The sequence below is a fragment of the Mustela nivalis genome, assembly GCF_964662115.1.
Source record: "Mustela nivalis genome assembly, chromosome: 14".
NCBI classification, from domain to species: domain Eukaryota; kingdom Metazoa; phylum Chordata; class Mammalia; order Carnivora; family Mustelidae; genus Mustela; species Mustela nivalis.
Genome location: NC_139033.1, coordinates 63,241,792 through 63,530,149, shown reverse-complemented (window position 1 = coordinate 63,530,149; position 288,358 = coordinate 63,241,792). Strand labels below are relative to the sequence as shown.

The following is a 288,358-nucleotide window of genomic DNA, read 5'->3' as shown; positions in this document are numbered from 1 at the left end:
GGGAATAAAAGTTTAGATAATGGGTTATTTTTAATTAGTGTTATTCTTAAAACGGTGCAATTTTTCTGAAATTGGTAACTTTATGATATTCAGTTTTTTCTTATTAGAAGAATTCTTCAAAATGCAATTGAACAGTAGTGAAGGCCAACTTTAGTTGACCTAGCAGTAGTAGAGTATATGAACATTTAGGTCTTATTATGATTTTTAAGAACATTTGTTGTATACTTGGTAAGTGAATTATTTCTTTCATCTTTTTCAACCTTTCTCTTCCTTTTTGCCCGCTTTTTATCCACGTGAAGAATCCAAGTTAAAGAATATCCTCATATAGGAAGATGATTGGGGAAACACCCTATTTCAGAAATAAACAGTACGTTGTCACAGGGTCTGGCTTTTTTTGTTTGGTTGATTTTTGGTTTTTGGTTTTTGGTTTTTTTTTTTAATGGCTTTAAGTTAGGCATGCATTAGCCACTCTCTTAACCATGTATAATTGAGAGCTTAGCTGATTATTCTGGCCAGGTCATTGTGAAACTGACAAGTCAGACTGTAGTCATCCCCATACCGTAAGCATAGGAATAAAAAGGCTATATATATGTATCCATGTTCAAGAAAGATTGACTTTCTTAAGTGTGTCACTGTTTGGGAGAAGAGGATGCTATCACCTTTGTAAAGTTGTGAATTATGAAAGATATTTCTGTTGGGTTACTGAATGTCCCTTGAGGTTTGTTTCATTTATAACATTGCCTCAGGCCTTCTGCTACATCCTGTTGGAATGACCTTCTTTTCAACCCCGTGCTGGCAGCTGTAATATGGCTCTTTCTCCTGAATCCTATAGGCTTGTCACATGACAAACATGAACTGTGACCCCTTTGTTCTTCACCCAGATGATTTGGTTTCTTTAATTTTTTTCTGTTTAACATTTTTGTCTTATTTCCTTTCCTCTTTTTCCCTCTTTGCTCCCTTTTTTACTTCCTACCTAGACACGGGTTATTGGGGTGTTTGGGGAGTATTTTAGGTTTTTTATTAAAGTATAATACTGATGCAGAAAAGCACACAAATAAGAGCTCACTGAATTTTCACGGCACATGCACACTCATGTAGACAATACTGCAGTCTAGACAGAGAACATCACCAGAACCCCAGATAACCCTCTCCTATCTCCTTCTGGGCACTGCTCCTCTCCCCCCAAGGGGAATCATTGTCCTAATTTCTGTAGCTCTGAACTTCATAGAAACGGAATCAAACTCTTTGTATTCCTTTACGTCTGGAACCTTTCATTTCAACTTTTGCAGTATTCATCCATGTTACTTGTTACTACTGTGTAGTATTCCATTTGGATAAGTAGTCCACAACTTACCTCTGCCAAATGGGCATTTGGATTGTGTCTTGTTGAGGGCTCCTATGAATAATAGTGCTAAATGCTCTCATACATGTTTTTTGGTGAACATATGATACAGTTCTGGGTACTTACATAGAAATGGAATTGCCAAGACATCGTGTATCCAGCTAGCCATTTAATTTCTAAATTCACATAAAACACTAAATGACTGATTTTTAGGTAAACTCTTAGTACTTGAAAATTTATAAACAACTGTCGATTCAGCTTTAGCATATTACATCTAATTTTTGGCTAAGAAAAGTGCCTCTACTTAAAGGTACTATAGTTTAAAAATAAAATAAGTGTACTGTAGTTTTAAACAGATAATTCCTGTATACAACAAAATTGCCACTCACTGCCCATGATGTGTTTTATTAACTCTCTTCCTAATGTGTGTTTTTTTAATCCAGTTTTCCAAAGCTGAGTTCTTGGTCCATTCCTGCAAAAATCTTCTTTTTACTTAAGATTTTTGTTTATTTATTTGTAACAAAGAGTGCATATAAGCAGGAGGAGTATCAGGCAGAGGGAGAAGCAGGCTCCCTTCTGAGGAAGGACCCTGATGTGGGACTTGATCCCAGGACCCCAGGTTCATTACCTGAGCTGAGGCATCCCTTCTTAAAAATGTTATGAAAATATTGTGATAGTGATAGTTTACAGTAGTTAAGGTTACATCTATGTTATACCACCCCTAGGTGGCAACGTTAATGAGTATAGAAATTTGATTGTGATATCATATTCCCTCCAAATTGCAAGGCATCTTTCAAGGAAATTTTATTTGACCATCAGATAAAGTGCCCCTCAGTCATTTGTGGAACATGCACGGAATTAAGTTGACTTGGTTTGACCATGGTGTTATTGGATACCTTAAAAAGGATTTCTTTCTCCTTCATCAAAACAAAGCAAAGCAAAACAGAAATGTAGAGGAAATAATTAAAATTTGATAGTTATAAAAGGGTAGTTACGGAACCAGATTTGCTTTCTATGTAAGGTAAATATCTTTTCTTATATAAGTCTTTTGGAGGGTGAAAGGAGGGTTACCAACCCTATCAAGATGTTTTTGGAAACAAAGTATGATTTTTAAAAAGTAGGACAATAAAGGATTTCACCTTTATAGAATTATCCTTTGGGGGTACCAGGGTGGCTCAGTTGGTTAGGCTGCCTTCTGCTCAGGTCATGATCCCACGGTCCTGGAACCAACCCCAGGTAGGGCCTCTTGCTCAGCAGGAAGCCTGTTTCTCTCTTTCCCTCTGCCTGCTGCTCCCCTTGCTTGTGCGCTCTCTCTCTCTCTCTCTCTCTCATTCACTCACTCTCTACCAAATAAATAAAATCTTTAAAAATTATCCTTTGTTTGGGGGCGCCTGGATGGCTCAGTGGGTTAAACCTCTGCCTTTGGCTCAGGTCATGATCTCAGGATCCTGGGATTGAGCCCCGCATCGGGCTCTCTGCTCAGTGAGGAGCCTGCTTCCTCCTCTCTCTCTCTCTCTGCCTGCCTCTCCACCTACTTGAGATTGAAATAAATAATATCTTTTAAAGAAAAATTATCCTTTGCTTGAAAATTCTGTATTTTTCATTTCTTTTTCCAGTTTTTTTCTTTGTCTTAATACTGTTGTGTAGACACTAATATATAGAAAACTGTCTTAGTATAGGTGTATTGGGTTTCATTCATTTTTGAATGCCATTTAGAGCCCACATTGGTTGATAGTCCCTATCTTCAAAAAGCTTATGATCTAGTGGATATGTAGTAGTGATGGTAGCATATACAAATTACTGTAATACTATATAAGGTAATTGCTACGGTGAGAATTCCTTTGGTGGGGGGAGGCAAGAGGGGCGCCTGTGTCGCTCAGTTGGTTAAGCAACTACCTTCAACTCAGGTCATGATCCTGGAGTCCTGGAATCGGGTCCCACATTGGGCTCCTAGTTCCACGGGGAGTCTGCTTCTTCCTCTGACCTTCTCCTCACTCATGCTCTCTCTTGCTGTCTCTCTCTCTCAAATAAATGAAAAAAAAAAAAAAAAGAAAGAAAAAGAAAAGAAAAGAAAAGTAGATTGGTCTGGAATGGCCTTTTGCAAATCTCTATCTATTGGCCAGAGTTAAGATGCTTTGTAAAGGAGCAGTGGGAAGTGAGCCTGTAGGGATGCCAGGTGATGAGTTTGTACCTGATTTGGTAGATAATATAGTCCAGTGACTAAGAGCACTCACTTCAGATCCAATTAGAAATTGAGTCACAGTTCAGTTCTGCTGTGTGACTTTATACAGGTTGCATAACCTGTCTCAGCACAGTTTTCTCATTTGATAAATGGAGACAGCACCCATGCAATGTGCTGCAGTGTTAAATGAAAGCAAAGGGATCATGCGTGGGAGGTGAGTCCCATAGTTACCAGTTTAACAAGTGCTCAGGTAACTGCTCTGGGTAGTGGTGAGCCGTGAGAGATTTCTGAACAACAGAACGGTGGGATGTGAGCCGTGTAGGGTGCTTTTTGTTTTTATAATTGATACACAAGAGACTGCACACAGTCTGGTAGGTTTCTTTACATACACCTATGAAGTCATCACTGCAACTGAAATAATGACCACATCCATCACTCCCAAAAGTTTTATCTAAGACCTTTAAAGAGGAAGGTCTGGCCTTCGGTACACAGCGAAGAATGGGGTAAAGTCAAGCCTAGAAGGGGAGAAATCAGTTAAGAGCCTGTCTCCATGGCCCAGGTGAGAGAGAGAATGAATGAGGTCATGAACTGGTGTGGCAGTTGGCCTTCCCCCATGAGGTGGGGCTGCTGGGGGACAGGGTAGAGACTGCTGCATCACTGTAGTCTCTCCAGCACCTAACTCAGTGGCCAGAAGCTAGTCAGCTCTTCATTCTGAAGACAGCTTTTCCCTTTATGAGAGATCACTTTCTTTAAACCTTTATTTCTATTTATTCTGTTTAGGGCTTGAAAGACAATCTTCTTGCTTCTGGGACATCCAGCCTGACAGCTACCAAACAGTTGCTTCGTCCAAGAATCACAAGAATCTGTCTCAGGGACTTGATATTCTGTATGGAACAGGAAAGGGAGATGAGGTATTCTCGAGCTCTATACCTTGCCCTTCTGAAGTGACCACTGCACTCTCCATCCAGATCCTTGCTGTTTACTGCCAAAGAAGACATAAAGAGCACTGTTGCACCCTCCTGAAGTTTCAGTTTCCGGAAAATAATCACCAGTAGGGAAGACTATTGTTTACAGCTATAAACTTTTATTAAATCTTATTTATACATCCCATGGGGTTCTTAATGATTAGAATTCAACTTTGTCTTCTGGAAATTGGTTAATGAAACACAGTTTATACAGACATAGGCTTCTGCCTACCTGTACATTTAATTACAGCAAATCAAGGCCCTGTTTGGTACCACCTGCTTCATTTGCCAAACTGTTAACAGGTGAGGTGATTTCCCTAATACAGCCAGCATTAAGATGCAAGGGAAAGAAAGGAAGAATAACTCCTTACCAAGCAAACTGAATTTCGTCCTCTACTAAACCTGTCTCAAGGTGTTAGGTTTTCTGGGCTGGGATCAGAAGTTGCATAGCTGATTCTGACAGTCACCTTCTGTAGTTGCAGGTGATGAGCCACAGAATAGGGTTTGTGGTGACTTTGATCAGCTGCATCCCAATGTTGTCAAAACTGAGGCAAATGGGAATAGTTTGTGCCTGAGGTTGCGGTTCTCTGGCTCATCACCATATGCTGCTTCTGATACCGAATGAGGGGACATTCTTGTCTGGGAAACTGTAAAACAGGAACTGCTGATATACCTCACTGGAAACTGGGAAAGGTGGGAAGTATTGGAAGGAATGAAGGGGCATTGCATTTCGCCTGAGGAGGGGAAAGTGAAATTGGAATCCCAGAGTGGGAAGTGTGCTGCGGTGCCCCCTCCATTCTGGGGGTGAGATTGGCACTCCCAACACAGCTGGTATAGGTTTTGTTGACAGGACAAAATCACAGTCCAACCAAAAAGGAAAATGTAACAAACATTTTCAAATTTGTAGTATTTCAAAAGGAAGAAGTTATTTTTTTGTTTTGTGTATTGTTTTAAATCTCACAAAGGATAGTTTTGTGAAATCTTTTTCGTTACTGCAAGTTTTAAGCATCTTGTTGCATTTAAAAAACGCTAATTGATGATTAGAAATTTTTAACAATAGGACTCCATTTTGGATTCAGTACTCAAAAGGTAATGTCAGCATTGCATTGTTGGAGCTCTTGTCTTTAAATGTATGAAGAGAAGCATGTGATATATATATATATATATATATATATATATATATATATTCATCTGAGAAGGAAGCTGATGTTTTGTAAAGCAAACCCTCTTTATTTTTTTTTTTTTTAATTCCACCGTTGTGGCATGTAGCTGTGAAAAGTAATAGCTATATTTAGAATCACATAAGAAAGAACCAGTAAATCCTCCAGGAAGGTTTTAAAACAAAACAAGATAGCTGCTTTTTAGGAAAAGAATTCAGGGGGAAAAATACACCTCTAGTATGTTACTCCTCATCCTGTTCTTCCCATCAGGACTGTTACGGCCATGTTCTATATGGTAGTAAATGCTAAATTGTCCACATTTTTTTGTTTCAGCAAGTTATTGTGTAAAATGCTATAAATTATGTATATGTTAAAAGAATACTTTCAGAAGAGATCTATACCCAAAGTTGTTTTTGTATATTTAAATGCTTAGCTTTATTTTTTGTAAAGTGCAGCATATTCCCATATTTGTGTATAATCTTATTGATCAGATGCTTAAAATTATTTCAAATACTTCATTAAAATAATTATTTTATTATAAGAATAACTTTGCTCATTCCCTGACTTTGAAAACCAGTATCTTTAGTAGTAAGCCCCCACAGCTGGGGGCCGGGCAGTGGCTCTTTCTTGGCTTTGATTGTTACTTACTTTGGAGTATCAGCATTAGAACCTGACTTCAAATCCAAGTTACTGTATCACTTTCTTTGGAATAGTTATAGATTTGCATGCTATTTGACTCACAAAGAAAGCTAAGCGTAGTCATTATAAAAGCTTTTCTTGGGCCACTGGGGTTTTCTTATTAAAGTATTCTTTTTCAAAATTTATTTTTAATATATATTATTTAAACTTTGTGTTATGAAGTGTATTTTACCCACCAAAGAACAAATATGGTGTATCCAAAGTATTCTTCTGCTCAGTTTGCAAAATGGTGGCCTTGGGGTAGATTCGATCTATACATGCATTCTCTGTGACTTATACAGTGCCTCCCATGTTTTAATTTACAAAAATCTATATTTCCACTTCTTTTGAAAACTCAGAAGGTTTGGAATCATTAGGTATATCCTTGTGTATGGTAATCCTCTGGAACCATCTAGTACCTACTAACTTTAGACTTGGGGGCATAAGTTTACCTTCCCTTGTCTGAACTCTTTAAGTATTAAAGTTTGTGATCCTCTGCTTCAATTTTTATCTTGGGTGATGATCAGTAAGAGTAAAGTACTGGAAACTCTCTTACCCTTTTCTTTTTTAATCAACTTTATGGAGATATACTTTATATATAAATATAAAATTCTGCTATATTCCACCCATTTACATTTAATGTGACTGACCTTTTAAATTGTTTCCTCTTGAGTATCTTTAAGATCCAAGATCCTTCTAAAAGAGAGCAACATTTAACATTCTTTTAAAGCCTGTATTTCTTAAAACCTGCATTTGAGGTGAATTTTGTTTTGTTAGAATTTTGGCAAACTTTATTTAGAATTAATGCCATTTATACTAATTATGTCATAGTCGCAGCAAAGAACACAAGTAATATTAGGGCATATTTAGAAAAACAGGGAATCAAGATCTCAGGCTGATTAAGTTGGACTTTATCTCTATTCTTAGTTGTATAATGAACCAACTTGTGTTTTTAAAAGTCTGACCTCAACAATACTTGGTGACTCTGCATGAAATAAAAGTACAATATATCATATGTTTATATACAACCTGGTAGCTAGTTTTTATTTTATTGTTGTTAGCACTGTTATCTTTTCAGGTACTTTCATACTCCTCCCTGAACAGAAAGGACCCCCCCCCCCAACGTGGGTGTGGTTTACATATGATCCAGTATCTTTTTCTCTGACTTTTTAACCACTTCTCTGTAATTTTATGGGCATTTCAGTTGTATTGCATTGACACATTTACTTTTTTTCTGAAGTTGTTTCACCAGTTAAAAATTGGTCTACAGTAGAATTTCTTCGCCATATTTTTCTTTTGGGAAACATTAAGACATTGCTATACAGGTAAGCAACCTACAGTTCACCACTGTATACAGGAACACCGACTGGTAGGTGAGAGGAACAGACTTGTAACAGTAAAAGGTTCAGAATTCATGTGGACCTAGCACTTTGAATATTTGTAGGAAGAAAATACTCCCTAGGAACTCATTTTAAGATTTTGACTTTGTGGGTAGACCATGAGAGCAGTTTTAATGGCAGCTCTTATCCTTTAAAGTTACAATGCCAGGTTGACTCTCTTCTAAGTTTTCTTCTTGTAGGTGGTATTGAAGCAACACTGCCTTGGCTGCCTATCTCAGTCTTGCCTCTTACCAGTTGTGTGACCTTGGGCAAAATATTTAAATTTTCTGTGCCTTCGTGTCCTCATCTGGAAAATAAAAGATCCTAAGGAAAATGAAAAAACCATTAATATTATTGGTGCATTTCTTCCTATTAAAACACACACACACACATGAGCGGGAGGAGGGTCGGAGGGAGAGAATCCCTCAGCAGACTCCCCACTGAGCATGGAACCCTGTACCCGAGAAGGCTCGATCCCAGGCCCTCAGGATCATGCCCTGAGCCAAAACCAAGAGCCAAATTCCCGACCAACTGAGTTACCCAGGTGCCCCACTTCCTTTTTTTTTTTTTTTTTAACAGTATGCTTTTTTTTTTCTGTGTTAAATCTGTAGAAGTTTTGGTAATATTATCAATCCAGCTTTGTATTCTTTCCTACATACCATTGGAAATGCTGGGAGAAAATGAGAAGAAAAACACAAATAGGAGAATAAAACTTTGCTTTCAAAATCTGCCCTTCAAACCATTATCAAGGCCATGTTTCTCATTTCCTCATATAGCATTTGGATTTGTTTAAAATTATTTTAATTTGTTGTCCTTAGGGGTGAAGTGAAGTACCTTTTAATCTCACCACTGCTTGCTTTCACCATCTACACAATAAGGTAACTAGGAAGGAGAACTGCCATAATTCTACCTAAGCTGTTTATTAGCACATTGAAAACTAGTATGGAAATGTTACCCATGAGGTTTAGGCTATTGGACTAGTAACTTCTGTTTGTAATTTTAGTGGAGGCTTTTGTCTGAAGAAGAAGGAAAGGTTGGCTTCTTGATGAAATCTTCTATCTTACACCTTCACCTTCCTGAAGAAAAACATGCATTGACTTCATTGTATTTAGTGGTCTCCAAAGAACCTTTAAACCTGCAGATGGCAGTATGAATGTCTCACTGGGTACTCCTCAGCAATGTTAATTCCTATAGAAGTAGACAGTGGTCACCTCTAACGTGGAGGAGAGCAAGACAGTTGGATAAATGGTACATTGTGTCATTTCCAGGGCTTCTGCCATTATCAAAAAGTGGGTGGTGCTGGGCTAGACCCCAGTCAAAGAACAACTCAAGCATTGTTACTCATCTGTATTGAGCTGTAGAAGTTTCTTAATGAATTTCCACAAATAGGGTGACTTCGAACAACAGAAACATTTTTTTCACAGTTCTGGAGGCCAGAAGTCTGAAGTCCAGGTGTTAGAAGCGCCAGGTTCCCTCCATGGGCTCTAGGAGAGAGCTTTCCTTGCCTGTCCAACTACTGGTGGCTTTTGATGTTCCTTGGCCACGGTAGTAGAATGCCAGCGTCTGCTTCCATCTTCACATTGCTTCTGTGTCTTCTGTGTCCTTTTTTTCTTATAAAGACACCTAGCCATTGGATTTAGGGCCTACTCTAATTCAGTATGATCTCATCTTGGCCCTTAACCAACATCTATCTGCAAAAGACTATTTCCAAATAGGGTCCATTGTGAGATTTCAAGTGGACATGAATTTGGGGTGGGGTTGGGTGGGGGAGAATGACACTATTCAGCCCACTGCAGGAGGATCCTATATGTGATTAAGTATTCCTGATACTTCTGTTTTCTGCCTTTGACTTCAATAACAGTGAGAAGTTAATGGTTGTTAAAATGGAAAGGGCTGATTTTGTAACTCTTTACAGTGGAGACTTAGAAGCTTGACTTCTGTCAAGATGTCTGTCCTTATCCCCTCTTTTCTTCCCCTTCAGGCAAAGCCTTTGGTGGCTTTGTTCTGAGAAATGTATCTTTGATGTATTTTGATGTGCTGTCCTAGTGTTTAGAGTAGTGTATTCAAGTGAATCTGCCTCCTATATTTTGGGGGGAAGGAAAGGAAGGAGCAAAGTCCAGAATTCCTGGGGAGAGACCCATCACCAAGGACGGACTTGGAAACTGGAGAAACGTCAAGAATAGCTTCATTGACTAATCACAGACAGGGCATTAGCCTCTGAAACTGGGAGTTAATACTGAGTTCTAAATCTTGGGTTAGGGGGTGTCTGGGTGGCTCAGAGGGTCAAGCCTTAGGGGCTCAGGTGAAGATCTCAGGGTCCTGGGATCAAGCCCCACATCGGGCTCTCTGCTTCTGCTTGGCAGGGAGCCTGCTGCCTCTCTGCCTACTTGTGATGTCTGTCTTTCAATAAATAAAAAACCTTTACATCTTGGGTCACTATAGGCAGTTCAGGTTTTTATCAGATTTCTTCTGAGATAGAATATTTAAAAGATCCTAACTAATTTTAAAAGAATGTGTATTTTGCCTATTACAGCTTTAAGAAGCCATCCTCTCTTTTTTCTTACAGATTTACTAAATAACCAGGCAGACGGTTGGCAGTGCTTTTGGGGAAAGGCCTTTAGAAGTCTGCATATACTCCAGGGAGAGCCCCACAGGAAAGTCTATTGAATGCAGTATGTAAAGGTCAGAAAACAGCAGCCTTTGCCTAAAATATTAGCATAGGAACAATCATTGAGCAGATTCTCAAAACTTGTTTTCATGGCTCAGTGTCTTCAGTTATCTCAAGGGAAGACTGAAATCTCAGGTTTCTAAGATCGAGTTTTAATCTCTCTTTTTGGAAGATGCAGAGGCAGGCGTGGGGGAGTAGGAAAGATACCAATCAAGCAAGACAGTAAGATGTTGCATCCTCTATCCAGTTAAAGCTGTGGCAAGGTTACCGAGTGACAGTTGCTAAGGGACAGACTAGGTTACCAAGATGAGCTTGTCTGTTGAACAAGATGTTAATGTGGTCTAGTCCACCACATTTAAGTATAAATCCACTTAAAATCAAGCCATGCGTTTGCAGCCCAAAGTTCTGGATATTTCTGAGGCTATTAAAGGTTATCTAACCCCATCTAATAAAAGAACTCCCTTCATCATCCCTGAAACAGGTCCTCTACTTGAATAGTGCCCTTGGTGATGACCTTAGTATCTTACACAAGCCATACTTGAATTATCCTGTTATTTCTATATTCTGCCTTGGTTTTTTTTTGTTTGTTTGTTTTGTTTTGTTTTGTTTTTAAAGATTTTATTTATTTATTTGACAGAGAGAAATTACAAGTACACTGAGAGGCAGGCAGAGAGAGAGAGAGAGAAGGAAGCAGGCTCCCTGCTGAGCAGAGAGCCCGATGCGGGACTCGATCCCAGGACTCTGAGATCATGACCTGAGCTGAAGGCAGCGGCTTAACCCACTGAGCCACCCAGGCGCCCCTATTCTGCCTTGGTTTAATTTGAAATCTGCCTCCCTGTAATTTAGTATTTGGGGTCCACTTCTATACTGTTAAGTTACATAACAGTAGCAATTTCTCAAGTACTGACTTTCAGGTACGGGGCCATACTAAGCATTCCATCTGTGTGCTATCTAAACCCTGCCCCTCCACACCCCCCGACACACACAGCCTCATGAGAGAGTGGCAGGGACCTATTTCCTCCTGCATGCACAGCTAGACCATGAGTCTCCTTTAGTTAAATGTGGCCATGTGTCTGAAGTCTGACCAAAGACCCGTAGGGAGAAGTGATGTGCAACATTTCCAATCTGGCTCAAGACCACCCGCCTGAAGATGGCAGAGCCACCAGATACAAGGAACCTTGGCTCACTGAGTTGTGGCTTGGAGCAAAACTGCCTGTTGACCAAGAGCACCATTTTGGCCTACATGCAAGCGGGAAATAAACATCTCATGTGTAAACAACTAACGGTGTATCTATTCTCGCAGTTCATACAGCTGAATTAACACTCCAGATAGCTGCTGCTTGTAGGATTTCTGCTTCACAGATAAGGACACTGGTGTGGCAAGAGAGGAAATGATTTAGCAGAAGTCACAGAGAAAAGAGTTGAATTGGGATTTGAACCTAGGTTTCTCCAAACCCAGCAACTCCACTCTTGTTTGATTCCTACACTGAGCCAGGGCAGGGTTGGGGGGAAGGGCGTGGATTTGTTGTTTTATTTGTTTGTTAATGCTTCAGAGCTAATCTCTGATCCATGTGATAGAACTTTCTTTAACTATGTGAGGATAACTCTCCTTTCCTTTCCTTTCCTTTCCTATGTTTCATGTCAGCAACTGAAGGGACCCAGTTCAATTCTCACAATGGTCACCTAGATTTCTCAGTATTTTAATTGTTCCCTTGGCTGTATTCCACCACACGAAAGGCCACATTAAAATGTGGTTGCCACACTCCACGCAACACAGCCCACGGGGCTTAGAGAGTTGGGAGGGTTGCAAGCCCCTTTGCTATTTAGGGCAGAAGTCCATAGTGCTATTGGTGCAAAGTCAGATTGTGGACGTACGAGGGTTGTGGCTAATGACTCACCCCAGGGCTTTTTCATGCTCATGATTCCAAGAGGAGCCGGGGGCCAGCAGCTTCTCCTTACCTAGGAATTAGTTAGGAACATGGTATGTCAAGGCCCATCCTGACCTACTGAATCAGAACCTGTATTTTAGCAAGATCCCCAGATGATTCCTCGGCTCCCTGAAGCTGGAGAAGCACTGCTCTGATTGCCTTTATCAACCTGAAGAGAAAACCTCATATGTTCTGCCGTGCTTCCTTCTGTTTTGGCCTGTTGGTTCTAGCCACAGTCATTTAAATTTTGATTCTGTGATGTACAGAGGACATTTGAGTTCAAGTTAATAAATCAACGATATCATTATCCCTCTCAGCCTGTGTCACCCACTCGTTTCCTAAGCACACTTTATGCATTCATTCGAGTTGCCTACCATGTGCTGACTAGGATAGGACCCACTATAAAACTGTGAAGCCTGTTGCTTCCCTCCAACATCAGACCATTAACCTGCTCTGATAGCACTCCACAGCCAGCTGTGCCTGTATCAGATCGATCACGCCACTGCCGAGTTCATAGTGTTTCCATGAGCAACTCCGGAGAATGCGCTCGGTGTTACTCACCACCTAGCCTGTGCTTAGCCAGCCCAGCTGCCTTCTCGGAAGAAGAGCCTAATAATGGTTTGGAAGATCCACACAACGGGAGGTGGAAACAACAGAAATCTATTTTGGGGGTGTTCCCCCACCCAAAGTACTTCAGAATGTAGCTGTATTTGAATACAGGGTCTTTAAAGATGTAGTTAAACTAAAATGAAGTCTTTGGAGTGGCCCTAATCCAATATGACTGCTGTCCTTAGAGGAGGAGAGTAGGACCCTGTATGAGTACAGCAAGAAAACCATGTGAGGACACAGCAAGAAGGCACCATCTACATCATCTACAAGCTAAGGAGAGGGCCTCAGAAGAACCCAGCCCTGCTGCCATCTCGATCTTGGACTTGGCCCCAGGATCATGAAAAAATAGATTTCTGTTGCTTCAGCCCCCCATTTCGTGATACTTTGTTATGGCAGTCAGGCTAACTAGTAGACCCTTCCCTCCCCTCTTCTGCCATTACTTTTTGGCAGAGTTGATCATCTGGCTCTAGCAGGATGAGCTGAGGTGGAACCTTAACGGTATGAGAAATGTGGGCATAAATGATACATTAATAATGCCTCGGGGTGTTTGCTGCAGTAAAGTTTTAGGTGAAGTAAAGGATGGCTTTGAATGGAAGAATCAGTCGACTGGGTGGCTTAATTAAGCATCTGCCTTCAGCTCCGGTCTTGATCCTAGGGCCCTGAGATCGAACATTAGGCTCCCTGCTCAGAGGAGAGCCTGCTTCTCCCTCTGCCTCACCTGTTGCTCCCCCTGCTCATGTCCTATCTCTCTCTGTCAAATAAATAGATAAAAATCTTAAAAGAAGAATCACCACGAGGGTCACAAGCTACATAGGAATGTTCAAGGTGTCTGCATTCATGAGATTTAATCAAAGCCGACAGGAAAAGTCCGTATACAGCACCCTGAACCACGCTGCTAGGAGAACTGAAAAAATGATTCACCATTCAGCACAAACTCTGGCATCCCTGTCATCTTGTCTTCTCGATGTCAGAATCCCCTTCTCTCAACTCCAGTGCTTCCGATGGGGCAGTGCCCCAGCCACGCCACCCCTGCTTCTCCTACTAATGTTTCTGCTACTGTTTTTGTTCTCTCTTTATACTGCCTTCTTGGACATGTTTGCATCTGGGCACAATTCTCTCTCTGTGCATCACATTCAAACCTGAGAGAGGAAGTGGTTAGGTCTATTAAATGTTCTTCCTCTTGGATATACATCCTTATTGGATGTGAGTTTTGTGCTGAACTACCTCATAGGTTCTGGCCAGCCTATAGATGGCTGCTCCAGTGTCAGGGGCTAATGCAGACAGCTGTGGCTGGCATGGCCAGTGTCACAGGTAGAAAACAAGACAAATCTCATGCAAGAAAGTGCCCTTGGCGGTCTTGTTAGAGGGAGGCTTTGGCACTGCAGATATTCTACACCCTTGTCGCTCAAAGTGCGGCGGGTGAACCAGCAGCAGCATGGCATCACCAGGAACTTGTTGGATGCAGAACCTTGGCCCCTCCCCCAGAGCTGCTGGGTCAGAATCTGCACTTTACCAGATGCCCGGGAGACTTGGGATCGTACAATACATCACATCTCACGACACTACCAACTCTCTCATTGATATTTTTAGTAAATCTGGTCTTTTCTATTAGGTTTGCTTAAAACTTCATACCCCTCTGGGTCAGATCAGATCCAGGCTTGGGAATTTTATGGCTGTACTGAACCTTAGCCATACAGTCAGATTTCAGAATAAGACAGGGAAGCCCAGAGAGATGAGGTGATTTGCCTGGAAACCATGACACTTGAATGCACTTAATTATGCAGCATTTTCTAGGGACACTGGTAATATAAAAATATATTTTCTTATGCAAGCTGGCAGTGCTGTGTCAGTTTCTAAGGCAAATACTGGGTCTAAAGTTAAAGTAACGAGTGACTTAGCTAGCTACATCTATTAACTGTATCCAAAGCGGTCAATGCCATGGAGGGTTGGAGAAAAGTTACAAGGATTGTCTGCCAAAGAGAAACACCACCACTCTTCCAGTGAGAGGGGCCAAGGCTTGGCAGTTTTCTCTACCTGGCCTTCCTCTCTTAGGAGAGGGTAGTAAAGCTTGTTGCATTTGTAAGAAAATTCTCCCCCATCTTTGACATTTTAAATTTCCATTTTGACTTGCATCAGAATGCCTTGGGCCCCCCAAGTTTTTCATCCACGATGATAAAAGTAATTGCAGCATTCTCAGCAATAACAGATAACTGCGGCACTCGAGGCCGACTGCGTAGATGAGCTATGTAGGTTACATTGAGATTATGATTCTGAAAAAAGTGTACAATTACAATCTTGGGGGCTGACCCCCATGAATTTCCCATTTGATTCATAAATCCATCTTATACTTTAAAATATCTCTCTTGGGCTCTGTAAGGGTCATCATTCATCCAAGACTTACCTATAAAATAACCCTTTACAGAGTTTTGAGGGGGTGGAATTAGACACATGAATACTTGAAAGAACTTCAGAGAGCTTGGAACAAGCACATCATTTTACAGAAGAGAAAACTAATGCCCATGAAATGTCGGTGGCAAAGCGGGAGCTGGACCCCAGTGAGGGGGGACAGTCCAAAGGCCAGTCGAGTGTCACCTGCAGCTGTGAGCCTGCAGGAGGGAGTGGGCCGACAGTCTGACATCTGGGCATTTGCTTGGGCACCATGGCCAAATATTTGCACCCGTTCACCAGGGACAGGTCTTCCTGCCTTTGGCTCTTCCTTCCCGATAGGAAGGTCCTGTTTCGTAGGTTGGATACACTTCAATGCACTCTCCCGTTGTCCCTCCGTGTGTGGTAGTGCTGCTCTTGTCTCTAAATTTCTTGTGTTCATTGATTTTGCCATGCGCCCAACAGACATTTATTTGGTGCCTGCTGTAGACCAAGCAGTACATCTCCTACAGGGGTGTGCCCGGGTAGAGAGCGCACGTGCCCTACCTCTAGCAGCTCCCTCCATAGCAGGTGATTGGAACACAGTGTGCCAAGGGTGAAGGATGAACTGAGCACTGTGGGAGGGTGTCAGTTGCTGTTAGCATCCTCCTGTTTTTCTCCCCTTTTCTGCATTCAGTTTCCTTTTCTTTTTGAAAAAGGATAAACACCAGATAGCTTAAGGATAGAACTTTTATTTTATCACATGTCCATTGTACTCCAAACACTGTGACAGGTAGACAGAGATGAGCCACACGGGGGAGACAAACCTGTCACCAAATAACTGTGGTGTGTGCTGAGTGCTGGGACAGAGGATGTGTGAGGCTCTGTGGGGTACACAGGAGGGCCTGTTCTTCACGAGATGGGGCCTGGGGACCCTTTCTGCTTCAAGGAAAGAGGTTGTGCAGGCAGAAGGCAAAGGCACTGTGATGTGTCTTACTTGGGGAATACTTTAGTCACTAAGGCCGGAGCATGTCAAGTGCAAAGGACAGAATGACATTGTTCATAAGCCACGTTCAAGGAGTCCGGGAGTTTGCCGGACTCTCTTGTCAGATTCCACTGGTGGTGGCGTAGGGCCTGTATCCAGACTCAAAGCCCTGTAATTACAGTATGCTGATGGTACGCACACGGCACATGAGAGGTAAGAGCCACTTGAACGTAGGTGCTAGAGGTCCTCCGCTTTGACAGTCTCCGCTTTGGCCCGCAGGTCACACACACCAGCCCACCTCCATTCGTTGGCGTTGGTCTTTCCTGCGTGGCAGGATTAATGACAGGACATCTCACGATGGCCCTACCTGCCTGCCAGGCACCATCCCTGAGAGAACAGCCAGTGGGTGGGTCACTGTCCTGCTGCCTGAGCCGGCATGTGAAGGGGACCCCTGTTGAGCCCCGGGACTGGTGGGGGTGGGTTAAGGCTAAGGACACAGCTCCAGGTTGGGGCGGGTCCCCTGAGGCCCCACTTGACTTGCGTTGTGCTAACAAGAGAAGTTCCCCATTCGCTGCAACCTTGCTTCAGGTAAAGTCCACATTAGGTTAGAGGTCTGAAGGTGGAGGGAGTGTTTGTGGACCCTGATGGGAGTGGGGGCGGTGGTCAGTGCCAGCAGGGGTCCCCTCCCCAGGCACTTGGCACCTGGGAAGCTTCTCAGCTGCGTGCCAGGTAGCTTGAGCCTGAGGGAGGAAGTGCCCACAGAAGCCTTAATTAGGGCTTTTATCATCATTTTTAAGCTCCTCTGGAATGGAAATTCTGGAAGTCAGCAGGAGCCAAACCGGCTGGGCAGGGCCTGGTGGTTGTTCTGACTGTTGGTGGCAGCACAGGCTGCCTCTCAGTCCCAGGCATGGTCCCGGGCTCTTCCCAGAGGGCTTACTTAGGTGGATCCTCCAAGTGCAGAGCCCTTTGAAGGAGCCAGAGCCAGAAGCTTTGCTTGTGCCATGTGAACCATGAACTTGGCAAAGCCTTTTCAAACATGTTCTATAATTAAGACTCCTGTGGCTTCCTAGGCACCCGTGCATGGGTCCGGGAGCCTCACCAAAGCCATTCTTTCCCCCATGCAGCTCTGACCTGGAGATCACCTGTACCTCCTGCCATAGCCCCCTCTCCTTCCAGCCTTGGGCTCCAGTGGGTTCCCAACCATTTCTCTGCACTGGACTGGATGCTGTCTCACCACATCAACCAGAAAGCTGAAGGGAGAAGCTTGGCCATTGCCTTTCCCAACACCCTATTGTTCTGGGAGTGAAGCCCTGGGACCCACAAAGAGAGATCCTTCTACCCCTGACTGGAGCCCCACCTCGTCCACTGCAGCACCATCCAGAGGCCTGTTAACCAATGGGCTTCCTAGTCATTTGGCCAGGGGAACTAGTTTACTGACTAGTAGCCTAGCCTGTCCATTATGGGAAGGGGTTCAAGAGAAGAAAGCCCTTCCAAGCTAACACCATAGGTCAGCCCCAAGGGGTTGTGCCTGGATTTATGGCTGCGAGGGAGATTAGATGGACAGCCTCACCCTTGTGGCTCTCACCACCCAGGCTCAAAGGGAAGCCCCAAGTTACAACAGGGCCAGGGGATATTACTTGAGATTTGGGTAGAGGCTCCCCACTGCCCCCAGCTCACAAACCACATTGTCAGAGGCCTCGTCACTGCACAGCCCAGAAATGTGGGGCTGGAGTTCAGGACGATCAAGACATTTATTTTGCACCTCAGTGTGGGACAGGAGGCCAACAGTGCCCCTGAGATGCACCCCCAAGAAGAACTTGAAGGAGAGGGTATAGCTCAGGGCAGAGGGAGGGTCACCGTGGCCCTATAGTCAGGGCCAAGGCTTCCAACGCAAAATCCGAATGCATGCTTTGACATCAAGGACCTCCCTCTGCTGTCTCCATACTACAGCACTTGTCCCACTGGCGGCCTCCAAGGCCGGGTTCCTGGGGCATTTCAGGCTGCCCATGTTTCTCACGACTCACCCACCTGGATGGCGGAGGGAAGCCATGGGAGGACAGCAGAGAGGGGGATGGCAGGAAAGAGTGAGGAGGGCACAGCGGGCAGCTCTGCCCCCCACGTGACCGAGGAGCCTGCCCTCCTGTGCACCTTCCTCTCCTCTCCGGCCTCTGCGAGTCCTCTGTGCCAGGGGAGGGATGCCTGCCTTGTGGGATCATTGCATGACTCAGTATGCAAATGGCCAGGGCCCTGGCTGGGGCGGATGAGTTGCTTAGCCAACGAAAAGGTAAGCGAACACACAGCTTTCCTACTAATTCTGACACCCTGTAGATACTGCCTTCCAATCCAGGACAACCTCTGCTTCAAGAATTGCAGATTTAATTTGACAAAGTATAATATCCATTCATGACAAAAATGCCCAGCCAAGTAGGTTGAGAGGGAATATACTTCGACATAATAAAGGTCACATGTGAAAAACCCACAGCTAACATCCTCAATGGGGAAAAACGGAGAACTTTTCCTCTCTGGTCAAGAAAAAGACAGGGATGTCCACTCTCATCAGTCTTCTTCAACATAGTCCTGGAAGTCCTAGGCTTAGCAATCAGACAAGAAGAAATAAAAGGCATCCAAAGCAGCAAGGAAAAAGTAAAACTTCCATTATTTGCGGATGACATATTATGTCATAAGACCACCAAACAACTGCTAGAACTGATAAACGAATTCAGTAAAGTCACAGAATATAAAATCAATGTACAGAAATCTGTGACAGAAAAGAGAACTTCAGGAATCAATCCATTTATAATGGTACCTAAGACTCCTAGGAGTAAACCCAACCATAGGTGAAAGACCTGTATGCTGAAAATCATAGAAGGCTCATGAAAGGAATTGAAGATGAGACAAAGAAATGGAAGGACAGTCCATGCTCCTCCTGGATTAGAAGAATAAATATTATTAAAATGTCTATGCTATCTAAAGCAATCTTCACATTTAATGCAATCCCTATCAAAATGCCACCAGCATTTTTCACAGAGCTAGAGCCAACAATCCTAAAATTTGGATGGAACCACAAAAGACCCCGAATAGCCAAAGAACCTTGAAAAAGAAAAGCAAAGCTGGAGGCATCACAATTCTGGACTTCAAGCTCTATGACAAAGCTATAGTCATCAAGACAGTATGGTACTGGCACCGAAACAGACACATAGATCATTGGAACAGAATAGAGAATCCAGAAATGAACCATTAGCTATATGGTCAATTATTCTTGATGAAACAGGAAAGAATATCAATAGGAAACAGACAGGCTCTTCAACAAATGGTGTTGGGAAAACTGGACAGCCACATGCAGAAGAATGAAAGTGGACCACTTTCTTACACCACACACAAAAACAAATTCAAAATGGATTAAGGACCTAAATGTGATACATAAAACCATACAAATCCCAGAGGAGAACACAAACAGTAACTTCTCTGACATCGGCCATAGCGATTTCTTTCTAGATATGTCTCCTGAGGCAAGGGAAACAAAAGCAAAAATTAACTATGGGGAGCGCCTGGCTGGCTCAGTCGGTACCACCTGAAACTCTTGATCTCAGGACCCTAAGTTCAAACCCCAGCCTGGATATGAAGCCTACTTTAAAAAAAATAATAAGGGGTGCCTGGGTGGCTTAGTCATTAAACGTCTGCCTTCAGCTCAGATCATGATTCCCAGGGTCCTGGGATCGAGTCCTGCATCTGGCTCCCTGCTCAGTGGGAAGCCTGCTTCTCCCTCTCCCACTCTCTCTTCCACTCCCCCTGCTTGTGTTCCCTCTCTCACTCTCTGTCCAATAAATAAAATCTTAAAATAATAATAATAAACTATTGGGACTACATCAAAGTAAAAAGCTTTGCAGCATGAAGGAAACAATCCCACAAAACAAAAAGGCAACTTAACAAAAGGGAGAAGATATTTGCAAATGACATATCTGATAAAAGGTTAGTATTCAAAATACATAAAGAACTTATAAAACTCAACACCCAAAAAATGAATAATCCAATTTAAAAATGGGCAGAAGACATGCATAGACATTTTTCCAAAGAGGACATCCAGATGGCCAACCGACATATGAAAAGATGCTCAACATTACTCATCATGAAGGAAATGAAAATCACCATAATGAGCTATCACCTCACACCTGTCAGAATGGTTAAAATCAACAACACAAGAAAGAACAGGTGTTGGCGAGGATGTGGAGAAAGGGGAAGCCTCTTATACTGTTGGGAATGCAAGCTGGTGCAGCCACTCTGGGAAACTGTATGGAAGTTCCTCAACAAGGTAAAAATAAAACTACCCTAGAGTCCAGCAATTGTACTACTAGGTATTTACCCAAATAATATAAATACACTAATTCAAAAGGCACACATGCACCCTGATGTTTACAGCAACATTATCCACAATAGCCGAATTATGGATAACAGCCCAAGTGCCCATCGATTGATGAGTGGATAAAAAAGAGTGGTATATATGCAACGGAATATTACTGAGTCATAAAAAGAATGAAATCTTGCCATTGCAATAACATGGATGGAGCTAGAGAGTATTAATGCTAAAGGAAATAAGTCAGAGAAGGACAAACACTATATGATTTCACTCATATCTGGAATTTAAGAAAACAAACACGGGGGAAAAAAAGAGAGAGAGAGAGAGAGAGAGAGCCAAACCAAGAAACAGACTCTGAACGATAGAGAACAAACTACTGGTTACCAGAAGGGAGGTGGGTAGAGGGTAGATAGGTGACGGGGATCAGGGAGAGTACTTGTGACCAGCACCCGGGGTCCTATGAAAGTGTCCAATCACTATAGTGTCCTCCTAAACTAACAGAGCACTGTATGGTAACTAACTGAAATTGAAATTAAAAAAAAAAAAAAAAAAAAAAGACTAGCAGCTTTAGGGAAGTTTGGTGAGAGAGGATTGTGAAATCTTCCCTGGCAGGGAGTCTGGAGTTTGGTAATGTGTCTTGAGAGGCCAGTCGGTGAGCCTGCGCAGGAAAGAGCAGAACGCGGGGGGTTCGCTGCCTCCGCGTGGCCCCTCTGCAAGTTCCCGGCGCCCCCGGGCCAAAACTCTTCAGGGTCTAAATAAACAAGAGCGAATGCAATCTATGAAACAGAACCAGGGGAGTGTCTTTTCATCCTGGATTTAACAATTTCGAACTTTCATCTGATGTTTTTTTTCAAGGGAGTGGAAGGGGGAAAGTCTTAGTTCTTAATAAAAAAACAGATCTGGGCGTCTTCTATAGAGCCGAGGCCTCTGGTGCTGGACCTGGAGCCTTTGAGCTCCGAGAGTTTATTGTAAACATCAGTATGGCCAAAACCCACAACTGAGTGCTGTTATTGGGAAGTGGGTGGATGGGTGATTTTTTTTTTTTTTTAAATTCAACAAATAATGTGGCTTGTCTCTGTATCTTGACTTCTCCTGGGTTCTGAATTTGCCAAGCTGGTCAATCTCTTTTATGGGTAAATATGTGCCCATTTTATTAAAACAAAAGTCTCTTAAAATGCAGATGGTATGCTTCCTGCTTGCGAGGCCTCGCAAGATTCCTTGTTGCAACCCAAGCGGGCGTGTTACTTTGATAGTGGTATGAAATAACCTTAACTTTGCCTGGGGATATTTATAACAAAACATGCAGAATTATTGCACCATAAAGCCTGCTTCACTGATTCTTGCTGATTAAAAACTTTTTTTTAAGGCTAATGTAATAAAAACCAAAAAGACCCAACAGCTGGAGATCTGAAGACAGTCCAACTGGAGCCACGGAGACTCCCGGCCCTCCCCTGCAACACCCCCCCCCCCAACCTTTGATTCAAACCCTGAGCCTGGAGAAGCCAGACCAGCTCCACGGGGCCCCTTCCCAGTTAGCTTCATGCATCACCTACCTTCCCGCCCCAAGCCGAGGCAAAGAATGAATGGCCGGATGGGCTTGTCTTTCTGCCATGCCGGAGGTCAGTGCCAAGTTCTGCTCCAGGAAAAACTAAGGCAGAGCAATCGCGGTATTAGGCGAGGTCGACCTATTCCACCCTGTCCCCTGAAAGACAGGCCAAACAGGACGGAGGCCCTTTTGGTGGATGGGAGAACCGTACAAGGATGAGAAGTTGGTAGGAGCTGACATAATTCCTTCCCAGGTGCCCATTTACCAGGCACATCCTCAAGGGCGCTGTGAAATCGGGCCCTGGTTTTATCCCTGTTGGCTATTGGCCAGAATCAAACTGGTTCCATCAGGCGGTGAGAGTAGACGCAGTATTTATGAACCGGTGTTTTCAGTGTGAATCCTCATTTTCTTTGGGTGCTATGATGAGCGTTCCCATTAGCCTCTCCCACGTGGAGACTTCCTTGTCTTCGGGGCCCTAAACCCTCCCACCACACCCCGTTCCCTTTTCTTGCCTCCCCTGGCGCACGTGCATGCACACACACACACACAACTTCACACATTCACAATCCTCAGTCCACCAGGGTCAGAGGGGACCCTGCCTCTAGCTCAGCTGGAAAACCTGTTTTACAAATAAAAATAAAAACAAAATCATTTGCTTATTCCTGAGGGGTGACCAAAGAACATTACGACATGTTCTTCCCAAGTCCCGTGGGACTTAAGGCTTGGGCTTAGGTGTCCTGGGTATTGCTATCCTGGGTAACTCACACTGACTGTTTAACAAGACGGAGTAGACTAAAAAGACTAATGATTCAGCACCTACTTTAAACACAAGCTCATCGCTCTTACCTCTGGGGTCCCCTGGGTACCCTTCGTGTCCCACGCCCTCTCTCCTCTCAGACGTGATTAATCATCCTGGGTTGTGTGTTCATCATTCCCTTGCTTTTCTGAATATTTTCACGTATCCTGGTATTTCTAACGGGAGGATGCCGTTTGTATGTTTCAGGACCTTACATGATGTTCTTCTGCGACTCACTTCTTCCTGCCAACGTCCAGCCGCTGGTTTTCCAGACGTCTCTGCTCTGCTACATACATCCTAGACATGTCTCCTTAGTCAAGACTTTCTCTAGAAGTGAACCTGCTGAGATCCAGGCTATGTACATCTTCAGTTTTCTAAAGTGGCTTGGTCAGTCCCCAGTCTGCCCTGGAGTGTACGGAGTAAAGAGTACTATTTGTTTCCTTACCAACACTTGATACTGTTTTTAATGTCTGCCAATCTGGTGGGCAGGAAGTGATTGCTTACTGTGGTTTTGACTTGAATTCTACTGTTGGCTAATGAAGATGGGTACCTTTTAAAATGCAAATTAGCCTTTGTGCCACACATCTGCAAATATTCTGCCCATTTTTTCTTAATGGGTTGATAGGGGTTCTTTATATATTTTAGAGACCAATCTTTAAGCAACTATGTATGTTGTAAATATATACTCCCATTTTTGGCTTATTATTTCACTCTATGGTGTGTTTCGATGAACAGAAGTTGTTAATTTTTAGAATGCAATTCTTAAATCTTTCCCTTTAGAAATTGTATAATTGTGGGGAGCCTGGGTGGCTTGGTTGGTTAAGCGGCGAACTCTTGGTTTTGGCTCAAGTCATGATCTCAGGGTCTGGAGATGGAGCCCTGAGTTGGGCCTGTGCTCAGTGGGGAAATCTTAGATTCCCTCTCTCCCTCTGCTCTCCCCACCCTGCTGGCATGTGTGATTTCAGAATCCTTCTTCTCTACTACATACAAGTTCATAAAGATAGTCGTCTATTTTGTCTTCTGAAAGTTTTATCATTTTGTCTTTGCATTCAGCTGTTTAGCTCACCTGAAAATGATTTTTTTTAAAAGACATTATTTCTTTATTTGAGACACAGAGAGAGAGCATGAGCAAGGGGGACTGGCGGGGGGGTGGGGGGAAGCAGACTCCCTGCTGAGTAGAGAGCCCCATGTGGGCCTCCATCTCAGGACCCTGGGATCAGGACCTGAGCTGAAGGCAGATGCTTAACCCACTGAGCCACCCAGGTGCCCATGAAATTGATTTTTTTTTTTAATGGTGTGAGTTTACGGTCCAATTTTAATTTTTCCTCCATATGGATAAAGAATTGTTCTACCAATTTATTGAATAATTTGTTTTTTCCCATGATTGGTAATGCTACCAATTTCAGATATGTATTAGTTTCTTTGAGGCTCTCAGTTCTTAAGGTCTCTTTGCCTGCTCTAGTACTGCACTGTTTCATTTACAATGACTTAATTAAGATAGATAATTTTATTTATTTATTTGACAGGCAGAGATCACAAGTAAGCCGAGAGGCAGGCAGAGAGAGAGGAGAAAGCAGGCTCCCTGCTGAGCAGAGTGCCCGATTTGGGGCTCGATCCCAGGACACTGAGATCATGATCTGAACTGAAGGCAGAGACTTTAACCCACTGAGCCGCCCAGGCACCCCAAGACAGATCATTTTTAATGCAAGTTCTGCACCTCTCCTCACTGGTCTTCTGCAAGCGTATCTTGGCCATTGGGGTGCCTCGGTGGCTCAGTCGGTTAGGCGTCTGCCTTTGGATTAGGTCATGATTCCGGGGTCCTGGGATCAAGTCCTGAGTAGGGTTCTCTGCTCAGTAGGAAGTCTGCTTCTCCTCTCTGCCTGCTGCTCTCCTGCTTATGCTCTCTCTCTAATATAAATAAATAAGACCTTAAAAAAAAAGGAGTGTCTTGGCAATTAAGCTGTTCTTGTCCCTTTGTACTTCCATATAAATTTTAGAACCAGTTCGTTAAGTTCCACAAAAACGCTGTCAGTATTTTGATTGGAATTGAATGGAATCTGTAGATGAATTTAGGAGAAATCAGTATCTTTGCTGATCAAAAATTTTTGACACTACTTTAAATTATATCTTAATTGTTTTTTTTAAAGATTTTTTATTTTATTTGACACAGAGATCACAAATAGGCAGAGAGGCAAGAGGGGGTGTGGAGCAGGCTCCCTGCTGAGCAGAGAGCCCTATTCGGGGCCTGATCCCAGGGCCCTGGGATCATGACCTGAGCTGAAGGCAGAGGCTTTAATCCACTGAGCCACCCAGGTGCCCCATTTAATTGGTTTTTTTTTTAAGAATTTATTTATTTATTTATTTGACAGAGAGAGGTCACAAGTAGGCAGAGAGACAGGCAGAGAGAGAGAGAGAGAGAGAGAGAGAGAAGGAAGCAGTCTCCCCGCTGAGCAGAGACCTGATGCGGGACTCGATCCCAGGACCCTGAGATCATGACCTAAGCCGAAGGCAGAGGTTTAACTGAGCCACCCAGGAGCCCCATTTAATATTTTTGAAATGAATTTTCTAGCATTTGTTTTTGACAGATGAAAATACAACTGAGCTTTATTTTATATTAGCACCCTACTAGAATCCCATCAGTACTAATATTACTTTCTGTAGGTTTTTTAGGATTGGGTTTGAAACAATCGTATCATCTGCAAATAACAACAGCTTGATTTTTTTCCTTTGCAATCTTTGCACTTTTTCTTTCCTCCCCCCCACCCGCGTTATTGGTGTGAATCTTCAAAATGGATTGAAATAGTGAGAGTGGATGCATTCACCTTATACCTGATATTAAAGGGAATACATACGATGTTTCACCATTAATGAAGAAGTCTGTAGAATGGTGTCGAAGAAAATCCTTTACATCCTTAGGTTGTTATGAGTTGTTTTGTTTGTTTTATTTATTTACTCATTAAAAAATTTTTTATTTTATTTATTTTAGAGAGAGGGCGAGTAACTGAGCAGTGGGGGGGCAAGTAACTAACTCTCTCTTAGGGAGAGAGAAACCTAAGCCGACTCTGTGCTGAGTTGGGAGCCTCATGTGGGACTCGATCTCATGACCCTCAGGTCACTGCCTGAGCCTAAACCAAGAGTCAGATGCTTAACCACCTGTCCATCCAGTTGTCCCTATGTATTTATTTTCAAAAGATTTTTAAAGTTATTTTAGAGAGAGACAGAGAGAGCATGAGTGAAGGGAAGGACAGAGGGAGAGAGACAAGCAGCCTCCTCGCTAAGTGGGGAGCTGAACAGAGCTCAATTCCAGGACCCTGAGATCATGACCTGAGTCCGAGTGAGACCAACTGACTGAGCCACTCAGGCACCCCTGTTTTGTTTTGGTTTTAAATCATGAATGGAGGTAGTATTTTAACAGGTACTGTTTTTTGCTTTAATTGAGAGGATAATATGACTTTTCTCTATTACATCTCTTAATGGAGTAAATTGCATGAATTGATTTTCTAATGTTTATAACCAAGTAGTTTGTAATGATTTTAAACAATGCTCGAGTTTATTAGTGTCCTTGTTATCTCTCTTTTCAAAATTATTCATTTATTCATTCATTCATTCATTCATTCATTCATTCATTTAAGAGGGAGGGAGAGAGAGAGAGCACCTGGGTGCACTTGGGGGGTACAGAGGTAGAGAGAGTCTCAAGCAGACTCTGCACTCAGCACGAAGCCCAGTGTGGGGTTTGATCTCACCACCCTGTGATCATGACCTGAACCAAAGCCAAGAGTCAGACACGTAACCTACTGTGCCACCCAGGTGCCCCTTCTCTCTTATTGCACAACCAACTACACTCACAACTTGATTAAAACAACATCTATTTTATTTACCTATAATTTTTCAAATGAGGAATCTGGAGAGCACTCCGCTCAGGGCTTTTCCTGCTCCTGAAGGGACTTGCCTTTCTCAAGGGACTCCTTGAAGTCATCTGGTGGAATTAAGTTGGCTTGTGGGTTGGTCTTGCTGGTCTAAGACAGACTCATGCATATGTCGGTCACCTTGGTACAGATGGGTGAAAAACTGGATTCTCCTGCGATTGTCCACTGCAGTGCCTTCTTGTCGCCTCCATCCCATCTCCCCGGCCCAGGGCAGTCTTCCTTCTCACTTAGCAGCCAGGGCTCCTCGAGTGCTCTCAGAGTTTATGGAGGAAACGACAAGCTTCTTCTCATTACCCTGGGAAGTCATGCTGTGACACCTCTACCACATACCACATTCTATTCTATTCTAAGAAGCACTCTTCTAGAGCCAACCTGGATTCGGGGGGAAGCGATTAGACTCTACCTGTCTGTAGGAGGAGTAGCAAAGAATGTGCAGTCAGTTTTCATCTGCCATCTGTTAGCCAGTAGTTTATGATCTTTGTATCTATATTTCCTAAGCGAGATTGAGACTTTCCTTTCTGTCCTGGTTTTGATACCAAAGATATGCTAGCCTCATTAAATAACTTACTGCATCTTACCTGTTTTTCTCTGTTTTAAAATAATTTAAGTCTAGTTTTATTTCTTGAATGTTGGTAGAACTTGCTGGTAAAATCACCGAGTCTCGTATATCCACGGTAGAATGATTGTAAACTATTGTTTCAGTTGAATGGTAAGGACTATTCAAATTTTCTATTTTTTTCTTGAGCCAGTAATGGAAAATTATGTTTATCTACATTTCATCTACACTTTCAAACTTATTGGCAAAAGTTTGCTTATAATATGCTCTTACATCTTTGTAGTGTCAATAGCATCTGTAATTATGTCTCTTTTTTCATTTCTGATTTTGTTATTGGTGTCTTCTATTTTTCTTAATCGATCTTTCCAGAAGTTTATCAATTTCATTGATTTTGCCAAAGAAGTAACTTTTGGCTATATTGGTTCTATTTTATTTTTGTCCCCTATTTCATTAATTTCTCCTCTTTCTTTGCATTCATTCTATTTTTTTCAATCTTGTGTTGTATGCTAAGCTCATTATTTCTAGTATAAGTTACATGCTTTCGTTTCTTGACCCTTATGGTTATTAGCATATTTAAAAATTTTCAGTCTTTGGGAAATTATCCTTTTGTTACCGATTTCTTATTTAACTGTAGTGTAGCCAGACAATATAATATGTCTCATACTGATACTTTAAAATCTGTTGGGTCTTTTAAAATTTTTTTGGCTCAGTGTGTTGTTGCTAAAAACAATTTATATTCTGTAGTTGATGGGTACAGTTTTCTATAAAGATTTATTAGATCAGTCTTATGCTGTTAAATCTATATTCATACTTTTTTGTATTTTGGCCTTCTTGATACTTCATTTACTGGGACAGGTAGAATACCGTAAGTATATAAGAAAGTATTTATTTATTTACCTTTGTAATTGTGTATATTTTTGCTTTATATATTTAGAGGCTAAATTATTATTACACATATTAAAACTACTGTATTTTCCCAATGAACTCAAACTCTAATTATTGTATAGTAGTTTTATTTATTTATAGTAGTACTTCTTGCCTTACAGTCTGTTTTGTCTGCTATTAATTTAGGGACATCAGCTTCTTTTATTTTCTTTTTTTAAATTAACATATAATGTATTACTAGCCCCAGGGGTACAGGTCTGTGAATTGTCAGGCTTACACACTTCACAGCACTCACTATAGCACATACCCTCCCCAGTGTCCATAACCCAACCACCCTCTTTTTGTTTTATGAGATTGAGAGTCTCTTATAGTTTGTCTCCCTCCCAATCCCATCTTGTTTCATTTTTTCCTTCCCTGCCCCCAAAACCCCCCACTTTGCCTCTCAAATTCCTCATATCAGGGAGATCATATGAAAATTGTCTTTCTCTGATTGACTTATTTCACTCAGCATAACACCCTCTAGTTCCATCCATGTCATTGCAAATGACAAGATTTCATTTCTTTTGATGGCTGCATAGTATTCCATTGTGTATATATACCACATCTTCTTTATCCATTCCTCTGTTGATGGACATCTAGGTTCTTTCCATAGTTTGGCTATTGTGGACATTGCTGCTATAAACATTTGGGTGCACGTGCCTCTTTGGATCACTACATTTGTATCTTCAGGTTAAATACCCAGTAGTGCAGTTGTGGGTCATAGGGTAGCTCTATTTTCAACTTTTTGAGGAACCTCCATGGTGTCTTCTAGAGTGGTTGCACCAGCTTGCATTCCCACCAACAGTGTAGGAGGGTTCCCCTTTCTCTGCATCCTCACCTGCATCTGTCATTTCCTGACTTGTTAATTTTAACCATTCTGACTGGTGTGAGGTGGTATCTCATTGTGGTTTTGATTTGTATTTCCCTGATGCCGAAGGATGTGGAGCACTTTTTCATGTGTCTGTTGGCCATCTGGATGTCTTCTTTGCAGAAATGTCTGTTCATGTCCTCTGTCCATTTCTTGATTGGATTATTTGTTCTTTGGATGTTGAGTTTGATAAGTTCTTTATAGATTTTGGATACTAGCCCTTTATCTGATATGTCGTTTGCAAATATCTTCTCCCATTCTGTCAGTTGTCTTTTGGTTTTGTTGACTGTTTCCTTTGCTGTGCAAAAGCTGTTGATCTTGATGAAGTCCCAATAGTTCATTTTTGCCCTTGCTTCCCTTGTCTTTGGCAGGGACATCAGCTTCTTTAACTAGCATCTGCCTGAAATATCATTTTCAGTTCTTTTTATATTCAACATTTTAAGTTCCTATGTTTTAAACTCGTTATCTATAAGTAGCATATAGATGGACTATTAATTTTTTAAGATTTTTTATTTATTCATTTGAGACAGACAGAGAGAGAGGGAGCATAAGCAGGGGTGAGAGGCAGAGGGAGAGGGAGAAGCAGTTTCCTGCTGAGCCAGGAGCCAGGCTCGGGGCTCCATCCCTGGACCCTGGGATCATGCCCTGAGCAGAAGGCAGATGCTTAACTGACTGAGCCATCCAGGCATAATTGAATGGACTTTTTAAATGGAAACATTCTCAATTTATATTGATGGTAATTACTGATATATTTGTCATTTTATTAAAAGCTTTCTATTTATCTTAGCTTCTCTGTTTCTTTTTCTTTCCTTTCTTGTCTTTTATTTTTTAACATTTATTTTCTTATTTTAATTTTCCATTGCAGAAAATTTTAAACATACAGAAGCAAAAAAATCATCTCTCAGCTTCACCAAAGATCAAAAAAATGTATCTGCTCTCTACCACAATTTATCTATCACAATCCAACACTGGATTGTTTTTAAGCAAAAACCAAGGCATCATCTAACTTCACTCACAAATTCTTCAGTGTGTATCTATAATTTTAAAAGGTCTTTTACAAAACAAATCAATTACCATGATTACATCTTTAAAAAAAAGTAAATGTTTCATATCATTAAATATCCAGTTAGTGTTCAAATTTTCCCAATTATCTCACATGCAAAAAATTCATTTTTACTGTTAATTTGTTTGCATTGTATCCAGTAAGGTGCACCCATGTCTTTCTTCTTTTAGAATAAACACTATTTTTCTTAACTCATTTGTCCTTAACTAGCTTGGAAATTATGCACTTTTTTGCCATTTTTCTTATTATTCTATAAATTCTAACTTACCAAGTCTGAAGTTAATCAGTATTTTTTCCCCTCTTTTTGAACAACAACATATGACCTTTGGCACACTTTAATTCCTACCAACAAACCCCTCCTCTAATCTCAGATTATGGGCTACAGTTGTCTTTTGTTTTTGGTTCTAATTTTTAACCCTATAAGGCATTATCAATATCTCGTGCCATCAACATTTGTTTAGATTTACTCACATACTTATCATTCTTTTTGCTCACCATTCCTTGTTGCATCTTGGATCTTCCATATGAAATCACATTCCTTCAGCCTAAAGTATAATCTTTAGATGTGTGTGTGTGTGTGTGTGTGTGTGTGTGTGTGTGTGTGTGTGTCTTTTGAAGGAAAGTCACTCGGTTTTTCCTTATCTGAAAATGTCTTAGTTTGCTCTCAACCTGGAAACATTTTTCAGTGGATATGCATTATTAACTAGATGATTATTTTCTTTCAGGATGTTAAAGGTATCAGTCCAGTTTCCTGGGTTGCTGTCAGCTAAGAGTCCAACTAGTCTAAATACTGTTCTTTTAGGAAATTTGTCTTTTCTCTTTTGCTGCTTTTAAGATCATTCCACCACTTTTTTTGGGGGGGGGGTGTGTTAAAACAGTTTCATTGTGATGCATCTGGGTGGTGATGACAATAATGATGATGATGATGATTATTTCAACTTTTATTTATACTGGTTGGGATTATTTTGGCTTCCTGAATCTATGAATTAGTGTCTTATATTAGTTCTGGGAGTTTTTCATCTCTTCAAATAAAACATTTTTTTCTTCTCTTTCTGGAATGCCAACTAGAAATATATTAAACTTTCTCATGCTTTCTTTCATATCATTTAAACATTTCTTCATATTTCCTATTTCTTTGACCTTCTGTGATACATTATATCTAATTTCTTCAGAACTATCTTCTAGGGGTGCCTAAGGTGGCTCAGTCATTTGAGTGTCTGACTCTTGGTTTTGGCTCATGTCCTAGTCACAGGATCAAGCCCCGAGTTGGGCTCTGCACTCAGCATGGAGTCTGCTTCAGATATTCCTTCTCTCTCTCAAATAAATAAGTAAATAAATAAATAAATAAATAAATAAATATATTTTTAAAGTTTCTATCTTCTAGTTCACTAATTCTCTCTTCAACTGTATCCCTAATCTGCTATTAAATTCAACTACTGAGTTTCAATTTTATCATTCAACTTCATGACATTTTTTTTTTTTAAGATTTTATTTATTTATTTATTTGACAGAGAGAGATCACAGGTAGGTAGAGAGACTGGCAGAGAGAGAGAGAGAGAGTGGGAAGCAGGCTCCCTGCTGAGCAGAGAGCCTGACGTGGGACTGGATCCCAGGACCCCGAGATCATGACCCGAGCCAAAGGCAGAGGCCCAACCCACTGAGCCACCCAGGCGCCCCCTAACTTCATGACATTTTATTTGGTTCTTCATGTATGTTCTCTTACTCATATTTAAAATTCCTTATTTTATCTTTTAAAATATATTATGCATTTGTTTTATATTTTGTATCTGACAATTCTATGAGTCTAATTCTTCTGTCTGTGTTTTTCCTCCTGCTTTTACTTACTCATGCATCGTTTCCTTGTGACTTCCTTTATGATTTCTTTACAGTGATCTTATATTTGTGGAAATTATTTGAGCCTTTGTTGTTGAGTTTCTCTTGAGATTTATATTTGCCTCTTTCAGGCATCTGGGAGCACCCTCAGTTCTGGGCATTTTTGAGCTAGATAATCAATTTGAAGGTTTTCCTTCCTCATCAGTTCAAGGCTCAAGGAAGAAAATTCTTTGCACCACTTCCCTCTGCATCCTCAGAGGAGGGAATAGGCAGGTCTATTTCTCAGTTCACTCTTACCTGGAAGATATAACCCCTATCTAGGGTTCTAGCTTTATGGAAAGGACTCTTTTATTAGACTCCCCACCTTGACTGGGCCCTGTTTCCTTCACCCAACAAGATTATGAAAATAAAAATCCAAATTCACTATTTCAGTGAATGTTATCAAGGTGTAAGCTGGCTTTGGAAATCTGCTTATCTCTGGTTTTTTACTTTCACTTAGTTTTCAATCTCTTGCCATTTTTCTGGTCAAACTCAGCAATGCTTTTTATGTATATGTGTCTGTGTGTGTGTGTATAATTTTTAAAAATATTTGTTATATGTATTATAATAAATTATAACAGTATTAAATAAAATTTAAAATATATGATATATGTATCTATCTATATATGTGCCATATATATGCTATATATATATATATATATATATATATATATATATATAATATATATATATATATATCCCATCCTCCATAAGAGGATAGGCCAGGGCATCTTTCTCATCATACTTCCAGACAGAAAAGTGCTCCCAACAGTTACTGTTCCAATCCCTCTTTCCAGAGTGCTAATTTTTGAAACTTTTAAATTTTAGTAGTTTCTAACATCAATAGAGCAATCCCATCTGGCTGCTTTGCCGTTTCTGTCTCCATCTTTTTCAGATTCACATTTTCCTCTTGTCCTTGAACCCTAACCCCTAATTTCAGAGGCTCCTCAGCTTGTCTATATTACATAGTACGGTGAGATCATCAGGTATGAGTTCTCTCACACTCTGTTCTCTCTGCTGTACAGTACCTCTTTATCCTATTTATTCTTCCCTTAAGTACCACTTACAGAACTGCCCCTTCCTTTCAAGCCTGACTCTACCCTTGCAGCTGGAATTCCTCCTTTTCCACACTCTTCCACTGCATCTTTTGCCAATCAATCTTCCAAGACTGAGTTTAGTACTTCTCTTCTGTGATATCTTTTTTTAAGAGAGACAGAGACAGAGACAGATCACAAGCAGGGGGGAAGTGTAGAAGGAGAAGCAGACTCCCTGCTGAGCAGGCAGACTGATGTGGGGCTCCATCGCAGGACCCTGGGATCATGACCTGAGCCAAAGGCAGATGCTTAATCGACTGAGCTACCCAGGAGCCCTGCAATATTTATTTAGATGTCCCTTTCCCCTTAACCACAAAATTCCTCTCCAATTGCACTTTATTGTTAACATGAACACAGGGCTTACACTGCTGTGCAACATTACTATTCACAAAATTCAATTCTCCCGCTAAGTTGTAAGCTACTTAGAGAAGGCACTGGTTTTTGTTTTCTCCTCCTATTTCTTACTGTGCTGAGCATGCTCTTTTGCATATAGTGGCTCACTGTAAATGCTGTTGAGGTAACAACTGAATCCTTTCTTATCTTCTGTTGAAATCACTTTTTCAGTGATCTCTTTTCCATACTCAATCTTCATCTTCACTAGATCTTCCCCTTCTATGGTCAGACACACTCGAGTATTTGACATGGAAGGGAAAGAAAAATATCTTTACTTGGTCCTGCTGTTCCCTTTTTTATCCTTTTTCTTCTAAATATCTTAAACATATGGTATATGACTTCTGTCTTCTCTCTTTGCCCTGAGTCTTTCTTTAGCCATCTGTAGTGTGACCTCCACACTTACAATTTGTTGAGATTCCACTCTTAAAAATGAAAGCTTTCCTTCTATTAACAAGACCTCTCCTCTGCTTTTTGTACATGAATTCTAACATTCCTGCTGGGAAAGTGTTCTCTGCCCCAGGTTACCCTGCGATGCCTATTCCCCCTGCCCTTTGACTGTCTTTCCTGCCCAGCCCCCCATTCAAGCCTGTTCTCATGTCACAGCTTTCCTCTTTGTATGGGGTAAGCCCACTGCGCTTATGACTTCAGGTCTTGTTAACGTGGCTGCTTGTCACATCTTGATTCTCTGTTGTTCATCTCTTTCCAATCTAAAATCCCATGTCCCTGTATTCCTCCCAGACATTTTCACGTAAGTGTCCTGATGCTCAAAATGGCTCTCTTTCCTAAATTATTTTGCATTCACCTCTTCCAACACCTCTTGGGTCGTGTAGGTTCTAAAATCTGTTTAGTTTGGTCCCTCCTACTTTCTTATTCCTCTGTCTCTCACCTCCTATCAAGTGGGTTTAGCCTTCACAGTATCTCTTTCCCTTCTGGTTGCCTTTTCTCTGGATGAGGACCTGATCCTCCGGATGGTTGTGCAACTCCCTGCTAATGTCAGTCTCTCTCCTTCCTCAGCCGCTGTGCACCTCATTGCCTAGTATTCCAAAAACTACCCTCCTCCCCCACGTTATGGTGGAGGTCTATAGAAAAAGAATAGTATGCATTTGTTTTGGTTTTCTTTTTTTTTAAGATTTTATTTTTAAGTAATCCTTACAGCCTACATGGGGCTCGAACTTGCAACCCTGAGATCAAGAGTTACGTTTTCCACTGACTGAGCCAGCCAGGTGCTCCAAAAAGACTAGTACAGGTTTTAGAATCAGACAAACTCAGGATTGGAATCCTAAGTTGACTCTCTACTGGCTGGGGAGTGTCAGTTCCTCAATTTCTGTGAGGGTAATATCACTCATTGCACAGGATTTTTGTGAGCATTGAGTGAGATGATACAATTAAGTTACATTTCCATATTTTAAAAATTTTTAAAAAATATTTTATTTATTTATTTGAGAGAGAGAGAGCACGAGAGGGGAGAAGGTCAGAGGAAGAAGCAGACTCTCCACAGAGCTGGGAGCCCGATATGGGACTCGATCCTGGGACTCCAGGATCATGACCTGAGCCGAAGGCAGTGGATTCAGCTGAGCCACTGAGGCGTCCTATTTTAAAAATTTAACCAACTGTTGGGGCGCCTGGGTGGCTCAGTGGGTTAAGCCGCTGCCTTCAGCTCAGGTCATGATCTCAGGGTCCTGGGATCGAGTCCCGCATCGGGCTCTCGGCTCAGCAGGGAGCCTGCTTCCCTCTCTCTCTCGCTGCCTGCCTCTCCATCTACTTGTGATTTCTCTCTGTCAAATAAATAAATAAATAAATCTTTTAAAAAAAAAAATTAACCAACTGAGCCACCCAGGCATCCTATTTTTTATTTTTTAACAGAGAAATAAACAATTTCAGAGCAATTAAGTACTTTTTCCAAGGTCATAGTCTATGAGGCAGAATGCAGTTTATAAAGAGATTTTTCACACATCTCACAGGTCAAGGTAAATATAGGCTTTTAATTGTTCTATATTAATCAATGAGTTCATATTCCTAATGTCTGGAAACAAATTCTGGATTCACCTGGTTCTTCAGAATCTAAGAAGACACTGGCTCTGACAGGGCTGGGGCAGGTCCAGGTTGACATCAGAGGTTGAGGCCAGGGATGGGAGACTAGGCCACGTGGGGTTAGCGTGGAGGCCAATGCATGTGGATGCTGGGAAGTAGACACGGTGAGGTGAGAGAAGTTCATGTCCAAAGAAGCCCTGCCCAGCATGGCTGTTGCTGGAAAATGAGAAAGGTCATTGTGTATTTTTATGATGTTGTATTTTTATGATGTAAATTCAATCCTTTTCTGCCTAGGGCACTTCACTCTTCATAGGGGTCTTGGGGATTTGGCCAATTGTGAGAATGTCTGTGGTAATATTAAAGTTCATTTTATGAGGCTGGTGGCCATTTTATGAGGTTGGTGGCCATTACTTTCAAACCATACATTTCATCTTTAAAACAATGAGAATGACTGCTTTGAAAATGCCATTTGATGATGGAAAGTACAGTCATAGAAAATACCAAAACAAGATGCAGAACCTTACTTCTGCCTCAGTCCTGGTTGTGGGCTGGGGTCAGGCATCTAACGCCTGGAGCTTCCTCCATGGGAGCTTCTCTGATGATATTGTGGTGGAAGAACAAAAGAAGGGAGGGGGAAAAGCAAAAGTAAGGGGAACGCACCTCAGTCCATGACAACCCATCCTTTGCTTGTAGTTTGGGTTGTGCCTCTTGTTTCTTCAAATGGCAGGAGCATGGCCTTGACTTGCTTGCCCTCTCCTTGTGCCCGGATGCTGTGTCTTCTCCTTTTGCCTCATTTCTCTAAATCAATGGCTTGAGGGAACTACTCATTCATAACTCCTCAAATAAAAGTGTTTTGTGGTGAATTCTGTTTGAGAAATGCCGCATGTTATTTTCCTCTCCTGGAGAGCCACAGTGAACATTATCAGTAATAATTAAGACTCTGTTTTTTAGCTGATGGCCCTCAGTGCCAGGGTTATAGGTCTTGGGTTGTTCCCAGGGCCCGAGTCGTGCCCTGTAAGAATGAAGCTTTAGGTATTACAGAAACTCATACCTCCAGAAATCTCCACTGTTTTCTTTATTTTTTGGCAGTGACTCACTAGCCCGCTGGTCAGAACACACTGTAGAAGGGTGAACGGAGTCTCACTTTCCAGCCTGCCCAAGACCAGGAGTTCCTTAAATAATAATTTAAGTAATTTTAAATAATTTTCTTCCCCATCCGTTCCTCTCTCCAGTAGAAAGGGGGGAAATCCTCTTTTCTGTGCTAATAGGTATTCTGTTGCTAGTTTAAACATATACAGTATGATTTCGGGATGTGAAAACTTGAAGCAGTGTTTTTGGAGAGCAGTTTGCATTGTTACGGAACTAAAGCCATTTGCTGGTGTGCAGCGGCCTTGGAGTAGCGAGGGATGGTAGATAAACTCAGAGTGACCAAGAGTCACGTCCGCGGCCATTACTAGAGGCCGAAGCCCACAGATACAACCCAGGAGAGTGGGTCTGCAAGGGAAAACGGGTGCTACTGGGCGGGCATTCCAGAGACGTGATGGTGAGGGTTGGGGGGGGTGGTTAGGTAAAGATAGTAATTTTATGAAAAATCAGCCTACCACCCAGTATTTCTAACCACCTGACTGCTATGACCCTTCCAGATTGAGGATATTTGCCTTAGGGAACTGGACAGAAATCATAACCCCTAGACAACATTTATTAGACTCTCACTGTGTGCCAGACATAGGTTTCAAAACTGTTTCAGGTCCAAGGTCCGTCTTCCCATTTCATGCTTATGGCATTGCCGTGATTCGTGGCAACAGACTTTGATTAATTACAACCATTTTATAGATGAGGGAAGTGAGGTGTAGTGGGGCTAAGTGACCCTCTGTGAGGCTGGGTGGGCAGCCCAGGCTCACCCCTCCACACGTTTTTGCTTCAGGATAGTTTGGAGTCTCCTGTGGACACTTCCTCACATTCCAGGAAGGAATTTAAGCCCCAGAGAAATAAGAGCTTAAGAAGTTGCATCTAGGGGCATCTGGGTGGCTCAGCTGACTAAGCGACTGCCTTCAGCTTGGGTCAGGATCCTGCAGACCCAGGATCTGAGTCCTGCATTGGGCCCCCAGTTCGGCGGGGAGTCTGCTTCTCCTTCTGTCCCTCTCCCTTCTCATGCTCTCACTCTCTCTCAAATAAATAAATAAAATCTTTTTTAAAAAGGAAAGAAATCACATCTTCTAAATGCTGCCTCACACATTGCCCACCTGGAGAGGCCTGGGCTCAGGTCTTGTGGTGGGGCAGCAAGCAGAGCCTTCTCTCTGCAGGGTTCTCTGGGTGGGGAAGGAGAGACTGTCATGGCCTTGGCCCTCCCATGGCTATGGAGTCTGACCTTGAATCCTGATGGAATTCTGCCGATCCGTGGGGCCCCACAGAGCTAGGCAGGCCCACGGCTCAGCGGGAAGGCGAGGTGTGAGTGCATCCAAGAGGAGGCTTCACCTGCTCTTTAAAATGCACTTCCTGTCTTTCTCTCCAATCTGCCTTCTCCTAGGGATGTAGGGAGAGAAATTCTTAGGGAGTTTCAGGATGAATCTGGCTGGCTTATCTGTAAAATATGTAGAGGGCGGGTTTCAAAATTCCGCTGTGGCCTGAAGTTAAACCTCGGTTGCACTACAGTTAATAAGGCTGCATTGGCTCCTGAGCCTAGCAGGGACTTAGGGGCGCGGCAGCCGTGGGGTGGGGGTGGGGGAGCACGCAATAATTTTCTTGGGCCTCCACAGTGGGCCTTACAGTTGGAGAAGAGATATTCTGGAAAAGTTGTCTCTGAAATAAGTTTCTATGATTAGAATAATTTATATATGTAATGGTATATAATATTTTAAAACACCATCAATATCCCATAAAGGGTTAAAATAATATGTTTTTAAATCCTGTATTTGAAAGGAAAAGTGAAATAGCAACCATACAAAGAGAAAACAAGTAGAAAGCCTTTCCTGGCAGAGACTGGAAATCTCCTGGGGCTGGATTCCTCCCCCCCCCAAACCACACCCAGGGCCTGGTTCCCAGGTGTGTGGCCTGGGCGGTCACACAACCACTCCCCCACCTTCCCTCTCCAAGACCAGACCATGGTTTAAGGTCCTCTTGCCCCTGTCTTGAAATTCTGAGGCCTCTTTGAACAGGAGGGGGGCCCATGTTTTCCTTTTGCACTGGGCCCCGTGAACTATGCAGCCAGTCCTGCCTCACTGGTTCCCCATCCCTGCAGAATGAAGTCGGGGCCTGTTAGAGCCCTCTGGGCCCAGCCCCGGCAGGCAACCCCTCCCTCCTCTCCTCCCCATCTGAAGCAGCAGGGCTCCGGGACTCGCCCCTGCGCAGCAGCAGCGCTCCCGTGCTCCCTGTGCTGCGGATTCTGGCCTCTGGCTTTGCCGCTGCCACCCCTGGCCCGGGAGCTGCTCTCCTCCTCCTCCTCCTCCTCCTTCCTGGCAGCCTCCTCCCTGCTGCTGGCCGGGCTTCAGCACTCACATCCTTGGGCAACCTCACAGCTCACGGATGACGCTGCACCAACATGCTCGCGTCTACCCCCCGCCACTCGGGAAGCCCCTCCAGGCCAGAGCTGCTGCTGGGCCTGGCTGTCTGTCCCCAGCCCAGGGTCAGACACTGGGCCTGGTACACACAGGGAGTCCGCCAGCATGGACAGGACAGACTAAGGAAGCTTCGTTCTGTGGGGGGCACTCTTAGGAGACATCACAGAGGAGCCAGCTCTCCAGACAAGAGGAAAGCTCTTTCTATTGGCCCAAATATCCCCTTTTCAAACCAAACTCATTTGCTGGCTGAAAACCAATGTCAAACACTGGGGGCTCACCCATTAGAGGGGTGTGTGTGTGTGTGTGTGTGTGTGTGTAATAAGGCTACCAATAGATTTAAAACACTTCATTTAAACCTACTTTCTTCTTTCATTTCTTTGGGTATTATTCATACAGTGCAGTTTCTGTTTTTGTTAAAAGGAGCCTGTCTCTAGTTTCTTATTTTAGCACACGTAGTCTTTTACACGGAGGGTTCTTTTATGCAACTCACTTAACCCGCGGGGTGGTTGGCGCAGTGTCAGGAGGACAGCATCGGGCTGCAGCCCGGGGAGACCAGGCTCTTCTCTTGTCCCCTTTCAGGGTCAGCTCCCCCCCAGGGTAGCACACTCAGAGCCTGGGACCCACAAAAATGTCCTCGTTTCTTTTAAAATCAGAAGAAATAATAATAATAATAGTGATGATAATAAATACATAATGTGTAACCCATAAATCCGGTCTGGACTATATTTTTCTTCGCACCAGTGCAGTCATAAAATTTAATTTTTGAATTTTTTTTATGAGGAAGGGGCCCACAGAGGCCGAAGGTGCTTCGGGCCTGCACGTGTTTCATTCCCTGGGTTGCTGGCCACCTCGAAACTTCTGCCTTTGGGTTCTATGAGCAGCAGGCCTGTGAGCCAGGCCCTTCTGAGAGTTTGGTAAGGGTAGGTGGGACAAGTGTGCTGCAGCCCCCCACGGTCCCAGCGCAGCCCTAAGAAAACCTGGCCTGTGATCCTGGCTTTCGGGCTGCCAGGCCTGTCTTTCCTGTCAAGGGCCCCGAGCTGACTCCGCGCCGAGGCCGGGGCTGGCCACCACTTCCTCAGGGTAAACACCCTCCCGGTGAGGTGTGGAGCAGGGCACGCACTGCCAGCTCTCCTTCCGTGGCTCAGTGCCCTCTGGGCTCCTGGGGACCTCGGCGGCCCCCAGGAATCGTTGCTGGAGTAAATGCCCATTATGAAAGCCTCGTTCGTACATTTGTTGTTGTTGTTGTTGTTGTTTTTTTAAGGAACAGTCCTTTTAACTCCTGGATCTGTGGAGTGAAAAGCGTGTGAGGAACAGTGACGGTTCTCCATTAACTCTGCTGTCCTTGGGCAGCAGGAGCCTTGGGGACACGTGCTCACGGGGTAAGTCAGGAAGCTCCCCCAAGGTCAGGTGCACAGAGCTGAGCATGTAGACAATCTACATCCAGGTGCCAGCTCCAGGGCTGCCTGATGTGGGCAGGGCAGTGCCCTTTTGATGCACTGGCAGAATGCGCAGGCTCTGGGCAAAAGACCACAGTCCTCTCTGGGAGGTGTTATTGTGCCCATTTTACAGATGAGAAAACCAAGAGGGAGAGAGGATGCAGAGAGACTGGATGAATGGTTCAATGGCTCACCCTCCAGTTGCTGGCAACAGGGTCTCTGGCCCTGAGGTGGAAGGGGTTGTGCTCGGTCTTATCTTGCCCACGGTCTCCAGATGCTGGGCACCGGCCTTTCTAGCACCTCCTTGAACAGCCCCTGTTCGCACTCAGACTTCCTCGTACCCCAGCATGACTTGTCCCTTACCCTCCCAAACTGCCTTCATGCCCGGTAGAAAGGGAGAGTTTCCTCTACCGGTCCACTGTGCTGAGAGAATGCAGCTCCCCTCCTTGGGGACCAGCTGACCCTTTTCCCTGGGAGCTCCAGCCTGCCCCCACCCCGCTCCACAGCACTGTGTGGTTGCCTATGTTCATTAGCATAACTAAAGTCAGCCAGTGTTCCCAAGGTCACATAGGGACAGAGCCATGACTTAGGTCAGGCCAGGTGATTCTAGAACCTGTGTTCTAAACCACGGCATTCTATGTAAGTGCTGTTTCTTCATCAAAAACAGCCTAAAACAAACAAAAACAAAAATAAGCCTAATTAATCTGTGCCCTGACTTTCCTGCTGGGTTTCTGGGAAGGCCAAATGAGACACCGAATGCAAAAGGCCTTCATAAGCTCAGAATTCTGTGCTTCTTAGTTTAAGGCCCACCCACTCCCTCCAATCCACTTATCCCTCTTGGTCTTCAAATCCCTTAGTCAGCAGTTGATTTTGTTCTTGATTTGGGGCCCTAAGAATTTCTGAAAGGCAAAATTACTGATACGCGTGAGGTCATAACCCTTTAGGTGACTACATTTCACCATCGTGTAGTGATCAGAACATAGAGGGCTGACATCGGGACATCTGACTTCTAGTCCAAGCAATGTCATTGCCCTTATTTTTAACTGGTAAATGTAGGCACCGTCCAGTATCACCAGATTCTTGCTAGGCAATGGGCATGCAGGAAAAAAGGTCTCAATTCTTGCCTTCAAGAAGTATAGCCTTGTCTTTCTGGCAATATTTGGAAAAATGTGGTAGCCCATACTTTGCAACTATTTGCTGCGTTTTCTGTGAGAGGATTGCTTTTCTCTCCCTCACTGACACTGGCTTGGGCCATAACTTAACACTGGCCAATGAGTGCACGTCCAAGCGATCTATGCCACTTCTGGCCTGGGGCGTGCCTCTCCCGGCTCTCTTGCTTTTCCTTCCCTGCAACAAGACCAGCTTGCCCCAGAGACGGCTATACCTCCACCCTTGGTTCTAGAATGAAAGAAAAGCTACACTTGACCCACAGAAGATGTGAAACATGACCAAGTAATAAACCCTTTATTGTTGTGGTTGTAAGATTCAGATTTAGGGGACGCCTGGGGGTTCCCTACTTGGTGAAGGGTCTGCCTTTGGCTCAGGTCATGATCCCAGGGTCCTGGAATCCAGTCCCACATTTGGCTCCCTGCTCAGCGAGGAGCCTGCTTCTCCCTCTGCCTGCTGCTCCCCCTGCTTGTGCGCTCTCTCTCTCTGACAAATAAATAAAATCTTTTTTATAAAAAAGACTCAGATTTGAACAAGATGGGATTGGGAGGGAGACAAACCATAAGTGACTCTTAATCTCACAAAACAAACTGAGGGTTGCTGGGGGGAGGGAATTTGGGAGAAGGGGGGTGAGGTTATGGACTTTGGGGAGGGTATGTGCTATGGTGAGTGCTGTGAAGTGTGTAAACCTGGCAATTCACAGACCTGTACCCCGGGGGATAAAAATATATTATATGATTATAAAATATAAAAAAATTTAAACTTAAAAAAAAAAAGAAAGAAAACACCTTAAAAAAAAAAAAGGCTCAGATTTGGAGGGACAATGGTTATGCAGCCAAACCTAGCAAAAGCTGAGTGCCACAGAAGGGAAAAAGTGGGCTTTGTTTTTCTATTCCTTTGCCTTAGTTTGGAGATAAGAACGGTAATCCTCATGTCAAATTAATAGATTTCAAGTGGCTTAAAAATTCATTTCACTCATTTGTTGTCTTCAGAGCATTTGGTTCTAGGGAGCCAGGACAGCGCCAAATCCACAAAACAAGTTGGCTGCACCCTTGCCTCTGCCTTGGTGGCCCTTGGATCGCAGGCTTGAATGTTCCTTTGCCACTGTTTCTGGCAAGGGGCTGGTTCATTGTGTCGGAATTGCCCTGAGCTGCTTTTCTACACACATTTGTAAGGTAGGGTCCTGGGGATGTTTGTCACTCCAGTCAGGGGAAGACTTTACATTGGAAAGAAATTTTTTCTGTTACACAATCCTGAATTGGGTGTGTCCGAGCTTTCTGCGTGTGGACTTTTCTCCCCAATCACCTAGCAGAGTCCTTCTCTGCAGGATATTCCTGAGTCCCTTGGGTCTCATCTTCCAATTTTTTTTTTTTCTTTATCCATGGTTACTTTTTCTCTTCCTATTGGAGGAAACCGAAGGGGCAGAGTCAGTTCCTTCACAGTGTAAAATCTGGAAGACCAACAAGCCTACTTGGGCTAATAGTGAATGCTTCTTACGGCCTACCTTCCACACATGATTTTACTAGCGCAGGATTAGACGAACCGAGGCCCACTTTGCCTCTCTCTTTGCTTCCCTCCCACACTCCCTCCCTCCTTTTTTCTTCTTTCCTTCCATCCCTTCTTTTTTGTTTTTCCCTTCAGACTTTCTTTCATTTCTTTCTTCCAGCAAATATTTATTGAGCCCCTATGACACTCCATGTCACTGTGCTGAGCACTGGAGGGGTGGTGAGGAATAAAACAGATCAAGAAGCTCCTCCCAAAAGCTAGGGGAATGGTATGAGTGGGTAGGGTGGGCCTCCCAACCTATTATTCTTTTATAGAGAAAGCTGAAATATCAGGGCATCTGGGTGGCACACTCGGTTCAGCGTCCGATTCTTGATTTCGGCTCAGGTTGGGATCTCAGGATCATGAGATGAAGCCCCACGTGGGCTCCACACTCGGCACGGAGTCTGCTTAAGATTCTCTCTCTTTCTCTTTCTCACCCTCTGCCCCTCCCCCCCACAGACACACACACGCCATCTAATAAATAAATAAATCTTTAAAAAAACAAAGGGAAGCTGAAATATTGATGTAATCTTGTGATTTTTATTTCAGTCATTCTGAATGTAAACCTGTGGTGGAGATGAAGGGAAAAAATGGTGACAGACGGTCACTACCAGTTTCTCCCGGGAAGTCTATCTGTAGCTTTATCACGCTGAGCCTCGGCATCTTCTACAGATTGGAGCTGTGGTGGGGACAACTGATCATTAAGTGCAGGACCCCCCAGACTTGTCACAAAGTGGCCGTAGGGGCAGGGCAGCATGAATCACTGTCCCTGAGAGAGACTTGGGCTCAGCGTGGAGCCACCAGACACGCAGGAAATGTCTTGGAAATATCCTTTGTGATTTAAAAATTAATGTGTTTCTTTCATGCTTCTCATAACATAGCTGTTTGTTTTAATATAAAAATTATCCTTGCAAGACCACATACTACATGACTCCCTTTATATGAAATGCCCAGAACAGGCAGATCCATAGAGACAGACAGAAGATTAGCAGTCTCCCAGGGCCGGGAGGGCTGGGGGCCGGGAGAGTGATGCCTCAGGTGCACAGGGTTTGTTTTGGGGGTGATGGGAAGATCTCAAAGTGATTGTGTGATTGTTGTACAATCTGCAAATATACTTAAAAAAACATTGAATTGTATGCTTTAAATCGGTGGATTGTATAGGATGTGACTTTTCTCTCATGAAGCTATTTAAAAAAAAAAAAATTGTCCCTCCCAGTCTTCCAGTGAAACTGGCTTCCTGGGAAGATGAGTGTGACGTGTGGCTTTTCACCCCTGAGTAAATCGGGGTTAAATGCACCCAGCTGAGCCTAGAGACTCTAGTCTAACCCCATTAATAGAATCGTTTTTTAGAAACCTGAGATAAGATGTGATTTGCCCCAGGCCACCCCAAGTCAGCCGCAGAGCCAGATTTCCTGTGTCCCAGTTTAGGACGACAGGGTCAGCCTCCAAATGTTGCTTTGCACTGAACTCGCATTTGCCTTATTTCGCCTCCTAAATCATTTGCTTACCAAGTTGGCTTAGTCACCCATGTTCCCAAGTCCGCATCATTGTCCCCTTTCCCTTGGCTTTCTCTGGCTTTCCCCACCCTAGATGTCTCCAAAGCAAGGGGCTACGTCTGCAGATACCTCATCCCCACTTTCCACAGGGGCCAGGTGGGAGGGGCGGGAGGGGGAGGGGCTCCACCCCTTCTTGCCTTGAGCCCCACTGAGCTAAAGGCCAGCTCTGCCTTCAAGAGGCTGTGGGAGTAGGAGCCGCTATCTGTTTAATCACGGAGGAGCCAGTGGTATCTGGATGGAATCGCAGCCAGCACACTTTCATCCTCCCCTGCCCAGAGTTGGGTAAGCCGTGAAAGTGAACTGCTGGGATCCGACCTGAGGACAGATCGTGTAGTAACCTGCAGGCCCCGTGACCTCGCTTTCTCCAGGTGACCTCATGCCCGGAAATCCGGGAGCGAATGGGGCCCCTCCCTGCCAAGCTGGACCTTTTCAGCCAGGGACAGTCTTAGAGGATCCCTGGTAACCTCGGGGCCTCCCTTCTGTCTGGTTCTAAATGGCTCTTGCCTCTAAATGGTTCTTTCATGGACAAAGTCCTGTGAGGCGGGCAAGCAGAGCATTAGTTACCTTCGTTCTGCAGATGTGGAAAGCAAGGCTTCCAAACGCAAGTTACTTGCCCAGGGTTTTTAAGCCAAGCAGTGAAGGAGCTGGCTCTGCTCCACACTTCCAGACCAGGCTATCTCCGCCAGGTTCAGAGCTCAGACTGGCAGCAGTGACGGAGAGCAGTGGAAAAGTTGCCCATGGCCTCCAAGGACAGCGTGAGCACACCTAGTATTATCCGTTGCACTTGAAGATCACCGCCAGGGTTGCTGTGTTTTAAATCCCTGCCCGCCTCTGAAATGACACTGAAAAGCTGTGAGAGATGGCAGCCTGTGTGTGTTCAGAAGTATTCCCTTTAAAAAAAGAAAAAAAGGGGGGGGGGCCTGGGTGGCTCAGTGGTTAAGCCTCTGCCTTTGGTTCAGGTCATGATCCCGGAGTCCTGGGATCGAGCCCCGCATCAGGCTCTCTGCTCAGCGGGAAGCCTGCTTCTCCCACTCCCACTGCTTGTGTTCCGTCTCTCGCTTTCTCTCTCTCTGTCAAGTAAATAAATAATATCTTTAAGAAAAAAATATTTTATTTATTCAAGAGAGAAAGCACTAGTGGGGGTGGGAGACGCAGAGGTAGCCCATCTCGGGGCTCAATCCCAGGACCCCGAAATCATGACCTGAGCCGAATTTAGACCCTTAACCGACTGAGCCACCCAGGTGCCCCATCAGAAGTATTTCCTAATAACAAATTCTCTCTCCCCTCCTCCTTACCTTAAATGCGAGAAATTAGGAAATGAGCGGTTGAGGGAAGCCTGGTGGCTCCGGTTAAGTGTCTGCCTTCGGCTCAGGTCATGATCCCATGGTACTGGGATTGAGCCCTGCGTTGGGCTCCTTGCTCAGCGGGGAGCCTGCTTCTCCCTCTGCCCCTCGCCCTGCTCATGCTTTCTCCCTCTCGCTCTCCCTCTTAAATAAATATATCAAATCTTAAAAAAAAAAAAAAAGGTATGGGAGGTCATAGGCGGAGTTATGTCATGGAGGAGGCATCTAGTGGCCCGTCTAGGACATGTGCAACTTGTCCTAGAGGTTTCTCTAACAGAACTAGCCCTTACACAGCCTGGTGAAGGACACTGGGGAGTCTGGGGTCTGGAATTCTGGGTCAAGCTATCCTAATTTTGCTGTCAGGAGAAATCCCCTGCCCTACTCATTGGAGTTCGTGGTCTTACTATCTTTCAGTTAGAGTCATAAGATTAAAAATTGGTGAAAAAAAAAATTGTCTGGTGCTCTAGTGTGGTATTTTTTAAAAGAACTTTTTAAAAATCGGCAGGCTCCTTTGTTCCGATGAAATAAAATCCTTAAATTGGAGAAAAGCAGAGCTAGAAAAAGGAGGCATCTTGGAGCCTGAACTACCTAGGGCCCCTTGCCGCCATAGCTCTGGCAGCCATTGGAAATTCTGGAATTCTAACCTAGTCTCTTTCTTTACCTAATGGGTCACTGGACAGAATGGCAGTCATGGTGACTATATTTTACTGTGGTCCTACATTATACTTGTCTTTTTATTCTCCCAACAGCTCCACAAGAGAGGGGTGTTAATTTCCTGGATTATCAGAACAGAAACTTGAGACACAGGATGATTAAGCCACTTGCCCAAAGTCACTTAAGAAATATGTGGAGGGACGAGGGACTAGCATCCAGGACTGTCTGGTGGCAAAGCCAGCAATGGGCTAAGTCCCCAAAACACAGATTTCCCACTAGACACATACTCTGTAGGAATGAGACCTTATTGGAAACTCGACGTAGATTTGCTATTCTATCCATCCCTCAAAGGGCCACCTTTCTTGATGCCTACTTTGAATGGTGGAAGGGCTCCCACTGACTTGTGGCTTTTGGTGTCCTAGAGGAGGGGTCGGAGGTTTGTCTGCGACTGAGAAAAAAGTGAGGCCACGTCTCCAAAGTCGCCCTGAAGCTGGGCCAGTGGAGCTGAAGGGCCTCCATCCCGGACACAGAGTTGCGTGGTCTCTTAGGATGACGTCTACGCGGCATTTGGCACTTGGGCAGGGAACGTGGTGTCATAGAAGGCTGAGCGCCTTGGGAGTGTCGGATCTGAAGTCCCCATTTGACAGATGAGACAATGGGAGGAGGGAGTGACCAAAAGGGAGGAAGGGAAGGACACAGGGCAGCGGGCATTTGGGGCCACGCTGGTAAATGCAGCCACGCCCCCCACTCCCCCCTCGCCCCCGCCCGCTGCCCTGAGCCTCATCCAGGGACTATACAATGAGAACTTACCATGTGCCAGGCACTCTCCAGGGGTGCGTGATACGTGCGTGAACCAAACACAAAGACTGCTTCCGTCTTGGAACTCACTTAGCGGGGTGAACCAGAGAATACAAAATAAGTCTGTGTCTTCAAAGTTTGTCGACCATGCAGCCCGGGAGGACAAAATTTTTGATAATATGCCTTCGGTAGAAGTCTATTTATAACTTATAGACCTGGCTTTCAGTACTATTCCATATTATATTGTATGTATGTATGATATTTAAATCTATTCCCAAATTTAAAAAAAATTAAAGAATGAAATAAAATATATACAGAGAAATACTAATATTACTTTTCTTCCCCAACTGGATTGTGTTAGGAATAGATTTAGAGAATTCACTTTGGAGAACTCTGGGCCAACCACCCCATGAGCTGGGAAACTTAGGAACTCTGAGGTCAGATGTTCAGTTACTATAGCCCCCCAATAATATCATTACCTCATTTAATTTTTTTATTATGGTAAAATATACCTAACATAGAACGTACCATCTTAACCATCTTTAAGGGCACACTTCAGTGGTATTAAGAACACTCACCTTGTTGTAGACCATCACCACTGTTCATCTCTAGAGCTTTTTTGTCACCTCCCACTGAAACTCTGTCCCCATTAAGCAATAATTCCTATTCCCCAGGCCCTAGACCTAGTTATTGCCATTCTCCATTCTACCTTTATGAATCTGACTACTCCAAGTCATTTTTAAGCTCCTATACTAACTCAGGGGGTTGTCTGGCGTATGGGGCTCAGTGGTAAGTGAGACAAATGAAGTTTCCAGCCTCCAACCTCCAGGAAAGTCTGCTTTCCTTAACTGAATGAACCTACCCTAGCCCCCATTTCGGTTAGCATCTTTGGAGGGATGGGCTTGTGGGGGGGGGGCTATGTCCAAGCCGGTGGCCTAGTGTAGAAGACCCGGCAGGTGAGATGAGCAGAGACTGGGGGGGGGGGGGTAAGGCTGAAGTTGAGTGACACGTGATGACCGGTGACTATTACTGGCTAGAAGAAGAAACACCTTTCTGCAGAATTCCTAAAGAGCTGGGCAAGAGGTGAGACTTCCTGCATTGTGGAGTTGAAGTTGTATTTATTCTAACCAAATGCTCTAAGAGTCACCCCAAAGGGCTGGTGGACAGACAGATATCAGGATGGCCTCGTTAGCAGTAACCCTCCTGTGACCCAGGTTTCGGAGCTTGGGAGGAACAGGTTTCAGGTGCGGAGAGAAGTGATCAGGGTAGAGGCTCCAGGTCCCAGGGTAACGCTCGGCGATGCGGCTGGAAGCCTGCCCACATCTGACTAGACGCCACACTCTGCCCCTCTGTCTGCCTTTGCCTTCGGATAAAATTATACATTTCCAATTACAGGGCTGGCCAAAAATCAATACAAAAGTGGGAGAGAACAGATCATTTTTCTTACAGAAGTAACCATTTCCATTAATTTTTCATGAGTGCTGCCTTTGTCCTGCCATCCATCACCAGGGGAGCCACAGCCTGCGTCCATGAGTGCGCGCCCTTCTAGGATGCAAGAGTTACCCAGGACTCCTGCCTGTGCCACCACTTTCGGGGGCTGTTTTATCACCATCCTGTTGCTTAAAATGTGCTTAAAACCATCCTGATACCTCTCGCCAAAACTCGGTCCTAACTCTGGTGTGGAAGTTGGCATGTGTCACATGAGCCCGTGCTGACCTTTGTTGCGTTTCTTCTCAGGGGTGTGTCTGAGTCCGTTTCTTCTCGGATGCTCAGTGTTGATGGATCGGACGGGTCCGTCCGGCTGGTGCGCGTGGCTGGAGATGGCCAGCTTCACGCCTGCAGGACCTCGGGTCTCCGCCCGAGGGACAGAGGCTTCCTGCATCTTGACGTGTCCATCTCTGTGCTTGTCATAAAGTTGTTTTAGCCTCAGACTCCTTTCCTTGGTTCCCTCCCTTCAGCCTGCCCCATCTCTCCAGGATGCCTTCTCAGCTCCCCATCGCAGCGGAATTGCTTGTGGGGTCCACCTGCCCGCCCCCCACCCCCGTTCTGTGATGCTCTTCACACACGTGTGTTGTCTGCTTACATGCGTCTCCCCTCACCCGCCTTTAGCTCTCTGAGGACAGGGGAAGTGACTTTTTATTTTTGAATTTTCAACACCTAACAGCACCTGGCCAGTGGTAGGTGATTAATGAAGGTCATTAGAAAACGAAACAAAAAAACAAAACCCAGCAGCCAGCTGGAAGTCGTTCCTCACCGTTTGTGAGCAAGGGCAAAAGCCCTCATTAGCTGTGGGAGGGGACGTGGGCCTGACACTCCGCCCATTGACTTATCCTGTTGATGTCGAAGAACTAAGTGCTCATCCCAGCTCTGGGCTAATTAGCTGTGTCACCACGAAGAAGTCACCAACACTGAGTCCTTATCTATCAAGGGGGGGCTTCTCCTCCAGCCCTCATGTCCTCAACCCCAAGAACCTCTGCCCTTGGGAAGAGAACCCTCCGAACCTTCCCCAGGGTTCTCTGGTCCCACCAAGGGACACACAAGCTTTCTGGTGCCGACTCCCTCCGCGCCCTCCCTGCCCACCCAGATGGCGGGGCTGACTCGTCCTCCTCACACCTCAGAGGCTTGTCTGGAGCTCAGCCCGTTCCTCAGCCTTGCTCCAGCAATCATCTCTGGATCCTTCACTGTTTTCTTAAGTATTTAGATAGGACTACTCTTGGGACGGTCACCCTCATAGAAAACATTCTCATACCCACCCCAAAATTCCCTTGATCCTCTTTCCAGGCACTGGCCTCCACTCCCTCACCTCTGCCTTAGAGGTAACCCCGGCTCCAGTTCCACCGCTCTGGAACTTCCTCTACACGGGAACTATGTAGCAATTATTCTTTTGGTTCCTTGATACTTCATTGCACATAACTTTCTTGAGATTCATTCATGCGTGGAAGGGTCAGTGGTTTATTCTTTTTATCTTTTAAAGATTTTATTTATTAGACAGAGAGAGAGAGAGAGAGAGAGAATGAGAGAGCACCAAGCAGGGGTAGTGGCAGGAAGAGGGAGAGGCAGGCTCCCAGCTGAGCAGGGAGCCCCATGTAGGACTCCAGCCCAGGACATTGGCCACATGACCCGAGACGAAGGCAGATGCTTCACCATCTGAGCCCCCCAGGCTCCCAGTAGTTCATTCTTTTTAATCACTGAGTAATATTTTCTTGTTTGAATAAACCACAATTTGTTTACCAATTCTCTCTTGTTGGAGGATATTTGGATCATTTCTGGTTTTGGTCTTTTTGTGTTTTTAAGTTATTTTATATTTGACCATTTCCCTTTAATTTCTAGATATGGCAAAACCATTTAAAAGAATTTACCTCCCCACTTACCAGCTAGGTGACCTGGATTGGGTTACTTAGATGCTCTGAGTTAGTTTCCTTATCTGTAAGCTGGATAATAATAGTATATTTTTCATAAAATTGTTTTGGGTATTTTTTTCCCTTTCAAGGGTAAAAATTTTATATTTGAAGAACTTCACACTGTGCGTTTTCAAAGACAGTCATGTAAGAAAGCAAAAATGTATTCTTCCTTCGTTCTAGAAATAAAGAAGGACATAACAATTTTTTTTTTTAAATCATCGTACTTGGAAGTTTAGCACCAGTATCCAAAATGAACAAAAAAGGGAAGAAAAAAGCATTTACTACATATTTCAGATTTCTTTGGTTGGGTTTCTCTGCATGTGGTATTAATATTTCTTCTTTCAATTTCTATTACCAAAACAGTAAAAAAACAACAAGAAGAAAATATTTGATATATTCATATAAATATATAGCCAAATTGCAATGTTTAGGTTCATCTCTAGAAGTACTTTGGATATCTCCTGGAATAGGGTAAACACTGCATAAATGTTTGCTATTATTTGTATTATTATTGAGCTGTCATGAGGATAAATGGGTCCCCCCCCCCTGGCAACATATCTGTGATGCCAGCGTTATGTGAGGAGTACGGATTTTGAACCCCATTTTTGTCACTTGCATCCCTCCGTACAAACATCATGTAAGCTCACTTGTAACCCTGGTATTAATTTTTTTTTTTTACTACAAGAATATTAGATGACATGACATAGATATGGTTTTCAAATATTCAAACTGAAAAAATACTATCACCCTAACTTGCTGAGCCTGTACCCTTCACAAATTACATTATTAGGAATTGCTGGAGTAGAAAATATTTCGCATTATTCTTGGTTTATAGGATATAGAAGACAATAACTCTATCCAATAATTCAAGTTAAGGCATGCCACTTTGATAAAGTAAAAAGTTTTTTTTTGAAGAGGAATTGTGTATTTCCCTCTGCTGTTTCTTTCTAGCTGCTGGCTGGCTCTCTTGTCCTCCACAAGTACTTAAAAGGACCGTCTACAATCACTGTCTTTACTTCCTCGTCTCTGATTCCCTTCTGAGCCTGCTGTGGTCTGGCTCTGGACCTGAGCTCTTCACAGTGGCTTCCCCTCGGTCAGCGATGGCCTTGTAATTGCCATACCTGATGAACAGGTTTCGGTCCTGTCCCGGTCTGACCTGTTGTCTCAGGCATCCACAGTCTCATGCTCTCTCTGAAACACTCCCCCCGTTTCCCACCCCATTTTGCTCCTCCCCCAGGGCTGTACATTCTGGGTCTCCACTCACACCTGAGAGCTGGTTGCCTTTCCATGTGCACATCCCTCCCCTCCAATACACTCCCTGAGCTTCAGGGCAAATTCCTGTCAGTCATCATTCCCAAAGCCACATGTGTAAGCTCAGCATCCCCGCCACTGTCCACCCCGTCTCTGGACATCTGGTTGCCCACAGCAGCCTCCCCTGCCACAGGCTCAAAACCAAACTCTGTTGAGAGGCCTCTTCTCGCGCCCCGCTGAGGCAAGCTCCCTCCCGGCCCCCATCCCCTCGTTCTCTTAAGGGCTCCCCAACCATCTGGGAGCTTGAGGTAGGAAGTTTAGAATCATTCTTGGTTCTTTTCTCTCCTTCGCCACCCACATCCAACGGCTCATCAAGTTCTGTTGTTTCTACCTTGGAAATATCTCATGAATTCACCCCCACTTCTCCCTCCCAATTGCTTTCATTTATCATAAGAGCTCTGTGAGACAGCTGGAATAATCTCCTGATTTATCTCTTCAGTCTCTGTCTGCTCTGCTTCCTTCTCCATCCTGCCGCAAAAATTCGTAAAAACAAATCTAGTTACATCACCCTTCTGCTTAAAAATATAACGGCTTGTCGGCAATGGCTGGTTCCCCGCACTGGGCCTGCCTGGCCTCAGGGTCAACGTGGAGGCCCCACCTTGAGGATTCCGAAGGAGTTTAGGGGCCTCGATTTCTGCAAGAGAAAGAGTTCCCTTCGCTGCCTCTGTGCTATGTGGCCTCTGGCTTTGCGGGGGGGGGGGGGGGGGGGGGGGGGGCTGCTGTCCCTATGCAGAACCCTCCCTGCTTCTCATCCCCTTCCTTTGTCTTCCTGGTGGAGTCACCCTACCAGATTCTTCCCCACTCCCCCCAGCCCTGAGAGGCCTTCTCTGGCTTCCCTAAGATGAGATGAATTTCTTGTTCCTTCCTCCACGTTCCCAGGGCTGTCAGCACAGCCCCGTCAGGGTGTTGCTTGACCCTGCTCACCTAGGACAAGCCTGCCTGCCTCGCCTTGTTGGGAGCTCCCTCCCGGGCAAGAAGCCATTTCCTCCTGGCCGCATCGTTGGTGGCCAGCACGCCTGGCACTCCAGCCCCACCCGGTGCTTGGCCCATGAGTAAATGGACGAGCCTCTCTTCTTCCTTCCTTTTCTTAATTCAAGCGCCGCTTGTCAGATGGTGCCATCGGCAACGCTAGCCGCTGACAGAAACTGAGTGTGCTTTTGTAGATGTTGCCTCAGGTAGGACTCGGAGTCAGCTTGGGTACATTTATTGCACTGATTCCTTTTGTATCAGAAGAGGGGACAATAGGAAAGAGAACTCGGAGCCTCCCACCGGAGCCTTCTCAACTCTGACGTCTGACAGATTTGGGTATAATAAGAGACTCCCCTCTTTCATTGGAAAGAATTTCCGAGCTGTAGAGCCCCACTGGGGTGGGTTTCCTGCTTCCTGGGAGGTAACATCCATTTCTTTTCTTTTCTTTTTTTTTTTTTTCAGACTTATTGACTTCTTATTTCAAGAGCATCTTATGTAACTACTATTCCAGAATATATACTTTTTTTAAACTTTCAATATTCAATTTATTTTATTTATTTTTTAATTTTTTAAATTTTATTATTATTTTTATTTCTTATAAACATATAATGTATTTTTATCCCTGGGGTACAGGTCTGTGAATCGCCAGGTTTACACACAACATCCATTTTTTTTTTTTAAGATATTTATTTATTTGACAGACAGATCACAAGTAGGCAGAGAGGCAGGCAGAGAGAGAGGAGGAGGCTTGATCCCAGGATCCCGGGATCATGACCTGAGCCGAAGGCAGAGGCTTTAACCACTGAGCCACCCAGGTGCCCCACAACATCCATTTCTTAAAGCAGTAGAGCACTGCCTTGTTTTTCTTTCTCTCTTTCTTCCTTTTTCTCTTTCTTTCTTTCAAGATTTTATTTATTTACTTGAGAGAGAGAGCGCACATAAGCAGGGGGGGATGGGCAGACGGAGAGGGAGAAGCAGGCTCCCCACTGGCAGGACCCTGAGATCAGGACCTGAGCTGAGGGCACATAGTGAGCCACCCAGGTGCGCCTGGGGCACTGCCTTCTTGTCTAACTTGTGCAGCTGGGGGAAGCCTCAGAGACCTGGGAAGGCACCGTGGCTGGGTCTGAGGCTGGTGAGGGTGACATCTGGCAAAGAAGAGCCCCCCACAGAGACAAATGTAGGGCCGAGCACTGGTTGGGAGGGTGCACGGGCACGTTCTGGGAGTGAATTTTTCCTATTGGTAGACTGGGCCCCTTCAATTAGTAGTCAGCCTGGATTTTCTTTTCACAAGAAAACAAGAAAATCCTAAGGAAAAATAAGATCCATGAAAAGCAGGAGTAAACGTGAAGCTTATATGTAGGGACTTTGAATGTACATACAAAAGAAAGCTCTTTGAGTTTTAGTTACAATAAGAAGAGAAAAAAAGACTGGTGAACATGTATTGAGCCTTGTTATAGTCCTCTGTTTATTCATGTATTCAAATTCTAAAAAAAGTCCTATACATAAGCCACTGCCATTGCCCCTAGTTCTTAGATGAGAACTCTGAGACAGAGAGGTTGCCTAATTTTCCCAAGGTCACACAGCCAGTGAGCAGGTTCTGAAGCCACATGGGTATCCATCATGCCACAGCGTTGCTCAAGGCAGAAAGGAGAGAGTACCTGGTGCCGACTGCGGCCGAGAGAAGGTAGAGCTACTTTGCCGCTATTTTATTTCTGCCTTCCTGATCTCCGAGAATAGACTTTAAATTGCAAGGAGGAAAACAGACCCAATAAGGAAGGAACTAGGCTTCAAAATGAGTGCAGAGTGTGAGCTGGCAGGAACTGAAGTCCCTTGATGAACTACAATCCCAGATAAGGAAAAGACTGGTACATTTCCTAGAGAGAGTGGAGAATGGACAAAAGCTGAAAGTACGCGTTGCCGTTATCAAAAAGGCTCCCAAAACAGACTATTAAGGGCATCTTTTCTTTATTCTGTATTATGATTTTAAAATTGCAACCAGCAGGGCTCCTGACTGGCTCAGTCAGTAGAGCATGTACATCTTGATCTTGGGGTTGTGAGTTCGAGCCCTGTGTTGGGTATAGAGATTACTTAAAAATCTTAAAAAAAAAAAATTTTTTTTAAATCTTAAAAATATATATATATATTTTTTTAAATCTTAAAAAAAATTTAAAAAACAAAGTTGGAAATAACATAAGCCAATGTAAACAGCTTAAATAAAGTAGAGCTTATTGTAAGGACACAGAGCTGTGTTCTAGAAGCCAGGACAGGGAACTGCCAGGCCTCAGCACTGAACCAGAATAGAATCAGATACTTCCACTGTACATTTGCCTCTGAATTTTTCCGTGGCTGTGAACTGGAGTCTAGGTTGATGTGATTCTTGTTCTGAAGAGCCAGCCAGCCTGAGACAGAGTCTCTGCGACCCCGTGATATATTCCCAGGCAAAGGATTCTGGACTGATGGGTGGTGGGGAGGGGGCTCGGGTAAAGAGAGCTGCTCTTTTTTTTTTTTTTTTAAGATTTTATTTATGTATTTGACAGACAGAGAGAGAGAGAGAGAGATCACAAGTAGGCAGAGAGGCAGGTAGAGAGAAAGGGGAAGCCGACTCCCTGCTGAGCAGAGAGCCCGATGTGGGGCTCCATCCCAGGACCCTGAGATTATGACCTAAGCTGAAGGCAGAGGCTTAACCCACTGAGCTACCCAGGTACCCAAGAGCTGCTCTTCTTACAACAATGGCAGAGAGGTTGTGTATGGTGGCCAGTTCACAAAGAGGGGCAGGGAACTGTGTTTAGATAGGAGGGGGTGTCTAAGCTCATACCGAAATTTCTTGCCAAATTCTGGGACTAGGGTTTATAAGTTTTCCAAGGAATCAGACTCCTCTGAACCCCTTAAAAGATGCCATTTTCCTTTTGATAGACTTAATAGACACAATAATCATGGTGATCTTGGGAAAGCTGTAAGGGCACCACCGTCATCTTCTTTGGCTTTGAGTGGCTGGTGCATAAAGCAGTGCTGGTGCACAGTAGGAGCTCAATAGCTAAATGAATGAATGAAATAATGAATGAACCGTGTTTCATGACAGCACAGTTCTATGTGGTCATGGCTGTTGAGAACACCTGCACCCACAGAACACTGATCAATGGACCAGGGTCATTCTGGAGAGAGAGAACTTTGAAGGTGAGCTTCGGTGGGACAATTACATCAGTGATCTGGGGGAAGAGGGATGGGCCATGCTCACAGAACTCTCTGGTGACTTGAAGCCAGGAGAGTGAAATAGCCTCTGGAGGGCAGATGCAGGAGTCCCGAAGCACCAAAGATGCAGGAATGAAGGAAAAATCAAGTCTGTCATTTTGCCAGGACTGAGGGCAAGTTCTTCATGTGATTAAAAATGATAGTTACTCAAGAGAGACAGGATACTTGGCTTTGATGGAGGTCAAACTCAGGGTGGCATCTGCTTCTTGGGCTGCACTAAGCTGGGTATAATACCAAGATCAGGGCATTTTGGTTGAAGAGAATGGGGCTGTTTAATCTGGTGAAGAAAGTGTGGAGGGCTGATGCCCTCCAAGGGCATCCTCCTTGATTCCAAGGAGGAAGGTGGACCTTCCTTGGAGGCCAGTGGACCAAGGGGGAAGTCAGAGGGTAACGAAGTCCTCTCGCCGCTGAAGGCAGTGGGCTCCCCGTAATGGTAGTAATGGGCTCCGTCTGTACAGGGCTTTGCCATTCCCCATTCTTTCTTATGGGTTCCCCACACAGCCTTCAGCAGAGGATGACGTGGTCTCATTATAGCTGGAGACACTGTACGGCTAAAGAAAGAATGTTTAAGTGACCAACCCAAGGTTTCCAAATGCCAAAGCTAAGGCTGGCCCCCTGATGTTTTCTGGCTTTCAGCATGGTAGACTCTTTAAGCTTCTGGTGGCCAGAATGTTGAAGCAGAAGCCAGAAGATCACAGCAGGGATGCCGCAGAGGTGAACTCTGCCGGAGGAGGGGGAAAGCCTGCCTTTACAACCCCAGTTCTGAGTGTCTGTGACAGCGAGGTTGCCCCGTGAAGGGTGTCAGACTCTGCGGCATAGTGACTGTGTTTGTCACCGCCGATGAGAGGTTGCAAGCGATCAGCATTCTGGGGCCCCCCATCAGCCATCAGGTGAACACCAGCGTGGATCGTGAGGGGAGCGCTCAGTGTAAGGGCTGAGACCGTGCTCTGCCTGACTTGTGTGCCCTCCACCATTTTAAAATGAGTGACGTCATCTGTGCAAAAGGGTGATTGCAGGAAATAGGTGCTTCTGCCTTTTGGAACCATGTGTCTAGTACTCAGGGCTTTACTCAAGGGTTATGGCTTCTGAATTAATTGCAAAAAATCAAGCTTTTCATTTATCTGAGACTTCCTAGTTGGTGGGAGTGGCAATCAGACAGACACATTCAGTGTGGGTTAAAAAGCGGTGGGCAACCTGACAATTAAATACGAATCTTGAATCATACCAGAATCAGCAAACAAAACTAAACAGTTCTAAAAGGTATTGGGACCGTTGGGCAAATTTTGAATATTGACTGTGTGTGTGTGTGTGTGTGTGTGAGAGAGAGAGAGAGAGAGAGAGGGAGAGAGGGGGAGGGAGGAAGAGAGGGAGGAGGAGGGAGATTATCGAATCAGTGTTAAATTTCTTGAGAGTCCTGTAGGAGCACGTTGTTTTTCTTCGGGGATTTCATGCCGAAGCCCTTAGGGGTGAACTGCCATGATGGTCACACTTTGTTTTCAGATGGCTCAGCAAAAACAGCACAGAGAGAAGTGTGAGAGCAAATGTGGCAAAAATGTTAACAACTGATGGAGCTCTGTGAAGTGTCTCACAGACGGTATTCATACTATTGCTGCAACTTTTCTGAAGGTTTGAGTATTTTCAAATGCAATTTGGGCCCAAAGTCGTTAAGCCTGAAATAAAGGCAAATTTCAGGGAATGTTCCTACTGTCCTGTGAGCCTAAAAATGAAAAGCTCCAGTGGGTGGTAAGCAGGCAAGTTGAGGCAAACCAGTTACCTCTTGTCTTTTCTCAGCCGGGTAAAGCCAATAAGCTACAGAATAAAACAAAGGCTGTTTTGTGTGGTAGATGAACTCATTTATCAGCCGCATTCAGACTGGAGGGGCAGAGGGAAAGATCTGGCTGTTTAAGTTTCTTTTCTCCACCCCTAGTCTGTGGCTCTGGTTAACTCTATACTTACTTCCTGATGTTTATAAGAAGAGGAGGCAGCCCCACCTAAAACTCGAATATAGCCAGGATTCTAGCACGTTGCCACTCATAAAGCATCTCTGAAATATAAGCCTTAATTACTTTTGCTTTTCTGGCAAATACGCTTAATTTGAAGAAAGTACAGAATTAAGAATTTTATTTTTAAAATTAATAATGTTGAAAATCAGATAATTTGCCAAAGGAAGGAAGTGTTTCAAATAATTCATTACAAATATATTTCAAATAATTCATTACAAATACATTTAGATGGTAACAAAATGTATTTTTTACATAAAAGTGTTGCTGGGAAGTGTCTGCGTTGCAAATGTGTCATTTGGAAAGTTATTAAACTTATTGGAGACACTTTGATGGACCCAAGAAAATCTTACACAAGGCAGGCCCAACGTGTTTGTCAATCTGGTATGCGTCTCGGAACCCCAAGGAATCCATGGGGGCATGGGCACAATAGTTGACCAGATCTGACTTAGAATTTGGGCTCCTTCATTGATTTACTCTTTGGCTCATCCCTAATATTAACTATTTGTGTCTTCTTGCTTTTTCTCCCCCGATCAGTCGGGCTAGCTTCATCAGTATTATTGATTTTCTCAAAGAGCCACTTTTGATTTCATTGTTTTTCTCTATTGTGTTTTCTGTTTCTGTTTTATTGTCTTCCATCCTGATCTTTATTATTTTTGTTCTTCTGCTTCCTTTAGATTTCATTTGCTCTTCTTTTTTCTAGTGTTTTAAGGTGGAAGTTGGGGTAGTAGACTTGAAAACTTCCTTCTTTTCTCATGTAGATGTTTAGTGTCCTGGTTACCTCTTGAGTACTGTTTTAGCAGAATGCCACACATTTTGATATGTTGTATTTTCATATTAATTCAGTTCAAAATACTTTCGAATTGCCCTTTTGATTTCTTCTTAGGTTCTTGTGATTTTAGATATGTATATTTAGTTTTCAAATATTTGGGGATTTTCTAGAGATCTTTCTGTTGTTGATTTCTAATTTAATTCCATTTGATTAGAGAACATCCTTTGTGTGACCTAACTCATTTCCATTTCATGTTATTAAGTTGTTCGAGTGATCTACGCCTTTACCGATTTTCTATCCACTTTCTCTATCAATTCTTGAGAGAGCTGTGTTGAAATCTCTGACAATAATTGCCATTTGCCTCTCTCTTCTTGCCATTCTATCAGTTCATAGTTCCTCCATTCTAGTCCACTTGATTCTATTCTATACTATTCTATTGCTCTGTTATTATACGCCCCCCCCCCCAAAAAAAAAGCCTAGGAGTATGTCTTCTTGACCCCCTTTATAATGATGAAATCAACTTTTTATCATGGGTGTATTCTTTGCCTCCAAATCTACTTTGCCCAATATTAATATAGCAACTCTATCTATCGGTGTATTAGCTGGATAGGTATTACTATAGTGTATCTTTTTCCATTCTTTTACTTTTGACCTATTTTTCTAATAGAAAGTGGGGTTTTTCGTTTTGTTTTGTTTTGCCTTGTTTTGTTTTGCGGGCAACAAAGCAAGGTTTATTGAGTGATAGCGAAGTGATAGTTCAAAGCTCCCAAGGAGGGAGAGGACCTGAAGAGGCTGCCCTTAATTTTTTTAAAGATTTTATTTGTCTGAGAGAGAGCGAGAGAGAGCACAAGCAGGGGGAGCAGTAGGAAGGAGAAGCAGGCTCCCTGCTGAGCAAAGAGCCCAACAAGGGACTTGATCCCTGGACCCTGGGATCATGACTTGAGCCAAAGACAGACGCTTTACTGACTGAGCTACCCAGGTGTCCCAAAAGTAGGTTTTTTGTAGGCAGTATATGTTATAAAGTGTTGCATATTTCTCTGATCTGACATTTGTCTCTTAATTGAGGTGTTAGGCCATTTACATTAAATGTGATTATTGATATGGCTTGGTTTATTTCTAGTTCAGTGCTATTTTTTACTTATTTCATCTACTTTGTTTACTTTTCTTCTTTTTCTGCCTTCATTTGGATCAAATGAGGTTTTTTATGATTTCATTTTATCCCTGATGGCTTTTCAGCTGTAACTCCATCACATTATTTTAGTGGCTGCTTGAGTGGATAGAGTATCATCTTAACATATCACACAGCCTGCCTTCGAGTGACATCGTATCACTTGATGTAGAGTTTGAGAACCTTATGCCTTGGTCTCCCTTCCTTGTGCTATTGTTGTCATACATTTTACTCTACATATACTATAAGCCCGCAATGTGGTGTTATTGGTGGCTTTAAACAATTAATTATCTTTTTAAAATATTTAACTAATAAGGAATAAAGCCTTTTATGTTTACTGGTGTAGTTGTCATTTCCAGGGCTCTTCATTCTTTGTACAGACTCACGTTTCCCTCTGGTATCACTTTCTGTCTACCTGAAGGACTTTCTTCAACATTTTCAGAGAGATCTGTGGGTAATGGAATCTTTCAGCCTTGTATGTTGGGAAAAGGCTTTGTTTTGCCATTGTTTTTGAAAGATATTTTTATTGGGTATAGAAATGCAAGTTGAGCTTTTGTCTCTCAGTATTTTAAAGTTGTTGCTTCAGTGCCTTCTGGCTTGTACTGTTTCTGACAAGACATTTTCTAGCATCTTTATCTTTCTTCCTCCGTTTATATCGGCTCTTTCCCCCCAAGGCTACTTTTGAAATGTGTTTTCTCTATCACAGTTTTTAAGCACTTTGATTGTGATGTGCTTTGGTATGTTTTTCTTCAAGTTTCTTCTGCTCAGAGTTCATTGAGCTCCCTGGATGTGTGGGTTGATGGTCATCTTCAAGTTTGGAAAATATTCAACCATTATTTATTCAGATATTTTGTGGTCCCCCTCTCTCCCCCAGCAACACACACACCCCCTCCTTGAGAGAGACGTCAATTACATGTAGTTGTCCCCTAGCTCAGTGATGCTCTCTTCACGTTGTTTCAGCCTTTTAAAGAAATCTGTGTTTCATTTTGGATAGTTTCTATTGCTATATCTTCAAGTTCACTAATTTTTTCTTCTCTAATGTGTAACCTGCTGTCAATCCTGACAGGAATATTTTTCAGACATTACAATTTTCATTTCTAGAAACTTTATGTTGTTCTTTTTCATATTTTTCATGTTGCAAGATAACATGTTCCGTCTTTAGCTCCTTGAATGTATGGGGCAAAGACTGATAACTTTAAAAAAATAAATAAATAACTGTTTTCATGTCTTTGTCCACTAATTCTGTAGCCTCTATAATTTCTAGATTGGTTTAGATTGGTTTATTTTTCTTCTTACTGTGGGTCGTATTTTCCTGCTTCTTTGCATGCCTGGTAATTTTATATTAGATGTCAGATATGGTGAATTTTACCTTGTTGGGTGATGGTTATATTTGTATTTCTATAAATATTCTTGAACTTTATTTTAGCTTGAGGTTGAGTTACTCGGAAATAGTTTGATCCCTTCGGGATTTGCTTTTAAGCTTTGTTAGGTGAGATCAGAGCTATGTTTAGTCTAGGGCTAATATTTCCCTACCACTGAGGCTTTCTCAGTGTTCTAGCCAATGCTCCTTTAATTATAACGTTTTCCATTCTGGCTGATGGGAGCAAGAGTTGTTACTGACTCTGTCTGAGCAACAGTTTTTCTGTCTTTCTCCATAGTTCTTTGCCTAGCCATGGAAATTCCTCAGACACATGCACTGATCAGTACTGAGATGAAGACTCTAGGAGACCCTCTTCAACTCATCGCTCTTCTCCTTGCATATGCAACTCTCTTCTCCATTACCCTCCCCTCGCTGCCTTTGCTTCCACAGACTGTCTGTCAGCTCTGTCTCTCTAACTAAAGGAAGCCCTGGCTTCTGCCTGGATGATTCTTCCCTGCACCATGTCTGGAAACTTCCTCAAGGTAGCTAGCCAGGGCAACTTTACGGATAACTGTTCTCTCTTGCCTGATGTCCAATCTCTTGAAAGCCATTGTTTCATATATATTTTTTTAGTTTTTCAGTTGTTTCAGGTGGGAAAGTAAATCCATCATTCCATATCGGTCAAATGTGGAAGTCCACCAGGACTTTTAATGAAGCAAATAAACATTTAATAACCTCTACTGCTTGAGGGATTTAATATTACTAATATTTAATATTTAATTTCATTTAATATTACTAATAATCAATTTTCTATCATATGTCAGTTACTTCACATACATTTTCATTTAATCTAGTGTTTATGAGTACTAATAAGCTCTCCAAATGATGGAGTTAGTAACATAAAACCCATACTCTGCCTTGTTCTAGGAATAATAGATTTCATTTGTTTACTTTATCTGTCATCAGCAAGCATTTTTTAATCACCTTCTGGGGGTGACATAAATATAAATAAGTCAGAATTCCCCCCACCAAAGATCTTAAGTTTGCCCATTTGTGGTAGACATGTAAATAGATTTTTCTTTTTCTTAAGATTTACTTGTTTACTTTAGGGATAGAGTAAGAGCAGGGGGAGAGGCAGAGGAAGAGAGAGAGAGAGAGAAAATTCTCAAACAGACTGCCAGCCGAGCATGGAGCCCAAAGTGGGGCTCAATTGCAGGACCCCGAGATCATGACCTGAGCTGAAATCTAGAGACAGCCACTTAAATGACTGAGTCACCCAGGTGCCCTATAAAATTGATTTTTCAATATCCTATGGTAAGTGCAATAACAAAGGTACAAACAGGGTGCTTTAGGACCACAGAGAAGTTTCATCCAGCTAAGGGATATATGAGAAAGCAGTGATAGATAAAGGGTGTCTTAAAGGATGAGTGGCAGGTCATTATGAAAATAGGAGGACAAATATATTCCAAAGCAGGGAGACTTAAGACAACACGACACATAGGGGAGTTGAGAGCATTATGCAGGAAGCTGGAGACGGTCACAAATGAGGTGGAGAGGTAGGCAGAGTTAGATCAGGGAGAGCCTTGGATGCCACACTTGGGCGGTGAGATGATTCTGAAAGCAATGAGAAATCATGGGAAGGCTTTTAACAGGCGCGTGAGTAGGCTGCACCTGGGCGGGGGAGGGAGGTGCATTGCAGGAACAACACTTCCAATTCCCAGCAGAAAACCCAATTAAGATCTTATGGAAAGAGTCCACATAGGAGGGAAGAGTTCCTAATGTGACACTGAGAAGTGGTAGTAGGGATGGAGAGGAAGAGGCTGGGTTGAGAAACATTTAAAATATACTTTATGTCGAATTTGGTAACCAGCCCAAGTGGGGGATAGAGGTGGGAAGTGGATTCCTTGTTTGGACTGGACTGAGATAGGAAATTTAAAGAAAGAAAGGGCTAGAGGTCAAAAAAATAATTCTGTATGGTCCAATGGAAATATTTTGCAGACTATGCATCTATCCTTGCTTATGACCGAATAGACTAAAATAAATCATTTCAGTAAGATTACTTAAAATTAAGATTACATCTCACTCACTTGCTTAACTTCAAGTCAGATGGCAGGATCATGTCTTACTTGTTCCTGTGTCCTCAGAGCTGGCTACCCTGCTTGCGGCTCTGGGAGAAGATGGCCATGAGGCGGTGGGAAAGCCATCAGTGGACAAGATCACACAGGGAGATACAGCATACACCGAGAACGGTGACACGTAAGAAAAAATGCTTACGCTTTGGGGTGAGAATTTGAGAAATGAGTGATCTGGTGGCCTCCATGGTCATGGAGCTGGTCCACGGGCCCCATGAAAAATACCATCTAGATGCCATCCTACTATTCTGTCGGGGGTTTGGATTTTTGGTAAGTCACTGCCTTTACGTATTTTTCATATTAACACAAATGCTCTTAGTGAGTGTGCCAAAATCATTTTAGTCCATCACATGACTAACTTTGCTGGGAAGTAAAGTTCCAAGAGGTGGGTGTGGGTGTGGGTAGGGGGTGGAGCATGGTTAACACAGAGGCAGAAAGCCATTGGAAGGGTTTGGGGGTGTGGATATAGTACTACCTTCTGGGGCAATGGGAACTAAGTCAGATTTTGAAATAACAGTGACTGTAGGGAAAATATCATATATAGGTCAATGTTCTATTGTAGAAATACATCTACTCTGCTTAAAGTAAGAGCTACAACTGAATTATTTTCATGAATACGCAATCTACTTAACAGAATTTCAGATTTTCTGGTATTCCTATGTATTAAGAGACCACATATTTGAGAATGGCTTTAGGACAGTATTTTAAATAATACAATGTCATTTCAAATAAAAAGCAATAATGGATGAAATATTTAAATTTTAGGGCCACCAGCAACACACCATTTCCTCTTGCCAATCCAGTTGCCCATTACTATTAATAAACAAACCAGATGCATCAAATAGATCACTCAAATTGCAGACCTTTACATGATCCTTTAAGGCCTCTTCAGGCTGGATTTACTTAACTGTCCTTACTGGTCTTCCCTCTTTTCCATCTAATGTGAAGTGTTTTTGACAAGTATTTGTTCTTTAAACTTCCAGAACAGGCTTTTTGAGTGAAGTTTCAGGGTTTGAATGGAATGCACAAGCAGTGTTTCTCTGGCTTTTTTCAGTCCTGTTGGTTAACAGGATAATTTAATACCTGTACTGTCTGTTCCTTATTCTGACAAGCACAATCTGATAGATGGATTGAGAGGAGTGATGAAATACTGGGTTTCATGCTCAGAGTGAAGGAGAAAGAGAAACCAGGGGTGGGAGAGGGCAGGAGAAAGAGAGGATGAACTTGGAGTCATGTGAACTACAGTGGGATCGAGCCCTCTGAATCTAACATAGGTCAAAGAATGTGCAAAGGAGTTTTGTGGTAAATGTTTGGGGTTGTAGATTTACATACTTTTCAAATTAAAGGCTAAGATCATCATTTCAATTTCGAAGAAACTCATACTCATTAAAATTTATGGGAAAAAAAGAAAATGTATGGGGAAAAGTAGATTCTTGCACACCTGTAGAAGGCTATTATTACAGGTGGTAGACGCTACTCTAATGATTTCCCCTGTTGTTACTTATCTGTTCATTCAAGCCTCTGATAGCTTTTTAAGAGGCGGTGGAAGAATCTGTCGCTGGTGGACTATTTCCATAGGATCAGGCAGTTCTCTAACTAATTAGGAAAGGATGAGGGCCCTCGGGTTAAATTTCAGCTGGTATTTCTCCGTTCCCTCCCCCTCCATTTGAAGTCTTCAACCTGGCTTTCCAAAGAATAGAAGCCAACTATTGTTTAATAAACATCAGCGAAGTAATGAAAAGGCACATCACAAAAGCACCCCTGGAGGATTCTCATCTACTAATCTTAGCCTGGATAGAGGGAGCCCAGCGAGTGACATTGCCAAGTAGTTTCCGGACTTGCCTGACCAAGGCGTCACCTGTTAAAATACAAACTCCCAGGCTTTTAGAGATTGAGATTCAGGACATCTGTGGGGACCTGGGGTGAGGCGGGAGGGAGTAGCCTGGAACCTATGACTTGAACAAATGCCTTAAGAATGGGCAAGTTTGGGGGCGCCTGGGTGGCTCAGTCCATGAAACCTCTGCCTCAGGCTCAGGTCATGATCCCAGGGTCCCTGCTCAGCGGTGTGTGTGTTGGGGGGTCCTGCTTCTCCCTCTCCCTTTGCCCCTCCCCTGCTCATGCTCTTTCTCTGCCTCAAGTAAATAAATAAATAAATAAAATCTTTATTAAAAAATGGGCAAGTTTGGGGAGCCCTGATATAGCCAATGTAAACTTTTACTGAGAAGAGCGGCTTGGTGGTTACAAAGTCAGAGACAGTGTGTCTTCTGTTTAGTTAATTCCTACTGTATAGGGTTTATCTAGGGTTTAGTAATTCCTAATCGATAACCAGTAAATCACCGCAGCAACATTTTTTGTCTCGTGGCTTTATAATGAAGCACACTGAACTTGCCAAGGGCAGAGCAAAATATTTTTTGCATAAGTTAGAAAACCAGAATGAGTTGAGCCCAAGGCATTAAACGTGGGTGTATGTGTGTAGGGAACTTTGGCAAAATTTTTTGACATACCAATATTCTCAACTGCAAAATTGGGATAATAATGCCAACTTCATAGGGTTTCTATGAGGATTGAAGGGAAGGGCATTCCTAAAGCCCTAGCACAGAGTAAGCATTTAACGAAAGCTTATTATTGCTACTGTCAGTTGTATGCTAGGATTTCAATCTTTGTGATCAAATGATAGTATGACTACAGGTTTGCCTTGAGTCTTCATATGAATGTTACATCTTCAAACAACACGGTTCTGGTGCCATCACATGGTCTTACCCAGATGAAATTTTTCTAGAATGTCTAAAACTGTTTTATTATTTCGTAATTCTCAGAGCTACAAACTCTGCAGATGTCTTATCTGTGCACTTGAAGAAAATGAGTCAGTTCTAACATTCACACATCTAGAGACACAAAAATCTAGATTTCAAGGTTTTCTAGGAAAAATGAGACATTTCAGTATTCAGGACCCTGTTCTCCTGTTGGAGAAGCCTGTTCGCACTGAGGTAGGGGCTGCCCCTTTTGAATGGGGCACACATGCTCCTGCCTGTCTCCTAATTTATGTGACTCACCTGGCCTTTGTAGGCAGCTGAGCATTTTTTATTTTCCCAAAGATTTTATTTATTTATTTGACAGAGATACAGCAAGAGAGGGAACACAAACAGGGAGAGTGGGAGAGGGAGAAGGAGGCTTCCCATCAAGCAGGGAGCACGATGTGGGACTCCATCCCAGGACCCTGAGATCATGACCTGAGCTGAAGGCAGACGCTTAATGCCTGAGTCACCCAGGCGCCCGAGGCAGCTGAGTCTTCACCCCCACACCCAGGATGATGTCTTACTTCTCATCCATCTGTGGATTGTCAGTTCTTTGCCTGGTTAGTAGGTCATGAATGGATGAGTGGGAAAAACAGCGACTGAACTGCCCCTCACACCAACATCCTGTTTCAGCCTGTCCCGCCTGCAGACCTCCCCGCTAAATATCCACAGAGCCCAGTCTCCAGGATTCCCCAAGAGCTCCTGAACACAGTCCCTCCCCCAGCCTGGCCTCCAGGATCAACCCCCACTCCTGCCCCGTGCCACCTTCCTTTTCCAGCCATGTTTCTTCCCCAGCTAACCCAGCGGCTTCCCCCACCATCCTCTGAACATGCCTCATGCCTCCGCAGCTCGGGGCCTCGGCCCCCTCCTCTCTACCCCTTCTTTGCAAGAGCCTCCCCAGCTTCCAAGTGCCACACTGGTAGTCGTTGTTTTGTGAATATGAAGTGACACCACGCCTCGTCGTGAGCTAAGTGTATGTCCTAATTCTGCTGTTGGACGCGCAGACATCTGCCACCCTCCAGGACCCCATGGCAGAAACCACGTCACAGTCATTCTAGCACCACCAGCATGGAGCCCCCAACGTGCTGTAAGGGAGGCTCACAATAGCTAAATACAGGAACACATTTCCACTTTAAGAAGAAAATGCTAATTAATCATCTACTTTCTTCCTCATCCTACCACAACACAAAAGCTTATCTTCTCTCAATTGGTTTCGGCCCTCCTTATAAATCTTAACTGGACATTGACCTTTTCGTACCATTTACTTGATGTCCGAAAATATTAATTTCTTTAATGAGAAATGGGGATGCTATAGCCTTCAGTGTGGTCCTAAGGATTCAATGGGTTAAATGCAGAAAAAGTGTTTTGCGCAGGGCCTGGCATCAAGCGCACACTGAAGGCATGGCTGTGATTCTTACTCTGTAGAAACTCACCTAATATTTAAGAGCCAATTTGGAAGTAGCTCACTTCATTCCATTTTTCTAGAACACTTCTTAGAAAAGAGCAGGTCTGAGAATAGAGTCCGTGTGCTTGACTAAAGAAATTATTTTGGTCAACAAATATTAAAATGTTATTTAAAATGCCAGCGGATCAGGAAACAAGTCTTTTTGAAATGAATCGTGCCCAATCCCAGGCAGAAGTTTTTAACAAATCCATTCTGGAGAGCTGTTGTGACCCCGGAACCCCAGCCTCGGGCCTCTTCTCAACCAGGCTGGGGGATTGGGGGGCTGTCAGTAGTCCACGATGTGCATGGTAGCCACTGTGGCGGCCAGGCGACGGGGCAGGCCTTTGCTGACCTGCCTGTAAAGTTCACTTTTTTTTTTAGTTCACTTTTTTTTTTAAAGTTCACTTTTTTTTTCCCCCCTAAAGATTTTATTTATTTGACAGACAGAGATCACAAATAGGCAGAGAGGCAGGCAGAGAGAGAAGGGGAAGCAGGCTCCCTGCTGAACAGAGAGCCCAATGCGGGGCTCGATCCCAGGACCCTGGGATCATGACCTGAGCTGAAGGCAGAGGCTTTAACCCACTGAGCCACCCAGGCGCCCCTAAAGTTCACTTTTATAACCACGAAGATAACGATTGATTTGGGAAAAGATGGCTAATGGGTGTTGAACAGAGTATTTACAGTCTCACAATTTCATTCCATTGATTACTTATTAATCCGAAAGGGAGAAAGCTACTTTCACATTGGAGAAATTTGGTGAATGTCACTTCAATGAATGATCAAAATTATCACTACAAAAGAAAAACCACAACCCACATGCATTAATATTTATAAAAGCCAGAAATAAAAATAAAAACAAGAACTAGAAATTTTAAAAAATTACTGTCATTATGGGCCAAATGGATCCTTGTAAGGACATAACATAACCTATAGAGTATTCTTTCAAAGAAAAAAAAAATTAACCTGATGCTACCAGTGAGAGACCAGACAAATCCAGAGACAGTAATAAACAGAGCACATAGGCCTTGATCATAGGCTCTTAGTGGGCTGACAAGTGAAGTTTGAATATGCACTGCATATTGGATTATAAAAACAGGGCAAAATACCATTGTGACTCAATTATATTTTGAATGACCTGGAGCGCCTGGGTGGCTCGGTTGGCTAAGCCTCTGCCTTCCGCTCAGGTCTTAATCTCAGGGTCCTGGGATCGAGCCCAGCATTGGGCTCTCTGCTCAGACCGCTGCGGGGAGCCTGCTTCCCCCTGTCTCTCTGCCTACTTGTGATCTCTCTCTCTCTGTGCCAAATAAATAAAGTCTTTAAAAAAATTTGTATTTTGGATGACCAGCTCTTTTCTGAAGGTTCTGGGAATCTATGCTAGAAGATCTCACAGTGTGAAAATTACATGCGATAAGTTTGCTGCATTTGATCGGATTGGAGGTTTTATACAAAGAACGGGCAATGGGTTGTAGTAATATAAACCCTGTATAAACAGGCATAGAAACTTGAAAAAAAGAGTGGATGCTGATAATGTAGTGTGTGTTTGTGTTGCAGGGGGCAATATCAACTGCCCAGAGACTGCTGAGTAAATGTTAGGATGACAACTACCTGTAAGCGCCCAAGCAGGCTTTCTTTACCTCAAACTTCTAGAAACTTTTGCCTCGTGAGAACGGATTACTAGGAAAGTCGGAGCGCAATTTCATTGTCCTCTCAGTCCAGCAGGGATGAGCAGGAAGCCGGTGGGAGCAGATCTGGCTGTCTCCTCTGAGACTATGCTGTATTAGGCTCAACTACGGGGAAATCAAACCACCATGGGTAAGGCTGGCTGGCAGTCATTAGAGTCGTTCTGTGTTTGGGCCTCTGTGTTTCAGGGGGTGATAGGAGCCATTAACAGCTTACTTTTAGTTTCAGAAGCCAGAGATATTTTCATTACTAGTGTCCTCAGGCATAGACTTTTTAATTTAAAAAAAGAAAGTAAGCTCGGGATGGAAATCACCTATCACTACCGGAATGTCTCTGCAGCAGAAACACATCGCAGTTTACCTGTCAATCTTACCATCATGTCGGGTTCATTGTGAGTGTCTGGAATGAGGAAGAGGAAGTAGGGAAGGGAAGTGATGGCAGGGTTCAGAGAGGAACCCCTGGAATCACTAATACCTCAGAAAAGCTGAGGGCTTAATTCCAACGTGGTACTGAGACTTCAAGTTTCTTACCTCTGGGGCTAGTTAGAAAGTGACCATTCTGGCTCTTAGATTGTCTCTACTTCTTCCAAAGTCATAATGCCCTACTTTTTGGGTTTTTTGGACAGGTGTCATGGTAGATTCAAGTTGGCTACAAATTCTGTCACTCTCCCCCAGCAGGAGGGAGATTTTATTTCCCTTCCCTTTGAGTCTGAGCTGGCTCTGTATCTACTGAGCCAACAGACTGCCCCAGAAGCCCGCTACCAGTTCCCCGCCTGGCCCTTCAGAGCATGGTGGCTTCCGCTTCCTACCTCTTGTAACCCTTGTGACAGGGACACTCTCCCTTACAACACAGCTCCGGAGCCGGGACAGGCCTGAGCCACACAGAGAGGCTTGAAGCCAGCATGGACTGGCACCCCATGGGAAAGCCATGTAGGACATCACAGCCCAACCCCACCACAGAAGCAGGCCTGCAAAGTCCAGGCCACTCAGAAGATGCCACAGAATCCACGAGAGAGAATAAAATGGCGTCTGAAGAAGCTAAGTTTTGGCGTGGTTTGCCGGGCAGCCAGAGATAACTACAATTTATAAACAAAACGTTCACGAGGAGGAAGATTATCTTGCTAACCAGCACAAAGTAGCAAAGCACGTGTCGGGACACGTGCTGAGCAGGCACGGAACCATGATCACATCCTTGTCCTTCAGCGGGTTTGACTTCAACACTGGCGTCAGCTTTGAGGGCCTCTTTCTGATGTTTAACACAGAAGATTTAGAAGAAGAAAAAAAAAAAAATCTCATTTTAATACAGCCTCATCCCCACACGGGTGTTTCACACAGACCTTATTTTTTAAACAGAGTTTATTGTATTTAATACATTATAAAATTTGAAAAATTGTAGGAAAGCAGCAGACTCAAACTGGAGCAACTCTAACAAGTAATAATTCTGGCCCCTTTGCAAAACTGATCAGTTTAAAAACAAAGTAATGTTCACATCTGTGAAGGCGGACAAAAAAGTGTGACTTCTGTACAAACTACATTTAAAATTTCATGTCTAATGTCTTTCGGTTGCAGTGTGCTCACGAGAGTTTTTCTGAAGTCCTGCCTGGTGCCGCCTAAAAGAGAGGACATGAAACCTCCATATGCAAATAAACTTGATTCAAGGTGTTTTGGTTTTTTTTTTTTTTTTTTTTTAAAAAAAAAAAAAAAAAAGGAAAAAGAAAGACAGAGGAAAAGGAAACAACGGATGGCTGTTGGCAATGGAAACCGTAAGGAGATGCGTCCTCACTGCTCATGGCTTCTCTATTGGTCGGGGGGCCTCGGGAGGCCCAGGACACCTCACGGCCATCACAGCACCAACTGTAGCTACCACCTTTTAAAACTTTTTTTTTTTTCCTTTTTTTGCATTTCCTACCTTTTGACATATATATATATTTATATATTTTTTTACACCTTGAGGATATCACTATTCCAATTGTTCCCATATGAATACAGGTGTGGTCTCTATTGGATATAAATGTGTCTTTTTATTCAATTTTAGGTCCAGGACTTGGTTTGCTGTCCCAACTGCACATAAATGTCCCTTTTGTTTGTTTTGTTTGTTTGTTTGTTGTGTACGGTTTTCTTTTTTTCCTCTTTGCATAAGAAATCTGTCCATTTAGTCCAGAGGCTCCTGCTTTATCCGGATGACAGAGGGTACGCGGGGCGTCCGCCTCAGCTCCCGTCGCAGGACGTACTCGCTGAACTGAGACGAGTCCACTCCTCCTCCACAGGAGCCCACGATTTCAAATCCTCTCTGCTGCAACCTCTCGAGGACCTGCACGGGACCAAGACAAGCACCCGGTTAGCAGGGAGATGAGCACTCTGGCCACACACACAGCCCAAAGAAGTGTCCTGAAGTCTGAGCCCCTGTGCAGCCCGGGTCACTCTTACCCAACCCCCAGGTCTCTCAAGTTGCTGCTTTCAGTGGAAGACCCTGGACGGAAGGGCAGGAGGGAGGGAGCATCATTTCTAAGACCTCAGATGTACCCTTCTGTGCCTGCTGCACACGGGCCAGTTCATTTAATGTTTACAACCACCTGGCAGCACCGTTGGTCAGCCCATTTCATACATGGGAAAACTGAGGCTCCCAGCATGTAAGTGATGGGACTGGGTTTCCAACTCAGGTCTGTTTGGCCTCAGATGCCACATTTCTTGGAACATGCAACACTACCTTCTCTGCAGAAAGAGAGAGCTCGCATTTCAAATATCATTTATCACTAAAATATTGTCCAGGAGATGATAGATGATATGGCCAGACGCTGACTTTATCTGAATTTACTCAGCCAGTGATTCACTCTCAACTCATTCACCCTCGGCTCTGTCACTGTTGAAGGCTGCCAGTATGAACTTAATATATTTCAGCTTAGAAGACAGGTATCATTTCAATAGCAGAACAAATGGACTACTGAAGACAGCTGAGGTTTATCTACAGGTTTTCAAGTGTATGGCATCTGAAATAGATTTACTGCCCTGTGTGCATTCAGGGAGGCAATGCAACTGCTGTTGCATTTTAGAAGAGTTGCATATTAGAAGATTTTGCATTTTAGAAGAGTTGCATATTAGAACAGTTGCATATTAGAAGACATATCCAAAATAAATATATTCTAAACTTCTCATGTAATCACTTCTCAGATAATAATCACTTTTAATAATCTCTTCAATTTTGAAATCAAATACTGAACACTAGAAAGATCCCTGGGTTGGTCACCTACATGTCTGACGGCCTTAAATGCAGAAACAACTCCTACATTCTCAGGCGAAAACACAGAAAATTAATACAGAGCATTGTTTCCCTAGAAATCCAACAGACACTGGATGTGCAAATGTTCCCTGGGCTTCTGGTTATGATTAAATTCCTTCTCCACCACTCTAAAGGGAAGACAACTCCATCACAGCTTTAAAATAAAAGTCTGGCTCAAAACTTTACATGGGGAATGAAGTGAAATGTTATTAAATAACTTTCAAAATTTACTCAATGTAAGGTGAACCCTTCCTATTTCTCTTAAATTATTTTTTGGTCCCCTTCTTCTATGTGGAATATAATTTGTAAGTTTGCCAAATGGCTAACTAGAGATTGGAAAACAAAACAGTATGCTTTCTAAAAACTCAAACTTTGCATGTTGGCAAATTAAAAAAAAAAAATTCCTTAAGAGAACAAAATGAAAATTCTACCCTAAGGACAGCTCCATTTCTGTAGCTATATTCACCACGCAGACTCATACCAGTCCGCAAAGGGACAGGACGAAGAAAACAATTCCTAAGTTCAAAATCAAGAAGTGCTTTGGTGGCAAGTCAATAAAAAGGTAAAGACCCAAGAGCCCACTCCAAGATGTCCTTGGCAGAGGCAGGGACGTACCCTGTCGGCAAAGCTCCACCAAACCACTGCACTGGAAAGGACTCTTTGTCTTGACTGGGAGAGGAATTACAAAGGTAGAAGAAGCCGTGAACAAGGGCACATGTAACTCATACTATTTGTTCTGCAGTACTGTTAGGTTGTTAAACTGTTAAATACGGAAATCCTGAAGGCATCTGTCTCCCCAACTGATACGATCATCATTCCATAGGCCCAGTGTTATGCTGGATGTGGTCAAAGCTCATTTCAATGTCATCCAAACAACCTATGCTCCCTGGCCATTTCTTTTTATTAAACATCAATTTGTTAAGAGCAAAATCCCTTAAAATTAGTGATCACTTGACAATATTAAATCACTCCAGGGGTGGGTTGGAGTGTCAGGTCTTGTGCATCTTAGCCTAAAACTTCTGGATGCCTAGAGCACAGTGCCTATTTTCTTGGTTGGTGGAGCAGGAAGCTAGAGTCATCAATTGTGTTATGGTCATGTCATGGTTGTGTCACCAACAATGCTAATCCAGATGAAAATGTCCTCATCTGATTAGACTGGGATACTTGTCAGGCATATGCATTTATTCCCTGGCCTAAGCGGTGGGACTGGGCTTTCATCTGAGGGATGGAACCCTAGGGAAGCAATGCCATCAGAGCTCTGATTTCCAGCCTCCTTCTGGAGGGAAGCTGGGGCAGCTTGTGTGTGTGGGAGGTGAAAGGCTTTCAGAGTTTTGGAGGCTGTGATAAATAGCAGAGACCCCACTGAGGAACACGAAGTGGTTTGGGGTGCACCTCTGGCCCCATCCAACCCAGCGGCCGCCATGCTGCCTGATAGCACGAGTCTCTGGCAGGTGCTCCTGGGACATTGCTTCTGCCAGTGTCTCCTGCTCTTCTGTTCTCAGACACTGTTCACAAATTTTAAAAATACAAATAGTTGTGGAACAATCTTCAAGAGGAATGGAAGAGTGGGTGCTTCTTGTCTTTGAGCTGTGGATAGGTTTTGTTGGGTCAATCCTGAACAAAGTCATGGGTCCATTCCAATTAGAAAGAGCAAGGGGGGAACATTCTCCAGAATAGATCACATCCTCGGTCCTAAAGCAGGACTCAACCGGTATCAAAAGATTGGGATCATTCCCTGCATATTTTCAGACCACAATGCTCTAAAGCTAGAACTCAACCACAAAAGGAAGTTTGGAAAGAACCCAAATACATGGAGACTAAACAGCATCCTTCTAAAGAATGAATAGGTCAACCAGGAAATTAAAGAAGAATTGAAAAAAATCATGGAAACAAATGATAATGAAAATACAACGGTTCAAAATCTGTGGGACACAACAAAGGCAGTCCTGAGAGGAAAATATATAGCGGTACAAGCCTTTCTCAAGAAACAAGAAAGGTCTCAGGTACACAACCTAACCCTACACCTAAAGGAGCTGGAGAAAGAACAAGAAAGAAACCCTAAGCCCAGCAGGAGAAGAGAAATCATAAAGATCAGAGCAGAAAGCAAAGAAATAGAAACCAAAAAAACAATAGAACAAATCAACGAAACTAGGAGCTGGTTCTTTGAAAGAATTAATAAAATTGATAAACCCCTGGCCCGACTTATCAAAAAGAAAAGAGAAAGGACCCAAATAAATAAAATCATGAATGAAAGAGGAGAGATCACAACTAACACCAAAGAAATACAAACCATTATAAGAACATACTATGAGCAACTCTATGCCAACAAATTTGACAATCTGGAAGAAATGGATGCATTCCTAGAAACATATAAACTACCACAACTGAACCAGGAAGAAATAGAAAGCCTGAACAGACCCATAACCAGTAAGGAGATTGAAACAGTCATTAAAAATCTCCAAACAAACAAAAGCCCAGGGCCAGACGGCTTCCCAGGGGAATTCTACCAAACATTTAAAGAAGAACTAATTCCTATTCTCCATTCCAAAAAATAGAAATGGAAGGAAAACTTCCAAACTCATTTTATGAGGCCAGAATCACTTTGATCCCAAAACCAGACAAGGATCCCATCAAAAAAGAGAGCTATAGACCAATATCCTTGATGAACACAGATGCGAAAATTCTCACCAAAATACTAGCCAATAGGATTCAACAGTACATTAAAAGGATTATTCACCACGACCAAGTGGGATTTATTCCAGGGCTGCAAGGTTGGTTCAACATCCGCAAATCAGTCAATGTGATACAACACATCGATAAAAGAAAGAACAAGAACCATATGATACTCTCAATAGATGCTGAAAAAGCATTTGACAAAGTACAGCATCCCTTCCTGATCAAAACTCTTCAAAGTGTAGGGATAGAGGGCACATACCTCAATATCATCAAAGCCATCTATGAAAAACCCACCGCAAATATCATTCTCAATGGAGAAAAACTGAAAGCTTTTCCCGCTAAGGTCAGGAACACGGCAGGGATGTCCCTTATCACCACTGCTATTCAACATAGTACTAGAGGTCCTAGCCTCAGCAATCAGACAACAAAAGGAAATTAAAGGCATCCAAATCGGCAAAGAAGAAGTCAAATTATCACTCTTCGCAGATGATATGATACTATATGTGGAAAACCCAAAAGACTCCACTCCAAAACTGCTAGAACTTGTACAGGAATTCAGTAAAGTGTCAGGATATAAAATCAATGCACAGAAATCAGTTGCATTTCTCTACACCAACAAGACAGAAGAAAGAGAAATTAAGGAGTCAATCCCATTTACAATTGCACCCCAAACCATAAGATACCTAGGAATAAACCTAACCAAAGAGGCACAGAATCTATACTCAGAAAACTATAAAGTACTCATGAAAGAAATTGAGGAAGACACAAAGAAATGGAAAAATGTTCCATGCTCCTGGATTGGAAGAATAAATATTGTGAAAATGTCTACGCTACCTAAAGCAATCTACACATTTAATGCAATTCCTATCAAAGTACCATCCATCTTTTTCAAAGAAATGGAACAAATAATTCTAAAATGTATATGGAACCGGAAAAGACCTCGAATAGCCAAACGGATATTGAAAAAGAAAGCCAAAGTTGGTTGCATCACAATTCCGGACTTCAAGCTCTATTACAAAGCTGTCATCATCAAGACAGCATGGTACTGGCACAAAAACAGACACATAGATCAATGGAACAGAATCGAGAGCCCAGAAATAGACCCTCAACTCTATGGTTAACTCATCTTCAACAAAGCAGGAAAGAATGTCCAATGGAAAAAAAGACAGCCTCTTCAATAAATGGTGCTGGGAAAATTGGACAGCCGCATGCAGAAAAATGAAATTGGACCATTTCCTTACACCACACACGAAAATAGACTCAAAATGGATGAAGGACCTCAATGTGCGAAAGGAATCCATCAAAATCCTTGAGGAGAACACAGGCAGCAACCTCTTCGACCTCAGCCGCAGCAACATCTTCCTAGGAACATCGCCAAAGGCAAGGGAAGCAAGGGCAAAAATGAACTATTGGGATTTCATCAAGATCAAAAGCTTTTGCACAGCAAAGGAAACAGTTAATAAAATCAAAAGACAATTGACAGAATGGGAGAAGATATTTGCAAATGTCATATCAGATAAAGGACTAGTGTCCAAAATCTATAAAGAACTTATCAAACTCAACACCCAAAGAACAAATAATCCAATCAAGAAATGGGCAGAGGACATGAACAGACATTTCTGCAAAGAAGACATCCAGATGGCGAACAGACACATGAAAAAGTGCTCCATATCACTGAGCATCAGGGAAATACAAATCAAAACCACAGTGCGATATCACCTCACACCAGTCAGAATGGCTACAATCAACAAGTCAGGAAATGACAGATGCTGGCGAGGATGCGGAGAAAGGGGAACCCTCCTCCACTGTTGGTGGGAATGCAAGCTGGTGCAGCCACACTGAAAAACAGCATGGAGGTTCCTCAAAATGTTGAAAATAGAACTGCCCTATGACCCAGCAATAGCACTACTGGGTATTTACCCTAAAGATACAAACGTAGTGATCCAAAGGGGCACATGCACCCGAATGTTTATAGCAGCAATGTCCACAATAGCCAAACTATGGAAAGAACCTAGATGTCCATCAACAGATGAATGGATCAAGAAGATGTGGTATATATACACAATGGAATACTATGCAGCCATCAAAAGAAATGAAATCTTGCCATTTGCGACAACATGGATGGAACTAGAGCGTATCATGCTTAGCGAAATAAGTCAAGCGGAGAAAGACAACTATCATATGATCTCCCTGATATGAGGAAGTGGTGATGCAACATGGGGGCTTAAGTGGGTAGAAGAAGAATCAATGAAACAAGATGGAATTGGGAGGGAGACAAACCATAAGTGACTCTTAATCTCACAAAACAAACTGAGGGTTGCTGGGGGCAGGGAGGTTGGGAGAAGGGGGTGGGATTATGGACATTGGGGAGGGTATGTGCTTTGGTGAGTGCTGTGAAGTGTGTAAACCTGGTGATTCATAGACCTGTACCCCTGGGGATAAAAATACATGTTTATAAAAAATAAAAAAAATAATAAACAAAAAAAAGAAAGAGCAAGGGGGGAACCCTAAGCCCTTACTCCGCTGACCTCAAGTCATTTTCAGTTATAGAGACCTGGAGCTGAGGCGTAAGTATGCCTTCTCCTCAGCAAGATGGGCGATTCACAGTGCTTACCTGTTAGGGTTGTTCTAAGAAGACAAGGCATGTACCACCCTTGGCCCAGAGCTGCCACACATTAGTTAAAATGAAGAACACACTTACCAGCGTCTGAGGGACAGGGCACCCCACACCACATGTGAACCAAACTCCCGAATTCCAACCCCAAGTCTCATTCTCCCACAGACTTCTCTGCCTCAGAAAACAGCTATTCCATTCATCCAGTTCCCCTGTCAAAAATCTTAGCCATCCTTGGCTTCTTAGACCCCAAAGCCATTGTCAGAGAACCTTGTTAGCTCTATGACACTCAAGATATTCAGAACCGGACACTTCTCCAACATTGCTAACTGGTTCCCTTGCTTCCACCATTTTCCATCTGCTGCTGGAGTATTCGTTTTCAAATCTGAGCTACATCATGCCACACCTTTGTTCAAAATCTTCAAATGGCTTTCCATTTTACTCACACAAGCAAATGATCCCAAACCAAAAGAAACCGAAATAACAACAACAAAACAATCCCAGAATGCTTACCACCACCTAAGAGATAATCATCGGTGACCTGTCCCTAGCTACCTGCTAGCCTCCTGTCTCAGCACTTCCTATCCCTGACACTTCCTTCAAGCCCCATGGGCTCTCCTGATACGGCTCAACATGCCAAGCACACTCCTACCTCAGGGTCGTCACAACTTGCCATTCCCTCTGCTTGGGATTATCTCATCCCAGTGGTTCTCTTCTCATCAGCTAACAAACACTTCTTTTTCTTCTCATTACACTTTTGTTTTTAAGGGTCTCAACATTTCTGTTGGTTACGGTTTGCTGCCCCTCCCTGTCCTTCTCAGAATGTAAATTCTGGGAAAACAGAGCTATTGTCTCTTTCTTCCTCTTCTAGATCTTCAGCGCTCATACTAGCACCAGGCACATAGTAGATGTTCGACAAATACCCACAGAATGATTGAATGAGTGGGTATGCTCATTCACGTGCCTATGCTTACCTACCCAACAGAAGTGATGCCACCTGAGAGTTTCCCAGCTTCCTGGAGGGAAGGCACTGGGTGAAGGCAAGGTTAAGTGACAGCATTAAGAGGGACATTGGATGCCACACAGTGTATGACAAGACTATACCTGGACCGAGTTGAGGTGACAGTAGCCATTCAATGGAAACCTAATAACATGCGTTGAGTCGTGATTCCAGCCTGCGTTTACGGAGTTACACATCACGTCGCCAATCTCTGGAAATACTTCTTCTATCAAGGATTTGTCACCGCTGAGCGTGATCCTTTCTCCAAGGTCTGGGGCGACACGCACCACTAAGCACTCACAGGGCCTTGAAAAGCGACCACTTTCTCTGTCCTGCTTCCACCTTTCCATCTCCAACAACATGGGCTGAAGCTGAAAATATTTTGCTTCTTCATATAACAAAGTATAGTCCTGGGGAAAAAAAAGGGGGAGGGGGTTATTTCACAGTGCAAAATACAAACAGGAAGCACTGAGAATGTCCACAGATAAGGGGTGATTTTCTTCCACCTCTGTTTTTCCAGTCATCAAAACTGCGTGTAGGTTCTTTCCTCGCCACTCATTTGTGCATGCATTCATTTGGCGTAAGGGTATGAAGCACCAGGCAGGCCCTCTTCTAAATGCGCCCCATAAATTAAGTACTGTAACCTCCACAACTGCCCCGTGATTCTGCAACCATTATTATTCCCATTGTGCAAACAAGATGAGAAAGGCTGAACCCACGACTTTTCTCTTTCAGCAGAAGAGAGCCTCTGGGTATTTAAAATTGGTGCGGTGAGAACCCATTCTAAGCCTGCCTGATGAAGCAGGCACAGGCTGCAGGTGTGGGAGCGGGTGCGGGAAGCGCAGGCGCACTATCCACTGGGAGCCTACGCCCCTGTCCCTTTCGTCCATAGCTCAGAACTCCGGATGGGAGGCAGGGGGCGGCGCCAGCTGGGGGCGGAGCTGCAGATGTTGGCGAGTGGGCGCCTGATGGATGGGCCCGCTGCTGCTACCTAAGCCTGGGTCCCCATCTCCGACGATCTGGGAGAGGCTGACGCACCTGGCCAGCTATCCGCGCTGCCATCCTACAGTGAGGGAGGCCAACCAGCCCGTGATCCCTGCAGGACGGAGGGGCCAGAAAGGAAACCGGTCCCTTTCTGAAAGCACAGCAATTAACCACCACTCTCTGAGCACGGTTTCTTTTTCTCTTACCTTAAAAACAAATCTACAGAATTAAACCAGCAATCTGGCAAGCAGGTATGAAAACGCACAAGTCACTGAATGGAAGGACGAGGGAGGCTGAGGGGGAGGCAGCGACAGAGGAATGATGTTATCAGGCGGCTCAGTATGATGTCTACACGTAGCTATGACCACAATCATCAGTGGGTGTGAGGCAAGTGGACACCTGTCCAGGCACAGACCTGGGTCCTGTGTCTGCAGTCCTTCCCCGCGCCGGAGCTGGCAGGCGGTGCGTGGAGCATGCAGCCGAGCCGACACTGCGAGCCCGGGGCCTGGGAGCTGGCCCCGCCTCTGCCATCTGGATGGGATGGAGTGTGGAGGCGATGACCACAGGAGAGCGGGTTTTATGTGGCACTTTGCTCTTTTTCTTGCAAATTAAGCAGGAAAAGCAGCAGCCAGCAGTTTTTTGGGGTTTCCAGAGAAAAATGTGGGGAGGTGAGAAAAATGCCAGTGGATATCCGGCTGGACCTTCCACTTTCTGTGTTGAGAGACATTTGGGTTGAGGAGGGTGCTGTCTGTCCCAGACCCTTCTCAGCAGAATGGACCGCTCCTGTATTCTGCCTTCTCCTGGCAACCCCATTCTTAGGGGAGTCTTGGTTCCCTGCTGGAGATCATCTTCTTTTCACACTCTGGCACCTGCTCTGCCTCTGGACCCACCGGAGGTACTTTGAGGGGTGAGAACTAAGCTGAGGTGTGGCCACTCTTAACATAGGACAGAACTGAGCGCCCGCCCCCACCAGCTTGAGGGCAGGAGTGGAGAGGCTGCCGGTTCCTCCAGGGTATCTGGGACCCTGGGGCGGGGCCGGGGGGGGGGGCTTACCGACTAGGAAGTATATTGACTGTGAGACAGTGACCTCGATCTTTACTTATCAAGATGACAGCTCTCAAGGAGACTTAAAAACAGCATTGACGGTTACACAAGCAACAGAAGTGAGAATTTCTGTTACTGCTTTTTATTTTCCTATGAGAATTAAAAATTACAGCACGAGGAAGAACCTGGACTCCAGTGAAAGTATGTCATCAAGTCTACAATCTGAGATTCCTTAGAGCAGTCTTATCGACCATCCTTGACCTTATGGAGGAATTCTTTCAAACACTGCTGAATAGTGGCCATTAGCCTCTGATTAAATGCTTCCAGTGATGGGAAGCTTACTATCTAACAGGGCATAGCATTTACTTTGTTGGCCGCTCTTACTACACTTCTGGAAATTTCTTGGTTAGAATGACCTGAATTCCCCTGTAATTCCAACTTAATTCAAATTCATCAGGGGTTACAGTGATCCTAAATTTTCTTTGACATGTGAACCCTTCACTCATTTGAAGACAACAGTTATGTCTTAATATCATTCAGGCTGAAAATACCCAATCTTTTCAGCTCTTTCTTATTTGTTATGACTTAGAGGTCCTCCGACATCTGGAATGTGCCTGACTTTATCAACATACTTCTGAAAACCCAAACTGGAACTGAACCTGACATTTCAGATGTGATCTAATGGGTCCACTGTAAAACCTTTGCTTGGCTGGGAATTCTTTATTATTGTTGTTGTTATTATTATTTTGGCTAGACATTCTAACCAGTCTTAAAGCAGCCTGCATTCATTTCCTATGGCTGCTGCAACAACTACCACACACCGAGTGGCTTAAAACCACACACATTTATTCTCTTACAGTCCTGGGAGCTGGAAGCCTACAATGGGTCATTAAGGTGGTATCTCTGGAGGGGAATCCACATCCTTGCCTTTTTCAGTTGTACAGACAGCCTGCACTCCTTGGCCTGGGGTCCCGCATCACTCCTGCCTCTACTATTGTCACATCTTCTCCAACTCTGACCCACCTGCTTCGCCCTTTCACTCAGAAGGACCCTTGGTGAGCACGCTGGGTCCATCTGCATTATCCACAATCATTTCCCCATCTCAAGACCCTTCACTTAATCACATTTGTAAAGTCCCCTCTGCCATGGAAGATGACATATTCCTGGCTTCCTGGAATTACGATGTGGATGTCTTTAGGGGGCCATCATTCTGCATACCACATGGCATAAGGTTGTATTAATCTTCTTGGTGTCTATTATCCTACTGGTTTATGTTTTGCTTACAGTGAAGTCTCCAGAACTTTCTAGAAGAGCTGCTCCTGAGCGAGGTCCTCTTGCAACATTTGTGAAAAATTTTAAATCCTCCATTAGTTACCCCTCTTCAGACTGCCTACTGTAGGTTCTGGAATTTGTTCCAACACACTGAGAAATGTCCATTCTTTCATCCAACATTCTGCTCCTGCTCTCGTTATTTTGGTCATTCTTTTTTTTTTTTTTTTTTTTAAGATTTTATTTATTTATTTGACAGAGAGAGATGACAAGCAGGCAGAGAGGCAGGCAGAGAGAGAGAGGAAGAAGCAGGCTCCCTGCTGAGCGGAGAGCCCGATGCGGGGCTCGATCCCAGGACCCTGAGATCATGACCTGAGCTGAAGGCAGCGGCTTAACCCACTGAGCCACCCAGGCGCCCCTATTTCGGTCATTCTGAACCGAGTGTTCTGTTTCTATATGTGAATCATTTCTTAAAAGCAATGACAGGAGTGAGCTACTTGCAGGCCTTGGTTCAGGCTGATGCTTGGGTAATAAATTAAGACTCTGGACTCAGGCTATTCAAACAGTTATAAAACCTATAATTCTGAGATCAGCCAGCCCCCAGTTGTGGCATTTGCTGGGTGTCTGGTTGAAATACTATGTGTTCAGATGGACCTCCCAGGGGAAGGCTGGACATGTGGGACGGGCCATAGTCTCCAAACCACCCAGAGATTCTCCTTATCTATAAAATGAGAGGAATAAGTCATAGTGAAGGTGCTATCAGGCCTGATACACAGAGTCTATATCCAGACAGTGTCCTGATCCACCGGTCTGTCCACCATAATCTGAAGGTAGTAAGGCTGGCAGGACCTGGGGTGACAAATCCTCTATGCTCACTCTGAATCCTCACCCCTTTCTTTTTCCCTTTGAATTCAGAAGCCACATGGGCCATCTGCTCCGAGGTCTGGCCGTGGACTGACAGAGTGCTCCCTACACCATGTGGCCCATGTTCATCGTTCTCTGCTCCTGGAAAATGAGGGGAACACTGGCCCTTAGTAGACTTTTGGTCCCATTCAGTGACTTCTCAAGGATTCTGCCAGTAGTTTTTAAAGTGTAGCTTAAAGAGGTCCCCTGAAGGTCATCCTGTACCCTGGGATGCTAACTCATGGGCCTGGCCTTGAGCCATCTCAGGCCACCAGGTGTGCCTGACCACCTCTACTTGACCATCTGGTTCCATCGCTCCCTTTACCACATTGTTCCCTCGGGTCTCTGGGGCAGAGGCCGTCTGCGCTGGGCCAGCAGGTACTAGAAAGCAGCCGAGCACGCAGGCTCTGTTTGACCATCAGCCCCACAACGTTCACTTGCCTCCAAGTGTCTCCCAGCTCAAGAACTAAAAAGGCCATTCTTGTCGTTACCATTTTCTGCATAGTTAAGCTCACACTGGCCATTTGTTTTCTTGGCAGGCTCCTTTTGATGCGTCTTTCTTTGCTTCCTAACGTTAGCATGCTTCCAGCCTCAGCTCATGGGCGAACTCCCTGCAGAGCAGGCTCGGTGTCCACTGCGGCTTTCCTTTCCTTCCTCAGTCAGGATCAGTTAGTTGTATTGTCTATGTCCCATATATTTTATTGTTTTATCAAGCTTCCCTTTGGACTCTCTGACCTCATGCTCATTTCCTTCTGCTCTCTGAATCTTTTGAAATCTTTCCTTACACCTTGGTCCCTATCTGGCAACACCCTCCATTCCCTTCTTTGGCTTTTACAACCTCTAGACAACTCGGTCTTTCATCCTCAAGGTACGAGATGGGATTGAGCAGGATTTTATAGAGCAGTAGCAAGTTTGGCCCCAGATTTCCTTTCTTTTCTTTCTTTCCTTTTTTTTTTTTTTAAGATTTTGTTTATTTATCTTAGAGAGAGAGTATGAGCAGGGGGAGGAGGGCAGAGCGGGGAGGGAAAGGGAGAGAGAATTTCAAGCAGACTCTAAGTTGAGTACAGAGCCCCATGGAAGGCTCCATCTCATGACCCTGAGATCATGACCTGGGCCAAGACCGAGAGTCGGACGCTCAACAAGCTGAGCCACTCAAGCGCCCCTGAGCCCAGATTTTCTTTTGAGGGAAATGAATCCAAAGCAACCATATCTGCTTTCAACAAAGCAACTCCAGGATGTACTGGTTGCCATCATTCCTCTGCCCTGCTTGTGTGCCAATTTTATCTTCTTTCATTTAGGAAGCGTCATTCAAATTTCTTGCTTAGCCTCATATCCAGATAAAGGAAAACCTATTATCATGTTTAAATAACTTTAAAATCCTAGAATACATGTTTTTAAAATAAATCTTTTTGAGGTTTACAGTGGTTTTTTGAGGCACAGAAAGATCAAGATCCCGGGGCACCTGGGGGGCTCAGTGGGTTAAAGCCTCTACCTTTGGCTCAGGTCATGATCCCAGGGTCCTGGGATTGAGCCCCGCATCTGGCTCTCTGCTCTGCAGGGAGCCTGCTTCCTCCTCTCTCTGCCTGCCTCCCTGTCTACTTGTGATCTCTGTCAAATAAATAAGTAAAATCTTAAAAAAAAAAAAAAAAAAAGAAAAGAAAAGAAAAGAAAGGAAGAAAGATCGAGATCCCATTTTACAGACAAACAAATTGGGCTTTGCCAAGACCCTGGAGAGAGGTACATGGAACAAGAAGGTAAATACGGGTGGACTCCAAAATGCAAACAGACCAAGTTTTGAAAGCTGATTTCTTGATTAAATATTTGGAATTCAGAAAACATTCTCCCTAGAGGGAGGAAAGGGATATACACCGTGCATTCGTTTCCAACTGCTGCTGTAAGAAATGACCACAAATTTGGTGGTTTAAAACAACACAGATTCACTCTTGCACAGTCCAGGGGGTCTGAAGTCTGAGATGGGGCTTAGGGCTAGTCAGTCGAGCTCCCGGGAGGCAGGGCGGCCTTCCTTCAGAAGGCTCTAGGGAACAAAGGCTTTCAGGCCCTTTCCAGCATCCAGGGGCTGCCTGCATTCCTTGGCTCCTGGCCAACAATCACATTACTTCCTTCCTCACCTCTTCTCTGACTCTGACCCTCCTCCCTCCCTCTCTCCCTTGTAAGGACCTTTGTGATTCCACTGGGCCCACCTGGATTATCCAGGATAATCTCCCCATTTCAAGACTCTTAATCACAGCTGCAAAGTCCCTTTGGCCACTTAAGGTCATCCATTCCGGGGATTAGGACCGGGACCCCCTTGGGGGTCATTACTCAGCTTGCCCGCACACATTTACTGGTTCCACCCAACAGAGATTTATTTAACTCCTGATGGCCTTGGAAGTTTTACACACAGTAGTTGGCACATCCTTTTACTCAAAAGGCAACTCAGCCACTTGTTCATTTTAAAATCTGTTCGTGTGCCAGATGCCATGCTAGATGCTGGAGGTACGAAAAGGGTCTTCCTCTGGGGAACATGTCCAGTCCATCCCGAGCCTCCCAGGCAGTGCTTGGCTCCCCAGAGGGCAGAAGTGTACCTATCAGGGCGCCTGCAAAGCAGGGGCACCAAGAAAATGAGAGAAATGAAGGATTTTATATTTTACATTTCAAAAATAGAATCCAGGTAGTAGTCATAGGGAAAAAAAAAATCTCTGTGGGACTTAACTTCCTTTAGTTTTAATTTTTTTGGTTGTTATTTTGTTTGTTTGTTTTTGTTTTTTGGTGGAAGGTGGGCCACCATAAATTTTTCCAGTATTTCAAATTTGGGGTGTCTAAAATTCTTAATTTCCTTGGCTCTGCAATCTTCCTTCTTTCCTTCCTTCCTTCCCTCTCTCTCTCTCTTTTCTTCCCTTCTTTCTTCCTTTTTTCTTTAAAAGGACTTAATATTTTTACAGCAGTTTTAGGTTCACAGTTAAAACTGAGGGGCAATAGGCGCCTCATTGGCTCAGTCTGTTAAGCGTCTGACTCCTTGGTTTCTGCTCAGGTCCTGATCTCAGGGTCGTGAGATCGAGCCCTGCTTGGGGTTCCATGCTCAGCACGGAAGTTTTCCTGGTGCCTCTAGCCCTCCCCCTGCTCTCTCCCTCTTTAAAATAAAATCTGTAAATACGTACACACATACATACATAAAACTGAAGGGCAAGTACAGAGATTTCCCTTACACCCATCTCCCACCACAGTGGTGCATCTGTTACAACCAATGAGCCTACATGGTCACCTGAAGTCCACAGTTCATACTAGGACTCACTTTTGCCACTGTTCAGTCTGTGGGTTTGGACGCACATATAATGACATGTACCCACCACGAATGGCACCATACAGAGTAGTTGCACTACCCTAACCCTCTCTGTGCTCTACCTGTTTATCCCTCCCACCCCCTGCAACCCCCTTTCCTTTCTTCAAAGCCCTGGAAGCCTGGCCCACTTGATCCTTTTCCCCCTGCTACCAATATGAGACTTCCGGCCAGGAGGCCTCTTTCCCATCCAGCAGCGCCAACTTCCAGCTTCTCCTGACTACTCCTGATTTTCCAGGAGTGGGGGGGGGGGGCAGGATATCCAGCCTGACCTTCAGCCTGAATGGATTTCAGCTAGTAAAGGAAACAGAAGCAGTGGCAAGGCGTCCCCTCTCCACCTGACCACTGTCTCCCTCCCCCAGCACCTGTCAATCTCCTAGAGAAAGGCAGGGTAGACACAGGGGATAATGATGGGGTGTTTGTGGTGGAGCTGAGAGCAGATCCATCTGCATTCTCAAGCCACACCCCGGCTTGGCGATTCACCGGGATACTAACTGCAGGGGTGAGACCTGGTGTGTAGGGCGGGGTGAGAGCAGGGGCTAGAGATGCCATCTGAGATGGTGCTGGGGCTGCCAGCTGGCTGTTCTGCCTGCCTCCCAACCCTCCTCTTTGGGTGCTGCAGCTGGCCTTGCCTCTGAGGGAGTGTGCTCGGGAGAGGAAGAGAAGTGGCCCTGGGCAGGGGTCCTACAAGTCATAGTCTCTGCCTCAGGAACGCAAGTACTAGGGGACGGCAGCTGAGACAATGGGCTGGGGCAGCCGTCCTAAGGGGGCACTCTCTTAGATACTGGAGAAGAGAATTCTTGGAGGTCTACCCAGCTGACCACTCTGCCTTCTCCAAGAAAGTCTGACCCTCAAGAGTGAGCGCCTAGAAGCCACGTGTGCTTGCCATAGCAGACTGGCCAACGCCTAAGCACTGGAGCCCCTAGAGCCAGTCAGATGGCCTCTGCAGAACCAAGGATGGGGAAAGAAACCCCCCGCCCTGTTGGGGCAGAGCCACGGATGGCCCTCTAGAAGGACTTGATGGCCTCCCAAGTCTGAGGGCCTCAGAGTCGCCCTGAGAGAGAATGCTCCCGCTAATTCTACGTGATAAGCTTCCCATCAAAACGTCCTTCCTCTCTTTCTTCCTGGTTCTCAGCTGGGGCTGATTTTGACCCTAGAGGACATTTAGCCAAGTCTGGAGACGTTCTGGGTTGTCCTAGCTGGGTATGTGCTGCTGGCATGTGGTGGGTGGAAGCCATGGATCCTGCTCAACATCCTGTAACACAGGACAGCCCCGCCACGGAGAACCATCTGGCTCAAAACGCTAATAGCGCGAGAGGAGAAACTCAGAGCTTGACCGAGATCGTTAACAAATGTGCTAGCCTTCAAACACATATGGTTACTAATGCCATGTAATATGAGGTCCACAATATCATCAGAGATGTATTCTCACCAAAATGTTTACCCTAAACCTGTCAGGCCTTCAGATATAATTTGCAGTTTATAGGGAATCAGAAGTTACAGTAACGAACCAAACTACCTATGACAAGGCAGCCAGACAAATCCAGAAGAGGGGCTCTCTGTGGGGTACCTGACCCGGTTTCTTCAGCGAGTCAGCATCTTATAAAAAGTGACAGACTATGCTAGGTAATAAAAGGAAGGAACATAACTGGATTCGATATGCAGTCTCACATCAGACACATCTTGGAGAAACTGCCCACAAAGACAGTCTGGGGTCAAGCTGGGAAATCTGAATATGGTTCCAGTATTAGAGAAAGTCTGATTTCATTGAAAGAGGAAGATAGAGATTACTGTCAGAAGTAAGGACAGGAAAAGAGCAGAAGGCCATGCATGCACTAAGATTTTAATACTGGCAATCTCCGAGAGATGGGAATATGGGGCTTAGACGCTTTTCTAATTTTCTACAATGTGCATATCCTTTTCTATAATACGAACAGCTTATTAGAAAGAACAGATTCATTTTTTTTTTTTAACTTAAGCCAGGGATAGGTAAGTTGTGGACTGTCTATAAGCAAATTTTTCTTTATCTTATCTGTGGACATTCAGCTGTGACCATAAAAGATGCTAGCAATGTGGGGGACACTTACCAAGGATGTTCAGAACACAAGGCTAGAAAGAGGTAATTTTTTGTGATTCCCCATCGAAAAGGGAACCAAAATTCCGGACTCCTGGTGTACTGGGAATTACAAATGTGTGTGTCTGCCTAGATAACACATGTAGGTAAGCAGAAAATGAAGCAACGATGAACAAGTCCTTATCAGTGGGAGGAGGGAAACCAAGGACAGTCACCTTCATAATAAAACAGAGTAGGGAAGTTCTACAATCACTTACTCGAGAAGAGATTCCAGTGCCTTCCAGCGGAAGCAGGGCACGAGCAGCTGCCACTTCAACGATGACCTAAATTGGTAAGTGGGGATCTAGTGCATACAGCATATGTGCACAGTGGCATTTTAGCGGGGAGGTAGGACGCCATGATGTCAGCGTTGTACACATTCACTCCAATCCACCATTCAAGAGCTGGAGAGGGGAGCCAGAAATCAAGGAATGCTTTCCCTACCAAACCTAGTTAAGACAGATTCTCTCCTCATGCCACGTCCCTTCTCCCAGGTCAGGAAATGAACTCCCGTGAGGAAGAAAGCACCTGTTGTGCTGTTCAGGGACGGGCAGACTGAGAGCTCATTTGTGCGTACGTCTGCGTTTGTGGTCGGCACAAGCTGCTTCAATTTCACCATCAGCCAAGGAGCTGAATGGCCGCCTCAGCTTCCACTCTCCTTCTGCTGCTCCTCCAGGTTCCAGAATGCCCCGTAATTTATAGCCTATCACCTGGAGCTTCCATGGGAAACATTTCAGGGCCCTGGGAGATGTGAGTTCCATTTGACATGCTTTTTGTCTTTTTCCCCAAGCGTGTGCTACAGCTAAATCCTTGGGCAATTAATGGCTATGTTTTGCACTTAGAATTGATGGACAGCAGGGCTCTGGAATCCTCAGGGAGCTCGAAAGGTGCAGAGCCGTCACCTTGCCCATCTGGTTCACTGGGTGAACCCTCAAGGGACTGTGGTCAGGGATCCGCTGCAGCCTAACTCCCATGAGGAAGTCTGTCTCCCTACATCTAACTTCAATGCTCTCCAAGAACAAAATAACACCCTGAAGGGGTTCACAATACCTAGCTCCATTTCTGGGACACACTGCGACTCCCGACAAATGGCTGTCATCATGTTCTAACTATAATTCCCCATTCGCTGCTCTGTATTTCCTGGAGTCTGCATCTTTCTTAATCATGAAATTATAAATTAATATTTTACCCATGTAAGTTGCTTAGGATGATGGTATTATACACACTTTTTTTTAATCTGCCCTTTCGTCCAATAAATTAGTCCTATAAATTAGTGTGTTGCTTCTGGTCTCCTGTGACTCCTGCTGTATTTAAGTTAATTAATACTAAGTAATTATTATGTGCCCAGTGCACAATGTCCTTTAGAAAACATAAAAAGTCCATGCCTGGGAGACCCTTACAAGGAAGAGAGTCCGGATATATATATAAGATCTCCAGAGTTTGGATGTAAGAAATTATATGAGCAGGTATGGGGTAGGAACCAAATTTGGTTTGAATGTGGGTCTCATGTCATTCGTTTATGTATCCATCCGTGCATTCATTCACTCATGTCATAAACCTTCACGTGCTTCCTATGTGCCAGGGCTGAGCTAGTGGGACAGTCTATTCCCAGCCCCTACCCTTTGCTCATTTCTCTGACTACAAAAGCTAAAAAAGAAAAACACCCCTTTCTCAGCCTCCTCTGCCTGTCAGGGAGGCTCAGTTCTAGCCACTGACCGATAAAGGGAAAGTCTACTGGGGAATCTTCTGACAAGGACAGAAATTTTGTGAGTTAAAAAGGCTTTTGGCTCATTTTCCTGCCTGGAATGAGGATGTGATGCCTGGAGCTGCGGCAGGCACCTTATGACCTTGAGGTGACAAGTGTGAGGCCAAAATATCAACACTGAAGATGGTAAAACAAAAAGACAGAGTCCTCATCCCTATGAGGCCACTGAGAAGACACCACTGTCAAAACCATGGACCTCTGATTTCTTATGTGAGAAAAAAACAAATCTCCGTTAGTTTAAGGCACTGCTGATTGGCTATTCGAACACCTGTAGCCAAAAGCGTGTATAACTTATAGTTGGGTACACAGAGCCAGACAGTGAAGACAAATAATTACAAATGCACATGTGTGACCACAGGGAGAATCGCAGGGTACAGGCAAACCTAAGCTGGACTAGGCAGGGATAGCTTAGTGATGAATACAATGAGCCCGGATAACATAAAGGCAGCCAGGAAAAGGGCATTCGGCAGACAGAATGGTCTCTTTGAAGGGGGCAAGAATATGGCATCCTTGTGGAACTAAGGAAATTCCTGTAGGGCATATGTGTAAGTAAGAGCTGGGTGCGGGGGGTACGGGTAGAGAACACGGGCTGGAGTATTCTGGGTCCTGTGGGTTCTGGCAAGGATATGCCGCTTTGCTCCATGAAAAATGAATGGGACGCCTCTGTAGAGTTACAAGCAGGAGCAAGTCATGATAACTCTACTTTTTTCAGAAAGTGTCCCTTGGTGAGGGATGGGGTGGAAGATGGCAGAGGAGGGGGAGAGGGAGAAGGGTGTGGCTAAAAAGGGTAACAGGAGGGATCCCTGCCATGACGGATATGTTCTGTGCTTTGACTATATCAAGGTCAACATCCTCGTTGTGCCATTGTACTATCATTTTGCAAGCTGTTACTACTGGTGGGAACTGCATAACATAAGATCTACTATTTCTTCTTAAACTACACGAGAGTCTACAATGGTCTTGAAATAAAAAGTCTGATGAGGAAATGTCTCCCGGCCTCAACATGGAGAGAAGACGCGAGGGGGAAACGGTGGGAGAGGGCAATCGGTGAGGACGCTACTCCAAGTCATCCAGAGAGCTGAGCTTTGGATAGGGAGGAGGGATGAGAAGAAGGAACTGACTCGAGAAGTTTCTGGAAAGTAGTACAGACCGGCTCACTGTCGGATTGTGTTTGGGGGGGTGAAGACGGGGACAAAGTGCAGAATGACTTCCAGGTCCCTGCCTAGAGCAGGCAGGTGGATTCCGACATGTTTTACAGAGACGGGACACAAAGAAAGGGAGCAGGTCTCACAGTGGTAGCGGGGTGGGGGGGGGGGCGGCGGACACGGCCAGCTTATGACAGCTTGAGGAGCCAATGAACTCTCCACATAGAGATTCTGAGTGGCCATTTCGAAATGCAATCACCCTCACACAGAACTAAAAGTGAAATGTCCTTCCTTCACCCCTTCCCCCAAGTCCACTGCATTCCTTCTAGGAACACAGGAGTGATAAGGAACACACTGGCCCCCCGACTGTTGCCATATGACACTTTCAGCCCTTCCTTTTCTACTTGCTTCCTTGCTCTCCGACGCCAGAAGCCTAGACCTGATTGGGGAACACCTGACATTCGAGGCGCCAGGTCTCATTACTGGCGGGGGCCACTGCTGAGTCCGTGCCCCCGGACAGCAGGCCCCCTCCTCTCCTCCCTCCCCTCACGCCCTGTGTCCAGTGCAGAACTCAGCCCCACTTTCTGTCTCCATGTGGGGCCAGAGCCTGCTTTCTAGAAGCAGTGCTGACTTTCTTAACAGCTCTCTGCTCCACCTGCGTCTGCTGTGAGGCCCGCACCTACCCCCGGCCAGCTCTCTCTGCTTGTGTCTGCGCAGGTGTGTCCCCAGGCTTCCACTGGGGGCTGCAGGTGGGAAACCTCCCTTTGGCCTCTGCGTGAGATGCTCGCCAGTGAGTGAGGTGGCATGAAGGGAAGGCAGGAAAGAGGTTCAAAAGTCGGCACAGAAAGGGGAAAAAAAAAAAAAAAAAAGACACATTCAAAATTACCCCTGAAAACCCTCCAGGATGGTGCCATCTGAGAAACAGACTCCCAATATGTTTTCCTTCCGGAATTGGAAGAGATCAGCACTGATAAAGTAGCTTGCCTTCATAAGGAGCCGTGTTGCACAAACCAACTTCGTCTGTCTTTAAAGCCGAATGGCACTCAGCACCGGCACAGGCGCACTCTGGGAGGCCCCTGGTGGGGGGAGCCGGCCCTGGTGGGGGGAGCCGGCCCTGGTCGAGGGGAGCCGTGGGGTCACGTGCTGCCTCAGGCTGATTTCACGGCTGCCGGAAGTGCCCACGCGCGCTAGTTGTGGTTCTGACTCTTTCTCTCCCATTTCCTCACCAAATGTATACTTGGCAGGTGCCCCACGGCTCAATATCCTGAAGGAGAGGATGGACGGAGGCCCTCCCGAGGCCCTACGATTTGGGATCTAATCTTCTGGATCTTTTTTGTGTATTTACGCACACATATTTTTACATAAACACGAATTGGGCTATGCATCTTTTGAAACTTAGTAGTTTCACTGAATGACAAAAATCTTGGCGGTTCCCCCACCCCCCACCCCACATCAGATAACAGAGCTATTGGTGAGTATGTGCCATTGCTGAACATTTTTTTTCGTTGTATCAAGTTTTTGCTTTTACAAATAATATGACCAAAATAAACATCACACATACATGTATCTTTGCATATTTATGCAACTATTTCTAGAAAATAAACTAACAGACTCCAAACTGCTTGATCAAAGAGTATGTATGGTTGAAAACTTAAGAACTGTTGAACTGCCCTCCAAAAATTTTTATTCCCAACCACAATGTATATCCCCAACACTGTATATTAATAATTTTTTACATTTTTGCCAATCCAATAAATAAAAAGGGGTATCTCAATTTTTGTTTCTTTGAGTCTACAGAGATTAAATTATCTTTTCCAATGTTTGTAGGCAATTTCCATATTTTTTCTTTGGGAGATTTGTTTCTATCTAAAAATGTTCTCCGTTGGATTGTCTATAGGTTTCTTATAAATTTTAGGAACCTCTCTTATTAATGATATTAACATTTTATAGTAAATATTTCTTGTAGTCTAACACATGTCTTTTATTTGTATGTGGTTTATTTATGTATTATTTTTTATTTTTTTATATGTGGTGTCTTTAATTCTACTTTTTTTTTTAAAGGCTATGTTCTGGGTATTAAGTCTTCCTTGGGTAGGCCCTCTCTGCCTCAAAATTATGCTTTCAGAAGTTCCTTTATTTTTTTCTGGTATTTTTTACAGTTTTAATTTTTATGTTTATTTCTGAAGTATCTGTGAATTTGACATGAGATATGGCTTTGGCTTTACACTTTTTCCAAATATCTCTGTGCTAACTATCTCAGTGCCAATTACTCATTATTCCTTTGTTTTCCCACTGATTGAATTACCACCTTTTCAATATGCCAAATTTCTTTATACACACATCTGTCTCCAGACCCTGACATTTTTTAATTACTCTAGCTCTCTAGTATGTTCTGATGTCTGGTAGGATACATCTGCCACAGCCTGCCATGACCACCAATATTATCATCCATAATTATTTATTTAGCTATTCTTAAGCTCTGTTTCTTCTACATACACTTTATAAATGGATCAAATTTCATTTTAAAAAAACCTGCGACTTAAATGGGTGTGTTCTGAATTTATCATCTGGAGACAGGTGACATCTTAAAAATATGGAAGCTTCCCATCCCAGAACACAGAATTTCCCTTAAGTATACAACTTCTCTTTTATATTTTAGGTAGAGATCTGCACTTTTCTTAACCAGACTTTGCCCATTTCTTGTTAGGTTTGTTCCTAGATATTATAAACTTTGTTGTTACTATGAGTGATATATCTTTCTATTACATCTTATGATTGGCTCTTGCTATTCTATAGGAAAGCTATTGATTGTGATATATTGATCCTGAACATAGATGCCTTAATGAGTTCTTCATTAGTTCTAACAGTATTTAGTTGGTTCTTTAGGATCTACTTAAAGAATATTAACAGCTGCAAAAATTACATTTGTGTATATTTCCTTCTAATATTAACACTTTCTATTTGTTCCTCTTGTCTAACCTTTGTTACTAACTTCAAAGGGAACAATCTAAAATTTTACTGTCAAGTGGAATACTTGCTTTAAATAGCTGGGAGAATAAGTCTATTAAGCTAAGGAGGTCTCCTTGTATTTCCTACCTTACTAAGACTTAGCAGGAGTAAGCTTTGGATTTCATCAACTTATTTTCACTGTGCTCAGATAAATTATAATTCAGTCTTAAAATAAAATCAGTCCTCATCTGGTCACATAAAACATTAAGGACCATATCCTCTATTTCAGGAAGACAGTGCAACCATGTCAGCGACCTCTGATGCCGTGAGAGTTGGTAATACATTAAAAATGTAGAGCTTGAAATGTCTTGGGGGGAGCGCATCAAAACAAATCACATATTTAATGCTATTGGTAATTTAACGTGAATCCCTCACCTTGAAATCATCAGGAATGAGGAGTTTTGATGTTCGTAGAAAATTCAAGATATATCTGAACATCTGTCCATCTCTGTCAATGAAATAATGCTGTTTGAGACTGTCCAAAACAATGGGCTCTGTACCATCAAAAAGTCTTCCGATTCTGTGATAGAAAAGAGGGAACAGTGAAAACAATTAGAAACGACTGGCTGCTAAAACTAAGCGCTACGGCTCTGTGTCACGGTCAAAGGCAGCAGTTTCAAAGATGGCGGTCAGGAAACACCACCTGGTACATAGTTACGCTTCTTGGAGAAGTACTGATACTTGCTTGATAAATATTTCAGGACCAGACAATTCAAAATAGTCTCAGGCTTTTTCAAGCAAATCCTTTCATTCACTGTCTGGAACCTGTAAAGAAAATGTCCCTGACATGGTGATTACGGCTAAATGCTGTCACTGTGATGGACAACCCTTTCCCCTGGGTTACTTAAAACCAACTTCTCCGCTACTTTAAAAAAAAAAAAATGTTATTGCTCCAAAGTGTCTTTTTAACAGATTCTACAGAGAAAGCAATTTAGTTTTTAAGAAATCTGTTTTCTGAGCTTTCCCCACCCATGAATCACAAACTTTCCAAAAATAAATCAATGCCTATATGCTAACATCTATATTTAATTATAGAAAGGAATCATTGAAAATATCACTCGTCTAAGAGAATATGTTTTTCCGTTAACAATATACAGTCTAGTTTCTTAGGTCTCAGCAAAAACCATCTGTCACAGCCAGGCATCATTATAAAAAAAATAAATACTTGACCACCTCCAAAATATGTTCTAGTACTGGAACACGAGTGGCTACGGGTCATTTTTAAAAACAGGAATCCACGATATGTTTTTCCCATTTATAGAGTTAACAGTTGAACAATGTACTACAGTTAAAGCATTCTGCATTCATTCATTATCATTTATCCCTTTAAGGAGAGCTGAACCTACATATTTCAGTATATATCCAGTTAATACAAAGCGCTCACATTGTACCATAAACAAGTAGACAGCCGGCTGACAACAAATATTGTATATCAGAAAATAGAAATGACACACTAAAAATCACTTCCTTGACCAAAAGGTGCATTGCACTTTTCACTAACAGTGTAGGTGGGCAAATGGCTCTATTTTTTCATGAAAAGCTTTTTTGGAACTCACACAGTCTATCTTTGATTTGGAACATCATTTTATTGCTTTGAAGACAATTTTGAAATCACATGTTGAAATGTGACAGAGGTAAGGGTAAATCGATACTTTTACCCCTTCTAAAATACAACAAACCAACCGACAAACAGAGAAGCTGTTTTCCCTCCTTCCCCCAAAAGAAAAGCTTGGGAATTTGCTTCAATAAAAAATTTTTCAAGGATAATTAGAAAACTCATGTCCTACCTGAAGGTAGTAAGTGCAAAGAAGAGAGCAACTAATTATAGTCAGGTCATATTTCTTTTTTTGACAGAGAGAGAGAGAGAGAAAGATCACAAGTAGGCAGAGAGAGAGGGGGAAGCAAGCTCCCTGCTGAGCAGAGAGCCAGATGCGGGGCTTGATCCCAGGTCCCCGAGGTCATGACAGTCCGGTCATCTTTCTAAAACTCAGTATTTTTCTCAACTGATGTTTTCATCCAACTTTCCATGAATGGAGGGTGATTCACAATTCCTTCCTTCCAGTTTTATCCAGGGTGTGGCTCCCAACCACCCTAGGACTCCTTCACCGCAAGCAACCTTGTCATTCATTTCCCATTAACACATCAATCAAACAGGCTACAGAAAGAAGCAGTGAAACTAAAACACTCTCAGTCACTTATTTATAGTGTTTCCAGCACAGTTTGGTGTAGGATGGGAAAGAACGAGACTTGTTTGCTTATTACTGAGACATTTTACTCTTCATTGTTAACATGATAAACTTACGGTGGACAGGGGAAGAAAAGGGAGTTCTGCTTACTAAGTGCTGTCCAGACAACATGCCCTATCCTCAGCACTTCACGGATGTAAAGGATCCATTATCCTCCTTTTTAAAGATGAAGAAACAGGCTCAAAAGGATGAGTAACTTGCCCAACTAGTTAAGTAGCATTGGAGGATTTGTGCACAGTCTGTTTGATCTTAAAGGGGCCTCCCTACAACGAATGGAATGAAAAGAATTGCCACTATCAAAGGAAAGCTTCTGATCTAGAGTTTTTACTTTCTGTCTTCTGTTTGTTTAGCAAGAGCTTTGCCATGAAATCCAAGCGTGTGTATCGATGACTTCTGTGGCCTGTTATATATGAGTACCGGAGACTGCAAGTCACTTTAGTCACGAGATGAAAATCAAGTATTTTATTCTCAAGTAAGTCCTATGCTTATTTTCTTGGAAGCTCAATTTCAAAATCTAGCCCTGGATGCGCTCTGGTACAGCATGAGTGACTGGTGAATCTCTACAGTCAACAAGTAAGGGAGCGACTGAGTGGTGAGGGGTTTGGCTGGGCCCTGTCCTAGCTGTGGTCTGGGGCAATGGACTTCTCTGTATCTCCGTCTCTCTTATAAAATGATGTCTTTCTGGATGCCTGGGTGGTTCAGGTCATGACCCCTGCTTCCTGGGATGGAGCCCCACTTTGGGCTCCCTGCTCAGCGGCAAGCCCGCTTCAACACGCCCCCCCCCCCCCCCCCCCCCGCCCCAGCCTGGCTCATGATCTTTCTCTCTCACAAAGAAGTGAGTAAAATCTTAAAAAAAAAAAAAAAAAAAAGTTTCTCTTATAAAACTGCCCTTTTCCTCAGGGTTGATGAGAAAAAGCAAAGGGGCTCATGACGAGCTCACAAACAGGGCAACAAGAGGTGTCCCCCGCTCGCGAGCAACGATTTCTGTGGAAGCACGTCTCAGAAGACAGCAGGCACTAGAACTATCTGGGCCTTGGTGTCTTGTGAAAGACCTCAGTGAGGTAGGAGAGACGTGCCATTTAAAGGCTTTTAGGGGGGCGCCTGGGTGGCTCAGTGGGTTAAGGCCTATGCCCTCAGCCCAGGTAGGTCATGGTCCCAGTGTTCTGGGATCGAGCCCCGCATCAGGCTCTCTGCTCAGCAGGGAGCCTGCATCCCCCTCTCCCCTCTGCCTGCCTCTTTGCCTACTTGTGAGCTCTATCAGATAAATAAAATCTTAAAATAAAATAAAATAAAATAAAAGGTTTTAGGGTGAAAAAGCCCCCAGCAAACCCCGACCTCTGGCAGATTCCGGAAACCGGGCCTCCTTGCAATGAGAAGCACCTTCGCAGCCCACATGGCCGAAATGGGAGGCCCAAGGGAAGAGCTGGAGGGAAGTCTGAGGGGAGGCCCAGCGAGGGCCTGGGAGGTGGCTTCCGTCCCTGGGTGAGGCACTGGGGGAAAGCTGGGTCTCCAGTCAGAATCGCTCAGGCTGAAAGAGGACGGAAGCTAAGGAGAGAGGGCTGGTGACCACCCCACTGGTGAGGAGCCCCAGCGAGGTGCACAACCAGGCACGGGGCTGTGGACCCGGAACCTTCCTCGCTCCCGGAACCTTCGTCTCCAGCTCACACCGGGCCCGGGAGGCTGTGCCTGGAGGACCAGGAAGGGAGAGACCGCCAAGATGGCAGCACTTCCCCCCCATCTGGGCCCAAGCCGAGTGGTCTGGGTCGGAGCTGAGAGGGAAAATGCTGTGGAGAGAAGGGCAAGGCTTGGGCAAGGAGAGCCCACGGGCCTCGCCAAGGCACATTCCCGTCGGAGGAGGGCTTCTCCGAGGAGGCGGCGGCCCCATATTTGAGACACCAAATGTCAGGAGTAGTGGAAGGGCAATGGTAAGCTGCTGATTTTTTCTACTTTTTAAAAGGAAGCACGTTCCGAGCTGTGAAAACAATGCGGAAGGACAGGGCGGTGCCAGGGATCGTAAAATGGCGTCCTGGGGTCTGTCCTGAATGCGCCGTGGCAGAGTATTGTTCGGCTAAGCAAACAAGGGGGGGAACATCGGGACATATGAATGGAGTTACAAATCACACCGCAGTGATTTGTAAACTCCGGTGCCTGAAAACGATGTGGAACTGATTACAGTTTACTAACCTTGGAGAACATTCCTGTTTTCCAACTGACCAAGACCAAGCTGGCTCCGGATGATGTATGGCCGCCTTGGTTTTTGGTGTGTTGTTTTGTTTTTGACACTCACTGAACCAAACAGCAATGTTGAGAAAAACGTCCTTCCACGGTTGTAATTTTTTACATTGATTTTTTAACGTTTTGGACAATTTCAAAGTTAGACCAAGGCAGAGAAAATGATACAATAAACCCCCAGTTGTCCATCTAGCTTCAAAAGCTGTCAACTCTTGGCCAAGCTTGTTTCGCAGATAGTTCTATTGCTCCCTCTCTCCGAGTTGAATTTTTATAGTAAACCCCAAACATCCTGTCATTTTATCTGTAAATATTTCATTAACTAATAAGATTATAACGTTTCACTAAAAATGTGCATTAAAAGATACTGAAATATATTTCTCTGGCTTTTTAATATTAACACTATTGATTATTGTTTATGGAACAAATAATGCAGGATCAAGTCTCCAAGGAAATTAAGCTCCTTCTTGTGGAAAGTGAAGTCTGGTTCCCCACTATGGCTCCCCCTCTCTCTGATATTAAAGAATGGTCTTAAATGAAAAAGAGGATGGGGATAGGGCTTGATATACCTTAGTGTGACTCTGTCATCAAGAATTTATTTTTTTCTTGTGCATTCATTCATAGGATCTGGTTTCTTTAATTTACTGTGACTCAGTTCTTTAAGAATTTCGCTTTATTGTGCAGTCATTCAATTATTTATTCTACCCATATTCACTGAGCTTGATCATGTGAAATACAGGGAATGCAGTGGTGAATAAACCACACATTCCTTGCTTTCGTGGAATTTTCCAGTCTGTGGGGTTGGGAACACAGATCAAGTGCAGTGTGTCACTGGGTATGTAGAGTGGGTTATGGGAGTACGTAGGGGGTGCACCCAACTGAACTTGGGGAGGCATGGGAGAAGGAGAAAGTTCAGTGGAGACCTGAAGGACAAGCAGAAGTTGGCAGGTGCCAGGGTGGCAGGTAAGGTCAGGTAAGAAAGGAGAGGGACAGGAAAGATAGAAAGTCTTGAAGCTAGAAGAAACCTGGCATGTGATTACTCACCTCTGGGGCACAGTCAGGCCACCTGAAAAATGAGGCTTGAGCAATAGAGTTAGATCATGAAAGGCTGCATAAGCCACGTCAAGAAGTTTGGATTTGGTTTTGAGGCTGATGGGGGCTGATGTCAGGCTATGCTCTCCAGTCATGTTAAGGAAAAGAGCAATTTAGAAGTGAGACTGAATGAAAACACCAATCTGAAATCACATCTTGAAGATGCAGTTTGTGGCTTATCCACATCCTTTCTCCTCTGCTTTGCTTTTGACTGTGTTATCTGCATACAGCAATGGTTCTTAAATCTGGTGGCACATGGAATCACCAAGGGGCTTTTTAAAAATACCGCCAGATAGTCTGATGTAATTACTGCTTAGGGTTGGGGCCCAGGCATCTCCCCGAGTAAGTCTGATGAACAGTTGAGCTGAGAACCAGTGCGAAGGAGGTTGAGCATAGACTAAAGAAGACCGAGTCAACATCATGGACTTGAGAGGTTTTCAGTCATTCAGTCGCTTTGAACTGTCAGAGCACCTCTTCTGAAACTGCCAACCAAACTTGTAGAAGTCAAAGATCTCCAGAATGACCCAGGTCAATGTACCATTTTACAAATGGAGAAATGGAGTCCCAAACATGTAATGCTCAAGGATGCACGGCTGGCTAGACACAGAGCTGGCCCTGAACCCACCATACTGTCCCTGGGGTAATGGGCAGAGGTCACGTTCAAGCCCATGGAGGCCAACTGCTCTAATGCTAGTTACTATTTATTGAATTGTATTATGTGCCAAAGAGTGAGCTGGCTGTTTTATGGGCTTGATCTCATTTGGTTTTACAATGATCCTATGAGGTGGCCATATTATTCTCATTTCACAGATGAGGAATCTGAAGCCCAGAATGGTTGTCGCTTGGCTCAAGTTACAACCTGGGTCTGATTCAAAAGCCTCTGTCCTTGACCATTAATTTACAATGCCTTTTCATGAGCAATTTCCAACAAAGAAAACGACAACTTAACAACTTTCCTTGAGGAATACATAATTTTCATAGTTCACTGGAGTTTGCTAATGTTGAATGTTATCCCATGAAAATTTGATGATTATCAACTTTATAGACAAACTATCTATTTAATAGCTGTGAAACAAAAAGTTGAGACTCAGGGGCTGATTGCAGGTATACTGAGTAGGTCCCCTAAACTTAATGGAACCCAATCAAAACACTCGGAGACTTCAGAGGTTACTTCCAAACTGTTGGTACAAGGTGAAGGGGCATAAAATAGGATGGAAAAGTGAGCATTCTTAGGACCATGAAAATTTCTGGGGAGAGGAATGACACATGAGGTTCCAACTCCATTTACCTTGCTGCTCTTGTGTTCCCTTATGTGCTATGACCCTAATTTAATTCTGACACACCCCTGTGGGATTTGTCACTTTACAGCTAAGGAGAGGTTTCCAACACTTCCAAGCCTCCACACACCCCATCCTCCTCTTGCCGCCTAGTGAACACCCACGTGACATCAAGCACCATGGCACGTAATATGACACTGGGCCCTGTTTTACCAGAGGCAAGCGGGTTAATCCTTTCTGTTCTCCAGAGCCAGAATGCACATGGTGATCATACAGTGAGGGAGGCAGTAAGAGAAATCTGCAGTGGCCCAGGGCTGAGAACCAAGTGCCACAGACAGACCAAGGGGTAAAGCTGGCGAGAAAAGGGCAGGAGGGAGGTGGTTGGGCTGTCACCCACTTAGCTTCCCTTTGCCAAGAAACGCCTTTTCTCCACTCCTGGGCTTCCAAGCCATGGAAAATATGGTTTGGACTCAAAGAAAAGATCTCATTTAGTTTCTGGTCCAGATTTATTTTGCTGGGGAAGAGATTCAGAGGCAACTGACAAATTACCCCTTTTAGCATCTGGGAGATATTTTTAAATTATAAAAGTAAGACCCACTCAATGTTGAAAATTGGAAAAGTGTAGAGTAGAGGACACAGAAGCAGCAGAACAGGAAAACAATCTGCCATTAGTCCCCCCATTAGGACATTACTTTTAAAGAATCCCATCTGAAGAGTGTTTTTCTTTGAATAATTTTGTTTTCAGAAGCACTTGGACCTTCATACTTTATGTCTACTATTCCAAGTTGGTCTGTTATGTTAGTAACTGATGTCTACTGGTCCAAGTTCCATTCCCAACCAAGTTTCTGTCCTAGTATTTGAGACGTGAGAAGGACAGCAAATGGGATACAGAGCTGGGTGAAGGTGCGTGTGTTTGTGCCCGCACAATCTTCAGGATGTGGGGGTGTGTCTGCATGTGAGAGGGGTGTGGACAGCTGTCACTACAGGAAAACCAGACTCAGGACAGCAGACACGGAGAGAGGAGGCAGTCCTGCAACCAGTGGGGCGCCTCTTCCCCTTTGCTGCTGTGATGGGAAAGGAGGCAGACGGTGGAAGGAAACATGCTAAATTGATAGCTGAAATTTAGATCCTTGGAAGTTCAATATTATAGTCTCTCCATAATAAAAATGTTTTTCTTTAAAAAAAAAAGGGGGGGGGTGAAGCTGGGTATGATTATAATGTTTAAAAAGAAAGAAATCACCAGTCCACTTACTGTTTTAGAAGCCTGAACTATCATAAACAGTGTTTAATATGCTTCAAGTTGTTGTAACAGAACAATTCTAGGAAGAGTTCTTTATAGTTCTCACACGAGCGAAATTCCCTCTGTATTTCATGAACATAGATACAAATTAATTCAAAGCTTGTTTTGAAATGGACAGAAGTAATTTAAGAGAAGGGGGGGAAATACCTTCTTGGTAAGAACAAACAAAACAAATTGTGTCTACTTATGGGGAAGTAATGTTTCCAGTACTGTTCCCTGAGGCAGCATCATTTTCTTAAATGATACATAGAACTGAAGAAACCGGGGGAAAAGGAAAGGCAAGTCTAAAATATGAGAAGAATTATGAGAGTAAAACAACTCTGGAACTCGGAATTTTGGAGAACCGATCACTGCTGGGACTACTGACGGCTGAGGGGGGAGTTCGGGGCCACTCAGGGGCCTGCTAATCCCCTAGGAATCTCATGAGTGCCCCCAGCTAGGACTCTGATTAGAACCATTTTTTTTTTCTAAAATTGAGAGAGTTACATTAACTGTTAACTTTGAAAAATATATTATTACAATTAATATGATTTTTTTTTAAACCACCAGAATTTATGTTAAGTAGGCCTTTTCTTTCTGCATTTACTGAGTGCCGATCGTGTTCCTGGTGCTCTGCCAGGCCTTTTCAAATGAGCATAATGAAGTCCCATTGGGACTCAAGGATGGACAGAGGGGGACCTAGCTAGCACAGGGCAGGCAGGGAAGGCTTCCCGCAGGAGGCAATGTCTGTGCAGGGTTGTAGGGATCATGAAGTATAAGGAGATGGGCACAGGGGCTCGGAAAAGGGATTTCAGGCAAGAAGGAACATGACAGTGGGAACACAGCAAGCGCAGAGCAGCTCTCTCAAAGTGCGGAGCTCGGAGAGCATGTAAGGGCACTGTTATTCCCAAGAGCTTGAGCGTGGTGCTTTCTGGAGTATCTTAGGAGCCCCCAGCACATTCAGCCCGAAAACTCATAGACCTGCGTTTGATTCCTGACTCTATCGTCTTTCAGACCAAATCAATGAATTTTGATTTCCTCATCTGAGAAACGGGATACTACTTAACCCGAAGAATTCTTAGGCGAATAAATGGATGTCCAGGAAGAACTACATTTCCTGAGAGTTCACTCTGTGCAGGTCATAGCACTGAGTGCTCACAACACGCCTGTGAGGGGGACACTATCAGCTCCGTTTTGTGGGGTTGCCGTGGCCAGCTTCTCAGCCCTGAGGCCAGAACTGACACTCCGGCAGCTGGACTGTGGACCCCAGCTCTGAGCCGCTCCCTGACCGCCCAGCGCTCACTCTGCTCCTTGGCAGAGCACTGAGCCTGCCTGGCACGGGCTCAGGAGATGCTGACAGATTTTCTTCCTTCGGCGATGGTGGGCTATGCCAAGACGGAATTCTGACTGTATATGAAATCCTTTTATGCATCTGGAATTGAAAGAAAACCTTCACAGTCACGTGGTCCTATTCTCTGATTTGAGCAAATGTCTGCTTTAAAAATGATTTCGAGAGCTATTTTTCTAAGATCAGTCTAGGATCAGATCATGGTATCCTCCCCTGGGAGCCCACTTGGGTATTTTGGGCTCAAGCAGTTCCTGTTTAGGTTCGCTGTTGCTTTTTATTTGGGCAGGCATGCACGCGTGCACAGGTGCACACGAGCCTGCCCCATCGCCCACCCCGCCCTCCTCCCAACAGTCTGTTCTATATTGGGAGGGATTTCTGACACTCCTTTTTTCTCTTGATTTGAAACTCTAGAATATGTTTTCCATTCTACAATAATAATTACTCTTCAGAGAAAAAAGTTATAATAGCTAACATTTTTTGAGCCTGTTAGACACAATGTTAAAAACTGGGGCGCTTGGGTGGCTCAGTGGGTTAAGCCTCTGCCTTCTGCTCAGGTCATGATCTCAGGGCCCTGGGATCAAGCCCCGCATCGGGCTCTCTGCTCACCAGGGAGCCGCTTCACCCTTTCTCTCTGACTGCCTTTCTGCCTGCTTGTGATCTCTCTCTCTGTCAAATAAGTAAATAAATAAAATCTTTAAAACAACAACTTTATAGATTATTGGAGTCATACCTCACAACTCCATAAAGTAGTATTTTGCTTCAACTGATGGAGAAACGGAGGCCAGAGCCATCAGCTAACTCGCCAAGGGGTGCCGAGCTCTGCAGGCTCTTTTCCCTGTGGAGTGAGGGCCAGCCCACATGTTCCATGCTGTCCCCAGCCCTCAGTGGCTGTCTGTCCCAGAACATTCTGCCCCCCTTCCCCTTCCTGCTCTGGCCCCTCCCGCCAGCCTTCATGCACCTTGCGGTGCCATTCCTGTTTCTAGTTTCTTGTTACACAAGCAAACTCTTCCCAATGTGTTCCCACTGATTTATTTTTATTATTATTATTCTTATTATTTTTAGATTTTATTTATTTATTTGACAGACAGAGATCACAAGTAGGCAGAGAGGCAGGCAGAGAGAGAGGAGGAAGCAGGCTTTCAGCAGAGCAGAGCCCGATTCAGGGCTCGATCCCAGGACCCTGGGATCATGACCTGAGCTGAAGGCAGAGGCTTTAAACCCACTGAGCCACCCAGGTGCCCCACCCAATTGATTTTAATCCCTTTTTTGAGTGACTGTGCTCCTGGGCTTCTGAATATTAGCAGACTTCATGACTGACCGAGGGCTCTCCTACATGGATAGGGGTCCTGATTCGTCTGTCTGGTTACCAGGCTCCTAAGGAACAGAATGGACTCAGCCCTGCCCCCTGGGATTGTGGTCTGGGTGAAGGGTGGGGGGGGGGGGGCTGACGGCCACTCTCTCCGGGGCACTTTGAGATTGTTAGCAACAACAGCCTGTGGAAAGGAACATGTCCTCATCTCCTCTGTTTTACTGTCCCAGACTCTGGGAGCTGGCTCAAAACATATCATCGTAGTCACATCAAATAAAAGCGTTGTATTCATTATATGCCACTAGGAGAGGACTATGGTGAAGCCAGCTGTTTCTATTTTGAACCTGACAATTTTTGCCTGCTTGTCTTGGGGGCCAGCAAAACAGCAGTGTACAATGAAGTACTTCAATATTTTGCTGAGTACCTATAAGTGAAAAACCAGAGACTTAACATGGTGCTTAACAGAAACAGAAAGCATGAGAAAAAAATACAGTTTACCTAAAAATGAGGTAAATGGCTTTTTCAAAACTGAACATAAGATGTACAGAAGAAAGTGAGTGAATCTACCTAGTGTCCTTTGTAACACCCCCACCCCGCTTCTACACACACACACACACACACACACACACACACCCAGTGCTGACATCATTCAAAGGTCTTACAGGAGCAACAGAGAACAGTTCAAGTGCTCAAGAGTAAGGAGGTGATTGGATGAATGAAAATTACTGAATTTCTCCATCCCTGCCTCACTTCGGAGTGACTCGAAGTTTGAAAGCATGTTCAGAAACTAGGCTTTCACAGACAAAGCCAAAGGGAGGAGATCTAGCCCCAGGACCGCAAGCTACCCCTCTACAGAAGGAAAGCAAGTTGCAAATTGGGCAAGAGTCCCATTTACACAGCTTTAAAAGTAGATCAACATTGTAAATAACACGTAAGACGTACTGCCATTTTTTTTTTTAATTCCAACTGCTTCCTCAAATCATGATGGACAATGTGTCTGGTAGACCTTTTATTCTGAGAAGATTAAGATTCTGAAATTATGTCACAAGAGTACTTAAATAATCACCGTCAAAATGACATATGAAAAATACTAAGTTTCTATCAGCTCCTGATTCAAAGACAACATTCTTGGGTGTGTGTGGTTGGGAAACAGGGAACACAGAGTTGACAGCATCCTGCCTTTGGCTATGCCACGGTCAACAATGCGCCGTTGTAGGTGTGCGTCTTGTGTAACCATCTCCGCCCTTCTGGGGTTTATCACAGTGCAAGAATTTACCCCTGGGCACCAAGCCGGTCCATACACACCTTAGCAGTAGGTGTTAGCTGTCTGAATTTCTCCCTGCCCCTTCCAACAAAACTCAGAACCAAGCCCTAACCTGCAAAACTTTAAAGAAGTGAATGTTCTGGCTAACAACAGGAATTTCTTCTTTTTTCTCTTCCTTTTCAGATGATCATTAGACAGAAGGTGACAAGTTACAGTCATCACTGGACGCCACTGCTTCTCTTACTTGCTGCTCCATTTCAAAGTCCTTTGGGCAAAGCACACTGAAGCCAGAGCTCATTTGACTAGAAGTGCTTTTGTGAAGTTCTGAAATCTACATAAAGGATTACAAATGGGTTCTTTAAGAGCCCCACAGAAGGTGCACTTGGAATATAAACTGTACTGTCACTGTCTGGTGTTTGTAACCAGCCCAGACACATAGCTATGGTGAAGACCAGAGCTTCATCCATATTCAACACGGTTCTCTAGGTTCACTTGGTTGTTCCAACCTTTATTCCAGTCTGTTGTAATGTGTGCTACAATGTTCTCGAATCCCACCCTCAGTGCCGTCTTGTTCCTTCTGCAATGTCTTGTCAAAAGGGTGACATGCTGATAAAGAACCTTCCTTAGGGTCCCTCAGATTACAGATCAGCGGGATACACTCAAAAGCTCCTTCTTCTCTGCTTTGCTATTGACTGTTCTCACTGCTTTGAGACTGGAGGAGTTTTCATTTTTTAGGTAAGCTCTCAAGCCCTCAGGGCCTCCTAAACTGTTTCTTAAAAAAAATCAATTTTCGGAGGGATGGCAGCAGCCTTGACAAGTCTAATGAAGCTGGGCAGGAGTTCTGGAACACATCGGGCTCAGAGCACGAAAGCAAGTCTGGGCGCGCTCAGATCCACCTCCCAGTGACGAAGCCCTTGGCTTGGCAAGGTTCGCCGCTGTCTGAAAGCGGTGCTTACTGGAATGCACAGTCGTAATTTATCTTCTGAATATGGGAACACAGTAAGAAAAATAGCGCAGAAGTAGAAATAATCGTTACCACCGAAAAAGATAAGCGGCAATGTCATTACTAAGCAAACTGACACATGGCATTTATGTAACAGCAGGAAGCCATTACCCAGTGACAGTGTCATTTCCACCGACACGGGATCTTGATTAGATTCAGATGGCCCAGCAAATAGCTGATATCACTGGGGGACGGAGACACCGATTTTTTTTTTTTCCCTTTAACAATTTCTTCTGCGGGGCGCCTGGGTGGCTCAGCCTTTAAGTGTCTGCCTTCGGCTCAGGTCATGATTCCAGGGTACTGGGATCGAGCCCAACATCAGGCTCCCCACACCGCAGGAAGCCTGCTTCTCCCGCTCCCACTCCCCTTGCTTGTGTTCCCTCTCTCTGTCAAATAAATAAAACTAAAAAAAAAAAAAATTCTTTTGCAAATGGGATCGCCACCAGATTGGAGCTTCTGGATGCCTGTCTTTGGAACATGAATACATGTATACAGTTGTAAAGTACAACTCCTTTCTCAACCCCTCTACCTCTCCCACTTCGTTCCTTCTTTCTCCAGGACCAACTGTTTTTAGGAACCAACTGTTGCTTTTTTGTTTTTTTTTTTTTAAAGATTTGATTTATTAGAGACAGACAAGCAGACTCCCCACTGAGCACAGAGCCCAACACAGGGCTTGATCCCAGGACCCCAAGATCATGACCTTAGCCGAAGTCAGACACTTAACCGACTGAGCCACCCAGGTGCCCCCAACTGTTCTACTTTCTATCTCTAGGCATCCTGAGAATAATCTTTCAGAGGAAGAATATGAATAATCAATCTAGTTGAAGACATAAATCCTGCATTTTTATTGAAAAGAAATGGCATTTTAATGGGTTACTTCCATAATGATAATAGAGCAAATGGTCTGGCAGATAGAGTGAACTGGATTTTTCTATGAACATACCTCAGCTTTCAGAGAGGGCATCTGTGTGCACAGTGGGTCCATCAGGGATCCCTCAGTGTGACTTTCTGAGGTTTACTATTATTTATTTATTTGGGGGGAGGTATTTATTTTTATAAAAAAAGATTTTATTTATTTATTTGACAGAGCCACAGCGAGAGAGGGAACACAAGCAAGAGGAGTGGGAGAGGGAGAAGCAGGCTTCCCACCGAGCAGAGAGCCAAAAGCAGACGTTGAATGACTAAGCCACCCAGGTGCCCCTTTTTTTGGCTGTACTATTATTTTTTAAATTCTCAAAATTCAAATGCCAATTACAATGTCATGTGTTTGGGTTTTCTGAACGATAAATGGTTCTGTTTGGAATTTAAGGTGGACGGGAACGTTTATTTTCTGCAATGGCTTAATACAGAAGACTCCCCCAACTTGAGAATAATTTGCATTGTTTTACTGCAGCCACAAACACACACAGCATGGACACCTCACAGTGTCTTCCCTTCTGATACAAAGAGATTTCACGTCTCTTTTTAGAGTGGATCATGGAGGCCTGGGAAGAGGCTAGCCACAATTACATGGCAGAGAGGAGAACACCACTGTGGGGTGTAATACTGCTGCCCACACAACTCTCTCCATGACCAAAAGTGCAGTTCAGTCTTTTGGAAATTTGCCTACAATGTTTCAGTGTTGCTCCTCGTTTGCGATAAAGTAGGTCTCATAGGAAGCACTTCGCCAGAATCGGTTATGCGGCTGACAGAAGCTACACTTGGTTTGAAGAAACTACACGATTTGAGGAGCCAAAGTCACATGAGATCCACGAGCTGGGTTGTGTGAAATAACACTGTCAATTCTAAGGCCTTTTAATGGAATTGTCCTTAAGACACAATAAAGGGAAGTGTATTTTTTACATTATTAACTTTGTGAAAGATTACCAGAATCTTCTATGAATTACCTATAAATTAACTCTTTAAACAAGTAAACAGAACATAGAGTTTATTATTATAAAGTACTTTCTTGTATGATGAGGGGCAACATGAAAATACAATAAAAAACACAGAGTAAAAATGACCTTCGCATTGCTCAATGACACTCTTCATTATGATACATCAAAAGGAGTCCCGTCAGTACTATTGTCCCAAGTGACAGGAATCAAGCCAGAATCAGACAGAAAAGTCTCACTTTAATGACCTGTCTCTTGTCAAGCCACCGTGCACCCACCCTACTGGGGATGTTGACACGTTTCTCTCCTACACCCTCCTCTGCAGACCTTTGCCCAAACTCTGAGCGTCAGGTGGATGGCCTGATTCTAATGGAGACCACAGACTCGCCTCGGATCCTGACCTGCTGGTCATGCCAATGGTGGGTGTGGCCCAGGGATCTTTTGTCTCTGGTGGAGGAAAACGTTCAGAAGACAGGTGTCCCCACTCCGTTCATCTGGTTCACTGGTATCTGGGTTGTTGCCTGGTTGATTTATTCCCTTGTCTTGACTCCTTCCCTTCAGGTAACTAGACTAGGAAATCCCCTTCTGGGCTCTGCCTCAAAGAAAAAAGCAGGTACTTCTTTGCCGCTCCAATCAGATGAGGCCTACCATTAGGTCCTCAACGTTAACCTAGCACCTAAAGAACTAGGTGAAGGCCACCTTAAGAAACAAGTGCCTTGAACTTATTGTGGACGAACAGCCTTCTTGGCTCACGGCCACCTTTAGAACATAGTTCCAGAAGGTGGTAAGGAGGACTATGTAGCTGGCCATGAGAAACATGAGAATACTCTGTGCCCTGCTCCAGACCAATGAAACCAGAAGGCGGGGAGGTCCAGGTTGGTGGCCTGCTTTGGGCTCCTACAGATTCTCACCTGACCCCAGGGTTGAGAAGCACAGCTAGAGAAGACGAAACCACAGAGGGCCTGGAGTGGAGTGGAAGTAGGACTCCTACCCCGTCTCAGAGTGGTGGTGTTTTTAGCTGTGCGCGGGGGTAAATGACAGTCCCCACCTCTAATATCAGCGGCACGTTAGGTAAGAAATACAGGTAATGAGCCCAGCCTAGCCTTGGAACACCATTACTCATTACTTGCCTTCCACTGTTTTGAGGACCTGGCCCCCATGCACAGTATTTTACCCAAGAACTAATTCACCTATCAAGCCAACTTCTAAAAGTCTACTCGGCAGCAGGCACAACGCTAAGCACGAAAAATACAGGACAGAGACTGAGGAAGAAAGAGCTCTCCTGGGACAGTGTTTCTACTGAAAATGAGGCAGAGCTCCTGGCAAAGGAGAAGTTTAGAAAGATCGAGAAAACAACCCGCAGTCCAGCCCTGACCTGCTTCACGCCGGACATCCAGTGCTCCTTTCCACCTGCACGGCTCCGCCATCGGGAGGCCCAGGCCGGCACGTGGCCTTCACCCTCGTCCCAGCTTGAGTCGGGAGCTGGCCACGGGATCAGCCTGCTTCGTTATCTGCCACCAAGGGGCTTCTGCCCACATTTATTTATTTTTTAACTCTTTTGATCAAAACCAAGGATCACTTCCGTGACCAACGAATACAAAAATTACAAGAAAATGGATCAGGAACAGTATTGGGTTCCGTACCCCCAGCAAGGTGACCTGAGGTGTTACACCCAAGTGGCAAAAGTCTGCTTCTAAATCTGCACTAGCACGTCGACCAGATTTTGTCTTGGAAAGTTTAGATGAGCAAATAGGTAGGAATAAAATGATCTTTTGGCTTAATACAAGAGCAAACTCTATCCCAAAGTGGGCGTATTTATTCTCCGTGTTATTCTTACTACTTCACTTGGTCCTAACTCAAATACCATTAACTGACTGTTTACTCATCGTCTGTCCTCCCTGCTCCCCACGTCAACCACAGAAGAGCAAGGACTTTGGTTGGCCAGTATCCGCCCTGGCCGTTGGGGAGCACAGAAGAAATCCAGTGGATGGAAGAACAGGACAGGGAAAACTACAGGCTCTAGCATGGGTACATTTTTCTCTGAAGTCCTCTCTAAGACAAGACTTGATGAGTTAAATTACTCTAAAAGTGAGGTCTGCTTTTTCCCAAGGGGCAAAGGGAAGTTTGCTGAATCCACCAGTAGCGTAGTGTAAGTTTCTGGCTTTTCAGTACAGAAGAGAAAAGTCCAGTTTCATCATTAAAAAAAAAAAAAAAACCTTTTTGAAGCTGGTTTCATTTATTCTTTGCCTATATAACTGAGGAGCAATTTTGGAAAAGCAATATTGTAAGATGACAAGAAGAGACAGAGAAGAGGAAAATTGCCCCGATTACCCTGGAGAAACTTTCCATTTTTCATTTGCCAGGTGCTTTACCTCCTTTTCAACTCCCCTCCCCCCCATAAACTAATTTTCTTTTTTAAAAGATCAACCCATCTTAGCAATCAGGACTGTTCACCATTAGGTTAGCTTGTCCTCATTTTATGCATTTCCATGGGCGTTTTCAAAGCAGCAAGGGTATGTGCCTTCCTTCCATCTGAGAGTTCACATCTCAGGATGACTTCTACTTCCCCAATAATCTGTTCTGTGATTATATATATATAGAGAGAGGGAGAGATAGACATCGCATTGTAAGATTTATTTATTTGAGAGAGAGAGAGAGAGAAAGCAGCACAGCGGGGAGGGACAGAGGGAGAGGAAGAGACAGTTTTAACCCGATTACACATGGAGTGCGAAGCCCCATAAGGGCTCAATCTCACCAGCTCACAACCTGAGCTGAAACCAAGAGTCCGGACACCAATTGCCCCCACAGATGCTGCATTATAACTCATGCCGATCTAAAGAGTAGGTTATAATCAAAAGTCCCCTGCAATAATTCTGCAAGACAACTCAGTGAACTGTGTGGCAAGAAGGATGCATTAATGTTTTGGGACATTTTTGTTGGGATCCTAAAATGCAGGCTTGTGTGCCAACAGGACTGGACCCGTGCCTAGGGCCTGTCATATGAAACTGGAACCGTGAAGTCACAGAATCACGGCACAGAATCCCCAGCCCTACCCAGGATTACAGAACACCTCCCGGTCTGGCCTCGCACAATGACAGGGAACTCCAGACAAGCGCGCGCAGTCGCCCCGCGAGCATGTGCACCAATCCCTTGAGTGTACGCTCATCCAACTTCCCTCCCAGGGCAGCTCCCCACGTACCATGCCTTAATGGCTCACGCAGCAGAGAGTGAAGTCACGCCAAGAGTTGGATCTCTGCTGGCAAAGGCACACACGTTTGACATCTCTGTCCTAAAGCTCCAAATACACACAGCCCTTGGGTGGCCATGGGTGTTGACTGCGAAGCTGAAAGCCCAGCGTCTTGAGTTTTGCAATTACCTACGTACGCCAGCGTGCTTCCTGACTCGCCGCTGTTTAGGGGCGATCAATCCAGCATAATCCACTTATGTGGGAGTTAACTCATGTACTGTGTTTAAAATATACAAAAGCGCTGTCAAGCAGTCAGATTGGATGGCTCAGGGGACTGTAATACAAGACCTTCTCTTTCACCTCTAGGTCGCGGGCTGACCAGCTCTTTCGGTCAAGAGCCCTGCCTTATGACCGCCCTAGAGGCTTCACTCATTACCCTAACAGCCCACTTGCCAGTTTTAAAAATCCCATGTGTGAATAACTGTCAGTACAGCCGCTAGTAGTGCTGGCTTTGTTGGGGATGGTGGTAAAGGATGAAACGGACCTAACTTTGGATTCAGACACGTGTCTTCTTTTAAAGCACAGAATGTTTTGGTTTTGTCTCAAGTAGGCTCTGCGCCCAGCGTGGAGCCCAGTTCAGGGCTTGAACTCATGACCCTGAGATCCAAGACCTGAGTTGACACTGAGCCGGACGCTTAACCGACTGAGCCTCCCAGATGCCCTGAACAGGATGCTGCTTTTACATCACACACACACACACACACACACACACACACACACACACACACACACGGGTGTCTAAGGAGATATTTCAGGGGCAACAGTGGGAGACTTTAAAGAGGCCATGCCACTGGTACCAATCTTAATTCCTTATGACAAATGACTTAGCTATCTAGATTTTGTTGTTACCAATGATGTTAATAATGGGGGCCTAAGATTTTTAAATCAGATATAACCAGGTCTGTTGTTTAAATGTGCAGGGCCCCGGGCAAGAGTCCTAGTGAGGCCCACCTCTCATGTCTAGATCCTTACAACTTATCAATCAAGTTGGCAAACCATCACATAAAAAATGTTCTATCTTCTTGGTAAAGCCATTACAAATCTTTTCATAGTGGTGATATATTTTTCTGACTTTTGTTTTGTTTTACTTATTTAATGGAGAATTACTGCAGACCTGAACTGGCTGTTTTTCTGGGTGATTCCAATTCCGAATGGCAACTGGAATCGGGGACCAGTCAGGAATCTCCTTGATCCCCAAGGTGGTGTCAATCAACTGCGGCCTCAGAAATACCCACTAAGAGCAGTTCTGCATCTTACACAAAACATCAGTAACACGGAGCACATCACTGCTGTATGCGCTACAGCAGTTACTCTGAAACCTGTAGTCCCTTCAGCTAGAAAGCACTTGATGGTGGACATGAATAATGTGAGTGGTGAACCCTGCTGTAAGATGCAGAAGTCAGCATGCTTCTTGAATCCCTACTCAGGGCTTACAAAACCTGCCCCCCCCCAATAAAAACACGAGGGTACCCCACACACAATGGAACCAGGTGATCTTGGTCATCAGGGAAATAAAGATCAAAAGGTATTTTCTCTTGGCAGGATAGCCATTATGATACAGCACGAACCATTCATTGAGGAAGAAGCCTATATTCACTGGGAGGGACCATACGTCTCAGTGTTGTTCAAAGCCAGATAGTGAAAATCAGGATCTCTTGGGCAAATCGAAGAGAATCCTCTTTTATTGGTCTGGGGCAGGACTGTGCATGGCCTTTTAATGCTTCCCAGGTGCTTCTCATGTTCCGCTGTGTGGTCCACTGTACCACTCTCTGGGGTTCTAAGGGTAGTCTTTAGCCAAGAAGGCGATATACAGAGACAGAATAAAAAGTCACCTGAAATATTTCAAAGTGGAATAAAGGCTCTTTGCAGGACCTTTGAAACTGTAGAAAAACATGACATCTTTTATGATCCCTAACTACAAACAAATTAGGACTTTTACACTACAAGTTTCCCCTTGAAATCCTAGAAACGACACCAAGGAAAAAGCCCTCCTCCCCTCTGGGCTACACCAAGGGAAAGGCAAGTGAGAGAAGAATCCAGTACACTGAGGAGGGGAGGGGGCAGGGAATGGTCCCACAGGGTGGGAAGCGTTCAAAGTGAACTGCAGCTAGAGCTATTTGTAATTCCATGGTCATGGGCAACCTAATCTCCCAGGATTTATCCCCAAAGAGATTTTCTCAGAAGTTGGAAGGAGCCGCTGACATATATAAGAAAAGCATGAAACTTTCTTCCCTGTATCTTTGACTATGAACATTTATGTATGGGTCCCACTGAACTGACTGTCGCCTTGAAATGAACATCGGGTGACTTACAAAACACACCCTCCCACACACACCCTACCCCCACCCCACCACACAAACCCACCACTCACACACACACACAATCCAAGAGGGAGCAGAATGGTCAACTCAACATCTAAACCACTGTCATCTGCTTTAGAGGAAAGCAAAAGAAAGAGAAGTCACTTTGTAAGGCTTGGTTCAGAGTCTGACACAGGCTTAAAAATATCTCCCTGACAATAAAGATGATCTTGGAACAGCTGAGCAGTTCTGGGACAGGTAGGGTAGGGGCATCAAGATTAAGGACCAGAAGGTGCCAGCTAGGAGTCCCTCGAGCCTACAAGTAATTCAGGCAAGAATCCAAAAGTGAGCCTGTTTTCACGGTCTAGGAAATGAAGGAATGGGATATATTTGGTATTTGGAAGGCAGTCCGAAAAGAAACAATTGCTGGGTTTGGCAGAAGATTAAGCATAAAGCCAATAGTATGTGTTGGGCACAGGGCCATGGCGTGCTTTTCGTAATCACATTTAATCCTCTCAATAACCTTGCGAGAAGACATATCTGTGTCTATTTTACAAGAGAGAAGACAGGGCTTAGAAACTGGACTTGTCCTTGGCCAAACAACCACTAAATGGCAGAGTCAGCATTCAAACGTGGGACTGAAAAACCATGAATTATTTCTGATGTCACTCCCATGATACTGTGGCCTGGTGGTGCCAAGGAAGTGTAGGGAAAGATGGGGAAAGGCAGATAAGCCATTTCATCTTCTCTAATTAAGTTGGTGAAAGAGAAATTTAAGTTATAATGCCCGGAAGTATCAGGTTGGAGGACAAGTAGGTTGGATGAGATTTTTAAAAAAATCTGTGCCTAGATCAGTGCTGCCCAATAGAAAAAAAAAAAAAAAAAAAGCAAGATATGTGTAATTTGGGGTTTTCTGGGAGCCACATTAAAAGAGTAAAAGGAAAAAGGTGAAATTAATTTTAATGACACATTTTATTTAATTCAGTCTATTCTTGTTCCAACATGAAATCAATAATAAAAAAAAAAACATTGAGATACTTTATTTTCGGGAGGTGGGGTCCTAATTCTTTATAATCAAGGACATTTTGATTTGGACCTGCTATGTTTCCAGTGCTCAAAGGCTGCACAGGGCAAGTGGCTGCCATTCGAGACAGTAAAGATATCCAGAGTCCAGAGACCACGTAATGCGATGCATGCCTCAGGGTGTGGAGAATGAGGAACCAAAAGTAGACTCTTAGAAATGCCCATGCACAGGTGGCCAGAGGGAGACTCTCCCAATGAGACACTGTTTGAGGCCTTGAAAAGTGGCAAACTATTTGAGAGAGGAACTGAATAAACAGAGCCTCCAATGAATTGCTAAGTCCTACCACTGCAACAGGCTAAGTGAGACGGGAGCTTCAGAGATGCCCAAACCCCCATGGCAGGGGGGAGGGATGGGGGCTGCAGCGAGGGGCTTCAATCTGTAAGAGGACCCCCCCTAGGTGCAATGAGCATTCAAAGAAAACCTCCTAGTTAACGTCAAATGCACAAGGGGTCATTACTGACTTCCCTCCTGGAGTAGCATTTAAAAATTGGACTGAAGCCAAAGGCCATCAGATCAGATCGGTGAATTTTGCTACAGCTAAAGATTTGGTTTTGGACTCCTGTAAGTTTTGTGGCTTGCCCCCCAGAACTCAGTGCTCATTTGAAAGAGGCACAGTGATTTTCTTTTGTTGATGTTGGTATTAGCTTAGAGAAAATGGAAATAAGTTTTTTTTAAAAGAAACGTTACTTACTTATATCATGATATTCTTGGGAAATACAGCCATCACGTAGCATGACTTTGGAGCACCTATGACGATGCACTTAGGGAAAGTGGGGACTCAGTAATGGGAATAACTGACTGACGGGACCATTTCATTTAAAAAGACATAGTTTTTTTGATAATTGAATTAACAGTCATTTGTGTTTTAAAAAATCATTTCACTTTGCGGAAATTGAATCTGGAAATCGAGAGAGAAAATATTTCCTTTTTCTTCTCAACTTTCCCCTTCTTTCATAAAATAATAAGCAGCAGGGTGAGAATTAAAAAAACACAAACAAAAAAATGGGTCTTCACGCAGTGAAGATGAAGATGCCAGCGATTTCTACGTCAGTCCTGCCTGGTAGTGCTGCTATCCGCTATCTGTCACTGTCAGAAGTTCTTGAAAAAGCAACTGGTTCCTTCCCAAAGCCCAAACAGCATGTTTCCAGTTCAGATGATCAACACCATGCAGAAAAACTCCCTTTTTCCTGACTTGAGCCCACACAGGCTCTTGCCTCCTCCTCTACCCACCAGCACAGCTGGGGAAGATCAGCTCCCTTAGAGGATCTGGGCATAGCCCCCAAATCCAGGCAGAGCCAGGCGGGGTGTCCCAGCAACAATAACAAAGCAAACTGTTTCCTTGGAGCTCCTCTAGACGTGGGTGGAGGGGACAGGGGACAGGGTGTCTCATAAGCATCAAGTGTATAATGCCTATTTGTAAAACACTCTCCCCTCTTCAGACACTTTCTATATTTACTTATCTGCCTTGCATGCTCAGAAATCCCACTGCTCTTTTTTTTTTTTAAGGCAAAACTATCTTGGCTTCCTGGACTTTTGCATACTGTTCTAAATATACTGCCACACTCACTGATAAGAGTATCTCTCTCTCTCTTTTTTTTTTTTCTTTTCCTCTAGCTCACAAGTTGGTGGGCCACATGATCTCCTAGAAAATTCTAAGAACTGATAAGAATGTGTGTTTGTTTTTTTTTATTTTATTTTTTTTAAAGATTTTATTTATTTATTTGACAGAGAGAAATCACAAGTAGATGGAGAGGCAGGCAGAGAGAGAGAGAGAGGGAAGCAGGCTCCCTGCTGAGCAGAGAGCCCGATGCGGGACTCGATCCCAGGACCCTGAGATCATGACCTGAGCCGAAGGCAGCGGCTTAACCCACTGAGCCACCCAGGCGCCCAGAATGTGTGTTTTAGAAGAAGAGGACAGAAGAAAAGTCTGTGGTAGGTAGAAATCATCCTTCTTTTTGCGCTACATGGAGAAACGCAAAAATCGCAGCAAGACGAAATATCCCAAAACTCCATTCCCCTGTGACAGGTCTACGCAGATGCCACTAAGCTGTGGGTCAGGCCCCCACCGGGCCGAAACTGCCCGCCACATCCCAGAGCAGCCACAGGAGCTGGGCGCTCACGTTCGGAACTGCCCCCACCCGGGGAGGTCATGCTGCTGCTGTGGGGGGTCAAAGGAAAAACATATCATCAAACACAATCACTTCCAAGCGTGACTTTTCCTTTTTTTTTTTTTTTCAGATTACCTTGATTCAGGGTATTTGGTGAGGGTGGCCAGGCTGCTGGTGTACATGTGACCGCCCACATCAATGTGGACGGGCGCATTGGATTTTGTGAGTTGCGCTGGAGTAGGAATGCCTTGGTTGTTCAGTGGAGATGCAGGAGATCTAGTGATCAGAGGTCTTGACATATTGGGTCGACTGTCCTACAGAGAGATAAGCAAGTTTAGACACGTTTTCATCTTTTCAGTGGAGAGAAAGGAAACACATGCATCATCAAGAACAAGCCAGCGACTAGCGCCGACACTCATTCCGCAGTAACATCTCCCCAAACCAGCGGGCTCTCGTTCTTTTTGTAATGAGTATCAGGAAAACAAAATCTGTAACGAAGAAAAGGACAACTTCCCACGCTCAGAGTCAAGGAGGGGAACTAATGTTCATTTCCAATCATCCTGAGCTCTATGATGGCTTATCTCACTAATGAATTCTCGCATTTAACAACTGGTAAATGGCACGTGGAGAGCTACGACTCACTCCAAATGAAAAGACAATCAACGCTGGAAACCCACGCCTAAATAAAATACAGATGCTTTATCTTTCTCTCTGGAAACTTACTGCTAGGCAGTTGGGATAAATACAGACCTTTCAGCACTTGTGTTCTGCAAAACATTTTCCTTGATTTCTATTTTTCCAACCAGGAAGAGGAGGCTGGGACTGGCTTGGCCATCGGCACACATTCTGAAAGCAACCTTGTGCACAGGCACCACGAGTTCATCCGTCAAGAGATAAAAAAAAAAAAAAAAAAAAAAAAACCCACACACGCTACCCATTTGTTCTCTGCTTCTCTCTCTGTGTAACACTGTGGGTCTGGGGACATTCTGGAAAGACTGTACCCTTCAGTGGTTAAATACGTGCTTGGGAGCCACGAGCAAGTTGCTCTTCTCTACGCCCGACTTCTTGAAGAGATCAAGCTCCCGGGGCAGGTGCGGATGGAGCCGTCCCACGGGCAGGGGTGCGGGGTAAGGAGAAGAGCACACAGAGGACATCCCGGGGTAGGCGCAAGAGCATGCCGAAGGAAGCATCCTCTCGAGGAAATAAAATATCACATCCTTTCCATGGATACAATATAAATGTTTCAAATACTATCCAAACATGGTCAATTGCTTTTAAATAAGAGACCAAACCACAGACAAGTCAAGTCCGGTCCCTGGCACTCCAGGAAGGGGTCAAATATTTCCAGCCCGCAATTGAGGAGTAAGCTAAACTAGCATTTACGTCCGAGTTCTGCAAGACGACTGCCACAACAATACTCTCAGATTTATCATTTGGCCCAAAACTGTTTTCCAACATGCAAACAATGCATGACGAAGTCCGTGAGAAGGCATGCTAATGGGGTTTTGAAAAAGGCCTTTGATGGAGATTATAAAAGGGAAGTCATCTAGTTTTTGTGCATAAAACCCAGCACGATAAAATATAAATTTGCAAAACATCAGAGATTTTATGACCTGAAACAGCTCTAGGAGTTACCTGGGGCACAACTGTTAGACTACTTAGCATTAACCACATGTCCAGGCAAGACTGAATGCACGAGCTTCCTGAAACCCTGAGCTACCGTGAATGGGGCGGGACGGGGCCTTCACACACAACTCTGACCATCTGTGTTGTGCTCTGCTCCACGCTGGATTAAACAGGGTCCAGAAACAGTCAAAGGACAAGAGTTTACGTTTTATTTCTTAAATGGGGTGGTCGATTTGTGGATGTTGACTATACTATTCTTTATACGTTCCTACGTATTTTTAATAATGCAAAGGGATATTAAAAAACGCATAAACGGATGTTTGTAGCACACCGAGGAGAGAATGTGAAGAGGCACTGGATGGGGGAAAAAAAACAAGAAACAAAGACACGGTTGGTAGAAAATGTCAAACAGTTCGGGTTTGAAAATACTAAAAGTTAGCACTTTAGAATTCAAATGACAAAGAGCAACATTCTTCCTTTAAAAATGCAATCCCAAAGCCTCTACTTCTAAGAGCTTCTCCCTACCTGGCTACAGACACCCCCCCTCCCCCACTCCGTGTCCCCCGCCCCGTTACAATTCATCCCATCACGGCACTGCAGTGTCTGTAATAGTTTTTCAATTGGACACATTCTGTATCCCGCCTGAGGGTGCTCAGGCGAAAACGAACAGATTTGCAGGGTTAATACTGTAGTTAGACTGTGACCTCATTCAGCACAGCTCCAATACTGCCAGGTCTATATAGAAGGAGAAAAAAAATGAAAGCATAACTGATCGGTTGAAGGATTCCAGATTTCCCAGAATATATAGCATTTACATTGTAATTCATGAATGTATGGATATTGCTAAATTAAAATTAAGCCAGTGTTTTCTTCAGCGGCGGGGCAGCGGGGATTGGGGAGGGGAATGAACCCTGAAGGACCAGGAAGGGGGCTCAGGCCGGACTCTGGCAGGACTGTCTGCCGCTTCGTCCTCCCCTTCGTCCTCTTTCTCACTCTGGGAGCCTTCCCTGGTCTGTGTGTGCCCCCTTAGTTAGATGGCTTCTAAGGCACTTTTCAGTCTAAGGGAGACGGAAAGAACTTGGAAAATCCATAGGCTGGGATGGAGGAAGGATATCTGGGGTGCGCCGTCTCAGCCTTTACAATACCCAGCCTCTACTCCGATGCTTCATTGTACACATTCTGACAACCCCCTTCCTCGCCTATGGCTTTCTCTTCTTTCTTTCGACCCCGAGCTTCCAGAAGGGGTGCCACCTTCCTAGCAGACTCGGGAGGAAGCCAGAGCCCAAGCTGAGCTGGAAAAAACCCAGGTTCTCGGGGACGTTGTTGACACACCCACTCGACCAACCCTGAGCCTCTCTCGAGATGTCTCGTTACGTGGGAAAACCGAGTTCCTCATATTTCAAGCTAGAGTTTTCTGTCACCTATCCTGACAGGATACCCTTCCTTTCCTTACACGGCTGCCTCCCCGTGAGATCATCTGGCTTGGAGGGACGTGGCCGGTGATGCCAAGAACAGCTGCCCGCTGACAGATGCAGAATTTTCTACCGTATTATGACCATTTTGCAGCTCCACTTCCCCATCTGCCTTTCTCTCTGATTGCTCACCCAGCTTCCTCTCAGTCTGGATGTCTTTTTACTGTGATTTCCGATGAAAGGCAAACCAAACACTTCAACCAGGAAGGGCGCAAATGTGCGTACTGGTGCGTATTCTCTAAGAGGCCCGGACAGAAAGCTGTCTCAGCGCAACTCCCATATGGAATAGACCCTTCTCTCTACCTGGGAGAGAGGAACCCTACCATGAAGCTACATGGTTTCAGGCCCTTCGGTGTGCAGCACATTGTTCTCTCCTTCCACAGTATTTGCTACCCTCTCCCAAGAGCCAGGCACTGTACCAGAGACAGATATGCAACACTGAACGTGACAGGATGGTGCCTGACCTCACCGGGCTTTTTCAGTGTGGACAGAAGCCAAGAACCAAGCAGCTGCTACCAGAAGGGGGGTGGGGGGTGGGGCACGGACAGGTCAGTATGCAAGCTGAATTGAGGAGACATGTAACCCAGGCTTGGGGGCTGGGAGGACAGTTGGGGAAGGTCTCCTGAAGCCAAAGCCAGTCTAAGCTAAGATCTGATAGATGAGAAATCAACCCACAGTGGGATGCTAGGAGGAGGTTTTCAAGTGATAATGCCAAGGCCCCAATGTTGGAGCATGGAACCTTCTAGAAATTAAAAGTGCAGCATGTTTAACAATTCTCCCATTTATTTTTCCCCCCAAGGCCTGGAGGGACAATCTAGGAAACAGAAGCTTATAAGATGATGGTCTGAGAACCACAGAATTAAATGTTAACTCAAGTGAGAAAAATTAAAGTCACTACACCATCCTTACGTCTGCAAAGGGGAAAAGGGCAGAGGAAGACCGCTAACAGCCAGCTTTCTCAACAGCGCCATCCAACAGGGCTTTCTACCACAATGGAAACATTCTAGATCTGCTCCATTCAGTAAGATGGCCACTAGTGACATGTGACTATTTTGAGCATTTGAGTGTGGCTAACAGAACTGAAGAACTGAATTTTAAATTGTATTAATTTAAATTGTAATGGATATAGCCACATAGCCACATCCCACCAGACAGCACAGTAAATCTTGCTTGAATTTTTCTTAATATGTGGAAGCCCAAATCACAACAGACTTGAACTTATCAAGTATGTTTATTTACTTAAGAAAGTAAGTCTTTAAAGATTATATTTTTAAGTAATCTCCACACCCAACGTGGGGCTCAAACTTACAACCCCAAATGGAGTCGCTTGTCCCACAGACTTAGCCAGCGTGGCACCCCACCCCTGCATGTATACATGGAGAGGCAGTTACTGCAGAAGGGAATATAGTACAGCTTAGGACCTCACAGCACTATTTCTCTCTTTTGACTGATTTTATGAAAATAAATGAAATTAACAGCCATGCAGTGAGGAAAACGCAACATTTATGGCTCTCACAGAGAGTGCATGGAGAAAAGGCACCAGGGCACGCTCTGTATGATTCCACTCACACGAAGCTACAGACCACAAAATGAATCTGTGAAGATACAGCTCAGAACACTGGCCACCTGGGTGTGCCGGCGGGGCGGGGGGAGGCTTACTGACTGAGAGGGGTAAGAAGGAGCCTTTGGGACTACTAGACAAGTTCTAAATCTATATCTGGGAGGTCCCATAGTTGTACACATGTGGGCACTTAAGATTTATTCACTTTATTCTCAGTTTCATTCAGAAAGAGAATAAACCAAAAATAATCCTGGAAAAACTTCAATCAAAACAACTCACTGTTCAAATGCTCGTGTAAATTTCTGTGAAATACTGCCTTTTTAATTTAATTTTTTTTATTTCAGAGAGAGTGAGAGAGAAAGAGAGCAGGAGAGGGAAGAGGGTCAGAGGGGGAAGCAGACTTCCTGCTGAACAGGGAGCCCAATGTGGGACTTGATACCGGGACTCTGAAATCATGACCTGAGCCGAAGGCAGTCGCTTAACCAACTGAGCCACCCAGGTGCCCAATATCGCCTTTTTTTTAAAAGCTAAAAACATGTTCATTATTTCCTCTCACAGGATACATCAGTCTAACTCCAGTACTCAGACATGGAAGAGCCATCTGAAATTTTCTTTCAAATTCCTCTTTCCCCTATTTCTATCCCCTACGGATTTTCCAGATACGTTGATCAGTTTACTTTTAAAACTTCCATTTCCTAGCTGCTTTCAGTGTGAGGATTCCTCAGCTTAATCATCCACCTCACCTACCCAGCAGAGCAGCAATGATTTTTCGGTAGGAGAGTCCTTCAAGGGATTTGACTTCAGGCATCTTTCAAAAGAAGCTAATGAAAAATTTGCCTTCTAAATCTAACTTAGCTGAGCACTGTTCAAACAGGAGCCCTAGGGGCACTGCCTAGAACAAATGAGCTGAAGTTTAAACTGGAAGTTTGAATGACTTTATTTGTTAAAAATGTATGCTCCTGTCTTAGGTCACGTTTCTCTACCAGGTTGGACTACATTGCCTCTTTCACTGGGGAAAGAAACAGGTTTCTTAGGGGATGTTTCTAGAAAAGCATGTCAATAGTAAAATACTTACTTTTATTATTTGATGTTGTAATTCATAGCATTTAACAGAGGGATGAAGGAATATAAGATAAATCATAGCTTTTCCACAAATTTCGACCTGGGTTTAAAATATATGTATTTGTATCACATACACACACAGACTCAAGGAGCGTCTATACTGTATGGAATTCAGTTTAAAATATATGTATTTGTATCACATACACACACAGACTCAAGGAGCGTCTATACTGTATGGAATTCCCGGAGACTGGAGTGTTCCCATTAATTCTATTTTCTGACAGTTGGCCAACTGTTTAGGGTATGTGAACTGTGATCACAGTATCTTAGGCATGGACCCTGCTAGTTCCTTGGATGGAAATCTATGGTTACCTTGGGAATGTTACTTTAGAACTGACACAGTCCCATTGGACTCACAGTAAGGGTTCCTGTGGGAAAACATCACTATACTGACCACAGTTACTTAATTGTATAAAAAGACTCCTTCCTAACCGTAATGTCAACATATTTTTTGTGAGAGAGCTCATTGTTTCTTCATTCATTCAGGTAATACTTAACTGGGCTCCGAGCACATATCAAGCTCGTGGTTTCTACAGACTTTAACTAAATAGCAGAGTGACACTGAAGAGAGAGAAAAAAGTCTTACAATTTCACCTGAGTTTAAGTAAATAAATAAAATAAAAAAGGCCCAGCAGTGCTTTAAAATCAATGAGTATTGTACATATACCTTATGTAGGGGACAGTTTCTGTCAGTCTCTGAAGACACCTGAGAATTAGGCACCAAAGCCTTAAGGACATCCAAATTTGACATCAAATCTTCCATTGACTTTATCGAAGGAGCCCCCTTCACACTCATAGTACCTACTTAAGTCTTAATCCATGTATTTAAAGATTTTATTTATCTGACAGACAGAGATCACAAGTAGGCAGAGAGGCAGGCAGAGAGTGGGGGAAGAAGGCTCCCTGCTAAGCAGAGAGCCTGAAGCAGGGCTCAATCCCAGAACCCTGGGACCATGACCTGAACTGAAGGCAGAGGCTTTAACCCACTGAGCCACCCAGGCGCCCCTTAATCCATGCATTTAAAACACGTGTGTGTGGTCACTGGTTTTCTAGCCCATGGGACAATATGTACTTATAAAAGTCACCCAAAATTGTATCACCCCCAAATCAAATGCCAAACTAGCTTAGAGTGGAAAGTCTGTATAATATGCTGAAGAAAGATTTCTGCCCAAAAGTAGTAAAGGAAAACATGTTCTTAAGGTAAGACAACTTTCAAAACTTTGTATAGCTGGAAAAGTTTCCTACACAGGACATCCTATGGGTACAGGAGAAAGAGCCCTGGTTTTGGAATCTGAACCTGCTTTGAACTCAGCCTTACCCTTTGTGTGATCTTGGAGAAGTTTCCAAACCTATCAGATGCCAGTTTCCTCCTCTCTAAGACAGGGTTGAATCTTCCCACCCTACAGAGAGATCAAGCCTGCAGCACATGAGACTTGTTTGTGAAGGTGTACAATCCAGTGCTTGGTACAGAGAAGGATGAAGGACATTTCTTTCCTTCTGCACATGAAAAATGAAATCTCGCAGAGCAGTAAACCAATGGACAGAGAAGACAGCTACGGACCTACTGAGAGCTATGGAGAACTTTAAAAATAGCTGAAGAGGTAAGATCTGTGGGTGAAAAAGACAGCATTTTGCATTGATAGAAGGATTACCTGGTGAGGTGCCGACAAGAAAGAAGGAAAATAGAGAAGGACAAAACAGAAATGCCAGCTATGTGCTTTGGCCAGGTGTGTGAAAGGAAGTAGAGAATGAAATCATTACGACATGTCCATGAAATGAAATGGCACTTGAATTGTATGGATTTTCCTTTTCAGATTAAAATCTTAATTTCACAGTTTAAAAACAAAAACAAAAACAGGGGTCCCTGGGTGCCTCAGTGGGTTAAGCCTCTGCCTTCAACTCAGGTCATGATCCCAGGGTCCTGGGATTGAGCCCCGCATGGGACTCTCTGCTCAGCGGGGAGCCAGCTTCCCCCTTTCTCTCTCTGCCTACTTGTGATTTAAATAAAATCTAAGAAAAGAAAAAACAAACAAACAAAACTTAGAAAGCAAACATAGGAGGCTTCCAAGTTGTTTCAAAATGACTAGCAACTGTGTTAAACTAATTTGCAGTTGCTTCTTAATCTGAAATAGCAAAATGTTACTCTCCTTGCTGTTGGCCAAGAGGAGGGGCTACTAATGTTTCTCTATTTCAGTGCATCCTGTCGGCCCAAGATGCAGTGTGTACCCTCAACGTGCCTTTTTTTTTTTTTTTTTTCAAATGGAATAGGTATCTGAGAAGCTCCCTTATTAGATTACCAAACTGGGACCACGAAAAGAACAACTATTTGCCAAAATTTCCCTACTTCCTTTTCCCCGCGAAAGGAAAGTAACTTGAAAAAAGAGACCATTTTGATAGAATTTTGCTGTGCAAAAAGAGTTGGACTACTTTTTAAATTAGATATCTTGGATTAAAAAAAAAAAGAAACATTTTATTTATTTATTTGAGAGAGAGAGATCACAAGAAGGCAGAGAGGCAGGCAGAGAGGGAAGCAGGCTCCCCGCTGAGCAAAGAGTCCTATATGGGGCTCGATCCCAAGACCCTGAGATCATGACCTGAGCTGAAGGCAGAGACTTAACCCACTGAGCCACCCAGGTGCCCTCCCCTTAAAAAAAAAAAAATTTTACTTATTTATTTGACAGAGAGAGAGAGAGAGATCACAAGTAGGCAGAGAAGGCAGGCAGAGAGGATCTCTGAGATATTTTTAAATATACTTAAGACATCAGCGTTATTTTAGAAGACACAGTACAGCTCAACTATGGATGTTACTAATTAAAAAAAAATAAAATACAGCATTAAAGTGAAAAGCAGGTTATGGAACAGTTCTACAGGGAAAGGTTTTTTTTTTTAAAGATATTTGTATATTCAATAAAAAACTCTGGAATTAAACACATCAAAATATTAGTAGGGGTCAGGACTAGCTGATGTGACAGGCAAATTTTATTTTTGTTTTTATTCTCTTGTGCTTTGTGGCATTGAACATTTATTACTCCTGGCATTTTTAAAAAAGCTATTTTTAAAAAGAAAAAAAATTCAAATTAAATAAATTAGTACATACTCTTGGCATACTGCTATATTTTACCTTCATAATCAGGATTCTTATTCTTTTGACATTTTTGAAAAATGACTGAATGAAGAAATACAGAAATGGAACTGAAGTTTGGGATAATGCTTCCCTTCCCTTTATTTTCTTGCCAGGGAGGAAATGTGCGGAACAGAAAATTAAATGGGCCTCAGGTCATGGTAAGCTCATATTTAGCTGACACAGAAGTCTATTTAGTTGGATCCTGAAAGAACGGGACAAGAGCGTATGGTTTCCACACTCTCGGGGACTATCGGGTCATCTGTCCCCTTCCCCGGTCCCCTCCATTCCCAGATCTAAAACACAGCAAAGGCAAGACGATAAAAGCTGTCCAGGAACACCTCCCTGTTTCCAGATTGGTGTCCTGCACGCGCTCTCTTGGAAGGAGAACACAGACAGCAGCAGGGGTTGGCAATGACACTGTATCTAATGCTCATGGACGGCCCTCTAGTCCGAAATCAGAAACCTCTGCACAATGTTAAGTATTATCACCATTTCACAAAGAAGGAAGTTGACTGTGGGGTCAAGTGGTTTAGCCTATAATTATCTAGTAATGAATTTACGGCGGTATTTTACACACTAGCCACTGCATGGCAGGATAAGGTTCCCACTCTCTGTTACTAGGCTCTCCGCAGTCTGGCGTTCCCGAGCGAAGGGACAGATTTACCCTGCTCCATCCACGTCCTTCCACTTGGTCTGTTCTGAAATGAACACAACTGGCTGGAGGGTTAGGAGGACCGTCAGTGGTCATGCAGAAGGCAGGAGCCAGCTGGCCTGGCGTGTGGACTCCTTCCCCCACCCCCACAGACGCTGTATTTCCCCACCACAGGGAACCGGCATTTTACTCCTCTAACTGCTAGTCCTAGATCTTGACTACGGGACACCTCTGCCTCTAAACAGACAGTAAACTTCACTTACTGACTTCTTGAATATGGTCATAAAAATTCCCTGTCTGGCAGTCTCAAAAGCTAAATGTGTTCCTTCGAACCTTAACTGCATCCCTGAGAACCTTCTCTTAAGATTCTTAGATGGCTATTTGCTCGAGCTCCGTGTGCTAAAAAATAAAAAATTATACACAGCTTTCAAATATACTAGCCTACTCTAACTCTTTAACGTACAAAGCAGATGTTTCAAAAGGTTCATTTGCTCACACGCTCATTCATACAGAAAATGTTGGGGGGCTGTTCTGTTTGGAGTGTGGCTAGGGCAAGGTAGGACTGAATTTCCCAGGGAGTTGACAGTCTTCCTTGGGAACTAGCCAAATGCACAGGGAGTTCCTGAAGACAAGAGATCTGCAGGTGAATAAAAAATTTTAAATCAAATCATGCTTTAAATGCTCTCAGAATTGCAGAGTGGGGAAGCAGTGGGCAGAAGCGGGGCGCCTGGGTAGCTCAGTAAGTTAAGCATCCAACTCTGGGTTTCGGCTCAGGTCATGATCTCATGGGTTGTAGATCAAGCCCCCTATATGGCTGGCTCTATGCGCAGTGGGAAGTCTCTTTAGATTCTCCGCCTTTGCCCCTCCCCTCATTCGCCTGCACTCACTCGCTTGCTCTCTCTCTCTCTCTCTCCAATAAATGGATTATCTTTAAAAAACAGGGGCACCCCAGTGGCTCGGTCAGCTGAGCATCTGCCTTCGGCTCAGGTCATGATCTTGGGGTCCTGGGATCAAACCCCATGTGAGGCTCCATGTTCAGTAGAGAGTCTGTTCTCCCTCTGCCTCTGCTACTCCTCCTGCTTGTGTTCACTCTCCATCTTCACTCTATCTTTCAATATTTATTTTATTATTTTTGAAGATTTTATGTCTTTATTTGAGGTAGAGCGAGAATGAGTGAGCAAGAGAGCACAAGCAGGGTGCCTGGGTGGCTCAGTGGGTTAAGCCTCTGCCTTCAGCTCAGGTCATGGTCCCAGGGTCCCGGGATGGAGCCCCGCATCAGGCTCCCTGCTTGGTGGGGAGCCTGCTTCTTCCCTTGCCATTCCCCCTGCTTGTGCCTGCTCTTTGTCGCTCTCCCTCCCTCTCTCTTTCTGTGTCAAATACATAAATAAATAAATAAAATCTTAAAAAAAAAAAAAAAAAAGCTCAAGCAGGGGGAGTGGCGCAGGAAGAGGGAGAAGCAGGCTGAGCAGGGAGCCTGACACGGGGCTTGATTCTAGGACCCTGGAATCATTACCTGAGCAGAAGGCAGGCACTTAACTGACTGAACCCCCCAGGCGCCCCTCTCGCTCTTTCTTTCAAATAAATAAATAAATATTTTAAAAAACAATAAATCCTCTAAGAACTACTTACTGACACTCTTAAGCAAACCCTTTTAAGGGCAAGTGGTGCTTTGGGACAGCAAAGGACTGCACTTCTCTTGATGATATGAACCCAGAATACATTACTGTTAAATAACACATACAAATGCTTAGCCGTGCCACGTGACAAGGATCAGAGCAACTTTTGACCCAATTATTTTTTAAAAGCGGGAACTGCTGTAGGACGTCTGGCAGTACTGACACTGACTGCGGTTTCTAAACCCAGTGTACTTCAGAAGAGGGGACAAAGGTGCGGCTTAAGCTACAGCCGGAGCCCGTCACTGCAAGTTTTGAGGCGTTGGCAAGCCGCATCATGTCACCTCACTCTTCCCACTGACAATGTACACCGTTGGACCAGGTGGTCTATAATGCTTTTTCCAGTCTTGATTTTTTGACTATTCTGTAACTTAAAAAAATATATATCAACTACAGAGATTCAAATCTCTAATGGAAGCTACTGGCATTTTAGGAGGTCGGAATTGGAATTCCAATCTTTTCTGAAATCAAGAACTGGCCGTCAAATGAAAGGGATTCCAAAGGCATGAATGCAAAAGAAAAAAAAAAAAAAGAAGCCAGCACAGAGAGGTTCCTTCACAGTCACAGCATTTTCTCTAACTGACGAGGAAGATGAAAGCTTATTTTTTTTAATTTATTTCTTTTAAAAGATTTTATTTATTTATTTAACAGATAGAACTCACAAGTAGGCAGAGAGAGAGAAGGCCCAGTAGAGAGCCTGATGTAGGACTCAATCCCAGGACCCTGAGATCATGACCTGAGCTAAAGCCAGACACTTAACCGACTGAGCCACCCAGGTGGCCCCGGAAGATTAAATTTTAATCACTACAGTTTTTTATTTGCCTCACCGACAGGAGGAAATAATAAAACAGGGTGCTTAATGAACAGAATGCCTGCTTCAGACATTGTTCACTCGACACCATGTAATGGGAATGCTGTTTATTTATTTATATCTTGCATTGTTCTAAATTACGAGAGCTGTCACAAAGCAGCTTGAGATCCCCCTCCAGAATAGAAAAAAACTTGTGTTAGTGATATAAAATGGATGCTTTTTAATAAAGTAACAGCCTCTTAGAGGCAGTATCAGTGTCAACTTTTCAAAAAAGACGTATCGGGTGATTAAAAAAAACGAGTAGGGGGCGATGGAGGGAAGCAGTCTTGGTCTTCCCACGCCGGAACCAACAGGTGGGGTGTGGCGCCGACAGGCGTGCCAGAGACCTAGCCCTTTGCCCAAAAGGCTGCTTCCGGGTGAGATCTGGGGCTGGGTGCAATCTCCGCAGTGAAAAGATGCACAGACTCTCCTGAGGGTGCCTCGGTCGTCCGGGTGCTTATCACATGACTCTGAGCGGCTAGTGGGAGCCGGGGTGACTCAGTGGGGGTACTCTGGTTCTGCTCCTTGGGGACCTGGCTGATGCTGGGTCTGCTGGCAGCCAAGCCCGGGGGGGGTGTGTGGCAAAAGCTCCCACAGTTGACACCAGGCCTGGAATGAGCCCAGCGCACTCCCGTCTCGGGTTAATTCTGAGGGTACCTCGGCTGATGAAACTTCCTGCTCAGGAGCAGATGGGAGAGAAGATAGCATTGAAAACACAGATGAGCAAGGAGGCGAATGAGCAGTAAAGACAGCAGCCAAACAGTCATCCTCCTCGCTACTTTACTGCAATGAGCTATTCTTTACAATTTTCACGCCGTAAAGGAGACATCTGTGTTCTTGGAGAAGTATCTTAAAATAAATACCAACAAGAGTAAAAAAAAAAAAAAAAAAAAAAAAGTAACAACAACAACCACCCAACTTTTTAAAAGATCAACCTGACTGGCAAGAAAAGTTTGGTACAAAAATAGAAATGCATTAGAAAAAAAAAAATCATACCTGGAATTTACATGCTGCCCTATGTATACAAAGAAATTACCTACTAGATCCCAGAATTCCGAAGGCCTTAGGGACAATCAAAACTCACAGCCTTCCAAGAGGTCCAGCGACAGAGGAGGGTAAGGCCAATACTGTCTTCTGCAAAGAAGGAAAACTGAGGCAGGAATATGTAGATGAACTGCCCAAGGTTAAAAAAAAAAAAAAAAAAAAAAAGCAGCTGATTTAAAGTTAGAAGCAAAATGTTCTGGGAGCTCAGCCTGCGTTCTCTCGACTCGAATGTGCTGTCTCCCCGTCTGGGGCAATCTGGTAGTGTCTGACCCACCAGGACTTGGATCAGACTCTGAAAACAGGCCCTTCATTTGCCTGTGGCAGCAGACGGCACTCCACCGAGCATATCCGCCAGTGGGAAGGAAACCACGTAGCAGAATGCCTTTGGTATTCTTAAGAGCCCCAGCTTAATTTTATTAGATGCTTATTTAACCACAAGACACAGTACGGAATGCCCGGACAACCATGGAGGTGGCAGAGCAAGGTGGGTAAATGGGAGGTTCATCTAGCAAGAAAAGCAGTCAGGGGTAGAGAAGCTGGGCAGGGACAGAGGACAGACTGAGAAGATACAGGAGAGTAGGAAGGAACAGAAAAAGGGGCAGAAAGTGAGAAAGGGACACAGGGATGCGGGAGGGACATGGGCAAGAAGGGAAAAGCCTGTGTCCTCGGGGGATTAGACTGGACAGGACCAGACTGATTTTCCCTAATTTCCCAACCCCACTTATCCACTCAGGAGATCAGTCTCTGATGCTTGCCCATCTTGTTTATTCTCTTGTTTATTCCAACTAGGATCTTAACGGGTCCCTCTATGTAGATAGCTGTGAGGGAGGTTTGGGAAGAGGGTTGTTTTTGTTTGTTTTTTGGGGAAGAGGAGTTTAAAGGTTCTCCAGGCCTTGCAATTTGCTTTGCTCTTCTCTAGAACACCCCCGCAGTGTCCCTCTCTGTATTGCTTCCTTGCAAAGATTGTGGGGCTGAAGCCCAAGTTTTAGAGAACCATATAGATCCTTCACCTGGAGAGAAAGTGCACGGATATATGGGCTCACAGATAAATAGTTCTGGCCCATACACCCTCTGGAGGATCACAGCTGTCAGCTGAAAGCCTACAGATCTCATCAAAATGAAATGGGGTAAGCACTACTCGGTTATTTTTCCAATCAACTCCTCACAGTACCAAATGGAATACTTTTTTTTTGCACATAGTAGAAAAGGAATCAACAGTCCTGATGATGACAGCAAGTTGTAATTGAGTGCTCTGATCTTCCAATAAACGACCTCAGTGGTTTTTCCTTTGGGGCCGTGGCCCTCAAACACTTTCTGATTTGTTACCTACCCCTCCCACCCCTCCCAGAAAAAATAAACAAAACCCACAATCTCATGGCTTCAGTAGGCACACATTTTCATTAAGGCAACATGGAGCACTAATGAGGTGACAGGAATTTTGTGCAAATAAATGCACATTACTTCCCAATACAGAAGCCTGATGCTGTCACACCATACAGGAACCCCCTCACACACACACCCCACCCACCCACTCCCACCCCACCCCCCCACCCAGTGAAGAACAGAGGCAGCTCGGGGTTGGCGGTTGTTTGTCAAGGTTTGCAAAATGGTAAGAAGGTGGCCGGCCACTGGGGCTGGCTGACTCTGGATCAGCTCTGAGGGACACACCGAGGCAGGTGGGGTGGGGCAGACCAGGACCCCAGAGCCAAAGCCCAGCAAGTCCCATCAAGCACTTTCCGCAAATGAAATGTGCTCGGAATCCCCCTTGGGAATCCACCAGATTGCAGGCTGAGGGGACAAGAACTGGCTTGTATGTACTTTATGTCGGTCTCGAGCACAGAGCGGGGCATTCAGCAGGCACTACATAAACATCTGCTGAAGAACAGAATACTGAATTCCAAGGAGAAAATGCAAAAAAAAGGTGGGGACACCACAGCCCCCCCATCTTTCTCCTTTGTTCACACAGACTTTTTTCTCTGCTCTCCTATAACCGTGTCAAGTGTTGGAAACCACTTTCAAAGAGAGAACAGGAGCAGAAAGGGAAACAGAAAATGAACTTGGCATTGGAGCAGGTGGAACGCTTGAAGTAACAGAGCATAGCAACCACACGTCTTTTCGACACCGAGACTACAGAGGCGTTAAGCATAACCTAGGTGGACATTTATTCTGTAATAGAAGCAATAGCGTTTTTAAGTGAAGCAAACTATTTTATGGTATAATCTCAAGAACTGACAGCTAGTGGCGCCTGGGTGGCTCAGTGGGTTAAGCCTCTGCCTTCGGCTCAGGTCATGATCTCAGGATCCTGGGATCGAGCCCTGCATTGGGCTCTCTGCTTGGCGGGGAGCCTGCTTCCCCTTCTCTCTCTGCCTGCCTCTCTGCCTACTTGTGATCTCTCTCTCTCTGTCAAATAAATAAATAAACTCCTAAAAAAAAAAAAAGGAACTGACAGCTACTCCTTCTAAATTCTACGTAGAAAAACATCACTAACATTTTACCAATGGGATATGGAGGCAGAACAGAGTCATGAGCTCCATGCCTAAGGGCTGGGCTTCAGTCCCGGATATGCCACATGCCTACTGTGTGATTCAGGCCTCGGTGCCTCAGTTTCACCATCTTTCAGATGGTATTAACATCATCGTTACTGTGAAAAATCCACAATTCACATAAAAAGTAGAATGTTAATGACACGTACTTGCCTAGTTCCTGGAATACAACCAAAAATAATATGTAAGCTATTGTTTTTAAGATAGTTTTAAAGATGTTACAAGTGACAACTGTTCTTTTTAAATCGATCATGTTTAAGGGATACTTACAAAATACACTGCTCCTCTAAGCCTTCTTATTTGCTATTTCCCATTGGTTCTGAACTCACTGTGAAATCGCAGCTGACTTTACACGGGGCAGTGCCGCACAAATACCCAGAGTCGGAAACTCAGCAAAGATAATACACATGACGTGATATACGTAATGTGTATCAAGGAACTTCTGGTATAACCAAGCATCAAGAATAAGCAGTTATTCCTTTTACTTCTCAAATCTCTTGAAGTACAATGTCTATCTTGATGAAGACACTTGATGAATAAAAATTTTCCTGACAATGATATTGAATCTCAGGAGTACTCCTTTTCCCCCGTCTCCAGAAGCTCCTGACTCTGACCATGGCCTTGGAGAGCAACTGCATAAAGATTCCCCCATCTAAGTGTAAGTGCCCTTGGAGACTCCTTCCTGTAGCTCTGATGCACGACAAATAAGCCAGATGAGACTCTGGTACGTGAGTAATTAACATATTACTAATTCCTAATTTCTAGCGCAGTCCACTATTACTTGGAAAAGTGTTTTTTGAGGAAACAAGTAGAAAGAATTCTGAAACTTTAGTGCTCGTTTTGGCAGCACATATACTAAAATTGGAAGAATTCTGAAACTTTACATTTGAAATCTGCTGGCTTTCTCCTGGAAAGCCTACACTAGAAGTTAAATCAACTGAAGTCAACAAAAACTACCCTTAGCGTCCTGGCCTGACTAGTCCTAGTTAGAGGAGATGACTTAGGTATTAATATTTACTCAACCATTTATATACACAAAGACTCAAAATAAATCTTATCATTGGAATTATTTTATCTGCTTATAATGTACTTGATATCCTGTTTATACAGTTGGTATATGGAAATTAAAATGCTAAACAAATTAAGCATTGACTCCAAAACTGTATTAAGCTATATTCAGTTGCACTAATGTAATTTAGGTGGATGATAATAAAGGAGATAGTAGGTGGCAAGAAATTAGCATACTTGAAGTGTAAAAAATAATCGTGGAAAGGGACTACAGTGGTTCTAGGCAAAAGTCTATAGATTCGGAGCCAACTGCTGTCATTTAGTCCTCTTAATTTAAAAATCTGTAAAAAGGCATCAAAATCAATTCAATTCAGTCTTAATGAGACAGCTCCAGCAGCAGCCTATTCACTGTACCTGTTCTAATTAGCATGACTATGTCCTCCATGTCAAATCTGACAATACACTTAACTAAATTAATGTTAATCTCGTAACACAGGATCATATTTGAGTTAGCAGCTCTAAGACAGACCCTGCATATTAATATTTCAATAACAAACTGAACCCAGAGCTGAAAAAGAACTGGACTGTGGTTGTTTCCCCCAAAAGGAAACTGAGGCTCGGGATGAGGGGCTCACAGCTGAGAAACATCTGGAAAGCATGGCTTCAGTGGATGTATGTGCCCAGCTATTTTCTCCCTGCCATCTCCCGAGAGACACCTGGAGTCCTCTGTCACCTTGTAAAAACTAAACGGAAGTCAGACGATATCCCACCTAAATTATTGATGACGAACAGCATTTGTGAAGATTCCCAAACAGAAGACCTCAGGTACCCCTGTGGAGATTATTAAGTATAATCTCGCTTTTTTAATTGCCACTTAGGCTAAAATTACTACCTCTTCAAGATCTATATGAAGATAACTCGGAGATTCCGTTTGGGGTGGGAGTCGACACAGATGCTCATTGACCTTAATTCACACATATTTTAAAAATGATACGAAGGATAAGGGATGAGAAAAATATGACAAATTAGAACCCAAACAACTGAAAACTAAAAAGTCACTCCCGGAAAGATGGTGTCAGCCACTTCCCTATTTTAGCTCTAAAGTGTTTAGTACGTCTCGAACAAGAAACTGTAAGATGATTAACTTTCCACTGATGCCTATAAACATCGACTCCACCCTGGCTGGCACTAAATACTGAGATGGGTGACAACAGTCCCCACTTTGAACTCGCACGACATTTCAACATCTCAGTGTCCGGCTGGCATCGCCCCTGTTTTAATTTCCCAAAGGCTGGAAGTGTCGGCCGCTGCACTAGAGCGTTCCTGCATAGGCCGGCTGCCCCATGTTGCTAAAAACCTTCTTCCACCTTAAAATGAGGAGGATGAACTTTTTCGGGAGAGTGCCCACATCCGGTCACGGGGGATCTTTTTCTTTTCAGAGGAAAGCTTAGCACTTTCACGGCAGTGTGCTGTGGAGGGGGTGAAGGAAGGGGACAGGCCCATTCCCCACCTAGAGGAGGGTGGGGCCACCCAGGACGCGGAAGGGTAACAAGCTCGGACCTGGATCATCACCCTGGGGCTCTAGCCTCTGAGTCCACTAGTAACAGCAGTGACAGGTAACATTTTGGGGGCCCTTCTGGTGTGCTGGGCCCCAGTCATATTCAACCCTTGAAATGCACCATCTCATTTAATCTTTACAATGACCTGCAAAACACTGCACCAAAAATACTGTTACAGGCACACGCCAATATCCTGAAGCTCTGATCTTGGCAAAAGCTCACCTTCCCTCAACTAAACCCATTTTCCTGGTAGCGGTAATCAATGACTTAAAAACAAAAAACAAACAAACAAACAAAAACACCTGAAAGAACTTCCTCTAATATAGGTTACTTAATAAATAGGGCCATGGGCATAGTAAGGAAATAATTTTTTAATCCATCATGATTGTGTTCCATCTAGCTACAGAATTTTAAAGGCTGGATAATATTAGTTATTATAATTATACGGATAATATTCTTAATTCTGTAATATTAAACACTTCTATACCAGATTCCTGTGGATTAATGGTTCACTTTAAAAGCAGACACAAGCAAAAAAGCAAGCAGAGAAGACCACATGTACTATATGTATAATGTCATTTCTATAAATGCTAGCAAAGGCACATTATGACTGATCTACAGGTATAGGAAGCAGGCCAGTACCAGCCAGTGGGCTGGAGGTGAAGACAAGTGTGGTGAATGGGGGGAAGACAGGAGGAAACTTTCCAAAATGATGGAAATAATCTGTATCTTTTTTTTTTAAAGATTTTATTTATTAATTTGACAGACAGAGATCACAAGTAGGCAGAGAGGCAGGCAGAGAGAGAGAGGAGGCAGCAGGCTCCCCGCTGAGCAGAGAGCCCGATGCAGGGCTCCATCTCAGGACCCTGGGATCATAACCTGAGCCGAAGGCAGAGGCTTTAACCCACCGAGCCACCCAGGCGCCCCTGTATCTTTTTTTAATATATGTTTATTTACAGAGGGAGCACATAGCAGGGATGGGGGAAGAGCAAAGGGAAAGAGCCAGAGAAATTCAAGCAGATTCCCTGCTGAGTGCGGGAGCCCGGGAATCCGGAAGCCCAGGAGCCCAGGACCCTGAAGTGGGGCTGGATGTCATGACCCTGAGATCATGACTGGAGCTGAAACTAACAGTCCATCTCTTAACTGGTGGTACCACCCAAGCCCCCAGGAGATAATCTGTATCTTGACTGAGGGGGTGGATACACAGGTATATAGACTTGTCAAAATTCACTGAATTGTACACATAAAATTGATTCATTTTGTTGTATGTACATAATCTCAATAAAAGTGATTTTTAAAAAAAGATAGTTCCAAGGAGAAAAAAGCAAGAAAAAATTTTACAACTGGATGTTTACAAATCTCTTTTCTCTTGCATGTTCTCCCTGGGACTGACTTTTTCTGTATCATTATTGTGGGTTGAACTGTGTCCCCACAAAACTCATTTGCTGACGTCCTAACCTCTGGTACCTCAGAATGTGACCTTATTTGGAGAAAGGATCATTGCATACGTAATTTGCCACGATGAGGTTATAATGGAGCAGGGTAGGCGGGCCTTAACCCGATATGACTGGTGTCCTTATAAAAAGGAGAAACGTGCAAACAGGGAGAATGCGCTGTGAGCACCAAGGGGCAGAGATCAGGGTGACACACCACAAGCCAAGGAATGCCAGAGATGGCCAGTAGACCAGCAGCAGCAAGGACAGGCACGGAACAGATACCCTGCACAGCTCTCAGAGGGAGCCAAATCAGCAGAAACCTTGATCTTGGACTTCTGGCCTCTGGGGTTGTGACCCAATATTATTTCTGTCATTCATGCCACATAGTCTGTGGTACTTTGTTATGGGCAGCCCTAGGAACCTAATCCAATAAGGTTCCACCTTTTTTTCTTTTTAAAGATTTTATTTTTATTTGACAGAGATCACAAGTAGGCAGAGCAGGCAAAGAGAGGGGGAAGCAGGCTCCCTACTGAGCAGACAGCCCAATGTGGGGCTCGATCCCAGGACCCTCGGATCATGACCTGAGCTGAAGGCAGAAGCTTAACCCACTGAGCCACCCAGGTGCCCCCCCGCCATCTTTTTTTCTTCAGTGACATTAGGATCAGACACTTTAGCCCACTCTAATTTTCTCAACTTTCTCATTAATCCATACCTGAGGACATCTATCCCTAAGACAGAGTCCACCAAACCCTGCTGAACAGCAAACCTGCGTCAAGCTCGTGGACGAACCACAGACTGTATTTTCCGAACACTTACTACATGCCAGACACTGTGCCAAGTGCTTTACGTGAGTCAACTCATTTAACCTCTGCCATGACTGTAAAGAATTAATATAACATCATCTTCAGAGAGAGAAAGTGAGGTTTATAGAGGTTAACTAATTTGGCCACGTCACAACGCCGCTAAGTTGCCAAGAGCTAACCTAAAGTAGATTTCAAGCATCTCCCAGGGCCATGCACGCAGCTCCATGAATCTGAAAATAGCATTAGTGGCTGATGGCCATGTGGCTAACTTTCACAGTCTCTGTATTAGAGCTAAAAAGAGAACAAGTCAACTTACGGATATGTATTTCTTTTAAAACGCCTCAAAAATTACATTTTTTTTCCTAGTCGTGTTGGAGTCTTATGTTTCCTAAAGTATTGTGAGAAATGGTAGTGAGAGAAATTATCAGGTGGGAGAAGATGGCAAGTTAATGAGCAAATGAATTTGAGAAACACCAATAAACAGGTTTCTTTATTTGGGCTTCCAAGTTGATGAGACTGTACCCTAAACTTACCTCATTGGGAACCTTAAGTTTTTATATATATTTTTTTTTATCTTTTAAGAGATTTATTTATTTTAGAGCGAGAGCATCAGTGAGAGCAAGGGGAGGGGCAGAGGGAGAGAGAGAATCTCAAGCAGATTCTCCACTGAGCACAGAGCCCAACACGAGGCTTGATCCCGCGCCTCTGAGATCATGACCTGGGCCAAAATCAAGAGTCGGATGCTTAACCAACTGAGCCACCCATTGCCCCAATGTTTTTATTTTTATTTATTTTTTTAGGAGGGGGGAGGGGCAGAGGGAGAGGGAGAGGGAATCTTAAGCAGGCTCCATGGCCAGCACAGAGCCCAAAGTGAGGCTTGATCTCATGACCCTGAGATCATGCCCTGGGCCAAAGTCAAGAACTAGAACCTTAACTGACTGAGCCACCCAGGCGCCCCACCCTATGTTTTTAGACACATATTACCGTAGGACTTGTGTTTCCTCTCACTTACTTTGGGGCAAGTCAATTGTGCACAACAACTTACTTTCTGTTTGAATTTGCCATGGATTTGCCTATTACAAGATTCAACCACTTCATCCTAAAATATGGATAAATCATATTTTCATCCTACAATATCCATCCAGCCAGCACCAGTGGTTCCAGCAGAGAACAGACCGCACTCTGCAGTTTAGGAACACCCTGAATTCAGGAGTGGCTCTGGGGTGGGACTGGGAGGTGGTAACCAAGGAGCTTCTCAGCTGTGACCTATGGCTTCTAATGCAAATGTCCTGGGACCACCTGCTTAGGCATCCAGCCCCTGCCCATTCAGGAAGAGCACCCAGGAACCTACCTGGGCATGAAGTACTCATTCTTAACAACGTTCTCTCTCAAAAAGAAGAAAAGATCAAGACATTGCGTGGAAGAGGAGTAGAAATGGTGGTTATGACAAATAACCCTGGAAGAACATATTTGGTTTTGCGCCTTTCAATTTTTTCTGAATTTCCAGAAGATTCCCCTAGAGAGCTCACATCAAGGAGCTGGGGGGAGATGGGTAAGGGAGAAGGAGGAGGAGAATCTTAAGCAGCAGGCTCCATGCCCAGCTGGGACCCCATCGGGGGCCTCGAGAACACGACCCAAGCCAAAACCAAGAGTTGAACACCCAACAGAATGAACCACTCAGGCGCTCCAGATCCTGATCTCACCACCTGGTAAGCAAAGGTCAGAATTACCCAAACACCAACTTTTAAAATCTTGGCTTATTTCTGGGGACACCTGGGTGGCTCAGTTGGTTAAGCACCTGACACCTGATCTCAGCTCAGGCCTTGATCTCAAGGTCCTGAAATCCAGCCCCATATGGGCTCACACTAGTGTGAAGCCTACTCCTCCCCCTTTTCCTACTTTTCCAGGTGCATGTGCACAGTCTGTCTCGCATGCTCTCTCTGGAATGAATGAATGAATGAATGAAATCAAACTTAAAAAAAAAAAAAAAAAAAAAAAAAAAACTCTTGGCTTATTTCTGGTAAGGAACTATTTTCTAGCAGTAAGGACTTCCCAGAAGGCCCAAGGGGCAAAGTGGAAGGCCCCTGTCCTGGGTGCTTCGGCACGTCTGTGCCAAGTATGGTGCACCTGTCCCTCTGTGAGACAGGACGGCCAGTACTGCTGTCTCCCTGATGAAATGTCCTTAACCTGCTTGAGGCCTCGGACAAAGTCTAACGACACCCTTGGTCTGGTTTGCTCTGTAATGTGCTTTGTGTCTGAATTCTGGGGCATGATTTGGCGGCGTGAACCAATGCACTAACTCCCCACTGCCCTCAGTGACGTCCGACCGGCTGGTTTACCTCATTCCCTTCTTTGCTGCCCAGAGTTAAACCGAACTGGCTTGGTCTTTCCCAAAGATTTCCCAAAACTTTTGCCTGAGCTTGTCCCTCTGGCTGGACTGCTCTTTCCAGAGGGTAGGACCTGTTATGCCCTAAGACTTCTTTCCAGAAGGCCACATCTCATCAGCAGCCCCACTCCCTCCAAACCGTGTGCCATGTCCCTGTGTTTCCATCTCCTGTAGAACACTGACCACTATCCAGAATTTCCTTGTTGACATCATTTCCCTGTTTCGTCCCTCTCATTCATTCTCCCTGGAATGTAAACTCCAGAAGGGCCAGGCCCCGGTCAGTCTGGGAGACAGCAGCAATTTCCAGAGTAGACACAGCACCTGGGGTGGGCGTTTAAGGAAGCATAATGCACAGATATGCAAATTATTTAGGTAACTCTAAGCTCTCACCCCCAGAGCTCTGGCCTCAGTTTACACAATCCTGCAGGCAGAGCAGGAGACCAGTCTTTACCAGCATTTTGCCCTGGGGGGGGGGGGACCCGAAAATGCACACTCCTGAGGAGACCAGCAATCGAGCAACTCTGCCTCGATGGTTCCCTGTACCCAGGAAGGAAGGGAATGGTGTCTCAAATGTGCAACAAACCTCCCTAGACCTCAATCCATGAGCTTCAGGAAATGTGGGGTGTCCCTCCAGCTGTGTGAAGCTGTGTTCCAATCAGTGGAACAGATAGCATCACTGTGGAGATGCCAGGTTAGTCCACGCGGTACCCAGGGGACTACTTTCTTGTTCCTAAATATTCAGAAGTGTGTTTTATTAAGTATTGGAAAATATAGCTAGCACATCAAACCTGTGAGTTCATGCCTGCTATCACCTGGGATGAGTGTAAAACAGTCAACAGAAAAATACTAGGTAAATATGAATACTGGTGAAAAAAGGGGGAAAAAGTCAGGACAATGGTGCAGGGCAGAATCTGAAAAGGGATGCCTGCTTTACTCCTGTCTCCTCCGAGGCACCCAGAAGGACACAGGAAAGGAGGAGACGCAGGTAAAGGCTTGGTAATGGGGAACACTGTGCGTCGGTAAAGCCGAGGTGGAGAGCTGCCCTTCCCTGAAGAACTAGTCTTTTCAGTCCAAACCACCCCGCACATTTGGGGGTCTTTCCCAACGACTTTCACACAGCAGAATTTACAACCGCAGTTTCCCCAGGCTTCAAAGCAACATATTTTCTGCATAAAGTAGCAGTGAGTAAACAGCAGAGCCCAGAATGCTAATGATTTAACCCCTTAATCTGCAAACTACCTTTCCCCCTCTTTCTTTTAAAGTCCCTGATGAGAACACTGTGGTTAGTAACTTGAAGAACCACAGCTTCTCCTTCTAGGCTCTTTAGGAACAGAAATCTACTCCGCAACCCTACAAAGCACACCAGCTCAGCTGACTGCCCTTCGGGATTTGGGAGGCAAGTCAAGGGCAGGTCTGCCTTCTCCTCCATCCCTCCCGCAAAGGAAAAAAAAAAAAGCTTCCGTTGAAATGTTAACTACCAAGGGAGCACGGCGGGTAGGAATACTTAGAGAAGAAAAAAGCTGGAATTAGAGATGCCTTATTACTTTAAAGTTATGATTCCAGGTCAATGGCTGAATTCTTCTGTTATGTACAAAAGTACTCAAACCAAAACAAAGCTATGATTAGGGTTCTATCAAGATCGTCAGAAAGGAGACATCTGAAAACTAAATTTGTATGTTTCCATGTTAGAGAATTACTGCAAGCAACCAAGTACAGAAACAGAGCAGAGGGAAAGATGAACAGGTGGGGCACAGAGGATTTTCAGGGCAATGAAACTACTCTGCGTGATATTGTAATCACTCCTCCAAACCCACAGAACAAGTGCAGCCCCAAGCAGGAACACAAAGGTAACATAGGGAGGGAATTGGGTGCTAAGGAGGCGTCAGATGGGGGGTCATCAACTGTAACAATGTATCACTGGGCCACAGAAGGCTGACAGTGGGGGAAGGGTACACTACTTGGGGACAGACTGTAGTGGCCACTTTCTGGATTTTCCACTTAATTCGGCGGGGAAGCCAAAACTGCTCTTAAAAAATAAAGGTTATTTAGAAAAAAAATAAGTTTAAAAATGTGTACTTGCTGAAAAGAACAAGAATCTTTTCCCCCAGAAAAAGCCAGCAAATAGAAGCATCTACTTCATTCAGGCTTCATTCAGACTGGAGTCTAAAAACTGTCTCTCTCTGCATACCTGCATTATACTTACAATCCGGTAAAGTGGTACCAGTAAGAGCTAGCAGAATTCCAGGAAACTCAAGATCCAGCAAGCTGGCTATACACAATGTAACTGGTCCATTGCCTCCCTGGTCTGAGAGCTATTTTCATAAAATGTTCCTTTTTTTTTTTTTAAAGATTTTTTAAATTTATTTATCTGAGAGACAGAGAGCACAAGAAAGGGGAGTGACAGAGGGAGAGGAGGAAGCAGACTCCCTGCCGAGCAGGGAGCCCAACATAGGGCTTGGTCCCAGGACCCTGGGATCATGACCCAGCTGAAGACAGATGCATAACGGACTGAGCCACCCAGGCACCACTACAGTGCTCCTATTTAATCAAGTTTTTCTTTCAATACACTGGGGCTCTATCCTGAACTCCATCCTCTGCTTTGTCAATTACTCCATTCAAATAGGAAGGATAAAGGATATGCATGTTCTCCTCCTAAATGGGGAGGACCCTGTGATGGAGGCCTGTCCTTCACATGGGGGGCTGGAATCCTTCACTGACCAGGAACTCAGCCTTCCCGGGGAGGCACCCTGGGAGGCTGGCAGGCAAGGGGGTTCTGAGCACTGTGGGAGGGAGGTGAGGCTACAGCGTCCTAGTAGTCTAACCTGGGTCGGTCGGGAATTTGAGAAAAGTACATGAAAGTATTAACAAAACAACCCAAAGCCAGTCACTCCACCCATCCTCTGGATCCCGCTAACCCACCATCCCTCTTGCTCTCGATGGACTTTCCTTTCCAGCAACATATAAACATGTCTGGGGCTCTTCTATCTTAAAAACCTACAAAATCCTCTCCCTCATCTCCAGCACGGACTCTCCTGCTCCCTCCCTCTCCTGCGGTCAAACCTGGAAGCAGCAGCTGTCTCAGTCACCGCCTCTCAGGGCACCCTCAGATCACTCCAGCATGTCTTCTGCTCATGGTTTACAAAACTACTCTGCAAAGACCACTAACGGCCCCCCTGTAGGCAAGCCAGAGACAAAGACTGAGGTTCCACCCTACTTGAAATCCCAGCTGTATTAACAAAACCACCAGTCCCTTGGCTCCTGATACACCTTACCCCACAAATTCCTTGTGGCTCCATGCCGGCTACCCCTTCTCTGCTCTGCCTGGGAATATTTAAGTGTCTTGGGGCCCTCTTCTCTCACTACCATTTCTTTCTAAGGAAAATAATCCACCCTGAGGGGCTTCAAGTATCATCAATAAGCTGATGAACTCCCAAGCTTTACACTCTAGCCCAGACTTTTGCCAGACCTGCTTATCCAACATTTCCACTTGGCTGTCCCATGAGCCTTTCAACTTCAACATCTCCGAAGCAGAACTTCCCCTATTCCCCAGGGCTCTCCCTCCAGCAGACCCTGTTCTAATACGCAGCACCACTGTTTGCCTTGAACTACTTCTGCGAACCCCCAGCGACCCAGGATTAGTCTCCATGCCCTGTGCATTTTACGTTTCAGATATCTCAAAACCATCCACTGCTTCTCTTCTCCCCCTCGACAACCATCTTACAGCCCTTAGGTACCATCACTTCTGTCCACCCTTGTTCTGCTTTCTCTGCAATTCATATTCCACATCTTAATTGAAGAGAACTTGTGTTTTTTTTGTTTTTGTTTTTGTTTTTAAAGTAAGCTGGACCCTGTTCTTTTTTGCTTAAAACCCTTCCATAACTTCCCAGGCCATGGGATGAGGTCTGAAACCTTTAACATGGCCTAGACAGGATAAAGTCCTTGCTGAGAATGATGTAGCTTTCTCTCTCATCATCCCCCCATCACTCTCTATGCTCAAAGCTCAGATTTCCTTTCAGTCCTGGGATATTCTAGAATGTTCCATGCTCTTTCCTGCCTCAGGCCTTTGTGCATTCACTTCCCTCTGTCTACCATGTCTCTTAGATCAAAATCCTTCTTCCCTTCTCTGTTCTCTCTGCTTTCCCTTGAAGTGAAAACAAAGAGTAAAGCCCAAAGAAAAACCAAGAGTAACAGACATGTGGGAAAAAAAGTACCAAGGAAAAGGAAAAATAGGTTTGTATCCTTTTATGAACTGTACTTGATCCTCTTAGACCATCCTTTATATTTAAAAGCAACTATAACCCAAGGAGGTTGTGCCTAAAACCAGAACAGACATAAATTCCCAAATGATATTAAAGAACCTTGAGAGGACTGATTTTATTTTCTGTAGCTGTGGACAATGAAAGGCATCTGGAATCCATGAACATATCTCATAAAAGTAAAATGGGGTTAGCGACAAGAGTCATTGAGATTTCCTAACACATTGTATGTCTGACATCTCTTAATATTAATAGAATTAACACTGGGAAAGCAAAAGGAGACTAAACCACCACAAAACCCAAGGCAGCAAGCCAGCCAGCCAGACACAGACAAAGTAAGTGTACTCTTCTCCTTGAATCCAAATTGTAACTCTGACCCCTAAAGTTGGAGCTCCCTGGGAAATTCTCATTTTTATACTCTTAACTCTATCATGTGAGCAAATACTATAGACCGCATGGTTCTGTGACATTAAATGTGTGCCTTCGTAAAAGGGTTTTTCTTAGCTGTTATGAGGTTGGCGGTTGAGACTAGGAGAGACAGAAAGGGAAATGAGGGAGCTGGGGAAAGGAAAAAAGGAAAGAGAAGACAGTGTGACTGGGCCTGCGGTGGAGAGGTGAACACCGGTCCCCACCTACAACACAGTGGAAGAGACTGAAGTCCAGGTTTGGTGACGCTGGCCAAGTCCATCTTACTCCTGTCCCTCCCTCCTCCCCAGAGTGCACAACCTTGCCAACCAGACTCACACATCTATGAGGCCAGCACTGCTCCCATCACCTGTTATCACCAGGTGGTGATTCATTTGGGTGTATGTGCTTCCCACGTGTGCTAAGAGATTAAGAGAAGGGGGACACCTGGGTGGCTCAGTCAGTTAAGCATCTGCCTTCACCACAGGTCATGATCCCAGGGTTCTGGGATGGAGCCCCACATGGGGCTCTCTCCTCAGTGAGGAGCCTGCTTCTCCCTCTGCCTGCCACTCCCCCTGCTTGTGTGCTCTCTCTAAAAAATAAATAAAATAATAACAATCAGAGGAGGAAAAGGAGGAGGAGGAAGAGAGGAAGGAGAAGGAGGAGGGATCAACAGAAGAGAGCAAATTAAATGTGGAACACGGGCAACAGAACTTGACTTAATCTCCAGCGCACAGTCTTAACCATCTGATGCTCAGAGCAGGGAGACACACATAGGTGTGCAACAAAAGTTTTAAGGAAAGGAAATGCAAGCTGGTGCAACCACTCTGGAAAACAGCATGGAGGTTCCTCAAAATGTTGAAAATAGAACTGCCCTATGACCCAGCAATTGCACTACTGGGTATTTACCCTAAAGATACAAACGTAGTGATCTGAAGGGGCACGTGCACCCGAATGTTTATAGCAGCAATGTCCACAATAGCCAAACTATGGAAAGAACCTAGATGTCCATCAACAGATGAATGGATAAAGAAGATGTGGTATATATACACAATGGAATACTATGCAGCCATCAAAAGAAATGAAATCTTGCCATTTGCGACAACATGGATGGAACTAGAACGTATCATGCTTAGTGAAATAAGTCAAGCGGAGAAAGACAACTATCATATGATCTCCCTGATATGAGGAAGTGGTGATGCAACATGGGGTCTTAAGTGGGTAGGAGAAGAATCAATGAAACAAGATGGGATTGGGAGGGAGACAAACCATAAGTGACTCTTAATCTCACAAAACAAACTGAGGTTTGCAGGGGGAAGGGGGTTTGGGGGAAGGGGGTTTGGGAGAAGGGGGGTGGGGTTATGGACATTGGGGAGGGTGTGTGCTATGGTGAATGCTGTGAAGTGTGTAAACCTGGCGATTCACAGACCTGTACCCCTGGGGATAAAAATATATGTTTATTAAAAAATAAAAAAAATAATAAACAAAAAGTTTAAGGAAAGTTGGGTCTTTGTTTTGTTTTTAATGTGACTGGAGGAACTTTTTGTTTCTAATCTTCACAGCCAAAGAATTAGTTTCCATTCCTTCAAATGAAGGTGAAACAGCTAAATCCTCTCTGCTCAAAGCTAAGAGGGCAAAGATTATCAATTAACCTTAAAATGTTAACATAAAATAGTTTTATTCATGTCTATGACTATTTTTGAGCATCTCGAATGTGCCAGCCACTATACCAGGCATTGGGAATAAAGGAGCGAGCAAAAGAGGCGATGTCCCAGGCACGGATGTTATTTAAAGAATAAAACAAATAAAAATCATGAAAATATTAATGCTCGCTCTTAAAAATATTCAGCCATTACTTTCTGAAGGGGTACTCTGCCTATGGCAAGTAAGAAATAAAATGACCCTAACTCAGTTAGAAAATTTCAACCCCAGGTTGACATAAATTAAGTCAGACATATGACTTTATACAGCACATTAGTTTGATTTAAAAAAAATATAGGTATACACATCCTTAAAACACACGGATGCCCCGAAGAGAAATGGCAGCAGGCTATCAGCATGCCAGCGTGTGGCTCAACAGACCCACGTGACACTGGAATTTACGTCCAGGAGCAGTGAAGGCTCTAAAACAGAATTTTGTTCAGCGCATTTCATGTGATCTAATTTATAAACATTTGATTTGTAAAAATTTGGTGTGCAGACCTTGCCAGGACAGGATCACAGGAAGGGATTAAGGAGAAGGAAGCCGGAAAGGTCGCCTGACCAGGTATTCCTGTCATAGCCGTCTTACTGAGAAGGGCTTCTCGGAAATTGGTTTAGGTGAGCTTAGGACTCCGTTGAGTTTAACCAGCTGCTGTGCCAGCCCTTCTCTCATTCTCGGGTGCTAATCCCAGGACTCCTCAGCATCACAAACATGGACTAAAGGTTTCCCAAACAAGGGCCCGCCTGTGCTAATACTTTCTTTCCAGTCCAACAGTAACACCTTAGCAGCTTCCTTTCACGGGATGGGGAGAAAAGCAGAATTTCCGACAGACCCATTCAGAGAGGCAGTCCAGGGGTGAGTGGGCACCCCAGAGCAGACAGACCTCAGTCCCTCAGCGGCTCACGGGGGCGGCAGGAGAGAACCGTGCCCAGCACAAGTACTAACTGAGTCAAGGCTGAAGCAATCATATCGTAAAGATTACGGGTAAGCTAGCAGGTGAGGAGAGGGGGGCTTTGTCGCCCCAGAAAGAGATTCTGAGCCTGTAAATCAGGACTAATTCCTGACTCTAGACCAGATTTTGCTGTTCAAGCTCCCTAAGCCTCCATTTCCTTGTCCCACCTAACAAATTGAGATGGTCAGAGATGTTACGCACTTGAGTTTTTAAGAAAGCCATACTAGGAATCTCTGCAGGAATGAGCGGTGTGGCCCTACCACCAAACAATGCGCCCAACACTTATGATTAATACATAGTTCATGATGTAGACAATGTTTACCGACTTCATTGCTAAACAAGTTGGTATAAGCTAAATTAAGAGTAAAATGTGAATTATTTCATGATTTATGACAGCTAAGCAAGTATTTTATTTGTCAGGCAGGAAAAGAAAGTTAAGAGAGTGACATAATCTCTCTCAAATTAGCACTTTAACACAGAGTGCCACTGTTCTATGCAATACATTGCCAGAAAGTTTCATATTCTTTATTGCATCTGGATGAGATCCTTTGGGGTTGTAAAGCAGCCATGAGAATGTTTTTTTAAATTAGTAAAAGAAAAAAGATGCTGCAGTTTAGCATCTTGTCATATGTACTGCTTTTAATGATAGAGGTTTAGACGATCCTACTTATATATTCTATAGGATTAAGATATTTGTTTATTCAAACAAATTTACAATATGCTTTACTGGTATCAGTATGCTCTGATGAAAACTATAAATAAAAAGAGATCAGTTTCTAGAAATTCAATGCTTATGATCAGGAAAAATCAAATGATGTATTTTTCAATGAGATGGATAATTTCACTGAACACTGAAGACTTATACTGACAGTATTTATAAATCATTTCAACTCTGTTGTTTAAAACCTACTTAAAAGTTAGTCCAAAATTGGGGCGCCTGGGTGGCTCAGTGGGTTAAAGCCTCTGCCTTCAGCTCGGGTCATGATCTTGGTGTCCTAGGATCAAGCCCCACGTCGGGCTTTCTGCTCAGTGGAGAGCCTGCTTCCTCCTATCTCTCTCTGCCTGCCTCTCTGCCTGCTTGTGATTTCTGTCAAATAAATAAATAATATCTTAAAAAAAAATAAAGTTAGTCCAAAATTAATCCTTTAAACATATGATATAAAGTATATTTGCAAGGCTTAGTTGGTAGAGCAGGGGCTCTTGATCTTGGGGTTATAAGTTTGAGCCCCCAAACGGGTATGGAGGTTATGTAAAAAAATAAAATCTTGGGGCACTGGGTGACTCAGTTAAATGTCCTGCTCTTGATTTCAGCTCAGGTCTCAGTCTTAGATTTTGAGTTCAAGTCCCGTGCTGGGCTCCATGCTGAGTATGGCGCCTACTTAAAAAAAAAAAATCTTAAAAAATGAAAGAGCTTACTGAGGATCAGCTGTAAATGATAATCATTCCTCTACTTTTCCTCTAGCTTGTCAAGAATCTCTAACCAACAGAATATTTAACAAAGTTACTGTTACTGCGCCTGTCCTCTGGGCTTTCCCATCATCCTCCTCCATCAGATGAGAAACTAAGTAAGCTGCCCGAGGCCATTCACCGTAATAATTCTCCTAACCCTAACTTGGTCTATCCTTCAATAGGTCTAATTGGAACTGGTGGAGAGTGTTGTTTTGCTCCAAACTTTCTGTAAGGCTTTCCTCCCTTTCTTTCCTGCATCTCTTCCTTGTTTTTCCCTTTTGCTCTTGGGTCACCCAAGTGTCCTTTATCCCTCCTGTTATCTGCTGTCACCCACAAAAGGGCCACTTGTCAGTGGCTGTCCCTTCCCTCCCTCTGATGGCCTTTCAGGAAGAAAGTCAGGTGACCCGAGGCCAACAGAGTCTTTCTTGCGGGCTGGTTCTGGCGGAGCAGGAACCGCCTTGCCAAGAGCAGCAGCAAGGGAAAGGCCCCTCTGCGGGAAGGTCTGTCATCCTGCGCCAAGAGGTAAACCCTGGCCCCATAAAGCGCCTTAGTATTATTAAACAGTTTCTATTTGTCAGGCACTTTATAGTCATTTTTATTGGTTCTTTTTACTAGTCATAACTCTGCATCAGAACGGGGCTCACTTTTTCTTTTAATTAAGTGCTCTGAGTGAAGTGGGAAAGCGTGGAGGCCTTGGGGAGCACGTCTTCAGCCTCTGCGGCAGCCAACAGCGAGAGGCCGGCAGAGATGGGTGGAGACCTCCCCACCCCCATCCCTGCGACCTGCCCCAGCGCGGGACCCCTTGGGGAGCCGCCAGCCCTCAACCACAGCGGAGGCCCCCACGGAAGGTCCCTAAATCAATCCAACTGCAGCTTTCAGCCCCTGTTGTCTTGACTGCATGCTGGCATCTGGAAGACTGGGCCGTTCTATTTCACCCTAAGCCAGATCGTTCCCTTTTGTTTTCCTGCACCTCCAAAAGCACAGGAATCACATTGAGATCATTTTAGTTTTTAAAAGACCCATGGTAGGGTGCCTGGGTGAGTCGTTAAGCATCTGCCTTCCACTCAGGTGAGCCCCACATCAGGCTCCCTGCTCCGCACCTGCTTCTCCCTCTCCAGCTCCCCCTGCTTTTATTTCCTCTCTCACTGTATCTCTCTCTGTCAAATGAATGAATGAAATCTTAAAAAAAAAAAAAAAAAAAAAGACACATCCAGGAATGCCTGGGTGGCTCCGTGGGTTAAGTGTCTGGTTTGGGGGCTCAGGTCATGGTCCCAGGATTGAGCCTCACCCCCTTCTTTCTCTCCTTCCCCTGCCCATGCTCTCTCTCTCAAATTATAATAGTCTTAAAAAAAAAACAAAACACATCCATGTGGACACTTGTGGTTCAGTGTCCTTTTTCTTTCCTTTAGTGCTATGTAACTGCACTACTTTTTTTTTTTTTTTTTTTTTTAGTTCACAGACAGAGATTACAAGTAGGCAGAAAGGCAGACAGAGAGGAGGAAGCAGGCCCCCTGCTGAGCAGAAAGCAGGATGCTGGGCTCGGTCCCAGGACCCTGGGATCATGACCTGAGCTAAAGGCAGAGGCTTAACCCACTGAGCCACTCAGGCACCCCGTAACTGCACTACTTTTTTAACTTTAGTTATAAATCACAGCCAGAAAAGTACCAGTGTATAAGAGGCCTGGACCTGGGGTTGGAACTGGAACTTTTTAACTTTGATCGTTCCTAGCGAGGTGAAGTTCACCTTTTGGAGGGTCCCTTTTCCTCACCTACAGCATGGGTATGATGACAGTTCCTATCCACCCTGCCCCTCTTTCGCTTGTGTGTAGAGATTGTCACAGGACACATCCCACGGCAGGGTTTATTTTCATGTTCCTTGTCTGCCTCCTCCAGGAGACAGTGAGTGAGTCCTCCAAGGACAAGGACTTGATCTGTGTCCCCAATGTCTAGCTAACCCAGTACCCGACACTAGAAAGTGCCCTATCTGGCTTCCTTATGATGAAGTCACACACAAGAGAGCCCTTTTCACAATCCACAAAGCACTATTTACAAGTACCTGAGTATAACCAAGGATTCACAGTATGGTCCCACAGTCCCAAGATGGGAAGGAAATAAAGCTGGGCACCAAAGGAGCAGGGCTTTTCGTGGTTGCAGAAATGGTAATTAAAATGTAAACGGTGACAGAGCACTGCGGAGCTTTGGGGTTACTACACAGATATTCCACCTTAAATACATGCTTCGACAACTGGGTGAGCATTTGGAGGGGCTGACAGGCAGTGAAACGCGGCACCTCGCTTTGTGCTAGGACACTGGAAATAGCCATGTTCTCAATGTGATAGCAAAGAAAAGGCTTAAATTTTGACAAAGGCAAGATTTTATTTTTTCCAAGTTTCCACATTCTCCTTATACACTTTTAAGATTTCAGTGTTTAGTCTTTCAGTTTCGTTAGGCCAGCTTCAGTCCCATTTCTTAGACAGTAATACATACCATTGACTCTCCAAGGTTTACTGGTGAACAGTCAGTCATTAAGTGAGGCAGGACCCTCTGCTTTCTCTCCCACCTTCTCCTTCTTTTGACTTTACCTAGGTATTGCCATTCTGTTTTCTCCAGTGTCTTCTCTTTACTATTTCTAAGTTATTCCTTACCTCCAAATTCCCATCTTGTACACAGCAGGTGCTCAATAAATGCGTTTTATGAATAAACCCTATTCTGAGAGTTTTCCTGTATAGCATTCTTCACCTTGACTTTTCTCTTCTTAGACCATCACTCATCTCCCAAGAGGTGGTTCTAAAACATATCACTCGAGATGGTAGTTAAATTCAGGGATAGAAATCTATGATCCCCATGACCCTCTCTGTAAGTTAAAATAAAAGCAATTCAAGAGACACACTTAGAACCTCATCACTCCTCCTTCCTCTTATGAAATGATCCAGAGAACAGCAAAATCACCAGCATTATGAATAGCCTATTGTTAAGTACAAAAAAAAATCAGCACATGGACGAACACAGAGTTTTAAGGCAAAGAAAATGAAGCTACCTCCATCAGCTTTCTAATATTCTTGTTATACTTTTATAACAAGAGACACATATACTTTTATAACAAGAAACCATGTGTCTTTACAGCAACATGATTTTAAACTGCTACCTCAATCCAGTGAAAAATAAACATCCTACAAGTCTTTTCTTTTTTTTTTTTCCTGGAGTTAAAAAAAGGAGGTATTTGTTCACAAAGGAAGAAAAATATCTAAAATCAATTTAGATATAGTTTTGTCAGAAAGAATTATCATAAAATAGAAGCCAACACTCCAAATGAGCTGGCTTAATAAAATTAACAGATACATAATCATATTTATAAACGAACAGAATTAATACAATTCTAAAAGCGCACAAAGCTATCCTTTTAAAAGGACCATGCGGCTGACGGCTGTGAATAACTGAAGGGCAGACTAGATTCGGGGTAATGAATCCCGGCGTCGCCGTGTCAGTCATCTCTATTTTAGAAGAGCACTTTGTCAAACTTAAATCACAAGAGGTCATTAACTGGTCAGCAATACTGCATCAGAACACCACCAAAATTCCCCTGATTCTTCAGGCTGTTCAAAACATGTATTATGAGGGGCAACTGGGTGGCTCAGTCGTTAGGCCTCTGCCTTCGGCTTCGGTCAGGATCCCAGGGTTCTGGGATCCAGCCATGCACCAGGCTCCCTGCTCAACGGGAGGCCTGCTTCTCCCTCTCCCACTCCCACCCCTGCCCCCTCTGCTTGTATTCCCTCTCTTGCTCTCTCTGTCTCTGTCAAATAAATAAATAAATAAAATCTTTAAAAAATGTGTATTTGGGGCGCCTGGGTGGCTCAATGGGTTAAAGCCCCTGTCTTTGGCTCAGGTCATGATCCCGGGGTCCTGGGATGGAGTTTCACATGAGCTCTCTGCTCAGCAGGGAGCCTGCTTCCTGCCCCCACCACTCTTGCCTGCCTCTCTGCCTACTTGTGATCTCTGTCAAATAAATAGATGAAGTCTTAAAAAATAAATAAATAAAAATAGAAAAATATATTTATTATTATACCTCAACTTTAAGTGGAATGTCTATTGATTTATATACCCCCAAGACAGAAGTTGAGTTTTAGAAAATTATCGTCCAATTATGCATTAAGGAAATACAAATACCACAACACAGGATCTAGCCAACCATAGGCCCTACTTCTAGAATACTGAAAGTTATTACCATGATGACCTTCTTAATGCTGTCAAAACTCCAGTGTTATGATCACTCCCAGAATCCCAAACCATTCCAAATAAAATTCCATATATTATAGTAAGTTGTTGATCTCCTTCTAAGCCAACTTTTGCAAATCTGATGGAGTCAGGGCATATGGCCATCAGGAACTCTCCCTACCCCTTCAGCACTTGAAAACTTCCAAGGTTTTCGAAAGAGAAAGGGGAGCAGTTTGCAGAATAAACCTACAAGGTATAGAGATCAACCCTGCCTGGGGCCACAGCATGCGCAAATCTTAAGGAAAAGCATGGGAGAGAAAAAAAAAAAAACAAGCTTTGGGGTGAAGCATCCATGGGGATGAGATGGCTTGCTTTTTCTTTTCTTTTCTTTTTTACAGTCGTATTTATCTAAGTAATCTCTACACCCCATATGGGGCTCGAACGCATGACCCTAAGATCAAGAGTCATATTCTCTTCCAACTGAAGCAGCCAGGCATCCCAAAAGCTTTCTGAGGTAAGGGAGAGACAGGCAGGTCCTGGAGAGCCAGAGCAGAAGGGACGCCTGGAGACTTCCTAGCTGCTAGGAGACAAGAGGAATTGCTACGGGCCCAAGTCTGGGCAGACCCCTGAAGAAGAAACAGCAGAGGCCCGCACAGCCTCCCTACAAGCCATTTACAAGAGAAAACTGAAGACCGAGACTGGATTTAACACCAACATCAGTAGTTTTTCAAATGTTAAGACATTCTGTTCTAAGATAATAAAATGACAGAAAATGTTCCCAGAGTACTCAGGCTTTCAGGGCTTCTCAAATAGTAGTTCATGCACCCAGGTGACCCTGCCAGGTGGGTGTGACTGCCTTCCCCATTGACCTAGGAGGAAAATGAACCACGGGCATGGGGGGAGGGGGCTGGCACCAGCATCTTCTTACCTGCTGTGTGACAGGGCTTCTCAAGAGGTTGCTGGGTCCCCGGATCCACCCTGGGCTGGGGGACCACACACAGCAACACAGAAGCACAGACTCATGGCAAATACTCTTTTGGGTTCCCTGCTATTTATTTATTTACTTATTTTTGCTTGACAGAAACAAGTTCTCTCTTCTTAGGTTGCTCCAGGAAAGCACCTCGGGTAGTAATATGAATCCAATGTTATATCACCTTCTCTTTATTGGATTTTTCTATCTGAACGCTTGGTAAGAATTTTGGAAAAAAAAAAAAAGACTATGATTTAAAAGCAGATGCTCAGAATCAGCCAGGTCTGGATCTGAATCTAGGGACAGCTACTGATCAGTTGTTAGACCTTGTGCTCAGGAGCTGATTCAGGGGCGCGGCATGGAGATATCTGCATTTCTGACAAGTTCCCCAGGGATGTAGAGGCAGCCAGTCAGAAGACCACTGAAAAAACAAAAAACCACCCTGGAATGTCTTGGTCATTATTAATGATTACACTTCGCTTCCTAACTATAGAATCGGTCAGAGGTTGTGACAGTGGACATCACAGCTCTGCAAGGAGGGGTCTTGTTCATCCCCAAAGACTGCAGCCCAACAGGGTGAGAACTCTGTGGCCAGAGCACACTTCTCTTTCCCTCCTTCCTGGACTGGGGGCCAATGGCTCACCTTGAACAGCTGGGAAGCTGGGAATGCTGAAACAGCTCTCATGTTTAAGCTATATTCCTTCAAACTACTGGGCAAAAAAACCAAAGAGACAAAAAAAAAAAAAAAAAACCAATATAGCAAGTTCAAGTCTCCTAATTTATCTGTAAGCTCAAGACACTTGCCTTCGCAGACCACAATAACAAAATGGAGGATTTTCTCATGCATCAAGTTTATATAACACATATGTGTGCATCTCTATCTGTATGAATGTTATTATCCATGACCATGTTGTCTCAAGTGGGGGTGGCGGTGGTAGAGAAATGACAAATACCAAAAAATATATCTACATATATAGTGTCTCGAACTAGCTTGGTCCCTAGCATGTGGCGGAAAGCACCCACATGGGACAGTTGCCATAAACAACAGTTCTCTTTTTCTAGGGTTGAGAGGAAGGGTAGGGGCTGAATGGTGAGACACCTGACTGAACCGGGTAAACCAGCAGTGGAGACGCAGAGTAAAACTAGAAAATGAAGATTAAAAGCTTCCAAACGAGTCCTGACGTTCTAATTTGGTGACCATCATTACTCACAAAGGAAGCACCATTTATCTCTGCCACCCTTCAGCATTCCTCTCTGAATTTCTCCCCTTTTTTCCTAGAAGCCCACAACCTAACGTTCTCTTAAATCTGTCAGCCCTTTTCGGGTAGCACATTTTTACCTCCTTCCTCCAGGACGGGATCAACAAGCCCATCTTCCGAGGGCTCGCTGCCAGGTGATCAGGGGCAAGTAGCTGTTCGGGGTGTGAATGCAGCTAGAAAGGTTTGCATGAGAAAGGTGATTTTCAAATGCCTACCTGGAAGGGTGGGAGGCACAGAATGGGCTGGTGACCTGTGAAAAAACGGAGCTGCTCTGGCAGCCTCCCAATCCTCTCCCTTCAAGGCTGCTCTGAGTCCGTCAGCTTTCCTGGGTTGCATACATGGACTCAATCAACACAGGAGCCCTGTGTCATCCTCACACTTCTCTTCCAGTATGAGGAGCGGCTTGTGACTTCCCTGCACCCTGCACAGTCAACACACCCAAACTCACTGCCTGGACAGCCAGCAGGGGCTCAAGTATTCGCAGGCACTCAACAGGAATCACAGCTCTCAGAATGCAGTGGGTTTCCAGAAGAAGCTCCCACGGGGGTCCCCAAAGCAGCCCCAGGGCAAACCTCTGTGACCAAACCACTGTGATCAAAAAAGTCAGACACTCCTGACTGTTTATAGTCCCATACAAGATCGCCTGCTTTTTTTGTTTCTGAAAAATCCCCTGCATGGGCCAAGTTTAGGATAGGATGTGAATTTAAAAAATGAGTGATGAATAAAAGTTGACGGTCATATATAAATGTATCTTTTTCAGGGAGAAAGAACAGGCTCTGTTCGTCCTTGAAGTATATAAGCTGAAACGAAGTCTGGCAGTAAAGAAAGCTGAAGAGGAGGGTGGGGAGAATGACTGAACACCTGAACCACGTCTAACGAGGCTTGGTCTCCTGTAGTAGAGAGGATATACTGTGGTCGGCTGTCTAGTTTAAAGCCACGCACATTTGGAAACACAGCCCTGGCGATGGTGAGGTATCTCGACCGGCTTAAACACTCATTTATTTCCAGACTATGCAGAAACTCATTCCCCGTTGCAAAGACTTGACACCTTTCCGAGCCCACCCTCTCTCGGAGAACAGAAGACAAAGAGACCCTTTTACAAATCTGAAAACCCAACTGGCCTCAAATCTTACAGAACCTAAAACTTTAAAAGTTCATCTGTTTCCATGGTGATGTGTGCATATCAAGTGGACAATCCCTCCAGTTTGAAGCCCACTAACTTGTTCATCCTCTGCGATCCCCCACTGAGGACAAGAGCCAAATCCTGCCCCTTTCGACAAGCACTCAGCAAGTGGACAGAAGCTCAACCAACAACGGTTGACTTGAATTCGGTGTCCTTACACCACCACTAGAACTCAGTAAAAAAAAAAGATGCCCCTGCAAGGTTTCAAATCTGAAAGCTACGTTTTCTTTCATTTTGGTTCCTCAAGGTCAATCGACAGCCCCCTTTGGACCAACTAATTTCCCCTACCTTCTCCTCTTTCTAAATTGTCCAAAGAAGTCTTTAAAAAGGCTCGTGACTAACTGGTCTTATGCAGTGAAGGGTCAATCAAGAGAAGTAAGAACAGGTCCTAGAAATAAAGGTCTAGCAAATGACAGATTCACGTTACATGTTTGAACAGGTCCTAGAAATAAAGGTCTAGCAAATGACAGATTCACGTTACATGTTTGTTTCCAAGATTATCAACACGGGCAACTGCACCGCAATTTCTACAACAATTTTGCTTTGCATATGGCATCTAGGATACCAAAGGTGAACTTTGAAACTGAACTTTTTATTAAATAACTGAAGTGGGGATTTAGCTGGCCTAGACCAAGGCCAAACCTGCTTCCACAGTCCCATGTGCAAGGAGCAGTCCTACCTGCAGATGGGCTCTCATGTGTAGTGACATGAGGACTGTTTTCCAGGTAGCATTTGTTTGGGGAAGCCAGGTTTTAAAATCAGGGGGACACCAAGATTTAAGTGTTCAATGAATGCGAGCCACTTTCTCATTCCGCAGAAAATACTTCTTTCTCTGTTTCCTGGACCAGCTTTAACAGTGAGCTGACATACATACGGGTTCATAGCAATTTAGAATAATTCACTTATATCATGACTGCAGTAATAATATAGGAGTTAAAAATATAGATTTCTTTCCCAAAATGACTGCTGCAAAACAGTAAGTGCTTCACCTTTTTAACTTTCTTTATTCTGATCTGGTTTTAATAGTTAATGAGGCCAAAATCCTGCCAATGCTACTACTTGCCAAGTGGAAAATGGATTAATTTATAGAGATTCCTGGTACAAAAGCCACAGTAGGAGATGCTCAATAACTGTTTCCTGCATGAGTGAAAAAAAGTTACATAGTTATGTAACTGACACTTAGTTTCTCCACCAATTTGAATGGGAGAGCAAATACTCCTGTAGCAGAAAAAGGAAAATAGCCATAAACTAACAGTAAAAATCAGGAAAATGCCTTTTTAAAATAAGGTAGCTAATCCTAACAGCTCCAGATAACCATCATAAGAAAGTTCTGTTACAATTGCTTTGGCTGTTAAACCCACTACACTCCCTTCATGTTTATAGAAGTCTGATTCCCTCTTTAAGAAAGAGAGTAGCCCTCCCAAATTAAAAACAAGACTTTGGTGACTATTTCAGTAATACATAAAATGCATGTCTGTTTGTTCGGGGTTTTTTCCTATTAAGCAGAGAGACAGATTATTCCTTCCACACTAAGCACCTGAAGGAAAACTGCTTCCCCAGCGCAATCAACATCCAACTCCTCAAAGGCAATGTCACTAAAGACCACATGTGCCCCACACAGAGGCTGCTCCAATTTTCATTTGGGAAACTGTACAGACCGACTCTGGACCCTAGTGAAGCCAATGAAACAGACACAGACCATGTGTTCCACCAACCCCAGAATCTCCCCACTACTTATTCCCTACCTGCAGAATTCCTTAGAAGTATTTCTGGAAATAATCTGGGTTAAAGTCAAATAAGAACTGAAGACACCTTTGGCACGAGCTTACGAATGTGTCTAAGTCTATTTTAGGGAGCTGATTTTCACATTTTTGTTTGGTGCTGGAGAGAGGCACGGTCTATAAAAGCTTTAGCAACAAAGCTATGATATTTAGAGAATTTAAATTCTTACTATATTCTTTTCATGTAGATGCTAAAGACTAAAGTTAGAAATCTCTGTGCCAGGGTATCTAAGCTGAAGTATTGTTCTCTGAGGCAGGAAAAATGCTGTATTTTCATGCAAGGAGAACAGCTCTGAAAAATGTAGGATGGGCTGTGCTAAACCTTTTTAAATGTACCATGTGATCTCCCAAGATTGCTAGGAAGCAGCACCGTAACTGGATCATCTTAGGTCACAACAGCTATGCAGGAGGAGGGGAGACAAGAATTGCCCTTCGCTTTTAACAGCCATTCCAGAGAATTAAAGAGTGAACTCCTTAAAGCAACCATCACAACTATCACAACTCCTCCCTGCCACCCTCTCCCCAAAACCAACAAAAGCCAGGAAATTCACAGGAATAAAAATCACAAATTCCATAATCATTAACCCTTGAATGCATTCGTTTTTCAACCAGTCGCACAAATGACACACCTAGTAACCCTCTCAAAAAGTCAAGTCTCAAAACGTAAAGAGTAAATGCACTTAAAGGAATCGGCTCTTCATTTTTTGAGAAACTTGCACTATTAGAAGAGATCAGAGCATCAGGGTGTGAGTATTGTCAAGAAGTCGAGAAAAATAGAGCCAACAGTGGAATTCCGCGCAATGCCACTTGATGGGCTTAGCTGATACTAAGGTTAGGTGGCCTATGTTTATAATTAAGTAATAATGACTGAAGCTCAAGCTACACACAGCGTTTCCTGAAGACTACTGACCGGCAAGAGGAGTTGGCCTCCGGAGGCAGTGCCTTGGGCCAGTAACCCCAGCTGGTCCACAATACCCAGGAAATGCCCTGGACCTCAAATGGTTCTGTGATTTTAATAAATACAAGAGGAAAAGGTTTAATATCGGCTTTCTACATAAACTAAACATTTGTTTCATTCTTAGAATACCCAGACTTTAGAAAGCGAGCTCTGCAGGGGTTAATTAAAGAGTTTCCTTAAAACTTCTTAAAGCTGATTAAAAAAACTTAAACATAAATAAAAAGCTGACTTAAATATGTGCAAAAAGAACAACTTTTCGTAGTGTTTTAACTACACGAAACTTATGCAAAAATGTTTGCATAATAACAATCTAGCCAACATATGGACACTCAAATCTATATTTAAGTTTAATCTATATTTATCTGACTCTAACTCAGAAAAAGAAAAGAATCCGTAGTCAGGTTTAGAGAACTGATTTATCTCACTCAGTGGAAACAAAACTATGACGGGGCAAGTGCATTCCTCAGACCAAAACAAAACCCACTGAGCAACTCCCTCCTCCATCTTCTGTGAATCTTAAGTCATGAATCTATAGGACACTATATACCAGACAGATGCCAGCAGACAAACTGTTTCATTGTTATTCCAACCAGACACAGACTTTAATAAACTTTCTCAGGCGTTTAACTCTTAATCATCAGGTGCTACTCTAAACCAGGAAGTTTTAAGGGTCTTACTTGATCAGAAGAATGTGAACATTTATTTTTGCTTTCAAAGAAAAAGCAAATCCAAATTCTCCAAAGAAGAACTCTCCTCTTGAGGCCCTCACAACTGCAGAAAGCCACCTCCTGATCTATCGGAAATGTACCACGCACACTGGAAGTAGAGAAAGACACATAGCCTGCAGGTCTTGTGTATTTTAGAGAACTTTGGTGTTTATATTACCATTCGCAGCCCCTTTCTCTGCTGGCCTTGGGGCTTGCTGATTAGCTGGTAAACCTCTGAACGGGTCAGTCTGTCCAGAACTGGAATTTCCACTTCGGAAAAAGCACAGAGGTACCTGACATCTGTTCCTTGAAGGCCTGCACTACAACCTCCAGACTTTCGGGGGAAATTCCTACTTCTGCTTGATGGCAGGGAGGTCAAAGTTGTAAAACCTCCAGGGGCTACGCCTGCCTACAGAATAGAGCACAGTCCCCACAGACCTCTGGTTTCTGGCTCCTAGAGAAGTCTCCAAAAGAGGAACAGAATTTTAAGAATATGAACCTATTCCTCTAAATAATAAGACCAGAAGCATCCAGGGAAGCCCTCAATCTCCACCTAAAATTTGGTACTGCTTAGAATTAAATAATTTGAATATTAAAACAGTTCCCTAATCCTTGATGAGGACTCTGAAGCCCAGAGAAGTGAACTGATTTGCCGAAGGTGGCTCAGCTTCTGGGCTACATACAGCTTGTCACTGTGGATGTTCTTGCCACACTACTGTGCTGTTGGGTCTTAATTAAATATCTCCATTCTTGAGTCTTATCTGCCCTCTAGATGGTGAGCCTCATGCGGCAAGACACGGGCAGCAAGGTTTGGTAACCGCGGTGCTGGGCACCATAGAGCACAGAGTCTGGCTGGTAGTGCAGATACCTGTTCTATTAACAAGTGACTTCAGTTTCTGGAAACTACACCCCAAACATCACTTTACATTCAGCTACCTGTTACAGCATAAACTGGCACTGGACTGCCAATCTCTCCACTCCCCACCCACATACAGGAAGTGGGCTTGGCATGTTTTCTTTTTCAGTACGGAACCGTTTTTTCTTTTTTTTTAATCTTCCTAAATTATGGGTAATATGCAAAAGAGTATTTTAATGGTTGCTTTATTCAAATATATTTTAAGTAACTGCTTCCTTTATATGCATGGTATTCCTCCACCCTGCCTTAGAGAACTCCAGCGTTCAACGGAGAGGCCGGCTGCCTCCAACCCTTTTGTTCTGCAAACTTTGAAGTTTTAGCCTTACTGCGCAGCAGGGATTTAAGGAGCGTGCCTTCTCACATATTTTAAGATTAGATGTAAACTTTCCTGAAAAGCTCCAAGAGTTAAGCTTCTAAGAGTGAGCTCCAATCTGATTCAGTATATTTAGTACTTTTTAAAAGTCCTCCCCACCCCCAACCCAGACCTGCATTAGCAAAAGTTAGTCCCAAATGGTACCGCAGAAACATTTCATGCATAGAGTTTGGTTTGGTTACCTGGGTGGGGGAAACAAGAGCAGGTGAAACTACTGTGGGAGAATTGGTGCTTCTGTGCCCATTGGCTTCTGGAAGAAGAGGCAGGGGGTCGTGTTTCACGGAAACCACCACCACCGCATCCACAGGCTCCGAGGGGCGGATACAAAGTCTTTTGGGGGAAGAGGGGCCGCAGATATCCCCCGACCCGAACACGGACTCGTACAGAGCGCGCTTGGGCGCAGCCTCGGATTTCACGTCGGGCCCGACCTGGCTGTCTTTGGGGAGGATATAGGTGTTCCCCAGCGAGGGCGGCTGGGGGCGGTGGTGGTGGGAGGGATGGGTGGGGGGGTGGTGGGAGTGGTGCCGAGCCGCCCCGTTCAGAGCCTCCGCGTAGCAGCCCTGCGGGGCGGGCGAGCCCAGTTTGGTGCCGATGCCAGCGATGCTGTTGAGCGTGGCGATGGAGACCGCGCCGATGCAGTGGTTGGTGTAGGTCTTGGAGAGCTTGGCCGCCTTCGAGAGCATCTGCATCCTGGTGCCCAGCAAGTTCTTGCCGATGGCTTTGTTCTCGTACCAGGTCACATCGCCCTCGCTGCAGTGGTCCCGGGGCCGCTGGAAGAACGCCTTGCAGAGTGGGTTGCGCTTCGACAGGTACTTCACGAAGCTGGCGTAGGGGCAGAACTCGGTGCCCGTCTCGTACATGCGGGGCAAGTTCTCCTCGTCGCTGCTCTCTGCACGCTTCTTGCTCCACGACGACGAGCGCGACTTGTGGTAGGGCCCGAGGGACTTAAAGTAGACGAACTTGCGGCCGTCCTCGTCCATAGCCAGCCCAAAGGAGTCCTCCTCCAGTTCGCGCTGGTTCTCGCGGCCGCGCGTGCAGAAGTACATGCACGTCTCGAACCAGACCTTGTTGAGCAGCCCGAAGGGCGTGTTGGTGCTGAAGACGCTGGAGGTGTAGAGCTTGCGCAGGTCGGCACGCGTGATGGCTTGCTTCTGCACCACCGGCCCCGCGCCCTGCTCCTCGAGCTTGCGGATGACCGCGGCCAGCGTCAGGTTGGCGCTGCGCAGCTCGGGGTCCTTGGTGAGGTCGAGCGTGCGGCAGTACGGGGGCTCGTTGAGGTAGCGGTTGAGGGAGCTGCGGATGCTGATGAGCGACGACTTGCTGTAGAGCTGGCCGCTCTTGGAGCGGGCCTCGGCGTAGAAAGAGCGCAGCACGCGGCACAGCGCCCCCTTGTCCATGGTCTCGAAGTCCGGGCTCTGCGCCTTCTCGCTCAGGTACTCCCGGAAGATGCGCACGGCGTAGCGGGTGGCCAGCCGGGTGTTCTCGCTCAGCCGGGCCCGCTCGGGGCGCTGCAGCACGTCGGGGTCCAGCTCGGCGCTGTCCCCGGGCGGCCCGCCGCGGGCCCGGGGCGCCAGCAATCGCGGCGGCGCCTCGGGCTCCAGCGCGGCGCTCTGGTCCATATTGATCATATGGACCGGCTCGGGTTCCAGCTCCTCCCCGGCCGAGTCCTCGGGCTCCAGGGGCTCATCCCAGTCCAGCCCCATCTCCTCCTCCTCCTCTTCCTCCTCCTCGTCCTCCTCCAGCCCCCCACCTCCGTCCTCCTCCTCCTCCTCCTCGTCCCCCGTTATCTGCACCTCCTGGATCTCGTCGTCCTCCTCCTCTTCCTCCTCCTCCTCGCCCGCGCTGCAGTAGTGCGGGCGGCCGTGGCGGCGGCCGCGGCCCCCCGAACCGCGCTCGCCCTCGCCCCGCTCCCCATTGTTCTCGGCGGCGGCGGCGGCGGCGCTGGCGCTGCCGCCCGCGCTGGTGTTACAGTCCCCGCTGCCAGGCATTCTCGCCATATTGCCGTCTCTCTGCCAGTCCTCGGGCAGGGCGCATGCGCTATATTGGACCGCAGCGCTGAGAGCTTTTGTGTTTAATGACCTTCAGCTACCGGGAGGCAAAGCCGGGCTCTTAAAGGAGCCGCGCTCCAATTGTCAGTTTGGAGCGCAGCTCCGGAGGGGCAGCGGCGCGCAGGGGATGGAGGGGAAGGGAGGCGGGGGTAAGTTAGACAGGGAGAGGGTAAGGACGGGGGCTGGCTGGACCCTCTTCCTCCCCAACCCCTCTCCTCACTCCTAAGAAAACTTTGAAGGCGGGGGGAGAAAAAGGAGGGAGAGCTGTCGGTGGGGGTGAAACACTCCCAACTTACCCTCTGGCGGAGTGGCGCGCGGGCCCGGGCGGGAGAGAGGGAGGGCAGGCGGGAGGGCGGGGCGGTCTCGCTTCTCTAAGTAATGCCCGAGGAGCAGTGCCCCTTCCACCGCCCCCTCATTGCCCCCCGGAGCCGGGGGTTCCGGGAGGCTGCAGCGCCGGGCCGGCCGCGGGTGCTGCTCGGAGAAGCCCGTGTCTGGGGCCGCCCGGAGCGGAGCGGAGCAGGCAGGTTAATGAGCAGGGTGGAGGAGGCACGGCGAGGCCCCGCACCCTCTCTGCGCCCGCGGCCAGGGCGCAGCGGGCGAGGCTTGGGAGCGGGATGGGGCTGGCGGCGGCTGCTCCCCCACCTACTTGCTGGCGGCGAGGCGCGGGGGCCTGGGGCCAGCCGCACGGCTCCCAGCTCCCTTTCCGACTCTTGCAAAGGAGCGAAACACGCCCTACGTCAGCCTCATCCCTTTCGACTTTTCCAACAGCCTCTTAAGCTGTCATTAAAGACCTGGGGCGCTCCCCGTAGGTCTAGGGCAAGTCCGCGCCGGTCCCGCCAGCCTGGGGAAGGAGCAAGAAAGACAGACTTGGGAGGGGCGGGTGGGAGGGGAGACACCGGGAGAGGCGCTCCGGACCCGAGGGACCCCTCCCCACTCGCGCTGGCCGCCGCCCTCCGTGCCTCGGAGCACACTGACACAACTCCCTCCCGCGAGGCGCTCCACCTGGTTGGAGCTAGAGCAATGCCCGTTCCTAAGGCCCGTCGGCGGGCGAGCGGGCGGAAAAAGTGAACTTGGGTCTCAGCCGCCCCCGCCACCGCCACAATTCCGGCAATTCGGATCCCGGGCGCACCCGTTCCAAGTTTGCCAACCGCCATTCTTTCGCCCTCGGGGCTGCGGTGCCTCCGGCGCACGGGGGCGGATACCTCCGAAACTGGAAAGGCGGCCAAAGAGCTCGCCGGGTCCCGCTTTCCCATAGGAGACACTGTCCCACTTCCAGCCCAACGCCCGCCCCCGGCGCGCCCAGACTCTGGGCGCGTCCTCGCGTCGCCACCTCCCGCGCTCTCCCGACCCAGGGGCAGCGCCCCCAGAGCCGCCCGAGACCTCGTCTGTTTTCTTTGGCGGCACAGCACTGGCCACCTCCGGAGCTCGCGCTGCATCCTAATTTTCTCCTCCTCGGGCAGCCCGAATGTCCCTTGGAGCTCCCGCCAGCTTCGAATCCCAGGGGCCGGGGGGAACCAACTTAGCCAAGTCCTAGCCGCGCGACCCCGGGACGTGCCGACCCTGCAGTGAAAACAGCCTCGCCAGCTTCTCCAGGGGGTCCTCGGATTTGCCCCCGAGTCCTAATTCTAGGCACTTCGGTTGTAGAAGTCTTGTCAATTGCCTGTCCCCCGCTCCCTTCCGGATCCCCCGTCTTGCTTTCAGGGCAGTTTATAGTTTTATGCATCAATAGAAACCCATCCGTCAATTTGTAATTTAAAAACAAAAGAAAAAAAAATAAAAAGTAAGGGGCGGGTAGACTAGGGCTCTGGGCCGTGTGGGTGCCTAAGTGGGAGTTGACGGTGCCTTCAACAATCAGTGCTCGCCCTACGCGTGTTTCCTCGGCCCTGGACACGGTAGAGCGTTGGGGAAACCGCGCCAGGTGTGAACAAGTTGCAGCAAGTCGGTGCCTTCTGGGCCTCCTCCCGCTCCTCGGGCGCGCACGCACACACATCGTACACACACGACACACGCTTTCATCCGCCCTGCAGTCCACAGAGGACAGTCCGGGGAGGTGAGAAATTAGGTAGGTTGCACTCTTCCGGAAACATCCCCGAGGTGCTGCAGGCTTTGTCCAAAATGCACTGTGCCCCCAGTAATATGTAGGAAGGCGTTTGTTTCCCGGAGCTCAGGGCAATAGCTAAGTTAGTTACACACGCGAACCCGCGCACACCACACCAGTCGCACTGGGCTACTTCCGGAGGGCTGGCCCTTTGTCCCAGGATGCTCCCAGGTTTTCTGGACGCCCCAGTATCCGAGAAGGGAATTGCAGCAATGTTGAACCCTCAGGTGGGCACCCAGAAAGTTACCTACCAGGGGCTGCTCTCCCGCGGGCCTCCCGGGCAGCGCAGTGCACCGAGGGGCTGCGCTCCCGGAGGGGCCGGGTGACACCGGCCCACGCTCCAGCCCCGGAGCGGAGCGGCTCCCCAGGTCTCCCAGCTTAAACGGGCGAGCCCCCTCCCGCCCCCAGCCCAGCTCCCCTCCCTGCTGGGCGAGCTGCTTTGAATTGCTTGCAATTTGCCGGAGGCGGTGTGCTGGGTTGGACGCTCCGGGAAACAAAGCAACCAAAAACAGCTCCCAGTTGACGTCAACTTATTTCCAGAAAAGAAAATAGTTTTGTGCTCCCAGGACAAAATACCCCCCAGGGCAGGTCTCTACCGGCAAAAGCCAAAGGGGAGAGGGGGGTGATGGGCAATGGCAGAACCAAAAAACCCCAAGTGCAAATAAATTTTTAACGGATGTAGCAAAACAACAGCCTCAGATGCTGCCTGGACAGTTGGCAAACAATGGGCAGGACCCTCACAGGCATCCGGAAAAACGCACCTTGGAAAGTACGCCTTGGACTGATTTTCTGGCAGCTATGAATCCCCTTCGTGGCAGCAGCTCCTGAACAGCTACCAAAAGTCTTTGCCCATTAATGATTCTTCATCAGATATGGGAAAAGACCTCTTCAGGTTAGAACCTACAGTAGCTATCAGGAAGAACACCCAGAAAAGCCCTTCCTGACACAACCAAAGACAAATAAATAAGTTGCTTAATTTTTAAAACCGGGTGATGCAAAATTACAGTTGAATTCATAAAGGAGTTAAATCCCAGCTTTAGGAAATGATTCCTTAAAAACATCCTGTGGTACCATACACTTGGTACCAAACTGAGAGCATCATAAAGGCTTTCTTCTTATTATTTGGTAAGGAGGCTGTAGTGGTTGTCTTCTATGAGCCCCGCTGGGATCATCCACTTTGACTCTGCCCTATCATGAAGTCCGCCGAACTCCCCCACCACTTATGACTGATGGCTCTTTTTTAAGGATGATTTCTTTATTTCTTGTGCAGAATGAATAGCTTCTTTACATAAACTGATTGCAGTCCTGTAGGAAACATTTATAATAATTATTTCACTGTCACAACTCATTATTATAAAAGCTGTCCCGAGATGTTTGTATCTTCAGCAAGATGTTCCCCATTTTTTTTAGCTCTTTCCTAATGATTAAAAAGTACCATCGGTGTATTTGTGCTGCTCCATTTCTTAGATTACTTGAAAGTAGAGATATGGTTATTTTGGGAGGAAAAACTCCAAATATTTCCCCCTCATTTTATAACCCTTCTACTCCAGTTTCATATTCACATGTTATGAGAGGTTATACCACACAGATACATATTCAGCTCTTTTCCCTCTTTGCTTCCAATCTACAGAGCAACATCTGTTAGATCATTGGTGTAGTTGCTTTTTACCTGCCCATTTCCTCTGCTACATCAATATACCTTTGTAGTATAGCTTAGAGCCTGGATCATGATGAGCACTCCAGTCATTTACATTAAATGAATGAATGAACAGATCTGTGTTTAGTTAGATCTATATTTAGCAAGAAACTTCTTGGTAAAAAAAAAAAAAATCGTAAAATATCATGGGTCTGGATTTCTACATTTAAAAATCAGGACAAAAAGCAACTGCAAGACGTTATTGTTTGCAACTTAAAATAACTGAAAAGACTGCTTTGGTTTGCTATTTCCCTACCATAATCGTCTCTCTGGTAGAACATTCTCTAGGAAGTGACAGCAGAAGTAGATTGAGGGACAGAGAAATGGACACATCAGTGTATTAAAAGAGATCATTTGGGGAGGCTTTAAATTGATAAATTCAAGAAATCTTGTGGGCTCTTGGGGCCAGAGACCAGAAAAAGCATTTGGCTCATCACGTTCAAGTCATGCTTTCTTTTTTACATTATGAAATGTTTTTTAGAAATTTAGAAATAATTTTACATCATTTCTTTTTTACATTATGACTAAAAGAGTCATAATGTACAATGGAGGTTAAATCGTATTTCAAATTTAAAATTATTCTGATATATATTTGTTTCCAAGTTTCACTATGAAAGTCTGTTGAATTCACTTGAAGATCATCTTGAGTAGTATGTTTGGAACTCCAATGAAAAACAGAACCCATGTAAAGTGGAAGCAAAGAAAAATAACTCCAGAAGAGCGGAAACTGTGTCTTATATATTACTGCATTTCTGGTTCATTTTCAACAAATTCCTTAGCATATTTTAGCAGAGTGGTTGGCACATAGTAGGCACTCAGTAAACACAAAATATTTGTATGTGGGGAGAGAGCTAGCCTCAATAAAAGGATGTGTAGCAGATTGGTTAAAATGTCATCATTGAAAAAGGACTGCATGCGTTTGAATCCTAATTTGGCTTTACCAGTTGCCTTTTTAATTATTTTTAAAGATCTTATCTGTTGACATAATCGCGGCATGTAACAGGGGGCTCAAACTTACTACCCCGAGACCAAAAGTCATGTCCTCTACCCACTGTGCCAGCCAGGTGCCCCATCTAGTTGCCTTTTTTTAATGTGTTGGTTCTCTCATTATTTTATTATCTGTAGTTAATAGCTCCTACCTCATAGGATTACTTCAAGAATTGAATGAGTTAATAAGAGTAAAGCACTATATAATACAGCGTCTGGAACATTAGTAAACATTCAATTGTTAGCTCTTTATTTATGAAGGCTCTATTTTCCAGGCTTGCTTATAAAAAAGAAAAGCAAGGCCAGGAGGGTTCACAAAGATTAACCCAACGGCCCAAGGTCTCCCAGACCTTGGTAGGGCAGGGAAGTTTGGCTTCATAGGCCACCCCTTAGCCACCTGACTACATACAGCTTTCTGGGAACCAAAGAATGAAAGAAAAGGAGTCTTCAAGGCAGCAATCACCTACCGTTAAAATACTTCTGTGTGTCATTTGATTTGGGAATCAATTTTTGCCAAGCCAACATAGTACTAAGCTGAGTCCTAAGCTTGGATTGTGAGCTGAGCAGAGATGCCCTAGGAAACTGTTGTCTTCGTCATTCAGTACCTAAAACACTAGTACTATTTTCCTGGGCTGTTAGAAAGAAGGACTCATCTGTGTCTTAGAAGAAATGACAGTCAAGAATGTTTGAGGCCAAAGGAATGCCCACAAACCCAACCAACTAGAATGAGGTGTTTTCTATTGAAATCCTGAGCTGCTCTGCCTAAATCTCCTGGGAACAAGGAGGGTACTACCTATTTTTATCATTGGTGCTTTGTCACAAAACAGGTCAGCGTGAACTTAACATAGTGAGTGACAGGAGTAGAATTTTTAGTTTCAAATTGCCACCTGGTAACTACAATTCTTGATCTTTCTACCTAATAATCACCTTCCAGTCCCTGGGCTGTTTGTAAAACAAGCAATGTATGAGGGGAATGTAGTTTTCCATAAGTAAATTGTATTTTTTTGTGGAGCTTAAAAGTGTGCTCTTTGGTATAATAATGGGATAATGAAACCACTTGGTTAATAAAAAGTCAAATATAAAGGCTGTCAAAGTTACACATAAAATCAGTGTTATTGTTTCTTCTCTTCTACTCACATCTCTTTAAAGGATAAGTGAGACTGAAGTGGACGTTAGTCCTCCTGTTAATAAAATGTATTTCTACGCCTTGCAATACTAGTGAAGGTAGAAAAAGAAGTAAAGATAGGTGTTAGTGTTATGTCACAAAAACATATACATTAAATAGTGGAGGAGCTATTTACAGTTGTCTTGGAACATAAAATATTCCTGAAACTACTTGCTACCATACAAAATAGTAGCCTATTCAGTAAACGCAAAGCAAAACCAACAATAACAATGTAAAAACCCACTTTATACCGAAATGTTGGTATGAAAATGTTATTCTCATATCTTTAAATTGTTAATATCAAGAAAGATGGCCTTTTAAGAAAGCAATGAGGCAATATCTCAAAAGCCATAAAAATGTTCATGTTCTATGACCCAGAAATTGCTTCTGGAAATTGTCTTCTTCAGAAATACCTCATTTTCTTTGTATTTTGATGAAGTCTGCTTTCTTGCATGTAGCCCACTTAGACAAATGAATTTTGCGGAAGCTGTCACACAGTTTGCTCTAGAACAACATTTCCTAATGTCCTGGAGGCTGCTTTTGTTTACAAAGTTTAGAGAGTAATTATTTGTTGAATGAAGGAAGGAAAAAGTTCAATTAGGGTAAAAATCACGTCTTCTCAATGTTCTATAGCAATGTCAAGCACCCTTGGATGAATATGGATAATGATGGTGACGGTAAAGGATATAAGATAGGATAAAGCAAAATAAAATCTAAAGCTCACATTTCAATACCTTCACAACTTTGAGAAGTTTAAGGACTGGATTTTGAAGCTCTAGATACCAGAAATTGGTATCTAGACATATCCTGGCAATTCACAGGACGTGTGGAGGAGTGGGTATATACCTGCCCCGTGGCTATGTTTCTAAATGAACTAAAAAAGAAAAAAAAAATCCCCTTTTAAATACCCAGAAGCACTAACCCACATTTTGAACTAATTGACTTACTTTTTCTTAGGAAAGCTTAATTTAAGTGATAGGGGCATATGGGTTTATCTGAATTTTTAAAGAGGCCCTGGGATGGGGGGGGGTGTTCTATTTCTTTAATTTGTTGCTGGAGATCCAGGCTTTGCACCTGATGGAAGAGAACAGCCTTGGAGAGGGGTGGGAAAACAGGAAACCTTATGACCGCTCTATTTTGGGAATCTAAGTTTGTAAGGCCCAGACATAGCTGATACCAGTACAGAACTTGTAATTCTTCATGTTTACTCTTCTTACTGTCTCTGCTTTGATTAGGATACCCCAAGGGCCACATGTTGTCATTATTCCAAATAAAACCAGACTCCTCTGTCCATGATTGCATCTGTTTTACCGTCTTTTCTCTCTTTATGGCTCATTCTCTTAAAAAAAAAAAAAAAACAACAACAATTGGGCAAAGCTGGGTCTGTCCTTCTTTTCAGATTATAAAAGCAGTGAGTCTTCATTGGAGAAGATTCAGAAAGTACAGAACTCTGGAAAAATATATATGTGCCATATTTCTTCTTTAACATTTGGTAAATGCTTGCTGCGGGTCTGGTTTTTTGGGTTAGCACTCTCTCGGGTTGTTCTCGTGAATATATGTGAAGGCTGTTCCTATTTTCCAGATGAGTAGGTACCCAGAGGACTTAAATAACCAACATCACATAGCTAATGAGGGTCACTCTGAAGCACCTACACTTTCTTAACAATCCATCAGACTGGAAGTACTACTTCCGGTGCCCAGAGGAAAAACACTCTTTCTACTCGGGTATATTTCCATGAACTCAATATCACTGGTTAACTGTTAAAGTATGACATAATTCAAAATATTGTAATCAGTAGACTTTTGGCAAAAAATGCAAAGTATGAGTTCATTTGTTGAAAAAATGGAACTAAAATCATATGTGCACATTTTACAAATGAGTCTAGCAAGTCTAAAACCATAACAATGATCCTACCCTCCCCACCCTCCATTCTAGGTGTTTCCATCACACTGCCTGGCACACCCCAGATCTTTCTAAGGGATGCTGCCTTGCTCATGAAGGGACAGATTTGCTAAGCCAAGTATTCTATCATATGACCACCAGCCCTGATGGGTTGGATCAAGGATAGGTCCTTGGGACAAGCAATCTCTAGGCTAACTAGAACCCTGGATTAAAACTCTTGAGCCAAACAGTCTCTCTCTCTCTATAGGAAACAGGACAAGAGTGAGAAGAAAAGGCAGCAGAGCCACTGAGTCAGCCCAGACCTGCTCTGAGGGCTTGTTCGGGCTGAGAGCCCTGGGAGTGAGGGGCAGGGAGCTGCCCTGTATCCGGACTTCCCTTCCAGTCTGGCCCCCAGGGGGTCCTACTCTCCTAGAATCCTGACCTTGGTTTCTAGTGAGGTTCCACTTCCATTATAGTCCCCCTCTATCCCTACACTTAACCCCTTGCTTATAACCAGAAAATCCTAACTGTGCCTTCACTCTTAGCCTGGGTCCATCTCCCAAATCTCAGACTTAGTGACAGTCACCAAAATTCACCCTCTATCCAAAACTGAAACTTGGACAACATCCCTTCTTCTTCCTCCTCTGTCATGCTCTCTCTCATGCTCCATTTCTCCTAAAGCCCAAAAAGCCCTGCCAATTCTCACGACTTGCTTGCATTTATTTATTTATTTATTTAGCTTACTTTACTTACTTTTAAGTAAGTTCAACTTACTTTCAAGCCCAGCGTTGAACTCACAACCATGAGATCAAGACCTGAGCTGAGATCGAGAGCTGAATGTTGGACTGAGTGACCCAGGCGCCCCTCACGATGCCTTTGAATCCATCTATTGTCTTTCATCCAAATGTGGATTAATTGTCTTTCCCTCTGTATTAGTCATCTTGGGCTGTAGTAGCAAAGTATCACAAACTGGGTGGATGAAACAACAGAAATGTGTTTTCTCACAATTCTAGAAGCTGGAAGTCCAAGACCATGGTGCTGTCAGGGTTCTGGTGAGACCTCTCCTCCTGGCTCGTCGAGAGCTGCCTTTTCCCTGAGTCCTCACACAGCTCCTTCTCTGTGCATGTGCGGAGAGAGACAGATACAGATCTCTGGTGTCTCTCTCTCTCTTCTTGTACAGGATCAGGACCCCACCCTTTTCAGCTCAACTGATTACCTCCTTAAAGTCCCCATCTTCAAACACAGCTACCTTGGGAGTTAGGGCTTCACATATGAATTTTGGGGGTACACAGTTCAGTCCACAATTCCCTCCAAACCTGCTCATCCTCCCTTATTTCCCATCTCTGCAGGGTACTCAACCGAGGAGCCCAGGAGTCACCATGGCTGTTCCCTCAGGTTCAGGTCCCAACTGTCCCATTCAGCCAGGGCTCTCCAGTCCCAATCCACCCCAACCCTGCTGTTCTGTGACTCAGGGAACAGAGGAGAAGCCAAGGCTGAGGCAGTGCCACCCACGGACGAAGGAACAGCCTCCACAGGTGTCCTGGCTGTGATTAGTTTCCTGTCCTTGGAGGTCCATGTGATGCCTTCAGGTCCCTTAACTTGGCCTATTAGGTGCAGGCTCCTCTTTCTTGGAAACAACAAACACAGACGAAAACATGCTCCCTGCCAACTCCTTTAGTGGTGCCCACCCCCCCCCCCACCCACCTTATTTTTTAGCTAACAAAGTAATCACTCTTCCTTAAAAACGCTTTTCTCTCCTCCTGTATACCTTGGCTCGTACACCCTCAGCCTGACATTCTCTTCATCCCCTTGCTTAAATGGTTGAACTTTTTGGAATGATTCCACATGTTACCTCCGTTTGGAAGCCTTCCCTGCCTTCAGCGGACTCACGGGGCTCTTTCTCTGCAATAAGAGAGTCTATCGTAGTGGTGGCAGGAAACCTGGATTCAGATTCTGGTTCTGCCACTTACGTGTTCTTTATTTTAGGCAAAATTCTTTGCCTCTTTATGTTTGTGTCTTTGTTGATAGCATTGGCGGCTGCTGTGAGGATTAAATGAGTTAATACAGAGGAAAAGCTTAGAACAGTGCCTGGCACACTGTAGGTGCTTAATAAATGCTAGCAGTCGTCATGATCCTGTGCAATACGTGTCACACCCACCATTGGATGGTGAGACTTTTGGTCTCAACTCAAGTCCTCTGAGGCACCTTCTAGAACTGATGGTCTCTGGCCAGTCTTCCCTATGCTTCCTGCCATTCTGGGCAGACCCCTGTTTTAGCAGTTGCATGTATTATAATTGCTGGTCTTTCCTTAACCAGACTCCTTGGACTTCATTAAAAGACAGGAGATGATCATGATTATTAGTATTAGTATTAATACTAGTATTAGTACTCACTTTGCCCAGTATAGTTACTGGTACACAGAAGATACTCAGCAGATGTCTGTTGCATGTGCTACAACTTCAAATTTACTTGTCTGTATCATCCATTAGTCAGCAACGTCCTTGTATCCATCTTATTCTTTGTATAGGGAGAGGCAGTGGTGCTAAGTTAGACTGAGCATGGGCTCAGAGCCAGACATCCTGCTTTAAATCAAGGCTGTGCCCCTTCCTACCTGTGCAATCTTGAGCCAGCCACTTTTCCAGCCTCATTCCGATGAACTTGACCCTTACCCCCAGCGTGGATTCTAGTTCACTGCATCGTGCCTTATGTCTGGACCATCAGTGACCATTCACGCCCCGGGCCTTTGTCTGTGCAGTTTCCCACTGCCTCAGGTGTCTTTCCCTCTATGCATTTGATCCATTCCCGCTTAACTGGTAGGACCCAGCTCACGTGTCTTCGAGGCTTTCATGAAGCCATCCCTGCTCTTTGTCCTATGCTAATACTTCTGTATTCTTTTTTTTTTTTTAAGGGTTTATTTATTTATTTGACAGAGAGAGAAATCACAAGTAGACAGAGAGGCAGGCAGAGAGAGAGGAGGAAGCAGGCTCCGTGCTGAGCAGAGAGCCCGATGCAGGGCTCTATTCCAGGACCCTGGGACCATGACCTGAGCCGAAGGCAGAGGCTTTAGCGCACTAAGCCACCCAGGTGCCCCATTTCTGTATTCTTTTATTATAATAGTATCTCCACTGAGAGGCTCTGATGTACCTGTATGTGTGCATATGTTCCTAAAGATCAGTTTGCAGGGTTGTAGAACATACAGTATCTATTTAAAACAAGCCAGAGGAAACATTCAAAGGAAAAAGATACTCATGGCTATATTGTAGAGTGATATGATAATGGGGGCTCAGTCTTCAAAAAAGCCAGACCAACTTTTCTTTAAAGAGTAGCTATTCTGGGAGTCAATGAGAGGAAAGGAGGCGAAGAATTCATTAATACCAGTAAGGTCCTTTGAAGATGAAGACGGCCGGGCAAGAGTATTAAGTATCAGATTTCTGTGTAATTAGGGATCCGGTCTATTCCAGATCAGCTCCATCTCTGGCACAGCCTCACTTTATTTTTGCAAACAATTGAATTCTTTCATTCATAACCTTTCCCTTCATTTGATTATGGCTCTTAGGGGACACATCAAAGGGCTTGGAGATCATCATTTGAATCAGGTTGTCTTTATATATGAGGTGGTGAAAATGAAATCCTTATCTTCCTTTCTGTTTTCCAAATGGGAGGAAGCCATTCTCTCTTTGAAAACGAAGGGAGGGGCGCCTGGGTGGCTCAGTGGGTTAAAGCCTCTGCCTTCGGCTGGGGTCATGATCCCAGGGTCCTGGGATTGAGCCCCACATCGGGCTCTCTGCTCAGCAGGGAGCCTGCTTCCTCCTCTCTCTCTGCCTACTTGTGATCTCTGTCTGTCAAATAAGTAAATAATTAAAAATCTAAAAAAAGAAAAAAGAAAACGCAGGGAGCCTTCCCAGAATGGACTCTGCGCCTTAGGTCTCTGAGAGAGAAAGCCCAACAAGAACACCAGAAGGTGCATTCGAGAGTTTTCCCTGCCCACCTGCAAGAAATAAATGCACATGTCTTTATCCGAGGACTTTCATTTTGTGGGCATCGTTTCGATTCTTGTGAGTCCCAATTCACTTTTTTGAATAAATTAAACTGTCTCTAATTTGCTGCTTGATGCTTCTGTGGGGGTGAGCGTACTTCGCTTCCAGAACTTCTTCCCTGTGGGATGTTGAAGTGTTAGTGCCAATTTCTTTTTTCCCCAAAAGGAGATGGAAGAGTCAGGTTTGGTACTAAGCATTAACTCAGCAGTGCTTGCTAAACTCTTTGAAATCATTAGATGAAAGGCAAAAATAAATCTGTACTAAGTATACATATCATCACTGTTTTTGTTATTATTGTGGGAATCTGCCATTCAAAGAGTATTTTTTTACTGAATAATTTTCTCTCTGAATTTATGATCTCTTCAGTTTTATTTAGGAAAAATATGGTTCTTTCATAGGCATTCCTTAGATTTCTCACTGAAAGTAGCTTTTTAGCTTCGTTGAGTCTGAAGCCTATGGGATACCATCCATCTGTTCCTTCACCCTATACCTCATGCCGAACACAAACCCAAGGTCATAGTAGGGACCAACCACCACCGGTTGAATGGAACGGAATCTGATGGCTTGCCATTCTGAAATGGGATCAAATAGCTATAATTAAATACTGTGTCTTCTTCAAGAAAGTCAACGCAGGCTTTTTGGCAATTTTAACCACTCTTCTTCTCAAGGATCCGGTTTTCCAGGCTTCGGCGTCTGTCCCAAGATCTGAGCGGTGTGTCTGTGGTCTGAGCAGGGCAGCAGGAAGCCGGATTCCAGAAGGAGAGCCGAGTCCACAGGGGTTCCTCCTGCCCTATGTTTTCCCTGGCTGCGCTTCCTACCCCACCAGGTCCACACCTGCACTGCAGAGGCACCAGACCAGTTCCACCGAGCTCCTTCTGGCTCTCCTAAAACAAACCAACAAGAGCTTGCCACTCCCGGCGTGGGGCACCGCCAGGCTCCGAGGTGCTTAACAATTCACTGAGAAGACAGCTCTGAAATTGCTGCTGCCTACAGAGGGGGAGGGCGGGTATATATAGAGATTTCCAACTTGATGAATCTGTTTGGGAAGTCTGAATTTGCAGTTTGGGGAGCGAGCTTGTTCAGGGACCGTCTGCATGAACATTCTGCTGGAGCAGCCTGCGTGCTGAATTCACGAGGCCGGCACTTGGCGGTTCAGCTTGACTCTGCAGGCTCTGTGGTCTCATCCCAAAGTCACAGCCCACACAACTGGCATTTCCCCTGGTGGCTTGGAGAACCTCAGACAAGAATTCCCAAGCTCTGTTTCGGAGGCCAGATTTTGAAGGGGAGAGGGAAGGGCAGTCATGAAGCCATCTGTTTCTTTGCACCCAGGAATCTCTGCCCTTATGTCCTCAGGCCACTTCGGGCCTCAACTTCGAGGATGGTGCCACAAAAGGCTGCTTCCTGAGACAAGAGAACAAGGGAAGATTTCCTTCCCTGCTGCAGAAAGCTCTCTGGGAGCTAGGGAAGAAGGGAAAGGACTCTGAGAGTCCCCTGCAGCCCTCTCTCTCCCAGGGGAGCTCAAATAATCATCGGGCTTCCTGTGATACTAGTTGCCTATTATTCCACAAATTACTTTTTTTTTTTTTTAAAGATTTTATTTATATATTTGACACAGAGAGAGATCACAAGTAGGCAGAGAGGCAGACAGAGAGAGAGAGAGAGAGAAAAGGAAACAGGCTCCCTGCAGGACAGAGAAGCCGATGCGGGGCTCGATCCCAGGACCCTGAGACCATGATCTGAACTGAAGGCAGAGACCCAACCCACTGAGCCACCCCAGGCGCCCCAACACAAATTACTTTTTTAAGAAGATATATCCGCACAACATTGACATCTCTATCTTTGGTACATCTCCCAGGACAGGGCACTGGATGGCTTCTGCTCATCTCTATGTTAGGATAAGAAATCTCCAGGCCTTTGTCAATGTTTCCAGAAATGTGTTACTAATTCTAAGATGTGGATATTGGAAAATTATTTGCATAGAAATTATATGAAAGCATCCTGGAATTTATTTGCAACCCCAACATGCTTTCTTGAGAGTAAACTGTTACGGCTCCAGAGGAAGATGCATCTTAGGGCTGATGTGGGAATGAGAGGGAACTGCTGTTGTTCTGGACACTTGGTCCGGTACTTTTCCTTTTAAAACTCCCACCATAGCAGAATGGAATGGAATACACACTTTGAAGATGATGACTGTGATTTCCTCTAATCCATGTCAAAAAAGCCATTGTCTCTGAATGTGATCCCATTAGAAGAAAACCAACAAAGAAATGATGTATTTTCAGAAAAATACTGTTTATGAAATCAAAGCCAAGATAATCAAAGCCTTACTTTCTTAAACATCTGTAGGATTTTAAGTTAGCACTTTTTTAGATTATTTTCTTCTGTGACCACTTGAAAATTCATTCCCTGCTTCCTCTCGATTAAAATAAGACATGATTAACAGAGTCCACAAGGTGATGCTAAGTGAAACCCCAAATACAGCAAAAGTAATGTAAGTGGAATTATCAAGGGGGATTGAGTGAGCTGAGGAGTTCAATATAAATGGAGCAGCTCATGCATTTTTAATGATTTCGTTTCTTCAACATGAAACAAAAACAAGGAGGTAGGTAAGGTGTAAAGGCAGTCATTTATATAATCGTTGCATCTAAAACCGTTACACCATAGAATAAAAGAAGTAAAAAAAAAAAAAAAAGAGTAATTAGCATGATCCATTGAGAGCTTAATCAAGGCCAACACTGTTTGCTGTCTGTTAATTTGTAACTAATTTGCTGCCGTTGATACACTTTGAGACTGAACAATATAGAATGGAGGTGGATCCTGGAAACTTCAGCACAGAGCCCTGACACCTTCCGGAGCTAAGCTGACCTTCATGTTGGTACTGCTGAAAAAAGCAAAGTTGCATTCCAAATGTATCTTCTTGGGAAAATGAAATGTCCGTCCTTCTTCTCCTGCTGCCCCACCCCTTTTTCTGTTGAGGTAAAAAATTTGGTTTGGGTTGGGGGAAGGAAGAGAATTAACGATTTAACATTTAATTTTAATTTTTTTTTTTTTAGACTTTATTTATTTATTTGACAGAGAGCACAAGTAGGCAGAGAGGCAGGCGGAGAGAGAGGGGGTGGGGGAAGCAGGCTCCCCAACTGAGCAGAGGGCTTGATCCATGCACCCTGGGATCAGGACCTGAAGCAAAGCAGAGGCTTTAACCCACTTTAGAAAGACAATCAGCCCATTAACCCCATCTGCATTGCACAGGAAGGACTGAGTTGAGGCATCTTTCATGCTATGCGCTTTGGATGGTGAGTTAAAGCTTACAAAGCAGGTTTGTCTGTCTCATCTCATCTAAACTTCACGGCCAAGAAGTGCTATGATTATTCCCCACTTGGCAGATAAGAAAATTGAGACAGCGAGCATTTAAACAATTTGCTCCCAAATTATCTCACCTGGGTCTTAAGATGCGGGGTCAAGAACTGAACCCAGTACTTAGATCCCCAAAGCCTGTATTCCTTCGCTACACTGAGCTACCACCTGAAAGTTGTAGAACCCCAAGGGGGCTCTGAGAAATAAGCTCGGCGCTCTGAGCAGAGCTTCACTCTGTAACTGATAAAATCCCACTCAGATCTCTCCTTTCCTGACAACTCACAGCTCAAATGTCACGGAAAAGAAACACTTCCTACCTCTCTCGCCTTTCTCCCGCCCCCGACAACACTCTTCTCTTCTATTCAGGCTGTCAGATTTTTCTTGCAAGGCATTTGGGACTCAAATCAGGGAAGGGGGGAGGCACCTTGCCTTGATTCTCATGGCAATGACAACCAAACTGTTACATTAATTGTTGAGGGGGAAGTAGGGGCACAGATTATTCACAGAGAACAGATAATTCCCATCTCACCTCTAGTTATGAAATACTTTCTCTAACTTGATCTTAACCTTCTCCTGGCTCAGACCTCAAATCACCGACTGGAACTAAGTTTTAGGCAGAGAGACACATAGCTCATAAAGTTATACACTTCCAGATAATTAAAAGTAATGTATTGTCCGAGGAACAGAATTAATTAGGTATCAGCACTGAATTAACGAAAAGATCATGTAGATTTGGCGCCAAGGCCAAAATCAAGTGCAAGCCAAAGGTACGGGGTAGCCAGGGGCCCAGGATGAGGACAGACAACCCATGTGCAGGAAGAACTTAACTTCTTGGCAACCAAAGATCCTTGGCTACAATATTGAGAGAAGACATATTTGTAAAATCATTGTCCAGCAATACTAATCCTATATAGCAAGGCTATATACTCAGGCTGTCCTCACTTGCTAGGTAGTAAAACAACTAAGTTCCAAATGAAGCAAGCTAAATGCACTTTGGAACAACATGGGAGGGCTCCATGGAGGAAGCGGGCCATTGTGTTACCCTTTGGGAAGTGTCTGATCTCCAACTGGGGAGTGACACTGAAAAAGCTGTGATCAGAGTATATTAGTTTTTCAAGAATGTGTAGAGGAATTTGGAGGAAATGGATGCTTAGAAGAACCAGAAAAGAGGAAGGGTAAAATCTGACAAACTTTGTAAGGAACAGTTTCCAGAATGGACAATTAATTGGAAGGAATCCAGTGAGGACATCCTCATCAGGGAACTGGACTCCAGCTTGAGTGTTTCAACTAATTTATTATGGGACCTCTGACTTGAGGCCAATCACCAAGCCTTTCTGGACTTTAGTTCCTTCTCCTGAAAATGCTGGAGTTGCTTTCTTTCTCTAACATGGAAGAATTCTGCGTCCAGTGATTGTACCTCAGGGAGAGGGGAAAATGGTGCTTCAGTTGACGGAAATGAGGAAATTCAGATAAAGGCTTCTTCTCATCAGGGGACTGTGTGACTCCGTTCTGAGGCTGCCCCAGTGTAGTCTGAAGATAGCTCCACTACTCTGGGAGAACATCTCAACCACTTCCTGAGTAGAACTCCATCTCCCTGTGAACACGCTAGTTCCATTCCAGGTGTAACACCATCGCTCCTCCCTGAGTGTGCTCCAGGCACGTCCATGGTTCTAAGGATATTTCTGCCAGATGAAATTATGAAATTCTTCACTTCCATTGCTACTAACCATAAAATACTTCTACTGGTAAATAGCCATCGCATCTAAAATTCCTCAGCTTTCTTTTACAGAATATAAGGGCTCAAGAGTCAATTTCTAAGTAAATCACTGAATATGAAAAACATATATACACAGTTCTTTCACTAGTTAGAGGGCAGGGACTGAGTGTCATTCATCTTTGCGTAACAGGAACCAGTATTGTTCCTTGTGTACATCTGGCCAGTGAATCTAATACATGTTGCACAAATGAATGAATGAATGAATAATTACAAGAATGACAGAGTTCCAGGCCTTCAAACGGTGGGGAAACTGCCATAACCTTAACCAGAAAAAGAAGCAATAATCAAGAATACTTCCTATCGTAGTTTTTTAAAAAACACCCACATCTGGACGATTAACTATACATAGGTATTCTGGAATCCTGTATGGTGATTGTGCATATTAACTGGCAGTCCTGGTGAGACCCGTTTCAAACAGACCTTCCTTAAAAATAATCACAGGGTAGCATATGTAAAGTTTGCTAAAATGTACCTCCTATATACTGTTTCATAACGCCTTTTTAAATGAGGGCAGGAAGTGTTTGGTGTGGCAGCCAAGAAGAACAAATTAACTCACTGAGAGTTGACTCTGAATGCCAAATGGTAGATGGTACTTAATTCTGTATCCGTTTAAAAATGCTGAAACCTCCTGCTAGTGGTAGCACCATTAACGAATGACAAATGAGATCTCTCTTGGTGTGAAAAAATTACCTCAGGTAATTCAAGGAAAGTGAAGTCACAGTCACAAACAAGTACATGCATCAGATTATAGAAAGTTCTTTTTTATTGGTTTTGGATGGCATTTTACTGGGGCTAAAGTTATGAGAAGGGCTAATGGATGTCAACTCAGGATAACTGTGACAGTACCGTGCTCCTATTAAAACCGGTCAGTATGCGGGGTCATGACACCAGGTGAAGTGCTCGGCTGCTTCCAGAAGCAGGAACTGCAAAGTGGGACACACGGGAGGATCCCGACGAGCCCCTTGGGGTAGGGCTGCCAAACACTCCAGTTTTCTTCTCTTTAAAATGTCTTTCAATCAACTGGCCAGCGCTTATTTATTCAGGAATTGCCAAGCGTGGTGCGAGCCCTGTCACAGTGAATAAGGTGTATCACAGTCTAGGCGAGGAGCTTCCATTTTTGTTGACTAGAGTCAATTCAATTTCAAGATGGCTGTCATGTTCCTCAGATCAGGTCAAACTTGTGGAGGAGTCGAAATAATACCAGAGAAACTCAAGTCCACAAAGGCTCTCCTCAGAACAGCTTAGGTTTGAAGGATATGAGTTTATTTATCTTAAATACGTTACTAAATTAAAGGCTGATTTTCTAAGATACAGACCATGCAAACGTAGTCTTAGCCAATTCGTAGATACCAGTAGTCCTGTTAGACTCAGTCCTTTTTTGTAAAAGTAGGAAATACCTCCTTGCTGTCCTTGCAATGCAATTTACAGATAATACAGCCTATCCACACACAGATTCTCAAGAATCATTACATTGTGAGTACTAAACTAGTCATAATCAGGGGTGCCTGGGTGGCTCCGTGGGTTAAAGCCTCTGCCTTCAGCTCAGGTCATGATCCCAGGGTCCTGGGATCGAGCCCCGCATCAGCCTGCTTCCTCTCTCTCTCTGTCTGCTTCTCTGCCTACTTGTGATCTCTGTCAAATAAATAAATAAAATCTTAAAAAACAAAACAAAACAAAAAACTAGTCATAACCAGATAGACAGAAAGAACAGTGGTTGTCAAAGGCTAGGGGAAGAGGGAGTGGAGAGTTACTATTTAATGGGGACAGAGTTTCAGTTGTGCAAGATGAAAAGATTTCTATGGATAGACAATGGTACAGGGGCGCCTGAGAGGCTTAGTGGGTTAAGCATCTGCCCTTGGCCCAGGTCATGAGCCCAGGACCCTGGGCTTGAGTCCCGCATCAGGCTCCCTACTTGGCGAGGAGCCTGCTTCTCCTTCTGCTGCTCCCCCTGCTTGTGCTCTCTGTCTCATCAAATAAATAAGCAAAATCTTAAAAAAAAAAATACTAAACTGTACACTTAAAATTGGTTAAGATGGTAAATATTACATGTATCCTGCCACAATTTTTAAAAAATCACTGTATTGGCTTACAGGTGATATGAGAAATAAAGGGAATAAGGATTTTTAAACAAATCGTTAATGCCTGGGCACAATTACACTAGAAGACCTAAGGAATTGGTTAGAAGCCACCTATCTGTGGAATCATCATGAATGGGAGCGAATCGTATGTGGCCTGATATGTGTGTTTCCAGAGCAGTGCACCTGGGGAGGACGTCTATGGCAAATGGCAAATGACTCTTGCTTGGGAAGTTCTGCACAAAATGAGGCACAGTTTTCTCTCAATGTCTATGGTAGGTGCACGGTGGGAAAATTCAGCATATTTAAAATTGTGCGAAAGATACAGTGAGCTTCTATGTAAAGTAAGCTGGATTCTTAGATAAACAGGAGCAAGTTTTTCACCTATATATTGGGTTGTACTGGCACATCATGAAGAACCCAGTCAGGTGTTTGCTACTGGAAACTGTTCCTAGCTCTACAGGTCACCTCCCATCCCTGGGCCCTGCCCACCAAATACCAATAGAACCCCCATACAGTCCTTTTGAGCACCAGAAGTTCCCTTCTTGAGATCCACTGATGAAGGCTGCCCACACTTGAGGTGCCGCAGATCCAGCCCCTTTTTCACGGCCCTGTGTCACGCGGGTCACTTCACTATGGTTCCCTTCTTTCTGGAGCTCATGGTTCGATGGTCTTTTATTGATCATAATTAGTAAGTCAAAAAAGGGCTCTTAAGAGTGTTGCCCAATTAGCCGAAAACCAAATAACCAAGAATCTTGAACGCATTTTCCTCTCTACTTTTAGAAAAGATGACAAAGTAGCTTATGTCCAAGGTTGGTTCTAAAAATTGATGCTTGGTGGGTACTGCCATGGACTCCACACCACGGCCCTTGAGGCGAGAACAGTGTCCTGAGTTGCCTGCAATCATTAAGGAAGATTAAGTCCCGTTCCAAATGGGTCCAAGTTAATAGGTACTTTTACTGTGCTCTTTTCACTAAAAAAATTCGTAATTCTCAAGAAAGCAAGAGCTTTGAAGGCAGGCCTTTTCAGTTTTCCATTTCTCACACACCTCTCACGTAGTCTTGAGCAAGCACAGCAGGCCCTCAAATATCTGTCAAAATGAACTGAATGTGTCCGTGTAAGATATTTCTAGTAACTACCCATACCAAATTAATCAAGTGCCCCCCCCAGCTTCAATCCCTCCAGATACACGAATTTTAATGTTGAGTATTTCACCTTCAACTCTGTCATCATCTCACAATCCATGGAGACACATGTGAGTCAGTCATCGTGAAGATCAAAACTCTCCATGTAGCTTATTCTTCCAGTGATTTCATTGCAGATAAAATGAAATAACCTTAAATCTGCCCGGTAATTATGTCAGATAGCCTCACGTCATCATTTATTCATTCCCAGGATAAAACTGTTTCTCCTGGGCCCTGCAAGAAACAAGTTTGGCTAAGGCAAGCAACCCCCAATTATAATGATAACTTTGCTGTGGAAAAAAAAAAAAAAAAAGAAAGAAAAGAAAAGAAAATAAACGTGTAATTAAATTTTGCAGGTGCAACAATCCTGCTCGGTGAACCACGGAGGAAACCTGTGAAATTATCCTAAGCAATTTTCTCTAGTGTAATTTGGAAATTAGCCCACCTGGAGACATAAACCCACAATTTCCTCTGCCATTGTCTTATCACCTTTATCTTGTCTTAAATGCTGAGGCCTCCTGTTGCAAACAGCAACAGGCCTGAAACCCGAAATCCAAGCAACAGGGTCACCCTAATTTCAGAAGTGGGAAGGCCGGCTCCATTGACTTTCATGGTGGCTTTAAAGACCATAAAAACCAACCGAAAGTACTGCAGGGCACAACTAACCTACCAGTGAAGTGTTGGTGGCAACTGGGAGACACGTGCAGACTCGAAAACAAGGAGCACGGGGCCAAAACCTGCCTTCCTCGGAAACCACATGCGGTGGCTCGTGAACCACACGGTGGGCGTGCGTGCCTGTGTGTGTGTGTGTGTGTGTGTGTGTGTGTGCACCGGCCCAGGAACAAAGCTTGTGAACCCGGAATCCCCAAACCCCGGGGAACAGAACCCTTTTTAAATTTCCTCTCCAGCGTTGGCTTAGCCTCGGTAGGGTGGAGCTCCCCTCCCCCAAACACTACCCCACCCCCGCCCATCAGGACAAAGGGGCAAAGCCAGGAATGGTGTGTCTGCTTTGTTTCTGCATGTCCCTGTCTGTGGGGCTTGGGAAGTGGCTGTCTTAGCCCCAGGCTCACCCTCTGTAAGGAGAGTCTTTATTTGCAAAAGGGCTTCAGGATCTTCAAAGCTGAGATGTGCACCCATTATTAACCTATTAGCATCTCTTTTAGGCTATGCCCTTCCCACCTTCCTGTGCGTCCCCAAATTCTCAGACAGCTGGGATCTCGGGAGTGGGAGAGCGCTGCCTTCCTTTACTTCCTGTACCCTCCGCAAAGCCTCATTAATACACCTATTTTTCCCTTATTGGAGCTCCTGAAACAGCGCCAAGGTTGGAGGCTCTCATCAGCTACAGCAAGGTTCGGTGTCATTTTGTTATTACTGCGGCTTGCTTGCTTTCGCTTCCTACAAATACTCACACCTACGAATGCTTGCAGACACATACACCCATCTAGCTGTCCTTCCCTTGCACACCACTGCTTCCTGGAAGCCTTACCAACACTGCCCCCACAAGCCTCATTTGGGGTAGGAGTCTTGTTGTTACCCTTCTCCAGCACTCCAAGCCCACATCTATCAGAGCACTGATGGCCATGTAGTAGAACTGTGTGTTCATTGGCCATTGGGCCATTTGTCTGTGAATTCTTTGAAGGCAGAGGTTAGTGTTTATTGCCCTATGATTAATACCATGCCACGCCATAATAGGAATTCAGGAATATGTTTGTTAAATGGATACCTATGTGTGTAGAACAATTTTAGGATTTTACTGTATTTTCCCCATCCTCTTGATTTCTGTAATTTATTGGTTTTCATAAATTGTTTTTAAGCTTTTGAGAGTCATAGAGGCTGCTGGTGGCCATTTCAAATAATTCAGAAGTACAGAAAGAGGAAAAACATGAATCTTCTTGAATTCTTTCTCATCAATCCTGCTCCACTCCTCCAGACGGAACCGCTGTTAAAGTCTTTTCTTTGCATTTATAAACATATACTTAATACATCAACAAAAATGTTTTGAAAAACACGACAGGCTTATATTTTATTGTTCTGGTCTTGTTTTTTCCCCCCACCTAATATATTAAGTATCTCATTCTTGTTTATAAGTCCAGAATGTTTATTTGTTCCGGCATTCCTCTTCTTATTTACTCGTTATAAAAATGTTCGATGCTCCTCTTGGGCAGTCCTTATCTCAGAGGTAAACAGCTATAATCACACCTAGTTTTACTACTTTGGGTGGTTATCCCAACAATTCCAAATTACTTCTTAATTTCTTAACATGAGATTTTGTCAACTTGATAAGAAAGATGAAGACTTCAGCACTTTTTCTCACCTCCCCTCAGCTCCTGATTTTCTGTCTTTATGTTTAGTTGTTCTAGTGGTTGCACTGATAATCTTGTATCAAGTCCTTACAACTCTGTCTCGGTCTTGGAAAACCTCGGCCTGCTGTGCACTTTGCAGATCCTCTAGCATCTTCCCTTCCCCCATACCCCAACCTTGTCTCAGTTACACTGTCACTCTCTGGGTTTATGATATTGACAGCTGGGCCTTTGCAGTTTCCACTTCTCCCCTGCAAAGCTTCTGCGTTTGGTGTCCAGAAATCAGATGAGATGTCTTGTTGGTCAATAACACCTATCTTGTTATTATAGTTGTTATAAACCAATTCTTTTTAGGATATCTTTTTTATTATCTCAGTGGGATTTGGGGCGGTGGTAGAGATACACACTTAGCCTGTCATCTTGAATTGGGGCTGGGGCTCTCCTGCTTCTTTTGAAGCTGGTTATTTCTTTCCAACAAATGTATTAGCATTTCTTAATTCCGAGAGCCCAGAAGTACAATTGTGACTGTGATTTGGATTGTGTTTGAAGGAATTTAAGGATTTGGGAACATGTCAATCAAGATTGTTATTTCCATGCCTTCACTGTAACTCACTGTGGTTTTTCCTATTCACCACCTCTGCGTGCTTCCTTATACACAGTAATAGCAAAGTTCTTCTACAAATAGTGATTTATTTTTGCTCTCCCATAATCAAAGAACTGAAATTGCTTGTATCCATCGACGGCTGCACCATTTGTTCTTGTGTCCTACCTTCCCAAGTAAATAGTAAACTCTTTGAAAAAAATCACCAAGAGTTTCTGAGGCTGCATTTTTTTTTTCTTCTTTTAAAAATTCGTGCCTCGCCAAGTGCATGTCATATAGTTGGCATTTGATTAGGTTCGGTGAATTTAAGTGAACTGACCTCCGCGGTTGTTTCTCCATTGCAGACTTCTGGGCTCCACGCCATGGGAATAGCATGACTTTACCCAGTTCGTCCCTAGGTCATTGTAGGAAGGAGCCCTTGAAATGCCTGAGAAACTCCCTTTTAATCACAATTATACGTGGCTTCTTTTCCCCTTCTTTAATACCAATATTAAATGCAACAGGGAAACTGATTTCAATTACAGTGGATGCCTTCCCCTCCCCGTGCATCAAATTACACACACACACACACACCACTTCCGTGGAGGTTATCCAGTGTAATTCTTACTAGTAGGGAGCACGAACAGGGTGCCAATTACTTAAGAAGTGCTCATTAGGAATTAGAAAGCAAATATAATTACCACATGCCAACTGCATAGGAAATAAGAGTGCTTTTCAACAAAGCCAAGCTTATTTTATATGTCCCATATAGCTCCCGCAGGATCTGTTCTTACCTGTTTTTTTACTCCACCGAATACTGAATACATATGGAAGACAAAGATGTAAAACGTGGTAGATGTACTAGAAGACCAATTCCTTATGTGTCCTACTGCACTGTATCTTCAGGACCCAGCAGTAGTAGGGTCCTACTACGGAGCACGGCAGGTGCTCGAAACACACTTAATGGGTCTTTTCAATACCTGTAGTAGAACGGAAGTTTATTTTTTACAACGAGGGGCTTTTTCTTGCCATCACAGAACAGCCTTTGAAAGGCCTGGAGGTGCTAGGGTGCTGTTTAAGTTTAGAAAATGTGTTAGACCTGGAAATTACTTGAGTGATTAATAATCTCCTCCACCGGTTCCCGCCCTTCCCCCGTCCCCGCCCAGTTTCACAATGGGTATAAATGACACTCCATGTGACAGGTTGACGGTAAGAACAAAAAACCTTTTTTTCCTAGATTCCTACAATCTCTACTTGACTGGAATGGCTCTGCAAGGGAACACTTTGTCAGACATTCCTCTTGTGGGTGCCCCGAACCCATATGTACCCCCCAGTTAGTGTCTAAAACTGTGGTCTTACACACTGGGCAATCACAACGTATCTGGAGAATGGTATTGTTTTATTTTGTGTGTGACCTTAGGAACTAATTAAATTAGCCAACTATTTTGCAGATGACTATAGAGAAAACAAAACTAGCAGTTTCAGTAACCACCATCTGGAGTTCCCACCTGATAAATAAAGTTGACTTAGGGTTTTCTGCGCTGCTTCCTTGAGGAGGCTTAATTTTCTTCTTAAATTTTAGTTGTGTCCTATTTAAAATATAAATATTACATAGAAATATCTTTGGGGAAAAAAGTTGGTTTTCCATAAATTACATGCAAAAACCGGAAGTTATTTCCCACCATGAAAATATCATATTCTCATTCTTCATTAGCATGTAGAAACATCCAGAAATAGCCAAACCAGATCCTGAGAACAATAAGTAGGCACCTAAGTGCTTTGTTTTTGACTTTGGGTCAAAGTAAAAAACTTTGCTTTGGGCACGCAAGCAGAGAAATTGCTTCTTTTAGTTTAAGAGTCAAAAGCAAAGCACTTAGGTGCCTACCTATTGTTCTCTGGCTCTGGTTTGGCCATTTCTGGACTAGTTCATCATTGATACTTATGGGGTATTGAACACCCACCCTATGCCAAGCCCGTTCTAGGCTCTGGGAGTAAACAATGAGTAGGGCAGACAACGTTCCTACCCCCATTCTGGTGGGGGGGGACGGACAAGGAACATGTGAATATATAATGTAATGTCAGGTGTCCTGAGTGGATTGCGGAGAAAGGAAACAGCACTGGTGGACAGACGGATGAGTGAAAGGCATCTGGAACACCCAGTGGCGCCAGGGCTCAGGGACCAGGGACCAGTGTTGTGTAATTCCGGCATAAACCTGGCACCTTAGTCATTCAACCAGAGCTCTGCTGTGGTAAGGACAGGACACACCGTCAAGCCCAATGCTGGACAAGCAGAGACTGGGATCAGGCCTTTCTTTACTGCAATTGAGGGTGTGATTTATTATTATTGTTATTACTGTGACTATTGTTATTACCGCTTGGCAGTGAAATTCTCCGTTGTTTCATAATCTGAATCTAAAAGAGGCCATTGAAATTCATAGCTCAGAGGACATTTGGGAGGCCATGCAACACAATGGTTTAGAGCAGAGTTCAGTAAACTGTGGTCCACAGGCCCAATCCAGCCCAGTTTCTGTTTTAATCCAGCCCAGTGTCTGTTTTAGAAGGCTGTGTGTTTGTTCTGTTACTTTTTCTTTTTCTTTTCTTTTCCATTTTTAAAAAAGATTTTATTTATTTATTTGACAGAGATAACAAGTCGGCAGAGAGGCAGGCAGAGAGAGGACGAAGCAGGCTCCCTGCTGAGCAGAGAGCCCGATGCGGGGCTCGATTCCAGGACCCTGGGATCATGACCTGAGCCAAAGGCAGAGGCTTTAACCCATTGAGCCACCGAGGTGCCCCTCTTTTCCTTTTTTAAAAACATTTTTAAGTGACTGGTTAAAAAAAAAAAAGTAAATACAATATTTTGTGTGACACGTGCCAATAATGTGAGATTCAAATTTTAGTGTCCATAAATAAAGTTTTGCTGGAAGACAGCTCGGCTCACTTTTTTAGGTATTATTGATGGCTGCTTTTGTGTTACAACAGTACGGTTCATGAAGCCTAGAATACTTAAGATTTGGCCCTAAAGAGTCAGCTGACCCTTGATTAGGAGTATGGGCTCTGCAAGGAACTGGCTACAACATTTACTTTTTATTGTTATTGTTTTTTTAAAAAAGTACTTTAAAAATGTTTACCTATTGATCTATCTATTTGGTAGATATTTATTTATCTATCCATTTGAGACAGAGATTGGAGAGGGACAGAGGGAGAGGGAGAAAGAGAGTCCATAAGCAAACTCCCCTCCAAGCGTGAGTCCGCCGCAGGGCTCCATCTATGGACCCTGAGATCATGACCTGAGCCCAAATCAAGAGTGGGCTGCTTGACCAACTGAGCCACCCAGGCGCCCTACAACATTGATGATATGTGCTGAGAAAAGAATACTACAGGCATAAAAAAGATTTAGATAAATCTCTGTAATTGCGACAGGAAGATGTTTGCAATGTGTTAAGTAAAACAAACAAAAGCAATGTGAGTGTGATAGATTGAGCTGCTCCAAATATTCCCCAAGGATGTAAGTTCCATTAGTGCAGCCCTTGGTCTGTGTTCTTCACTGTTACACCTAGAGCTTTGCGACCCATGATACACTCTTAGTAAATATTTGTCGAATAAATAAGTGAATGACTATCACACAACGTCTAGGGAACGATAAACGAAAAGATTTATAAATCTAGCTACACAGAAACTTAAAAAATAAAAAAAACCATTTTTTTTGGCATGCTGAAAATCACCATGAGCAAAGTCAACAGGCTAATGATAAACCTCAAAAAAAAAAAAAAAAAAAATCAAGAGCCTATTCCTTAATAAGCTCAGATAAATCAAGACTAACAACAGCAATGAAATAGAAAAGAGGGCAAAGGATATCAAAAGGCAGTTCCCAGAAAAGGAATGCAAATGGCCCTCCCCTATGGTTACTTTTTTTAAAAAAAAGATTCTATTTATTTATTTATTTATTTGAGAGAGAGCAAGCGAGCATGGAGGGGCAGAAGAAGAGGGACAAGCAGGCTCCCCGCTGAGCAGTGATCCTGCCACAGGATCCCAGGATCCCAGGATCACGACCAGAGCTGAAAGCAGATGCTTAACCGACTGAGCCACCAGGCGCCCTAACACTCTTTCCTCTTGATCCAGTCATCGTATGTATCTTTAGCACAACAAAGATACAGCAAGGTCACTATCATTCTGATTACATGATATTTTCTTAACAGTTGTTTTAGGAAATTAAAAATATCTTTTCTATTTAAGAAAGCTACTTCAACAAGAAATAACAAATATCGGTGAGGATTTGGAGAAAGGGGAACACTTCGGCACAGTTGGTGGGAACGTAAGTTGGTTGCAGCCAACTTATGATGGAAAACAGTATGGAGGCTCCTCAAAAAATTTAAAAGAGAAATCTCAGATGATCCACTACTGGGTATTTATGCAAAGAAAACAAAAATACATATGCACCCCTATATTCATTGTAGCATTATTTACAAAAGCCAAGTTACGGAAACAACCTGTGTCTATTGACAGATGAATGAATAAAGAAGATGTCACACACACACACACACACACACACACACACACTGGATTATTACTTAGCTGTAAAAAAAGAATGAAAATTTGTCATTTGTGATAACAAGATGGACCTAGAGCATATTATGTATGCTAAATGAAATAAGTCAGAGAAAGACAAATACCATACGATTTCACTTACATGTGAAATCTTAAAAAACAAAATAAAATAAACTTAAAAAACCAAAACAGACTCATAAAGAGCTAGCCAACGATTGCCAGAGGGAAGAGGGGACGGGGAATGAGTGAAATAGGTGAAGGGGATTAGGTGGTGGAAATGTGCAGTTATAAAATAAATAAGTCGTGGGGACGAAAAGTATAGCACCGGGAATATAGTCAATAACATTGTAAATAACATTGTAATAGCTTCGTGTGGTGACAGATGGTAACTACCCACCTTGTTGTGAGCATAGATATAGAAAATTGTCAGATCAGTATGCTCTACACCTGCAACTAATATAATATTGTATATCCCCTATACTTCAGTTTAAAAGAAGTTGTTAAAAAAAAAAGTTTTTTAAGAAAAGACTTCTCAGTCTATTAAAATGCAAGATCAGCTCCTCAGGACTCTGGAGGAAGCGTAAGAGAGCTCAGTAATGGCATCTAGTTTCTCGCTGCATAGGACAGCGTCCAGTTTTTCCTCCAAATGAATGCCAGGCTTACCCCAATTTTGAGTTTGGCTTGTGGTTTTAAATCCTCAGTTAACATTAGCCCAAAGGTCAAGGGACAACTGCCCACACAGGGACCTCTCTATATTTGCCGATGCCCCTCAGGTTTGGTGCCAACCCAGAAATGTTTCATCAAACTCGACGTCATTCCTGGCCTGGAAGACAAGATTCTCAGCAGCACTGGGATTGGCGAGAGCCTCTGGTGCGCCATGGGTGGCTTGGACAACCCCTCGGGCAGAAAGTTCCTAGAGTGGATCTGTGTATGTTGCCCAGGACAGTAGCACTAGGTTTGAAACGCAGCTAGCACAGCCTGAGATGTATTCTGTGTCTAAAACACACATTGAATTTTGAGGATTGAAGCCATACAAAAAAAAGTGAAACATCTCATTAATAATGTTTTATATTGAGTACATGCTGAAAAACAATATTTTGGGTATACTGGGTTACACAAAATGTATTATTAACATTAGTTTCATCGGTTTTTTTACTCTTAAACAATTTCCCCCCCATGGGTCCACTAGAAAATAAACACCTGTGTAGGCGGCTTGCGTTCCATTCTATCATATCGCACGGGGTTAGAGCGTTCATGACTCAGGCACTTGGCCATTCAGCAATTATTCCCAAAGAGATGACCACAGGCTGGGCATGGTGCTGGGCCCAGGGGACACCATGAGAAATAGGGCACAGCTCCCGGCTTCAAGGAGCTTTAGTGTCAGAACAGAGAAGGTAAGAATGCAGGTGAGAAGTGCCAGGCCCTCAATTCACCAGGGGTTTGGGAGTGCAATGGGCGGGGCGTGCTGGGGAAGCCTGAGGGAGAGAGGGTTCCCAGGGTAGACAAAATATGCATCGAATGCTGAAGAAGTGGCAGGGCTTAGCCAGATGGACCAAAGGAGGAGCACGGGTGAAGGGGTTGCAGGCATGGGCAGCCGCAGGGAGGAGCGAGCCTGGAGGCAGAGAAAGGTGACTTCCTTGGAGGAACATCAGGGGCCCGGCTGGGGTGTGGGGGTGGAGGGAAGGGGCTGTGGAAGACGCAGGCAGCTTCAGAGGACCTCTCCTTCCAAGTGTTCTCTTCTGATTTTTGGTGACTCCCTCCTTCCCCTGGTCTGACTCTGTCCCCCATACTAGGCTGGAGGATGGCCTTCGGGGAGAACTGGGCGGGAGCCTGTGCAGCTGGGACCTGCCCTGCCCCCAGCTGGAAGATTCGCCCGTGCTCTTGCTGGTTTCTGGCCTGCTTATGGGAAGTGGTACTTTTTAGCAAACACATTTTCAGTGAGGGTAAGATCGCTATTCATCCTGACAACTTTTTAAAGGGCAAGTTTACCGTCCAAATGGAACTCTTTACCTGTACAAAGAATGGAATGTTTGACCAGGGCCCTGCAGTACACACCAGGGCCAGAAGTTGTGCTCTGCTATTTATTGAGTGACCTTCAACGAGTCGGTCAACAGGCGAGGGCCACTGTTCATTGCCTAACGAGGAGTTTCAACTCGATGACCTCTCTTTTCTTTTCTGCTCTAACTTTCATGGAGCCTGGTACATGGTATGCAAACCCACAAAGAATTCTCTAACTAGGAAAAACCCAGGGATCGTGGCAAGAAGACAACAGTGGGATTTCATTCAGTTTAATTATTCGAGTCCGAGAACTAATGACATATTTTACAACTATGATTTGAAGTGTCACATTTGATTGAAAGATGCTAGGGGAGGTATCTGATTATTGCTGTTTTTTTTTGTTTTTTTTTTTTTTAAGACAAAATTGGCAAAATGAGAGCAATAAAAACTTGGGATTCCTGATAATTTTTAAATCTCCCAAATTTGTTTAACTGTGGTTAAAACTTAAAAAATGTTATAATCCAATAAAAATGTTAAAAAAACATTAAGTAAGTTAAGAAAACTAGCATAGTTTTGACCCAAAAGAGTTTACAGAAGCTGTGGAGGTTTTTGCAGCCCAACTCAATGGTCAGCAGCCATCGTGGACCTCTTGTGTGGAACTTTGCAGATTCCACTGTGGAATAGAATGCACTGTGCTGGGAAATAACACAGCATAGCGCAGAACAGTAGTTCTTAAAACTTTTTTGGGATCAGGATACCTTTATGTTCTCAAAAGTCATTGAAGACCCCCTGAAACTTTTGTCTATATGAGTTATATCTTCAATGTTGATCATCTAAGAAATGTAAATGGAGAAAACATTTAAACATTTATTATAAACTCATTTTAGGAAACAACGAAATGATTACATGTTATCATATACAGTATTTTTTGGATAATAGCTATATTTTTCAAAACACAAATTTTGTGAGAAATGCGGTATTATGTTACATTTTTGCAAAACTCTTTCATATCTGGCTTCATAAAAGACAGCTGGGTTCTCAGCTCTGCTTCTGTATTCGGTCTGTTGCCATATCCCGTGTCAGGTGGTCTCTGGAACCCCACTCTCAACAAGTGTGGGAGAATAAGAGCAAGAGGCAAATGGTGTCTAGTATGATTGTGAACATAGTTTGACTCACAGGCCCCCTGGATATTTTTTTTGAGGAACACCTGGAATCCCTTGACCACATTTTGAGAACTTCTGGCATGGAGATGAACTCAAAAGAATTTGTACCTTGTGGAAAACTTTTGAACATAGATGAAGCTCATCAATAAGTGTGGGATAAGTAATAAAGAGTGGCTGAGACATTGGTTCTGCAGACCAGCTGGGGGCGGCACTGAGGGATGTCCCCAGGGGGCAGCTGACATTAGAAGCAAGGTAGCAGAGGTTTATAAAACCCATCATCAAAGAGCTGAAAACAGGGGTCTGGGGGCTGTTGCATTTTCTTAACTGGACTGTAGAGAGGTTCTGGAAGGTTCCTGATAGCCTGCTGGAGAGATCATCCATCCAGCGCATTGGTTTTTGGATTTTCTACAAGGAGTGGAACTCCTTTTTTCAAGAGAATCTAACATGAGATTCTAAAACACAAAGTATCGAACAGTCTGGTTGAAGTAGGGGAAGGCATCTATGTGGCCTGGATTACTCATTCCTCTTCCGGCTCTCACAGTCAACCCTGAGACGTGGCCTCTTATCCCCAGACTTCCGGGAAAAGTGGAAAAGAAACCACTCACTGTAGCAGTCAACAATCGGCAGAACAGTGTGTGGACCGAAGTTCCCATCCTGGGCCCATGTGTGGGGAGATGGGGACGGGCAGCCTGGGAAGGGGTGCACGGCTACAGCAGAATTAAAAGCTCAGACTAGACCTGTCGCTGTGGGATTAGAGCTGGGGAAGGACAAGACGGCAACAGAGGAGATGGGACCTGGAGATGGGGAGTTTGAATCTTGGACCCTGGGCCAGCAGCCAGTTATTACTAATGGCCCACCTACTGGCCAGTCTCTTTCTTGCTTGCTAACAGAGTCCCAATTTTGTTCAAATATCTGGTGGCCATGTATATGAAAAGAGGTCGAGTTCCTCCCCAGCCCTAGAACATCAATCTTGATTGGTTTAAGCTCAACAGAATGATTCCATCCCCTAGCTAGGTTAGAGATGGGCACACAAGGCCATTCCACCCAGTGAGAGATAAGAAGTTCACTGGGAAATCGTTATGTGCTCCTGCTGATAAAGATTTGCCTGGGAAGAAAACAGCCCCTTCATGTCATCTTTCTACAAGTGATACCTGGATCTGTGGCAGCCATCTTGTGAGCATGAGGGACACCAGTCTGAGAAGGCAGAAATGAAGGGAAGCAAAGCTTTTGCTGTTGACCTGCTGAATTAGCAAGCCCTGGAACAACCCACTCTCTGTACTTCTTAAGTGACAGCATATTTTTCTTATTTATTAGAAATATATTAGACTATTTTTCAGTCTCATTATTTTAGCCCAAGCATCCTAAATGACATCGTGACTTATATTACTCTGCTTAGAAAAGTAGCCAATCAAGCAATACCTTCAAATGTACTAGTTGTTTTGTTTTAACAAGGCTTCACTTACAAACTATAAACTCAATCAGCCCTTCTTTTCTGCTTGCCTAGCACTACTGTACCTGCTGAAGAATGGACAACTATTTGCAGAGCAGATGTTAAAAGGTCTCATGATGCAGTCGCAGATATTCATTTATTCAGGTTATGGTTTGTAGTCCATAATGGGTAGAAATTGCCTATACGCATTTTTGGTATTCCTGATTCCAGAAATCTGGATCTGTTACACACAAGTATAGCATTTTATCATGTGTATAGTCGATTTTGGCTAGGTACCATTTTGTCCCTCTTATGGGAACTAATTTTAAACGAAAGCTATGTAAATAGCTAATTTTAAGCTATTAGCTAATTTAGCTATGTAAATAACTAATTTTAAACGAAAGCTATGTAAATAATGATTTTTTAAAATTCCCATGCCCAACAGTCCCGATGGTAATGTCCAAATCAGTGCTGTTTATTTGACAGAGCAGGGGGACTAATCATTGATGAGCCACACTGAAGGTAATATAAAGATCAGTGGTTCATAGAGAATATATATGAAAATATTTGGAGAAACTAAATTATTTTCAGCCTCCCATCTTTGAAGGGTTATTTTAGCCTCTTTCAGAGAAGGTAACAGAAGATGAAAGAGAAGGTTTATTGGCCAAAGTCACCCAGCTAGTAAAAAGGAGACCCTGGACTAGGATTGAGTCCCAGGTCCACCTGACTACAGAACTCAGAAGCACCCAAAACTCTGTCCAAGATACGGAATGTCCCCTTTGCTCCACCTGCAGAAACTGTAACAAGTAGGAAACCGATCAGGAGTTACACAAAAGGAGGGATACTAACAAAACACCTTCCTAATCTCCATGCCTGGTCATCAGCTAGCTGTACACATTCTCCAGTAACTCTTAAACCCTATGGAAAGCAATGAAATAAAAATCTCTGGATAATGAATTACTTTAATATTGGAGCCTAAAATCACCCACTAACATATAGTAACCATAACTACTGGTTACCTTGTTACTCTACCAACAAAGGATTAAGCTCTCAGCTTCCATCTATGAAAAGTAGAATTGTCTCCATTCTTAAAACCCATCTTTTTAAAAATTTAAAAATATTACAAAAACTTAGAAACTTTTTTTTTTTTTTTGCCTTTGCTGGAAAAAGAATTGAAATAATCCTTCGAAACTGTTTTATTCTTCTGCCCTGAAGTATAGGAAGATGCTCTGTGCTCCTATTAAACTGTACCATATCCTTTGCAAAGATAAACACTGACTTGTCAGTAGTAACTTGAGGAAACTTGCATAGCCATTAAGAGGGAGTCTGGATGCTCTCCCAGGTTCCCCAAATCTGGTCCCCACGGACCAAGACCAGCAGGCACTTGCTCTCACACCACCATGAGCTCTTAAAGAACAGTGACTGTTACTCACCCCCTTTTTTGCCTTCTCGTGAAGGCACTTCTTGATACATTGCCCGTCTCTGATTTCCTCAGACACCCCCCCCTCCACCCCCGCCGTGGTCCCCAGGAGCAGCCACAGACACAGTTAAGATTTCAGATGGGTTCCTCTCTTTAGACATTCAAACAAGAACTTTACCCCCTGTAGGCAGTCGCCACCCACCCCACCACCACCAAAAAAAGAGAAACATGAAAAGGATAAAAACAGAATTCTGCAGTTATCTTGGGATTGTGCATTTGCAGTACTTTTTGTCCCCAACCTCCACTCAGGGTTTCTACCTAACCTGCTTACTCTGCCTCGACTCAGACCTAACTTGCTTACTCTGCCTCCACTCAGACAAGCCTTTCGGATAAACTCAGTGTCTACACTGACGGTTCATTCAACACGAGTGTCATAGTCTCTTGACCTTCTCTGCTCCAAAGATCTTCACCTGCACACCGTTTCAGCATGCCAACCCCATGGCTACACCCTTGACTGGAAACTGTTCCAGCGTGGCAGGCTTCCACACAATTCGCTTTTCTCTGCAACTTCCCATTTTCCAGTGTTCTCATGTCCCTGGCAGGAGCTGATCTCATGGGCAAATAAAACACGGTTTTGGAACCTGAGGGATTGAACAGGGGCTCTGCCACTTGGCTAGTTGAATAATCTCAGGCTAACGACTGTATTTCTGAGCCTCATCTGCCTTATCTGTGAAAGAGGGATAATATCACCTATGTTTCAGGATTTCGATGTAGGGTACACACCTGGGACTGAGAGCACAAAACACCCCACTTAGCTGATACTCAGCAAAGCTAGTGTCTCCCCTTCCGTTGGCTCTTCCTGGTTCCCACTCCCACGAACTTCCTTCTTAGGTCTCATAGCAAAGTCTGGTCTTGCGAACCTCCCAGTGTCTCATGCCCTCTGGGTTTCCAGGTCATGCATTGATTCACCCCTACAGCAGCTGTCCCATTTCTGATGTCCCACCCACAGTCTTGGTTCCCACTCAACCCTGGACCAGCAGGACAGTTCTGTGGCTCACCCTGTCTCCCAAACTGCTGAAGGCCTTCAGCTTGGCCAGGAGGCTCTGGGCATTTTTAGTTTTGAAGTTTCCCATGTATGTATTAAAGGCGAGCGAGGAAGGGAGGGGGAAAGAGGTGGCGGGAGAAGGGGAAGGAGAGGAGGAGGAGACAAAATATCAAAAAAAAAAAAAAAAAAAGAAAGAAAAGAAAAAAAGAAAACAAAACCAACCCCAAACTGTGGACTATTTAAATATTTATATTTATGGAACATTTTATTTTATTTTATTTTATTTTTTTTTTTTTAAAGATTTTATTTATTTGTCAGAGAGAGTGAGCGAGAGCGAGCACAGGCAGACAGAGTGGAAGGTAGAGTCAGACGGAGAAGCAGGCTCCCTGCGGAGCAAGGAGCCCGATATGGGACTCGATCCCAGGACGCTGGGATCATGACCTGAGCCGAAGGCAGCTGCTTAACCAACTGAGCCACCCAGGCGTCCCTGGAACATTTTATATTTATATAATGGACATACCCAATCCCTGGCCATGAAAATCTATTAGCATAACAAGTGGCCATTTATCAGCTTGGTGGATTCTGAGCAGAAAGTGGGCACTGACAGCTCCTGTTCTGTGAATCAGGCATCTGTGCTCCCCGCCGCTTGTCTACACCACAGTTTCCAAGGGGTAGCTTCCTTCCCCTCAGGCTGGGAAGGCTGGGGTCAAGTGCTGCCAGTGACAGGGTGGGGTAAGTTTGCCTAAATCAACTTCAGGAAGCTCATTGACCTGTGGCTGCACACTGCATTCCTCAACAGAAGCTTCTTTAGTAGTAAAGAGAAAATTTTAGCATCCATATGCTGACTCTTACTTCTTACCCAATGTTTAGAAGTCAGGGGAAGAGAAGTGATTCTTACTGAGTTCTTAAAAATCCTAAAGCTTAGGGGTGCCTGGGTGGCTTAGTTGGTTAAGCGTCTGACTCTTGATTTCAGCTCAGGTCATGATCTCAGGGTCCTGGGATGGAACCCTGTGTCCAGCCCCATGTTGGACTCTGTGCTCAGCAGGAAGCCTGCTTCTCGCTCTCCCTCTGTTCCTCCCTCTGCTCTCTCTCTCTCTCTCTCTCATTCTCTCTCTCTCTCAAATAAAGAAATCAAATCTTTTTTAAAAACTCCTGAAAAAAAATTTTTAAATTTTTAAAAATCTTGAGATTTATTTTTAACATCCTAGGCTTTTAATGTTAGAAACAGTGTGGTATGATAGTGCTACTTGTATGATAGAGAAATGGAAACAAAAAGCACAATGTGATGTGGATGGACGGCCGTGCAAGTGGTGTGGGGGCAGTACTTCAATCCTGCCAGTGTGTCCTCCGGATCTTGGGAGGGCTCATGGTCTGTCAATTAAACAGCTTGTGCTTTGAAATCAGATCTAAATTTGGATTCTACTTTGCCCGTAAGAGTTGAGTGACCTTCACAGAGTTGTTTTACTCTCCTAAACATCAGGTTCTTCTTGTGCAAAATGGAGGTAATAATTAATATCTAATTCACAAGGTTGTTGTGAGGATTAAATTAAATCAAAGTGCCCAGCACACAACAATGGTTTAATGAATGACAAGTGGCCATCACTATTGTTTTTACTATTCCTGTTTCCCCCATAATTTTTTTTTTTTAAAGATTTTATTTATTTATTTGACAGATAGAGACCACAAGCAGGCAGAGAGGCAGGCAGAGAGAGAGGAGGAAGCAGGCTCCCTGCCAAGCAGAGAGCCTGATGTGGGGCTCGATCCCAAGACCCTGGGATCATGACCTGAGCTGAAAGCAGAGGCTTTAACCCACTGAGCCACCCAGGTGCCCCTCCCCCATAATTTTTTTTTAAGATTTTATTTTATTTATCTATCTATCTATCTATCTATCTATTTATTTATTTATTTAGAGAGCATGAGCAGAGGGAGAGGCAGAGGGAGAGAGAGAATCTCAAGCAGATTCTGCTGAGCACCAAGCCTGACCCCTGACACCTGGCACAGGGCTCTATCTTAGGACCGTGAGATCGTGACCTGAGCCCAAACCAAGAGTCTGACACTTAACCGAGCCACCCAGGTACCCCATGATAGTTACTATAAACATTCTTCTTGCTTCCAGCCTCCAGCTCCATCTCCATCATCCTTACTCTCAGGAGGAAACTCACGAACTAGTTCACAGAGAACAGAGATATTGGTGGGAATACTGATGAAATACCTCTTAAAATCACAAATGGCTCTTTGCTTTCCTCTTTCTCAGTGATTCTCCTTCCTGAAAAATGTGGTTGTAAAGCCATTAGGGCAGAGTACAGTGGGCATCTGAGCTCACCTGGGGACAGCAATGGTGGCCCAGAGCATAGCACCGGAGTCCCAGGGTTAGAGAGGACAAATGCCTGGGATGGTTGCCTATCAGAGGAAGTAGAACGCTGGCTGAGCGAGGGAGGCAGACTGGTGCTGGCTGTTGGAACCTAAGCAAGGTTGAGGAGGGCACTCCTAGAGAGAGGAAGCCCAAGATAAAGTCAGAGCCTGGGGTGAGGGCAGGAGAGCAGCCCTGCAAAACAGTGACAGTGTAGGCTGTCAGAGTGGAAGCAAGGGTGGACTGCCTTGTGGTGCTAGAAACCAAGAGAAGGGCATCCATTCAGGGATAGGCAGTAGTGGTGACAGGACATTGATTACATGCAGGGGATGGATCAAATAAATAAATATACTGAGGACAATAGGAGCTGATTCTCAGGGTCAAAAAAGGGAGTTTATGAATATGGAAAGGGAGAGAAGTACCCTCTAATGGGGGACTGGAATGTAGGTATTGGTATGACCTCAAATTTTTCAATATAGTTAGATACTAAAATAAATACAGATGCAAACATATGTATATAATGTATAAGCTCCCTATTCTTTTTCTACTGAGAAGGTCTGGGAGTGACACCACCCCAGTAGCAGTGAGCACACCAAGCACTGAAATCTTGGCTTCTAAATACTCCTCAGATGCAAGAAACTAGGACTCACTGGACAAAAGGTTGATTCCAAGACACCATTAGTAGTCACTCCCCATTCTCTATTCCACCCCCCAGCTCCAGGCACCCAAGAATCTTCTTTCTGTCTCTGTGGATTTGCCTATCCTGAAAATATACATAATGAAATCACCCGATATATGGCCTTCTGTGTCTGGCTTCTTTCATTTAATGCAATGTTTACAAGGTTCATCCATATTACAGCAAGTATCAGAATTTCACTTATTCTTATGGTGGAGTAATATTCCATTGCATGGATATACCACATTTTGTTGATCTATGCACTAGCTGATTGGCATTTACATTGTTTCCACTGTGTTTAGGCACTACGAATGATATTGGTATGAACATTTGTGTACAAGTCTTTGTGTATTTGTTTTCAATTTGGGGGGGTAAACACCCAGGAGTGGAATTACAAAGCTGTACATTAATTCTATGTTTAACGTTTTGAGGAACTGTTAAACTCTTTCCAAAGCAGCTACATTATTTAAAATTCCTACCAACAGTGTCTGAGGCTTCCAATTTCTTCACATCCTCGTCAACACTTGCTATTGTCTGCGGGGTTTTTTTAGGTGTGAAATCATATCTCTTTGTATTTCTCACTTGCATTTCCCTAATGACCGATGGCATTGCACATCTTTCCACATGCTTATTGGCCACTTATATATGTTCTTTGAAGAATGTCTATTAAAATTCTTTGCCCATTTTTTGATGGGTTTGTCTTTTTATCGTTGAGTTTTAAGAGTTCTTTATATATTCCGAATATAAGTCCCTTATCAGTTCATGATTTATAAACATTTTTTCCTATTTTGTGTGTTGTTTTTTCACTTTCTTGATGATGTCCTTTGAAGCAAAAATGTTTTTCATTTTGATCAAGCCCGATGTATCTGTCTTTTCTTTTGTTTCTTGTGCTTTTGGTGTCATATCAAAAAACCACTGCCAAATTCAAGAACACAAAGATTTACTTTTATATTTTCTTCTTAGAGTTTAACTGTTTTAGTTTTTACATTTTGGTGTCAGGGTTAACTTGTATTTATGGTTCTTTTGTACATGGTATGTGTATAATTTTGTATATGGTATGGGGTAGGATACCTTTTATTTATTTTTTTTAAAGATTTATTTATTTATTTATTTATTTTAGAGAGATAGAGAGAAGACAGGAACGACAGAGGGGGAGAAGCAGGCTTTCCTGCTCAGCAGGGAGCCAATGTGAGGCTTGATCCCAGGACTCTGGGATCATGACCTGAGCTAAAGGCAGACATTTAACTGCTTAGCCTACTGAGGCACCCAAGTGCCCCTTTTATTTAATTTTGTAACATTCTTCGCATGTGGGTATCTAGTTGTCCCAGGATCATTTGTGGAGAAGACTATTCTTTTCCTGTTGAATTGTCTTGACTCACTGAAATTCAGCTGACCATAAACGTAAAGGTTTATTTATGAACCCTCAATTCTATTCCATTGATCTTTACCTTATCCTTATGCCAGTACCACACTGTCTTGATTACTGGAGACTTGAATTAAGTTTTGAAATGGAGAAGTGTGTCTTCCAACTTTATTCCTCTCCCCACCCCCCCAAGATTGTTTTCGCTATTCTGAGTTCTTTGCAGTTTCACATGAATTTCAGGATGAACTTGTGAATTTCTGCAACACACACAGCTGTGATTTTGGTGGAGATTGCACTGTGTCTGCAGATCAACTGGGGGAAAAAATCTCAGTCTTAACAGAATTATGTTTTTCAGTCTATAAACATGAGGTGTTATTACAATGGGAAAAAAAATCTCCTATTTTCTTGTGCAGAAGTGTTTCAATTACAAGTCTTACACTTCCTTTGTTAAGTTTATTCCTAAATATTTTATTCTTTTCTTCTTCTTCTTCTTCTCTTTTTTTTTTTAAATAAACTCTACCCCCAACATGGGGCTCAAACTCGTGATCAAGAGTTGCTCTACTGACTGAGGTAGCCGGGTGCCCTCTAAGTATTTTATTCTTTCTGAGGCTATTGTAAATGGAAATTTTCCTAATTTCATTTTCAGATCATTCATTGTTAGTGCATGCAATTGATTTTTGTAATTGTCTTGCAATTTTGCAGAACTTATTTATTTTTAAAATTTTTAGTGGGTTACTTGGTATTTTCTATGTAAAAAATCAAGTCATCTGAGAACAGATCCTTCTTTCCAGTCTGGATGCATTTATTATTTTTTTTCTTGTCTAATTGCCCTTGCTAAAACTTCCAGTATAATATTAAATCAAAGTGGTGAGGACACACACTTCCTGTTTTGTTAATGAGTTTAGTGAGAAAGCATCCAGTGTTTCACCATAAAATATGATGTTAACTGTGGGTGTTTCATGGATGCTTTTTATCAGGTTGAAGAAGTTTTTTTTTAGTGTTGTCATCATGGAACAGTGTTGAATTTTGTGAAATCATTTTTATGTGCTGATTGAGGTGGTCATGCAAATTTTGTCTTTTATTCTATTAATATGGTATATTACACAATTGATTTTCTTATGTTAAATCCAGCATATTTCATGGGAATAAATCCCACTTAATCATACTTTTATATGTTACTGAATTTGGCTTGCTAGCATTTTGTTGAGGATTTTTGCATTTACATTTATTAGAAATATTGGTATAGTCTTTTCTTATGATGCCTTTGCCTTGTTTTGGTATCAGAATAATACTGGCCTCATTGAATGAGTTAGAAGGATTCTCTCCTCTTTTATTTCTGTGAAGTGTTTGTGAAATATTGGTATTTTTTATGCTTAGGTAAAATAAGTGAATGGTACAAAATACATTTGAAAGACACCAAAATGTTTTAGTATAAGTGTTTCGGTATTCTCCCTGCGGCTCTCATCCTACAATTCCTCCCCCAGAAGTAAAAATCTTTATCTGTTATTTCCCCTAGGCATTACAAATGTATCAGCTCCTGAATTTTCCTAGGAGACTTGCTCTTCCTCCTGGCTTCATGATCCAAACAAATCTTAAATTCTCCTTTCCACATTTGTATCAGTTCAGATTAGGTTCAGTTGTGAGTAACACAGACCCTTAATAACAGAGGCCTAAATGTGATCGTGGCTTATTTCTCCTTCATTTAAAAAAACAGGATGTTGTTAGGCTACCAGAGTGGATATGGTGGCTTCATTCTATGAACTCTTCAGGAGCCCAAGTTCCTTTCAGCTGACTCTTCTGCCATCCCCAGGGTACAGTGCTTATCCTCCAGGCCCTAAAATGGATATGTGCATTCTAGGCAATTGGTAGGCCAAGGACATGCCTCAGCTGGCTTTTAGCAAAGGTTCTGGGAGACTGCAACAGGATGTACCTGGTTCCATCTCCTGGCCAGGAGGTACTCATGTGGTCTTCTTTAGCTGCAAGGGAAGCTGGGGAGTATGGTCTTTACTCTTAAAGTCAACATATGCTTAAAAAAATTAAGGGGGTTTATTATCATGGGAAATGAGGAGTCATAATAAGTAGTTACTTCCACGCATTCAATCTGTCAATTCTGTTCTAATAGGTTTCCAAATTTGACACTCCTTTTCCTTCTCCATTCCTCCTTCTCTTGTACAAAGTCTAGTCAATTCTCAACTAAACTACCATACTAGCTTCTTAACTGGTTTTTTTTTTTTACCTCCTTTCTCTCCTCCAGGTTACTGTACATATGTTTTTTCCTAAAATACTACAATTAACTACATTGATTGCATAATAGCTTTCTAATTGACTTTAAAAAAATCCAAATTTCTAAATGTGCGTTATTTCTTAATGAAGTCCCTTTATGATCCAACTCCAGCATAACAGCTTTATCTTCTGTTCATCTCGTGCTCTCCTGGAGCTGTCTGTTCAAGCCATACCTACCTAAATCCTGGCTTTTTCCTGAATGTACTACATTCTTTTACATCTTATTATAACTGTTCTCACTGATGACAACAAGGTTTTACACCTCTTTGTCTACAATGTGCCTTTGTAGTTCTTCCCATCAAGAGATGAAATCTATTCCTCTAGTCCTTGACTCTGGGCAGCCTTGTGACTTGTGCGGGCCAGTGGGATGTATCTGAAATACGTATGTGAGAGTTTTGAGCCTCGGCCTGCAAAGCTCCCTTGTGTGCTACAGCTGCCTCTTGGATCTCTGTCTCTGCCATTAGAACAAGTCTGACCTAGCCTGGTGTATAATGAGAGACCAAGCTGAGCGGTGCTGAGTCATCCCAGCCAAGGCCAACTGTGCCATCCAGCCCTCAGCTCACTTGTCAGCTGACCTCAGAACTGTGAGCCAGCCCAGCCAAGATCAGCCAAGCCACACGCATATCAGCAGAATGGCTTCGCTGATTTGTAGACTCAGGAAAACATAATAAATGGTTCTGTTTTTAGTCACTATGTTTTGGGGAGGCTTGTTCGCAATGTTCATTGTGGTAATAGCTCAAAGATACAGTGCTTTTATGTGTGCTATTCCTTTTCCTTGAAATGTCTTTTTTTTTTTTTTTTAATCTAGTGACTTTCTAAATTTATCTTTCAAGACCCAGATCAAATATAATATTAACTGAGAAAGCTTCTTGTCCTTATCTGGGCAGACCTAGCCACTTTCTTTAATGAGCTTCATGCCTCTGTTATAGCATGCACCATGGGGTTTTGTCCTCCCACCTCCATTTGTCCCTAAGGCCAAGCTAGTTGAAGCAGGGATAATGCATTATATGAAGTACACCAGCAAAATCTGTTGTAGGAATGAATAAAGGAACCCTGGCTTGTTTACAATATATCATCCTTCCTCTTTTCTGTCTCTTCCAAATTGTAAATATACGTTCACTTATGCCTAGGTCCTCCCTTCTGTAGTGCTCCCCCCAGATTTCAGTCATTTCGCACATACGGGCCATTGTGTTTATGCCTCTTTTCTTTTAAGGCTAGGAAGTGCCGTATTTTCCTTGACTGGTAATTTCCCATAGTGGACAGTCATGTTAGTTGCAAGTACACTTTGAAATTTTCAATTTCTCAAAAGTTGCCCGATTGTTCAATTTAATTTTTTAAAAAATATTTTATTTATTTATTTGACAGACGGAGATCACAAGTAGGCAGAGAGGCAGGCAGAGAGAGAGGGGGAAGCAAGCTCCCCGCTGAGCAGAGAGCCCAATGCAGGGCTCGATTCCAGGACCCTAGGATCATGACCTGAGTCGAAGGCAGAGGCTTTAACCCACTGAGCCACCCACGTGCCCCTGTTCAATTTAATTTTTAATCCCATTCATCACGACCCTTGTACACAGTCAAAAAATCTACCCATTTGCTTTTAATGTCTTACCATCAGCTTTCTTTAAAGCGATTAAGAGACATCCTGTCTGTTTGATTTCTCACCTTATTCACCTCACTAGTTTTCCACTTCTAAATGAGAGTAGAGTTGCTGGGAAAATCATTCTAATCATGGACTTAGTGGCAACTAGGTAAGATTTTGTGACCTATGGTTAGGTCACGAAATCCTTCTTTCAAAAATGCCCCATTCACTTGGAGCTGCATTTGTCATAGACCAGTTGGGCACAGCTCACTGCCACTCCTTAGTGCAAAATGATAAAGCTGTCACAGAATGGTTCTGGAGAGAGGCACCAATGACACTTCTGATCGCCATGGCATTCCTGGAAGGAGCCTGGGCAATGAAAGCAGTCTACCTACACTCCGGAAGGGTTTTGGGTGCAGTTCCCAATCCTCTGTGCTGCCCCCTGGCCCACTGCCCCTTCATTACCCTTTATTGTATTTTATGTGTCAGTCCCCAAACATCGGAATATATGTAATTAATCATGTCCTACATCTTATTGTGCACAGTAATACTTCATCGGCCTTCTACTTCACAGTATATTTAATTATTTTGGAGAAGAAATTCTATTAGCAAGTGTGTTGTGTCCCTCTTGTGAGATCGGATTTCATCAGAAAGATTTGCTGTCACAAACCAATTGCTTCTGATGTCAAAGTTAACAATCATTTACATAGCAATACAACAACAATAACATTTAATGCCTTTCATCAACCCAGATTGTAAATACTAATTAGTTATATTTTGCTGTATTCTGGTGGGGCTCAGTAAATTATGATGCTTGTTTTATAGATATTGAAATACAGACAAGAGATGAGTGACTTGCCCAAGGCTGCAGAAGATGATGTCAAAATTGGGGTTATAATTCTTGTGCCCTGACCACGAGACCTCTCTGGATTCACAAGATAAATTTTTAAAGTAGTACCAAGACTTCATATAATGTGATGAAGAAGTCCTGCCCCTTCAGCCATTGAGTTTTTGTATGAGACATTTAAGTAAAAATCCCTAAGCATTAAATATTTAAGAAGAAAAAATTTAATGAAAAGAGTAAACATCTCAAGTGTCTCACACTAACACATCATGGCCTGATTCTCTCTAATGGGCTGAGATTTTAAAATGAATTCAGCTCTCGCCTCTACGGTACAGTACACTGCCATGCTGCGCAAATGAAGCCAGCTGTGTTGAGGCAAAAGCCTTCTTGCTTCAGCACCAAGTTCAGCCCTCAGGAGGTTAATGGGGCCATACTATCGGATGATGAACCACCGTCCCTACAAGTGATATCTTGCTAACGGTTGAAGGAACGGGGATGTCTTCTGTAAAATACTTTGCTCTTTAAAATTCTGGGTACAATTTACTTTTAAAGGAATTAACTGATTTCCCCCACCCCCATTAAGACTGTTTCTCAGAATGGTATGGAAGCTTTGCTTCTGGGGTTGTTTCGATCAACTCCAATGTGTCTGTCAATCTAATAATCAATGGGATTTTCTGTTCTTTCAATGGCTGAAACTAGAGCTTTCAAATTCTTTTTTCTTTTTCTTTTTTATTTAAACTCAATTAATTAACATATAGTGTGTTATTGGTTTCAGAGGTAGAGGTCAGTGATTCAGCAGTCTTATATAACACCCAGTGTTCATTACATCATGTGCCCTCCTTAATGTCCATCCCCCAGTTTCCCCATCTCCCCACCCCCTCTCCAGCCTTCAAATTCTAGAAGAAGCTTTCACCATGTGCCTTCTACAAACATAAAACCAACTATATTTCATTTGGGATAGTTCTTTTAATTCCAAAGTCTCCAATGATAAACTTCTAAAATGAAATTGCCAAAAGTGAGCTATATTTCCCACCTAAAATATATAAAGTATGTCAACTTGCTGATTTTGGTCTGTGATCTGCAAAATGGGGATATTTGCACTACACTCACATGGTATTTATCCACTGAGCATTGAACAACTCACTCAAAAGTGTTTCATTTAGGGTGATGGCCATTAAGGAGGGCACTTGTTGGACTGAGTTCTAGGTGTTACATGTAAGTGATGAGTCCCTAAATTCTACTCCTTAAATGAAGACTATGCTGTGTGTTGCCTAAATTTAAAAAAAAAGCTTCATTTAAAAATTTTGGAGGGGAAGCCAAGAGAGTGAGGTATAATGTAAGACATATGGGGTACCTTTCCATATTGACTTTGTAACCCTATGTATAAGTAAATATAAATGCAAATTGTGTCAGGAAAGGGACAGCGTAGTAGATCTAAGATGGTGAGGAGTGCCTTAGCAATCTTCCCATGACAGGTGGGATCTATTTACCTTCTCCTTGAGTCTGGCCTGGGCCTGAGACTAGCTTTGACCAAAAGAACTACAGGACTTCTGAAAATAGATCATAAAAAGCCTTGCTGTTTCTCCCTGCCCTTCTTGACTCTCCTGTTTTTGAGACGCTCCCTTGGAACTCAGCTGCCTTGCTCTGCTAAGCCTAAGCCATATGAAGGTGCTGCAGTAGCCAGCCCTAGCTGAACTCCCCGCCAGGTGAAGGAACCATCTTGGATGTTGCAGCCTAAAGGACCCTCCAGCCTTCCCAAAGCTCAGAACACAGGTAGAAGAAATCACCCACTCAACACACAGAATCATGAACAATCAATAACCAACAGATGTGTTAAGTTTTGGGATGGGCTGTTACACAGCAATAGATAACCAAAACAGAAGAAAGAACAATCATATTTATATGGGGTATAAATCACCACAAACTGTAGAGCCAGGCTTCATCTTCTATGTGGACATATATATTACATCCTCACTGGAGTCCCTTAAAGAGACAACGAAAAATACTCTTTAATTCCATTCCGCCATCTTTGCTTGTGCTGTGCTCCCCATCTGGAACTCCTTCACTCTTCCTGACCATACAGATCTCACCTACACTGTAAGCATTCGTCTTCAAAGAAGACCTTCCCCATTCACTCTGGTCTTCGGCTCACTCTGGTCCTCGGCATTCTCTCCCCTTCTGACCCTTTCTAAAAGCCATCATCTGGATCATTCACTTGATTTTTTTCTTTAAATCTTTATTCAGGTATGATTGATATACAATAATGGTACATATTTAGAGTGTACAATTCAATATGTTTTTCCATATGTATATCTTGTGAAACCATCACCACACTCAAGATAATGAAGGTATATCCATCACCTCAGAAAGTTTCCTCCCAATCTCTGTGATCTCTTCATACTCATCTCCCAACCCCTACCCCAGGCAATCACTGAACTGTTTTCTGTCCTGTATATTGATTTGTATTTTCTAGAAATTTATATACATGGACTCATACAGTATGTACCTTTTTGGGTCTGGCTTCTTTCACTCAGCTTAATTATTTTGAAATTCATCAATTTGTTGTATCAGTTGTTTATTTATTTATTTATTTCTCAGTAGTATTCCATTGTATAGAAATACCAAAATTTGTTCATCCATTCACGTATTGATGGCCATTGGATAATTTCAGTTTGGGGTTTTAATCAATAAAGCTGCTATCAACATTCATGCGGAAGTCTTTGTATGGATATATGCTTTATTTTCTCTTTGGTAGTTCTCTAGGGATGGAATGGCTAGATCACTGATAAGTATGCTTAACATTCTTTCTAAGAAATTACCAAACCAGGGGCACCTGGGTGGCTCAGTGGGGTAAAGCCTCTGCCTTCAGCTCAGGTCTTGATCTCAGAGTCCAGGGAGCCTGCTTCCTTCCCTCTCTCTCCCTGCCTGCCTCTCTGTCTACTTGTAATCTCTGTCAAATAAATAAATTAAATTAAAAAAGAAATTGCCAAACCATTTTCCAAAGTGGCTGTACCATTTTACATTTCTACCAACATTGTATGAGTTTCAGTTCCTCCACATCCTTACCAGCACTTGGTGTGATCAATCTTTTAAATTTTAATCATTATAATAGGTGTGTAGTAGTATCTGATTATGGTTTTAATTTGCATTTCCCTAATGATGAATGACATCGAGTATCTTTTCATGTGCTTATTTGTCATCTAAGTATCTTTTTTGGTGAAGTATTTGTTCAGATCTTCTCCCACTTTATGGGGTTTTTTTCCCCCCTAATCTTGAGTTTTGAGAGCTCTTTATACTGACTACAGGTCCTTTAGTAGATATATGCTTCACAAATATGATCTTACAGTCTATGGGTAGTTTTAGAAATCTCAAATATTATTTTGAAGATTGGAACTTTACGGTTTTTTTTTTTTCAAGTTCAGTTTATCAGTTTGTTCTTATATGAACTGTTGCTTTGGTGTTGTACTGAAGAAATCTATGCCTGATCCAAGGTCACTATGATTTTCTCCTGTTGTCTTCTAGAAGTTTTATAGTTTTGGGTTTCCAGTTGAGGTGGATAGTCCATTTCAAGTTACTTTTTGTATACAGTGTGAGGTATGGTCAAAGTTCTTTTTTTCCCCTTCCATAAGAATATACAATTTTGTAGCCCTGTTTGTTGAAAAGACTTTTTCCTACTGAATTGCCTTTGTATTTTTGTCAGCTATCAGTGTACATACATATTTGGGTCGATTTCTGGACCCTCTGACAAGAACTCTATGTCATCTTTATCTTTGTTCTTCTGTAAATAACATTTCTTTTTTTTCCCTCTGCTTTTAGGATTTTATAACTGATTCTGAGCAACTTGATTAGGATATATCTTGATATAGTTTTCCTCATGTTTCTTCTGTTTGGGGCTCATTGATCTAATTGGATCTATGAATTCATGGTATTCATCGAGTTTGGAAAGTTTGGGGGCATTATTTCTCCAAATATTTTTGTATCCTCTGGCTCTGTCTCTTCTTTGGATACCTTAATTACAGGTAGATTAGGCTGCTGGAAGTTGTCACATACATCTCATGATGCTCTCTGCATCTTTTGAATCAATTTTCCTTTTTCTGTGTGTTTCATTTGGGGTAGGTTCTGTTGTTGTCTTCAAGGTCACTGTCATGGTGCTATAGTCTAGAGATTCTCTCCAGGCAGTGGGCTAGGACAATCACAGGGCTCACTGGGAGTTTGTCTCTCATCGCTCTGGGATCGTTGTTCTTTGTTGTCCGAGAACCAGCGTCTTAAAAACCAGGGTCATTGATTTTTGTGGTTGTTTCAGGTGGAAGGGAGAATCCGGCCCCTGTTCCTCCTTCTTGGCTGGAAGGAGAAGTCCTCATCCATTTGATTTTTAATTGCGCGGTGTCCACTATCACGGTTTAATATTTTATGGTCTTGTGTTGGCCTGCCAATGGGAATATAAACCTTGAGATCAGAGGCCATGTCTAATATGTCTTTGAGCTAACCACAAAACCTGGGCCTGTGCCCCGCACACAATCAGAGGGGACATGTACCAGCAAACCAGCGTATTTTTGGTTCCTCGGACTCAGCACACTGAGGATTGACTCATGATGAAAAATCAATGGATGTGAAATTTCTTATTCAACTTGATATTTTTAGTGTGTGAAAAATAGCCTGAAACTAAAATATTTTTGTTCCTATCTTGTTTTCCAAGAAGTGACACTCTACTACTTCCTTTTGAAATTAACAGCCACAGACGTTATAGCACCGAGCTGCGGAAGAAACTCTTCGGCCCGAACCACTCAGACTGTGAAATAAAATGAACAGCCTGTCACTGCTCATCTAGATTTCCTCCCTATCATTTCTGCTTGTCTCTCAGCACTTCTCAGAGAGGGATTTAACACTATGTGGGACCTGGGCTTTCCCTGAGAGGGGCATGAAAGGAATAACAGAATCACATTTTTTGGTTTCATTCTGGAGATTGAAATTCACCCAGTATTTTTCTTGTACTGCTAATGGGAAGTGTCCACTGTAAAGGATACAGCAGGAACTCAGGTCTAGGAGTTTTGGGGTATAAGCTCTTTGAGTTGTATAGCTATAGATGTTTGGCTTTACTGTATCATTTACAAGGCAAGCAGGAATTTTTGTCCTGCTCTGAACAACAACAACAATAAAAAAGCACTTTCGATGGTGCCTGGGTGGCTCAGTTGGTTAAGCGTCCGGCTCTTGTTTTCACCTCAGGTCATGATCTCAGGGTCATGAGATCAAGCTGCGTGTGGGCTCTCTGCTGGGCATGGAGACAGCTTAAGATTCTCTTATTCCCTCTGCCACCACCGCCTCCTCCACCCGCCCCCGCGCCTTCTGCTTTCTTTTTGTCTCGCAAAAAAAAAAAAGAGGCATTTTCATAGGACCAGACTGCTGATTAAATGTATTAATAACATAATTTTATGCTTTCATTCAACAATGATTTAGCACATCCCCACCTCAGGGCCTTTGCACACACAGTTCCTGCTGGCCTGTTATTCTCTCAGATATCTATCTACGAGGCTCACTCTGTCACGTCATTCAAGCCTATGCTCAAAGGTCACCTTCAGAGACAGACTTTCCCTGAGACCCTATCTAAAAGAGCACTGCAGCCCCCTGCTCTCACTCCATATGACATTTTTTTCACTTACCCTGCTTTATTCATGTCATTTACCACTTGCCATCTGACAGTCAAAAAACACATACCTATACATGCTTTGATACGTACTTATTCAACACATACGAATTTATTTATTGTCTATCCCCTGGCTAGAGTAAATATGCCGTAATATGTATTACTACTATATATATTTTTTCTATATTCTCAGCACCCAGACTGGTATCCAGCATATGGTATACATTCAATTAATATTTGTTGAATGAATGAACAAATATTTACTGATTTTCTACTTGGTGCAAAAGCACCAGAGGGACTATGATATAAATCACCCCAATCCCTCCTTTCAAGGAGCTCTTCTTCTGGAGGGGGGACAGGCACAAGAATCCAGGGCTATGGTACAAAGCAAACGAATGGATGAAACCATGTATTTTGAGCGCCTAAAGGAAGAAGGGGTGCAGAGAGGCAGTGTGGACTTTGAGATGACCCTTACCACAGAGGGAAAGACTGGGGAATTGAGTCGGAAGGCTCAGAGTGAGCCCTGCTTGGAGCCCTCGGTGGGGCAAGCCTGTTTTGGACCTAAGAGGAGACCTGTATGGCTGGGTTTGTGAGGATGTAGGAGAAGAGGTGAGAATGTAGGTTTTGGGGTCTGATCCTGGAAAGCCAGTAGAGCATTTAGAATGATCTTAAAGGAGTTATGTGAGGTAGTATTTTACAACCATCTTTAGCTAGTCCAGCTCCCACCCAGGGAAACCGGGATGTCTATTAGCACACCATTGAACTCATTAATGTGGTGACTACACTTTATCTTGTTGCCCTAAATATAGGTACCGACACCTTTTCTCTTAGCAGTTCTACACCATTTAAAGTATGGCACCACTGTAAGGTAATTAAGAACTTTCACTGACAATTTGCTCACTGATTCATTTACTTTTTTTTTTTTTTTGTCTTAATGATAAACTTACCTTATATGGGATCTTCATTTATGCTCCTGTATAAAAACGAACCCAGCATTTTCTACAAGGAAACCTCTGGATCTGATCCCATGTGACAAATAAATTCTGTGGGATCAATTTAAGAAGGACAGAACAGAGAAGTGGGACATAAATTATTATATTCTCCCCACCTGGGCAGGAAATACCAGGGACTTCTGGGAATCTTAGAGACTATTAAAGCTTTGTAAACAATTTCCTAACCCACACCATCCAGGTAAACCAATCCCACCACTTTATAGGTGAGAAAATGGAGCCCCGGCCCTATGGAATGGCTGGGTCAAGGGGTCAGACCTGAGTTAGGTCAGAACTCCTTCCAACCCCTCTCAGCAATGTGGTCAAAGTGGGTTACATCAGGGCTACTAGAAAGCACAGCAATGATGTGGACACTTTGCTAGTCTGGCAGTTTTACTCGGGACTTTTGGGAAGAGGGCTGTTGGTGGAAGAGGAGAGAGAAGAGTAAAATAATTGAAGACATAAGTCTGGAGCATTTTAATGTTCAAACAAGGATCTAATGTGAGTAGAATGCAAAATCGACTTTGGTTTTAAAGCTGGAACAGGAGATGTCTGGAGAATGTGTCCTCCAGTTGCATACCTGTCCCCATAAAGTACTGGTCACCTAAAAAGTTAGTTACACAGTAGCCTACCCCACTGTGGTTGGAACACGGACATTTACTTATTTCAAAATGGAGGTGTTTTTGTTGGATGGAAACAAAAGAAAATCCCAAAGATATGACCTGGACTCTAGGGAAAATATTACAGAACTAGCTCATTAAAGTGGGCATTGAGATCCTCAGTGCTTTTAATTCTCTTGGAAAACAATATTTTCTTAATTCTTTTTTTTTTTTCTTCCCCTTCTTTTCCTAGTTAGACTGCTAGCACTAAGGTCCTCAGTTCATGGCTCTTCATCCCGGATCTGAGCGTGGTCCTCTCTCGATTGAGGGATTAGTAGATTGATTGAGGGGATGCCTGAGTGGTTCAGGTGGTTGAGGGGCTGAGTCTCGGTTTCAGCTCAGGTCATGATCTCAGGGTCGGGAGACGGAGCTCCTAGTCGGGCTCTGCACTGAGCAGGTAGTTTGCTCGAGATTCTCTCTCTCCTTCTCCCTCTGCTCCTCTCCACACTCGCATTTGCTCTCTTTATCTTTAAATCTTTTTTATCTCTAAATCCTTAAAAAATAGATTAATTACTTTTACCCACATGGCGCTCCTCACACCCCATCCTCCACAAGCCCCCTTCTTCTTTGTTGTATGTGTTCTTGCCAGATGTGGACAGCTGTTTCATATACCTTTTTTTTTTTTTTTTTTACTTTGTACTATTTCTTCAGTCCCATCCGTTACATTACATTATATGTAACCCATTACTTCCAGTGCAACCTTGAACTCCCCACGTTCTGTTACCCATTCTCCCAGTCATGGCACAGAGATTGCCTGGTGGGGAGGCGATTTCACAGGGAATGGGATACTCAACCCAGTCCAATAGAGTTTATATAGAAATTCAATTCTTTGTGTTTCATCAATGTGAGGAACAAGCAAAACTTGTCCGTGTTATTATTAGACTGCTAAGTGGCCTCTGTCTGACCTAGATCTGGTGGAGTGAGGATGAGGAAGAGGATAAGATTGGCTCAGTTTGTCTTTCTCTGCTCACTTAACACCTTTGAGTGGTGGGCCATGCGTTTTAAACAAACTGGCCATTCCAAGATAAACGTTCAAGGTCATGTCTCTAGGCCGAGCCCATTCCAAAACACTGCTGGAAAAATAGGTTATGTCTTGAGTACTGTTATATTCAGGGTCAAGAAACAGGCATTGGACTAATCCACGATACTAATGATGTCAACCAAGAGGAATGTATTCTGCCAACCGGCCAAACAAAGATGCGTATCCCAGCTCAAGCTTCTCAGCACACTTCTCTCCCATGCTCTCTTTGGGGAGCAGAGGCTCTCAGTAAGCGGGGTTACCAACAACTTAGCTTATAAAATGCGGTATGGGAAAAAACCAGGTTCAGCAAATAAGTCTTCTGTTCCACTGGAAATTTATTGAGCTAAAAACCGTGAGGAAACCGGAGGGGATGATGTTTTATAGATGACGAAAGGTATTTTAAGTGGCCAACAATATAATTTTAATGCATTTAATTTTTCAAACTATGCCACAGTCTCCTATGTGGTAGAAAGTGGTTTTGGCATTTGGAATGCGGTGTCCGTGTCTCCCATATGTTGGTTATAATTGAACCTAAAATGGGTAAGGCAATAGAGGGTGCGGGTGGAAGAGAGAACTTGGTTTAATGTGTTTGTTTTTATTCCAAACACCGCAGCGAGGCACTTTTTAAGCAATGAGACACAGGTAGGTAGGAGGGAGGGAGAAATGGGAAAAGAAAAAAAAAAAAGAACAGGAAGAAAGACAGGAAGTCCATGTGAACTTCTGAAATCTAACCTTTCTCAACACAGTAGAAATACCGAGGGGTGCCTGGGTGGCTCAGTGGGCTAAAGCCTCTGCTTTCGGCTCAGATCATGATCCCAGGGTCCTGGGATCGAGCCCCGCATTAGGCTTTCCGCTCAACAGGGAGCTTGCTTCCCTCTCTCTCTCTCTGTACCTGCCTCTCTGCCTACTTGTGATCTCTGTCTGTTGGGTAAATAAATAAAATCTTAAAAAAAAAAAAAAGGAAAGAAATACCGAATGCTACTTTGTTGACTGGCTCTTCCTCTGCCTGAGCATCAAGACTATGTTCATGAGGAACTTGAATGAGTAAGAAGGCCAAGGTCAAGAAAAAAAAAATAGATTCTGCCACTTAAAGTCGTGTAATCTTGACCAAGTCATTTTATTTTTCTAAATCTTACTTTCTCTCAGTTGTACAATAAGTCGGGCAGCTGTCTTGCAAGGGGTTGTGTAGAGGAGGTGGGAATGCCCTTGGAAATCATCAAGTGTTATACAAATTTAAGAGATTCCCATGGGGCCAAAAGAAGATATATAGGTTCCTCCCACTACCTGAAAGTAGAGCGTTCCTAGGAAACCGCCATGGAGCCGAAATGACCTAAACTAGACCATTTCGTAGAAGCAAAAATCCTATTTGGGTTTCCTTCTATTAGGGAACTCAGTTACTAATGTAGGTCCTTTCTCTGTTAGTAAAAGTGAGGTGGCTAAAAGCCAACTTCCAGATACTGGAGGAAATCTGTACCTCCAGAGAAGTTTAATGCATGGAGGGGACCAGAGCCCACAGGCCACCCCACACCTCTAAGTCCATCTTTAGAAAACCACAGGTCAAGGACTCAAGGAAACAGGTTATCAGAATAGACAACGCCTTGATCTTCCTCTTTGTCTCAGACACTCAGATCCTGTGACAGAGATAAACACGAATGCGGAAGGACCTGAAGGCAAGAAAGTGTTTCAAGACTGACCCGGTAGCCCATTTTATTTACAGTCCGGTAGAGGACTTGCTGGGCTGCAAATCCAATTAGTGTCCCCTTTCAGCTGTTTCCCAATTCAGGTTGTTAGGATTTAGAACTGAAGGAGTTGTCGTCTATTGACATTTGGGAAGTCACACGTGGAAGAACTGGGGTTTTGCTCAGATGCCTTCCTTCCTGGTGTTTCTTTAGGAAGATGAGGGCGCCTGGGTGGCTCAGTCATTAAGCATCTGCCCCTCACCCCCTGCTGGGGTCATGAGCATGGGGCTCCCTGCTCAGCGGGAAGCCTGCTTCTCCCCCTCCAACTTCCCCTGCTTCTGTTCCCTCTCTCGCTGTGTCTCTGTCAAAAAAATAAATAAAACATTCTTTAAAAAAAAAAAAAAAAGGAAGATGAGCATTTTAGAGTCCTCCTTGGAAAGTCAGTGCCTATTTCTTCTTGCCTATAGATGGAAACTCCATTTGTCCTCTGTCCTCCTTAAATTCTCACAAAATTACGTCTAATTGGCCTAATTAGCATAATTGATACTGTCCTGGTATCTAATTTGCAGTAGTAGGGAAAAAAACCTTAGTCTAGCTATGTTGTGTATCTATGCCTTCGTTGTTGTGGTATTGTGACTTACAAGAAATAAGTGGTCTTTGCACCAACCCTGCCCCAGTTTCAGGCACCCAGCTAGAAATCCTGGACTTTCCTCTGAGGAGAACAACCAAGGTGTTGTCTTCTGTTATGTTAATGAGATGGCCTCGGGACTCTATCTAAGGATGGGGGCTGGTTGCCAGGAGAACCAACCACCTATTTAGAGAGTTGGAACTTTCAGCTCCTTACCCTCCCCCAATATAAAGGGCGGAAGTTGAATCTATCATCAGGGGTCAATGATTTAATTATTCGGACCCACATTTTGAAGCCCCCAGAAAACCCCCAAAGGACGTGGTTTGGAGAGCTTCCAAGTAGGGAAAGCATGCAGGTGTTGGGGACAATGGCACATCCCAAAGGCATAGGAACTCTGCCCCCCTCTTCCCACATACCTTGCCCTGTGTATCTCTTCTGTCTGACTATTCGTAAGTTGTATCCTTTTACAATAAACTGGCGATCTGTCACGTAAAATGTTCCTCTGAGCTCTGGGAGCTGCTCTAGCAAACTGACTGGACCTGAGGAGGGGGTCATGGGAACCTCCAATTTAGAGCTGAGGGGCAGAAGCACAGGTGACAACCCAGGCTTGCGATTGGTGTCTGAAGGAAGAGGCGGTCTCATAGGACCAATTTCTTAACCTGTGGGATCTGACACTACCTCTAGGAAGGTAGCTTGAGAATTGTACTGAATTGTAGGACACCCCGCTGGTGTTGCTTGTTGTTGTGGGAAACTCTCCCAAACCCACACACTGGAAGCCTTATACTTGTTTACAGATGGTTTCGTGTGTCCTAAGGAGATGCTAAGCTCATCTGGGGCAGAAGCTCTACCAGATAACTACCTGTGTTCCTGCTCCCATTTTTCCTGGTTGGGTGTTTTCCTAACAACTTTTTCAAAGTAGTGCTTGTTTCTTTACTTCTGATTATAAAAAAGATTATATACTCACTTCTGATGATTTGGAAATAGACAATCAAAACGAAGAAAATGAAAAGAGAAACGAGAAAAACAAAAAATGAAAATAGAAAAACAAAAAAAAGAAAATGGAAAGGGAGACACAGATATGTGGTTGATCCTGCAGGTTGTCTAAGAGCAGCCGTATCTCCCCATTTCCGTGGCTCTTAGAAAAGGCTTGTGTTCAGGCTTCCCAAACTCTTGCCCCTGAGGGAGGCTGGCTGGAGCCAACTCTCCGGGTGTTGTGTTGCTGGGGCAGTATCCCGGGTATGGCACCCAATTCCGGGTAGCAGGACCAGAGGAGATGGCTGTAGGTGGGTGGGGCTCGTAAAATAGAAGCTTGGGAGGAAATGCCCCTTCCTCATGGCCAAGGCGCTGTCTGGATCATAGGGAAGGCACCACCAAACTCTGAACATGGTGGCGTGGAGAATGGAAGCACACAGCCACTCTCGATGAACCACCCAAGTTCACCGGCTACAGAGTGCATGTCTAGACTTCCTGTCCTATGAGGTAAGAGTGGCCTTCTTGTTGAAGTCACTTTTAGCTGTGTTGCTGTCACTTGTAGTCCAAATCATCTCACCCATCCTGCTTCCATTTCTCTGTGGAATATGGTGTACACTGTCCTTCTCATAAAGTGGTCCTCAAAAGCAACTCCACAAGGTTGTGATGATCTGTTTGCTTATGTCCCTTTGTACACTGAGCTCTCAGCTCTCTGAGGGGAGCCTGGAGTTTCTAGGGACTCTTGTTTGATGAGGTGTTTTTGTTCTGTTTTTCCCTCACGCTCACACCCTGGCACAATATCTGGCACAATGTAGGCACCAAGATTTGAGGGGATGAGGAAACTGATGGTGGGGTTATTGTGGCTCAAAGCCACCCAGTGGCCGGTGGCAATTACTTCTTGAACTCTTTTTGAAGTCAGGGACAGGGGATGCCCTGACTCCTGAATTCAGCACTTTCTACTGAATTTTTTCCTGAATACTTGTTGAATGAATGGCTAAAAACTGAGGAGGGTCGGGTGGCGGGGATTTCACGGTCACACAAAATCCAAGCCGTCCATGAGCGGATTCTGTCATTTAGACTGTGGGGAGGAAGGAGAGAAGGAAGGGTGATGTGCAGGGAGAGGAAGAAAGGTGAAAGCCAGGGAAGGCTCTGACCTTGACCCCTGCCCCACTCCTGACAGAGTGCACTAATATGAAGTATGCACAAGGGGGCAGGCAGGAGCTGCTGGGAGCACCAACCTGTTGGCTATTGCGATGTTGGGCAATGTCTTTTATTTATTTATTTATCTATTTATTTTTAAAAGACTTTTTAATTATTATTTACTTATTGACAGAGATCACGAGTAGGCAGAGAGGCAGGCAGAGAGAGAGGAGGAAGCAGGCTTCTGCCGAGCAGGGAGCCCGATGTGGGGCTCGATCCCACGACCCTGGAATCATGACCTGAGTTGAAGGCAAAGGCTTTAACCCACTGAGCCACCCCCAGACGCCCTGGGTAACGTCTTTTAAAATAATCACCGTTACTGCAGAGTTGGTGTGTAAGCACACTTTCTCACTGAAAACGCTAAATCCTTCTTTGACAGTGTCATCATGTACTTCCCAAAGCACATGTTTATCCAGGTTAAAAAGGAACCAAATATGCATCCGCGGGTTCTTGTGTACTTTCTGTGGCCTCTTTGTGGAGGAATAAAATCGGTTCCAGAAAGGAATCAAGAAGTTCAGGATTTCAGGCAATCTATTCCCAAGGCTGGACTTACGCTTCTGTACTGAACAGGAGCTAATGAACGGCAGTTAAAAAAAAAAAAAAAAAAAAAAAAAAGGCATGGATTCTAGTTCAGGTTTTCTCTCTTCTAGATGTGTAGCTTTGAGTAAGTCACTTAGCATCTCTGGAATACATATATATATATATATGTATTTAATTTGCAAAATAAAGGGATTGAGCATTTCTCAATCCAATGAAAGTATGAATAGCAAGTCATCTAAAATCTCTACTAGACTCCACAGAAGCAAGAAGAAGAAAGTGAGTGGCCAGGCAGATGAACCATCAGGACGAGTGAAAGGAGTGGAGGCAGAGGTAAGAGAGTTTAAGCCAAGAACATGGGCCTCATTTTGGAAAAACACTGGACTAAGATCTCTAATGGTCTAATTCTTTGTATTTTCACTTGGGTGTCTTCCAGAGACCCAGCCTGACCCACCTCAAAGGCGTTGCCTTTCCCCCATAAACCCTCTCTCTTCCCAGCATCCTTGCCTGCTGACAGGTCATTCAAAAGGACACTTCCTCCAAACCCAGCCCTGGGTGCCCGGCGGGCCATGGCTCTCAGCGCCAGTCTGGTGGGGAGGGCAAGAAATAAGGAGGTAAGAAATACACAGACCACTCTAAGTGCTGGTGAGTTCTACAGTCAGGAAGAGGGGGAGGGGCGCAGAGCAGGGCTGGGAAGATGCTGGGAGGGGGGTGGGGAGGGCTGGAAAGGGTGTGCCTGAGAAGCAGGGGAGTTGAAAGAAGGGCTGTGTGACACAGCGTAGTGAGCAAGTGAGAAAGCAAGACGGGCGTGGAGGAGGCACACAGGACCCTCCAGGCCTACCAGGGTTGGTTTTGTTCTAAGGGAGACGACAGGCCACCTTTCCCTCAGCTCTATCCCATCGGTCACCAAATCTGGCTCATCTCTGCTTTGAACATCTTTTCTGTTGCTGACATTCTTCCATATTTCAAGTCCGACCTGGGCCTTTCCCGAGTGCCTGGACAGTCTCTTCATGGGCCTCCCCACCCCCACGTTTGTCTCGCCGTGTCTGCAGACCGCTGCCTACCAAATCTTCCTCAACCCTCCTCGATGCTGCTACGCCCCTGCTTCAAATCTTCAGTGGCTTCTTGTGGCCTATTGGGATGATGATTACGTTCTTCTCCTTTAAGATCTTCAACGTCACCACCCCATTTTCGCCACATTGTCTTAGTGCCTGATGACGCTGCAACCCCCACCCCGCCCCCCAACTCTAAGAAGCCTCCCCTCAGTTCCAGGCATCCTTACGCATGTGCATCCTGGGGGTGATGTACAGGCGCTTTCAAACCCCCCCCCCCCCCATTTCTCCCTCCTGACAGGATCTAGCACATCCTGCTTAGTTTCCACTTCTTCACATAGTGTGCCCCCCCGCCCCCCGCCCCCCCCCCCAGCCCAGCACGTCTCCATTCCTGCCGCCATCATTGCTTTGGGGAGAACCAGCAGAGTGACCCAGACCAGCCAGTCAGACTGCATTTGGGATCCCTGCCTCCTAGGACAGAGCTGCTGTCTCTCCCCGGGGGAGGCGGGCATGAATGTGAAGCCTGGAACTGCGGAGCTCCTTCTGCCGTCGGAACGTCAAGCTGGTACCATGGAAAGCAGGGTGCAGAGACAAGAAAAAAATGAGATCTTTCCTTGATGGCTTGGGACTCTGGACTTTACAGGTACATGAGTCCATGTAACCACTTTCTCGCTTACGCTAGTTTGATAGGACTTTCCGTCCCCGGGGGTGGAGAGCATCCTAACACAGAAGTCTGTTACAGACCAGGCACTGTTCCAGCAAAGCCCTGCTCTCAGGAGGCTAGCGGCTGCCTATACCAAAACAACAGCAACAAACCCCAAAAGAAACAAACAAAAACCAAGAAGTAAATAAACAAGGTAATTTGATATACTAGCAAGTTCTCTAAAGAAAAGGAAAGGAAAGGATACAGAAAGGCCAGCAGAGGAAGGCTGTTTCCGATCGAGTAGTCAGGAAAGTCTTCTCTGAGGAAGGAACATGTAATACTCAATGAGAAACAGGAGTTAGCCACGGGTAGCCAAAGAGGAAGAAGATTGTGAAGGGAATAGCCAGTGGGAAAGCTTGCGAGAGGGCTGTGGCTCAGCTGGGGTAGAAGCATCCAGATGCTTCTTCCTCTTCCCTTAATTACCTCTCCCTCTTTCTGTGAATCTTTTGAAGATTTCAAGGCCTGTCTTAATGCCCCACCCCCTTCTCGAACTTTCCCTGACTGAACTAAGGACCCCTTCCCCTTTGAGTTCTAATTCTAGAGCACTTGGAAACTAGAACTTGGAGGATAGCTCCATCGTACTGTGTTCTGTGACCCTCTGATTTTTTATGATTTTATTGACTTTCCTTAATTTGACTCTAGCCTTTGAGACATCTTATGTTTTTGGTGTGTCACAAAGCTTAATGCTCATCAACTTTAACGGTTAGGAGATACACCATGCTTCTAGATTCACAGCCTCCCTCCGAGGGAACATTTGTAAGAGGAGACTGAACCAGATGGAGTAATTTTGGGGGCAATCAAAACCATCCAACTTTGGCTGTTTTGTCTGGTTTAGCCCATATAATACCATCTTTAATTACACCCTAGGCCAACTTGACCATTTGCTATCTATCCGTACCCAAATGCATTGGTCATGATTCCAGAAGAATTCACTTGGTGGAACCTGGGCCTTCCAAGGAAATGCCCCTTTGCAGGGAACTGAACCTTTGATTACCTGACCATCTCCTACATTAGTTGTGGACAGCAGATTATTTTTTTTTTAAAAGACACGATGCAGCTTAACATCTAGTTGAATTTAGGTTCGAATGCTGGGTTTGAATTTTATGTATGTGACTGCTTTTTAGTGGTGTGATTTGAAAAGAGTGGTGTGTTTTAGTACATGTGAGATCTAGGCCCCAAATTCTCGGCCACTTTTGAGGAAGCCACGACTGAACTCAGGAACCCATAAAGGAGGCAGGCCCTTGGTCTTCTCTCTGGGCCCCAGAACTTGCTGGCAGAATTCTTTTCCTGTGCCCAACTGAAAGAAGACGAAGCAATACCGCCCCCTCCCCCCCAGGGATCTGCTTGCTGCCGGGATGACGCCCTTGGTTCTCCCACCAACCTCGTCGCCTGTGCTCTGCCAGGAGTGGTGAGAATTATAACCCTCCTGGGCTACGGGCCCTCCTTTCCCTCTAGAATGGTAAATGGCTGTAGATGTCACTTCTGCTTTATTAGTCTATGTTCTCTGTAAAAGGGCACACGTTTCAGGACTATTCGTTTATTTTTCATCTCGGCTAACACATTTTTGTACCTCCCTGGGCCTCAGTCTTCTTACCTGTAAAAAAAGACTCAGGCCAAATGATCTCTAAGGTCATTTCTAGCAAACACCCCGTGGTTAACCAATGATGTTTCATTGGTAAGATGTTATGTGTCTGTAGTAGACACACACACACACACACACACGTTTATTCGTAGATTTGATTCTGAACCTAATTCCCCATGTAGCATCTGCATGTAAGTGTCTTCTAAAGAATGGAAATAAGGGGCGCCTGGGTGGCTCAGTGGGTTAAGCCTCTGCCTTGGGCTCAGGTCATGATCTCAGGGTCCTGGGATCGAGCCCCGCATCGGGCTCTCTGCTCAGCATGGAGTCTGCTTTCCCTTCTCTCTCTGCCCACCTCTCTGCCTACTTGTGATCTATTTCTGTCAAATAAATAAATAAAAATCTTTTTAAAAAATTAAAAAAGAGTGGAAACAAATCTTCATAGGAGCAAATACACACTTTGTCAATGACTTCATTACAGCTTAACCAAATTTCTTTGAACAGGACAAAGGCACTATAGAGGACAATTTCAAAGTTCTAAAGAGAGCAGCTTGCATTTGGGGGAAAAAATAGCAAAAAAGTATCTGAGTGATTTCTTAAGTGGTGAAATCCTCCCTTTTGCCCTTTTTCTTGAGTTTTAAAAATAGCCTAAATGGAATCTTACTCAACTTTCTACAAGAAACATACCTTTAGGCTGAGAGACAGCATTAGAAATTTCATCCTAAAGAATTATTTGGGGGGGGGGGGTTTCTGGGGTGGAGTTAGCCTCCAGATAGAGGCTTCTAATTAAATTGTCCTCTCAAGCAGAACTGCAGAGTATACGCTATAATCACCACAATTCAGTTTAAATCTGGGACGGAATGATAATTTTGTTAGTTCAGAGGTTTTTAAACTATGGCTCATAACTGCCGGATAGTTTCTGATGACTTTTCAAGGTTCTGCAAGGCGCATGTATTTGCTGGGGGACCAGGGGATTTTCTGTAAATGAACAAATAAGAAAGCTTTTACAGTCTCAGGAAGTTTAAGTAGGTCTCCGATGATCCAGAAGTGCTGGAGTTGTCTTCCTGGCTTCGCAGAAGACAACACATCCACGACAAATGATTCGGGAGGAAGCTTTGAGTGCTTTTCCTATGAATAGGATCCCACTGGCCTTCATTCACCTGCAGCCCTTATCCCAGTTCACCGGCCAGGCAGCCTCAGGAAGTAAAAGCCGATGATGGCTGGAGTGAGGTTGGTCCAACCCGTGACCTTGGCCTCAGCCCTTCAGGGCTTACCACCTGAGCCAGCCAGTCCTAGGCAAACCTGATCATCCCATCCTGCGTTTTTCAATGATACTGCTTGAGTGCACTGTGCTAGGGGAGGGGGACATCGAAGCAGAAAAGGGGCACGGGATCAGGACGCTTACATTCTTGGGAGAGCAGAGGTTGATGGATCAACCCATGAGTAAAAGGAAATGAAAGCTGGCATAAGAGCTATGCTGGTACAGAACTGCAAGTACAGAACACGGGAACGAAACCTAACCAAGCAGTAGGCAAGAAGTAGCTTCCCTGTGAAAGAGACATTTGGCACCTGGGTGGCTCAGTGGGTTTAAGCCTCTGCCTTTGGCTCAGGTCATGATCTCAGGGTCCTGGGATCAAGCCCCGCATCGGGCTCTCTGCTCAGCAGGGACCCTGCTTCCCCCGCCCCTCTCTGCCTGCCTCTCTCCCTACTTGTGATCTCTCTCTGTCCAATAAATAAATCTTAAAAAAAAAAAATACTAAAGAGACATTTGAACTGGAAGCTCAAGAATGAGGAGGAAAGTGGACCGGGCCAAGTGTGCCATCAGCATTCCTGCTGGAGGGACCAGCATGCGTGTAAGTCCCTGAGGTGGGACGGAGTTCGTCTGTCTCCAAAAAACAGAAATGGAGCTCAGTCTGGCTAGAGCCGTGGTTTCTAAAGTATGGTCCACGGGACTCTGGGGGTCCCTGTGGCCCTTTCAGGAGTTCTGCAAGGTCAAAACTGTAATCAAAAGAACGCTGAGAGGTTACCGGCTTCTTTCCCTGTGTTGACATTTACACGGACGGTGTAAAAGCAACAATGGGTGACAGAGCCAGAGCCTGACCGAGAAGAAAGGCAATGCCACCAACAGTCCAAGCGGCCACTGCCTCTCACTGCTGCACGCTCAGCTCTACACAATGTCGGCTCACTGAAGAATGCCCTTGATGAAGCAGTCCAAATCATTAGTTTTATGAAATCTCGACCCTTGAGTACACGTCTCTTTAGTATTCTGTGAGGCTAGCTGCAGAGTGTGCGGAAAGCACTTCTGCCACACACTGAAGAATGAAGGTTGTCCCAAGGAAAAGCTGTGTGACTTAGCAGTGAGATGCACCGGCCACTTTTCCATGGAACGCCACTTTTACGTGAGAGAATGATCGACGTTGCGGTTATTAATCCTTGGGTCACTAGCAGACATTTTCTAGAAAATGAATGAAAGATGCCTATCGCTTCAAGGTAAGCAACCCATGCTATTTGTTGCCGATGATAAAAATTCAAGCTTTCAAACGAAAATTTTAGAATTTTGGAGAATTTGTATCTGCTACTTTGATCTGAGTATTTTCCCAATACTTAACAAAGACTCCTAAGATTGATGGTGGTAATATTTGAGGTCGTCGTTGGACAATATAATTCTTCCACAGAAATTTATGAACATCTCCTTGGTGAAAAACTGCATTTTATTTATAAAGGTAGATGCAAAAATTCTAATTAGAATATAATCAAACACCATATCAATAAACCAATTAGAGTTTATTCAGGAATGTAAAAGTATTTTCACATCAGGAAATTGGTTAACATATCATTAGTTAAATTAAGGGAGAGCATTGATATGATCTTATCAATAGATGCTTAAAAGGCATTTAATATAGGAGACATTCCTAATTAAACTCTAAGAAAAGATGACTACAAGGAAAACACTTAAATAGAGTAAAAATATTTCAAAAAAAACCTCTCCACTAATTGTCTTCATGGCTACAATAAAACCCTTTCTTCTAAAATCAAGATCTAGACAGGAAAGCCTTTTGTGACCACTGCAGTTTGACTTTGTCTTGGGGGAGCTAGTGAGTGTAATAAAAAAAGAAAACAAGTACCAACAGCAACAGCAACAACAAAAAACACTTGAAAAAAGAAATAAATACTGTGCAGTTTTGCTGATGATGTAAAATTCAAGAGATCCTAGTACTTTTCAAAAACATTGTAATTAATATGAGAAGTTAAGAATCTGAGGCTACAAGATGAATATACATAAATTACTAGCTTTTATTTATTCTGATAATAAGGATATAGAAATGGAAAAGGAAAATATTCTATTTACAAAGTAGGGGGCAAAAATATCAAGGAATACGGTTAATAATAACGGCACATTTATATGACTATAACTAATCTTATTACAGGTCCCCAAACAAAGTCTGCACAAATGGAAAGATAAGACCACATCCTTGGATGGGAATGTGGAATATCACAACACTATTAACTCTCTCCCAAAATACACAAATATGATACCATTACAATTAGAATTGTAGTCTTTTTAGTAAGGGTGGGTGGAGACTGGATAAAATGATTTTAAACTTCATCAGGGAAAATAAATGCTCAAGAACAACTAGGAAAAGAATAAAAAAGAACAGCAAAAGGGGAACTGTCCTACCATACATCAGAGTATATATACTATAAAACCATTACAAAATAAATATGATAGTAGTATGGGAATGAGAAGTGGGTCAATGGCAAAGGAAAGAATCCAGAAGTAATCTTGTGTAGGAGAACTTAATATACATTGTATATCAAATATGGTAGTTCAATTTAGTGGGGAAATAATAAATTATTTAAAAAATGATTCCAGTATAACCATCTATCCATCTGAAGTAAAATAAAATAAAATGCCTATTTTATACCATATACAAAAATACATTCCCCAGAGAGTCAGGTCTTAATGGTCAACAACAAAACCAGACAAAATATTGCAGCAATATCCAGGAGACTTTATGTACAATCCGTGGACAGGGAAACCTTAGGAAGATTGGAAAACGCAGAGACTCTAAAAGAAAAGATATCTCTGACCGCATTAAAAATGTGTACGGGTAAAGATATAAACAAAATCAAAATATGAACGACAGATTTGGGGGAAAAAAGACACCGGTAGGGCCAAGTATGTAAGTATTTATATAATATAGGAATTAAGTATATAAGAATATAGGAATTAATTTATATAAATAGATTTTTTAAATTGGCAACTCAGTAGAAAAATGATCAAAGAGCTCAAACAGCAATTTGTAGAAGCATGTATCCAGAATGCCAACAAGTGTCCAAAAAGATGCTTGAATTTACCATAAGGAAATACAAATTAAGTAATAACAAGACATTGCCTCATGATCAGCAAGCCAGTCAAAATCAACACAAGTGAAACATACACCATCGGTGGATATGTGAATTTTACAGCATTTAAGGAAAGAAACTGAACATTGTCTATTAAAATTGAAAATATACATATATACTCAGAAGACTACACAGGCAAACTGCGGTATATGCATACAGTGGAATACTACTCAGAAGTAAAAAAGGAACTGTTTGACATGCAACAACATGCTTGGTTCATTTATTTATTTATTTATTTATTTATTTGCTTATAGATTTTTATTTATTTATTTGAGAGAGGGTGAGAGAGAGAACACAAACAGGGGGAGTTGGAGAGGGACCAGCAGGCTTCCCGCTGAGCAGGGGAGCAGGGAACCCGATGTAGCACTTGATCCCAGGACCCTGGGATCATGACCTGAGCTGAAGGCAAATGCTTAATGACTGGGCCACCCGTGCGCTCCACCAACATGGTTTAATTTCAAAACCAGTATGCTGACAGAATAATCCAGATATGAAATAGAGTCCAGACCTGTATGTTCCCATTTATGCCAACTTGAGAACAGGGGAAACTAAGCTATGCTATTAGGACATCTGTATCAGGACGTCTATTCATAGCAGGGTTCAGAGAGGCAAAGCCTGGAAACCAGATAAGTGCTCATAAATACAGAATAGGCGATTGTAGTCCATACCAAGGACTATCGTACCGTCAATGAAAAAGGAAGGCACAGAGGTATACCAAACATTATGGAGGGATTTCGTCAATGGATTGTTTATACACGAAGTGCAAAAAAGCATTAATGATGTGATCCCATGTTTGTGAAATGATGACCCCACCCCCATATCCAAATGTCCATACATGTATATGCACGTGTATGTTGAGTCTGCAATTCATTATAGGGATATGGAGGCAAACACGGAAACATACATGTTAGGTATGTTAATAGGATTACAAAGGAAGCAGAGTGGAAGGAGAAGATGGGGAAAGGGGCAGCAAGCTAAAAGAGATAAGAGTGAGCAAAAAACAACAGTCTACGTGGAATGATTACATTTGTGCACTTAAAATTTATGGAGGATCTCTCCAAAAAAATGCTGCCCGTCTTATTGATATTTTCTTTTCTTTTTAAAAAAAATCTTATTTATTTATTTGACAGACAGAGATCACACGTAGGCAGAGAGACAGGCAGAGAGAGAGGAGGAAGCAGGCTCCCTGCTGAGCAGAGAGCCCGATGCGGGACTGGATCCCAGGACCCTGGGATCATGACCTGAGCCGAAGGCAGAGGCTTTAAACCACTGAGCCACCCAGGTGCCCCTTGTTGATATTTTCAATTTGATCCTTGGGTTAAACTAGATCTTCCAACTATGTATTTGGACTGCATATTTGTCCTTCTTTACTTGTCCAGAATGGAACTTTAAAAGCCCTTTCTATTTTACAGACAAGAAATTAAAGCCGTAAAGCTTAACTGACTTGCCCCAATGAACTCAGCGAGGAAGTAGCAAACCACGGATTTGAAGCAGGTGGTCTAACTCCATGAGCCACACACACCTACTTGCTAAATGCCTTCTCATAGATTAGCAGAGGTAAGTCAGAAACTTGCCTTGGGTTCAAAACTTAAGGAAGTGCTGAGAAACTCGGAAAGCCAGAGAATGCAGCAAAACAAAACACACACACACACATACAACCCACACCTGAACAAAAATATCAAAAATTTCAATAAAGATAGGATCTAACCCTGCATGTGCATGGCTAGATCTCACTTGCCTCACCTGAACTCCAAACCCCTTGGATCTGCTCTTCTTGAAAATCTGATATTTTGTTCTTCATAGAGTATTTTACATTAATTTTGATTTCAAAAAAATATTGTATGAAAACATTATTGATCTTGCTTACTGAGTTTTGGGGCACCCCTTTAAAAGTAGTGCCCCTGCTCTCAGCCTCCCCCTAACCTCAGCCGTCTCCATCATTAGGCAACTGTGTGAAACGAAGCCAAGCACCATGTAAACGTGAGACTCTGTTTTCTCATCTGTAAAGTGGGGACGATGGTTTCCCTGCCCCACTTCGCAGGGTTGTGGTGAGAAACGAAGAAGACAGGGATAAGCCAGTGCTGGTGAAATGTACCCACTCTTGCTTCTGGAGTGGTTCACGAAGGGATAAGCAAGGTGAATCCCCCAGGCTCGGACAGGCTGTTGTGGGTGTGGCCGGCCTACGCCCATTGCTGGAAAGTCCTCTGTAATTCTAATCTTTGGGTGGCTAGTTGGCAGGCGCAGTAGCCTTCATCCCCCATGTCTGAACAGGTGGCATTAGCATGTTCCTGTTAAGCGACAGCTGTGCTCCTCTACCTTGCATGTGCACACGGATCGCGTGGGGATCTGGTTTTAAAAACCATATTTGCCCTTGGTCAACCTGGGGGAGGGGGGATCACCAGAGTCTGCATGTGGAGCAAGCTCGCAAGGGAGGCCCATATGACTGGTCCACAGACCGCACTTGGTTTGAGTAGCAAGGAGCAGTAGCAGAACATGGGGTGAATGGGTCTGCAAGGCTGAAGTGCTCTGAAATAACTTAGGGCAGCCCACCCCAGCAATGGTGCAAGCATTTTAATCCTTATAGGAGCCCTGGGAGGTGGGCTGATGCCCACTGGAGACCACCAGGAATACACCTCTAGTCACACAAGCTTGGATTTATTCAGCTTGCCACCCAGGCACAAGAGGATTGTGATGATTGGACACTTTGGTAATCCATTTCCTTCCTCCCTTACTCCCTCCCCCCTCCCTTCTTTCCTTTCTTTTTTTCCTTCAGGAGGATGAAAGATTAAAGTACATCGAGCTGCCGTCATAGAACAGCAGCAGTCACACAAATCAGTCGGGAGATGGGCACATTAATTACATCTATGGCTGCCGAATGTCCTTCTCTCTGTTCTGGGTCATACATACTCAGACTGGCCTTGTGGCTGATTTGTTTCCACGGAGTTAAAGACTGACCTTTTCTGATTGTTGTTCTAATTCTGTGAGTGATGAACACCGCAGCCAGTGCTATCTAGACCTGGGTGACACTGGGCCCCTGATCCAGGCCCTGTGTCTCTGAGGGCCCCTCACCTGGAAGCAACTTGTCTGGAATTTTCTAAGCCCCTCCCCAGTGCCCATGCTGGCTGGTGCTGGGCCTGCAATGAGGCAGGGGCGCCCTGAGCCTGAACAGGAGCGCGTGTGGGCTCCGGGTCCTGTTTCTCCCCTTCAGAGCACTCTCTGGGTCTCTACCCTGACCATGGGGTCACACTGAGACCCCGAGGAGCCGGAGAACTCAGGTGCGTGTGGTCATCTGCGGCCCCGTGCCTGGGCACCTGTCCCAGGAGGGTGTCCTGACAAGCAACATATCCCCCCAACTAGTGACACAGGGTCTCTTTGGCAGAGCTGGGTGAGACGGGGGTGCTGGAAGGGTGCTGGCTGACCCACAGTGACTCAGATTGGTTTTTGTTTGGTTTTATTCTATATTTCATGTTTTATTTATTGTCTAATGCCTGTTTTTATTTAAACATTCTTTTCAGCTCTATTGAGGTATCATTGACAAAACTGTAAGACATTGAAAGTGTACGTTATGATTTGATAGATGTGTACATTGTCAACGCATCCCCCCCCCCCCGTCTAGTTAATTACATGTCCATCGCCTGACATACGCATCTCTTTTTGTTTGGTGAGAACATTTGAGTTCTGCTCCCTTAGCAAATGTCAATGACACAATACAGGGTGTATTCTATCTTCTGTCTCCAGACCTTACTCATCTTATAGCTGGAGGTTTTCCCCTTCCACTAACCTCCGTTCCTCTAATGCCCTCACCCTCCCGAGCCCCTGGCAACCACTTTCAACAATGTTTCTCAGGCTGACTTTTTTTTTTTTTTTTTTAAAGATTCCACTCAAACTGTTTATCTGTTCAGAACAGATATCTCTGTATAGATATCTCTATACAGAAGATCTTTGCCTGGGGCCCTTCCCACCCAAGGACTGGACCTATCACAGCCTAGCTGGCGGCTGCGGGCGGCCATTCTTCACTTTTTCAAGTATTGTCCCCCTCCCTGTAAAGAAGAGGAAGCAGAGGTTCGCAGAGGTCGATCAGCTCGCCCGCCCGTGATTCCGCGGCTGCTGGACGGTGGGGCAGGGACGCAGACTCCAGTGAGCTGTGTTCCGAGGCTGGGGCTCTAACCCCTGTGCTCCCTTGGCCATGTGGCCAACTCCAAGGGCACCTTGGATGACTGCAGGGCACCCCCCCCACCACCATCATCTGTGCTCCATACACTGCTGACATTCTGAACACGGCTCTTGCTTTTCAAATGACTTAAATGGTCTTTAATTTTTTTTTTTCCCTGCATGGTACTTGTAAATCCGCATGTGCCCCCATATTTTGCACTTTCTCTCCTGCCTCCTCCTGACGCTATGTCCTTTGGACTGATACTGATACCCAGTCCAGATTTGTCACAGGATGATGGAAACACTCCAGAGCATTAACTTTGGCTTTATGTGAACACTAGGGACTGTGAACAACTAAGAATGTTCTCTCAAATGGCACGGGTACTATCCAGATTGCTGGGGGTGGTGCTGAGGTTAGCTGTGAGGAGGAGGCGGCACAGGCATGTGGGCAGGGAAGCAAAATGTGTTAAGTCTTCTATTATGGGGTCAGCCCACCCAGTGTGGTCACCCTCCCCACCGCTGATTTCAAGAACGAGAACCTGAGGGAAGTTGGGCCGTGGCTAAGAGGCTAGTGCCCTCTCCACAAGACCACAGGGAGAGATGGTCTTGTTGCTCTGGGCGGATGAACCTGGTTCATGTCATCAGAGAAGATTCCAGAACACCACAGTGTTAGTGGTGAACTCACACTCCTCTGTGTGAGTTCAGCAGTCAGTCCACGTTGGAGACAGTGTCTATAAAGGAAAGTGCGTTGACTTTGGAGTCTACTGCTGTGGGCTGGAATCCCAGCCTTGCTAGTATAGGAGGAGTGTGACCCTGTGGAAGTTCCCCAAGCCCTCTGTGCCTCGGTTTCCTCATCTGAAGAGCGGAGATAATTTCTTCCTCAGATGACTATCGTGAGGACTGAAGGAGATGATGCCAGGAGAGCGTCTGGTACAGATTATGCCGTGGGTACTTGTACCCTTTCTGTCTGAGACTGGCTTCCTGGGGGTGACTGAGACCATGGGCTGGCTCTCCCCGGTGTCACTTCAAAACTTTAGACAGATCTCTCCCACCTATATGCAGTTTGTTCTTAAAAATCAGTTACAGGGTGTCTGGGTGGCTCAGTAGATTAAGCCTCTGCCTTCGGCTCAGGTCATGATCCCAGGGTCCTGGGATCGAAGTCCTGCATCGGGCTCTCTGCTCAGCAGGGAGCCTACGTCCTCCTCTCTCTTCGCCTACTTGTGATCCCTCTCTGTCAAATAAATAAAATCTTTTAAAAAAGATAAAATAAAATAAAAAATAAAAATAAAAATCAGTTACAAATGAAGCCTCCATTAATATGTCCGAAGCCTTGGCACCCATTTTCCATGTTCAGCCTCTACCATCTCTGCACGTAATGAAGTTCAAAAGCTTGGTGCCGTGGAAGCTTCTTTCTCTCATCCAGAAGGTTCCCTTTCAGATTTCACTCTATGCCGGACCTTCTTAATTTCCTTGACACTTGAACATCTCCCTTCTCCTCTTTAAACATTGTGTTTCTCACTCACCAGAGTGTTTGCGCGGTAACTTCAAGACTTCCTTAAAGCACACCTGTGAGAATATTCCAGGGCTGAGCATGCCCTCCCGTTTTCTTCCCCCTACCTTGGCGTTTCTGTTGGGAAGGCCCTGAACTGTGGGCCATTGAAGGAACAGTCGTTAGCCGCCCTCGCTGTGGGGTCAGACGCATCTAGGCTTGACTCGTGTCTCTAACATGCGGCAGTCAGCTATGTGACTCCGTCCCGTGTCAGGTGGGTGTGACAGGACCTGCCACGAGGCTGGAGCAGGTCAGGGGGCCCGGGCGGGGAAGTGCTTGGCCGGAGGACCAGGCCCGAGAGCCGAGGCAGCCATGGTGGCCGTGTTCACTGGCCAGTCCACTTTGGAACGAGCCTCATTTCTTCTTGCCTAACTCCCGCCAACCTCCTCTTGACCAACTTTCTGGTCTCCCACACTATCCATGTTGCATGCTGTTGCCAACTTCTATTCCTAAAATGTGACTTTTATCATGCTGTCCTTCTACTCAAAAAAAAAAAAAACCTTCAAAAATTTCCCCTTGATGAGGCTTGCGTTTAGAGCCCTTGTGTGCAATAGCCTCACCATTCCCTCCCTCTCTTTTCTCAGCCTCCTCTGCCTCCACGTCCCTGCACCTGTCTTCAAACATCTGAGGATTCTACAAATATCTGGCGACGCCAACAGGCCCGCCACCCAGCCCACAGACTTTTGGGGGAGAAATGAACGCCCCCAGGGAAGTGGAAATCTGAACTGTGCCTCCTGGGGAGAGCAGGGGTTTCTTTGGGGGGAGTTCGAGTCAGAGGAGAGGAGAGTCTCTGGCAAGAAAGGACACAAAAGAGAAGATGATGGCAGGACGCACGGTGCGGAGGCAAAGAGGTCTGGGGAGGCTGAAGTCTGGGGCCCAAGTGTGGTGGTGGGAGGGAGGGAGGGGCAGGTGGTGCTGGGCCCCCTCGGCCAGCACAAGGCTTTGGGTTGTGGTGGAGTAATATCCGGTCATTTCTAAAGAAAGGAGCAGTTGAATGGTCATAAAAGGATTTCATGGTTATTATAGAGAACTGGAAAAATACAGAAAATATTGAAAAAATAGAAAAGTAAAGATTAGAAAATACGGGTGCCTGGGTGGCTCAATGGGTTAAGCCCCTGCCTTCGGCTCCAATCATGGTCTCAGGGTCCTGGGATCGAGCCCTGCATCGGGCTCTCTGCTCAGGGGGGAGACTGCTTCCCCCTTTCTCTCTGCCTGCCTCTCTGCCTGCTTGTGATCTCTCTCTCTCTCTCTGTCAAATAAATAAATAAAATCTTAAAAAAAAAAAAGATTAGAAAATAAAATCTTGTGGCCTGGAGATAAACATTGATAACATTATTGTATTTACTTCTTATTCTTTCCTTCCCTCTCTCAGTGTGAGTGCCACGTAGTGAGTGCTTACTGTGTACAAGGCATTGTTTCCTTTTTTAAGATGTTATTTATTTATTTATTTAACAGCATGAGAGAGAGAGAGAGACCACAAGAGGCAGAGCAGCAGGCAGAGAGAGGAAGGGAACACACCACCTGCCAAGCAGAGAGCCCGATGCAGGGCTCGATCCCAGGACTCTGAGATCATGACCTGAGCTGAAGGCAGAGGCTTACCCCACTGAGCCACCCAGGCGCCCTGTACAAGGCATTGTTACAAGAGCTCTCCTCATTTAATCCTCATGATGGCCCTGTGTTGTAGACAAAACAATTATTTGTATTTACAGATGAGGAAGTGATACGAAGCTTCTCTGGGTCCAGCAAGTGGGAAGTGGCAGAGTTAGGCTTTGGACAAGATAACGGGCTCGGCACCCCTAGGCCACATGGCTGCTTGGCGATCACACGGTCAACACAGATGCACATATACTTAGAGAGATGTAGAGTTTTTGTTTAAAATGGAGTTTTCTGATCTGGGGTTTTAAAAAGAATTTTGAGGGACATCTGGGTCATTCGGTCAGTTAAGCATCTGCCTTCAGCTCAGGTCGTGAGCCCATGTTGGGCTCTTTGCTCACCAGGGAGAGCCTGCTTCTCCTCCTGCCTTCTACTCCCGCTGCTTATGCTCGCTCTCTCGCTCTCTCGGACGTAAATAAATAAATAAAATCTTTCAAAAGAATTTTGGTGGGTGTATGAAGGAGCTGTGTGGGTGGGGAGTCGTTCAGAAAGCGTACTGGGGAAGACAAGGGGGGTGCCCACAGGAAGGGGATGCACGAGGGTCAGCGGCGAGTGCAGGGGTGGGAAGGAGGTGATGAGTCTGGAGGCCTGCACGAGGTGGAAAGAACAGACGACGACTCAGTGGTGTGCACCTGAGAACATGTGTCCATGAGTGTGTGCACGCGTGTGCGTGTGTGTCAAGGAGGTAGTTGAGGCAAAAGAAGCGATGAGGGGGGTGCCTGGGTGGCTCAGTGGGTTAAAGCCTCTGCCTTCGGCTCAGGTCCCCAGGGTCCTGGGATCGAGCCCCGCATTGGGCTCTCTGCTGAGCGGGGAACCTGCTTCCTCCTCTCTCTCTCTCTGCCTGCCTCTCTGCCTACTTGTGATCTCTGTCTCTCAAATAAATAAATAAAATCTTTTAAAAAAAAAAAAAGAAGAGATGAGGGAAATCCCGAGGATTCTTTACTGCGTACCTATGAGTAGGTGGCTAAGCTGTCACAGGAGGGAGGAAGGTCAGGAGGACCGGGAAGGGACGAGTTCCTCCGGGACCTCATGAGAGGGTGCTGTCTGAGAGCTGCACACGTTCACTAGGGCAGACAGACAGACACGCACAGGTGGACAGCAGTGGTGTTGGTTGCATTGCTCATACTGAAGTTTAGGAACATGAGCTTCCCTGGGAAGAACGGATGGAATATTTAAAAGAGGAAACAGCAGAGGAAGCTCAGGGACACGTCGGACAGGACGGCGGAGTCAGAGGGCGGGATGTGAGAGTGGCCAACACGCAGAGGTCAGAGAGCCGGAAGGGATGCCATCAGGCGGAGGAGGCCAGCAGACGCGATGCTCTCCTCCCCAAACCCCTGTTTCCACGGACTAATCTCTCATTTTTGAACTTTTCAAATTCATTTTTGCATGTCCACCCCGCTTCCCTGGTCCCCTTCATTGTCCTAACCCGGCGTGCTGTACTTCTGGGTCTCTGAGACTGATTTACATCCCCACCTCCTCCAGCAAGCTTTCCCACCTGCTCACTACTGGGCTTCCAGCCCTCTGTCTACTACCCCCTGCCCACCCCACCCCCCCCCCCCCGCCAGTCGCTTATCTTGTTTTCTCCCAAGAGTCCAAGCTTGTGGGGCAGGGGTTGGCCCACCTTGGAGCCCCACAGTGTCTGATATGTTGGTTGCTTATAACCCATAACATAGACTCTATTATTTTACTTGTATGGTTTGGATTTTTAAAAATATACTTCCCTTACACCAGGATCTCCTCGCCCTTTTCAGCTCAGTCTCAGCTTTATGTATTCTTCCCATGGCATCTTCTTCCCTACTGGCTTCGCATTTTGCTCCTCGAATGCTCGAAAGGCAGCCAGAGCTCTAAGATGCATCTTCTGTTCCCTCGTCTTTTCTCGCTTCCCCACTGGTCTCTAAAGCAGATGTCTCTCACTCTCAGTTTACGGTTCTCATAAACTGGTTCTCATCCTAGAACCTGCGGTGCATTCCTTCTGGCGTCCCATGCTTGCCTCGACACTTAACTGTAAGCCCAACAGGTAAAGTCTGCTCCAAGCCTTTTTTGCAGCATGAATTCCGTGACTCTCCCAGCCCTCTAGGCAGCTCTGACGGCAGGTGTCAGATCTCCACCAAGAGCTGCACAACTTCATCTTGAGTTCTTCCAATCCTTGTGGGTTCCATGTAGAACCAGAAAGAATCCTCACTCATATACTAGTGTATATGCATGTGTGTGTATGTGTGTGTGATGACCGATGGCGGTGATTACGACGACAATGGCGTTGAGGATAATCATGACCATTTTTGGAGCACGTACTCCATGGCAGGCCCTGGGCAAAGTGCCTTGTAGACACAGCTCCATTCAGCTCTCCCTTCTCTGCCTGCCTCTCTTCCACGTGCTGTGGAATTTTGGAGTTGTTCTTAGATCACTGAGGTGCTGGCTAGGAATTTTTGGCTTCCCCTGTGCAGGTGGGATGGGGTAGACCCAGAAGTTTTCTATGATCAGCCCAGAAGCTTCGGAGGAAATCCATGGCAGCAGTGAAGGGCGTTGACCTGATTTTCTCTCATCTCCAGCCCTTATCACCCCTCCTTCGGCCGAGCCAGATTAGGGTTTGGATGCTATAGTCGATCTGGGGAAGCAATGACACTTGACCTTCCCCTGGAGATGCTGTGCCTGTGGAGCATGGGTCTGAGGCACAACGCTACTAAATAAGCAATGCTTGATGGGATTCTTTTTTTTTTTTTTTTTAAAGATTTTATTTATTTATTTGAAAGACGGAGATCACAAGTAGGCAGAGAGGCAGGCAGAGAGAGAGAGAGAGGGAAGCAGGCTCCCTGCTGAGCAGAGTGACTGATGCGGGGCTCGATCCCAGGACCCTGAGATCATGACCCGAGCCAAAGGCAGCAGCCCAAACCACTGAGCCACCCAGGCGCCCCTTTTTTTTTTTTTTTTTTTTTTTTTTTTTGCTTGATGGGATTCTAATTAAATTAGAGAAGACAAAGTCCAGGCAGGAAAGTTTTCTTAAAAAGAATCGATTTTCCCAGTCTTGCCTTTCAAACTTCCACTCCTGCTTAGGGTGATCAGCATTCTAAGTGGGAAGAGGTAGAAACCAATGGTGTGGATGTAGAGGAATACAAAACAGAACATCTCCCTATTTCTCTAAATTGTTTGAAAAAACATCCAGTTGAAGAAAATAAAAAAAAAGGAGAGGGGGGTGCCTGGGTGGCTCAGTGGGTTAAAGCCTCTCTGCCTTCGGCTCAGGTCATGATCCCAGGGTCCTGGGATCGAGTCCCGAGTCGGGCTCTCTGCCCCGAGTCTGCTTCCTTCTCTCTCTCTGCCTGCCTCTACTTGTGATCTCTGTCTGTCAGATAAATAAATAAAATCTTAAAAAAAAAAAAAAAAAAGGAGGGGGGGGGTGACTTCACCGAATGACGTGACTGGATGTGGGGATAAGCAGATACTGAATTCGGTGTTTAAGGTCAGTGAAATGGCATGAAACTATGGGCGACTGCACGGGTCCCGATCCCAAGAGAAGTTAAAAATAAAGGCTTTTAGAGCATCCTAGGTCTTGCAGTGCTGTTCCATTTCGAAAAGGCACTAGAACACACTCTGAAATAAAAGGTGACTCAAGGAGGATGGCCCGTGAAGGAGGGGGGCAGCAGGGAGGAGCGGGACAGCCGACTGTGCTGGCGAGGAAAGCCAGCGGGCATGAGGCGGAGGGGTTTTCTGGTTCGTGTCTTAGTCGGCTTGGGCTGCCCTAAGAAAATACCATAGATGGGTATTTATTTCTCATAGTTTTGGCTTCTGGGGTAGAGCTCTCTTCCTGGCTCGTGGACGGCTTTACGACAGCAAGCTCTCTGGTGTCTCTTCTTCCGAGAAAACGAATCTTGTTGGATCTTCTGGATCAGGGGCTTATCTTTATGACCTCATTTGCCCTTAGTTACTTCCATAAAGGCCCTACTCCAAATTCAGTCACACGGGGTGGGGGGGAGTTAGTTAGGGCTCAACCCATGAATGTGGGGTGGAGGGGGGACAAACACAGATGGAGTGTTTGGCAAGACTAAGGGGAAGGGGCCAGTGAGAGCAAGAAAGGCAGAGAGGACTCGTGGAGCCGTGGATGGGAATTTTGGTGTCCGGGAAGTGGAGAGAGCGGACGACTTTTCAATAAATCATGAGGCCAGTTTATCTGATAAGTGGGAATGGGTTTGGAATTTGAGAACAGTAAGAAAGATCCAGAAAAGCCTCCAGTCGGCGGGGGGGGGGGGGCGGGGGGGGGATGAGATAAGAAATAAACCAGGGGCTGTCATGCAGTATCAGGGTTCCCGACAAGGTGGGCTACCATGATTGCTATGCAGACATCGGGGTCAATGTCATCTCCTTCTGGAGGTCTCATCTGCCTACACTGTTTTAATTTTTTTGCACAGCACTTAACTGTGTCTGATGAAGTTCTCATCCCCCCACTCTAGGGTATAAACTCCAGGAGACCCTGGTTTTTTTTTTTTTTTTTTTTTTTTTTTTTTGCCTTGCTTGTTGCTATGTCTAAGGCTTAGGGTAGTGCCTGGCACAGTAAAAACCAAGGAAGTCTCCACAGGCTGCAAAGATGAAATGACTATGCAATGGCACCAGTGAGAAGAATTCTGTGACCTTTCTCCTGTGTCCCTCAGGTCCCAGGATCAGAAGTGTGGAAAGAGAAAGGTTACTTGGGACTTGCCCTGGCAAGGTGGGAGTAGCAGAGGGGCTGCACAAAAAAGACATTGAGCGGGCTAGTGAGTGCGCTGTAGAAATGGTGGTCCACGGAGCCCAGGCTGAAGAGGAGAGATGACAAGCAGGCAGGGCGGGTGGGAGGGAGGCTCAGAGCAGTAAGCAGAGAGGAACCAGGGAAGGCTCGAAAAGCAGGTTTGGTAGGAGCGAGTAGGAAAGCCAGGGTTTGCTGAGTTGGAAAGGTGCCTTGTGATGAAAATGCCCAGCATGTGTCAAAGAAAGGTACAGTGTTTCCCAAATCTGCTTGACTGATGAATCCTTCTTATTTCTCTCCAGGAACATCCCGAGGGCCTACTCTTCCTGAGAGCAGAGCATCTCAAAGGAGGGTCCCTGGGACAGCAGCATCAGCAACCCCTGGGGACCTGTTAGAAAGGCGAACCCTTAATTCCCATCCCAGACCAGTCTGATCAGAAAGTTGGGTGGAGGCAGGCCTCTGAACGAGCTCTCCAGGCAATGCTGCTACATACGAACCACCAAACTAGTCAGTGCTTTAGAGAAGACCGAGGCACGCTCAAATCTGGGAGGGACTATTCATTAAGGAGTCAGTTGAGTCATTCATGTTAATGCTGAGGTCATACTGTATGACGGCAGACATTGAAACGGAAAGTAATTATGAGGCCAAAAGGCAGAGAGCAATGGAAAGAAGAGAAGATAGATCATATGGAAGCTATACCATCACTCCTTAAGTCACATAAAACTGACTGTAAGAGTCTGTATTATATGTCTAGCTATCTAAACTCAATTTTAAAAGTAGTTATTCGGGATGCCTGGGTGGCTCAGTTGGGTAAGCTGCTGCCTTAGGCTCAGGTCATGATCCCGGTGTCCTGGGATCGAGTTCTGCATCGGGGGTCGGGGGGGTCCCCTGCTCAGCAGGGAGCCTGCTTCTCTCTCTGCTTCTGCCTGTTTGTGTGCCCTCTCTCTCTGACAAATAAATACATTAAAATAATGATAATAATAAAATAAAAGCAGTTATTTACAAAGAACTTTATAAATCAGTCAGCTCAGGAGCACTTTATCTACTATAATAAACAGTTATGGGGTTAGCACAAATTTATCAGAAGGTATAATTTTCAAGTGTTAAAAAATGTATCTGTTCTATTCCTTATCAGAACAATTTGGGAAGGTGTTTACCATACATTCGTAATTTGCAAAAGAGCTGTCAAAAATAACTCAGGATATATGAATGCTTCAATGATACAATGAAAAAAAAAGTGTGACTCAAAGCAATCTGTGTGCATGTTTTCAAAGTAAAATTTGAATCTGAGTCTACATCTTAAAATGCATTTTGACTCGGAATTTTCCGTGAGAGGGAAAAAGAAACAAAGAAGACCCCTTGAACAATTACACAGAGCTAAATGAGCTTTTTAAAGCGCCTTAGCTGGAAATAGTCTTAGTTTCTAATGCATTTAGACATAAAGAGATATCAGAAATGAAAGAATAACATTGTTCAAAAATCTGCATGAGCACAAAGGCTTAATCGGAAGAAAAAATGGTAAGAAATGTCTCTGATTCTTTAAGGTAGAAGTTTGCAGAACTTCTGTTCTGTCTTCAACTTACTCAGCCATGGGGTTCACTGCCCTGGCAATATACATGACCGGCAGGGTCCCTGTGACTCCACTGGTTGTGGGCTCCCATGAGCCCTCTACTAAGTGGGGATGAGCTACACTAGAGGTCGGTCGGTCTAAATTAGGATCTGTGTTTCCTACAGAAAACCCCCTACAGCTCTTAGCTGGTTTAATTTGTGCAACCTCCGAATGACCCATTTCTTGATACTTTAGACCTTTGAACTGTAGTATTGTCCACACTGAGTAAGGCTTCCTTCTGAAATTTTGGCCCTCGTTTAGAGCCGTCTGTTCTCCCAAACTTCATTTGGGCATACTGCTGAGAAGTCGGGTCCAAAGTCATTAGACTGCAGGTTCTAAAATCTGCCTTTTGTTCCCAGAGTTGGAATGGCATTTCTGATCAGCAAGAGGCTGAGTTAGTTCACACAGCTGGTGAATTTCTTTCACTGTTGTGACTTCTTGGAACTCACAGGCAACGGGCGCTGAGCTAGAAGCCTGGCCCTCACGTGCAGAGGAGGGTGATGGCCATCTGGCAAAGCCCCTGGCTCTTCCTACGTCCCCCCAAAAAATAAGGAGCGATGACTCTGGAGAGGAAAGCAGTGCTAAACAGAAATGGGACCAACCCTCATCTTCGTGGGCCACTCACCATTTCTCAAAATGGTTCTGAGTTATAAATATCTAAGAACCCTGATGGAAATTTTGAAGGGTAAAATAAGACATTGAACTTTTTTTGTTTTTTCTTTTTTTTCCCAGGTACCTTCTCTCAAACCACTGAACAAAACCCTGGTGTGTTTTCACTGTTGGTTGAGAGATAAGCTCCAAATCCCTTTAGCCGTTACTGCGGGGCCCACCATCTAGCACTATAGTACTTTACAGTCTCCCCATTTGTTTTCCTGTGCTTCTTACAGAGCAGGACACAGAGTATTTTTTTCTTCACTTGCTAAGATGGGGGAATCAATGACACCCACCTTACAGGTGGCTGAGAAGGTTAGAAGACTAACATACCTGAACGAAGTTTCCAGCACAAGAAAAGTGCTTCATAGTTACCAGCTAGTGGTGGCAGTCGGAAGCATGGTTCAAATCCTGACTTTCTCACCTGTATGTGACCCTGGACAAGTTACTTAATCACGCTGGGCCTTGATTTCCTCATTGGAAAGTACCAAAGTACCACCCACTTGGGTGATGAATGAAGATCTGATCTGACACTATATTACGAAGTCTTTGGAAAACAGCCTGGCGCAGAGAAGGCGGTGTCCTGGTGTTACTTAGTTCTTGAAACAGTCCTCAGAGGTGGTTATCAGTACCCCCATTTGCACAGATAATGAAGCCAACAGCTAACAGTGGGTTCACAGTTCCAAACGACCACCCCCCATCCCTGTAAGAGAGGTAGATGTGGGTCTCCAGTTGCATGTGACGGTTCCCCTCCCAGGTGGCAATGCCTGCTTCAGATGGCTTGTCATCTTCATTAGTATTCCTGATTACTAATCAGCAACCCAGATGCTCTCGACCCCCAGCATGTGCTAGCATCCTACATGCCAGAGGTTGCCAGCACTTTCTTGTACCGCTTTGCTTAAATGCACAGGCGCACAGACCTTTTCCTGATCCCCGGGAAACTGGCAAAGAGTGGCTTCGAACAGATCACCCTGCCTGCCTTTCTCCCCTCCCGGGACAAAGGCACAGGGGGAAATGGGTGACTCCAAGGCGTGGATTCTTCCACGCACCCCCGCGGAGCCTCAGTTGTTCCTGCGAAAGAGCCAAGGGAGGTTTTTCAAGTTGGCTCAGACTTTCTTTGCCACCGAGGGTGGGGCAATGGTGAGAAAGTGAAGAGAAAGACCGGAGGCTAGTCCAAGAATTTGCTTGTGAGTGTGTACCACTGCCATCTGCTGGATGGAATGGGTATCAGACCTGTTCCGATGTTTCTCTGCTATGTAATGAGCAAAGTCACAGATTCCCATTATCGGTTTAGAACCTAGTGGTTTCATCATTTCATAGCGCCAGTTCTAAATATCTGCAGATTTTGGAAATCTCATGACAGCTGTGCACAGGATTATCATATGAATAATCGAAAGGTAAACGGATGACATCTTTGAAGCAATGCCTAGTTTCCCAGATCAAATTTATTCTCTCCCCAAATGGCTGATTTAATTGGTAGAATCAGCCCATAACTATCCAGCAAGGGAGCCTGACAGAGCTTGGACCCTTGTGTCAATGGCAAAAAGTACTTACAGGGAAGTGAAATCACCATCTGGCTTTATTCTTGTGTACTCTGAAATTCCCTGTTCATGTATCCAACAATGACTTATTGAGCACTTAGCCTGTGTGCCAGGCACATATCCGGAACTAAGGAAGCAAAGTGGAATAAACGTGGTCCCTGTTTAGTTAATGATATTAAATTTATATATTCTGAGTGCTTAGTATGCACTAGGTATATATGCATTCCTTTACATCTTATCCCATCCTCAGAACTACCCTAGGATTTATTACCTCACTGACAATGATCTTATTTCATTTATAAATATCTAATATATTATATTATTAACCCATTTCTAGTGACTACTCGTGTGTCATTTACAGTTGAGAAAATTGAAGCTTAGGGAGATTAAGAAACAATACGGTCACAAAGAGCAGGAGTAAGATTTGGTTGTGGGGAGTGGGAGTGAGTGGGTGGAGAGAAGGACTGACAACATGAAAACAATATAGATTTTTTTCCCCCCATGTAAAGAGTCTGGGTCTTTCATTTCACACACATTTTCTGTTCCATTAGCTACAGATTTCCAGCAAAGTTAAAGTGCTACACAACACTCAGTAATGTAGCAGCAGAAGCTTTGGAAAGATTGATCGGGAGGGCTATCCCTTCCTCTAGCAAGCATTTGAAATCTATCCAGTTAACATTCTCTTCAGTTCTTAGCTCTTCTGAAGAGCAGGCTTGGTGTCGGCAGCAAGCCCTGAATTGTAGTTGGTTCTCACCGGTTGGGAAACGAATCCCCATCGTGGTGGGCGTGAAGAATACTCATTTGTTCTCTCTCACATGTAATAGTGGGGTGCAGGGGCAGGTGCTGGTGGGGGATACCAGGGCAGGTGGGGCAGGGAGAAGAAGTAGGGGGGATGAACGGAAGCTGATGGCGGAGAAGAAAAGCACTCTGTGCCAGTGCCTATGAAAAGTGCTCGAACAGCATCTACTGGATGGAAGGCTAGACGTGTAGGTGGGACAGTTGAGTGACAAGTGGTGAGTAGGGGTTTGTAATCAGCCTGCTGGGTTAAAATCCCTGCAGTGCCACTAGACTTAACCTTTGACCTCAGACAGGTCACATCATCTTTCTGTCCCTTAGTTCTTTCCCCTGGAAGGTGGGGTTGCCTCACGGTGTTGTTCTGGAGGTTTAGTGAAGCAGTCCAGACTGCCCTCTGCTCCTTGCAGCAAGGGGCCAGAATTTGGACAGATCCTTCAGAAAAATGTGCCCTTTAGGCTTGCCTGATGCTACTTATTTCCACATCCGTTTGCTGTACATACTCATATTTTGTCTCTCCACAATACTATAAAGCAGGTTGGAGAGTTATTATCATTCCCATATTTATAGAAGAGATGCATCTCCAGGCGTTTGGGTTGAAATGAAGATGTCTTTCCAAGCAAAGCCTGCCCTCAGGACCAACCACATGAGAACTCCCCAGTCCCTTCTGCAAAGAGCATCCCATGCAACTGCATTTGTGTATCAAACTCCTATGCTGAGAGTGATTTTCAGATTGTTTCCTGGAAGTAAATGAAAGCCGAATTTCTAGGTAGGAGCTCCAGCCTGGGATGTCCCAGAAGGAAAACCACCAGAAAGGAGAAAAGAAAGCTATTCTAAGCATTCATGGCAGGTTTCTTTTGCTGAAATTTGCTTTCTTGTAAGTTTTGATGTTGAAAGAGAAACGGAATATCTAATTTTAAGATTACTTTAAACTTAACTATTCAACAGCTTAACTATTCATTATTTTGGTGGTGAATTCCATACTGGGCGAAACGTTACCTCCTGACTGTTGTACATGCTTGGGAAGTGTGATGTGAGGCCAGGAGCTTTAGAGAAATAAAAACGAATGGAAAGAATGGACAAGGTATTAGAAATACCACAGATTGTGTCCCCTTTCACTATGAAAGTGTTGTATTGGGTCAACGCTAGCCAAGGATCAGGACCAAAAGTTAGGGACGTGGGATGGGGGCACGTGCCCCGAAATCTAAGGGGGAGAAAGCAGAGCGGAGTCAACTCAAAATCAGACCCAACATGCGTCACTGTGTTAAGGTCCTTCAAGGTTGTCAGTGAACCATTTGTGATCCTTGTGGCACTTCTTTGTATGTAAATGGACTTTTACAAAGCAATGGTCAAAGGAGTTTGCTAATCATTTAATACATGCTTATGACATTTTTAACCTAATTCTTTGCACTATAAGGCACAGACTTGATTTTCTTGCAGAAGGTGAAACATAAGCCTATTCCAATGATGAATTCCAACTTAGCTGGCGTCGGATCAAGGGGACATCACCTTGAGAAATGAAAAGGCACCCTGGATAACGAGGTTCAGAGCAGGGAGATCCGTGCCCGCCGCAACAGAGGCTTCGTACGCGGCTGTCCCAACAGGCGGAGTCAGGAGTGACGCAGGTTTCCCTCATGAAATCAGTTACATGGGATGTGAATGAGGCTCCCCTTTGCACCACCGCTCCTCATCCTGGCTACCGCAAGTGACGTGAAAGGTACACAACCTACCCAGTCTTCACAATCCCAGCGTCTTTCCAGTTACCATGTCAGAAACTGAGGCATCCGCTTGCCATCTCGCTCTTTGTGCACCGCTAAACCAATCCTTCTACTACATTCTGTCAAGTTTTATCTTCCACAAACACCTTGAATCCTTCCATCCGTCTGTTTCCCCTGCCACTGCCTGAACCTTGGCTCCGTCTTCTCTTGCCTGGATGATGGTTAGAGCCTCCCAAAGACTATGCCTTGCCCACTCCTGGTGCCACAATTCACTGCCCACAGTGACATCAGAATTATCCTTTTAAGACACAGACCTGATTATGTCCCTTTTCCTTCAAAGCTCTAATTGTTGTTCAACTGTTTGATTAACATCTGTCTCTCTATGTGAATCATAAGCTCGGGGAAATGGGGACTCTGAATGCCCTTTTCTCGCCATCGTGTCTCTGGGCATCCAGCACAGGGTTGCGTATACAGCAGGCACAAAACAATAGCTGTTGAAATCAATGAATGAACTGAATGAATACTGCCTTGTTATTCTTAAAGGATAATCTCTCAGTGTTGCTTTCTGCACGGTTATCTCAAATCAAACTCATCAACACGCTTAACATGATTTACATCTAGTACATTCTTATGAATGAAAAGCCAGAGTGCCTAAGAAAATTGAATTCTCACTTCTGCATGAGTAAGCTATTAAAATAAGCAAACGTGCTTGCATCTGAAATTTTCATTTTCATTCCCAAGATGGTTCATCCTAAAGACGGAGAGACCAAGAGCTCTCCTCACTTGGGAGACTGTATACTGCAATCCCAAAGAAGGTTCAGAAATACAGTTTAAGATCCAACTAAATAAAAGGCCTTATGAGTTGATGGTTCACAAATAAATATTCTCTGATGTCTCAAATGTGATGTAAATGGAAAAGATCTTAGCAGAAAACATCACATTTCAGAATGAGGAAACAATCATTCTGATTTTGAAATGTGGAGACAAGAAAGCATTTGTGCAAGTAACTTATTGCTAAACCTAGAGCTACATGGAAGTTTAATTTTCAGAAAGTTCTTGGATACAATACATCTTTCGCTAATTACTTTTACATTTAAGAACAAATTGCTTTGGATAAATAATTGTATGCCGAAAGGTCCACAATGCTATTCAACAAATGGAATAATACATTTTCATCATCATCTAGTAGAAGTCCCAATGCATTTACTTTCCTAGTACTTAGGTAGTATAAGTCGTACCATAATTACTGAATATTCTCTGAAATAAATACCTCACATCAGAGTAATGTGGGTGGTCAGTAAATCACTATTACTTAAATAAGGATGAACAGAGCTATCACCAAGCACCCCTACTACGCAAGCCCTGGCAAACAAGAACATCTTACAGCTAGAAGAGAGACCTCTAGTGTGTGTTGGAGAACTTTATATTGTGCTTCAGGCATAATTAATACAGCAAAATCACTGCAGTCATTTTGAACACTGTGGTGGGAGAGTTTTTGCCAACTCGCATTCACGCTTAATTCATTTCAACATTTCTTCCCAGCAAATGTATGCTATGTTTGCCTAGCGACTTTCTTTTTTTTTATCAACATAGTGCCTAAACCAATGAAGTTTTCTCCGTGATGCAAAGTTTTAAAATTCAGCGGTCACCTTTGCAGCCTCATCAGTAAACATGAAACCTACTGTCATCAGAACAGTCGCTAACAACTCTTTGCAGTCGAGCAGCAGCAGGACTCCTGAGCCAAATCGTGGCCGCCAGTGTGCGGTCTCCTGCACACCAGCCCCTCATGGTAAGCCAAATGCCACACAAAAATAAACACCAGGGATACACCGACACATTGCCCATTATCCAGGAGACAAATTGATCCACTGCTATTTCACATTCACCAAGTAGATTAGCTATTAGTTGCCACAGATTTCCCACATATGCAGGTAAAATTCCTTGATGCAAAATCGGATTTAATGAATCAGGCTAGGGCATCAGCCTCAGCCTTTTAAAAATCCCTTATTTTCTCCTTTTCCACATTAAAAACACATTTGAGATAAACACAGAAGATGTTTCTCTAAAAAACACACATACACACAAAACAGGAGGTCTCTTAAGGAGTCTACTGCTGAGAAGGTAAAAGCATTTTGCTCATTTTTAATTTGCTAAAACAATCCAAGCATGCTTGGTACCCAGAGGGTATTCTCAAATAAACTTGTATCTCTAGCTGCCAGCTTAGTTGATTGAAAACAGAAGGCAAACGTTTCTTAAAGAATGAGTATGTTAAACTGTTATGTCTCTCCCAGTTCCAGCAAGGAGACACACACACACACACACACACACACACACACACACACGTGTCAAGGATTTGCTTGAAAGCAGCCGCCAGTTCTCTATGATCTAAAAGGTAATGCAGCATTTACACCAAATTACTGCTGCCTACCGCGGTGCCCCTCTTAGCGAGGAAGCCCGTGCCAGGCGGACACTGGACAGTTCCTGTGTGCTGTTCGCCACGCACAAAGCCGACGGCCCCATTTGCAACTTGGCTAACTTAGTTGGCGCCCGCCCAGCTAGCCCCCGAAGCGCGGCCACGGTGAAAACGTTCTGATCCCAGAAAATCATTTCCACGACAGTGCAAGTGTTCGAAAGCACAAAGGCAGACACTGCCGACCCGCTCTAGCTAGGAAGTTTCGGTACTCGGGCGGCTGGGTGGAGCACGCGTCCAGGTAAGGGATTCCGGCATCGCACGTCTGGTGGCCTCTTCCCGGATGTTTTGGGGGCTCGACCTCACTTTTAACGCCAATTCACCAGAACGCACCCCCGCTCCTCCCCCCCCCCCCCGCGTTTTTTCCAGGAGGCTCGGACTCTTTTATTTTCCAGCCAGGTCCCTCTGGGGGGCGGGAGAGGAAGCACACTTCGCATTTCCATAAAGAGGGGCGGCGGGGGTGGGGGGTGCGGGACGGAAAGAGGTCAGAAAGGAGCCAAACTGCATCCCTCCCGCCCACCTCTGTGCCCCAAGCGCTGGTTCGAGCGGCGGAGACCGGAGGCGGCCAGGAAACTCTGTCCCTTTAAGGGAACCTTGGCCGCCAGAAGGGGAGGGAAGGATGCGGGCTCCGGACTCGGACTGGGCGCTGCAGGCACCGCGGAGCAGAGGCGAGCGCAGCAAAACCACAGCCATTACCTGCAGCGCTCACATCCTTCCCCCACCCGAGCGCCCCCTCCCCCGTCCCCGCCTCCCAAGGAGACTTCTAATCCGGAGCATGTGCCGTGCCCTTTATCTGGGAGGAGGTGGGGAGGAAGAGGAATGAGAGCTTTTTAAAAATAAATGAAACGTTTGCACCCGGGGGTGGGGGTGGGGGGCTGGAAAAAGGAGGGGGCGGTGGGAGGGGGCTTTAAAGGCGCCCGGGTGGGCGGAGGCGGCGAATCCGGATCAGCCCGGCCGGAGACGGACGGCGGACTGCGCTGGGCACCGGCCGCGGCTCACAAAGGGGAGCGGCGCGCTCCGGCCCGGGCAAAAGGGGAAGGACAAACCGCCTCGGGGCCCGATCGGCTCCGCAGCCACAATGGCGTCTTTCACGGGGCATCCGGGGGCGCCGCCGAGGCTGCGGGCGAGGAGGGGGCGGCGGGCCCCCACCCCCGGCAGGAGGCAGGACCGGAGCCCCGGGCGTCGCCGCCCCCGCGCACCCCGCAGGGCGCTGCGCTCGGCCGGCGGCGGTGGCGGTGGCGGCGGCGGGTCGGGCCCGCGGCGCCGGGAGGCTCTCGGCGGGGCTGCTGTGCGGGCGCGGAGCTCTGCGCCGGGAAGAAAGGAACGCGCGCGGCTCGGCAGGGAGGGAGGGGTGAGGGGAGGGCGGGGGAGAGCCGCGGCGAAGCGGCCGCCGGGGAGGCTGGCGCGCGAGCGGCGGGCGGGCGGCGCTGGCACGGGCTCCGAGAGCCGCGGCGTCTCCGCGCCCAGATCCGGAACCGGGCCCGGGCGCGCGGGCTCCCGCCGCCCCGGCCCCGGCCCCGCCGGCCGCGCCCGCTCCGCCCCGCTCGCGCCCGCTCCTGCTCGAGGAAGAAAGCCGAGAACCCGCAGCAGCAGCCCCGCCGCCGGCCCGAGCGGATCCAGAGCGGATCGCAAGCCGCCGCGGCGGGCTGTGTGTGTGCGAGTGTGCCGCGCTCTCGCCCCATGCCTGGCACATGCGTAAAAGCGAGTTGCGCCCAAAGTCCCAGCCATACCCTCCTTAGCAAATAATAACAAACCCAAACCGTCAGATCTTACCTGAAACATTGAAGCACAAAGTCTCTCTCCAAGTCCCCTTTTCCTTTTCCTCTCCCCCCTTTTCCGATTTCTCTCCCAGCGATCTGCTCGGCTCGCCACACCAGAGAGAAATGCAATAGCTTGGCTAAGGTAGACAGAACAAAATACAGAGAAGAGTTGCTCCAGGGCTTTGAAACCCCTCAAGGCAAGGATCAGGATACAATTAGCTCATGCCTCTACCTCCAGTCTAAATCAATCTCCAAAATAAAACTTAAATCAAATTAACTGATCACAGGGCAGACAATTGATCTCCTTCAAAAATAAAGCTCTACGTATACGTATAGATAAATATACATATAAGAAATTTTTTTCCAGTTTTTTTTTTGGGTGGAAAAACAATCTTATTCCAGCCTCCAACTTGCTTTTTACCCTCCTCTTGCACAGAAAAGCTGATTTTAATCGTTGTGATTAGTTTTGATGTAACGTTTCCGCGGGCGATTTCTGCAAATGGATGGAGTGTTTCTTTGCCAAAAGAGGGAAAAGCAGCAGATGATGATAATTATAAGGATTGTTGGTTGTTTCTTTTTATTTGTGTTTGGGGCTGTCTCTTCACTTTCTCAAGTTGACCTGACATTGCTGTTACGCTAAGGTCGCACAACTTGTTGATGTCTGATCAAAGGATAGGTGATAATTTGGCAACAGAGCCGCACATTTTTGGTTCCTTTGGCGACATAACGTCCCAAATGACGTGGATAAAAATAAGCACATGCAGTCTGCTTTGCCCCAATCAGGTCTGAATCAGCGCCTGGGGGTGATACACAAACTCATTTCAAATGTTCAACCATGCAGAATTGCAAAAAGATTGAAGGAGTTACACCACATTTTTTTTTTTTAAATAGCAAAATTAAAAGAAAACAAAACCTACATTAGGTGTAGCCAAAGACCTATCATTTAGGTTTTATTTGATCAACATTCTGAACATATCTTGCCTGCTCCCTTTTCTTTGCTTCCCTCCACCTGGTACCTTTTTCGGGGGCGGGGGAGGCTATGGTGGGGGGGGGGGTTGTATAATTCCATTATTTGATGGAAGTGCTCAACAGAGCTAAAGAGACTCTAACATAAACACATTTCCCCAGCTTGCGACTCTGGTTCTGACCTCCCCCACTCCTCATCACTTCTCCTTCCTCTCTAGGTCTTTGTTCAAAGACCTGGTGCCTGAGCCAGTCCTAATCTTAATTCTTTGTAGTTAGAGTGGGATATTTAGTTGTAACTCTAGGGTCACCGCTCATTAGTGTTCTGTCCTTGCAGGATACTTTTTGAAATGGTATATTTTTTTGAGCCCTTCACAGTTCATTAATTCAAAGACTTTGCTGACATTTTCTTATGAAAAAGACCAGGCTGTAAGGCCAAGGCTACTAAAAAAAGGAAGGGAGAAAAGAAAAAAAAAAAAAACACTAAATAGAACCAGACGTGTCCTGTGCATACCTGCGATTGGCAGCATTTCCCAGGAAGTCTTTTTTAAACTCTCATCTTTCTTTTAAGGTAAGCGACTGCTGCAGGACCAGCAGAGAAGGGAAGGGCCAAGTTCTTTAAAAAGATCATCCATCAGATCTGTGTAATAATGACATGAGAGATTATTAACGTCATCATGAGAATCAGGGGTCTTGGTAGGTTTTGTTTGTTTTGTTTTTTTGGTTTTTTACATAACAAGTTCTGGTTTGAGAATATCGGTGACATGCAAGAACAAAAAGTGAATGGCTCACAAAACAACAGGAAACAAAATCGCATCTTTCTTTGCATGTTCTCCTTCTCTCCTGCCCTCCACACAAGGTAGATACATTCTCTGACCTGCAGTGGAGTTGTTTTCAATATCGGCAAGACTCTAGGTTCAATTGAATAAGAACTTTCTTCTTGCCCCCAAATGGCACATGAAACGTTAATACAGAAGCATGTGGAAAGAAAAGAGATTGATAGGACTTAATACATTGAAGGTGTGGCCTGAAGTGACTTTTATTAAAGTCTGGAGAGCCTCCTGTCATTGTCTTGGGATGCTAGAGCTGGACAGATCATTTGTGGACATCTAGTTCTTGAAATCATTTCACATATGAGGAAGTGGAATAAGCTTGCCCAAGGTCACACGAGTCAGTGACAGTCAGTGACAAGGCCAAGATGAGGTCTGGAAAGGCAGGACTAGAACCAAGGTGAGTGGTGCCCCTTTGAAGCTTTTTAGGCTGTTTAATTTAATGGCTTAAAACCATACTTTCAGCATTCCCTTTCTGCAGTTTGTCCTAACAACCTGTTAACACCTTCTTTCAAATATCTCTGGTGGCAGCAAATCCTTGGCCTTTGACATTTAACTTTTGTAACACCACGCTCCCTCCACCTCCCCCAAATTAGTACCAGGTCTGGGAATGAGTGAGTAATGAAGATGGCTTATACTATTTAGATTCCAAAAAAAGAAAATATGACAAAACACAGCGAGGCTAATTTTCTAATTAGTACTTAAATGAACTAAAGACTAGTAGCAAAATATTTTAAGCAGCAGAATTAACTGAGATTTCGGTTTCCAAGATAACTGCTCTGAAGAGGATAATATTCACTAGAGCAAACTGAGTTCTGAAATGTTCATTTGCAAGGTGTTTAAATACCTCAGAATGGCATCACTTAGAGGAAGGACATTCTTTTGAAGCTGTAAGTGACTGACGTTTTAAAGTGATCCATCCATTCGGCTGATTGCTTAATTTGCCATAATCCCAGTGACAAATGGGCCACAGAGTAAGTTATCGTGGAGAGGATCTTCATTTTCTTGTAGTTTGAAGGGGACTCAAAGTTGAGACTATGAGGATTCAGAGGGAAAATTCATTTTGTATCAGGGAAAACAAAGAGAAGAAACAAAGAAACCAAGGATGGGGGACAACTGACTTTAAATTCTAAGATAGATTTCTTTCTTTCTTTCTTTTTTTAAATGAGATGGCACGTGAAAAGCAGGGTCCATCTCTTGCCTGGTATAAGACACGAATTTACCAACTTTGCTTCAGTCAGCCCGTGCCATCACGAAATTACCCAAAAGTATTTTTTTATCTGATTATTATCTGTGCAAGTGAACGTGTGCATTTTGTGAGCTCTACAGTGCTTTTTTGCCAATCATGAAGAAGTTGGGGGCAAAAGTATATTAAAAATCCTTCGAACCTCCTTTTTCAATAAATAGTTGAAGTGAGAGCAGCAGCCTAAAAACCGTTAGCAACACGGAAGACAATGGCAATAAAATCGTCAGCAAGAAAACAATCAGGAAGAAAACACAGACCTCTGTTTCCATCTTCCTGGGCCTCCCTATCAAAATGAGTTCCGCCAGTTTTTAAGGCATAAAAACGATGACTGGATATTTTGAATTGAAACCAGGAGCTTGGTGGAAAAAAGTTGAGTGCCTGACCGTGGAGCAAGAGAAAACGGGATGTTCTTTAAGGGGCGCAGCAGTCAGTCCCTTTTCCTGTTAATGTGGGGACAGCTCATTTGGTCGCATGGTGGTCACTGAACCCTCAAATCACGAGTTGGCACAGAACGTCATGGCTTGGTCCAGGGGTAGCCCTGCGGTACATTCTTGGTGCCGATTTCACAAGATGTGGACATTAGTAGCTGAGATGAAATGTGAAATTGCAAAACCTTCCAGTGAAGCCAGACACCCAGATCCAAGTTAAAAATCCCACTGCACTTTCCATTAGGAAGAAGAGAGAAGTGTCAGTGCCTGCACTCAGCCTGGACATGCGTGGACATCCCTCGCCACCGCAAGGCAGCCACGGCTTCTCCCTCCGTGCCACCAGACAATATTTCCACCAGACCGTCAGCACCATCCACCTATCCCTACCATGAGAGGCGCTGCTGTGCAGGAAGGCAAATTAGGTTATTTTCTCTTCGAGTCAGTGTTTTGGAGGAAATCACCTGTTTTTTATCAATCAACCTGAAACTCCCTATAATACTGTGGAATGTGCACATTTTCCTGGAGTTGAATAGAGGCATTAATAAGCTCAAACAGAATGGGTTTGTGATTCCTGGAGATTTGGCCCCAACCACCACCTGTTTATAATTAGTCTCTGGAAAACATGATAGTTTTCTATATCACTGTCAATGTTAAGAGTCTGTAATATCTCACATTGGGAAGAAGTGGATCTTCTAATGGCAGCAGATTCTGCTGGCAAGCGTCAATTTCTGCTCTCCCATAATTCTGAACAGAAACAGATGCCAAGTCCTTATACTAAAGCCCTTAGACCCTTTTGGTCTTTTTTTTTTTTTTTTTTAAGATTTTATTTATTCATTTGACACACACAGAGAGAGAGAGATCACAAGTACACAGAGAGGCAGGCAGAGAGAGAGGGGGAAGCAGGCTCCCTGCTGAGCAGAGAGCCCGATGGGGGCTCCATCCTAGGACCCTGAGATCATGACCTGAGTCGAAGGCAGAGGCTTAACCCACTGAGCCACCCAGGTGTCCCTCTCTTTTGGTCTTTTAACAAAATTTCTTCTCTGGCTGTGCAGCGTGAATACTGGCCATAACCTCACATTGTGAAGCAACACAGATGAATTCAGAAATAAAACTTGACGGTGGCCAGATACCTTGATTACCATTTTAGACAGAGGAAAACAAAAGAAAGATATTTATGCAATAGGAGATCCCGAATTTAATGATATTTCCATGGATGATTTTTTTTGACGAGAATAGCTTAGCCTCATTTTACTACTTCATCTCGAAATCACATGGACACCTCACCTTTTCATGTCAAATAATGGGGAAAATGAGATTTTCTTCAAGGTAAATCTAGCCGTGAACAATCCTAGGTCTGTCGATGCTGCTTACTAGGGAAAACTCTGTTCCTTTGAGCATCCTTGATTCTGACAAGACTGCCTCACACATATAAAACAATTAATTAAGCATTGTGTATAATTGTTGGTATAAGAAATGGGGCTGGACCACAATTCTGCCACAAATCTCTTTCTTTTTTTTTTTTTTTTTAAAGATTTTATTATTTATTTATCAGAGAGAGAGATGGAGAGAGAGCGAGCACAGGCAGACAGAATGGCAGGCAGAGGCAGAGGGAGAAGCAGGCTCCCTGCTGAGCAAGGAGCCCGATGCGGGACTCGATCCCAGGATGCTGGGATCATGACCTGAGCCGGAGGCAGCTGCTTAACCAACTGAGTCACCCAGGCGTCCCCACAAATCTCTTTCTTTATAATTATTTATGTTTTCTCTTTCAGGAATTACAAAACAAGTACAAGCAAGTGCTTTAAAAGCAAAAATTTTTTTAAGAAAAGGAAATACGGTTTTGAATATTAGAAGAAATGAATTTCAGGGCTCATTCAAATCTCTAAGAAGTAGTCCAATCAATCAGTCGTATATTGTTGTACTCAATTTCTACATTCTCCAACTTAAGTGTATTCTTCCTTCCCAAGCGTTTGACTTCATCCTTTTCAGCTTGTTCCCTGTCATCTGTGAGGCTATCCATTTTAAAGTGATGCCATGGTTATTTTAAGGAGGCATTTTTAATAAGGCAAACATTTCATTAGCTATTTTGTTTTCTTTCTTGTTTCAGTGCCTCATCGTGAACTAGCTGGCGTTGAAAGGTACTTCTATTTGCAGGGAAACGCGTCTCATGCACAGCACATTCGGTAGAGAACCACTTAGCTTTGCTTCACTGTTCTTCTGTCTGAACCAAAGCTGTTCATGAGAAACCCCATAATATAATCAAGGCCCCTCCGGGGCACCATATACATTTATGTAAGTTATCTCTTCGTACATCCTTTGGGTGTCAGAACCTCTCAGCTTTGCTAACCATAAAAAGTCTGCCTTAAGCATATTACTAACTTTAAAACTCTAATGATATGGATGTCATATTTCAATTTTTAAAAAACCTTTCCCTGCTCCACCCTGAAAAAAAAACCCTATAAAACTTATTCAATGGGATCATCCTATGGTTAAAAACATAAAATTTATTTAAAAGAAAAAGAATCATGAATACATTCTAGTTTAAAAAAAGCAAATACAAGAATAAAGAAAAAGAATCTGGCCCCAAAATAATAAACAGGAGACAAACATATTTGTCTCCAAGTTTTAGTAAGAGCCAGTATTAACAAATTGCTATAGGAATCAAGAATCTGTGTACTTTCTTTAAAGTTATCAAAAGAGAAAGCACTTTCTAGAGTCTTAATGAGTATAAGCCCGATCAGTTAAAATGGGTACTGGGAGGTGGGGAGCAAATCGACAAGACTATTCCACATGGGCATTTAAATGATTTCCACATTATTCTTAATAATAACGTTAATGATAGTAGTGATAAGAAACAATTATGAATGATGGTAGGGAACTTCCATTGTGTAAAGACCATCTGGCTATGAGAGTTAGACATGAAATTCTAAAATTAAATCCTCAATCTGTCCCTTTAAGGTTGCTTTGTAGATAATGGATATCTTAATTTTTTAAAAAGAAAAAAAAAAACCCCGTATCCATTGTACCGAACATATAGCAGCTCCTGCTGAGAACACAAAGCCTGTGTGTCTATTTCTTTTCTAATTGCTCATGTCCCTAAACAAAACAAAGGCTCTGTAAAAGAGCTTATAAGATAATGATAGTAACTCCTCAGTCTTTTATTGTTCTCTTCTGAAAAATTTTGATAGGTAAAACATTATTATGATCCCACTATTCGTCATTTCCCCAAAGTGGGGGACAAGAATTTCCCTACATTTTCTTCCCTACGGTAAAGCCTACTGAAAGGAATGTTTTTGGGTGGAAGGGGCTAAGTTTTTGGACTGCAACAAATGTATCATTTAAAACTTATCATAATGCAAAATATAAAAGAGAAAGCATGTAACCCAGAACCTGGAAAATGATGTTATTATTTGACACACTGTTTTTGTTTTATTGATTATACCTAGAGTTTAGCTATGACTAATGTTTAGATTCTCTGGCCATATCAAAATGTAGTGGGGACAAAAGGACAAACATGACCCGATCCAACTTACATGGGTACCTGGAAAGAGTCACATTCATAAAGACAGACAGGAGACCAGTAGTTAGTGGGCCTGGGGGAGAGGACGAAATGGGGAGCTATCTTTTAATGGCTACATAGTTTTGATTGGGGAGAATGGAAAGATCCAGAGATGGATGGTGGTGATAGTCATATACCAACATGAATGAGCTTAATGCCGCTGAACTGTATACTTAAACATGATTAAAATAGCAAATTTCATCTTGCCTCTAGTTTAGTGCATTACGACAACAGAACAGGAAAAACTATACACAGATTATAACCAGTCATTTAGTTCTTGATTTTGTCAGGTCTATACTCACCTTTGGCTTCTTCGATCCCAAACAAATACAAACTGAAATAGTGAATGAACTTTCTGAAAAATCAGTTCTATGCCACAGATAGAGTAAGTAAAGCAAGAGGAATAAAATCAACCGTTTTCCTTATTCATAGGATGTCAAGCTCCCAGATTGAATGATGAACTCCCCCAGGCAGGTGAGTGCTTCCTCCTCTCCTTCCTCCTTCTCTTTCCTTTTCCTATGAAGACTTTGACTCGTGGAGTTGCTCTCATGTCATGCCCCTTGGAAGGTCCCCTGAGATTCTCTGATGATCTCTTTCTAGACAGAACCGAGTTTCTGGGAGCTGTTGACATACCCTGTGCACTGGTGCCTTAGCCAAGCCCATAACCCAGATATATCAAGCATGTATCTGGGTTATGATACATGTTACAAAGATCATGATACATCTGGGTTATGATACATGATACAAAGATCAAACATCAATTAGATCTTTCCGTCCTGTGAGTGAGCAGGAAAGGGAGGACTTTGCGTGAAGGAAGAGTACTATTGATGGTGTGGTTGAACCTTTGTGTCGTCCATGCCCACCCTCATTTTTGGAAGCAAGAGGAGGCAGGTAGGCAGGCAAGAAGCAGACAATATCTTTCGCACATTCCCGTGCTGTTGACTACCCATGCCGCCCTGTGCTGGGTCATAGTCCCTACAACGTGGCTCAGCTCCCAGGGTCTAATGCTGGACTGCCTGGGGGCTGAATGGACAAAAGAGCATTTGATATGTTCTCCATTTGTTGGTTACAAGTCATCTGTGTCCGTTTAGTTTCATCTCACATCACATCTTCTCTTTCTCAGTCCTTCCCTCATCCTCTGTGGGTGACAAATAAAGGGAAAGGTGTTTCCCAACCAAGGCGAGTTCTAAGGGAACTTCATGGCCTAATTAGTTGGCTCTTAATTTCAGAGAAACTTGACTGTGTATGTTTCCTAATTAGACCAGCAAAACCTAATGCGGGTGCTGACACTGCCTTCCTCAGGCAAGTTGTGTACACAAAACCGCATCATCCCAAGGAAATTTCTCTTTGTAATTACTTTGTCCAACTTAAGCTTCAGTGAAACTTGCACCTTTCACAAGATGAAAGCCTTGCACCCCCTGCCTGGTTATATGCACCGCGTGTCACATCACAGAAAGTCCTTGCAGAAGTCTGTTTTCATATTTTAAAGTAGTTAAGATGCTTCCAGTTTTCTTCTCTTGGCCTGTAGTGTGTCTCTGTGTGCAGGATCATATGAATTATAGGTATAGATACACACATTTCCTTTTGAAGAAAGCAAAGGAAATTGTTCCTGCCCATGAAAGCGAATTCCATTTGTTTTAGTGAAAACTAAAAGTTCCCAAACTGAATTGGATCCTGATCTGGGAAGTCAGGTACCTAGCCTCTGGCAGAGGCCATTGTGTAATACATTAGGGCCAGGAAGAGGACACGCCCTCCCCCCAAGGCAGTTGTACCATTTTCTGTAGAGAAGAACTATGTCTCCCAAACCCCATGGGAGGTCTAATAGCCTAAAGCATCAGAATTGATTACCTCTGGCTTGCTTAATACCAAATGTCCTTGGTAGTTAGCAGAAGTTCTGGCTGGCACAGAATTCCAAACTCCACATCCATAGCCATGGTAGTATTTATCCGGACAATAACAGATGTTCCAAAAGAACAAGACTCCAAGTCACCAGCTCCTAATATTGAAGACAAGATGGTTGGCCACTCTGCCCGCAGCCTTCGAGTTATGCAAAGAGCTTGTTTCTCCCTTTCCCGCTCAGGAAAGATGCCTGCCACCGTACAGAGACAGAGATCCTCCTCTTCCTAAACTTCCTGACGACACAGACTTCTCTTGTTGATGGAAAGGGTCTAACCCTCAGCAGGAGATGCTCAGAAAGTAAGTAAATCCCTTCAGCGGTTTCTCCCTGCCTTTGGACTAAAGACCAGAATTTCTTGAGGCCCTACCTGATCTGGCCCATCACCCCTTTGCACCCACATCAAGTGTCCCTCTTCCCAGTCTGGGTTGCCCCAATACCCTGGGGCTCCACTCCTAGCTTTCAGCTCGCTGCTCCAGGATCTTTGCATGGGAGGCACGTTTTATACAAAGAATCTTCTTTCCCTCCTCTAACCTCTGAATGAACTCCTGCTCATCCTTCATCTGGAATATCACTTCCTCGAGGAAGCCTTCCTTTTTCTTAGGACCTGCTCAGTGCTCTTTGTCATAAGCACTCATAGTTTACTGGAATTTTCTTTGGACTACTAGTTGATTTGTGCATTTCTTTGTTATTTGATTACCTTCTGCTTCCACAAGGTAGGAACTTCGTCTGTCTTTTGTGGGTCTCCAGGGCCTCACACAGTCGGTGCCCGATGAATACTAGTTACCGAATGAATAAATGAAAGAGTGAATACGTTAGAAAAACAGCTAAAAGGGGGAGAAAAAGACTAAGATTGTTAATAGGTAGGTAAGGGGAGGAATAAGCACACTTGGGATTTGGTGATTTTATTAGTTTTGCATTAGTGGTTTTTGTTGTAGGTTTTCAAGGCCCTGGAGAACTTATCCTACAATCTATGATCCTACCCAAAAGAACTGAGAGCAGGGACTCCATCAGGAATTTGTACTCCAAGGCTCATGGCAGTCTTCTTCACAAGAGCCAGAAAGTGGAAACACTCAAATGCCCATTGATGGATGAACAGATACACAAAATGCGGCATATACATAAAATGGAACATGATCCTGCCTTAAAAAGGAATGGCAGTTGGACACAAGCTACACCATGGGTGAAGCTTGAAGATGTGTCAAATGAACAAAAGGGCAAATATTATATGATTCCACTTCTAGGAAGTACCCAAAGTTGTCAAATTTTATAGTGACAGAGAATTAAATGATGGCTGCCAGGGACAGGGGGAGGAATAAATGGGGAATTATAACATTTAATGGATACAGAGTTTCAGTTTGGGAAGATGGAAACACTCCAGACGTTTCTATCCAGGTGGATGGTGATAATGGTTGCATAAGGACCTGAATATATTTAATGCCACTGAACACTTAGAAATGGTTACAGTGGTAAGTTTTATGTTGTGTATATTTTACCACTATTAAAACTAAAATTTAAACAATTAAAATTAAAACAAGGGAGTGCGAAATACACACACACACACACACACACACACACACATACACACACACACACTCATACCTCTAAGAGTCCTTCAAGTTCAGAGTCCCTTTGCTTATAAGGAAGGGCCATTGTATCTAGATGATTCTGTTTGAAACTCACCTGTTTATTATCTTTCATTTTATAGTTTCTGTTTTCAAATATCCAGTTCTTCCTCTTTGCCCTGACATTGAGTGGTGGCGTATCCTTTTCTTGAGGAGATGCCTTCTCATCTGACGCCAAGTGAACATGGAACATTGTCCCTCACAACAAAATATCAGCTCTTGACTTTGATCCCAGGTAGACATTGTATTTAGCCTGTTTTCATTTGGAAACATCTCTAGGAGAAACCGATACGGCCCTTATTTTTATACTTCCTCCAAATTTTTACGTTTAATTGGCTCTCAGATCCCAGCTACCATTTATCTATAGACATACATTGAAATACAAGACACGATTATCACATACAAGGCCAAATGTCGACTTTCCTTAAGATGATGCACAAAGGAATATGGCCAGGATGGGAATCTCTAAGTGACTCTCAAAGGCAGAATGATCATCTTCAATGCTGGTAAAAATGATCTGTAGGTTTCCAGGACCCCAGCCCTGGAAAGGCTCACCTGACAAGTTTGGTGAAAATCTGCAACCGAAACTGTCACATGAGGGCATTTTAAAAAAGATTTTATTTATTCATTTGACACAGAGAGAGAGAGAGAGAGAGTGAGCACAAACTGGGGGAAAAGCAGAGGGAGAGGGAGAGGGAGAGGCAGGCTCCCCACGGAGCAGGGAGCCTGGAGACTTGGGGCTCCATCCCAGGAACCTGGGATCATGACCTGAGCCCAAGGCAGATGCTTAACCCAGTGAGCCACCCAGGTGCCGCACCTAAGAGTATTTTAATGCAGGTGAGCCCCATTACACTGAAGAAGCAAACAAACGAACAAGCAAACAGCGGACTACCTTGCTTGCCACCTTACAGGACAAAACCCTTAGAAGCTTTAGCAGCGTTTTCAACAGGCTGCCCTTTTTGTCTCAGTATTTTGTATCGTACCATTTGTAAGAGGCAAAAGAGGACCTTGAGATTGCCCTCAGTATGAACACAGCCCTCTGTGGGGGACAGCTCCCCATAACCACTTTTTAGTTCCACAGCCAGTAGCTGGCAAATTCGGGAGGTTACCAATTCCATCGAGAATCCAAAAAAACCTCATATCCTCTCCCTTCCAATATGAACTCACATCATTTTCAGCATTCCCTTCGGACGGTTCTCGTCCCCTCAAAGCGCGTCTGTAGACTCCAGGTAAATTGCACTGTCCTCAACCCTCTTCCTCCCGGACAGGCCCTTTCCTCACTATTAGAGAATCATACAATTTCATATTTAAAGGGGGCTTTAGGGATCATGTAATTCAATCAAATAAAAGAAGAAACAGAGGCCCAGGGAGATTAAGTGACTGATGTCACATTGGGTTATTAACCAAGCTACCTAGATGTAGTTGAAGGTACTTTTGAAGATGCTTGTTCATAGTTGTCTAGGAGATGTAACTAATGAGAAGGTGATCCAACGGACCCCATTTATATGTGCGGAATTTATTATTTTTTTCCCACAGAGTTTGTTGGGTATCACTTTGGAATCCATTGAGGCTGAGCATGCTTTTAAGAGTTGATCTGATACCATCCTGTCCTAGAGGAGTGTTTGTTTCAAAACCGGAAGTCCCAGACCCCTGAATCCAAACTGTACCTGCTGCCTCTGCCATCGTGCTTTCGTGTGAGTGGGTTTGATCAGGATACTTGGGGTTGGAAGGTGTAGACGTGGGAATGCAGGACGAGATTATCCTGAGCCAGACCGTGTGGCCAGGTTTTGGTGGCCGTGGGCTAGGAGTTGGAAGAAGATAAGAGAACAAATGAATGGAGCCCCACGCCCAAGCTACATGGCTCCTTCGTGGACACCTGAGACAGGTCATGCTGTATAGGGGAAAGAACATTGGCTTAAGGGCTAGGGTTGGTTCTGCCATTTCCTAGCCAGGTAATTTTGGCCAGATGAACTTGTGAGCATCAGTTAACTTCTGTGTGAAATGACAGTAATGAATACCTACTGTTCGATAGATAAGAGATGACATGTATAAAGCCACAGGTATATGACACACAAGCAAAAAACTGCTCATGTGTATGTACATACGTATGTGTATGTACCTATGTACACGTATGTATGTGGTGTGTGTGTGTGTGTGTTGGGTTCCCAAAGAAAAGGCAAGGCTTTATAGTATAAAACCTTGCTCAAAACAAAACAAAACAGTAACACTCTCTGTAACCCAAATTTCTCCCGTAAGGGTGACGTGAGTTTGGGTGTAGCACTGTCCATCTTTCCTTCCACCTTCACTCGAATATTTTGGAAACAAGCTGAAAGGAAATAGAGTACCTTTAGCTCATCCCCCACCTCTCAGAAAAATAAAAGCAGAACGTGTCAAACTAAAAAAATTGTTGTCAGGTCATTACGCCTTTATTAAATGTTTGATTTCTCTGGGACAACATGGAGAAAGAACAGATCCAGCCAACAAAGTGTTCACTGTCTGGTTGAGAAGATAATGTTTTATACAGAAAACAATACCAGGTGCTGTGCAAACCATCACTAGCTCTTGTTTCAGAAGAAATGATCTGAGGGTCTGGTGTTGTCTTGGAAAGGCATCTTGGGAGGCTCCCTGGGCTGGTGTTTGGAAGTGGGTTTGGAGGCAGACAGATGGGGATGTGTCTCTGCTCTCTTCCCTGTATTTTAGTCTTGTTACTACATCTCAATGCTTAATTGTCTCATTTTGAAAAGGGAGAAATGACATTTGATTTTTAGGGTGTTGTAAAGATTCAACAAGATAACAGCTACACAACACAAGGCACAGATGCCAGCACAGAGGAAAAGATCAAGAAATTGGCTGGACGTGTCCATTTCCTGTTACAAGTGAATTTTAGTAAGTGTTGAGGGTGCAGAGAAACCGAAGGTGGAAATATACAACGGTACAGCCATGTTGGAAAGCGGTGTGGCGGTCCCTCCAAATACTAAGGTTACCGTAGGACCCAACTTTAAGAGAATCGGAAACATATACAAACACAAAACTTTTCCACTAATAGTCATAGCGGCTTTATTCATAATAGCCCAAAAGTGGACACAGTCCCCATGTCCATGAATTGATGAATGGATAAACTAATAGATAAACACTGATGCATGGATAAATACTATTCAGCAACACGAAAAAAATGAAGTACCGATCGAGGCCAAAACATAAGTGAACCTTGGAAGCCAAATGAAAGAAGCCAGTCACAAAAGAACATGTTATATGATCCCATTCATGTGAATGCCCAGAACAGGCAAATCATCCATGGAGACCAAAAGTGGATTCGTGGTTGCCGAGGTGTGTGGTGAGGAGCTGGGGAGAAGGGAAAGGGGAAAGGGAGGCACTGCTGGTAGATTTGAGGTTTCTTTCTGAGGTAAGGAAATGTTTAGTGATGGTGGCATGAACTTCCAAATGTACGAAATGCCATTTTAAATGAGTTGTACGCTTTAAATGAGTGAACTATGTAGTATGTGAAATATATCTCGCTAAATCTATTTAAAAAAAAAAAAAGGAGGTGAAGCTTAAAAGAATGTGGCACTTGGGCAGGCAGAAGGAGCAAGAGGGCAGAGCACACAAGAAACGGACGTCATCTGTGTGTGGGAGCATGGGTTTGAGAGAATATTTGCAACCGAAGGATTGCGGGCAGGGACGCACCAAGGTGGGCCATTTAAGACCAGGTACAGCAGTTCAGAGTCAACCTCAGAGGCAGTGTGAAGGGCTCTGGGGTGGTAGGAAGATCAGGGAAAGTAGAATTTTCCAGATTTCTCAGCATGTGGTTTGGATGGGGCAGGAAAGAAAAATCAGAGGCAGGTGAACTGGAGTTAGCTTCTGACAGAAAAGGAGACTCTTCAGTGGGTGTTTGTGCTTGCGCTGGGGTTGGGTCTGCCGTCCATGCCTCCGTCTGGAGGGAGGGACCCCTGAGGGTCATGGCTGTCGGGGGCGGACGTACCTACGATCAAGGGGCAGGACAGCCCCGTGCGGGCTGCTTGGTGAATGTGAGTGGAGCTCCCCATCCTCCCTCACACAGCAGAATGTGAAAATTGTCCTAGGGGTAGAAAGATCCTCATTTTCGGTACAGAACAAACACAAATACGATATTTCATATCTTCCCTGCCATTTTCACCCTTCCCTGTAATTGGAAACTCTTGCCCCCAGTCTCACCTGTAGGAGTCTGTCTTCCAAGGTAGGATTCTCTTCCCCTCCTCAGCAAACCCTCTCTGTCTGCCTTCTTCCTCCCCTACCCCGCCTTCACATGTTCACAGGGTTTTATTTTATTGGTCAGTCCTTTTGATTAGCGGTGGTAAAGGAGCAGGGCAGAAGAGAGAAAGGGTGCTTCTGTTTCATTAATTTCTGATAAAGTGTGCAATGTTTAAAGGCTCCTTTCATAAATCTACACACTTTTCTGTTTCACGGCCTCCAATTTACCTCCTCCTTTCAGGCTTTGGTTGTGTGCTCAGAGGCTCGAGACCCTGAACATCTCCACACGGTGTCTTCAGAGCCTCCAGCAGTTTCAGAGGATTGAGCTTCTCTTTGCCCCTCAGCTTGCTATTAACCATGTTCTCCTTAGTCCTGGATGTTGCCCTTTTCCCTCAAGTTCACTGCTGCAGATTTTCTCCTGGGAGCCACCCTCAATTATAATATCAAACCTAGTTCTTGTGGCGATCTAGCTGCCCACTGTAGCTCCCACGCTCAGACTTCCAGCTGGCTTATGCAACTCGATGGACCCCCTCCTCCTCCCTGGTAGATGCCCACGCAAGGTGCACTGAGGGGAGTCGTTCATAAGACACTGCCTCTTATCTCATCTCCCCTAGCACCCCAGAATGCCCCACAGGAAGAACCCCAGACACTCTTGGTGGTTCTAACTACTATTGTTGTCTTCAACAACTCGAGTTGTTCTCAGTGACCAGGTGTACACATATTCCTTTAAGATATAAAACAAAAGGGTTTGGATGAGTGGGCTTGGAAACCTAAAAGCTTTTCTATTTTGGTAGGTTATTTCCCCCTCTGAGACACATACAACTTGGACTGTTGAGGTTTGGGGAGGAGATAAGGGGGATTCAGGGTGCTTGCTCTTGGGTAAGGTAGCGAAGTCATAGTAGGTTGCTACCTTGGCTTCTTGGATGTCTTCTTCAGTCTCGGTGGGGCTCTTCCTCTCTTCCTCCTCCCTTCCCTCCCTCCCTCCCTTTCTTCCTCACCCCTTCCTTCATCCCTCCCTCCCTTTCATTCCTTTTCTTTCTTTTTTTTTTTTTTTAAAGATTTTATTTATTTATTTGACAGAGAGAAATCACAAGTAGACGGAGAGGCAGGCAGAGAGAGAGAGAGGAAGGGAAGCAGGCTCCCCGCTGAGCAGAGAGCCCGATGCGGGATTCGATCCCAGGACTCTGAGATCATGACCTGAGCCGAAGGCAGCGGCTTAACCCACTGAGCCACCCAGGCGCCCCCTTTTCATTGATTTTCTTAGTAGTGTGACAATTGCTCCTAATTTCCTTTCAACTAGGAAGTAAAAGTGCCTTTATTGTTCTTAGGCAGGTCTTTCTTCTTATCTTCCTAACTGCCCACCCCCATCCAGTAAAGTGACTTTTACTCACTCTTTAAGTTGTCAAAGTGAGCTGACAGCCTCTGCCTTTGACTGTGAGCCTTCCCAAATGTCCAGAAATGCCAGTCACTACTTTGTCATTGGGCAGAGTGGCTCAGCCCTAAATCAGCCTGAAGGTTTCTTCCTATCCTTCCGTCTCTTCCAACCATATACAAAACAATCAGGACTTCCTGGAGTTCTTAGGGCCCTAGAACATTCTGGAGATATTGAACTTCCCAGCTGGGGCCAGTACATAAACTCTTGTAGTCGGGAGCATGAGCTGGCTCCTCTGGTCGACCAGATATCCAGCCTGGGACTAGTAATGTTCCATGAGCACCTGGTCCAGTATATATCTTCTTCAGACCCAGCTCCTGTCCCAGACTCCTGGGGCTCTGGGGGTATTGCTGTTCCCCTCATCTCATTCACCGTCACCCATTGGTTCAGTCTTTTCTCTCTCTCTCTCTTTTTTTAAAGATTTTATTTATTTATTTGACAGAGAGATCACAAGTAGGCAGAGAGGCAGGCAGAGAAAGAGGAGGAGGGTGCTCCTATGCTCCCTGCCGAGCATAGAGCCTGATGTGGGGCTTGATCCTAGGACCCTGGGATCATGGTTCTAGCCGAAGGCAGAGGCTCTAACGCACTGAGCCACCCAGGTGCCCCACCTGGGTAAGGTAGTTCATTCTTAACAGCTGGTCCCCAGTGACCTGGAGGTCCCCGACTCTGTGAGGCATATAAATAGAAGACCCGAGTTATAGTCTTAGGATGTGGCCTGTTCCAAGTCTGTCTCTCAGGATCTCTGGAAAAGGAAAGATCATAGATTTAGGCTGATTATCATTTCACTATCATAGATTAACAATGGTTCTGTTCCTGTGTCTTACTAAACTTGACCATGTGCCAGTTGCTTAGAGATATGAGTATAAGGAAGCCTGGGTAGCTTGGGCCTCTTTGTAGAAAATGGTCTTTAATTAAAGAGAGTCCCCCCACCCCCACCTACCCTGCCAAGGGATATCCATGGAGGGTTTTTTTTTGTTTTTTTTTAAATACATGGACTCTTGCTCTTAATTTGCTTCTGGGCCTTTGTGACTGTGAACTTTGACCAGTCTTTCAACCGCATCTGTGAGAACACACTCAGGAATCCTGAACACCTACACCTTCTGGGTGAGAAGGGAGACAGTTGCCCGGGAGGCAGTTTTGCCCTTCCTCTGCCTCTCCAGGCTCTGGCTCTGCCGCTCAGGCTGTGCGGGAGGGTGGCCCCATCCCCTGGCCCCTTGCTGACAACAGAAGAGTTTCAGACTCTTGCAAAGTCTTGTACTCTGGTTCCTGTCCTTGACTTGGCTCTTCTGGATTGTGAAAGGGCCTCTTGTTTGAGAATTTCAGAAGGAACCTGAGCTTCTCCACATCGCCTCTGTAACGAAGCAGTACCTTCTATTTGAGAGAATCCAAGATGCCATCAACGGTAAAATGTGTCATTATTTTCTGTCTCATCAGAAAGAAGAATGCAGCCAAACTATGGCTATTGTTGATGTTAAGGCCATCCTGTTAAAAAAACGCAGATCTTAAGAATCAATGAAATAAGGAGCACAGTGGTTACATGTACAATCCTTGGAGTCAGACTGCTGAGATTTGAATCTCAACTCTGTTATTTAACGTTTGACCTTGGGCAAACCACCTGACTTCTCCATGTCTCTGTTTCCTCATCTGTTGGGATTATAATAATAGTATTTACTTGAGAGGACACTGAGGATTAGATAAGTGACTCCATGTAGGACACTTAACCCAATGCCCGGAGTATAATAAAGGCTTAATCAATGTCAACAACTTTCAGCTGAATGCTAATAAAGAATAGTAGTTAATGGCTTACATTATTGAGCAATTATTATAGACCAGGTATGGTGCCAACTACTTTATATGGATTATCTTCTTTTTTTTAAAAGTTTTTTTTTTTTTTTTTTTTTTTGGACAGACTGAGAGATCACAAGCAGGCAGAGAGGCAGGAGAGGAAGCAGGCTTCCGGCTGAGCAGACAGCCTGATGTGGGGCTCGATCCCAGGACTCTGGGATCATGACCTGAGCTGAGGGCAGAGGCTTAACCCACTGAGCCACTCAGGCGCCCCTACATGGACTATCTCGATTGTGAACAGGAACAGTAACCCAAGAAGGAAGAGGCTGTGATGGGGCCTACTTGCCAGAGGAAATGCCGAGGCGAAAGGAGGTTGGTTCTAGGTGTCTGCGTCTTCAATAAACTCTGTAAACTCCTTCCTCCCTGCCAGCCTCCCCCCTGCCCCACCGCCGCCACTTTTATTTATTTATTTATTTGCTTAACAATTTACTTTTAACTTACAGTTTTGTTCTTTTCCTCTTAATCAGAAACATTTACCACGAAGGCAATGAAGCTTGGGCTTCAAGATCCCTTACTGATATCAGCTCTTCCTCAAGACGTCTGACGTCCAGTGGAGGATTTGCAGAGTGCTCTGAGGGCTGGAGACGGGGCAAAGATCTTCTGTCAGGGCCTGCAGAGGAGTTGGGAGTCCGGCAGAATGGACCGGGGCTGGGGGGATGCCCGCATCTAGACGGCAGCAACCATTGCTGACTTGCCCCTGTAGTCTCTGTGTGAACTTCCTTCTCTCTCTCTGCACAGCGGGCCAGCCTTCTGAAAGGGTGGAGCTGCTCATTTGCTACGTCGTGCATTGGCCACCTTGTTCTCTTCCGTAGTACGGCTCCTCCAGCCGCGACCCCGCCAAGTAGAAGAAAATACCTACAGTCCCGTGGTGAGGATGTACACAGGGAAACACTAAGAGGAAAGAACGAAAAAAAGCACTGGAGGTCCTTAAGTTCTCTGTTTATCCACAGACAAACAACCACTAACAAATGGATTTTCTAAAAGTAAATAAAAGCTCGTTTTAGAAATTTTAATTTAGGTTGGAGATCACTCATTCTCTTTCTCTCTCTGTAAGAGAGACTTAGAATCAGAGAAAAATAACTGTTGCTCAGGGTTTTAATTTAAAAACATGTTAGGGTTTTTAGTTGACTCATTCTCTGATTGTCCTTTTTTATTTAAAATAATTTTTTATTTTTATTTTTTTAAATTAACATATAATGTATTATTTGTTTCAGGGAATTAAAATAAATTTTTTAAAAATGATTTTTATTTATTTATTAGAGAGGGAGGGGAAGCAGCAGAGGGAGAGGGAGAAACAGGCTCCCCACTGAGCAGGACCCTCCCCCACCCAACCCAGGGCTTGATCCCAGGACCCGGGATCATGACCTGAACTAAAGGCAGATGCTTAGCCAACAGAGCCACCCAGGCACCCTTGGTAAAAAATTTTTTAAAAACAATTCCCTCCACTGACTTTGAGATTGATATATTCTTTTCTCCTGGACTGGCATTGAAAAAAAAATGTGATTTGTCTTCACCATCATTCTATCATTAGAATACTGGATCCAAATAACCATTTCATCCATTTCACAAATTGTATCACCAAAAACCACACAGTCACCAAGGCCTTATCCTTGTTTGTTTGTTTGTTTGTGTCTACCTGTTGCAGAGTTGGCAAGTTTGAGAAACAAAGGAAAGCATGCTGGGAGAGGTAAGTAAGTTTGTTTAACTCTGTTTACTTTATTCTGTGGGCTGGTTGGAGTAGCTAAGTGGGTGGAGACTGGTACTGACTGCCATTGACTAGAAATAGACGAGGTGCCACATTGAGCTCTGTGGACTCTGCTGGGGCTAGCTTGGTCCCCCATCTCCCCAGGAAGGAGGGGTGGTTACTATTCTCGTTTTTCAAAAGAAAAAACTGAAGTTCAGAACCGTTAAGTAAACTTTTCCAGGTCATAGAGATTTTGTATTTCATCGCACTTTGGATGTCATCAGTTGTAAAGTCCATCGTGATTTTAGGTCCAACTAAGAAAGCAAGAAATATACTCACAACTGTAGCATAGTGGTTTTTTCTGTCTTCGCATTTTTACTATATTCTTATTGGGAAGGCTCTTGAACTTATGTTGGCATCGATTTCTTTCACAGATGTCTTCTTGCGCATGTGTGAAAAGAAACCTAGAAATGAAAAACAGGTTTTCTTTTTTAAAGAAATGAAGTAAATTGGTGAAGATATTTATAAAACTTCCCATTCAGACTGTGGCTCTTACGAACGATTTTCCAACTAGGATCAGAGATGTTCATGTTCTGCGGAGCAGGCTCATCCTCTGTGTCATCAGAAATATGGGTGATGTCACATTTCCTGACTCTTTGCTCACTGTCACCTCTGAAGTTCTCTTCGGAGCCATTTCACAAGTTTTATGGCTGTGTACAAGCAGGGATGACTTTCGCTAATGACAGCTGGCCAACGCTGATTATCAGATGTATTCTGATTTCAGAAATACCAAAATGTGAGTAAACATGTGTCTTTAGGTGCAAACTGAGGTCTATGTCTCTTTTAACTGAGACACAAAGGAGGCTTTTGTCCTCTGGTTCCAGAAGTCGAAGCTTCCTAGCAAAGGGTAGGAGCAGGTGCTGAAACTGAGCTACACTCCAACTTCTCTGCTTCTTACCTCTTGCCACCAGCTAATGTTCCTCATGTTACCTTCCAAACCTCGAACAAAGGCAGATTGGTAGACCCTTGGAGGGGAAAAGGAAAATTCAACCACCCCAGGAAAGACTTGTTCTGGTCTAGTCCCAGTTTCAACCTACCCTGATAATTTTCACGTAAGTTCTCTGGAAGCACACCATTCCCAAAAGCATGGGAACTGCCGCAGTTCAAAGATACTGCTGTTTGATTCTGTACAGGGAGGTTGGTTACGAAAACTATCACCTGTTCCATGTGTGGATGATGGTTGCTCTGGGGAACTGACTCTCCTGCACCCCCTTGGGGCATTTTTATCATCATGGCCAGAAGCCACCCCTGGTAGCTAGGTGGGGCTTAACACCACCACCATCTGTTGTGGAAAAAAGCCTCACATCTACCGGTTTGGGCAGGGGTGGGGGAGGGGGATGTGTGGGGGGGGTGTCGATAGGGGGAGTCTGCATCACCATCACTCAATTTTAACACATAATTCAGTCCGCCTCGAGAGAGGACCTCTTTGTCTACCACCCAGAAAGACAAATCACATAAAGGAAAGGTCACCCAAGATGCTCCTGTTTTGAGCAGGAAAAGTACATCTGTCCGCATTTTCAGTTTTGTTTGAGCGCTGGAGTTTGTTTATTTGATTGTTTTATATTATGGCAGCTGGGGACCAAGGTATTTCTTTTCTGTTTGTTTCTCCAACTCTTTTTACAGTTTAACAAGTCAAATACAAAACTCAGGGGAGTTTGTAAGGCTCGTGAGGGTGCAGTGCATAGCATCACATTATTGATTGGAAATACTGCATTGGAATGCCGTGGAAGAGCCCCAAACCAAGAATTTCAGATGCCTGAAGCTTCGAGCTTTCCAATTAGGCTGGAAGTTTCCCTTGATAACCAGTAGGGCTGAAGCTTTTAATATTGTTTAGCTGTATCAGTTATCAGCAGCATTTACTAGCTAGGCAGACCAGCGGCTCGCTTGATGTCAGCGAGGTAGCTCGTCTGACTCCCTTGCACACTTGCTGATCAAATATTCTATCAGAAAAACATAAAATAACATCTTCAGTGTAACGTAAACTGATCATAATTGGGAGCAAATGCTTCTTTCCCTTCTTCAATGCTATCTGCTTCCATGCAGCCTACTTTGCATCCAAAGATACATTTGAAAGTCGAAATCCCTTAGAGCTAAATATTCTAAACTGACAGAAGAATTTCTAGTGGCACACCAGCCTAGAGCCATGTTTTTATGAGGACATCACTTTCTATTTCCAAGCTTCAGCATGCACTCTTGCTTCCTTATTGCTGGGAGCCATGCCACATCAACTTGCCTCCCTCGCAGCCTTTAATGTTTTTTTAATGGAGTCCAGTTTTCCACCTAAGTTATGGCTAGCTTTCTGACAAACCATCAGACACCTAAGTAACCATAATAGAGGTGTCCAGCTGTGACGTGGGGAGAAGGCGAGGAGAAACTTTCATGCCTTTAAACAAAACCGTATTACGATCATTCATTTTTCACCTGGCCTCCGGGTTTGCCAGAAAAGGCTAAAAGGGGCTTAAGAAAACATTTTAAAAATTAATATGTGATATGAAGTCTTTTCTTGTAAGCCACAAGCTAAAGTCATCATTTCTAAATCTGGCTGGCGTGGCAAGTGTGCCCCCGGGAAGGGTGGCCGGGTGGGGTGGGGTGGAGTGGGGGGGTTTGGTAGGGGAAGAGTGGTATTGTTGCATTTTTTTCTCCAGCATAAAATGGCTTGGGTAGCAATAAAGTTAGTTACCTAATGAATTACAGCAAGCCTATTTTGTAGGCACCTGGTTGTTCAGAAGAACTGAAGGAAATAATTGTAAATGTAAATAAGCGATGAATCACTGCAGATGAAATTTATCAGGGAATATGGGCATTGCTCTGTTCAGGGAAGAAGGAGACGCTCTGGAAAGTCGGCGCTGTGCAAGGCTGTATCTATACCATTTGGAAAGCCTTTGCAGAACACTGGTAATTAAATCTGCCCTCAGCTGGGAAATGATGCCCCAGGTTGTCTTGCCGATAGGTAAAAGGTAAGTGCTCTCACCATACCTGTGTTTTAGGATCTCTGCTGTGAAGCAGCTGAGTTATCTGGGACACTAGCCGTGAGGCTGTATAGTCTATACGTTAATATGGGTACATGTTACAGCTAAGAAACAGGCAGGATTCCTCTTCCTACACTCGCCACAACTGGGTCTTGGTTGGCGTTTGGGTCTCCGCTCAGCGGCTTCCCCTCCCTGTCGAGTCCTTCCCTTCCACATAAGCTCACTCTAAATCATCACACACACACCCTTTTTTTTTTTTTTTAATTTCACAATCATTGTCTGAAAGGATTATCTTCATCGGTTTGCTGGTTTGTGGATGCCCGTGCCTGGCAGTAAAGAAACTCCTTGAGAGCAGGATGCTATTTGTTCCCTCCACCCCTGATTCTCTAGCTTCTCGAAGCAGTGCCCGGCACAGTGTAAGTCTTCTGAGAGTGGTGCTTGGCTGGACACCTGAATGTGTGAGCAAACGACTGAATGAATGAATGGAAGAACGAATAAATGAATGCAGGCTGTTGACTACAATATAGTTCCAAAGAGAGTTCTAGAACCCCGGATCCCTCACAGGCCTGGTGTAAGACAGGAACATACGTAGAGTCTAAGGTGTCACCTAGGTCTGTCAGCAATCATCTGTACAATTGAAAGAAACCCCCTCACCTTCTGGCACAGCATCTGACATATTACACTGTTGAAGGTTCCTTAAGGGAGAGGTCTTGGGGAGATGACCTGGTGTTCAATTCATTCCAACAAGGAAATGGGGGGATATACTAGCGAGGTCCTCTCAGGGTCCCCACCGGTGAGCATCCTGGAGATAGACCCGCCATCACACATTACCTGGATGGACAGGGCCCCTTCGTCCAGTGTGGGTGTTCTAGTATTAGCTTGAAGTTCCTCCACAAAGACTCTTTCCTTGGACAAAGAAAAGTATTTTACCATGTCATTAGTATTTTGCGTGCTTTCTGTGAAAGCCGTCCTTGATGTCTTTCACGTAGGTTAAAACTCTCCTTGCCGAAAAACCAGTTTCATTTGGCTGATGGAGTTGGGTTCATTAGAAAGATGAGTAACTTAAAAAAATACTCCTTTGAATCGGATGTATTTTACAGGAAGGGGCCTCGCTTGATGTTGCCCATCTTCACTTGTCATCCAAATTGCCTGAGGAGTGGTTTTTAATCTGATACATTTTTACCCATATCTTCTGAAGTGGCTTTTTTTTTTTTTTAATTTAAAGATTTTATTTATTTGACAGAGATCACAAGTAGGCAGAGAGGCAGGCAGAGAGAGAGAAGGGAGGAAGCAGGCTCCCCGCAGAGCAGAGAGCCCGACGCGAGCTCGATCCCAGACCCTTGGGACCACGACCCAAGCCGAAGGCAGAGGCTCTAAACCACGGAGCCACCAGGAGCCCCCCCCCCCCTTTTTTTAAAACAGGAGGGTGGAGTAACATGGAAAGCAGCTTTTATTCACTCCAAGGGCAACTAACTCACATGCAACCAAGGGCAGAATTAGTCTCTAGGTATATTTCATAGCCTAAGGGTGTCCTGGGTGCCTGTGTGTCTCACTCAGGAACCTCTTTAAAGAATAATGACCTTGTGATTAGTATCTGATGGCAATGGTATATTTCCATGTTAAAAGTCTGAGGTCTTTATTTCCTTGAGACAGCCAATGAACTTTTTTTCACTTTGCTCCTGGCTGTGTTTCTTCCATTGCCTAAACAGAGGCACCTATACCCAGGCATGCGTGCCTGCAGACCGGACCTGGCTAATGGTAAATGTTCCAAGAAAACAGTTTCTCTTCATATTACAGTTTAGTCTGGTCAAATGATGAGAACTATTAACTAAACCATTTTTTAAAAAAATATTTAAAAAATATTTTAAAAAATATTTAAGATATCTCTTAAAAATATTTAAGATATCTCTTCTCTACCAGGTGGTGTTTCCAAGGCCTTTTCCCATTCTCTTACGGGTTCTGTCTCTTGCTCCGTTGACGATGTTGACTAAAGGAAGGCATCCGGAGCATGACGTTACTACAAGTTTAACTAAATTTGGGAAGCACAGATAAAGACAATAGTGTCCGTCTCAGCCAAAGCTCATTACTAAAATTTTGGTCATGTTCAAAGACTTTTTCAGAATTGGCTTTTGGGACAATTTGGGGTCCAGTCTTTAATCACTAACCACGGCATCTGTCCGTCATCACTCCAAGAAGCTAGAGTATAGGGTAGGGATAATGGCAGTGACGGTGTGGTCATCCACATATGAAAAAGCCATAATCAGTGGGTTCGATGTCATCATTCATAGCTCACCGGTTTGATGTCAGTGTGCTGGGTTAGGAATGGTCAGGCTACAGTTACTGGCTTTTAAAAAATAAGGAGTCCATGGAATCTGCTTCTGGGGTGGGACATATATGTTTATAGACTTTTGGGGGGAAAAGCATGTAAATCCCCCATTGTTGGCATTATGTTAAGTGTGTTGTACGTGTTTCCTAAAATAAAAATGTGTGGGAAGGAAGGATGGGCTGTAGCAGCGGGTAGGGTCAATATCTTGAGTTCTTACAAGGTATGGCCTTCTGGAATTTGTCCTTATGTTTCCACTACCCCCCCAAAAGACTGGGGTGAGAGAAGGGAGAACCCGGATCAAGGGAGAAGGGAGGAAGCAGAAAGGTGGGTGGGGAAGGGAGGAATATAGCCAAAGGGGAATCTCATCTGTAAACTGGGGGGGAAGGGGCTCCTTTAAGGACTGTGCATGTCGTATTTAACTGGTGCCTTCGTATAACATCTTGACTTAATAAGGAGACCAGCAAAAGGGAAAGAGAAGAAAAAAACGCAGCAAGACAATGAAAAGTATCCTCCTCACACACCCCGCCTTAGGGGTTTTTCCTTTGCGCCTCAGAGCTTACCCCACTGAAACTCATCAATTTTGGCTTTTGTGCTGGAAATGCCCGAAAACCTTTAAGACTTCACAGCCACCCCCTTGGGGTGAGAGGGTTTCACAATCTTCACCGCGCCTCGAGCCTCGTGGTGTGTCCCCAGGGGAGGCCGGGGGGCCACAGGGTAGGGGAGAGAGGGCTCTTTCTCCTCCGAGTCAGGGACCAAGGGCCCCCTCCTCCCTAGCAGCCAGGGAACAAAGGACGGAACCTCAAAGCTCCTGCCCCAACGCGTGACCTCGGGGCCCAAGGCAAAACATTTTATCTCTGGGTCCTAGTGACATGAGCTCCTCGGGCTTCGCAATTGTGGTTTATGATGTGACTAGAAACCTTTGATGGAATTACTCTTGCCTTCTGTTTCTCAGCCCAGCCATTTATTATTCTGTATATTTTCGAGAGCTGTGGGAAACTTTCATAACCAAGCCTAAGCCAGGCGAAAACTTGTTCTATTTGGAATTTGTAATGAAGTCAAAACATGGCCTGGATTTTCTGAAAGGCTCCTTTGGCTGCCTGCAACAGCCCCAGGGCACAATCAGACAGGGATGGAGAAGGCCTGGGAGCAGATTTTGTTACCAAGAATAGGACAGAACAATATTTGCCTCCAAAACACTAGGGCTGCTATTTACCTTCTCAGCTGGAAGAAGTGAGAGATAAATGCATATTTCACAGGAAGTGCAAATACCAATTCTTTCATTTGTAATTTTCAGGATACTTTTTTCCCCACCTTAACTCCCTCTCAACAAAAGGCTAGGGAGGTTTTTGTTTTTGTTTTTTGTTTTTTTAGCATATTTGATTTCGTGACCTGAGGGAAGAAATTCTTTATTTCAGAACTTTTGACCCCCAAAGAGCTGTTACTTTGCCTGAAATGAAACTGTGAATAAAAGTTGTGAGACGTTTAAAGTGACTCGAGGTTTGGAGAATGCGTGCTTTTGTGTGCCGTGGACGTTGGGGGGGTGGGGAGTGGCAAAGAAAAGACAGAAAAACCAAGTTTCGCTCTGCTTGGATGGAAAACTTCCCCCTGCTTCTCAGAAGCTCTCGAAAATTATTTACTGGCTTAAACCTGTTCCCTCCAAAGGAGCTTCCGTCCCTAACAGAAGTGGGGAGTTTGAGATGGAGTTAGTCCCTAATTTTTATTTAAGTCAAAGGTTAATAGGAAAGAGGGGGGTTTGGTCCCTCACGGGCTCTGAGTTAATGTTTATTTTTCACCGTCAGGTAAAGAATTTCCTAAGGCGTTTATTTCCCCCTGCTCAAAGCGGAGTAAGAGAACTCAGCTTCGTGCCCCCGGGCTTGAATAAAGGAATAAAAACAGCACAACATTTGCATCTACTTAACAGTCTCCTTTTTAAGAGCCCCTCACAGTAAGAGGGGAAAAGCATATCTGGAGGTTAAATGAAGCTCTTCTGAGATATTTGCCAAATACACAATTCAGAGAGAGATAATCATTGTCAGAAATGACCTAGGCGGTTGAAACCTTGTGATCGAAAGCACAAAGCTCAGAAAGGTGCATTCTCTTGCTTCCCAGCCTGCCCGGATATCAATGAACATCAGCTAAAGGTGGCTGAAGAACCAATTTCATGCATCTACTGTACGAGGAAATGAACTGAGCCAAGGGCAAAAATAAAATTATACAAATGTTATTATAGACTAGCCTGCTTCTGTCCTAGTTTAATTCAAATTTTTGTGCTGTGGGCTTCGCTTCTGGCAGTAGCCTTCCTGAATAAATCAACATTTGCTTACATCTAAATTATTAGGGGAGCATGTGACTTTGTTTATTGTATAAATTATACGCAAGGTTAAAGCATTAACTGTTCAACTGGTTTTGCTCAGTCCCCTCACTTCCTCACCCCAAATCATCTCTCCCCCAAATAGGAAATAACAGTCTGACACTACTACCTTTTATTATTATTATTATTATTAATATTTTGAAGACAAACCAAATAACAAAGCCGCAAAGCCCCGTGATCCTGAGGTCTTAGGCGGGAGCAGTGCTCAAGGTAAGATGGGAGAGAGCATTGGCATTTAGGAAAAAGAAGGAGCTGAGGTCCCAGAAATTGTTCACGTGAGCTCTGGTATGATGTCTGTGCAAAGTGAAACAGTGATCTGGTAAATCATGAGTTAAGTTGATTAAGGCGGTCAATCTAATGGGGCAATTTAATACAGAACTAAAGAATGCCTTTTGGCTAGGAGGATTTCAGTAGGCGAGGAATTTCAAACTCTAGGGCACTGTCCGACCCTAATGTGTTTATTGCCTGATATCCGTTAGAAAGGAAAGTTAAACATAGACCCTCTGGAAAACCCACTTACGGTTGTTTTTGTCTTTGCACTGTGACTGACTTCCGAGAGCGTACCCACAAGTGTTTGGAAAATAAGGATGGGCTTTGGTAACTAGACAATTCGACTTTCCAGGCATTTGGACAAATCAGGTCTCGGATGAGTCCTACTATGAGAAAGTCCAGTTAGGGTGAATATCAAGGTTCAAAGTAGACAATTAGTTGCAATTATTTGCTTCTTTAAGGTTCTTATTTTATCATCCTGTGTAGGCTCCTTTTAAGTCTTTGGCTGTTTTCACCAGTGAGAAGTTAATTTACAAAATTGTAAATTATATTCACTTGAAGACATTAAATTCAATTTTTTTTCCAAGGGAAAAAAATATATATGCATGTTTTTCTTTCTTAAAACTTCTATAAACACCATAGGTAGGAAGATTTCGTAGGTAGGAAGATTTCGTACACAATGATCTTCTCCAATGAATGATTCCAATCTAAGGTGGAGAATCAATCAAGAGGAGAATCAATTTCCCTTTCAACTGTTTCTGATTCTTTCCATATCGTAAATTGTGCTTTGAGATCTTGGACAGTGACTCTCCAAATGTCTTTAATTTGCCACCTGCAACAGAATCGCCTAAGAGCGGAACCCAGGAACTTGTGTTGTAGCCAACTTCCAAGGGATTGGGTTGTAAAGGAACAAACATGTGGAAGCTTCTTCTGCAGGGTCTGGTATGGAAGCAAACCACGGAGCTCTGTCTACTGTTAATTCGCAGGCTTGCATCATCTTCTACTCATGGTGTCCTGGAGCCTAGGCCAAACTAGAACAGGCCTCCAACCAAAAAGACCTTCTAATCCTTGCCTTGCACTTTTTGGCCAATGGAGAGTATCTTTGGAACATACTCACTGAGTCTGTGGTAAGTACTGATCCGTAGCGAGACTGTGCACGGGTGAGGAATCCCCGCACATACGTACAATTCTATTTGAAATAATTTATGAAATGTAAATGTAAATTGCTTTCCATCCAACTGGTATTTTTAAGAAAGAGCTTTTTGCTAGCAGCATATCCAGTGGAAAAGCAGAGATTTTGGAATCAGATAACTTTGGTTTCAAATCAGTTTCATCCTTCATTCTCATGGGGTATTTGGTAAAAGCTTGAATGTCTCTGAGATCCGTTTCCTTGTCTGTGATATGGGAATAATAAATCAGAAACGTGGTGGATTTGAAAGAAAATAACTAATATGCAAGAAACTTTTGGGATATGGTAGATGCTGAATTGGTGATTAATTACTGTTTTTGACTTACAAATAGCTTTTGAATCCACAAATAGTATGTGGAAGGTTAAACCTTAAAGTGCGGGCATGCTGCTGCTGAGCAAAATTGGGGAGTTCCTGGGTGCACGGTTAGATTGGCCTGAACCTGAAAACTGCTCACTTCCTGCCCAAACCCAGGGCCTGTACACCTCTCCCAGAGTTCCCTGGGGAGAAGATGGAGAGAGAGGAGAGAGAGCATGCCTAGGGATTATAGAGGCAAGCCATCCAGAGGACCATTACAGCTGGTATTTCATGGAGACTCTATGTCCAGAGAATAGAAAATTTATCTAGGAAATCATGTGTTGAAGGCTTCACACATGAAATAGGAACCTTGGGCCACTAGAGACGGAGGGACTAATAAGTATCAAAGTTTATCAAAGTTTCCATAAAGCAGATGTAAGAGATTAACATACAGAAAAGCCTCTGCAGGTGAGACAGACCTCACCTGGTGAGATGAGGATAGAATAAAGGGAAAAGCATCACAGACCTGGCTTAGGGTCACACTTACTCCCCAGCTGAGCACCACTGAATGACAGGACAATAATGGTGTTGAAGACAACAATTTTTCAGTGGTCTAATCTGGCACGGCAGGTAATGATATCTTCAGTTTCATTCCTGCTTGGAGATCTTGTACTTTAAATTTTCAAGTATCTTATATCATTTGAGGATCATATCAAGCCTATATAGTTTGTTTTATTCTTAGCCTCATGGTCCTGCAAATGTCTTGGTAAATGATTCTATCTCGAGTCATGGAAAATACCAGCTGAATCTTACATTCTGTGTAAAATGTGTCTCCATGGATCTATTGGATCTATTGTTTATCTAGTATTCATTTACTATTTTTAAGCTAAAATGATATCCCAAATCCCCTTTGGGGAACCACCTATTCTTAGGTCACAAGATTTAAAAGCCCTCAAGTCCATCCCTAACATGGGAGGTGGGTGCTGATCGGCCTAAGCACACTGGCATACTACCTTCTTAGAGCGAATGGTTCACTCAAGGACTTTGTAACCCAATGGGAGCCATGCACAACGAGACTATTGTTCTTTCACAACAGACTTGAGCCTGGAAGCATGTGGGCTGGTGCTACTATTGCCATCTTGCTACCACATGTAGACCAAGAATTAGGCCAGTGAGTGGAGGAATGCAGAGGTCAGCTGAGAGAGGGACAGAAGATAGATCTTGTTGACATTAGTGGAGCCCAAATCAAACCATTCCCAAAGAGAGTCCCATTCTGGACTCCTTGCTTCAGTGAGCCCATGAAGTCCCTTACGGGTTAAACCAATTTTGGTGGAGTGTATTTTCATTTTCAACAGAAGAGAGTACTAATTGAGGAAGGATCACTCATTTCCACTCTACGCCATGGGGTGTAGGAGATAAGAACTTGTCTATTAGGTGACTGTTATGTAAAACAAGGGCAGAAAGGAAAACTGGCAAGCTATGGGCAGTTATATACTCTGAGAAGATATAAAGACTCTCTCCCCTATGTAGGGCGTATTCTGTAGGCATTGCTAGTTACCTACTCTGATATTTGTTCTTTCCTCTTAAACTTTTGATTATAGCTGGACACATGACCAACTTTTTTAAAAATTGAAGTATAGTTGGCAAACAATATTATATTAGTTTCAGATATACAGCACAGTGCTTCAACATTTTATTTACATTACCAAGTAACCGCCGTGATAAGTCTAGCTACAGTCTACCACCATACAGAGTTGTTAACGATATTATTAACTATAGTCCCTGTGTGGTACCTTACGCCCCCATGACTTAATTTATTTTATAACTGGAAGTTTGTACGTATATCCCCTTCCCTATTTTGCCCAGCTCTTACCTTTTCCTCTGGCTATTGCCAAATTGTTCTCGGTATCTGGGGGTCAGTTTCTCTTCTGTTTTGTTTGTTCATTTGTTTTGTCTTAGAGATTTCACATAGAAGTGAAATCATGCAGTATTGGTCTTACGCTGTCTGACTTATTTCACTTACTATAATACCCTCTAGGTCCATCCATGTTATTGCAAATGGCAAGATTTTATTCTTTTTTATGGTTGAGTAATCTTCCATTGTATGTACACACCACTTCTTTATCCATTCATCTACTGATGGACGGTGAAGTGGCTTCCATATCTTGGCTATTGTAAATAATACTGCAGTGAACACAGGGGCGCATATATCTTTCTGAATTGGTGTTCTTGTTTTGTTTGGATAAATACTGAGAAGTAGAATTGCTGGATTGTACAGTAGTTCTTTTTAAAATTTTTTGAAGAACCTCCATACTGTTTTTCATAGTGGCTGTACCCTTTTGCATTCCTGCCAACCATGCACAAGGGTCCCTTTTTTTCCACAAGTGTTGTGAAGTGATGTCTCTTTGTGGTTTTGATTTGCATTTCCCTGATGCAGAGTGAAATTGAGCATCTTTTCTTGTGTCTGTTGGCCGTCTGGATGTCTTCTTTGGAGAAATGTCTATTTCAGGTCCTCTGCCCATTTTTAAGTTGGATTATTTGTTTGTTTATTTGTTTTTTGGGGGGATATTGAACTGGGTGAGATCTTTATGTATTTTGTATATTAACCCCTTATCATTTATATCACTTGCAAATATTTTTTCCCATTCAGTAGGTTGCCTTATTGTTTTGTTGGTGGTTTCCTTTACTGTGCAAAATCTTTTTAGTTTGATGTCGTCCTATTTGTTTATTTTTTCTTTTGTTGCCCTTGCCTAAGGAGACAGATCCAAAAAAATATTGCTAAGACCAATGTCAAAGAGCTTACTGCTAATGTTTTCTTCTAGGAGTTTTATGGTTTCCGGACATGACCAATTAAAAGAAGAAAGCACATTATCAGACACCTTTGTGATTCAGTGTGGACATACCTCGGAACTCTGACCAATGGGGTTTAAGCAAGCTCCTCCAGGTAGTTTTGTCTAAAAAGATAGCTGGCATGCGTCCTTTACCTTTTTTTTTTTGGCTTTTTTTGTCTCTTCCTTCATTCTGCTACCTAAAATCTGCATGGGATAGCTGGGCCTCTAATTAACATCTTGTATCATGAGACCAGGGCTCTATCTTGGACATGGCAGAACTAGGAGCTAAAAGGAGCTCTTAGGGCCTTCGGGGAGGGAGCCATATATAGCCGTGGCTTGCCTACACCTGAATATTCCTTGAGAAAGCAATAAACCCCTTGCTTAGGTCATTATTATTGTGAGTTTTTATTAGTGTCAAGCCTCATCCTAACCATGACTTCCTGATGGCAGCTCTAAGCATATGTTTTACAAGAAATTAAATTATTTTCTTAATCTCTCCTTGACACCATGAAAACTGAAAATAGATACAGTCAATGTATGCAAAGTCCATACGGTGTGGATCTATTCTTTCAATATGTATTGTATAAATAATTACATAAGTTATATGAATGTTAAAGTTAAATTCAAGGCGAGCCAAAATGATTTCGTTCTTTCTGCATGCCCTGTGCTGTTCTAGGCCAATGGGATTTGTCAATGATAAAGGTGTGAATGTGATACACACATTTAGTTTAGAGTCACAAAACCAATTAAATTGCATGTTTGAGGATGGCATTTTGGGGGTATTTTAGGGGAGGAATGAAAAGCAAAGTGTTATGCATATTATAGTTTGAATAAATACTGTTTGTAATGGTATAAACACAGCCTGAAAGCCCCTGTCTCACAATAGCTATGATTCTGATTCTGCAGGTATGTGTCAGGGCTGAAATTAATAAATTACATGGGAATCAATGGATTCAATTCTGTTTGCCTCACAGAGGTACTTTACATTCCTGGGTGAATTTGAAAGAAAACAAGTATTTTTTTCAGCTTTAAAATCTGGATGCTTAATGAATGTCATGTAGTCCATGAAAAATTTTAAAATAGTTTTTTTGGGTTTTTGTTTTTTAGTAATTTCTCCCACAGTCGGTAAATAAAATGTTCACACCCATGTGAGAGGAGACTGAGGCCGAAAAGGAAAATGAAAAGAGTCCGTGGGAGGTGGGTGCTGGTAGAAATTGGAAATAGCATCCATGTCCCTTTAGTTTGGTGACTGCCATCTAACCACACATTCATACATGGGAGTTAGGGGTGGACATGATTTGTTTGGTTGGTGAATGTCATCTTCCAGGTGTGGTTGAGTTCCCGGAAGACGTAAGTGTTCTTCAGGTGTGAGCGAGGCCGAGAAGTAGGAGGAAAACAAAGCAGGATGGATATAATCATTTACTGTGGTGTGTAACCAACCACCCTACAGCTTAGTGGCCGAAACCAATGACCATCTATTTGGCATCCGATTCTGGGGGTCGGAAATTTAGGCGAGGTTCTGTTTTGGGCTGGTCTTCCTCATGTGTCTGTTGTAACCCCTTGGTAACTGAGCGCATCTCGTGGGGGTTGGTGGCTGTGGTTTGGAGTATCCTTTTTTTTTTTTTAAAGATTATTTATTTATTTGGCAGATAGAGATCACAAGTAGGCTGAGAGGCAGGCAGAGAGAGAGAGAGAGAGAGGAGGAAGCAGGTTCCCTGATGAAGAGAGAGCCCCATGTGGGGCTCGGTCCTAGGACCCTGGGACCATGACTTGAGCTGAAGGCAGAGGTGGCTTTAACCCACTGAGCCACCCAGGCGCCCCTGGTTTGGAGTATCTTGAGGCTCTTCTACATGGTGTCTCATCCTCTACGAGGCTAACAGGGGCTAATTTCCACAGCGACGGGGCGGAGTTTCAAGAGCAAGTGGAAACACCTGAGGCGTCCTGAGGGTGAGTATTGGTCTGCTCTTCCGTGACTTTCACAGCATGCTATTGGACTAGGCGAACAACCAGGTTGCATGAGAGGGGTGCCAGGTCACACGTCCAAGGGCATGGATATAGGGAGGGGGAAAGTGTAGACATTTTTCAAGCAGTTCACCAAATGGACAGTTTTGAGAAACTGAGGGGAGATGGGCTTGATTTGTTGTTGAACAAGTGAGCACAAGAGTAGGAAGAAATAAAAAAGGATACAGGCAAGAGAGAAAGAAGGGCATCAAAGAGCAGTGAGAGATTAGAATGTGATACGAATAGCAATGGGGAACCCCGGAAGAGCCTTGAGCAAGACAGAAATGTGGAGGGAGCGGAGGGCACGTATGAACAGCCGCAGAGTTATAGGGGACTTCTGGCTGAGGGCCTAGCGAGATAAGTAGAGCATTTGTATCTCTGGGTTTCCGAGTTAATGATGCCGGCAGAGTCCAGACCAGCCAAATTGTAGTGGATTTATTATTTACATTACAACTGCATTTAAAAATGAAAACATATGTCTACGTTTTCAATGCTTTGAAAATACCATTGAACATGCCGTAGAATTTTATATCCAGGAACAGGATGCAATTTCCCTATCAAATAAAATTGCTGTTTGTTTTGTGTACTCTATATGATTATGGAAATTTCACAGTTTATCAGCTACGGTGAAGTCAACTGCCACGAACAGGGCTCTTAATGGGAGCCCTTCTCTCCTAGCCCCCAAAATCCTGATTCCCTTTCTGCTTATGTGGAGATGGGTTGATGCTAATCATAGACTTTCTGTTGTTGTTTTGTTTTGGTGCAATATAACCCGATTCATAGGAGAAAGGCAGCTGTTTTTAAAGCTTTCTGGTGGAATTGATCGTGTGCTAAAAGAACTCTAGCAAGGGAAGCTCTTGGTGGTCTCCTCTGGTCTCCCTTCCCTCCTCCTGCCTCTGCTGATAACACATCATGGAAACCAACAATAAGAAGTTTGCTTAAGGCCCAGTTAATTTTGCTGACTTCTGCAAAGTATGCCTGATTTCGTTCCTAGTGATCGTAAGAGTAATGATAACTTATAGTATGGCTGGGCAATTTTGTAAGAAACCCCTTCTTCCAGGAGCAATTAGAGGTGCTTCTTTCTTCTTCTTCTTCTTCTTTTTATTGCAATGTGACAACAGCAAGTACTCAAATCCTGTTAGCAAATAATGTGATTTCTCAGCTTGGGTTCTGGACTAACAGTGTTATAGGGTGTGTGTCCTGTGCTATGAGATGAAGTTAATAATCGCATGTTTTGAAAAATATACAGTGTTTGAGTCTGGCAGTTCCTATCTTCTCTAAAAGTAGTCATCCAGTCTTGCCCCCTTTGTGGTTTTTTTTTTTTTTTTTTTAATTTATTTATTGGAGAGACAGAGATCACAAGTAGGCAGAGAGAGAGGAGGAAGCAGACTTCCCGAAGAGCAGAGAGCCGAAGAGCAGAGCGCCCGATGCAGGGCTTGATCCCAGGACCCCTGGGATCATGACCTGAGCCAAAGGCAGAGGTTTTAACCCACTGAGCCACCCAGGCGCCCCGCCCCCTTTGTTTTAACTTGTGGTCTCAGGCTTGGCTGATTGCAGACTGAGCAGGAGGGTCAGACTGACTGACAAGGCCAGGAGAAATACAATGGGAGGATCCTTCCCTGCGCAGGACCCTGGAGGGTGGAAATTTAACCTGTAGGTCCGAGAGACTTTGTAGGGAAAAATATTCAGAAAATAATCCACATGCGAGAGACTTTGTAGGGAAAAATATTCAGAAAATAATCCACATGCGTAAAGCGAGCATTAAAAGAGCACAGGAGTGTTTCCGGTAGCGTGCCTTTGTTATAAAACCATGTCAATGAACCCCTGTGACTGGGACCGTGACCTTGAAGTTAGTTTCCACTGCTTTTAAGCTGCATGACTGTGGGCAATTCTCTTCATCCTCAGTCTTGGTTTAATAATATCTCATAAGATTGTGGCAAACATTGAATGGGACAACATGTGTGGTGCACAGAGC

At 44.2% G+C, this 288,358-nt stretch overlaps 2 protein-coding genes and 3 long non-coding RNA genes across 9 annotated transcripts in view; 4 read left to right on the top strand and 1 right to left on the bottom strand.

Moving 5' to 3' along the window:
* TAF4B (TATA-box binding protein associated factor 4b) overlaps nucleotides 1-25,824 on the top strand; it is a 153,985-nt gene extending 128,161 nt beyond the window's left edge. The window contains exon 15 of one of the 2 annotated variants that reach the window (XM_082698893.1): nucleotides 23,164-25,824. In XM_082698893.1, coding sequence (XP_082555019.1) covers nucleotides 23,164-23,175 — 12 coding nt within the window. In that variant the 3' untranslated portion in view covers nucleotides 23,176-25,824. Of the gene's footprint in view, nucleotides 1-4,304; nucleotides 6,194-23,163 lie in introns of those variants that run through there. The other variant, XM_082698892.1, reaches the window with a different exon arrangement.
* Nucleotides 25,825-71,714: 45,890 nt separating this feature from the next.
* KCTD1 (potassium channel tetramerization domain containing 1) lies at nucleotides 71,715-252,501 on the bottom strand. Of its 4 annotated transcripts, none has more exons than XM_082698889.1 (5): nucleotides 252,355-252,501; nucleotides 118,951-119,129; nucleotides 95,531-95,675; nucleotides 79,691-79,996; nucleotides 71,715-72,330 (listed from the first exon to the last, which is right to left on the bottom strand). In XM_082698889.1, exons 1-5 carry the CDS (start codon nucleotides 252,361-252,363, stop codon nucleotides 72,172-72,174), a joined length of 798 nt encoding a protein of 265 aa, XP_082555015.1. In that variant the 5' UTR covers nucleotides 252,364-252,501; the 3' UTR covers nucleotides 71,715-72,171. The 4 variants fall into 4 exon arrangements, with proteins under 4 accessions (XP_082555015.1, XP_082555017.1, XP_082555014.1 ...); XM_082698891.1 differs by lacking the exon at nucleotides 252,355-252,501 and adding an exon at nucleotides 167,194-167,296; XM_082698888.1 differs by lacking the exon at nucleotides 252,355-252,501 and adding an exon at nucleotides 162,979-166,314.
* LOC309847642 lies at nucleotides 224,991-235,001 on the top strand. The gene is made up of 3 exons (XR_014302531.1): nucleotides 224,991-225,208; nucleotides 231,148-231,292; nucleotides 233,610-235,001. It is a non-coding gene; the product is annotated as an uncharacterized lncRNA (long non-coding RNA).
* LOC309847959 lies at nucleotides 250,681-275,079 on the top strand. The gene is made up of 7 exons (XR_014302746.1): nucleotides 250,681-250,822; nucleotides 261,445-261,560; nucleotides 264,420-264,577; nucleotides 270,452-270,699; nucleotides 272,033-272,074; nucleotides 272,506-272,867; nucleotides 274,948-275,079. It is a non-coding gene; the product is annotated as an uncharacterized lncRNA (long non-coding RNA).
* Nucleotides 275,080-281,021: 5,942 nt separating this feature from the next.
* Nucleotides 281,022-287,349, top strand: LOC309848450. The gene is made up of 4 exons (XR_014303052.1): nucleotides 281,022-281,194; nucleotides 284,374-284,495; nucleotides 286,279-286,339; nucleotides 287,178-287,349. It is a non-coding gene; the product is annotated as an uncharacterized lncRNA (long non-coding RNA).
* The last annotated feature ends 1,009 nt before the right edge of the window (nucleotides 287,350-288,358 follow it).

What these genes read in the sequence shown, in the direction of transcription:
- KCTD1 (XM_082698888.1), bottom strand. Translation starts at nt 164,793, where the DNA reads ATGGCGAGAATGCCTGGCAGCGGGGACTGTAACACCAGCGCGGGCGGC. An exon ending in CTCTTGTTTCCCCCACCCAG is followed by an intron (nt 119,130 to 162,978) that starts GTAACCAAACCA and finishes ATCTCTCTGTAG; the next exon opens with GACAGTCGACCCAATATGTC. An exon ending in ACCAAATACCCTGAATCAAG is followed by an intron (nt 95,676 to 118,950) that starts GTAATCTGAAAA and finishes TTTCTATCACAG; the next exon opens with AATCGGAAGACTTTTTGATG.